Here is a 236,331-nt window from a genome sequence, read left to right on the forward strand (position 1 = left end):
ATGCAACACAGATGCTAACAATAATGTAATAAATATTTTCTACTCTTTGGATAAAATCAAGAAACTCTGAATCAGTACTGCTGGCATTAGAATGGCCACCATCTCATTCAGACTGACACAGAGGTTAACAGAAGTTAAACCAGAGCCTGGGGTTAGTCTAGCTATCTGCCACAGCGAGATTTAAAATCATGTATTTGTTGTGAGAGGGTTCACAGAAGCACTGAGTCAGGCGGGACCTGTGGATATGGGATGCAGAGGTCAGTCTGTCAATAAGGCCACATTAGAGTCTCGGTGTTCTGTAGAGGTGAGAGAAGAGGACATAATCCTGTTCAGCAAACTGCTCTTTAGACCGCACATGCATTCAGTGCCACTGAAACTGTTACAGGAAAATCACAAATCAACTTTTCTGTTTAGATTTTAGTCTTTTACCCTTGTCCCAGACCCAGACTTTTAATCCATGAAAATATTATATTATACAAATTATATATTATTATAGAAACCATGTTTGAAATAAAGAGTAAGATAAACCATATTGTGTAAAACTTGTTTTACATTTTCTTTAAACATACACTTTTTTCACAAATTTGGATTGTCCCTGTTCTATCAAAACCAGCAGTTTTGGCACCAATTTTTGTTATTTTTTATTTTTATTTTATTTATTTATTTATATTTTTTTCATAAACTTGGTGATGGTGAGATGAAATATGAAATCATGACAGTGAGTCAAACGCATAATGTCATCAAACTAATTACATTTTGAGATGTGGTGGATTTGTTTCAGAATTATTTTTTTTTTAAGTTAAAATATGATTGAAAATCTTTAAACAACAATAATAAATTACAATGAAAAAATATATTAGTAACTAATAAAAAAAATTAAATTAATTAACAAAAAAACACTACAGAAAATTTAAATAAGTTTTGGATTTTTAAATGTTCACGAGGCCACAAGCCCCCATATGCCGCTTAACATGCAGCTTTACAGAATGAGGTTGTAAACTATGTTCTTAATATTTCCCCAGAAAACAACTGAGAAGCTGCTGCAGTGCAGGTTTGTTCAAGTTTATTGCTGAAGTGTTCACGTACCTCTAGATGGGAGTGAGTAAAGGAAATAATGGGTTTAGTGTGAATCTGTGTAAATATGTGAGCTCATTTTGTGCATCCCTGATCAAATGATCAGCTTTTAAATTCTCACACGGTCACCTAAACACAAACCTACACAACCACACACATACGCACAAGATACATGATCCAAAGCAGACAGGCCCCCATTGCCCTGTGTTTCACTATTTTACAGTATCAACATTATAGCTCAAGCACACACATTTATACACACAAGTACTTAAATAGCTTATTATATATGCACTCTTCTGTAGACAAGGACAATTTTCTCCATGGCATTCTCATCTCTCCAGCCCACTCCAAGAAAGAACTCCTCCATAATGCATTGCTTCTCCTCACAAAACCTCTCAGTTTCTACATTCAGAGAATCATCACGCTCTCTAGTCTCCAAACCCAGACTCCATGCATGGCCTAACATGAATTAAGAGCTCAAGCACAACACATTCAGATGAACCTGGGCAGACAACTAACTATTAGAGAGCAGAGAATTAAGACTAATTTGAATAAAGCTTAGATTTAAATAAAAAGAATGATGGCCTTATTTCATTTGCTTTTAGTTCTATCAATAACTTTAACCTAGGGATAACGCTCATGGGGAATGTGTTTGCTCAAGAACCAGTGAAGGAACAGATTAAACCCCAAAGCATGAGAGCACCAGCTGTATTGCTGTTTCTCATGGGTGGGAGGTGAAAAAAAATAATGGTGGTCTCTCCTCTACAAGGTTATGGTGACTGATTGTAGTAGTTTTTTTTTTTTTCTTTGAGTGAAAAGAAACTATGATTGATTTATTGTTTAATAACCTAAAAATATATTTATGCCCAAATTACATTTAAAAATATGCTAAACAGTTGAGGCTGTCAAAATCAGAGAGAAAAAGTCACATTATGGTACTTGTAATTAAGACAAAAGTGACAGAATGTACCATGGTATTCTCTGAAGAAGCTTTGTAAATATCATGGTATACGGTAAGAAAATAATACAGTAATCATTCACTACTATGTATACATCAAATTGGTAAACCATGGTATTGTGTCTGATGAATCTCTCAAGAGATGGATGACAGTGCCTTCATACGTGCCCCTCCTCCAAAAAAACAAAGACAAAGAGAGAGACTTGATGGCAAAACCTCTTGTCTTGGGGTCACAATGGTGACCATGTTTTGGGTCAGGGTTATGACCTCTTGCACAGAGAATGGATAAGAAGAAGAGAAAGGGTGGGGGATTCTTTCAGGGCAAGACATTCTCTCACATAGAGCAGAGAGGCTCATGCCTGCACAGCAACGGTTGCCAGGCAGATTGGATGCCTTGATAGTTCCTCTCTCGATGGCAGAATCTAATCCCCTATAGCAAAGCATGTTCACATGTCAACTCAGTCTTGCTCTCCCTCAATCTCCGCTTTATATGAACTGCACAACCAGACTGAAATTTCCCCCTATTACAAACAGAATTATACTTCCTACTTTCTTCAAGATTGAGGTTCATATTCATGAAAGTACCAAACGAATTAGTAGCCTACAACTGGTGCAATGCAGAGCCACAAATCACATGCACACAATTATTGCTATTGTTCATCCACTCAGGAAAATGCAGTGACAAAAAACTTGAAGCCTGATGAACACAAGCAGAAATGTTTTGCATTTGTAGATTTAGTAGAATAAAAAGTAATTGAATGAATTGGCAAAGAACAGTGTTAATAGTCTTGTTTTTCAAAAGCAAAATGTTTAATATATTGAACAACCTAATACACTTTTAATCAAGGTTTTTTTTGTTGTTGTTGTAGCAATTACATTTTGTTTTAATGTGCTTTAATGGATGCAAAAAGCTTAAATTTTGGAGAGACACTCCCATATACTCACCCATTTAATAATTAAAGCCAAACTATGCAATATTTAATTGTCCAACATCCATCAACTAAAATCTCCTCCTCTCTCAAAGGAGGTTGTGTCTTCGCCACATCACGTCAAAGAGGCAATTCACTTGGTCCACATGTAGTTTAAATATTAAGCAGCTCTGCCTGGTAACCAAATATATGCAAACATAAATGTAACAAATGAATGAGTCATTTAATATAAATATAAATAATATTTTATAAATAATATTTGAATGCAACCATTTAATATAGATGTACAATATATATATTAAAAAAATACATTTTATACTTGCTACTTTTTAAATATGTTTTACAAGCCGTTTATTCAATTTAATGAAACTGCTGTCTCCGATTATACTAAAGGAGAGTCCTCATTATTCAGGTCAAAGTGAATATTTCATAGAATGTTCTGGGAACTCAGAGGTTGTGAGCAGGTCAGCTCCTAGTGAGAATTAAATTAATATTTTTTCCCCTTTGACAATGGTGTTATTTTCTTTCTCTTAGTTTTCAAATGAAAAGCACCTTATGCAAATGGTTAAAATTAGACATAATTTGTCAGATAAGCAATGCAGATAAGCATGAATATGTAAATTATATATATATATATACATATACAGTCATGGCCAAAAATATCGGCACCCGTGGTAAATATGATCAAAGAAGGCTGTGAAAATGAATCTGCATTGTTAATCATTTTGATCTTTTATTTAAAAAATTCACAAAAATCTAACCTTTCATTGGATAATAAGAATTTAAAATGGGGCGAAATATCATTATGAAATAAATGTTTTTTTTTCTCAAATACACGTTGGACACAATTATTGGCACCCCTAGAAATTCTAGAGCTAGAGCTAGAGCAGTGAGAATTGCAAAAAATAGTTGAGTCTCGGAGTCAGAAAACCTTAAAAAAAAAATTGTCAAACAGCACCTACATCACCACATGTTGTTTGGGAGGGTTTCAAGAAAAATTCTCCTAGCTCATCCAAAAACAAACTCCAGCATATTCAGTTATCAGACACGACTGGAACTTCAAATGGGACTGGCTTCTATGGTCAGATGAAACTAAAAAATGAGCTTTTTAGCAGCAAACACTCAAGATGGGTTTGGTGAACACTCGGATAAAAAGTACCCCATGTGTACAATGAAATATACCGCTGTATTTTTGATGTTGTGGGCCTATATTTCTGCTGGAGGTCCTGGACATCTTGTTTAGACACATGGCATCATGGATTCTATCAAATACCAACAGATAAAAAAATCAATAAGTGACTGACTCTGTTAGAAATCTTATAATGGGCCATGTTTGGATCTTCCAACCGTACAATAATCCAAACACAAACCTCAAAAACAACAAAAAAATGGGTCACTAGGCACAAAACCACGCTTCTGCTGGCCATTCCAGTCCTCTGACCTGAACCCTATAGAAAATGAGTGGTGAACTGAAGAGAAGAAGCACCAACATGGAGCTGGGAATATAAAGGGTCTGGAGTGATTCTGGATGAAGGAATGGTCTCTGATCTCTTGTCAGGTGTTCTCTAACCTCATCAGGCATTATAGGAGAAAATTTAGAGCTGTTAAACTGGCAAATGGAGGTTTCAAAAAGTATTGAATAAAAGGGTGCCGTTAACTGTGGCCAATGTATGTTAGAGAAAAAAACATTTATTTCATAATGATATTTCCCCCCATTTTAAATTCTTATTATCGAATGAAAGGTTAGATTTTTGTGAATGCAGATTCATTTTCACAGCCTTCTTTGATCATATTTTCCAAGGGTGGCAATATTTTTGTCCATGACTGTATATATATATATAGATAGATAGATAGATAGATAGATAGATAGATAGATAGATAGATAGATAGATAGATAGATAGATAGATAGATAGATAGATAGATAGATATAAACCTTACCAGATATGTAATACCTGCAGTATTTGCATTCGTTACCTGTTCTTTTCTCGCTCTAAATCTGAGACAGTTTATCCCTCAGGATTTCAGCACCATGGATAGTGGTAATAGAATCATTTTGCAAAGAGCTCTGAACTACTGTCAGTCTGAAAGAGAGCAAGGGAAAAAATCAGAAGTGAAGAAGTCAACCATTCCTACAAATTTTGTCTCTTATCATAGGTTTCAAATCAGATTGTGGGCCACTTTCAATCAATGATCCCCCATCACACGGGAAAACACAAAAATGATGTGCAAACATGAGGTTAATCTGTATAATCCAATGCACTGAGAGATTATATTTAGAGGCTTTTTTCAGCTTTTATGGGGGCCTTTGTTCATCTCAGCATCAAAAATAAGTCTCCACCATTCAACACAATATTTAAGAGAAATAATATCAGGATGTGTTGATGGATAAAAAAATAATGCTACTATTGACACTGTTCAAAATAAAATAAAAATTTATTGAAAGAAAAATAGAAAAGGAATAAGAAACAACGAAACCACTGAATAAAAATAAATTTATAAAGCACACATACTACAACTAACACATTAATAGGGTTATAAGGATTACTAGAACATGCACAAAATGCTTCCCCCCCCAATTAATTAAATAAAAATCTGTCCATGAATTAGGAAAAGGATAACCCAGGATCAAGTTTTCTGGAAAACATCAAGAATATTTCACATGGCAGGCAGAAGAGAGTCCGTTGCCAGTTGATAAACTATGATCTATTCCCTATTCGAAAATGACAAAATTGGGGGGAAATGTTTTACAATACACCAAGAGGCACTCAGAAATTATGACAGTGCACGTTTGTGGTTCACTTGGTGCTCACTTTAGGCCACAAGGACAATGTACCTTTGCTACAAAAATAGCAAAACTTGAAACTTGTTTATTGATTTACTTACTGCCCTTGTTTAGCCAGCAACCATTACATTTCAAAGCATATTACAAAATCAATTCAACCCTTAAGTTTTGTTTTGTCATTTCAAGATATATTGAACAAAGAAATGCCCATGACAGTTTCATAAGACATTGAACCGATGCCATTCATCCGCCATTACTGTGCTGCTTTTATATTTTGGGTCTTGCTTGGGTGTATCTTTCAAACAACTCAAAATGTGAATGCAGCTCTATAATTTGATGGTAACGAGGAAACGTTTAGGCAGTTAAAGGCTTAATGATTTTTTCCTCCTGTATACTTTACACAATATAGAATTAAATTATCACAGAGATTGAGATCCAGACAATCCTTTATCTGGAATCCCTCACATTACTGCTTCCTCTCACTGTGCCTAGTGTTTGTTAATACAATAGAAGGCTAAAATTGGGAACACAATGTCTTTCAGCAGATATGAGACGCCTTGTCGCAAAGCCATTGCAGTTTAGAGATTCCAATTATTTATTTATTTTCTCCAGCAGAGCACTGTTAACTAGGCCACCAAAGAAGAGCGAAAGGTTGGTAAAACTATGTAAAATTATAGCTCATAAATTTCAGATAATTCACAAAGGAAAGCTACTCCTAACCATAAGATCAAGCAGCTAAACATAAGATCAAACAGGGATTTTGGGAATTACTATGTAACAGATGGTATTCTCTAGAATCTGCTTTCATTACACAAAATGTTTTTTTAAGCAACATTTACTTATGATTTTCATATATAAACAAGGTAGTAAACAACACTATGTACAATATACAAAACAGTGGTGAATTTGGCTCCTATGTCGTTTTAAATGCCATCAAGATGTCTTGTTTCTAAAAATATACAGACATATGGGCATCGCTTTGCTATTGTTTACACACGCTCCCTAGTTTAAGATGATTCTATCTCAACTACATGCATACTGTGGATTACACCTGCTAGTTTGAGGCAGAAAGAATCAGGGAACAATAGTCCTCTTTAAACTCTCTAGACTGCCATTCAGTATGCGTGAATTCAGCACGCATTCACTCCACACAGCTGATTGGCATTTCAGACAGAAGGAGCTTAAAGTTGGACCACATGGGGCTTACAAACACTACACCAAACTACCAGCCGATGTTAAAACCCCCCACTGCAAAGAGCTTAAGATACTTATAATGGTCGCCTGTACAACAGTGCCGTGATTGGCTTCTTCTCAACTTTTAAGTTTATAATCCATTTTGCCTCCTGTGAAATCTTGATTAAGTGCCATCTGCAATCTCTGTCTCAATATGCCTCGAATGCTTCTTGTTTTGCTCTTAGATATTCAATGAATCTTCACTGATTTATACATTACATGTTTATCAAACACACTGCCATTGTGGTTTTTAAAATATCATGCAAGCCCAATCTTCATTCAGGGCTGTTTTACGACCCGGCTTTATACAAATGTGACATTTGCTGTCCGCTGTGAGACTCCTCTGGGATTCTTATCGGTGTAATACATGAAAGAGGACAAAAGCGTAGACATATCAGATGAGTAAATTAAATTTGCAGACAGGCACAAGCTCCCCCTGAGAGGTGTAAAACGATATAAGCATAAATCTTATGCGCTTTGTTAGGTCTATTTGTGGCTAGATAACAGACTCCAATTTGTGACTCTCACTCTAGTAATTCTGATTGTGCCGCATAAATATCAATCTGTTTATTTGTGCTGGTTCAAACAAAAAATAACAGTCTTATTCCTAAACAAATCTCCTCTTACAATCTTTTCAGTATTGTGACTGCACCTCACTATAAATACCATTATGCTGTGAATATGGATCTTTAAATACACACAAAAAGTCAGTAAATAGACCAAATGTAAGCCTCAAATGTAAGGCTCAGTTGAGGAAGTCAACTGTGAACTGAACAACTCTCAATGATTCACTCTCTGAGTCTGATTCATACCACCAATTCAAAAGTGACTTTTTGAAAGATGGTAACAATGTTCCCAAGTAGGAAAGTTACATAATTGTAAACATTGTATATTTTACAATTAGTAGTTTTGTCTGAAGAACAATGTTAAGGAAAGATATAACCAGTGTTGAGCAGTAACTAGTTACTAGTAACTTAATTACTGTAATATTATTACTTTTTGCAGTAACTAGTAGTGTAACTAATTACTAATAAGATTTCAGTAATAATATTACAGTTACTCTCCATAAAACAGCTTAGTTACTTTTGATGCCTCAAGCCCGCTGATTTAAAATCCAACAATCAAATAATTCCTAGATTTATTTTCATAATTTTCAGGACTCACACATGCATGTGATGTCCCCAGTGCAGCAGGCAATCTTGGAATATGGAAAAGCTTACATTCAGCAGATAGAAATGTTGCATTATATTGATTTTGTCAGGAAAAAAGATGATCTGAACACTGATGTGTAAATTGCGACTTTACTTTACTCTGGCATTACATCCCTCTGATCAGCATGTGCTACATTATATTACTATAATTAAAAATCTTTTGGGAAAATTAAACGGTTTCTTACAAACTTATGTGATTTGATAAAATACATAATGAAATATAATCATATATGGGTAACGGAGAAATTCCAATTCAAGCTACACATGACAATTAATGAGATTAATACCACACTTCTTCTTGAATGTCACTATCAGTCACTACTGAGTGTTTGTAATCACTTCTGACAGCGATCCAATGTGGATTTTGGTCAAATGATGAGGCAGAAATATGTTGTCAGTAACATTCTAGAAGAATTTTATGTGGAAGATACACAGTTACAACTTCTGTGGGGCGTGAAGAAAAAGTAATGTAACTAGTAGTGTAACTAATTACTGTTGCCAGAAAGTAATAAGTAAAGTAACAATATTACTTTTGAAAGGAGTAACTAGTAATGAGTAATATATTACATTATTTGAGTAACTAGCCCAACACTGGATATAATATTCTTAAGAAATGTTTATGGGAATACAAAATATACTTAACATCATTCTAAAGTTATAAATAAACAACAGTCATTTGTTACACTGTGATTTGTTTGTTTGTTTATTTTTTGGTCACACTTTAATCATTTCAGTCATGATCCCTTTTACATTGAGCTTTACATAGTGACTTAAATGATTATGATATGTATTTCACAGCACCTCTGAAACAAAGCAGACTCAGCTGTTCTTCATGGATGTTTAAATGCACACACATTTATCCAGCAAAGGCTGGGAAAGTTGACTCTTTGCTTTTGCTTACCGCACGAGTGTCATTTTTTGGGAGCATGTCGCCCGCCTCTTATTCACACGCCTGTGTTTGTTTACACGCTGCAGTGCGAGCAGATGGAGCAACGTCATCCATATTCATCAACCTAAGCGCTGTCACCTTGACCCTGACGCCAGGCTCTTGCCCTGCTCTCTGTGAGGGTTCAATAGAGCCAATCACGGCTGCTGCACAACCCCAGAGTAGGCCCATTATAGTAGAGGCTGGGAAAGACTGAGAAGAAGCCTCTTCCTGCTTCCCCCATGCCTCAAATCTGCATTCTGAAACTCACGGTCTTAAGGAACGCTGTTGAGAATGGAACATCTGCCCAATAATGGGGGTTTGCTAAGTTGATGGATGAAGGAAGGCAAAAGCAGACAATAGTCTGACACAAGGGAGAGCTCAATGGAGAGCTTGTTGGTTCATCTCAAGGTCTTGATCAGCATAATCAATGGGAAGACCTGGGATGAAGGGTTTGTGAGAGCAGAGAGGCAACAGCAGTCCCACAGCTTGCGATTTGGACCGAAGAACATTTATTTGAATGTCACCGGTTCACACTGAAGCTATGCCAAAATATGCACCAATATCCCTAAAGCACCTCTGAGAGCAACAGATCCCTTTATATGCAGATGAATACTGGAGTTTGATGGCGAAAAAATGGTCTTGTTGTACTGGATTACAACAGTTCAAGTCAAATAAGCCCCTTTGTTTTGCACTTTTGTAAGGATGACAGAGGAATTTACTCCCAGAATCAGCAGTAAAATATCCTTTACAATGAGACCTCTCTGATTACAGAAGTAAGGGGAAGATGACCCATGATGTTCCTGCCAAAATGAATGAATGCAAAGCTATAAACTAAGCCAAGTCCATGCTAATTTGCATCAAGTGTACATAATGAAAGCCATAAATCACTGAGCACATAAAACACACCCACAAGAACTGAGATGACACCGGTGAGGAAGGTTCCATGAACCAAAAATTATTCACAGGCACTGGATATAACAGCAGGAAAAGTACAGTTTCCTCCTGTAATGTCCTGTCCAGTTGCTTCTAACCAGGCCATACTGGTCTAATTAAGTCCAGGACTAAACCCTGGAGATCACACACTACGTAGCAACAAGGGAGAGGGCTAAAACATTTATTAGTAAACTAGGAGGTTTCAAAGTATGTACCCCAGGTTTGTATATCCTATGCGTGCTACAGGAAACACATTAGTCACCATGACTATGAGGTCCCCTTGTGGGAGGCGTCATCTTAATGAACTGTCATGTGAAAGGATGTCTCTCCCTCTTGTGCCATAAATACATCTTTTGCAGTTTCTGCACCATGGAGTGTCCGCCTGTGGGTGCTCGTGAGGGCACTGGGAGCACGGTGTCATTGTTACATGCAACATAAAATGAAGTGGATGAACCTGCCTGGAAAGCGCAGAGGAAATAACCTTGAAAACTGGCATGCTAAGTGGAGAAATGAGAGCTTAAACAGAAGCCAAAAAAAGTTTCAGTAGTTTCCCCATAGAGGAAATGACTGGATAAAGCAATGAGTTGCAGTTTCTTCGAAGGAGTTATAGCAATGAACACTAATGAAAGAGAAAATGCAACTTCACCAAAAATAAATGCATATTAGAGCTATCAAAAGATTACAATGACTAGAAAAAATGTCAATTAAAGAAAACAAGATAATAAGTTTAAGTTTTGTTGATTTTTGTGAACAACACAAGTAACAGACCTTATAAAGACATGAAATGCTCTTTTCATGTCTCACACGCACATTTCCTCAACAACACAGTGGTCTCTCCTATTTTTATCCCATCAAATGTTTCAGCTAATCAAACTAAATCGTGTTAATATTAAATAGCAGCCTCTTCTTCAGTTTGAAAATAAGTCTATAAATTTAGTGAGTCTATTTTCACCCACACAATTGTTTTAGTTTAAACTGTAATAGCTATAATAATGAGCATTTTAACTAAATTAATGATAACTGTAAAAGCTATGCAGTGCAATGTGCGTTTGAAAGAAAACATTTTATTAGTCAGTGAAGACATACAGTACCATTAAAAAGTTTAGGGTCAGAAAGATTTTTTAAAGTTTGAGAAATAAGTCTCTTATGCTCACTGAGGCTGAATTTATTTGGATTTACAGTACAAACAATAACACTGCAACATGTTATTACACGATCCTTAAAAATCATTCTAATATGCTGATTTGTTGCTCGAAAAAAATGTTTAGTATTATCAATGTTGAAAACAGCCGTCTTGCTTAATTTTTTTGTGGAAACTGGGACACTTTTTGTTTCAGAATTCGTTGCTGAATAGGAAGTTCAGAAGAACAGCTTTTTATTATATAATTATAATATAATTTAAAAAATTATAAATGTCTTTACTGTTACTTTTGATTATTGTATTCTTGCTAAATGAAAACATTAATATCTTTAAAAATAATAAATAAAAAAAACTTCCTAACCCAAACACTGAACTATATGATTTCAGTTTAAACAGCCATTACTTTAGCTTTTCAATAACACGTTGGCCTCCTACATTTGCGGTAACTCCTCCAAACTTGCTCTTGACAGAGACTGATCAACTTGAAATGTACAAACTTCGAAAATCACAACGCTAAAGAATGAAAATGTTTCTTCACAGCTGACTTCTTTCTGAAACACTTCAAGGAGCGTACAGCATCATACTGATGAAACTGTGGTGACATCTGTGTCAAAGGCTTATTCTGACAGGGTATTGTTTGCTGAAGCAAGTAGTTTAACAACTCTGCAATGTAAAATAAGGACAACTCGTGTGTCTGCATGTGTCTATCATCGTCAGCACGGTTAAATAAGAACATGAAATGGAAATGTTACAGATGCTTTATAAATAAATGAACAGTATGAAAAAACATCCCTGTTTCTGTTCTCTATCCAAAAAGACCAAAAGTCTATTCTGAGTTCTACTGCCGTGTGCTTAGATCTTCTTTTTGATCAGTGCTGAATAGCAACTGAAAATTAAATGCAAGTCTGAATTTATTATTAATAATACACAATATCATCATGTTTTGATGTACTATACTGACTATATATTTAATATGCTATTTAATATACAGTATCATTAAGCAGGATCGGGAAAGGTCCTCAAGTCATGATTCGAACTCGGGAAGCCTGTAGCACAACAGCACTATACAGTATGTCAGCACATTGCCCACAAGGCTATTGGCGCAGACACAAATGAATTCTTCTCAGCATGTATCATCCACAGGGAGCATCTCAATCTTAAGTTAACAATCTTAACCTTTTTCCACATAGTAAATATTCTGCTGTTACCAGATCATGTTTCATCAGCTTCAGCAGAAATCCAGTTCATCATTACTGGAAAATCATTGGGCCTAAACTTATTCAAAGAAGGAGCAATTCAGAAATGTGAAAATGCGTTTTAGTATTTTACTCCAAAAAATGACATAGGCCTAGCTGAATTATTATCTCTGATGCAACTGAGTAAAACTTTTGAAAGGACAGATTCAATTAGATGTGTTAACATTTATTTGTTGAAGTGAAAGCTAAAATCACTTTGTGATTCTGGTTATTTGGGAATCCTGGATGTTGCAACGTTCCACAACAGGTAAATGCTGAGGCTGTGAAGTACAAAAAAAATTGCCAGGATTGATGGGATTCTTATTTTGTACCCAGGGAGTTTATCATGTTAATACATGAATGTTGTTGCACCACAGGAGGTAAATTTTATTATTGCTGTGAAACGGAGCATGGCAATCAAAGCAAGGTCTTCTACATAGACCTACTCTATATATTACAGTCCTCCTGAGTGTCCTCAACTGATTTAAGGTCGCCTCTTTGCCAAAAAATAATGCAATTTAAAAAAAAATCTTAAACACACACACACACACTTAACTATAACTAGCTGGATCAGGTCTGTTTGCTCCACAATGACATGAAATGGCAATTACAAGTTATCTTGGATGGGAAATGAGTTGTTTTGGCTTGTCATGTCAAATAAGACTCTCATTCAGGAGACAACATATCATTCAGAATGAATTATCCGGCTCTGAAGTCAGTTCTTCCATGACACTTTATTGTGAGTTATAACAGACGACTGACAGAGCGTTAGTGATGTGTTGTGACACAGGGTTAAAACTGAGTCTCTCACTGCAATTTGTCTGTCCGTCCTGTCACCAAGAATTTGAAAGAAGATGAGAAGAAATATGATCAGAAGCAGCATGTAAATATCCATTTGAAAAACTACTCATGGAGGGCACACACAAGCATGTTCCAATATAATATGGAGTCTAAATTTAAGGAGCTACTCATATTAGATAAATACTGTTTTATAACGTGAAAGACATTTTGAGACAGCATTCCGAGCCTTTACTTCACCCTAAAGGTCTTTTTTTCATGTCAAAATATACTTTCTCTTATCCAGAGACAAAACAGCAGCAAAATACAAATGGGATTTGAGCTAAAATAGTCAGCATTGAAAGACTCAGCTTTGGTGCGATACTAAAAGCTCCACCACTAAAGATGAGAGTCTGTTCTTTCCCATCAAAGCCACTTTTCATCAAAACGTTTTTAAATTGTGACAGTGACAGGCTTTCTAGAGGTCACCTCCAAGTAAACTGCAGCTTTCTGCAATAACAGAGAATGTCCCAGACGCATTCAGCATGGGTTTTATTCTTCTATGCACATACCCGTCATCATTCACATTCATATTAGTACTGGCACATTGCCACTTTTGATACACACCTTCAGGAGAATGAAATAGCGTTTGCCAGGCCCATTTTAATATTTAAACGCATCCACCCCAGAAGTGCTTACTGCAGCTTACAAGAGAGCTGCTACTTTTGTTGACATTTTTCTTGTTGACATGCTCTTATTGTTGCTGTTGATTATGATGGTGCTTTTGTTGATGTTAACTTTCACTGTAATACAATATGAATGTCTGTAAACCTCAGCTCAGATTACCTTTAAGGGCTAATTTACGTTTTCATCATAAAAAATAACAAAAAACTAAAAGAAATATCAAAGAGTGTTGATGTAGTAGGGTTGATGAGCTTAAGCAGACCTTAAATTAGGCCAGCCTTCTGCTGCACTAGGCCAAGAGCGTGTCCCATGAGACACAAGCATCCCGCAGTGAATCCTGGGAAGCATCCTGCTACTTCGCCTGATCAAGGGCTTTCACCTTAGAAGTGCATGGGGAAAATGCTGATCTAACAAGACTCACACCAGCATATTCTCACTAGTTCCACTTTTAGTATAAAAGTGAAGTCAGAGGCCAAATGCATAAACTGCTTAGACTGGTCATCTAATCACATTTTAGACTGGTCATAAAGTTTTAAGTCAGTTACATAAAAACATAAACTGGTTTATTTTACACCCGAAAAGTAAGACTGATTACCACTGGGTTAAATGCTAGTTGGTCAGACTAGTTCTTAAGGCTGTTTTAACAGTGGTTGACCATGTTTATAACTGGCCCAAGTACAGTAAGTTCAAAGATGCACTCTATCTAATTTGTCTACCATAAGAGGAATAAAAAATATGAACTGTCAGGGGGGTCATATTAAAAACTGAGCCAAGCGAATTTGAACTTTCTCTACAGTACATACTGTCATACACTCAAGTATCTATTGTACACTACAGATTAGGGATGCAAAATTCTGACTGATAAGATGTTTTTTATTTTTATATTTTATTACTTAATTCATTTTCATGTTATGGCCAACAAATGTATTCAATTTAGTCTAAATAATTTACAAGTGATCACAGCATTATAATGGATAATAATTTTGAGATATGCTATACATAATATTTAACAGTGTTATAAAATTATTTATGTTTTAAAGATTAACAGTAAATGAGTATTGGATGAAGGCCCTAATGTAAAAATGGGGAGAACAAGCTTGCACAATAAATATTTAATATCAGCCAATACTGATAAATTACAGAAAACAATATATTTCTAATATATGGTACAGATATTCTGTGCATCTCTACTACAGACATAATTTCAAATAAATAAATAAATAAATTCAGCTGACCAAACAAGGTGCTGCTCCTGTTTAATCCATTAGCAGTAGTACACTTTTAAAACACACACATACACAGGAAAAGGAAGTCTAGTCTTTATGGATGCAATTTTCTTTGGATGCAATTTTTCCAGATGAAGAGGTTTCCACCTGCAGCTCCTGCCATTCAACAAGACTGATGTTTTTCACATGACCAATCCACACCTTTCCATCTTCCTGTTTACTGAAGCTATTTTTAATACCTCTATTACCCCCATATACACAATGTATCTGTGTGCCGTGTCTTTGGGTCTCGATGGATTGTTGTCCTAGCCGCAAACTCTACAGACCAATCTACAGCGACTTAGCGTTGACATGGTTACAATCTCCTCACATGTTCTCAGTATTGGAGGGAGGAGGGTTGGGGGGATGGGAAGGATGGTAGTAGGGAATAATTGCAAAAAATGGGTAAGTGTGCACTCGGCTTGTAGAGGTCAGGTTTAGACTGTTTGGTAGGGCTGCTCTGCATACACAGTGTAAACACATGGTGTGTTGGGAATAAAATCATGTGAATCTAATGAATGTGCACTGGCATGACCAAAAATATCTTTACACAGTAGATTTAGCCAAACATTTCGGCTAAGTGTAAGTTTTTGTAAGAAGATTGTAAGATTGTTTCTTCTACTGTACATGACAATAACATTAAAGAGCCTTGTGTGTCTCCAGTGTCAGTAGATATCTCTCAACAGTGTGTTTGCCTACCTACAAGCAAAAGCCTGCAATTTCATTATGAACTTAAACATTTCTCATCAAACTCTTCTGAAAAAAGAAATACATTTTTTTTTTTTTTTTTTTAATTCAAAGCCTTGTAAAGTTTGTAATTAAATCCCATGAGATATGATAGAACAGCCTTTGAGGAATAAAAATAAAATCCTGCAGCCATGCTAATATTTGATGCAATTATGCGTGTGATATTTAACTTGTACAACATTTCTATGAACAATATGTTCATATTGAGTAAATTGAGCTTCAGGTAAAACCAGCCAGTTGAATATTTTTTTTCTGCCATGAAAATACTTCCAAAAGAAGCCAAAGCATCAAGCCTGTCGCCAAGCAACAGACAGCCCGAAAGCCTGGAAATATTTAATAAACACTAATATTTAAAAGTGTTTTTCTTCAGTTGATGTAGGCTTGGACACCCGTGCTTGTGAGATGACTAATGTAAGTATGTCTGACTGAACAGAAAGGTCATTTAAATTAGCAGTAAATGAGATCTAGTATCAGGCCATTAAGTATGTGACAGGAACACACGGTTTAATTCCCATCTGACTGCATAAGATAAAAAATAGATTTTCATGAGAAATTTTAAACACTGAATAACTGTTTTCTCATTACATGTCTAACCTAATTGAGGAGAGAGAAACAGACACAGAAAGATACAGAGACAGACTGCAGTATACTGCAAAACCAGCTTTCGTAAAGGAATTGTACAGGTTCAATATAAGTTAGGATCTATTGACAGCTCCTGTGACATGCTGTCCATTACAGCATTAATCTATCACACTATAAATGGAAGGTCGAGTTTTGTGCATTGCATTGTGGGATGTATTACTCCAAAGTAGTTCTAGCTATGTGCAAGTTGGCATATTATTCTTACTATTGCTACAGTATTGCATGTATACTATGCACAGTATTCAAATGTTTGTTTGTTTGTTTTCTGCAAAATTGGATTAATGTTGTTCACTGAATTATGCAAAAATTAATTACCCAAAATATGCATTATGATGGAACAATGATAATATATTCAGTAGCATAATACAGGAAATTTGCATTGAGTGCATATTTACTGCAGAAATATTGTGGTAGCATGGTTGTATGACATATGTTCACCATTAAAAGATGGTTTACACAACTTTACAGCTCATTAACACAAGTTGGATGGGAAGACACAAGGAATGATTAAACACTAACTAGGTGCACATTTCAGTTCGGCCCTTTAGACATCAAGCTAATTACTATAAACTCATTTGAAATTGCAAATTTTAAATTGCAGTGGTAACTGAAAGCACACCACAGATACTGTCAATAAAGATTAACCTGCATCACTTTAAAGAGTTAAAGGGAATATTGAGCGGTCCAGAGAGGGAGAGAAGGTGGGAGGTGTTTTGGTAAGAAACTATCGGAGGGATTGTGGTGATGATAATGATAAAGCAGGAGGAGGAGAGAACTCCAGACAAGAGCTGACAGGACTCTGCTTGTGATGAAGAACTCACCTGCAGTCAAACTGTTCCTCCTCCACCTCCGTTCAGTGCCATGATCCCTCATCATTCACCTACTTAATGTCACAGCCACAGGATGTTCTGTGTGTGCATGTGCTCTTTTTGCTTGATAAATGTGTAGCTTCCATATGTTTGCTATGCGAGTAGCCTGTGTGTGTGCTTATTTTCATATGTGTGTCTGAGCAATGGAGCAAAAATCATCCATTGCACTGTCATTGAAGTCTAGATTGATTCCACTGTCTGCGGCACTGAGTGAAATGGAGGTCTTGATCATGCATCACTGCTATATGATTCTGAGGTCCAGGCTCACATACGTCTGAATCAGGCATCTAATGATCACCATTTATATCAGCTGACAGAATGGAGGGTTATGGGTGTTAGGGAAAATCAGATTTTTATCAGCCCTGTGCATAACATGCTGGGAAACAAGATGGGGTTCTCCAGTAGTCTTGCATCTAAGATCAGTGTTGTTATTGATAACTGAACTAAAACTATTAAAATTGCTAACATAAAGCTAAAATAAAATTAAATATAAATATTAGTGCTGTCAAACGATTAATCACGATTGGTCGCATCTAAAATAAAAGTTTTTGTTTACATAATATATGTATGTGTGCTGTGTATATTTATTATGTATATATAAATACACACACATGCATGTACAGTCATGGCCAAAAATATTGTTAATCCTTTTGATCTTTTATTTAAAAAATTCACAAAAATCTAACCTTTCATTGGATAATAAGAATTTAAAATGGGTTGAAATATCATTATGAAATAAATGTTTTTCTCAAATACACGTTGGACACAATTATTGGTACCCCTAGAAATTCTTATGAGTAAAATATCTCTGAAGTATATTCCCAGTCATATTCACAATTTTGAGCACTCCAGGGTGATTATGAACATGAAATTATCCAGCCATGGCTTCCTGTTTCACGGAAATATAAACAGGAGGGAAAACAAAGCCCAAATTCCCTTAATCACCCATCACAATGAGAAAAACCAAAGAATACATTTCTGATGTGCAGCAAAAGATAATTGAGCTTCACAAATTAGTGAAGTGGCTTTAAGAAAAGAGCTAGAGCAGAGAAAATTCCCATTTCCACCATCAGGGCAATAATTAAGAATTTCCAATCAACATAAAATGTTATGAAACTGCCTGGAAGAGGACGTGTGTCTATATCGTCCTAATGCACGGTGAGAAGGAGAGTTTGAGTGGCTAAAGACTCTCCAAGGACCACAGCTGGAGAATTGCAGAAAATAGTTGAGTCTCGGGGTCAGAAAACCTTTAAAAAAAAATGGTCAAACAGCACCTACATCACCACATGTTGTTTGGGAGGGTTTCAAGAAAAATTCTCCTAGCTCATCCAAAAACAAACTCCAGCATATTCAGTTATCAGACACGACTGAAACTTCAAATGGAACTGGCTTCTATGGTCAGATGAAACTAAAAAATTAGCTTTTTAGCAGCAAACACTCAAGATGGGTTTGGTGAACACAGGGATAAAAAGTACCCCATGTGTACAATGAAATATACTGCTGTATTTTTGATGTTGTGGGCCTATATTTCTGCTGGAGGTCCTGGACATCTTGTTTAGACACATAGCATCATGGATTCTATTAAATACCAACAGATAAAAAAATCAAAAAGTGACTGACTCTTATAATGGGCCATGTTTGGATCTTCCAACCGTACAATAATCCAAACACAATCCTCAAAAACAACACAAAAATGGGTCACTGAGCACAAAACCTGTTAAAGAGCTGTTAAACTGGCAAATGGAGGTTTCAAAAAGTATTGAATAAAATTGTGTTAATTGAATTAAATCCGTTAATTGTGGCCAATGTGTATTACAGAAAAACATTTCTTTCATAATGATATTTCCCCCCATTTTAAATTCTTATTATCCAATGAAAGGTTAGATTTTTGTGAATTATTTAAATAAAAGATCAAAAGGATTAACAATGCAGATCAATTTTCACAGCCTGCTTTGATCATATTTACCAAGGGTGCCAATATTTTTGGCCATGACTGTATATATTTCAGAAATATAGGTTATGTTTATATATTAAATATATTTATTTATAATATAAATTATATGAATATAAATATAGACATGTGAATACATGTAAATATTTTCAAAATATATACACACATATTATGCATACAAATATTTTTTATTTTGTATGCAATTAATCGTTTGATAGCACTAATAAATATATGAAAAACCTTTTAAAAAAACAATTAGAAATGTTGCCCTGGTCACTAACTGAAACAAAAAAGAATTTATATAGCACATTTCATACACAATAATAATTCAAAGTGCTTTACATAAAAGGAATTAAAATAATCATAAAAATATTCACAACAACAAGAATATATAAAATACGGTGCAATCAGTTCAGATGTAGCACAGTGCTCATTTAGTAAATGAAAATAAACTAAAATAAATGAAAGCTAATTAGAAATAAAAATGTCAAATGCACACAACAAAATTAATAAAACAAATTAAAATTTAATATAAAATAAAAATACTAGCAATGCCTTAGAACATGTTAGCAACCACACAGAAACACTAAAAACACTCATAACACCGTATAGCAACCACATACCACACATTTTACAGAAAACAAAATGAAAAATGTGTGGCTGTTTCGCTGCTTTACTACCAAAGACAACAACACTTTATTATGATAAGGATAATTACAACCATCAGCAAGTGTTTACATTATCCACCAGTATTAATAATAGACTGCCACAATTAATGTCCATAATCAATAATTCATGTATATCACGCACATGCAAGGACCTAAAAGTGAGAAAGACAATCATAAAGTCATTTGTATAGCACTGCTGACTGAATGAGGTCTGGCATCTGTCTATAAAATCTTTACTGGTATTATGGAGACGACTGCGAGGCTACTAAATCTTGCCGCGGTGATCCACATTAGTAACGGCTAATTATCTTTTAACGAGGTTGGCAACCGAGCGATGCATTCCGAAGGGTCATAGATCACCATGTTCAATCGCCATTTCTCTCATTTCATCGTATCTTTGGATTCCCTGTGGCCCAAATGATTAAAATGGATTCTGTGGCATGAATAAAACATAATGTGTATATGTAAAGCGTGCATAGGTAATGAGCGCATAAGACACAAAATAGGCCTTGCTATGAAAAATATGCCTGGGGCGAGTGCCAAAATTGGTAAAGATGACCTAAAAACAGCAGAAGTGGTTTTACCCGAGTCGCCAATGTTCTATGATTAGCACGACCTTCTGCAGGTAAGGTAAGGCAGGGGATCCAGACAGGTAAGGCACATCTAAAGCATGCCAGTCTGTGATGACAGCTTCAGAAGGTTTTTGTCAGAGAGGAGGACTCAAACACCCTTGACAATATCAGGTTGTGGTGTCAGTGCTTTGAAATTAAAATGCAGTTTCCCGTTTCATATGCCACCAAAGATGTTTCCATGCTTCAAACAGGAAAACAACATCAATCTGATTGATATTACAGGGAGGAAAGAGAAGGGAGAAACGTGAAATGTTGCCATTCATCAGAAGTATGGTAATGATAAACATGTTTTTTGTGCATTAATGACTATAGACATAGCTCAATGATATGACCTCCCACTGTGAGAGAATACGATTAGATCTTTACAACGCTTAACAACCGTAACTGCTAGAAGATGTGCGGTGAGGAACACAAACTTATAAACAAGACATGAAGAATAAAACAGAAAGCTTTTTCAGACAAGACAGAACCTATTTTTCTATGCATGATCATAGTTTAAGATAAACTAAACTAAGAAACTAAAGAAGGCAAAGACATTCTCCTGATATTTCACAAACTCTGTGCATAACAATACACCTTAAAAATGATTTTTGAAAACAAAGAAAACTAATGTTTTGCAAGAAAATAGATCTTCAGAATTTCTTCTTCAAAATTTCACTTTTAGGTCAATATTTCACTTGCAGTTTCTGGATTTCTGAGTGAAATGTATTTCTACACCATTTGTTGTTCCTGTGTAGTGAGATTCAGACATTTACAAGAATTACAGAACTAATGATTAAAGGAATAGTTCACCCAAAAATGAAATATACTCACCCTCATGTCGTTCCAAACCTGTATAGGTTTATTTCTTATGTTGAACAAAAAAGATGATATTTTGAAAAAATGTTTAAAAACCAAACGGTTCTTGGTCCCCATTGACTTAAAATACTATGTCAATGTGGACCATCAACTGTTTGATTACCAGCATTCTTCAAAATATCCTCATTTTATGTTCAAAATAAGAAAGAAACTCATACAGGTTTGAAATGTAAATGATGACAAAAAAAACTATCCCTTTACTAATATCATCTTATATCGATATATTTTATTTATTTTTTTAAATCTTATATTTACATTAATAAGAGGAATTTGGAATGTAATGTTAGGCAAGAAATATGCTGCATAAAAATATATTTCTCTTTGTCTCTGAAAACGTCTGAAGTTCTCTGAAATTCTGCAATGTGACTAAGACACTGCTTTGTTTGTGCAAGACCTAGATTTATCATTCATAGGGTTTATCATGAGTTTGCCTTTAAAAATAAGAAAATAGAATGTCAAAATAGAAAGTTTTGCAGCTGATGTGCTGTGGGGCAACGTCTAGAAGCACAATCAAGACAGTCATTTTAAATGTTTATATTCATTTATAATCTAATGATGTTAATTGTTTAATGATGAGAAGCCTGAATAAAATAAGACATAGATTAGGCATCATTGCCTGATTACAGTATCTGCGTGGCAGTGACCTTCTGAATGCTGTGTGAAAGTCAATTTATAATCCCTGTTTGACAGAGCTGAGATGAAGAGGATTTTGGGATGAAAGAAATGCACTCAGACACAGGGCCATCAGAGGCTGGTTGAGCACATGTAGGGTGCTAGATCCAGTTTTATCACACAGACAGCAGAAACATACACCACCGATGTGCACATACTCGTACATTTATATTAACTTACATATATATACTGTAATATACATACAAAGGACAAATGCTTCTGCAAAGTAAAACTGACTTCAATTTGCCAAAGAGGACCACAACATATCGGAAAGATAAATATTAACTATATCTATACTAAATAAATATGATCAATATTTGAATTTTCCATCTTTTGTTTTTGTTAGAAATAGCTAATAAAATATCAGATATAAAAATGCATTCTTGAGTTATTTTCTATTATTAAAAACTACATGAATTTCTTAATTTTATTTCATTTCAGAAGGTACAGTACACTACAGAAGTTTTCTCATTACATTTTTCATTACAAATAAATAAAATACCAGTACATAACAAAATCATCGTTTTCAAAATCGTTGTAGAAAAAAGCCTCCTTTAAAAATGGTTTACCTTTTCAGAATATACAGAATAAAAAATATTTTTTTACCTCAGTTAAACAAATCAAATATTATTTTATATGTTATTGCAAAAAAAAAAAAAAAAGTTTCTCCACAGAGGAAAGTCAATTAAAGGGGCTTGGAATAACAAAAAAAAGCTACTTTTATTCTAGTCTGAATTGTTCCTGCACAAATACATAAAGAACAAACATAATTACATAAATACATAAACAGAATTGCATCCAATCTTACACTTATATAAATGCACATTTGGACACGAGCAGAGGCAAGAAAGCACAAACGCACAACCACACACGGCTTCTGACAGCAGACAATATCCATGCTTATCTGTGTGTGGTTTTCAGGTTGAGGAAGAATTAGGATTCGGCTATACATTGTAAGGAGCACAGTTCCTGTATTCATGCATAAGAAGCTTAGGAGGTTAAGACTTCACAACGTGTTGCTATGGAGCGCAAAAGGAGGCTCCTTGGAAACACCCAGCATTTAGATTCATAGATACAGAATTTCTTGTCTGAAGAAGGATATTCAAAAATTTATTTATTTACTTATTTACTTACTTACTTATCTAACTTAACTTTAATCTTTCTTTCCAATAAATAAACACCATATGTTTGTGTCTGGTGTCCCTGCAGTGACGGACAGAGGCTCAGACGGGATATGACACGCGAACAGGCAACCATGGAGCCTGAGCTGAATTGTGGGCAGATGAAACACAGGTGGTGGCACTGTGTGTGTGTATAAGCGTGCGTGCACATGGAGGTTAAGCAGAGCTGCAGGCTAAAGTGCTAAAGACCTGACAACAGACACGCTGAACTGCGTCTGTGCTCACTGAATCGTTACGGTGTTGCTCTGTTTTCAGCTGGTAAGAAGAAAAAAAGCTGTCATTATGCCATTCTGATGGCCAGCCGCTGTTATCAGAATTGCAGGCTGCCAAATTCAGCAGATGAAAATCTGCCTGTAAATAGCTGAACATACAAGGGCTATTAGGCCCGCAGACTATTAGACAGCCTATATGCCAACTCTGTATATGATATAGGCATATGGGTCAGTGGCATAACACTACTTTCATCCAGTGGCTATATGACAGAAACATCCTAACTCAGAATTCTGTCTTATCTATTTATTAACCATGGTAACTTTTTAAAAAAATCCTAAGTCAAGAAATAAGAAAAGAAGTTTCCCTCAGAACTACAAGTTATTCAGAATTAATTAAAAATGTAATTAATGCAGGCAATAATTTGGAAAAAATCTCTTTAATGATTAACTTGTTTTCAATTTGTAAATAAGAATTGATTTTGATATTTTTGTTGAGCTTAAAATAACACAATATGCTACAGCTGGTGTAACTGTGCTGTAGAAACATATCTAATTGAAAACACTTAGTAGTATTAGTTTGCCACAATCTTAATAATTTAAAATTTAAAAAAAGATAATTTAAAAATATTTTATTCTAATTTAAATAAATAAATAATATTTGAAAAAAACTGACAGCAATATGTTTTGTTATTGTTGGTGTTAAGATCAAAAGTAATGACATTCATAATTCGACATTTGTAACAATTATTTTCTAAAAGAAGATTTCAAACAATGATTAAGCACACTCATATTCAAGGTCTAAGGAAAATAATTTACAAATTTTTAATTAATAGTTACTCCAACATTTTTCATTTTTGGAGCCATAAATATTTTTGATTTTTTTTTTTAAATGTATGAAACAAATATGAATACAAACTTTACATTTCTAAGAAGCTGTGTTTTGAACTAGGTTTTTAAATGTTATCTGTCACACCCATGGATTGTCTGTGTGTTTTGCTCCCCATGTGCTCATCGTGACCTAGTTTCCCTCGTGTTGATTGTGTTCATTGTATCCAGGTGTGTCTCATCCATTTCCCTCGTTGTTCCCTGTATATAAAGTGTAGTCTGCCCCACGTTTCCTTGTCAGGTCTTTAATGTCTGCGTGTCTACTGCCTGCCCTGTTACCCATTGGATGTTCATTAAAGACTGTTGATCGAGAATTCTCCTGCGTCTCCGTGTTCCTTGCTCCTTCGTTTCCTACGCAGTAGCAGTCGTGACAGAAGACCCGACCGACAAAGAGGTCTATTTGCGTTTTTCCCTCCATTTTGTTTCTGCGTTTTGTTTTCTGTTTTCCCCGTGTCCCCCATGGGTCCCCCATGGATCCCCTCGCTGCCAAGTTCACCGCCCTAGCCCGTAAAGACCTTTCCCTTTTGAAGTATGCGGTTGAGTTCAGCCAGCTTGCCGATTTAACAGCGTTTGATGACGCTGTGCTGAACTCCCTGTTCTGGATCGGGGCAAATTACCACTGCCTCGTCTACCTCCCAGACACCATCGGACTGAGCTGGAGGGAGGCTATCATCCGGCTTCTGGAGTGTGTCTACCTCCGATCCAGAACACAGCCAGGCCACGGAGCCAGAGCCTCACGGATCGTCAGACCAGGTACGAGAGCTGGCAACAACGCCCGCCATGAGGGAGAAAGCCTTGGACAGTGAGTGCGCGGAGAGGCGCTCCGCCCCCTGCACCATGGCTGAGGGTGAGCTAATTATGGATCTGGGACTGAGTAACTCAGAAGAAGAGAGGGAGTTTAGCCCAGAGAGGCCTCCCGTTTCCACATCCAGCCCAGAGAGGGCTCCCGTTCCTAAGTTTAGCCCAGAGAGGGCTCCTGTCCCCCCGTCCTGCTCAGAGAAAGACTGTGTCCCCTGTCGATGCCTTGTCAGTCACGCTTCCCATGCTAGGAGTCGCAATTTGGTGTGTGTGGGCAGCGCACGCCAGCCCTGAAAGCCCGGAGGCTCACAAATGTCCACTCGCCCTCAGCCCACCATCTATACAGTGCGAGCCATCATCCATCGTCACCATGGCTGGAGAATCCCTTGTCTTCGCCTCCAGCCTCTAAGCTCCGGACTCCGGAGCTCCGGACTCTGCCTCGGCCCGTCGACCCGTCGGCTCCACCATGGCTCCTAGCTCCCTCAACCTCACTTGTACAAATTCATTTTACAAGTTGCCAATTAGTATGAATTTGTACGAATGACCTTCACCTAACCTCGCCCCCTAAACCTACCCGTCACTGGGGTGTAGACAAATCATACGAGTGAGGGCATACGAATTTGTACGAATTAACCACCTCATAAAATACGTACAAATTGGTGTAGATAGCGTTGAATGGACCCACATAGCCCACAAAAAAGTAATCAGTACAATAAATCATGTGTTTCATGTATGAAATATGTGATCATAGCATGATTAAAATTAGGAAATTAGTTTTCTAAAGAGAAATGTATATTCGGCTCTTGAATAGTGCTTTAAAAGCATTACTTAGACTTTCTAAGTCCCTAAAATCTAGCATCAGAGATCCAAGTCACTTCTTTGCCCTGTCAGCAGCAGCAGATATTAGTCACTGAATAATTCAGGGTGGTATATGTCCCAAGTAATTTGTCTGAACCAAATCTCCAAGAAATATCATCCAGGTCCAGTTAGGTAAAGAGTTCCAGACACCCTTCAAGAAATCAGTTCCTTTACATCAAGTGTATGCTACCAGAAAAAGACATGTAAAATCCCTTGGGATTGGGAACCATTATAGCTATGGACACATTATGCTAAAAGCACTATAATATTCATGGCTCTGACACTACTTTGACTCATTGAATCTTGAGTGCTACCCACAGGCATCACAGAATGGCAAATAAAATTGATAAATTAATTAAATAACATGACGCCAACAAGACTAAATACTGAAAACTAAAGGTTGACTAAGGTCAGAAAACTTTTAAAAGTGTCCTATTTATAATTTTTTTTAGACACAGCCGAACAGCAACTTCCTATCATAGAAAAAAACAAATTCATATAAAATATATACACTGTAGTATGTGAAAGATTTTTGGTAATAATGCAGACGTCCTCTACACTGCCAGTGAATTCCTGCAGAGAATTCAACACTCATCCAGCTGAGCAGCCTTCTACTGAACACTAGTATACATGCATGCCAGTCGGCCCCATCCTGTCCTACTCCCGTCTTCAAATACTGCCACGCTACTGAGCCTTCATCCTGGGATTTTAGACAACCTTTAGTGCAACCTCCCTACTATGAATAATTCAACACTGAGAGAAACAATTACATAAAGTGGGTGATCAATTATTTAGCCCGGTTTATATGTACTATTGAGCGTTCAGGAAATTTGTAACTTAGTTGTTATGACTGCAACCCAACAGGACACTGCATGGGTAATGGTTTGGGGACATGGTTAACATGATTGTGTGGGGTGACCACTGAGGGGTATTATGTATTTGCTCAAAGGGTGGCTGCCAAAACACATTGGATTGTGCAATGAAGTGAAGGATGCCAGATTTGTTATAGATCCAAATATGGTATCACATGCAGCCAGAATCCTTTTGCATTTCCTGTGGTGATTTTGCATTTCGAAATCTGTGGTATGAATGTAATAGTAATTAAAACAAATAAAATCAGACAATGAATGTAAAAAAGAAAAAGATCACAAAAGGACATGGAATATGTAAAGTATAGGCCTAACCTTGTGAATGACAGATGTTCATCCAAAATCCAAAATGAAAGGAAAAATATTTCAAATAGCCTATGTGTAAAATGTGTAAAATGAATGAGATTATATACAGGTGCATCTCAATAAATTAGAATGTCGTGAAAAAGTTATTCCAAAAAGTGCAAGTTATTTCAAAAAGTGAAACTTTCATATATTTTAGATTCATTGCATGTAAAGTAAAACGTTTCAAAAGTTTTTTTTTGTTTTAATTTTGATGATTAGAGCTTACAGGTCATGAAAGTCAAAAATCAGTATCTCAAAATATTAGAATATTTACATTTGAGTTTCAATAAATGACAATCCCTACGGTATAAATTCCGGGTATCTCTTGTTCTTTGAAACCACAATAATGGAGAAGACTGATGACTTGGCAATGATCCAGAAGACGAACATTGATGCCCTCCACAAAGAGGGTAATTCACAGAAGGTCATTACTGAAAGGGGTGGCTGTTCACAGAGTGCTGTATCAAAGCATATTAAATGCAAAGTTGACTGGAAGGAATAATTTGGGTAGGAAAAGGTGCACAAGCAACAGGGATGACTGCAAGCTTGAGAATACTGTCAAGCAAAGCTGATTCAAACACTTGTGAGAGCTTCACAAGGAGTGAACTGAAGCTGGAGTCAGTGCATCAAGAGTCACCACGCTCAGACGTCTTCAGGAAAAGCCCAACAAGCCACTTCTGAAGCAGAGACAACGTCAGAAACATCTTACCTGGGCTGTGGAGAAAAAGAACTGGACTGTTGCTCAGTGGTCCAAAGTCCTCTTTTCAGATGAAAGTAAATTTTGCATTTCATTTGGAAATCAAGGTCCCAGAGTCTGGAGGAAGAGTGGAGAGGCACAAAATCCATGTTGCTTGAAGTCCAATGTGAAGTTTCCACAGTCTGTGATGATTTGGGCTGCCATGTCATCTGCTGGTGTTGGTGCACTGTGTTTTCTGAAGTCCACAGTCAACGCAGCCATCTACCAGGAACTTTTAGAGCACTTCATGCTTCCTTCTGATAACAAGCTTTATGGAGATGCTGATTTCATTTTCCAGCAGGACTTGGCACCTGGTTTAATGACCATGGTGTTGGTGTGCTTGACTGGCCAGCAAACTCACCAGACCTGAACCCCATAGAGAATCTATGGGGTATTGTTAAGAGGAAGATGAGAGACACCAGACCCAACAAGGCCACTGTCAAAGAAACCTGGGCTTCCATACCACCTCAGCAGTGCCACAAACTGATCACCTCCATTCCACGCCAAATTGAGGCAGTAATTAAAGCAAAAGGAGCCCCTACCAAGTATTGAGTACATATACAGTAAATTAACATACTTTCCAGAAGGCCAACAATTCACTAAAAATGTTTTTTTCATTGGTCTTATGAAGTATTCTAATTTGTTGAGATAGTGAATTGGTGGGTTTTTGTTAAATGTGAGCCTAAATCATCACAATTAAAAGAACCAAAGACTTAAACTACTTCAGTCTGTGTGCATTGAATTTATTTAATACACGAGTTTCACAATTTGAGTTAAATTACTGAAATAAATGAACATTTCCACGGCATTCTAATTTATTGAGATGCACCTGTATATACACACACGTTAGATATTAAAAGATATCTGCCAAAAAAATCTGAATTCAAACTATAAGGTCTAAAACACATTAAAACAGGTCCAAAAAAGAGAAACGTGAAAACTCTTGAACTTTAAATGTGCTAGACATTGGCTGCAACAGAGGTACGTGCCACCTGAGAGACTGTCAGCCGTGTCTACAGTGATATGAAGAGGATGTTTGCAAGAAGCCTTGAGAATTTTCAATGAAAAAAATATGTTTTCTGCTCCACCTTAGTAAAAGAGACAGCAAATCAACAGGGATATCCGTCTTAGATCTTAGATACACTGATAAGTATCCCATGTGCCGGCAAAAGTTTGACAAAACTGAAAATGGTTCTTTTCAAGCAAGCAAAGCTCAGCCATGAATGTAAATTTGGAGGTTAAGAAATAACACTTTCACAGTGAAACACAGACCAATACATAGGCCTACATAGATGAGATCATCAACCGGTAAACTGTACTTTTTAATTAATTTTCTCATGGGAATTTACAATCAGAAGTGTCACCGAGATCACTGAGCTACTGTGGGAGCGGTTTTCCTCCCTGGTGTCAGCATCTGATTATTATAGTCATGATGGAGTATGTGAGCTTCGTACATGACACTGGGCTGGAGAGATATATAACAGATGAACATTATCACAGCAACCATATATCACACTGACAGTGGAGACTAACTTAACATCCAACAATGCCAAAGCCAGACAAGAAAAATTAACATGTTTAGGCATTTAGGCACACATATAGATACATGTTAGCTTTTCTATCCCAGTCGAGGCTTTTCATTGCTTTCTTATTGAGCTAATGAAACATTCTATAACCTCGCACTTACATTTTCATTAAGACACTATTTAGCATATTTATTAACAAGTAAACTCAGGGAGGCTAGTTTTCAAAACACAGATGATTTCAGGTTTTACTATTCATGCAAAAAGTATAATCGCATTAACTCTCATTCAAGCATGCCATTATTTAGCATGCCAGAAATCCCACAGGGTCCAAGTTATCAACAGAAAAATCAATGCCTAATTATATAACCTAAGTAACTTACATAAACAATGAATAAACATAAACAATAGCATTAATACCAGTTAACAATATAGATATTACATTCAAGGACAGAAAAACAACCTAAAGATGTATTTCAGTAAGAAATTCTTTAAATAAGAAAACGTGCTACACGTGTTCTGGGAGAAGTGTTTCCCTCACAAGCTGTTGTAATAAACAAGACCGCTGAGGCGAGATCTCAAAAGGGACAACAGTCAGAAAAAACATGCCCAACTCCCAACACGTTAAGAGCCAACTAGTACTCCTGAGGCAACTCAAGCTTGTTTTAACCCAGCTCATAAAGTTGGTGGCACACTGTGAGCTCTCCAGATCGTTTCATTTCCAATATTGGGCTTGTTGCCAGATGATGGTCCCCACTAAGAAATATGGTCTGTCACAGTTGATTCTGCTACCATATTCATCTTTAGGTGTGGGGGGCAGAGGGAGTTTCTGAAAATAATAAATGATAAAAGGCAATCAAAAACAAGAGCTTCGAAAGACCAGCGTTCAGATTGTATGCGGTGCACAAGCTCCACAGGGCATCTTATTGATCATATGACCTTTAGCATTACAATGTCAAAACTGTGGAGGCTGCAGTCAGCAGAATCCATCAGTATTTCAGTGAAAGGACACTGAGGCTACGCCAGGACATCTCTAAGCCTTGCACACAGATTTACACGATTTTAATATGACGCAAAATGTTCAAAGAGAATCTTTTTTCTCAAATGGACTTGTGTTGCTCTAGTTGTAATCTGTGTTTCATAATGCTTCATAAGTACTTATTACTAGGCTGTATGTTTGTTCAGATTATTATTTTATTACTAATTTCTGTGTGTTATCATTGAAGATAAAGCAGTTTAGGTGAAAGTTTGGTTAACAGTAACACTGACACACACACACACACATTTGACAAAACTATATGATTAGAAAAATTATGAAAATTTCCAAAACCTATATATTTTACAGTCTTGATTATTCAGAATGTCGTAGGCTATTTTTAGGGTATTTCATCAAATTAAATTCCAAAATTTTCTGAAAAAGGAATGCCAGTCTTTCCAACTCTGACTCAAAAATTCTATTTTTGTTGGAGCAAACTGCCTAATCTGCTTATCCGCCAACTCCTGAAAGTCAAACACATTTTATACAGCACCTCCAGATATATCCTTCTTCCCTTCACAGCCATCTTGGATCTGTGCTCATAAAGCTCAGCAGTGCACCTGAGGCTCTGCTACAGGCCTCGTTCGGTCAACAACAAAATTCACAAACATGGGCAAAGAAATTCAATTATCTCAGCCATATATCTCCATGAATGCCACCGCTGAGGAAATTGAATGTTGATCTTCCGATTCGATTGGCTCTCCAATGAAATGTAATAGCATTACATAATTGAATGAGTGGGAAAACGACAGGGCAAACAGAGGCAGGATGTTAAATATGAACTGTGCTCACACAGGATGTTGAGAAGATCAGACAGTCAGAGGCAGGAGTCAAAATGGACATAAAAAGTGTTGATAATCTATTGAAAAAAAGATTTTAGGATTAGAAATGATTCAATAATAATAATAAAAATAATAGAAATCTTTACAAAATCTTTATAGAAAGTGTTTCAATACTAGAATATAACCAATTTTCTTAATAAAATATAACATTTATATCAGTTTTCACTTAGACTGCAAAGGAACTCGACTTTTTGCATTTTGCTAAGATGCACACACGATGTTATCTTGAGCCTTACGTTCCAAGACAGAAAAGATGCCAGTACTGAGTATGTATATATTATACGGTACATTCACAAACATAACATACTTGCTCAATTACTGATGATTATCTCTTTTAACAAAAGAAAAAAATAAGCCTCAAACTGTTTACCCCAGAAAACAGGTGGCATGTAGCTGTACAGTTATTCAGAATAACATGTAAACGGTAGACCGAATCCACTGTCTGTTACAATAAAGACCGTCTTAGCTACAGTAATTTCACATCCGACCATCTGTCAACTTGCTTCTTTAAGCAAAACCCCATTTGAACAATCTACCCGATAAACTACATACACCCTAACAGATGTTACAGATTTTAGCACACTAGATTATGTAATAACAGTTAGACAGCATTAAGTGATATTCATGTGAAACTTATGTCACTAATCAAATTTTATGACAATGACATCATCGAAATGTCTCACAGTCCCAGAGTTCTAGGTATCATTGCGATTTTTAATTCATCCATACAGCAACGTACAAGCAGGCAAACACACAGAGCAAAAAAATTATTCAAGGAGAATGCAAATTGGTTCATTAATATTAATAACTTTTACAGTAAGATGCCAGTCAGGAGAAAACGGTGGGAATTTGCAAGTCTAATCCGGACTTTAGGAATCTAGGAAGGGTTTGTTCCACATCACAGCAAAAAGATGTCTTACTGTGACTGGAGGGAACAGAATACCTCTGTTACATCAGATTTTATCTGTGTTTCAAGACATTAAGATAAAAAAAAAAGAAATAAATAAAACACAATAAGTGAGTCATAAGGGTCACATCCACCAGTTCAGGTCTACGTTGCCCTCAGGTTCATATAAATAACTGCTCACCTACACACTGTGCTCTGATATACAACACCTCCTCTAATGTTGACGTGCTAATACCAGACTTCCTTCATGTAATTGCACATACTGCATCAGCTCATCCCTCTGCTTCCCTGCTTTAGTTCTGTCCTCATTAAGACCCTAGTTCTGTCTACTGATACGTATATACTCCTTTGAGCTCTACTGCCCACTTATCCTTTGCCAGTACTGTACTAATGAAGCCTCATTTGTTGACTCTGAGTGATTAGACTTAATCAGGGCTTAATGACCTTGAGGCCATAAATGCAAAAAGGCAAAGGCTTGTTACCTTGGGAGAGTTGTTGTATATTTCTGTATGCAGAAAGGAATCCACTAGATTTAAAGGGTTGGTATAATACGTGTTTTTATTTAAAGCTGCAGTCCGTAACTTTTTTTGGTAAAAAATTATCTGAAATCAATATTTCAGCAAGTACATAACCAGCCAGAGTTCAAAACTATCGCCTTACTTTAGCCCGATTCACAATGGTTAGCTTATAATAATGATTTCTAATTTGAGTGGTACGGGTAAGTTTTCGCGGGAAATTCAAGCATGGCACTGCATCATTGTGTCACATAAAGAAGTTGTCCCGGCTAGTAGGCTATGGCACGTGAGGATCCTGCAGGAGGTGGATCCTTTACTGCAGGGGCTGGTGCTCTCCCTGGCAGCCGCCAGAAACGACCTGTCAGCTGCCACGGCACCTGGCGATGCCACCGGAAGTGGCGCTAAGACCTGCCACTGCCAGAATTTGCGCCTGCTCTCTCTCATCGTTTATAGCCTTTTCTTACAGCAGCTAGAATAATTAAATGTATCATTTTGATGGCGGATTGTAATCCAGAAAGTATGATGATGTGTTTATGAAACGCATGTGAATGAAATTAAATTATATTCCAGTTTTAAATGTGCTTCCGATTACAGATAGCCTGAGTTTACACAAGATTTGTATTTTAAAGAAAACCAGTTCGAAGAGAGCATAGATTGCTTTTTGGGTTAAAAGAATTTCTTAATATGAAATTCGAATGGTATGACAATTAGATTAAACACAGAAATTGAAATCTATAGGCTAATACACACTATACTCATAGTGACGCAATGCTGATGTTGTTAATTTGAGAATAAAGTATTTAACAATAATAATAATTTGCATGGTTTGATGTGATATTAGCTAACCAATCGTTAGATTGAATCACCATTGCGTAGCGTGATTTATTGTAATGCTTTTTTCCTCAGTTGGTCAGAACAAACGTGACTGACTTGTTGCTTACTTGTTCAGATGACAATATCCGGTGAAGAACAGTAAATATCCACACCGGAGCGGTGACTGACAGCTACATACTCCTCAAAACATTAGATTCATCCATGCTGGAGCTGTGCCAGAGTACAACCCCACACAAGCAAGATAATTCCGCAAGTAACTGCAATTCCAGGTTTTCAAACATAGATGGCGACAAAGAGGCAAAACTTACGGACTGCAGCTGTAACTTCTCCCTTGAGATTCACTTATAACCTTGCTGAAGCTTTATGAGCCAAAAAGAGTCATAGTTTCTCATTACCACTTTCCACCCTCACTTTGATCCTTACATTAAAAGAGTCCTCCTTCACATGTCATGATTTCTCCGGTTCTACTGGCACTGGTTGGGATTTTTCTGTTGGTTCAAATATAGTTTTAACTGTCCAATCCTTCTGCAACAGTCTTTTTGTAAATCTTGTATTAGGCCTACATTTTGACAGGATCACAAAACAATTCACACTGAAATGTGCCACCAGACTATTCGGACTGATTAGACTGTATTGATTCAGTATGTTTCATTATGCTGATGATCAAGAAAAATTATATTCCTTATGACATGACCCATTTTTTAAAAATTCAATGCACAGCTTATGTAACTCACACAAATGTTCACGAACATCAAACATGCAGAGAAAAGTCTTTTTTACAGTCTTTTTTCTAAATGCATAATTATCTGGAAGATAAAATCCTTTCACAGATGTCAGAATGCCGCTTACATAATTCAAAACACATCAGCACTGTCATATTTCATAGTATCTATTTCCTCTGCTTTGTATGCCTCACAGTAACTGCAATATGTATTTAATATGCCCGGATGTTCCAGAGAGACGAGATTAATTATGAGACCCATAGCATCATGCTAAAGCGGTCTACGAGTGAATGACAGCGCATGCCGAAAAGGAGACAAGTTGAAAAAACAGCAACGCTCCACCATCCGGAGAAAACACATAAAGCATGACATTCAAAAAAGGTCAGCCTCTCGCTGTCTTTCATCCAAAGACCAGCGAACACACTCCCACACAAACACAACCCTTACCACAACTTGCATTTCCAATGCCGAAGTCGAATCATTTCTTTCATTCTTGAATTATAACATGCCCTTTATTCCCTAGTGTATACTAATGCAAGTCAGGTTTACACCTAAATAGTTCTAACAGTTCATGCACTACTGATACTGATATGTAATAATGCAGATTTAATGCTAAGTAAGCAGTTATGAATTTGATGGCCCACATCAAGAAGGTCTTTAAAGGGTTAGTTCACCCAATAGAAAATTCTGTCATTAATTACTCACCCTCATGCTGTTCCAAACCCATAAGACCTTCATTCATCTTTGGAACACAAATTAAGATATTTTTGATGAAATCCAAGCGTTTCCAAGAGGAACAAATCATCAGTGGTGTACCCTAGGGTCCTCTGATGTGTGTGTGTGTGTGTGTGTATAAAACGCATTTCAGAATGCAATGAAACACAAAATCAAGCTTGCGTAGCTAGAAGCACCTGAGTGTACATTCTAGCACAGAGTATTGTTACATTGATGCAGATATAGACACACATATAATACATATACATAAAAATGCACACGTGTAAACACAGACAGCACAGTCTCTCCCAGGTTTCCTCATCAGTATTCCATGGCCACAGTATGCTGCAGTGACACTGCTGTTATCTGGCCTCTCTTCCGCTTTGCTATGTGGCTTTGGGAGAGGCTACATAGAGCTTCATGCTTATCTGTGGCAAACCTCCCCATCTGAGACTGTTTGCTTTCTTCTACTTACTCACTCACTCACTGTCTCTCTCGCTCCGTCTGTCTGCCTGCCTCTCTCTTCCTCCCTGTTGTGGTCATTCAGAATCTTTTATCTTGATTATCTGATTTATCTGATGAAAACAACAGTGCACGAGAGCTTTAGAAAAAATTGTGGCTTTGCAGCTGTACTAAGAGCTTCATACAGGGAAGGGGAAAAAAGACTATGTCACTTGTCCATGCTTTCACTTTAATTCCCATCAGCTTCAAAAGGTAGGCAGAGAAGACATCTGGTAGAATTAAACTCCTAAAAATATCAGTGAGGATACTCAGAGCAGTAGACATCTCGCCATAAAAGCCGGAAGACATCAAAGGTTTGCACGGAGCATCTTCAGGGGGCACAGTCTTATGGATTTTAATGAAGGCACTTTTTCTGCTGCGCTACCTTCGCAAGAGTCTTCCCAGCTGAGATTTATTAGCAAAAGATTAGTGGATACTGCTAGCTTCCCGTTTGGCAGAATAGCATGTCTAATCCACTGGTTTCATATTGTCAGTTTGCCGCTAAAGTGCTGTGTCGCACAAAAATTATTTAATGTAGGTGAAACATTTGAAGTAGCTCTTCCCTTGTTATTTTTACCCTTCTGTTGGACTGACACAAGCTTGAGTGGCTTTTTTCCTTCCTGGGTAATGCCATTTTGATGCTACACAGGTGCAGACTGCACCTGCTGTCTCTCAGTGCTGCTCTTTCATTGGCCCAGATGTATCGAGAAGCAGAATCTTGGCCAATCGGGCATTACCAAGTGTTGCCAAAAGCAACTTGTTGTGATCTGTGTGGGAGCGCATGCTGAAATCAACTTAGAACAACTAGTCTGCCGTTAGACACGCGATACAAACAACATTAATGTGAGAGGAAATTGTGCTTTGCATAAAATATCACAGCTTAAGAGAAATTGACTATTTCCCTACTGTTATTCAATGTTAAAAATCAAGTCAAATTCTAAGAAATATCAACTTAACAAAAATAACTTTTGTACTATGGCAACATGTTTAAAAAAAATATATATATATATTACAGAGATAATTATATAATTGTCTTCATTGGAGGAGATCAGTCCTCTAATTGAATAAGATGAACTGAATGCAAACAGAGGAATCAGTGTCTTAAGCTCAAGACTCATTGCCAAGTTGAAGCCCATTTCCTTTTCCACAGAAGTGGAACAGTAGTTTGTTCTCTTGCCCCCTGAATCAGTGCCCTGTAAATTGGCACTCACAAAAAGGATGTTTCTCCCCATTTGGTTGACAGTCTGAGCGGCACTGCAGGCAGTGAGCAGTAAAGAAATTTAAACAAACTGTCCTTCAAGGAGCAATAATCTGTGGCCCTATTGGGGCAACTTTTAATCTAATCAAATAATATGAGTATTAAAAAAAAGTCAAAATTAACCTGAAACTTTATCCTCAAACTGTACAGTGAGTTTATTTACATATTTCATTAATCCACAATTTTAATAGGGATGCAATGACATTAAAAAAATGGTAAGTGGGTAATCAGTGTTGTTATTGTTAACTAAAATGATTCAAAATTGTTTTCGGTAATTGAAATATAAAATAAAAATTAATTAATTAATTTAATCAATTAAATTTAATCAATCAAATTAATTTAATTAAATGGATTTTTTTTTTTTTTTTTAATCTCAGACGGGCTCCGTCATTAGGTTATTTTAAACAAAAATTGAAAGTGCATTTACTTGAATTAGCATTTGGTTCTGCAGACTGATTAGAGTCTGCAGAACAACATTTTTTACAACATTTATTGTTGTCGGTCATTGTTTGTCTGAAAGTTCATATTGTGCTATTTTATTTAGAGATTGTACAGGACTTGTTTTAATTGTGCTTTATAAATACAAATAAATAAATGTTGCCTTATGTCTACATTTAAATACAAACATAAAACAAAAAAATGTAACAAAAAAATTATACATTTGATCACAGTAGATAAATAACACGAAAATAACACAGTGTGGTCAATATTAAAATGCAATAAAATTTAATATAAATAAATTACAAATCACTAAAAACTAAAAATAGTCATTTGAAATGCTACAAGTGAATCACAACATTAGAATTTACAGTATAACAATGGATTCATTTTGAGATTTGCTAGATTTTTGTTTTAAAGATTAACTTTGAGCATTAGATGACAGCAAAGGTAATAAATATCCAGAAAAAAATGCACCATTAAATATCCAATATCAAACAATGCCGAAAAATATCTAACATCAGCTGATATCTGATTTTACATTATTATATTTCACGTTTTTAATAATCTTAAGCAAAATTTAACTTATAAAACTTTACTATTTTAAGCTCTAGAATATCATAATGTCACATAATAAAAATATATCTTTAATATCTTCATACAGGAACTAATGTACCAAACATATACCACACGCTTAGGCAATATTCTTAATGTATGCAGCAAATTTTCCTGACTAACTCTGTCTCCCATTCGAGATAATGGCATGCTGTTCTGTATCTTGCTGGGAGGGTAATTAACACCATTCCTGCCTCCTTATTATCTCAGATGCTGAAGATTATAAAGACAAATGTGAGCGCCGTTTTCAGAAATGCAGAGTCATGCCTGCAGTGTCTTTTTTTTTTACCTCATCAATGTCCTTGGAAAGCATCTGCATTGGACAGAATTTTGGCATGAAGGTGCTAAACATAACAAGCCATCAGGGATCAGTTACTAACTTCTAGCGTCTTCCCTCTGTCCTTGCGATCTCACTGCTGTCTGTTTCCTTATCAACACCTCAGGTGAAGCACATGAATGATCTGTAGGACAAGATTGTAACTTCAGGAATACCAAAAATAAATAAATAAATAAAAATCCCTCTCCACTTTACCAGTTCAGAAAACATGACTATGCCTAAATGCCCTTTATTGATCAATGGACTGGACCAGATGCTGTGGTGTAAGGTCAATATCTTGAACACTCTGCACTTTCTTCAGTCTGCTGAAGGTGGAAAGTCTTCTCTGGGGCATTAAGTCACATTTAAATGGCCACTCACCTCCATTCCTGCACTTTCTTGCAAATTGTTCTATCCTCACAATAAGCATGGTCAAGTCCTTTTCATGGCTCTTTATTGCCATCTAGAGCTCAATGCTTGTTCGTTTTCTGTGAAAACATCGGAAGTTAATATTGTAGAACACGCTACACACACGTTTGTGTGGGGACCTTTGTGGGGACTTGTCATAGACTTCCATTGTTCTTATACTGACCTAATGATATTTTCTATCCACTAAACCTAAACCTACCCCTCACAGAAACCTTTTCTGCATTTTTACATTTTCAAATAAACATAATTTAGTATGTTTAATAAATTTTTACCGCTGGCCTGTCCCCACAACATCAAAAATGTCAGTTTTACTATACTTGTGGGACATTTGGTCCCCCACAATAGAGTATAAACCTGTACACACACACACACACACGTGTGTGCAGACTAGAGCAATATGACAGAGAACCACAAGATGTCATACATAACTTGTTACCTGCCACACTGTACATAATAATTTGGTCGTCAATAGCAACATGTTTTTCACAAAATAATCATAAATTACTCACCGCCATCATATCTTTCTTCCATATGGTGTACAAAAGGGGGATTTGTCAGGATATATAACGTTAATTTCTTATATAATGAGAGTGAATGAGTACTGTGACCACCTCCAAAACATGAATAGTAGTCTAATAGACTCGTGCGCTATTTTCAAAATCTTCTAAAGTTATATGGCACGCTTACGCGACATACATTACATAAACTGTTTATTTAAAAGTCGTCAATGACGGCTGGTCACGCGAACCAATGACGTTGACGCGCTTTTTTTGTAGTCCATACGAGTATTTTGTAGTGTATTTCAAAGATGATTTTTATTTCGAGAGTTGATTACCACTAGATGTCAGACTTGATATTTTCAAGAAACTCAAATTATGGGGTGCGTTTGACAGAAACATCGTGGCTAGTTAGCTATTAATGCCCATAGTTTAGATTGTTTTATCAACATGTCCCATCTCCCTGCTAGAAAACAAAAAAAACAATAGAAGCCCAATAGAAACCATCACAGAAATTCCAATGGTTTCCATTAAAATACCATTATAAACCATTAGCTTTTTCCAGTAAAACCATTACAAAATTCCTTTTTGTAGTGTGTTTTGGGCATTTTTCCAATAGGATTTAACATCCCACCAATAGAATCCATCACATACCAGTAGACACCATTATAGTTTCCATTAAAACCAATACAACTCCCATTATAAGCATTAAAACCATTACATTTTCAATTGTGTTTTGGGCAGGGTTCTATTGTTTTCTTCAGCAGGGCTGTTAAAGACAACAACAACAATAACTAGCCTAATAATAGCCTAATAGTAATAATAATAATAAATAAATAACTAGTAGGCTATTTAGGCTATCTTTTTCAAATGAGCAAGCAGGCTATTGTTAGAGGATCAAAAACCTCTAGTTAAGATATTAGAGTTAAAAATGATGTTCTAAAATGTATGACTTTAATAAGCAGATATATTCGGATATGCTGATTTATACAATACTCTACACATTGATAGAATACAATATGCACACACTCAAAAAACGTTAATGACACGAAAATTGAATCACTTCAGCAGACATCTGTTGATATCCTCCTCATGCTTATAGAGGTTGTGAAGTGCTGTAGTTATGCAATACACTTTCAAACACGTGTGATGCTATATCATGACCTCCAGAGATTGGGCAGTGTGCTTCGGGCTGGGATGAAGATGGGGGAACAATGTCATTATGTCATCACAGTATTTAATCAAAAGCACACTGTGTTTATACACTTTCAATTCAGGTCACACTCTTGGAAATTATTTTGAAAATAAACTTTAAATAGGAAGCATTCAACATTAAGACTTATTAAGAGATAATATCTTGCTCTGTATTCAGCACACATACGATTGCACATCCCTTACCTGGTGCAATTTTCTGTTAAGGTTTAATGGCAAATGAAAATTCAGAGTGATTATCAGTCAAAAAATTGGTCTTAGAAATCTTTCTACCAAAAACAAATAATTTGTTGTTGTTTAGCACATGCAGTCTTAATATGCACAGTCAACAGCGGCTGATTTCCATCAAGTTCCTATGCTTGTAACGCAGTATTTCCCTGCTTGAATGCAATCAGCATCCCATGGTTGTGCGGTTGATTGGTTTTCTTCTCTGAAACAGCTTTGATATCAGCTTTGTTCTCCTCCTATAATTCTAAGTTGCCAACCAGTATTGGTCACACTATTTCTATTAAGAAAAACGTTTCCCACATTATGGTTTGACACTCAGTAATTTTTTCTTTAAAACAGCTTGAATAACACCCCAGGTAATAGAGAGCAATAAACCCACATGTACTTTTTCAAGTGCAATGCATGCTGCTACAAGTACTCTAAATTATTCTCGTGGCTTTGTAAAATTACGGTTGAACCCCTGATGTCACGTGGACTATTTTACTGATGTCCTTGCTATGTTTCTGGACCTGGGAACATTGCAGTTGTGTTGCTGTCTATGGCGGGACTGAGAGCTCTCAGATTTAATCCAAAATATCTTAATTTGTGTTTCAAAGATGACAGAAGGTCTTTCGGGTTTGGAATGACATGAGGGTGAGTAATAAATGACAGAATTTTCATTTTTAGGTGAACTACACCTTTAACATTAACATTTCAGGTTAAAATCTATATTAATGTATAAGACAAACTTGGCCTCTCTATTTCTATATAAATGCATATATGGAAATATTAACTAGCAAGATCAACAGATACAAATACAAAAACAGTTTTGAGTAGGCCGCTCTGTGTTTGTTTGTAGTTAGGTAACTACCAACCTAGAATAGGTGAACTTGAGGGAAGTTCCTAGAACCCCAGACTAGTGGCAATCACCCTCAAGCCTTTTTAGAAAACAACAAGTGAGACTGTCAGGTGAGATCTTGCCATGACAGCTGATTACACTGATTACACACAAAAATACCCTCATCATGCTAAATGTGCACTACGGGAAGAGCCTGTCATTACCATCTCACAATACCTTCTATGTACAAAACCCTCCCATCAGGTCAGTCTCTGATGTTCTTTTTCTTGTTGTTATGGAAACCCTGCAGACAAAATTATTAGCCATTCCTGTCCAGGTCTTCCTAGACTATCGGTGACATGTTTAATCCCTGTTCACATGGCTTTCAAGTGTCATTTAAATTGCATTGAATTTTGATTGCTTCTAATGTCCTCATTTGTTGCAAGTTGCTTTGGATAAAAGCGTCTGCTAAATGACTAAATGTAAATGTAAATGAATCAGCACGGTCATGTCGATGCATCCAAAGTGTTTCTTCAATGTTAAGTCAACCAACATTATCGAGTTCGACCTTTGAATCTTGGACGCTGAATGGGTTTGTATTTTTCTCAACTAATGTCTCTAAGAAACTGTAGATTGATTTACTTACAAGTTACCAATTCACTAATTACTTGAAATTAAAACATTTTAATAAAAAAATGCAGTAAATGATATCACATTGCAAGTACAGCAATAACAAACATGGCAGGCAATCCATTTGGCATATTTTGGATTAAATCACACCATAAAATGCAACTACAGAGAAATCTGCAATTACAATCAAGTATGCACATCCTCCTAGTTTCACAAAATTTTTATAGTCAGATCAAATTAACTCTAATTTGACTCCAGCCACAAGGCATGCTGGGTAACAAACAGTGCCAAAACTTTTTATTCTCCCATTTTGACAAACATATTCAGAAGATGTTTTGTTTGGTGGTTTGAAGTTATATTATGTTCTGTTTCAATTTAGTGTACAAAAATGTCATCAAATGAATTTAAAATGATTGAATTGAAAATACATGGACTGTATTAGTAAATTAAAAAATAAATAAATTAATTAAGTGAGTAAAATGGTTGAACAGTCTATTTGTGCTGCATAAATGATGTAAAACTACAGGACCGATCTGAGAACAAGAATGCAATATAAAATGTTGTGACTTTTGAAAAGTGTTGAAAGAAAGTAAAAGAGTTTTGACATGTCGACAGACAAAATGTAGTACAAACTGGGAATGCTGAGATACTTTTTTGGAAAATTGCAAGAAACTTGTTACTAATCTCTGTGCACTTACCACTGCCATCCAGAGAGAATCTTCAACCAAGTCAGCTACTGCAATCACCTATTATTATATTGTGCTTGCAGCAGACTATTATCCACCTGCTGAATCTCAGACACCTCATCTGGTAGAGTTGTCCTTGACTGTGATCTGGACATTAATAAACTTCTGTACAACAAAAAAAGTACAGGTACAAAAAGTACAAAATCCTCAGGAAGTGTTGCCCTGGACTACCATTGCAGCTAATGAAGTAAAAACATGGCATCCTGTATTGTTCAGGTTTTCACTGGAGAAACCCATTAAGAATGTGTGAAAATGTTGACTGCTCTTGACCTTTTCCTTGAGTTGTTTATATGAGCCATCGCTCCTTTCATCTATCAGATCTTAAAACCCTGCCACAAAAAAATGAAAATGAAAAGAAACTAACCCTTACTTTGCATTTAGCTCTCAGATCCAACGAGGAACATACAGTTTGATTATAAAAAAAAAAAGGCTCACGTGGAAGGTGATACTGGGCACCTACAAAGCATGAGATGACTCAAACCTTTCAGAGGTTCTGTCTAATGGGAGAAACATGGCTAGCATGGTCAGTGCATTCAGTTGTCTATTTAGTCCTGTGGAAGACATGCGCAACCACCAGTCTTTGATGATTTGGATTTGAATATATGCATGGGCAGTTGGATGGATGGAAGATAACATGCTTACGAATTTAGACTGCACTGTTCTTCATCCCCACTGTGTTCTAAGAGGTGCTTTTGTGTCCCACTTTCAACCAGATGCACAAGCAGTGCACAGTGTGGCATTAAATAGAAAAGGTTACTCTTGTTACATTTCTTTTATGTCCATTGGGTTGAGTGGGGAATATGGAATGAAGACATCAGCATCTATGTTGAGTGCTCGTGCTTTACACACGTGTTCAATAGGGGACAGATGATGAGCTCATCGTCTCCCGAGAGCGTCAGGAATTAAGATCAAAATGCCTTGATCGGCTTCTTCTCACGCACATGTTACATACACAATATAAGGCACAAGAGGGGAAAACGTGGAGCTAAAGTAAGACTGTATGATCTAGCAGTGGACACAGACAGCTTCTTTTGTGGCAACTAAGATAAATAAAAAAAATTAAAATTAATCATAGTAATGAAGTTAGCAATTTAGTGGATTTCTATTTTATCTGTCATGTTATGCTATAGCCAGTATGGATAAGCAAATATTGTTTGTCATGGTATGTGGATTTAAAAAGATATTGTGGAGGTTTAGCTAGATTAATTTATGGATTATGATCTTCTCTGTCACCTGTTTGTGTATTTTAGCTCACTTTCATTAGAAACTTCTAGCAATCGCTAGACTTGATAAAAAAATAATCCTGAGCAGGGGCACATTAACGCACATTTTCCTACACTGGAAAGGGGGCCCACTGGCTGCAGGGAAATTATATTTTTTTAATAATTATTTATATGGGAGTTTGTAATAGTATGTTTACTTTATGTAACGGCTATAATTCTGATGTTCCATAAGCGCCTATTAACAAGAAAAAAGGGGGGGGTTCTACCGTAAGCCCAGTGGCCTCTGATCCTGAGAATCATATTTTCTGATCATATTTCAGCAATTAAGTATGAGTGTTTTCAATCAGCTGTTTAGAATCAGATTAAGTGATGCCAAATTCTCAAATGTATCACTTGATTGATTCAGAAAGGCAGAAAGCAAAAAAGAGCGCTGGATGAGGTTAATATTTACCTAAAAGTTGCATCGTAAGAAACAAAACTTGCAAATGTCTTCTATTGTATCTTCCTGAGGGACGCAGTCCCGTCACAGCTTGTTGTGGTCTGCCTGAGCCTGACTGAGGTCAGCGTCACACTGTGTTCTTCAGTCCCTAAAGCATACCTTCTTCATATCAGTGTCAAATGGTGCAGGATGAATTGTGCACCAAAATTTAACTCTTAAGTCTGTGAATTTATATTTTAAAAAAAAACCAAATGGTTTGGTTATGTTTAGGGTTTTGTAGATAAAACAGTTCTGTTTGTTTACTGTCAAACTTGTATCTTCTAGAATGATTTTTCACCATCATAGGGTAAACATAAAACAAGTCATCAAAAAAAAATAAAAAAATAGCAGAGGTCTACTGACAGCCATATTGAATGCTACTCCTTGTGTCCACCTGCATAGGCCCATCCAATTTTCAGTCAGTTCATGCGTCCTTATGCTGTCTGCCCAACGTTCAAAGCTTGTATGGAAATTTGAAAGCCCTTATTGAGACAGATTCATTGATCCAATTCTTTTCTTTGAAAGCCTCTGTTAATGCCGGAGCTAATGGTGTCAGCAGGCATCAAAGTCTTATTATGAACAGATCAGATCTTTTTATCCCCAAAACTCATTTCCAGCTCACTTCCTCTCTAGCAGCACACTTTTAAATTATTTTTTAATTCCACTGTGCCTCAGCAAAATTTGGCTCATAAATGCTTGTCTTGTTTTGATAATAATGGTCACAAATCTTGATATTTACTGGGATTTTAATAAAGAACACACACACACACACACCAACGTGATCTCATGACAATTCATATGTATTTTATGTAAAATGTGGTTCTATAAAACGTACATTTACTTACGTTTTTACAGGCACTAAAATGTACAATACTTACGTATTTTCAGCATTTAAACGTACAAAACTGACGTATTGAGACATCTAAAAAAATAAATCCTTATGAATATTGAAATCGCGGCATTAATTTTATTATTAGTTGTTTTTAGTTGTCATATCAATTACCTTGTTTTCAATTGCATCATTAAATAATTTACTCGTTTACTTAATACGAAATGATAACATTTCGTTTTGTTGTGTGATTTCTGCTGCCAGCTCGTTTCCAATAATAGGCCTACACAGGGGTTAAATTGGGATTTGTTATGTGGGGGGGGGGGGGCTCTATGGTATCGCTTATTATATATACATATTATATATACATATATATATATATATATATTGTCGTGCATGCAGTTAGTTTCGTTTATGCGTTGGCCTATGTGGATGCGTGGGAGGAATGAGCCACGACAAGATGATACTCTCCTTAGAGTTTACTTAACTTCTTGAACAACGTAGTTACACAGTTCACTCACCAATAGTACAATCTGCATAAATACACAGTCTGTATGTCACTGTTCTCACTAATCGGTGCTCTTGCTCCGGCACAGAACGGCAGCTTTCCCGACCGTGCGATGAGCATGCGAGCGACCTCTCTCTAAACTTCCTGTACCGCCGTAACTCAGCACACATTCTCTGACTGACGTAACTAAACAGCCAATAGGAATAGGAACAGAATAAACATAGTGAATAGGCTTAAAGGGACCGTGCTCTCCCTTTACTACACTATCCCCCCCCTTTAACAGTACTGAGTCCCTTCAGTACAAAGAAAGCAATAACAATCAACAAAGAACTAAGAAACTGTACATAATGAACAGCGTAAGCAATAGTGAAACACTAACTGTTGTATCTTGCCGGCTTCTGAATTTCTCTTCCTTTATGTGTTTTCTTGATTGTCTCTTGTTCTCCTATATCTGACATCAGTCCAACTCAAGTTTTTTCTGCGTCGACGAGCTGCTGGCTGCCGCTTTCTCTCCTTGTCCTGGTTCTCCTGGGGTTCCGGGTCAGAAGAAATGGATTCAGTTTCACTGCTACCCTGAGAGGAAGGTGGTTCAGGCTCATGTAGAGGTTCTTGCATTATAGGGTTGTCAGGGGTATCCTTGCTCTTTTGCAGGATCTCACTCCTTTGACGTCTGACCTTTGTTGGAATCACTTCACAGTCATAGGGCTTGAGACGATCGTGATGCATGATTCTCTTTTGTCGTAACCCCTGGACCTCATAAAGTACTGGGCCACAGCAGGCAGATATCACTAAGGGGCCTTTCCAAGGTGCCTGGAGTTTTGGACTCTGTCCTTTTTTCTTAGTACTGTCCCGCATATACACCAGATCTCCAACAACATACTTCCTCTCCTGAGCCCTGAGATCATAGACCTTCTTTTGCCGTTGTTGTGCTGTTTGGAGGTGCTCCCGGCAACATCATGTGCGTCTCTCAATCCTTTTTCCAAGTTATACAGGAAATCTGGCACTTCCAAACTGTCTGACCTTTGCTCTGCCATGCCGGACCATAGATCCTGAGGTTGGTAAACTTCCCTTCCAAGCATGAGCCTATTTGGTGTAAATCCAGTAACTGCATGCTGGGAACTACGGTACGCTGATGTAAGGAGAGGAAGATGCTCATCCCAGTTTTTCTGGTTCTGGTTCACGTAGCATCGAATCATCTGTAGGAGCGTCGATTGAACCTCTCAACTTGCCCATTGGAGGCAGGATGGTAAGGGGTTGTCCTCATTTTTGTGATCTGCAAAAGACTACAAACATTTCTAAATAATGAACTCTCAAAATTTCGACCCTGGTCTGTGTGCAGTTCAAGTGGTGCACCAAACCTGGAGATGAACTCATAGACAAGTGTCTTAGCTGTAGTTTCTGCCCCTTGGTCTGGCACAGGAAAGGCTTCTACCCATCGAGTGAACTGGTCAACGATGATTAGAACGCATTTGTTTCCTGAACTGGATACAGGAAATGGGCCCAGTATATCAATGTGGATCCGATCCATTGGCGCCCCTGCTTGGTAATTTTGAAGCTTGGCTCTCTTGATTGGCCCAGCAACTTTGCAGGCATTGCAGTGTCTGCACCTCTGAATGTACAAATGTACATCTCCACCCATGCCATACCAGTGGAAACTTTGACGAAGTCGCTCCAAGGTCTTTCCTTCACCCAAATGGCCAGATTGCGGTGGATTATGGCAGGCTTGTAGCACTTCTGTTTGCATTGAGGCAGGTACTAGCAGCAATAAGGAGGGACTGAGTCTTCCAGGCCTTTCCCAACGATAAAAGAGAACACCTTGATGAAGTTCAACTTGTGGCCAAGACAGCCAGTATTTTCTTACTGCTGGACTTTTCAGCGCAATATCCTCTTTTGTTGGAAGGGCTCCCACCTCTTTCCACTTGTGCAGGATGGAGAGATCAGGATCAGCTCTCTGGTCTTGCGCTAGCTTTTCTTTTGAGAATGCTTCTAGCCAGTTCACACGTGGGGTTTCAAACAACTCTGCAGCTGCCCTATTCTCATCACCCGCACCAGGGTTGTCGATAACGTGTTCCTCTGTTGCACACTCAATGCTCCTTACTGCAAGTGGAACCACATCGTCCACATCTTCTTGAAACCTCTCCCAGTGGTCATGCAGCTTTTGGCAATGTTTACATCCTCCACATGGCAGATTTGAAACACTCTTCCCTGCCTGATAGCAGTTGCACATATTGGAGAGCTCGCCACCACATCTTGACATCGCATCAGCGTTTGAATGATGTTTTCCAGCTCTGTGCTCAATGTCAAAATCATACTGACACAGCTCTTCCAGCCAGCGAGCAAGCTGTCCCTCAGGGTGTTTGAACCGGAACAACCAGGTGAGGCTGTTGTGATCTGTGCGTAGAAGAAACTTCTTTCCAAGCAGGTAATGTCGAAACTGGCGGGTGTAGCAAACAACAGCTAGCAACTCTCGTCTTGTTACACAGTATCTCCTCTGAGCTGGAGTGAGGTGGGTACTTGCGTAAGTGATAACTCTCTCCTCTCCCCACTGAAGTTGTGACAAGACTGCCCCGATACTGTGATTCGATGCATCGGTGTCCAGGATGTATTTTCCCTCCACTAAAGGATATCCGAGCACAGGTGCAGAAGTTAACTTTTCTTTGAGCTGTGTAAAAGCATTCTGGTGCTCCTCAGTCCACAAGAATGCTGCTTCTTTCCTTAGGATTTCATTAAGAGGGCTGGCCAGCTCAGAAAATGCTGGAACAAACTTCCTGTAGTAGTTACACAGTCCAAGAAAGGCCTTCAGCTCATGTACACTCATGGGGGGGTTCCAAGCTTCCACATCATTAATCAAAGATGGGTTGGGCTGTATACCTTTGCCACTGACCACATGGCCCAAGAAAAGAACTTCTTCTTTAAGCAGGTGACACTTGGATGGCTTTAGCTTTAATCCATAGCTGAAAAGGCGCTGGAATACAGCTTCAAGTCGATCAAGGCTCTCATCGACCCCTTTACCTAGTATGATGATGTCATCCAAGTAAATCAGAAGAATTTCCCACTGGAGTCCTCGAAGAACAAGCTCCATTGCCCTTTGGAAAGTGCTTGGAGCATTGCACAATCCGAAGGGCATACGAGTGTATTCATAAAGGCCATAGCGAGTGATGAAGGCCGTCTTTGCTCTGTCCATTTCATCTACTGCAATTTGCCAGTAGCCAGACTGGAGGTCTAGGGTAGAGAAGACACAAGCTCCACCAAGGACATCAAGGCATTCCTCAATTTTGGGGAGAGGATAGGCATCCTTTGCTGTCAAGCTGTTGAGGCGCCGATAGTCTACACACCAGCGAACACCTCCATCCTTTTTACGGACTAGCACCACGGGTGACGCCCACTCTGAGGCGGAAGGTGTAACGACTCCTGCTTCCAGCATAGCGTTGAGATGTCTCTCTTCTTCCTCTTGAAATCCAAGGGGAGTCCGTCTGACTGGCTGGCGTACTGGCCCTGCAGCTCCTGTGTTTATCCTGTGTGTGACAGCTGTTAAGAGACCAAGGTCCAAATCCGAAACTGCGAAGAGAAGTCTGTATGAAATCAGAAGCTCAATAAGCCGCTGTTGCTGAGCCTCACTTAATGCTTCACTTGAAGCGGCATAAAGGGCTTGGAGATGCTCAGGTATGTCTGTGGCAGTTGTCAGTCTTCTCAGATCGGAATGATATGTGTCATCACTTTGTTCTTGAGTACTATCACAGTTTCTTTCCCACTGTCCGTAGTCTAATAAGCCCTCATCTGGATATGTTTCACCAAGAGACCAAGACAGGCCCCTTTTGGTAAGGTAGTTTTATTGCTAGAAAGATTGCAAAGCCTTACAATCACTCGACGCTCCATGGTCGTGACAACACTCCTGAAGCCACAGTTTCGGTGATCAGGTAGGGTTCCAGGACAGCGCAGACACCAGGCTTTGGATTGTCAACTTCACCCCAGACTAGACATTCGCTTTCTGGTGGTAACATTGTGTCTGTCTCCAGGACCACTCGAGCAACGTGATAATCAGTTCCATCACCCCCAACGATCTTAGCAGGAACTAGTTCTTCCGCAATGAACACTCTGCCACTAGTATGGATGGTTACGTTCGCAGCCTGCAAAAAATCTAGTCCCAAAAGGACAGGGTCACGTATCGGAGCCACAAAGACTTCCCATTCTGTGCACCAGGTGCCAATTTGGAATTTAACTTTCAGTCCACCTTTGGCATTCATGTCCTTCCCGGATTCTGCATTATGGAGACATGTCTGTGTTGTAGCTGTCTGCTTACTGAGGGGAAACTGCTGATACAAAGTCTCTGAAATAACTGTTGCTTCAGCTCCTGTGTCTACAACGGCTTGTGTTGGAATGCAGTTCACAGTCACATCAATAAGCAAGCTTGGGCCTCTGCGTTTTGCACGCCCCACCTGTGGTGTGGGGGACTGGCTCCTCCAGCGTTCTGGCCCTTTTGAAGTGGTATCTTTACTAGTTTGACTAGGGTTGAGTGGTGAAGTTGACAGCCTGACACACTCTCTGCGAAAATGCCCTTCTTCACCACAGTGATAGCACAAACCTGCTCCGGCGCGGGTGGGGCTTGGCGAGTAGGTTTTTGTTAGTGCTGTGCTATCTTGTGTTGGGGACCGCCCTCGCCTCCGTTCCTGATCTACTTCCTCCAGCTTTCTCGGCTCTCCAGCTTTGATTGCAGCTGTTCCATCTTTTGCATCAGGAGGTTAAACTGGTCAGCAGACACATAGCTCTTACTAATTTTCTCTACTTGCTCTGTTAGGAATGCAGTCTTCTGTGCGAGCAGCTACTTGGTCTATAGTAGCGTAGCTTGGACTTTGGACTCTGCGTGAAACTGCTGGAGAATCAATAGACAGCTCCTCGTCATCCGCCCAGGAAATACGTCTGGCTCTGCTCTTTACATCAATATCACGACCCACGGTGGCTCGATAATTGTGCTCGTGAGCCTCTACCAGTCTTTGTGCCTCCACTAATGAATGGGGATCTTTGTTCATTACTTCATAAGCAACCTTTTTGTTACAAAGTCCCTTGAGGAAGAAGTCTGTAGCGAGTTGATCCTGCAGATCAAGCTCCACACCAGGGTAGGCCAAGGTGACTAAGCGTTGCACCTCCTCTGCAAACTCAGCGGCTGACTCTTTGAGCTGGCGGAGTTCGCCCAGTTTCCTTCTGATTGTGGTTGGGGGGTCACGCTGACCAAAACGTTGAGTTAACTGCTCCTTAAGAAGGGTGTAATCCTCACGGATATGTTCAGGAAGTGAACAGACATATTTAATAGCTGGCCCCCTCAAACAGTCATACAAACAGTCCACTCTATAGTCTCCACTCCAACCATACTTCCTGGCCTGCCGTTCAAATGGTACCAGAAATGACTCCCAATCTCCACTACCATCAAAAACAGCAAGCTTTGCCTTGGGACCCTCTGCAGCAATTGGCTGGCCTTGATAACGAGGCATACTAGATCTTTGTTCTGCAATATAAGTATGTGGAAATGGCTGGGAGCCACGCTCAGTGTTTCGTTGCCTTGTGCCAGTCTCGATGGAGGGGGTGGCTCTGGAGGGACCTGAAGTACGTGCTCTTTGTTGTATTACTTCTAGCTCGGCAGCGAATGGCCCACCCGTGATGTTACGTGACCTTTCTGGATCATCTTGAAGGAAGGGTGAATCTGAGTAAGGCATCCTCCGTTCCCTGACAGTAGGTTGGGAGCTCTCACGTGTATCACCCCTGGGTGCAGTGAACATTGATGTTTGTGGGGCTTGAGAACAACTTGTAATATGAGTCAACAGTGGAGCCATCATTATTTGCAGTTGCTCGTTATTTTTATTTTGGTTTTCGAGCATTGTCTTAAGCCATTCTGGGGGTTGGTTGGAATCTGGGGCTGCTGCCATAGCTCCATGATACAATTCTTCCTGGGACATTTCTGAAGTTATTTATTTCCTTCTTATTATTATGACATTTATTTATTTTCAATAAACTTTTCAGCAATAAAGTTTACAAATGTTCTTGTGGAGCATTCCAGTCTCTTATCTCCGGCAATTCACTTTATAGTTGAGTCTATGCGGTTCTCATCGGGCGCGATGACGTCAACCTACTTGCCTCTTGTCCTGAAAGAGCGCTAACAAATTAGCTTACTGCTTATCCTCTTCTTTCACACGTGTAGTTGCAATTTCCAGATAAAATCCCCGTTTCTGACACCATTTGTCGTGCATGCAGTTAGTTTCGTTTATGCGTTGGCCTATGTGGATGCGTGGGAGGAATGAGCCACGACAAGATGATACTCTCCGTAGAGTTTACTTAACTTCTTGAACAACGTAGTTACACAGTTCACTCACCAATAGTACAATCTGCATAAATACACAGTCTGTATGTCACTGTTCTCACTAATCGGTGCTCTTGCTCCGGCACAGAACGGCAGCTTTCCCGACCGTGCGATGAGCATGCGAGCGACCTCTCTCTAAACTTCCTGTACCGCCGTAACTCAGCACACATTCTCTGACTGACGTAACTAAACAGCCAATAGGAATAGGAACAGAATAAACATAGTGAATAGGCTTAAAGGGACCGTGCTCTCCCTTTACTACAATATATACACATTTAGTAATTTAGCAGACACTGTTATCCAAAGCGACTTACAAATGAGGACAATGGAAATATATATGTATTATGTGTGTGTGTGTGTGTGTGTGTGTGTGTTTTGTTTTTTTGCAAAGATGATTTATTCTAATGCAAAATTCTCATCGGTTTTCTATCAGCTGTAACATAGGCTAAAAATCTGCATGTTTTTTACATTTTATCCAAGGTATTTTTTTTTTTTTACCTTTATAGAGGGCATTTTCCCACTAATCTCATTAACTTTCATTTCAAATTCTTACATTTGATCTATAAATTCAATTATAATAATGTGATTGTTATTATCTATATGTTATCAAATTAAATCATTTACACTGAAAAATACAACTACATTAAATTATGAGATTCTTTAAAAAAAATTGAATATACAAAGAAGAAAGGGTGGAAATTATACTTTTAAACTAAATTAAAACGCCAGTAGTGAGCGTTTAATGAGCGAGTCATAGTCATTGAGTCGTTCATTCAAACGATTCGTTCAAAAGGCAGATTCATCAGATGTTTATTCATGGGCTAATGCAGGGGCGCGGGAAGTGGGGGTGCTGAGGGTGCACCCCCTGTTTTTTTCTGTGGGCAACTGTTTAATTGTTGGGAATATAAAAAAAAAAAAATTCGGAGTGTCTATTTAAGTGCAAATAGCCATGTTGTTGGTAGAGGCTAACACTAACTCCACCCACAAACGTATGATTGGAATAGTCAAATTTGCAAAAGACGGTCGTCAATTGTCTGATTCAGTGGCGCAGATGGTAAAGCGCGTTCTACTGTACTTTTGACACAATCGACTGGGGTTCGAATCTGCCCTTTGGCGAACTTTTTTTCTCTCTTTTTAAATTTCAAATCACATCACATCAGAAGAGCATTTATTTTTTAATAAAAATGAAGGAAATAATAAAAAATTTGAACAAAGCATCGGGAAGGGTTACACCCGAGGTGTAGGGAGAGCTTTTGTCCCAATAAGGTGGCATCCATTTAATAATTTGAAATAAAATTAAGAAATTACACTCAATAAGTTGCATACTATTTTATAATGTATTACAATGCAGAGGTGCAGATAATTGCCACTATTTGCAATAAGTAATGTTTTTCTGTAATAATACCGTAATTAGCAGGATCCTGCTATTTTAACAGAATAAACAGAATCTAAAGCTATTTGCACTGTGTAAATAGCATATCACTAAAGAATACCGCTATTTTCACTTAGTGTAAATAGCCTCTATCCCGACACGCAACAACCGTAAACTTTCAGTTGGCCAATATTTCTAAAAATCCTTTCTTTGTATTGGTCTTAAGTAATATTCAAATTTTCTGAGATACTGAATTTGGGATTTTCTTTAGTTGTCAGTTATAATCATCAAAATTAAAAGAAATAGACATTTGAAATATATCAGTCTGTGTGTAATGAATGAATATAATATACAAAGTTTCACTTTTTGAATGGAATTAGTGAAATAAATCAACTTTTTGATGATATTCTAATTATATGACCAGCACCTGTATATACATATATTCAGAGCTGGGTAGTAACTGATTACATGTAATCTGGATTACGTAATCAGATTCCAAAAATTAAGTACTTGTAATTAGAGTAAGTTTTTAAAATACTCGTAATCAGACTACAGTTACTTTTTTATGGATTACATGATTACATATTATCCACACAATAGCAATAAATTATTCATAATTCATTGATTCTCCCTAATTTCTCTTTTTCATCTTTTAAATTTTACTTTCTAAAATAGCCTACTGATTATATACATATTATATATATATATATATATATAAGTCCAGTTTTGTGGACATTCACATAAAGATCAGTCATTAGTCAGGTGGCGACTGCATTTGAACACTGGATTTACAGAAATCTTTTCAGGTTTAAGAAGGGTTTCAACATTGCATCAACTACTGATGAACACATTCATTTTTATTTGAATTATTACTCTATAGGTTTTTTAACCTTGTATTATTAATTATAACTAATTAAAATGCATATATTCACGTTATTTCTTAGTTACATGTAATGCAGGCATTCCAAAACTTTTTGTCATCTAAACCTCATTCACCTTGATGTAATATAATGCACTTCATGTTATAAATTACAATGAATGGAACAAGTTTTCTTACTCTTTGCATTTTTTACATCATTGTGGTACAAGATAATGTTATTTAAATCAATGTGATAAACGAGTTAAATCAAAAGTAATCTAAAAGTAATGTGTACCTAAAATGTGTAATGTAAGGGATTACATTACTGACTACAATTTTTGTTATGTAATCTCCGCTGTGCGTCGGGTGGTTCTTCGCGTCCACGTCGTGCATTCAAATCGTTTAATGCACAGCTAGCCGTTGATTATCCCTTACATTGCCTCCCTGTGTATTGTTTCCTTGATGATCCACAAATGTATTTCTGTGTTGTGATAGCTGTTCATGAGTCCCTTGTTGGTCCTGAGCAGTTCTCCATATTTGAACCCTTTCCAACAGTGACTGTATGATTTTGAGATCCATCTTTTCATACTGAGCGCAATTGAGGGACTCATACACAGCTATTACAAAAGGTGGAAACATTTACTGATGCTCAAGAAGGCAACACAATCTGAACAACACAATATAAACATCTGTTATGTGAAATAGCTTATTCAGGACATTATTAAATAAACAATAGCATGCATTATATATATATATATATATATATATATATATATATGACAAACAATAATCATTGTTTGATGAGAATTTTGTATAGTTTCATGCAATATCATATATGCTTTGAGTTACAACTACAAATTCAGCCAGCCAGTATGTTTACCCATACATTTAGAATTACAAACATTGAAATGTCTACAAAGACTTGGTTAAATAAGTCAATTTTAAAGCAATTGACTTCTTTGTTCACAGATACTATAAATGTCAATTATTGGGAATACACAAGCACATCATTCCTCAAATTCAATCCAAGTTTGTGTAGTTTCCACTTTACTAATAAACAATGTTGTTTACTTTTCTCAGCTCTTTTGCACATCTGAACTGTACAAAGATGCTTGTCTAAGGTACTTTGGTCAAAAATTGGAAGAGGTCAGAAACCTGCATCATGTTGCCATGATATTTTGAGAAAGAAAAGAAAAACGTGAGGCACACATTACTGCATTGTTGAGTTGATTACCTTGGATCTGCTCTGTTTCGCAGCTCAATTTGTCACATGTTATTTTTCCTGTCTCCCTCAACCTTGTGCACCATCACTATTATTATTAGCAGTATAGCTGTTATTTTATTACTAAATATACACTGAACAAAATTATAAACACAACACTTTTGTTTTTGCCCCCATTTTTCATGAGCTGAACTCAAAGATCTAAGACTTTTTCTATGTACACAAAAGGCCTATTTCTCTCAAATATTGTTCACAAATCTGTCTAAATCTGTGTTAGTGAGCACTTCTCCTTTGCCGAGATGCTCCATCCACCTCACAGGTGTGGCATATCAAGATGTTGATTAGACAGCATGATTATTGCACAGGTGTGCCTTAGGCTGGCCACAATAAAAGGCCACTCTAAAATGTTCAGTTTTATCACACAGCACAATGCCACAGATGTCACAGGTTTTGAGGGAGCGTACAATTGGCATGCTGACTGCAGGAATGTCCACCAGAGCTGTTGCCCGTGAATTGAATGTTCATTTCTCTACCATAAGCCGTCTCCAAAGGTGTTTCAGAGAATTTGGAAGTACATCTGGACCTCCACATCCGGCATCTTCACCTCCGAGATTGTCTGAGACCAACCACCTGGACAGCCACCTGACAACAACAATCGGTTTGCATAACCAAAGTATTTCTGCACAAACTGTCAGAAACCGTCTCAGGTAAGCTCATCTGAATGCTCATCATCCTCATCGAGGTCTCGACCTGACTGCAGTTCGTCATCGTAACCGACTTGAGTGGGCAAATGCTCACATTCGATGGCGTCTGGCACTTTGGAGAGGTGTTCTCTTCACGGATGAATCCCGGTTTTCACTGTACAGGGCAGATGGCAGACAGCGTGTATGGCATCGTGTGGGTGAGCGGTTTGCTGATGTCAACGTTGTGGATCGAGTGGCCCATGGTGGCGGTGGGGTTATGGTATGGGCAGGCGTATGTTATGGACAATGAACACAAGTGCATTTTATTGATGGCATTTTGAATGCACAGTGATACAGTGACGAGATCCTGAGGCCCATTGTTGTGCCATTCATCCACGACCATCACCTCATGTTGCAGCATGATAATGCACGGCCCCATGTGGCAAGGATCTGTACACAATTCCTGGAAGCTGAAAACATCCCAGTTCTTGCATGTCCAGCATACTCACCGGACATGTCACCCATTGAGCATGTTTGAGATGCTCTGGATCGGCGTATACGACAGCGTGTTCCAGTTCCTGCCAATATCCAGCAACTTCGCACAGCCATTGAAGAGGAGTGGACCAACATTCCACAGGCCACGATCAACTCTATGTGAAGGAGATGTGTTGCACTGCGTGAGGCAAATGGTGGTCACACCAGATACACACCCCAATATTTTAGAGTGGCCTTTTATTGTGGCCAGCCTAAAGCACACCTGTGGATGCATTGTCTAGCAGTGGCACCTTTATACAGAACACGTGTGGCTCATTAGTGTCATGGGCTTTTTCTGAGAATCACAATGCTTATACATCATATAAACAGCCTTGGATGCAGTTGAGCATATATTTCAGAGGACACGTTTACCAAATCTTCGCACAAATGATGTCACACGTGCACACGGATGCTCTCGAATTGATCCCACACTGTTTGAACTGCAGTTGCAAAGTGTTTGACTGTTCACGTAAGAAACATCAGAGAAGCCATGCTGTTTTTGCTCCTACTGTCTGTCGGAATAGAGAGTGATTTTTTTTATCATTTTCCTCTGAACAAAAGCCATTTTGAGGTCCATCTGCACTACCACACTTTAACTCATAGTGAACAGGAGCTTGAAAAAAAAGTCATTGGTTTTAGTATTTTTAATAAAACTGCATTTATGAATCAGTGTTTACATTATAAGTCAACTTATTAATTAAACATTATGGTATGAGTACCAACATGCACATATAAAATTAACAATTTTATTAGTTACCAGCATCTGTTTTGTGGCTCCAGCATGCAATGGGATGATTCTTTTCTTTTTTGGTGAACTATCTCTTTACAACAGGCATCTGGATAAAATATGGCATCTCGATCTAAATTCACTCAAAATTCAATTCTTTGTTTTTATTTTTGTTTTTAAGATCTAAAAATGTACTATTTACAATTAAATCAACCTGATCACATTAGTTGCATCAGTGAAAGTCACTGAGACTCTGTGCATGTTGATTGGTTGATTGGTATCAGATGGTTTGCTCTTATACTGAACGGACATGTTTTTTTTTAAATTCCGTATAGGCAGGCCCTTAATTTTTCTAAAAACCACAAGGGAATATGATTTGAAAATGCCTGTCTAAACCTGGCCTTGTAACGTGGCATGGTATTTATTTTATCAGAGGAGTGTAATTATTTCAGCAGAGTTAAAAGCATCAGCAGTTGCATTCTGACCAAAACATTGTCAACAACATTTCAAAGCAACTTTCAAGGATCAACTTATGTTGGACAGTATACCTTTTAAACACTTTCCTAAATGTTGTGCTGTTATTTGAAGAGTTTAGATGCAAAAGCCTCTAAGTGCCGTCTGAAATTTTCTTCTAAAATGAGCATTTTTATCAGGCTCCTATATTTATGTTCAGTTGTTTTACTTTAATTGCATAGAAAAGGACCTATGCATTGCCACTAGAGTAAAATTACTGAACCTGTACATAGAAACCTGATAAAAATGCTCATTTTAGATGAAAATTTCAGACGGCACTTAGAGGCTTTTGCATCTGAACTCTTCATTTGTTAATTGTTATAAAACACTGGAAAATACACATTTCAAACTAATTTTTAACTGCATTCAAGTTTAATACCAAAGTTTACCACTCTTCTCCGATTAGTGAAAAGAGCAAAAAAGAAGGCTAAAAGTGTTAATATTCTGTCTTCTTAAATTTGATGTAGAAGTGTTATGTTGATGTGGCATTGATAAAAGAAGATTTGAAAGTCTGTCTGAACAAATGTGTCTGTTTACATTGATAATCTCTATTAAGCCTTCCACACTTAATCGGTCTTAATTGTTTTGTTTTCCAGTAAAAATAAGAAAACAAGACAAACTCATATGAGGAACAACTGTGCATGATAATTCAACATATTTTCAAAGAAGTTCATTTTTACAACTATAGATTTAACACAATTACAAAAAAAGTATCTCAATTTTGATTTAACACAATTACAAAAAAGTATCTCAATTTTGATTTACAGATTCATTTATTTGTAACTCATGGTCTTGTTGCATATTATGCAACATTAAAATATTGCCTACTACTAGTAACCAACAATATGGGAGGAAATATTTAGGAAAAACATTGTGTGATTTATTGAACAAAGCTCTGAAAACAGTGTCTTGCATTTTCATCGCAGCAGGTCTGTAAGCCCAGCAGAGACAGAGATATAGTGAAAACACTAAACGGGAGCAGTTGTGTAACACAAACACATCCAGCCTCATGCGGTTTTCACACAAATAATGAATCGATTCCCGGTTTTGTAGCCTGTAAGAGCTTGTCTCTTGGGAATGTTCAACACAAGCTGTTTTTGGAGTCTGGAGTCCAAAAATCTAACAAAGCCAGCCACCAAATATAAAATACTCATTTATGACATGAAAAATAATACCTATAAAGACAACATGTTTCCAAAATTAAATCATTTTATTTGTTAGTTAGTTAGTTGCTGTACTGAAGCCATATAAGCCAATTATGAAAAAAAATATATATATAAATAAAGTAAATATTGTTCCAAAGCAATAACCTTACTAAAATAAGTAAAACTGAAATAAAAATGAATACAACTAGACATATTTTAAACAGCTAAAAACAACAAAATTATTAAAACTTCAACTAAAATGAAAAAGAAAAAATATCTAACAGCATCTCAGTGAAACTAAAATAACTCTGCTGGTTTGGATCTATTTATTTACTTATTTTTAAACCCCTGTCCTAAACAAGATAAAGTGTTTGCTATCACACACTGACTAAAGATCAAAAACCATGTCATTTCATGTTGCACACTGATCATTTGGATAAGAAAGGCGTATATCAAAGTGCAATTTTTGATAGTCTCCCTTTAAGCTCTCATATCACAATGTTTCAGCAGTGATACATGTGACCATATCTTCCCTCTGTGCTTGCAATTTCATGCCACATGCTTCCTTCCATTCAACACTCAAAGATCACAGACCTGTTTCCATGCATGTTCCAACTGTAGCATAATTTTGTGGCAGCACACATTTAGACTGGTGGAAAGAAAACATCCAAAAGTTGTTTAATGAACACTTTATTCCTAAAAACATAGTGAAAATGTATTTATTTTCTCGCTATTGACAGGATTTTCTGATTTATGGACTGATAAAATAGGAGTCCCCTCTGTAAAAACCTTTATCTCAAGAAATTCAACAAAATAAATCAAATTTTCAGATTTCTGGGCAGGAAATGTATGCAAATTAGTACATATTTAATTGGATAATGCCTTATTTGCATATTAACCTGTTATATAAAAAATCTTAAAATAATACTGCACCCAAAAATGAAAATTGAAATCAAAACAAAACAATGTACTCACTGTCAAGCCATCCGAGATGAGTTTGTTTATTAATCGGAACAGATTTGGAGAAATTTAACATTACATCACTTGCTCGCCAACGGATGCTCTGCAGTGAATGGGTGCCGTCAGAATGAGAGTTTAAACAGCTGACAAAAACATCACAATAATCCACACCACTTCAGTCCATCAATTCACATTTTGTGAAGTGAAAAGCTCCTTCAATAATACATTCCAAATAGTGCTGTCAAACGATAAATTGCGATTAATCGCATCCAAAAAAAAACGCATTTTGTTTACATAATATATGTGTGTGTACTGTGTATATTTAATATGTATATATAAATACATACATGCATCGCGATTAACCGTTTGACAGCACTAGTTCCAAACCATTTTCTTCTGGCTAAAATATGAGTCTGAATCGGGAGAGAAATATTCGAATCATCGTTAAAAAACGCGAACAGTCCAAAACAGTTCCAAATAAATGAGAGGACAACAAGGGATGAACATTTTCAGTGGAGGAAGCACCATTATGGATTATTTTGGCCAGAAGCTTTGGTTTAAAGTTAAAATACCTTAAAGGGATAGTTCACCCAAAAATGAAAACTCACTCACACAATTTTATTTTTTGGGTGAACTAAACCTTTAATAATGGATGATCACTTGTTTCTTATAAACAGCAGGTTAACTGGAGTCATGCGGATTATTATGAAGTATTATGAAGCTGTTTGGGCTCTCATTCAGAGGGCACCCATTCATTCCATTGGTGAGCCAGTTATGTAAGGAATAATTGACGACGGGCCGTTGGATTATTAGAAAATAATGCACACCCGAGGTGGTGATGCAGTCACGACGCGAAGCGGAGTGGCCCTTACACCTCGGGTGTGCATTATTTTTCTAATAATTCAACGGACCGAAGTCAATTATTCCGTTTATACTACGGTTGCCACACCTCAAGACATCGATCAGACGATATATTTCAAGTCATTCCTCCAGTATTTCTCTTTAAATTGCTATTGTGAGTAGGATTATTTCTTCCTCATTTCACCCAGCGCCTCAATTGCTAATTCCAAAACGTCATTTTAAACCTAGTTACGGAGGCTTGAGCCATTGATAACAGACTAATGCAGTTAATACAGTTAATAAGTACTCTCAATAGTGTTCGGCAGCAAGGTGTCTAGTTATAGTGAAACTTAGTTCCTTTTGTTCACGAACAGCACCGTTGTTGTTACCTGGCTTGTGAGAAGTCATGTAGTTTTTAAGTTGTTTACTGATAAAATCGTCAGAGTAGCGCTAACAACATTAGCGCGATGTATGTTAGTGTGTGCAAACTGTTATGTGTGTGTGTTCGGCTGTGAGGGAGAGAGAGCGGGAGATAGAGTGCTTTCGAACATAATAAAGCGTAATTTTGTGGCAAAAACATGGACATGAACGTAGTTCCTATGGAGCGAATTTTGTGCCAATAATCATCAAACAAATCCAGTGTTTTGCAAATAAACACAATCTGCTTTGCAAAGAAAAATTCGACTTTCAAACAAACGCAAACTGATTTTCAAATACAAAACTATCTGAGAGAAAATGCAGATGTATGGACAAATATGTATTGTGTGTTACAACTGTGAGACTCATTTGCCTTTTTATGACGAAATGTGACTTGATTTTCTCACAAATGCGGCGGATGCAGGCGGATTTTCTCACATGTGTGCAGACTGATTTTCTCACATGTGTGCAGACTGATTTTCTCACATGTGTGCAGACTGATTTTCTCACAAATGCAATCCAAAAACAGCAGATGGCGCTGTTGGTCAATTTACGCTAGTCTCTCGAGACCCGAAACACCCGTTTACCTTTTCAGGGAATACAGCAGACCTAGTTCCCCATGAGTGGGGAACAGGTGAGTTTCTGTCTTACTATATCTATAATTAACCATTTAGCCTAGGTGTTTTCACAAAGAGTCCCCACTACAATGTTAGTGAGTGAAATACACAATAAGTGTTGTAAAGTTGTTAACATGATTGATTAGTTCAAAAATCAGTAGTGACATGGCTAAACATTTAACTAGGCAGTCTTTCTCTATAAAAATGATCTGATCCATTCTCTGTACCTCTTATCCTCTGTTGGATCGCAGGATATAGAATATATAGGCTACATATGTTGATACAATTGTTCAACATTCAAAACAATGCAGGGGTATAGCAATATATTGTCACTATATATAGTCATTTTAAAATGCAAATGTATTATGGATAGCGACAATATTGTGTACCAAAAATGAAAGCTTAGACAATTTAATTTAGTATCAGATATAGTAATATCACCCAAGAGGTCATTCATTATTTACAAAAAAAAAAGTAAAAAAAATCACATTTAGTGCAATATCTAAAACTTTTTAAATGTTATAACACTGTGCAATCATTTGTGTCAAATAATTATGTAATTTTGTAGCTAAGCAAAATGATGAATATTTCTCTTCTGGTGTCACTCTTGTCCTGTGAATTGGGGAGAAGGATCAAGTTCATGCTGATATAATACTAAATTCAGTGTTTTAATAAACAGTGGTTTACCAGTATTTCAGAATGATTTTAACAATGGAATGATTAGAAAATAATCTTTGGGGTCGAAGACCACGAAAATAACTAAAAATACAGATACGAGTATTGCATAGTTTTAAACTGCAAAGTTTCTACTTTTATTGGTGTATAGTCTTAATAACAGAACAATGTGCTTTGGTTGAAATATGAAATATCTCTTTACAGGCCACTTTTAGTTTTAAATGTTGTACAAGGCGTGCATATAAACTATTGTATGCTATATATAAACATAAATATGATAAATAAACTTTGATATCCCTTATGAAAATTAAAGTTGGTTTTACTATAGTAAAAGTGTGGTAACCATGTTTTTGTTTTTTGTTTTTTTGCAGGTTACCATTTCTGTAATGGCAGCTTTTCTGCAAACACCATGGTATTTATTTAGTAAAACCATGGTTAATTTTCGAAAGGGATATCGATGTTTAGATAATATTTCGGTACATTTATATAGCTGAATCACAATAAAGCTCATCTGAACTTAAACTAGTTTGACTATAGTAGCCTATTTGTATAATTAGTTTAGCCTACTCCTTTCAGTACATTGTCTATGTGTAGTTTTATACTTGTTTAAACTTTTACTGCAGAGGTAGCCTACAACATTTCTCTCCACTGTAGGCTATGTCTCAACATATATAGCAGAATGACAATAAATCTTACTTGACCTAACGTAAAAATAAAATTCATTTTTGGTACACAGTTGTCGCTATCCAAAATACATCTGCATTTTAGTATTACAATATATTGTGACAATTTATTGTTATACCCCATGCGTTTTTTTGAATGTTGAACAATTGTATCAACATATGTAGCCTATATATTCTATATCCTGCGATCCAAAAGAGGATAAGAGGTACAGAGAATGGATCAGATCATTTTTATAGAGAAAGACTGCCTAGTTAAATGTTTAGCCATGTCACTACTGATTTTTGAACTAATCAATCATGTTAACAACTTTACAACACTTATTGTGAATTTCACTCACTAACATTGTAGTGGGGAGGCTAAAAGGTTAATTATAGATATAGTAAGACAGAAACTCACCTGTTCCCCACTCATGTTGGTCTGCTGTATTCCCTGAAAAGGTAAACGGGTGTTTCGGGTCTCGAGAGACTAGCATAAATTGACCAACAGCGTCATCTGCTGTTTTTGGATTGCATTTGTGAGAAAATCTGTTTGCACACATGTGAGAAAATCCGCCTGCATCCGCCGCATTTGTGAGAAAATCAAGTCACATTTCGTCATAAAAAGGCAAATGAGTCTCACAGTTGTAACACACAATACATATTTGTCCATACATCTGCATTTTCTCTCAGATAGTTTTGTATTTGCAAATCAGTTTGCGTTTGTTTGAAAGTCGAGTTTTTCTTTGCAAAGCAGATTGTGTTTATTTGCAAAACACTGGATTTGTTTGATGATTATTGGCACAAAATTCGCTCCATATTATAGTTCCAGGCAGCTCTTGACCGCATTACATGACCATATCACTTTGCCAAATGATTTCTGTTATTTCTAAAGGTCTTACAACAGCAAAATAACCAAAATCCACAAGGACACTGGCCAAATAAATAAATATAATAAACAATATGATAAAAACGACAGATCATGTCCTTGTTTTTGCCACAAAATTACGCTTTATTGTGTAAGGAAAGCCCATCTCCCACTCTCTCTCCCTCACAGACCGCATCACCACCTCGGGTGTGCATTCTTTTTCTAATAATCCAATGGCCCGTCGTCAATTATTCCTTACATATATAATACTAAATTACTTTGAATCTGTTTCGATGAAGAAACATACTCATCTACATGTTGGATGGCCTGAGGGTGAAAATCTTTTCAGCCAATGGGTGAACTGCTCATTTAATGCAATCAATAAACTGGGAGAGTATGCCATTATTATTAGTTCATTTTCACCCTATTCACCTGGGGTGTTTTGCCTTTGCTTCAATGTTTTTTTTTAAGTATTCAAAATATATAACAACAATGTTTTCAAGGGTCATGTCAGGTAGAAAAATCTGAACATTGTATACACTGTGACTTCCCAGTGTATAATAAAAAATAAGCTGGCTGCTGAGGAGAAAGGTGTATACAGTATATGCATATTCTGAGTGAATAGATGAATCACTGTGCCACCATATCTATTAAGGTGTCCGTCTAAACCATCAAAGAGTTACATTGGCAAGAATGATTACAGCCCAACTGATGTACACCTCTGCTCGTCAAACATCATTTCATTTCTAATCTCCTAATCACTTGACCTATAGTGGCAAGTTGTGTTAAAAGCATGTTATATTAACATGTAGGTCAGAAGCATATCTGTCAGGCTGCCTACTAGAATGCTTTTTTATGCTCGGCTCGTTTGATGTAGATATTACTGAAAATGTAGCATTTTCTGATGCCCTGATGTACGTGCACCAATGTCAAGAACTTAAATACCAGATGCCAGAAAAATCACATACTTCTTACCAGTGTACCACTTTAATAGCTCAGCCACTTTCTATTTCTTAATGCATGCGCTTTTTGTCATATGCTTCTGACATTCAGCACTCAATGTTCTCAAAAGCTCTCTCAGAAGTCCACAGTATATAATCAAAGTCAAAGCTGATTCAAACCAGTCCAATATTAAGTTTAAAGTAAACGAAAATGAAAGTGGCTCTGCAAAGGAGAGGGAAATTAGCACACAGTCAGGCATGTCACCACACTGTGCTCTAAGCCACTCAACTGTGTCCCGACTGCAGAGAACATATCAACAGACTGGCATGATAGATGACCGTCCAAGATCCTGCTTCTGGGAATCACATCAAAATTGGACAGACACAGCCGAATGGCATAGAGATGTGAGCTTCTGCTTGTCGATATCTGGCAATATCCCACAGCTAGAGATTAAGAGCCTCATTGATTCAGGTGTTAAGCAGTCACACAAAATTCACTACAAAAATGTCCACATTTATGTTTTTTTTTTTCATTACTTTCCTGTTACTTATTAGGCACTAGGTGTCCATACCTGCTCCAGCATTAATACTTTTATTCAGCAAGGGCACATTAAATTAATCAAAAAACTGACTGCAAAATATTTTATACTGTTACAAAATAAAAAATCTATTTCAAATAAATTCAGTTCTTTTGAACTTTCTATTCATTAAACAATCCTGGGGGAATTCACTGTTTTCAATATTGATAATAATAATAAATGTTTATTGAGCTGCAAATCATTATATGTGACCCTGGACCACAAAACCAGTCTTTAGTGGCTGGGGTATATTTGTAGCAATAGCAAAAAATACATTGTACAGTATGAGTCAAAATGATCGATTTTTCTTTTATGCCAAAAATCATTAGGATATTAAAGTAAAGATCATGTTCCGTAAAGATATCAATGTATCAAAACTTCATTTTTGATTAGTAATATGCATTGCTAAGAACTTCATTTGGACAACTTTAAAGGTGATTTTCTCAATATCAATATTTTTACACCCTCAGATTCCAGATTTTCAAATAGTTGTACCTCGGCCAAATGTCCGATCCTAACAACCCATACATCAATGGAAAGCTTATTTATTTAAAGCTTATTTTATTATTTTGAAAAATTGACACTTAAGACTGGTTTTGTGGTCCAGGGTCACATATTAGAATGATTTCTGAATGATCATGTGACACTGAATAAATAATAATAATAATAATAATATACTGAAAATTCAACCTTGCATCAGGTATTGCTCTCTTTTTTTTTTTTTTTTACTGTATTTCTGATTGAACAAATGCTGAGCCTTCTTGAAAAACAAAACTTTTGACTGATTCCTGACTTTCTGACCAGTTTGTACATCATGTATTGGTGGTTGCTACACATTTCCCTCCCCTGCATTGTGAGAATCGGAACTGTATGTACTGTTTTTGACACGTCTTCACACATTTTTTTTTTTTTAACCTCCGGGGGTGGGTTATAGCTTTAATTAAAGGGGTCAGTCATGCTCTTTTATCCTGTTAGCTGTGCCTTTGCTTCTGCCTTTTCACCTGAAGCCCACAAGTCTCAAAGCCACAAATTACATTAAAAACATACCTTTCAAACATGAACTGATTCCAATGCCAAACGTTAAAGCACTTTATTGACACAAAAAACGGTGAACATGTACAGACATTTTCATAACAATATCCACCACACAAGTAGTCAGATCAACAGATTTCTCAATATTTAAAAACACTGTATTTTGTACACCACTGCGACTGTGATTAGGACACCACACACTGTGAGCAATTTGTTTTCCTGGTTTCTATGTACAGCTAAATAATAGAAATAATAAAAATCACCAAGTGACTATGACCAGTTTTGAAAATTTAGGGGCAAATGAAAGGAATGGAGAATCGTCGGGAGATAAAATTGGAGTTTAACATTAATTCAGTGTAAAAAAGTATCATACACCTCCAAAGCTGTTTGATACACTTCACAATGAGATGCCAGTGATTTTCTTTACATAGAAGTACTGTAATAGCACCGGTACAGTGATGTATCAGATGGTAATGGTACTGTGATATATACAGTAGTACTGAACCATATGCATGTACTATTTACATATACTCCTTCGTACTTCAAAGAATACTAACATGGTACATGTTCATGGCATGTTTGTTAGTGTTGTTTCATTTTCACCGTATGTCAGAGTGGCTTTTGAAGCTCAGATAAAGAGAGCTGACCATTGTAGCTTCCTCAGGCAGCGACTCCTTCAAGTCTGTATGCTTCATGCACAGGAGAGTTCCCAACAGTTTGGGGAACTTCACAGTAAAAAGCAGGTAGATACATGGATTGGCAACACTGTTCAGGCTCGACAGCAACATGAGGATGGTGAAGGTTGCAGCTGAAATATTAATATATATATGGTTAGATAGTAGACATTATATCTGAACACATTCTTAATAAATATCCGAAACATTTCATATTGATTGAGCATAGCTCCAGGTAACATGTAGGGGAGAGTGGGGAGTGTTGGAACATAATTTGGAACATCTTCCATTAGCTTAACCAATCAGAAATGAGTTACAGAGGTGACATCATATACAAATGTGTGTGTGTAGTTTGTATTAAGCGTTTTATAATATGGTGTAATTTCCATTCACATTTGGTTTAATTGTATTTTTAATGAATTGTTTGCTTTTTTTACAGTTTAATAAAAACTCCAAGGTCACATCACAATTCCCCTGATTGAAATTATGTAGCTCTATAAATATTTAAATAATAATAATAAAACGATATCTGATGACATTATTCAGGATGTGAAATTTCCCAAAGTCTCCACTTTTTAATCATTTTCTTTAACTACTATTTTATATTTTGTTATGTTTGTCAGTAGCCTATAGGAGACGATATTAAACAGAAATATTAGTTAACTTGTGTCACCTTGTATCAGTCCTATTGTTTCTGCAAAGGCATATCTCAACAGCACATATTTTTACATTTAGATTAAGATGGCACAATGCAATTTATTAACACCCAAAAGTGTTTGTTATTAGACTTTCTCTTACTCTCGGTCGGAGCGTCCGCGTCCCACACAGACCACAGCTGAACGGTGAAGAACGGAGCCCAGCACACGGTGTAGGCGAGCACGATCACCACGGTCATCTTCACGGTCTTAATCCGAGACTTGGACACCGACGCCACGTTGCAGGTTCTGGAGGAAAGAGGGTGCGGGGGTCCTTCATCACGACCCTGCTGCTGCTGCTGCTGCTGGGTCTTCAGGTACAGATTGATCTGGAGCGCGCGGCAGATGCGCACCTGGCACACCGTCACGGTTACGATGGGCACCAGAAATATCACCAGCGTCGTCCACGTCACGTACGCTTTAGGTCCCCACGGCTGAATGAACTGTGCCCAGCAGTCGTAGACACCCGGGGCGATCTGAACTCTGGAGAAAATAAACAGCTGCGGGACGCTGAAGACGAACGACGCGAGCCACGCGACGCACACTGGCAGGTTCCAGCGCGCGCGTCGCCTCTGGAAAGTTACCATGGGGTTGCAGATCGCCTGATAACGGTCAACAGTCATCACAACTATCATGTAAGTGGAGGCGAACATGCCGACGATCTGCAGATACTTGACTAGACGACATACGAGGTCAGGGCCAATGAAGCGGTCGGTTATGTCCCACATCAGCTGTGGACACACCTGGAAAAAGGCGACCACCAGGTCCGCCAGGCAGAGATGGGTCACAAACACGCGCATCCTGGACATCTGCTGTTTCTTCTTCTTCCACAAAACCAGAAGCAGACCAAAGTTCAGAGTTGATGCGCAAAGAAAGATGACGCTCAGCAGAGCTATCTCGATTTGAGCTAAACGCTCGTTCCGGGGTTCATCTCCGGTGGCTTCCATCTCCAAAGTTGCATTGCTTAAGTTCAATGCAAGGACAGGCATTTTCTTCATATCTCGAGAGTTTTAAACTAGTTCAGATTTAGTAGGTGCAGTTTTATTGACCCTGCGCGCACGAGACTGTCAGTATTCACGCATGTGCGCATCTTTGGCGTGAGAGAGTGCACGGAGACTACAGGTTTTATACGTTGCTCTGGTGGATGTGGGAGGGTCTTTCATTCAGAAATACTCATGAACACAATATGGCATTGAGAAATCCACAAACTGAAAAGATGGATTGTGTGTTTTTATACAAAGACATTCACCCTTTGCCAATTTTGCTTATATTTACTCTGGACCTTCCAGATACAAATGTATTTATAATGTAGCCAACATAGGATATCTCCATTTAATTACTTATGTGACTAAAACCAATCAGGTACACCCACCAATGATGATTTGGGAGTCAATGAATAGTTCACCCGAAAATGAAAATTTATTTATAATTTACTCACCCTCAGGCCATTGATTCTATAGACAGAGAAAAATAAAAAAAATAAAAAAAAATAAAAAAAATTCACACACACATGGAAACATTTTTATAAATATCTTTTTCGTTCCACAAAAGAAATAAGTCATACAGGTTTAAAATGACATGAGGGTGAGTAAATAATGAATTTATTTTCATTTTTGGGTGAACTATCCCTTTAAATTTGACACCTTTACATTGAATTAATCTTAAAAAGCCATGGGATTGTATAAAACAATAATCAATGCAAAAATGATGACACAACTTACCCCTAACATATCAATGTGAAGCGCTTATCATATTAAGTAATTCAAACATATTAAAAATAATCCTTATGTAATCTCTGAACATCCATGGACTTTAAAGCAAGACAGCATGACACTGAACGACGTAATGTGGGTTACTTTATTTCCAAGTAAACACCTGGAGAGTTGGTTGCATAACCTTCTGATAACTATGAACTGTTGACAAAAGCAACATCATTTTTCTCATAATGAAACCATGGCTACAGCTTCATATAAGATGTCTTCTCTGCAAGAGAGCTAAATTACTCCCTTCACTATAATAATTACACCACTCATCTGAAAGGGCAAAAATCACACATCAAATAAACAAAAAAACTAAATGAACTTTGCATCATTCAATTTAGATGCATCCTTGTTCAAACCAATTATATTAATGAATGAATATGATATTATGCCAAGCTAAATCCTCATTTATATATATATAAAAAAAAGATAGGGAAATTCATGAATAATTAATAAAAGAAAACTTTTTAGAGAGTGATTATGATGCCCATGGTTCAACGACAGAGTAAATATTCCATATGTTAAGCATTCTAAATCTGAAAGTGTGCACTCTGATGCTCCAAGACATTTTCTGCACCCTGAAAACTATCCAAATAAACCATAGCCAATACAAAATCCCAAGATAGCAACCACAGATATACCTAAACCTTTGGTTGCATTGTATCTGCAAAGGCATAGGACAAAATGATTTATACGACTGCCCTGATGGTTCCTTCTCACACTACTCACTGACATGCACTTATGGACGTGCACCTTCTGTACACAGACTCATAATGCATTATTGTAAATGCATGCAGAGACATAAGCACTTTTGACACTAGTATGTTTTCTTATCTGGCATCAGGATGTGCTGAGGGTGGCCAGGAGTTCCTCTTTGCTCATCTGATAGTGGCTCTTCTTCCACATGTCCCTTAGCTCCTGAAGGATGGTGCCAATCTCTTTACCCGAGGTAAAACCCAGTTTGCGTAGGTCATGTCCACTCACTGGGAAGCGCGGGATGGACCAACTGCTCAGCTCATCTAAGAGTTTCTTTTCTCCCTGATACTTCAGCAACTCCAGGACTTTACTCTGGGAGTCCGGCTCTCTAGACTTCAACGGGAAAAAAAACAACAAAAAACAGAAAATTATATATATATAAAAAATTAAGTGTTGTTATTGGTAATTAAAACTATTTCAGAATGTTCTCGGTAATTCAAATAAATCTGAAACAAATTAAAAATACAATATACAGAAAATATAGTATTAAAAATACAGAAAAATTTATAATAGAAATTATGCATTTGCAGCTAACTAAAATAAAGTCAAAAATGTAAAGTCTAAATAAGTTAAAGCTAAATAAAAATATTTGTAAAAAATGTAATGACAAAAATACATGATTAATATTTACATAAAAAGAAACTGTTAACAGAAAATACAAAAATAAAAGCCGACTCAAAATATTAATAAATAGTACATATATAAAACTAAAATAACACCAGAATGAGAGTTTTAATGATTATGAGGATAAAGTGAGTCTTCCTGACGTTTGTTTGACAAATGGATTTTTTTTTTTTTGTATGTCAGAATATATTATATTAAATTCAATCAATTTAAATTAAAATGTTGTACACTGATTTAACTTTAAATACAACTGATGTAATGATACTTTTTTTTTTTTTTTACTATTTTAGAGCAGAAGGAAATGCACATACATCAATGATGAAATCTGTGTATGGTTTCATGCAGCCATGTTTGTCCTGTCCCTTAACGAGATCTCGTCTATATTTGACCAGGAAGATGCCCAAGTTCTTCTCCTCTCTGGATAGTTTCAGTCGCAGATCCAGTTTCTCCACATCATCCTGGCTTCGGAACAGAGCAGCTAGGATAGTCATGGGTTTAGGAGAGCAGCCATGAGCCTTCTGCCAGATCTGCTTCATCTCCTCAACATTGCCATCTGCTGGAAGACCTGCAAGAAAATACCCAGCAAGTCTGAACATTTTACATTACCATTTTTATGCCCCAAAAAATATCAAAGTTAACTTTAATTCAGAAATTGAAAGCATGTTAATCATAGAAAACTGCCCATATGACTAATAAATTTGGATGGGAAAAAAACTTTGTGCCATTGTATGTTTAGATTTTCAGCAACAGTTCCTTACAAATATTTGTATCACTACGTTTTGTTTCTCACCTGTGTACTGGACAAGGCCCAACTCATAGACAAGATCCAGCAGGTGATCAGCATGGTTTCCAACCAGCATCTTCTTCAGCTCCACCCAGATCCTCTCACCTGAGATTCCTGCCAGTCCTCTGGCATTCTCTCTTATTGCCTCCAGAGTCTTGTGTTCATGTTGCCCAGGCTCAATTGCCACCCGCCCATAAAATCTACAGAGCAATCAGACAGAAAAAAATTAAGATAAACCATATTTAAGATGGCCATTTATAGGCTATACAGTGGACTCCACCTTATATTCACCCTTATATCATTTCAAAGGCATATATTCAGTAATAATTACCTGAAATATCTCAGAATTCGAAGGTAGTCCTCTTGGATCCGTAGCGAGGCGCTGCCAACAAACCTTACTTTCCTGTTCTTGAGGTCCTCATATCCTTGGAAATAATCATAGAGAGTTCCATCTAGCCCTGTGAAAAACAATATAGGACAAATCAAATACACAAAAATGTTAATGATTCAAAATCCAAGTCAACAACAAATAAATGAGAAATGCAAAGCTAACGCAGGTGAAGTATTTTACCAAGAAACATGGAGTTGATGGTGAGATCTCTGCGCTCTGCATCCTTCTGCCAGTCAGTGGTAAACTCCACCTCTGCATGCCGCCCATCGGTCTGTACATCCACTCGCAAAGTGGTCACTTCAAAGCTCTCATCATGAAGCTATATAATGTATAAATCCGCATGTTTCAGTTTGCCTTCATAATGTTGACATTATGTGGAAAACGGTCACAAATCAAAACAGATCACCTAAACCCACTGCAGGACTTTAAAAATATGGGTTAGAGGTTTGGGGTAAAATTTTCAAGATTATAATATAAAAAACGGTATGCTTCACCTTACCCTGGCAGTGATGGTCCCATGTTTCTCTCCTTTGTTGTTTATCATCCTGACTCCTGCTGCCTGGAACATGCTCTTCATTTCCTCTGGAGTGGCTGTGGTGGCAAAATCCACATCTTCAGGCCGTTTTCCTGACAGAAGGTCGCGCACTGCCCCTCCTGCAATCCTCAGCTCAAACTGGTTCTTTTCAAACATTTCTGTTTGTCATAACAAATATCATATTTTGGACATGTTCCTTGGTAGTACAAAGTAAATTGCATGGTACACCAAAAGTTTAGACATGCCTAACTTAATGTACAAATTAAAATGCAAAATGGTTTCATTTCCATTTATGTTATTTTATAGTTTCTAGTGACTTTACTATTATTCTAAAATATGAAAATGCTGATAACAAAGAATGAGTAAGTATGTCCAAACTTCTCAATGGTACTGTATATCAAAGTGGTGATACTATCATTGTACCACCACAGTATTTCTGAAAAGGTGATGAAGACGTCAGATAAAGTGATCTTACCAGCCAGACCAACCAGCCCGTCGGTAAACAAGGACTCAAACTCTTTAGTCTTCAGCTGCATTGTGACTAATGATCTGTGAGTCCACGTGAGATGATACACTCGGTTGATAAACGAGGGGCGCAGAAATAATTTAGCCCACATCGGTGAACTTGAAGACAATAAAGTCAGTGACTGTAAATTTCACATGTCATATAAATAAAGCTTAATCTTAAATATATAAACGTTAGGTCAGTAAATAGCTAATGACTTGAGGTGACTCTTCGAGACTAACGTTAGTTCTTAAGGGGATGAACACATAACGTGATATTACCAAAGATAACACTGTGAGGTCATAATTGGAGTTACTAAAACGAACAACAAATGTAACATAAAATAAGTAATATTTATTCACCTAAAGAAAAAAAAATGAAGCTATTTCAGCACATCGGTAGTTCCACTCACGCTGCGCGCAGCCATGACAGACGTTCACCGAAGGGGCGTGGCCAGGCTACGCAAGCTTCCGGGATAGCTACGTAATGACTTTAACAACCAATGAAAATTGTTTATTTACCTTTTCAGGCTCCCATCCAGCATGCTGGATTTAGAAATACTAACATTTATTTGCATTTCTTGGCTTTATGTTTTATGTGTAAAATGTCAGCTATTAAAGTAATTCGCTTTTGTCCTCATCAGTCAAATCCTAAGGGTCATTAGGTTATCGGTTCAATGACTTTAGATTAGCTGGGGTTTTGTGAAACGGTACAAGACCCGAATCAAAAGAATGATTAGTTCATGAATTAAGTTAACGTTACCGGTTAATTCAATCAGGCAGTAAACCAGCCGTAAAGGAATATGTGAGTAGTATGATAATATAAAAAGCATTATCTCACTGATTGCATCAAGTCCTAAATATTCAAACGTGATGGTTTGTCTCCATTTAAAGTTTCCGCCCATTTAAAGCCAAAGCGCATCGCGAGAGTGAGGAAGTGATAGACCGTTACATATGCAGTGAGCAGCTGCTGGGATCCGGTTAGTTTGATTTAATGGCTAAAGTGGAGATCGCCCCTTTGAGAAGCTGGGATGATTTTTACCCAGGCTCAGAGCGCTTCGCCAAACCAGACACGCGAGATCTGGCGAAATGGAACAACAGAGTGGTCAGCAACCTGCTGTACTATCAAACAAACTATTTGGTGCTGGCAATCATTGTGTTCCTGATTGTAGGGTAAGTCCAGTAGTCTGTCTTCTTGGTGAACGTGAACATGCATGCGCAATATGGGATTTAACTGTAAACAGAATAGATAGTATTTCTAATTTGTTGTGGGCACGTCAACACCAACATCGCATTACAGAAAGTATCGCGAGAAGTAATATCTGTTCAAATTAAATGCAGTCAAGTCAGCTTTAAATGCACTGTAAATAAAGTTCTAATTCACGTAAATGTTTTTAAGCACTTTACAATGATACTGTCTATTTTGGATACGTACCAGCAATTTTCAGTACCTTATATTATCATTTGACATCATCATTGTAACTTGGTATCAGCAGCACTGTACTTTTTGTAAGAGAATTTCATGTTGCACTAAAGAAAATAAGCTGCTCTTATGCGAAGTTTTTGCCCTGTGCTATTTAGAACATGAGGTAATTCTTAGTTAAATATAGTTAGGGTAGTTAGTTGATCTGAGCACACATAGTTGTGCTGATATGTGGGCAGCTGTGTTTGTAAAATGAAGGCCAGTCTAATGTCTGGGAGATTATGGTTTGGCTCTAATATTATAGCCAGTTGCTAAGACTGAACAATATTTAAGGGTGTGATCACATGACACTGAGAATGAGCAAAGGGCACGAGAGCAGTATTTAGTCGTGTAATCATTTCACAATCATAAACTGCATGTCTATTTTCACGCAAAGATTATTATTATTTAACTGTCAAATTGATAAATTTTTATAACAACCAACATGGAAAATGCCTCCTTTTGTCAACAATATTTTGGCGTTTACACTTTTTATAACCATTAGGTGTCACTATTGACATATCCTTGCAGTGTTCTTATAAGCCTAGAAGGCTGTGAACTAAAACAAATTCATGTGAGTTTAAGGGCGTATTTAATGAGTTCACTGCTTATTTGTAAGTAGACATTGGTTGAAGTATAAATTGAAAAGATGTTTCAGACTCAAATGTAGTATAATCACTATGATTTTGTCTTCAGTCGCATCCTATCACCGTCTAATTCTCTGTGTACAGGTTCTTGAACCCTGTGAGCATGTTCACAGGTGCAGCAGTGGTTGCTTCTGTCTTCATTGGCTCTGTATGGGCAGGGGAGAACAAGGCAATCATCAAAAAATTCAAGGAGGAGAACCCTGCTCTGTTTGTGTTCCTGGTGATGGTTGTGAGCTACTTCCTCATGTCGCTCTTTGGTGGAGTTATGGTGCTCCTGCTTGGAATCAAGCTGCCTCTTCTCTGTAAGTTTCTTAAGAAAATTGTCATTATCATTATCATAAATCTAAAAATGAAAGGAGGAAAAAAAACCCAGCCTGTTTTCATGAGATGGAAATCTTTTAAATGGAATACAGTACGACTCTTTGTGGCTTGCAGGAAAACAAATGCAAAGCAGCAGTTGATTAAATCCAGATATTTATGTCATTTTAAAATGCAACGTGAAGCATCTGGAAGTTTAAAGTGTTTTGTCATTTTGCATTTCAGTGATCTTTGCACATGCATCGCTTCGCCTACGGAACATGAAAAACAAACTGGAGAATAAGATGGAGTGCGCCGGACTCAAGAAATCACCCATGGGAATCTTACTTGAAGCACTGGGTCAACAAGAAGAGAACATCAATAAAATTCAAGACTTTCTGGAGAGCAAACTCAAGGAGTGAACTCTTTCTGAGCTTCTCATTCGAATGAAGGAACCGCTTTCGTCTGGCACAGTTTCAGAAAACTATTTCAACATCTTTAATTGGCAAAGCAAAAAGTATTTTTCATAGTGTGTTTTTTTTTTTCTATTATGGAATGAAATAATTGTATTGAAAATAAGAGTGTTTTATAATGTTTGTTTACATCTCAGGTCAAATGTAAGAGAATGCAATTCAAAACGTCTTCCAAAGATTTCTCGATGACCTTTAGGGAAACGTGTCATATGTGCATATTTAAAGTTATAGTGTTTTTCTCTCCCAAAATATATTTATTCATATATTAAGACAATTCAATAATATAACATGACAATATGTCATCAGGTTTAGAGATCTTCAAATGTTCTGCAGTGTGATAACTGAAATTCTATGGCAACTGGAAACTCCTGCGGTACTGATAATGAACTGTGTTACTTTGTAGAAGATTGTTTACTTCTGTTTGTTGCTGTTAATGTGAATTGTTCATTGATGTCTTTTATCACATTGCTGATGCAGCTGGGGTTTTAGACACTCTGTTTTTGCTTTTGCTTTAATGCACAGCCTTTCTTGGCTTATTGCTTTCTTGTCACCTATTAGGTAAAATAACTCAAGGTTTAATTTCCTGACGCTATCAACCTTATTTTGCATTACGGAAGTAAGTTTTATTCTTTGAATGTGCTTTTTGTGTTACAAACCAGTGTGTTTATGATTATGATGAAGTAGAATAATATAATAACAAACACCAGTTTTCAGTATCATGTGGCATAATGGACTGACAAGTAAAATAACTGGATGCGAATGACACCAGAAGCTTCAAACATTCAACTTTTAAATGACAGCACCTGCTATTATGTTCAAAATGAGGGGGATGATCTTAAATCTATGCAAATTGTGTTAATAAAGTCACATTTGGTACCATTATGTGTTTTATTTTAATCAAATATTAATTTAGAAATCAAATTAATTGCACTCAGCAATTGTTTCGTGTTCTGCTGGTCAATATGCTGTCTTGCAACTTGAATGCAGCATCGTCATTTTAAAAATGCCATATTCACAATCGGACATGATTAAGTTATTCCACAATCAAAGTGTTTGAAAGTATTGGGTTTACAGAGATAAAGCAACTAGTAGTCAGTCAACTGATCTCAACATGCTGGCCCAACATGATCCATGTAAAATAAAACAATCTTAGGCTGATACGAGTCTTCATCTCCTGTGAGTGCACATGCCTTGAAACTTGTTTTCCAAAAGTATTCACTTCTTTGAGTAAAACCTTTTTAAAGAGGAACAAATGAACTGAGTGGACCAAGCAAGCAATGCACGTGACTGAGCAATTCTTTAGAACAGTTTCCAACAGCTGACTCTCATTACAAACTCACTGAATGCCTGAACTTGTGGACTTGCATCAAAAAACGAGTTCTTAAAATGTATGAGGAAATATGACTTTAAAGGTAGTTTATTCCCAAATCCGATCCATATTCTGTCCCTCTCCCTTATTCTATGCAGTTAGAAACAGGGTGTTTCAGAGCAGCTCACAACATCTGTGCAAACTTACCTGCAGTAAATCATGCTTAGTTCCTCCAGATCTGAACCTGCTGATTCAGCAACTTCACTTTTCATGTGTTTACACTTAAAAACAGATGCAAATCTAAGCTCTTTGAATTCTACAATGCTGAGAAAATAGCTAATAAGGAATATCAGAAATGTAAGTGAATAACTATCAATTGTTGACACACACAATGTGTTTGTGTTTTTATTTTTTATACCATGATAGAGTTCAACAGGCAACAACCACAAACCTCCTAAAACACCTACAATGGATTTATGATGGAACTCAGAATCTACTCTCCCCATCTCTAAAGGTTAAACATGACCTCATGTCTAATGACCTTCAGGTGCATAAGGTGACCATTTTTGTATACTTTTACATTGCCATTAAATTACTCTCTTTAAGTCACGTACTGGAATAATAGAGTGCTTTTTGACAACTCAGAAGATGCAGCAAGTCTGAAGAGTGAAACTCTGAAAAGTAAAAGGTTGTTAAGTACAAAATATCTTGAATCAAGTGATTTTAGGTGAGCAATTGAATTGTGGGATTGTGTAGGCCCATTTATGCACTGACATTTTGTTTGGAAAAATTTGGTAAATAAATCACCAAAGTTACAGATGATTATATTACAATAATATTATGTCTATATACTGTGAAGCTTAAGTAGGGTGTATAACCACAAACCCACTTGACAACTGGAAGGATGGTGTGTGTGTGTGTGTGTGTGTGTGTGTGAGTGTTCATGAAGGACTAAATAGATGGCCATTGTTTGCATGGGTTTGGAGTCAGCTGCGGATGACCTGGCTGATGTCTTTGTACAGCTGGTGGCTACAAGAGCAAGGGGAGGTTAGACAGAAGGGCACAGCTGCAGCACAAACATCCCAGCATACTTCAGAGGCAGTGTAGAACGGATGGCCCCGGGCCACAGTTCATCAGAACAAAGCCTCTGTATCTCTCTCATTCTCAGAGCCAAGAGCAGAGGGCAATGTGAGGGGAGAGCAATCACTTCAAGAGCTGTAGGGTGAATGTCATGAAGAAATACCACACTAAAATCAAAAGGAGAAAAAAAAAATAAAAAAAATAGCTTGACCCATTCAGATGTTTTGCATTTTGAAATCATTCTCATGATTAAAACTCACTCCCCATTTCAATTTGGGGGACAAAATGTCACATTACTTCAATACAATAATGAAAATCACTAAATTAGGCACAGAGTACAAATAATTCTACTATGATATAGCTATAACTCATATTAAAACGTTTAATATTTTATTAAATATATTTATTATATACTGTATGCATGATTAATTAATGATTGTTTTATTAATGTAAATGTTCTTTTCCGCTATGACTTTTCCCCCAGTTTATTTTGGATTGAAATATAATCTTACAGTGTATTTATTTTGTATTACATATTTTTGAAAATATATTTTATGAAAATGACACTGACTTAGAGTTTGTAGGTCAGAGGTCACAATACTTTTTTTTTTTTTTCACATTTTTTAAATGTTACTTACTTTCTATTAATCAGTTCAAGTGCGACATAAATACATGAATTATGGTTATTTATCAAAGGTGTAGCATAAAAAGCCAGCCAGCCACATGATGTGTTGTGAGCTCATTCTGTACACAGATGACTGATTGCTTATCTTCAGGGGAGTGGCTCATGTGTTCATAGCTGGAGTCTCAAAACTCGCTTTTCTGGTTTTATACTCCACATATGATGACGAGCTGTTTGTTCTCATGAGAATTCAGAGACTGAAGTGACGAAAAAAAACGAGTGTATAGCTTTAACACAAGGGGTTATGTTTTTGTATGTGAGAACTTTAATATTTCAGCTACTAATAGAAAAATATACAATTAATCCCTTGTGTGAATACCTGTAAGCTGCTTTTTCTTAAGTGTGTTTGAAGTATAAATGTAACCATTGCATTAAATTGACTTCTTAATGTTAGATAATACAAAAGTCATCTTTATAGTCCTAATTGTGGTTTACTGTCATGCTTTGTCAAGCTTGCCACCACCTTATTGCATCCCAGCAGGTGGTATTTCCTTATGAAGCCATTAGAAAATTATATTTCCGACTATAAAAGCCTAAACCATTCATGCTCAATTCTGACAAAATACAAAGACAATACATGTTGGTTTTCTTTTAATTCCAATGATTTTTTTTTTTTTTTTTTAGACAAATTACTAAGAACCAGCTTGAGAAATCCAAACTATATATTATATGCTTTAAAAACAAATCTTTCAAAATGATAAAAACAAAACTCTCTAAATGATGAAAAATGTATCAAATGTTTTTACAGTATTTACAAACATATACAGTTCCCTTCTAAAGAGAAAGAGAGATGCTGTGCACTCAGTCACGGTTTCCAATCTTTCAAAGTGAGCAAAGTCCATTAGAGTATAAAAGTGCAGTGAATGGCCATAATTATTGTACCTGGATAATTGTTAGTAACCGTATAAAAACAATTACACTCCCATACAGTCATGTTTCAATAATTAGAGTTGTTGCAGTCCGTTTTAACAGGATTAGAAAAGAAAATGAATACTTGGCCAAGTAACACGTTGATAGACATGATTTACTAGTACAGAAACACTGCTTGGGACTGGTACAAATGTTAGTTGTACACTAATAAAAAAACAGCACTGCTGGTTGTGAACTAAATTAAAATGGTCCCAGTACAAAGCCAGAAAGGATGGACATTTGTTATTGTGAATGCATTAAAAATTGAACCTGATGACTGAGAAAATACTGAATGAAAAGGCTGTTGTTGCACCATCACATTCCAAGTACTCGGTTTACGAACACACAAAAACACTGTAAAAAGTCTGTCGAGATCAGCACGAACGACTACCAATACAAGTGTGAAAAAGCCTTGTGGAATATTTTGATGAGGGTTTTGCACATGAGAAAAATCTGGTTTCAATCCTTCATATCATTGTTTGCTTGTGCCTGATGAAATATTAATGTTACAATATCCTTCAATCTCACAGTGTGTATTGGGGTGATGTATCCAGCTCATTTTGCCCACAGCGTCAAAAGCTTCACCCAAAGTTTCCACAGCAGCTGTCTTGAAGACGAAGTGCTATCCCATAGGTTTGTTCACAAAAAGAATGCATTGTCCATTCTCGAGTCGCTTAGCAGGATCTACTTCACACGCATGTTTTAAGGCTCTCGTCTGGCAACATTCCTACTTTTGGAACTTAATAAGCAAAATGGGATGAGAACAAGGCACATTGAGAGTGAACAGTTTCTCTCACTCTCTACACTATCGTTCCAGGTTTAGAGTTCTCATGCCAATAGAGCGTCTGCTGGTCTTCAGAGTCAAAGCTGCTGTCCATTGGGCTGCTTGTGTGTGAATCATGGTGGTTCACATCTATATAGGATCTGCAAATAGAAAAGAGTAAAATGTTTTAATAATAAAAAAGAAATATGGACAAATACGCTGATTTATTGAACATTTTTAAACCCCAGTAGCACATAACATACCAGATATACTAAAAACCAGAGTCAATAGTTTTGCAAGAAACACAATGTTACAAAAATAACTCCATGTACAGCTGGTTTTGCAGCATTGTGCGCTAAGGAATTTAGTATATCTGGTCAAGAAACAAGCCTGGTTTCCATATTGATGACTGATTTTTGATTAATATGTTTAAACATGTTCATCACAAATTTAAAGTAGGTTGAGTGAGACAACGTCACTGTACAGTGTTAAAACATTCACACACCTGAAGCAGACCATACAAAAACACACACGTATGCTAGTCATAACTTGCACACAGCAATCAAAAACAGTGAAGGGTCACATGCTTCCCCTCAAAACGAGACCTCACCCTTTTTTGGAAGCAGACACACAACCATCCCACCACCAGTGAGTAAGCGGTAGAAAGTGCTGTGGAAAAGACTGCGGTTTTGTTAACCCCTGAGTGATTCGCCATTATAGTTAGAGAGGCAAATGCAAGTCCTTTATATCTCACCAATGTTTTATGTGTTGTCTGTGTCACTAGCAATGAGAGTAAAAGTATTCCGGGTCATAACCACTGGCAACAGCACCAGGCACCTCTAAAGGCGCTGGCAACGGGCTTCTCCTGCCCGGAGCCATCCACCCGTACTCGGGTGGGTATCTGTCCATAACAGGGTCAGGAGGCGGAGCCAGCAGACGGGGGTCAGGGCTGGTTTGGGAGGAAGGGTAAGCAGCAGTCAGATCAAATTGGTAAGTGTTCATGTGTGCGCACTACACACAGCCAAACAGAGACAGACCACTGGATGTATGCGGATGCTTAAAGGGATAGTTCACCCCAAAAAAAAAAAAAAAAAAAAAAAAAAATGGCCATTTACTCACCCTTTATGTTGTTGCATATATCATTTTTTTCAGGCATTTTACAATGTTATGTGTATTTATTTGCCTTACAAACATTTGGTTTTTAATATGTGAACTTTATGGAATCTTGATTACATTTTTGGCTCATTTTTCAGCAAAAGTGTCCTGTATAGTTTCCTGTGTAATTATTATATCAGCTATTTTCCGTTTCTATATAAAGAAAATGTAACATTTGATATATTGCTATTGATCATGTATAATAAATGTAAAATGATACATATAAAATTCTGTCTACATGTTCACCGAGGCTGCATTTATTTGATCAAAGATAGAGTAAAAAATTTTACGCTGTGGAACATTTTTACTATTTTCTTTTTTTTTTTATTATTTAAATTTTAATGTTCCTGTTATCTTAATTTTCAGCAGCCATCTTCAGTGTCATATGATCCTTCAGAAATCATTCTAACGTGCTGATTTGATGCTCAAGAAACATTTCTTATCACGTTAAAACCAGTTGTATTGCTTAATATTTTTGTGGAAATTGTGATTTCTTTTTTTTCAGGATTATTTAAATGAATGGAAAGTTCAAAAGCACATTAGAAATATAAATATTTATTAACATTATAAATGTATTTATTGTCTCTTTTAATCAAAGTAAAGCACCCTTGCTGGAAAAGATGTTTTACCTTCTTAAAAAAAAAAAAAAAAAAACAATTGATCAAACTAACTGAAAAATCTAATTAATGACTCTTAAAAACCTTTAAAAATGTTGAAGTTTGTGAGATATACAATGGCTTCAAAAGACATGGAATAAAAATGAAAAAGTAATTTGCATTTTTTATAGAAGACACTCATATGTTTGGAACAATATAAGGGTGAGTACACAAGTGTGAACTACTCCTTTAAAGGTTGCTTGAAGAAACACGAGCACATTTAAAAGGAAGCCATGCAATTGTACTTTTACAACACACAACAAGCCAGACATCCTGAGACGCTGACTAAACAACAAATCACGCTGAGCACAGACAGAGCAACCCCACATGGCTGCCGCTTTACTTACTATCATGGGCTACACTTAGCAAATGAAGCTTTATTAACTCTTGCATGTCTTGCACCACCAGTTTGAGGCGGGGACAAACCCATCTGCTTCATCTGATAGCAAGAGGAGGAAGAAGGAAGAAGAGGAGGAGGAGGAGGGAGGGAGGAAGAGCAAGCTTGGGAGAAATGAGGAGGATAGTACTGAGGGCTGGCAGGGTAGTGCCAAGCACGTTTAGAGTGCAAGCTGGAGCCTCTGTGAGGGAAAGAACGGTCATAGGGAGAACAAAGCGTGAGAGCAGGTACTGCACCAGCGCTCCTGCAGAATTAACCAGATGCATAGTGTCAGGCAAGCTGTTAGCTAGAACATGCCCATAAACAACTGTAGCATATCAGCTAGACACACTCAGAAAAAGTACAAAAGCTGTTACTGGGATGGTACCCTTTCAAAGGGCACACCTTTGTACCTAATTTACCCCTGAAAGGTGCATATTAGCACTTTAAAGTTATGTATTAGTACCTAAAATGTACGAATTAGAACCAAAATGGTACATATTAATACCTTTTGAAAGGGTACCACCCCAGTGACAGATTTTGTACACTTTGGCAAACATCATAAAATAAAATTATACATTATCCAAACTAGAATTTTCTTTGAAAAAGTAAAAATCCAGAATAAAAGGTGTTTTATAGGGTATTCTTGGTGGATGCTTACTGGCTAAGTCAAAAAGCCCACCCAAGCTTCTATTACAGGGGTAGGCAACGTCCGTCCTGGAGTGCCGCTGTCCTGTAGAGTTTAGCTCCAACCCTAATCAAACACACCTGAACAAGCTAATCAAGGTCTTCAGAATTACTAGGGCTGGAGGCAGGTGAGGTTTTTTTCAGGGTTGGAGCTAAACTCTGCAGGACATCGGCACTCCAGGACCGACATTGCCTACCCCTGTTCTATTATATGGATTGGGACCCTCATTGAATGTAGGTCTATGAGATTTTTCACCTTTAATACAGTGAGACCCTACAGACCCAACGCTGTAATGAGTTTCTTGGCATGGCACTGTGATGGTAGTGCTTAACTCTGGTTAAAACGGTTCAGATAAAGGCTAATGAGGTAATCAGTAAAGGACGATGGAGCACAGAAGAGTCGTACCTGCTGTGTGACGGTTGGCTGTAATGGACAGTGTTGTAGCCGTAGGACTGATGGTGTGCGGGAGGCATATCGTACTCTGACATTGCCATGACTGGTCGACCGTGCCAGTTTCCCGAACCCACTACGATGAAATTAAGATGAAAGGAAATTAATGAAGGAGAACCTCATGCAGATAACATTACTGTTCACGAGAGAAGAAAAATTACTCAAGACAGCATCAATAACACTCAAGGTTTTAGATTGGCCGGGGTAATTAAATGGACAATATTTGACTGTTATGGCAGATTAACAAAAGTTTTAGATGCCCATTAAGTCATTTTCAAATTTAATAATATATAAATGCAAATGCGTCCCGAGTTCAAATCCTGACTTGAGGACCTTTCTCGATCCCACCCCCTTCTCTCTCCCACTTCACTTCCTGTCAGATCTGATCTGTCCTAACATAAAGGCAAAATTTCTTGTAGGCCACCACATACAAATATTCTATGTTTTCTTGTATGTGGCCGCCTTTATGTCCAAGACAAATTTCCCTAGGGATAAATAAAATAATCTTGAATCTTGAAAAAGCCCAAAAAAAAATTAAAATCTGTCTAAACAGGATGAGAATATTTTCTGCATTACATTACTGATATACTGTCCTGATAATAATGTCGCAATGCAAACCACCTTAATGGTCTTAAACCAGGCTTTTTTTTTACTTATTCATAATATCTGTATTATTTTCTTTTGACTGAGTTCAAATGTGTCATTGCGAGATTCACCGATTGACATTAGAAGTCCAGAAAAATTTCTAGCATGAGGAAATGCAAGGTAGTATTTTTATGCAAAAGTTCTCACCTGTCGAGCAGGAAGTTGTACTGTCACTGCGTACGTAACTTGATGACATGGTCCTGTAGCCCAGGTTCTGCTGCGGTCCCCTGTACGTATCATACCCTGGTTGTCTGTGCTGTCGGTTGTACCAACCACGCAAGTGTTGCACTACTTCAGCCCTTTGCATGTTTTTGACAATATTCTCATTCCTGGATGGAGGACGGTTCCTTGACGGCCTTAATGTGGCATAAAGGTTATGAGTCAAACCATCTATCTCGTCCTGGCCGTAGTTCCCATGAGGGTCATGTCTGTAGTAGGACGGGTTAACATTATAGTGTCCCTCCATCTCAGTCTCGTACATGTACGGTCCATTTGGGTACACATCAGGTTCGATGTACCGTGGATATCCAGTAACGTAATAGGCTGTGGTGGTTGGTTGTTGACGAGGTTGGGGTGTATAACCCCGTGTCTCGTTTTGTGCTAGGTTGGGCATGCTGCCCGTGTTGGCGTATATGTTGCCCTGCCTCCGCCGATGGCGGTTTTTAGCACGGGAATGGCAGCCGGGTACAGAGTACTCCACACTGGATTGGCTGGTGTAAGAGGAACCATCGTCAAGTATCTCAGTGCTATTGCTACGACGAGGAGGAGATATGGTGAAGACGGGCTCAGATGGCTCGCTTTCCGTAAGGAACTGTGACTGAGATTCCAGACTGCCGCTGCGTTGCCGAAAATGAGTGCTGCATGCAGGAAGAAGCAAAATAATTTGTGAAAACATTTTCAAAATCATGGTTTATAAAAGAAAAGTAATTTTAAAAGAATTCAAAAATCTAAAAAAGAAAACTTTTTTTTTTTTTTTTATTAAATAATAGATGGAAAGTTTTACTTCATTTCCATTTTACTTCACACAAACACTTACAAAAAGCCACATCTAGACAAATATTTTAGGACAGAGCAAAACTAGAAAATTTCCATGAGTTTTTCTATGACTTTTCCAAGCCTGGAAATCCCTGATATTTACAGGTTTTCCATGATCGTGGGAACACTGATTTTATTCCTTCCTAAATGTCATTCAAGGGTCACACTAGTGGGTGGGTGATGAAGAGGGGTCGATTGTGTTCTGTACCTGAGCTGGATGCTGCTGTAGGCGTTGCGGGGAAGTTGAGGGGTGGGGGGCATGCTCCGCGAGTCAGTGGGTTGGCGTGAGGGTTGACGGTAGGGGCTGCTGTGTGTCGATAAGGCGTCTCCGTGTATATAGGCCACAGGTTCTTGGACTTCACCATAATTTAATCTAGAACACAGATAAGAACAATGCTTTATCAAACCAAACTTCCTTCGTGGGTGGAGTTCTTACCGCACACAAAACCTCCAAGGAAGTACACAAAAGCTTTTAATGGCATGCCACCCTTGTACCTAGTTAAATCTAATACAAAAGCTCAATGGTTTTTGTGGAACAAATGATTAAATAGCAAACGACTGAATCCCATATCACTTCACGGACAGATTTCAGTCGTCTGGCCCCAATGAACTTCCACCTCACGAGCACATTCTATTAATGCCCGTTGTTACTGTGAGATTTTCCAGAGCAGCTTTCCTGCTTATGCCCCTTCCGCCCCCACTTTGTGATTATTGCTGGAGTTTTTGCAGTCAAGCAGCGACATGCTTATTCCTGGGGCACTATTTTTAACACTGTGAGTGTTTGGGCTGATAAGAGGAGATTGTGAAGAAAGAAGTCGAGGCAAGGGAAGGCTGGAATTCACGGCTGATTCCTTGTTCGCAGGTCTCTACTAGCTCAACAGCACAAAAGCAAACAGCAGCCATAGGCAGGGAAAGGTAAGAAGTGCTCAAGCTTAATCCCAAAGAGCTGTGGTTGGCAGGATTCTCACCTGCTGCAATCCTGGTAGTCTTCATTGGCGTGATCTATGTGATCTGAATGGTATGATGCAGCGAAGGAGTTTGACGAGTTGGGACGTGGAGAATACTGCACTGAACGTGAACGTTGTCTCTGCGATGGCTCGTCTAAGACAAAACAAGTTAACAAGATTAAGAGGGTCTAGTCTAGCCTGCAGAGACAAGTAGCAAAGACTACTGTTCAAATGTTTGATGAATACTTTTGAAATTTTATTTAGCAAGGATGCATTAAATTGACCAAAAGTGACAGTATAAGATTCTACACTGTTAAAATATTCCCTTATATCTAGCAATACTCACCATCTTCCAAATTCAAGCAATCAGAAAGGCTGTCAAGGTTCACATCATCTGCAACAACAAGAGATATTATTGTTCTGCGTGTATTATTTCCTTGCCGCCACAATCCATTACCTCTACATAACATAAAACATTTGCTCATAACAAGTGAAGCATGAAACCTTGACTGTCAACACAGTGCAGGTTTGCTTGCACTATATAAGCATGCATGTTTTAAGGGTTCACACACATTTTGGCCAACACACACACACATACATATATATATATATATATATATATATATATATATATATATATCATGACTAATAATTAAACCAGATATGCACCAGGAATGATGACGGAAGCTCTTTGCGTGGGTTCTTTGCCAATCTTCACTCTGTAATCATTAATCTGATTTTCGATCTCCTGGAGTTTTTTGGTAGCATCCAAAAGGTTTCTCCTGCGTTTCTTCTTCACAGTTTTACAAAGCTCATTTTCATAGGCAAGTTTTTTAGCTGCCTCCACAATCTTCTTCTGGAGCGCAAAGCAGCTCTCCAGGTTTCTTAAATGAGGATCCTGCAAGGGAAAAAAGTTGAATTAGCAAAGAAGTACACAAAATGCAAGCAGTTCTTGCATTATTTCTGAGAAAAGCAATTGAGGCAGCCTACCGCATCATAAGGGAAAAGGTCATCCAATTTGAAAGCAGTTCCCACACGCCTTCGAACAGTAGGGGGATTCTCTCCTGGTGCCAAAGGATACTCCTCAGGTAACACACCGGTCAACTCCTGATCAAATAAAAAGAAAAAGCAAAGAAAATCTTAAGATATGACTGAATAAACTGACATAGTTGAAAGAGCATATGGAAATATGACAAGCCACTAACAGCTTCCCGGAGGCAAATTTTCTTCAGCTCTTCTTCCTTGAGTGCCAGAATTTCTTTTAGGCTCTCCTGTTTGTTCTTCAGATCTGCAATCTTCTCTTTCTTCTGTTCCTCATTCACTTCATTGTCTCCAGAATCTAAATAAAAGCAAAAGCAAGCTCAATCACGACATCGGTACGAACGACAGAGTTCATTAAGCTGTTCTTGGAATGGGAGAAACAGACTGTCTTACTGGAAGAGACCAAACTTCCATTGCTGGCCATGATGAGCTTGTCTTTACTCTCCATGCTGACCAGCTTACTGTTCCTTGGAGCGCCAGTCTCTGTGAGATCCATGGCAATATCACCCAAACTTCTTGCTGTAGTTATTTTAGCCTTTAGGTATGTAAAAAAAGAGGTTATTACAGCATCTCAATCACTTTTGCATGCCCTCAGCCTAGAAACAAAGCAATGATTTGTGCAATTCTGAATTTATAAGTAATAATAATTAAAGATGCACAAATATATACTCACTTTACTCTGCTTGCGGTCCAGGTAGAACTGGTGTTGGCTAATGGCCATCACCCAGATGGTTTTGATCAGAGAATGGCTGGCATACCACGAGTAGATGACCTGACCAGATTGACCAAATGTGCGTCTAGAAGCTGTTCTTCTGTGGATTAACACATGTGCACACTGAAGCCAAACAACGCATTTGATCCTATGTTGTATCAATGAAATTAAAATACTGGTTACTGTAACAGTAATCATTTAAATGGTAAGATAGAACAGTAAAAACATTTTAATTTTATAAATCCAAAATAAATTAGATGTCACCACATGAAGCAGTTTTGAAGGTTACCTGATATATAATACCGACTGACTATAAAGGAGGTCAGTGACACTGTGGCACAATGTCCTGTGATATATCATCTTTGTTTACAGAGCAACCCCAACCTGTATTACAACTGCAACGTGAAGTGACCGATTGCTTCACTGCTGCAGTTCAGCGTTGGAAACACATTAGCTACGTCAAAAGGCTTTGCATCGCTAACATTTACTTAGTCTATTCAAAGGCCACATCCTATAGTCTATAAGTAAAGAAATAATGCATAGCAAATCACAAACCGTGCTCACTGAGTGCTTCAGCCAGTTTCATTCAGGTTTATAACATGACCTACTGTCGATTAATTAGTAACACTTTAGTATAAGGACCAATTCTCACTATTAACTAGTTGCTTATTAGCATGCCATAACATATTGGCTGATTATTAGTACTTATAAAGCACATTCTGCAAGACCATATTCTGCATCACTAATCCTACCCAATATCTAAACTGAACAACTACCTTTAAAACTATTAATAAGCAGCAAATGATGAGCTTATTGCAGCAAAATTCGTAGTTAATGGTTTGTTAATAGTGAGAATTGGACCTTAAAATAAAGTGTGACTGATTTATCTTGTTCTCTCACCTCTGAGGGTCGTTGACCTCTACGGCGAACTTCTTCTCTCGGAAATACAAGTTTTCAAGCTGTTTCCACAGAAAGAGCTACAAAGAAAAAGGAAATGAGTTAGACAGGAACTATATTAGTAACAGTGTTACGCGAAAAGTAAAAAAAAGTCCTACAAATAGGATTTGCAACAGATTTCTATGATCTAGATATTTACATACTTTGAGAGATTCACCCATTGAGAACATTTACATCCCTGTATTTTAGCATTTAATTTTCTGTTGTTTTCTCTGTCAAACCAAGAAATATATATTTTAAATTCCCTCCTGGAAACACTATACTCTGAAATCACTCACAAAAACATCACTACATCAGTATGGATATTGATATATTCAGCTGGAAGCACAAGACAGTTGCTTTGGGTATTAAGCCAATACAATCAAAGCACTAAAGAAGCAAAGCGTCCACTGAGCTCACAACTTATCATCAAATTCGCTCTAGAGGGAGAGCACTGAAAAACAGGTTCATGGTAAAAGCATGGCCAAAACATCTGTCATTCATGAGAACTGTCCTTTCAAATCTTTATTCCAGAGCTCTGTCATAGCTCTTCCCAGCTTAGGGCAGGGAAAGTACAATATCCAAATACTATCAGCGTGCGGGGGTGAGGATTAACCAGGAATGTTAATAAACGCTTCCCACCAGGTACCGCTCGAATGCAGCTCTGAGTAATACACACAGGAACAATATGATCCAAGCGTGGATCACACAGAAGATTTGACTGCCGAGAGCATATTAAAACTTAACATATTTCTGACAGTTATGTTTAATAAAAACAAAATGAATAATGACGATTTATTCTAATTTCATAGGTCTTCAAAAAATTGACCTTACCAGTTCAGTTAGTAAGCCTTTAAAGTCCCTGGATAGCTGGACAGGTTCAGTAAAGTCCTGATCTAAAGTTTCCCACAGGGTTGTGGCTTCCTCGAACAATACTCTCTTGTCTGCTTTCGAAGAGACCAAAAGGTGTTGCAAGAGTTTCAAGCAATTGAGCCCCGCCCCTTCCCTCCCCCTTCCTGTGACATCACTAGCACCTCACTTTGCCCTTATCCACCTTGAGCTAGACTTCTCTTCCAAGTACTAGTGTCTCTCCCCGTTTCAGTCTTCCGACTTTGCAATCGCCTCTGTGAAACTCTAACTCACACATGTAATTAAAACTTCACAACTTCATTCTTTCCCTACGGTCACCTCCCTCTTACTCTGATACCCGATTCCTGTCTTTGTCAAACCAGACAAACCAGTTACGCTCTCTGAAATACACACACATAGAATGTTATTCCTCGTTTCATTTTGGGAGGGGATTTGGAACATTGATCATAATAAACAGCCTTCTATAGCTATTCATTAATCCGTGTTTCTTCTCCTGGCGAGTCTCATTTTTACAGTCTGAATCGTAATCCTTCACCCGTTGGTTTGGATGCTCGTTCCCTTACGTTTCCCAAGGCAAATATGCCAGGAATCTACTACTATCTTGTAATCATTAATGGCTGGCCATGGCACTCTTCACCTCCTGGTGAAAACAGCATGCCTCTCTCACAGTGACTAAATAGCTGATGCGACAACAATAGGGAATGTCTCACTATCTGACAACAAGTTCCCTGACCTTTTTTTGACATTTAACAAAAATCACTAAAAATATATAGAGCTTCATATATTGAAGTCGAAAGGTGGTACTGATTAGCCTACTCAAAATTAGCTGTATAAACACAATTGACCCAAAAGCATTACTTTTTTTGTCAAGCCATTATCTTATTGCCAGAACATGTGATAACACATTATAATGTATTTCTTATGACTCTGAAATATGCAAAATCAGCTCATTTAAAACCAGGACTGGGAACGATAAAAGCATTCTCAACAATCTACTAACGACAGCAGTTTAAAAAGCAGAGCGAGACAAGCTTTTCAGCATAATTCTTTTAGACAATTAAATGACTGATAACTAGATAAGTCTGAGGGCAAATGAGAGAGCATGCAAATGGAAAGACAATCTTCAACACCTCAGACTGATAAAGCAAGACAGGCAGGCAAATCTGCAGATGTTAAGAACTAAAACAAAATTAGATTAACAAAATAAAAATAGATAATTATGCTAAACTAACTAAAATACTAATTAATAAAATAATGACAATTCAATTAAAATAATTAAAAAAAAGAAATTTAGGGTGGCAAACATGCTGACCCAAACCATTCAGGGTATTCCTTCAGGATATTTTTAAAGTATCACTGATCCTGATGTAATTGTCACATGTGATACCGATTTGTTTAGCACTAGTATCACTCAACCAGTGGATTCAATTTAATCTAAAAACCAGCCCATGCTTAATCTGGATGTGTGAAAGTAGTATTTTATAATCGTACACACCTTAAATCTCTTTCATGTCACTGGGCTAATGATGATCCAGTGCAGAAATATGTTATGAATATGAACACACCCTCAAGATGTGTCACTAGATCTTCAAGAGCGACTGTGTTCACACAATAGCGGGATATGGTTATCAGTCCTTTTTTGGAGTGGTAGATAAAGTTAAATAAACACACAGATATATGATGAGAGTGATAACTGCATTCTATAACCAAAATGACTATCACAATTTTCAGGACTTAAAAACACGCAGTTTTGTAAACCCATGCTTTTTAAATGGAACTGCAACTTGTATGAGCTGGACTGTCACACTGACTGTGTGAACTTTGCCACAAAACATTAAACTTAACCAAAATCACAGATTTAAGTGAAAAAGAATAACTTCAGAAGGCACGGCATAAAAAAAATATTGTAAATAATATAACAGAAGCCGCACCAGACACTACCAATACACGTGATCAAAGTATGAGCAATCCAGACTCAATTGTCAGCTCAGAATGATGACTCAATCATATTCTGCATCACCCTCTCTCAGACACAAGACACTCATACAGACAAAATCCCTTTGGAGGTAACCACAAATAAATAGTAAAAACAGTTCAGAAAGACGTGTGTGGTGTTTGCATACGCAAATATCACCACCTTGCTGGGGTGTTGCTATACGGTTGTTAGGATCTTCAGAGTGGTTTTTAAATACATGGCCAGTATAATATAAAGTCAGTATTTTCCATATTATACTTTATTCATTTGCTTTGGCTTTAGTGCACCTTTTTAAAAAATGTATTTACTTAATTTTGCAAACAACAGGTTATCGTTATAATATCACACATTTTTTTCCACATAATTTAAATGGGTTTTTATATTTTAAACTATATTACCATCTTTATTTTATTGGCAAGGTGGTCCCTTGCAAGGAGATCATATTTCCTTTGGCATCAAAATGTTGGAAAACCCTTGCTTTACAGGATGACCCAGTGAAATAGGCTAACACACAAGAGTACATAATTTAGTAAATGTAAACACAGTGTAAACAAATGTATTAACTGTCTTCTGCCTATGACTGATCTTTTAGCAACTTCCCTATACTAAAGTAACTGATCATTCAATCAAAAATATATGGAATAAAATTGGGGACAGACTAATGACAGGAGTTTTGATTTTTCAAATTTATCTTTATCAGGAGTAATACAAAATACACTTCATTTACTTCTTTCAAAAGACATCAGTTTAGAGCCCGGGAAAGTTCAGACAAAAAGTTTCAGAGCTTTTAATACCGCAGACCCCCAACAGCTCTCGCATGTGGAGGAGTTATAGCCGCGAGACCCCTCGCTCTCCTCTATGGCCCCCTGCTAAGCTAATTGTGTTTTATTGCTTGATCAATTGTCTGGGCTGAGTGAAATGCACAATAACGGTCAGATTTGCATAATGAGCTTGGCGTTCTGGAAGAAGATTGGGGGGCGGGCGGACACAAAGACTGCCCTCTTTGGCAGGAAGCACAATCAATACTGGCCAGATGATGGGTTGCACTCTGACAGGGCCTAGTGTACTTTCAAAAAGAGAGTGCTAAAACACTCAGTGGAGTGGGAAAAGACAAAAAAGGAGAGGGAGTGAATGGGAGAGAAGATAACCAAATTTATTACCTTTTTTGTTTGGACAAGGTACCTTCAAAAATTGTGAATATATGTATATCAATGTACTCTGGCGATACTATGTGATAGCAACACTAGCAATTACATTTTTGTTAAGACAAAAGGAGAAATAAAAAGGAAGATGTTTACTCCCGTAACACCCCATAAATGCCTTTGCCAGGAGAAGAGCTGATTGGGGCTCCATCAACAGAGCCAATCCCCATTCAGACATCACACTGCAGGCATCACTCCAGTTTCCGCCCCTCCCGCCCAGCGCTGCTCCCCATGAAGCTCCATAATTACACCCTCCACAGGGAGGGGCTGGTGTTCATTGCTGCCATGCAGCAGGGTTTCAGAGTGGGACATGCCCATTAACACTCTGGAACAGAGCTGAATATACATACACACCCAGCTGCATCCTACAAAGCACTGGTGTAATGGATGCCAATTAACAGACACTTTAATGAGTGAGGCTGGGGTGAAATATAGAAGCTCTCCTCATAAAAATGCAATGGTTACTAATCTCGCATAGGACAGACATGTGATAAAAACGTGATAAATGAGCATGTTCATGTCAATGAACAGAAAATTATAGATAAGAAATAGCTACAGAAGAGGCACACCAATACTGTTGTGTTCACAGGGTACCGGGTTAACGCAATGCCTGTTTCTAAGAACTAAGAACTGGATTTTCCAGCTTACAGTCATCAAATGTGAAAGATATTTGAAAGATTTTTAGGCACTTGGTAGACAGCACACAATATCCACAAGAAGAAATGTATACTACCATTTAAAAGGTTGGGAATTGTGAGACTTGTTTAAATGTTCTTTGAAAAAAGGTCTCTTATTCTCACCCAAGGCTGCATATATTTTAGCAAATAAACAGCAAAAGCAGTCATTGTGATATATATATATAGTATAGCAATTTAAAAACTTTCTAAGGCTGGCCACACCCTAGACGATTTTCAAATCATGTCCCACGTTTTTAAAATCGGTTAAGAAGACAGTTTCAGGCGATTTTTAGCCTTATAATCCTCTGAAAACACACACTAGATGATTCGACCAGACCGCGAGACCACACACCGGATGATTACAGGAACGACTTCACAATGACACGAGATCTCACGGAGACTCGCGAGATCAAACGTGACTACAGAAGAAAAACAAATCAAGAACAATCGACGTTGTTAGCTGGCTCTCCCATGTTCTGAATGTTCTGTTTCACAGTGAAAAACAAAGTATAAAAAAAGAATATGGGTGATGTATTCTGCTTTCGTGGCATTTTTGTGGCTGCCAAGTTTCAGCTATAGAAGCACGCAAAATCCGCAGTGATCCGCAGGTATCACATCAGAGGCAGCCCGATCAAGAGTCGTAAATATAACACGTTTGATATTTACGATTTAAGTTCCGGGACAAATCTGAATTCAGCAGCATTTGTTCCAGTCCCCAGTGACACATGAGTCTTCAGAAATCGTTAGCACATATTATGCTGCTGTGGTGCTCAAGAAACATTCCTTGTTATTATCTATTTTGAAAACAGTTGTGCTGCTTAATATTATTGTGGAAACCGATATATTTCTTCAAGGTTCTTTGATGAATAGAAAGTTGAAGAGAACAGCAATTATTTAAAACTTTATAAATGCCTTTACTAGGGCTGGTGATAATTATCGCAATATAATTTTCCTCGATAAAACGATATGAAATGGTTGATATAATGTTTATGCGCCAAAAGCAGAATGAAACAGCGTGACTCATTTGAATGAGACAGTTTATCTGCTCGGATCAAAGTCAAACTGCTGTTTACTTGCTGATGAGATGGTCACGCGAGCACTAAACAGTGCTGTGAGATCCAGTGTGAAGCACTTGCATTCAGCGATGAACACAAATGACTCTGTGATTTAAACTAGTTTAAAGCCAAACACGAGAAACACTGTGTGCAACAAGACAGTCAGAAGGCTTTTCATTCTACACGTTGCCATCATTTACCATGGATTTACTGTAGTAACACTCACTGCACCATGGTATTGTAGCAGAAATGTGGGATATTCGCATTGAATTTTATTACAGGAGTAATGACATATAATTATAGTGTATGTACTTGTGATTAAGCTACAGCATGTGTGCATTTATACTGAATGTTTTTAGACTACTGTTTTTCATACAAATAGGCTACCTAAAACCCATATAGTTATATTTTTACCATGGTATTGAGGTGTTATGTGTAGTTTTAACTGTGTGTATCATGATTTTAAATGCATGCTACTATGGGAGACCAATGCTTAAAAAAAAAAAAAAAAAAAAACTTGGTCAGAATAAATTTAACCATATAAAACTGAGGTTGCTACAATTTTTACAGATGTTACCGATTTTAAATATAAACAAAAATTTACCTCTGCATCCTAACTCAAGTTACTATCAAATGTGCATTTCTAAGAGACAAAAAAAGTGATATTATTATTATTAATAATATTATCAGGCAACCCAAAACTGTTTCTTGATTTGAAATAATATCATGCAGATCATGCATAAACTAAGAAATTAAATTTTCTAGTTAGATATTTATTTTGTTAAGGAAAATGAATGGTCTGGTTTCTACAACTTTCACTTTGGAGCATAATTCTGGCTTTAAACTTGAAAGAAAAAGATTTGACATTTATCGTGATAATTATTGATATCGACTGATATGAAAAAAAAAATATTGTGATATTTTTTTTGGCCATATCGCCCAGCCCTAGCCTTTACTATCACTTAGGGTGAATCCCATTTCTCTGTCTTACCCCTTCCCCTTAGTTTTGCGCGTTCACGTGAGAGTAAGGGCTATCCCAATTCTCGTTTTGATCGAGGGGTAGGGCTAAGGGAAGGGTAGATACCCTTAAAACCAAGCATTTTCGCGAGCTTACTTGAAACCAAGGGGTACACAGAACGCACTGCGCAACCGGCAACAATGGCGGCCAGATCATCAAGTATTAGAAGTATTTTCGGCTTAAATAATTTATTTAAAAATTACGACAGTCTTGTTTTGTGCTCTAGACAGTCCTGTACATATATATTTGCAACATGATCTCACAGAATTCCGTGTAATGTTCACGGACTTAATTAACCCCGAATCTGTGGTGGCATCACGGAATCGCCGAAAATTCCGTGATGGGCTCACAGAAGTGATACCAATGTAAGTCAGTGACAGGCATCAGCCGTGCTCCACGCACGGAAACCCTTAGCATCAATATGCCGACGCGATACTGGGAAATTTATCGTCATCATTATTGTTCAGAACTGGGTAGGTTTAGGGTAGGGGTGGGGTCAGGTACTCCAGTGAAAGTATAACTGCATCGGAGTCACTCTTTTTACGTGGTCCGATGCAGCGCTGGTGTTGAACCAGTGAATCCGTGCATGGACCACGGCTGATGCCTTCTGTGAGCCCATCACGGAATTTTCGGCGATTCCGTGATGCCACCACAGATTCGGGGTTAATTAAGTCCGTGAACATTACACGGAATTCTGTGAGATCAGGTTGATATTTGCAACCATGTTCTTAACTGAAACGTTTTAAAAAAAAATCGCTAGTTTGCGATGCTAACGTTACATTGCTGATTTGCACAACAGTCCCGCAGACTAGCCTTGAATGGACTCCATGCATGTCTACAGTTTTAACAAGTTTGTAAAATGATCCATAGTTTGTGATCAACACTTGTCGGCTCTGGTGACGTAGCAGCCAGCTAGCGACGGTGTAGGATGACATAACCGTAACCAAGTGGTGTCTCATTTCATAGGGGTATGTTTTCACCCCTAGCGCTTACCACTCGGTTTCGAGGGACAAGGGCTAGGGGTAAGACGAAGAGGTAGGGGAAGGGAAGGGTAAGACAGAGAAATGGGATTCACCCTTAAATGCATTCTTGCTGATATAAAGTATTCAACTTCTTTCTGAAAAGAAAACATTTATATTCCAATTTGTTTTACCAGTGAAATAATCCGTACTGTCTTCACACATTTCTGCAAATTTATTCAGCAGTTTCTGTTCAGGCATTCACACTGCAATGCAATTATTTGAAAGACTTTTTTCATGGTGGTCTAAAATAGTGATATTAAGAATTCCAGATGAACCCCCCCATAAATTATGACTGTGAACCTATAAAAAACTGTAGAATTTATTCCATCACCACTGTGACTTTTAGCACTTGCTAAATAAAATAAAACAAAACAAAACAAAGCAAAAAAGCACACCTTTCGCGGCTTGAGTTTGTCTTGCAGGTCGTACTGGCCAATGCCTTTGTAGCTAATCCCCAGCCACCACGGTATGCCCTGTTTGTCCTGTGAAAGCAATGAGATTTTGTTTTTAGATGAAAGGTAATTTCTGCTTTGTCTGGCAATGGTAGTGAAATCAAAAGAGCAAATGGGTCCAACCTACATAGCCATTCACATACAGTAGCAGCTATTTTAAAGGGGTCCTATTATGCTCTTTTGCAAAGTCTTGTTTTTGTTTTGGGGGTGTACTAGAACATGCTCTCAGGCTTGGTGGTTGGAAAATCGCATTATTTTTCACATAATTTACAATATTACAATACCTTTCTCCCCAGCCTGGCACAAACGGCTCGATTAGTTCCAGGTTTGATGAAGGCCCACCTTCCGAAAAACAAAATGTGTTTTGATTGGTTAGCTGTCCCAGTGCGTTGTGATTGGCGAACAGCTTAGACGGCGTTTCAGTACTGCCCTGCCCCTTGCCAAAACAGCAAGTTCGTCGATATTTCCATATCAATTCAAACCCCGAGAATATTGAACTAGAGGATCGCGCAGAACCTTTTCACGCACGGATATTGCAAGACATATTAATGTGGTAACATTATTATTGTTTTTTTGGTCAAATCACGCTTTAGATAGGATGTCAACAACAACTTAAAAATAACTGCATTTACTATGTACAGATAAGTGCAAAGGTAATATGTTTATTGTTCTTTAATCCTAACATTATAACATGAATTGCAGTGAAACTGTTATACAGTTGAATTTATTTATACCATAGTCCAAAAGAGTTGCACTATTTATGGCCGCATATATATGCAAATTCATTCTCCTCCAGCGGGAGGCGCTGTTGGAATGGAAGAGAGCGAGGTTTCCCCGCTAACCGCTGTACACAAAGCAGCTCTGCTCACAAACGCTGCTTTATCAGACATTACATGCAAGATGAAATGAAAATGACATCCAAAATTTTCTGAAGACAGTCGGTTTCCTTCAGAAATAAAGTGATATAAAAACACCCACACCGGGTTTTGATTTTGAAACGTGCAGTGCTCAACCAAGCTTCTCTCCACCCGCCAACCATTCGAATTTCCGTAGGTGGGATTTATTTTAATGATATTCTAATGGGCCGCTTTGTGATGTCACAAATACAAGAAAACAACTTTGTAGTCCAAACGAGCCATTCGTTGTAGTTCTTGAAAAGGGATTAAAAAAAAAACGAAATATCTCCCTTTGGTGTGGGCTTTGTAGATCTTTTTATGCCCAAACATACACACTGCACACTGACTAAAATTCAAAAAGTGAAAAAGCATAATAGGACCCCTTTAACAGCACTGTTTGATCTCCAAAGACATTTCTAATGATCTAAGCACAATTATAATTAGACCACACACATTTTACTAGCCGTTAATTTAACCAACCATAAATCAAAGTTCTTATTCATTATGGCAGCTTCAGTATTTATGTCTAGTTCTGTATTTCCTAAAATAGCACATGATAAATCAAATCACACACCTTCACTTTGTAGTAATGAACTCCATATGCGGGCAAGGATTCAACTAGCGTCAGATACCTGTTGAATAACAGTATAGCAAAGAAAGTTAAAAAGAGTTTCAGACGAAAAACCATCAAGGATGAACAACATTTAACCCTAGTAAATCATCTATAATGTGTCACTGACAGCATTCCTACAATTGATTTCTCTCAGTGCTTTCACAGTGAGGGACAATGTCAATATATCAAAGCAGCAGCACAAATCAAGCTGACAGAAATGACCTTGTCTCTTCCCAATGAGCTAAAAATAAAGTGACACAGTGTGGCTAGACCCGTTGAAAGCAGTCACTATCAGTAATGTGGTCTAATTAATTACGCAGTTTCGCCTTTCCACAAACAACCGTGGAGCAATTATCAGAGGTAGATCAACAGGCTCAGACTTGTAGTCCCTCTACCTACGTTCCTTGAGGTCTATGTCAGACACATAAATGATTAGTGTGCTTACCGTATGATAGCCTGTCCACGACTGAGGCCTTTCAGCTTCTTATAATGCTCGATTACTTTATCTTCACTAGAGGGCAAGAGAGAGAAGCATTACCATCCGCACAAGTGCAACAAAACAGCAATTGAGCATGAGACCAACATGTGAATATGCCATTTAAATGACGTGGCTAGTCAGACTATTAACTAGTCAGATATTACACCAGGTGCACCCATGTGTGAAATGCCATCTGGCTGGCTGTCCTGTGAATCACACACACACAAACTGTTTGAGGCAATTATTCTAATAACTGGTTCCTCAAACACACAGACACATTGTAAGTATTCATTTATTACTAGGAAACAACAAAAAGGAAATTAATATGGCAGACGAACATTACAGGAAACTAGCACACCAGTAAAATTACAATATAGGCAATTTTTATGTATATAAACTCAGCTGCTTTTGCATGCACTCGCACAGCTGCCTCTTAAACACTTGCACTAACACACAGCTGTTTCCTCACATACTCATTCTCACTCACACACTTCAATAATTGCTGTCTGTTAACTGGTTTACTGTCTTTGCTCCCCACACTCAATAGGCATTGATTAAAGCTACCACATCAATCCTTTTAAGGTGGTAGACTTCAACATCTATGGTTACAGAAGCCAGAGGGCAGGCATTAACAAGCAAATTAATTAACAAGGTTTGTTTGAAATGAACAGGCTGCAGCTTACACATTACACCTGGCTACACTAAAATGTGCAGCTTTTTAAGAGTCCAAATGCACCCATATTCAAACTTATGGAATATCGGTGTCATTTCTGAGTTTTAGACATTGAATAAATGTTCTTAAAGACATGAACACATTTACTTCCTTAATAAATGTGCATAATCTCATGCTGATGTAAACGAGGCTGCACAGACCAATAAAACATTAAAGGTGCCATAGAATGCATTGATACAATATTTAAAGTTGTTCTCTGAGATCTACATAGAAGGTATGTGGCTTAGGTAAGGGCAAAAATTTCTCCAGAAACGGTTTTACATGTGCATTTACAATCCAAGGATTTCTCCCTAGAATGACATGGTCTGTTATTGGCTTATTTGGAAGGGTCATGAATAAGAACATTGAGCTCTGCTCTGATAGGCTGTTTCATAGTGCGGCTCATTTCAGTAGCTCACACAGCAGGAAGGAAACAGGGAGGAAAATATATATTTCAATACTTTCTCTCGCAGTTATATCGTCGGGTAATTATAATGTATATAAAATGCGGGCATCAGGGAGCTGTTATTAATATGTGGGGCACTGAAACTGTTTCGCCATCATCCTCAGTCATCTCTCCTTACTCTGTTTATGTGGTAAGTGAAATGTACTGTACTGTAATGTAACAGGCTACCGCTAGCAGCTAACCATGTCCCTTTAGTGGCTCACGTTATTTGCTTTCCGTGCCTTTCTGAATACAGACACCAACCCATCCCTGCAGTTCACATCCCCTGCACAGCCTGGAACATAACATTTATTTCCATGATCTGCCATTTTCGCTGTTGTCCTCGCTTGCCTGTTGTTTCTTGTTTCTTCACAGTACCTGCAGAACTTCTGATGATTCGACTGTAGTGTTCCTGTGGCTATTAGTGATCCCAAATGCTGTCACAGTCGGTGTTATGTTCTGATTCGCCTAATTTTCAGTGGTCTTTTTTATTCACGAGATTTACATGAGGAGGAGGAAACAATGGTGTTTGAGGCTCACGGTATTTCATTTCCATGTACAGAACTCTTATTATTCAACTATGCCAAGGTAAATACAGTTTTCCATTCTATGGCACCTTTAACTAATAATATCACAGCCCATTTTGCAAGATCAATTCAAACCTGATGGATACAATCAAGTCTCTGCCTACATCATGTCCTACTGAATACTGTGTTTGACAAAAAAAAAGTGATATTACAGAAGCTACCTTTATTTACTACAAAAACAAAAATGCAGTCTTACCAGAATGCTAATGATGGGTGCTCCTTCAATACCGCAGTGGGGAAAGCTGGAAGCTTTTTTAAGTCTGATCTTGTGCTTTCATCACTGAAAGTTAAAACAAAAACAGCATGTTAAAATTAAGTACTTCAGAAATAAATACTGGGTGGCCTAGCTAAATATATGCTAGTGTATAAAAAGTAAACACAGCAGTAGTGTAGATAAGATTATAGTATAGGCTATAGCATTACTATAACTTCCTGCAATATATGGGTGATTCTCATGAAATCTTTGTTGAGGCAAGTCTTTTTAAACATTTCATGTTTAAAATCTTTGAAACAATGTCCTTTTTAGGTATTAAAAGTGAGGACTGAGATGTTTACTGACAATTTAACACCTTCTGAAACATATTTTCCAAAACACAACCTTTAAATACCACATCAGTATGATATTGACAATAGCATTAGAAACTAATACAGTCAGATAAAAAAAAAAAAAAAAAGATTAACAGTCAAACACAGTTACTTAAAACACTAAAATAATAGATTTTTAATTAACCTTGTTTCATTTTGATTTAATGTTTTTTTTTTTTTAATCTCTGAGTGAAACTTGACATTTTCAAAATGATGTAGCAAACCTAAAAGAATATAATGTATAAATTCTGTAGAAGCCATTCTTGTTTGGCCAAAACAAGGTGATTTAAGAGACAACGATGTTTGTTTGAGGAGAGCAGATATCATTCTTTTGAAATAAAACTCTCAGGTGACAAGTGATGACACTGATAGACCAATGTTTGAATATTTTCTTCTAAGAGCTTCTTGATGTTTGAAGAGCACACTGGTTTTATCTTTTATCACCCTGCTGGAATTCCTTTTTAGATAAATGGGCTCCCACCTCAACGCTTACACTTTAAACCAATCAGTGTTTAAATTACATATCATTACGAGATGTGCATTTTTTTCTATTCTGCAACTACAAAAATCTTGGCTTGTCTTTTTATGGTCACTCAGAGCCTATATATAAAGATTAGATGTAAACGTAAAACTGAACTTTCCCATGTAAGGTTACAAATTCAAGCTGAAGTTAGTGATGTAGTGCTTGAGCTAATAGCATCTTATCTCAGTGGAGAGATTATGATATACTTCAATGTCAAAGTCTGTAACCTGAATATACAGGTAGAGCAAAGTGCCAAAATTACAGAACGTGTTGAAAGTAATAGTTCTTAATATTTTTAATACTAAGTAATGCTTTTTCAAAGCTGTATGATTTCTTTCTTCTGTGGAATAATTGCATTGAAAAATTCCATCTAGTGCATTATCAAAACTTTTCTTCTTAGGTGCTGCATGGAAAAAAGGAAGACATACAGGTTTGAAATGGCATGAGGGTGAGTAAACAATGACAGAATAAAATGTTTTGCATCAACTATCCCTTCAGGAGTTAGGAGGCCACACATCAAACTGCAACAAAACTACACACAAAAAAACTGGCATGATGGAACATAAGACACAACATCTGAATTCATAAAACCCTCATGTCATGGGCTTCCAGACATCTGATCTGCTCTAGCAAGCTTTGATCTGATCTTTTCCAAAACTGTCTTGAGGGTGCAGTGGGCAATATTGTTTTACAGGAAGCAATTACTCAGAAAACAAAGCGCAAGAACTGGTCTAATTTTGCAAAACAATGTAAAACCATAACATTGGATTCAGAATACTTAGAAAATTAATTAAAACAAAAGGAAACCGGTTACAGAACTGATAACACATAAAACCTTTCTAACCCTGCTTATCGGCCCATTAATACCTTGCTTGACAAAGCACCACTATATTCCCTGGCGCACTTCCCTTTCCAAGCCAGTTGGTTCTGTAGTTCAGCAATTTAAGATAAGTTTGAAGGTATAAATCTAGCAGGCCGGGTTGATGATGTGGTAAAACACAGTAAGCCGGTGCCCTGAGACCGCAATGCCTTGTCAGCAATCTGGAATTCATTATGCTGTCTGTACTATCAAACAGTTGGCAAGGAAGGGCGGGCAAATGCTTAACCCAGCACAAGCAACGCATGGAGGAGTTAGAACCATGTGTCAGCTTTTTCAAGAATACACCTACCCTCATTGCAAGGATATCAGTGGGAAATGGGTCATTTTAAGTCGACGTCCTTAAACCGAAGGCAACTTTTGCTTAGAATTCAGGTTCAACAAGATCAAGTATTATCATAAACGTATTTAATAACGTCCTCACTGTTTATTTTTAAAAGTGGCATCACTTCCTGAACTTTCGATATTCCGTCTATAGAACTAGGACATATGGAGGGTGGCCTTCTAGGAGAAACCCTGCTTGGTTGCTCCTGACATAAACTGCAGACAGATGACATCAGCATCCTGCATGACGCCCTATCGTCTGCCAACGGGAGATGTCTCCACTCCCTCTCCTCTAATATGCAGTCTTAACAGTGGAGAGCAGGAGGAGGTTTATATGGAGAGCAGGAGGAGGTTTATATGGAGAGAGGTGGGGGTCTTCTAACTTCCTACATAAACTTAAAGCCCTGGGCCTCCAAATGCAACCGCTCAGGCTTTATGAGATGTGGGAGCCTTCATCCACATGGAAATAACAGAAACCAGAGGAAGAGGAGGTCTGAAGGCTTGCTGTATCCTAAGCCCACTTAAACCATAAAAGGACACCATCAGTATTGATTTGCTGCTACCAGGATTGCTCGACCGCACTGCCTAATTAATTGCCAGCAAAGAGTAAAGGGAATAGCCTATCAGCCATAAAAATGTACTCACATGACCCACCGATCTTCAACCAAAAACTAAAAAAACTAGGCATTCACTACAGTTTCAAAAGTATGGGTTCGGTAAGTCTAAGCAAGGCAATTTATTTGATCAAAAATACAGTAAAAATAATATTGTGTGAAATATTATTACATTTTAATGTAATATTTTAAAATATGTGACCCTGGACCACAAAACCAGTCTTAAGTGTAAATTTTTCGAAATTGAGATTTATACATCATCTGAAAGCTGAATAAATAAGCTTTCCATTGGCGTACGGTTTGTTAGGATCGGACAATATTTGGCCAAGATTCAACTATTTGAAAATCTGGAATCAAAATATTGAGAAAATCGCCTTTAAAGTAGTCCAAATGAAGTTCTTAGCAACGCATATTACTAATCAAAAACAAAGTTTTGATATATTTACGGTAAGAAATTTACAAAATATCTCCATGGAACATGATCTTTACTTATCCTAATTAGTGTTGTCTAAAGACCCGGTACTTCGGTACCAAGTCGGTACTAAAAAAATGAAAACGTCACGGTACCAGGTTTTTTTAAGTACCAGTGGTACCGAGCAGAGTCCTGCACGCGGGCGGGTACCCGACGGGTGAACCGCAAAAATTGACGTAACGGGTGGAATAATATTGACGTGTTGGGTGCGGGTCGGACTGGTGACAGGCACGGGCGGGTTGCGCGTACAATTATAACCAAGACTATTTCGACTTAATCCAGTACACGCTGATAGGCAGCTCCTTTCAAATTGTCCCGTGCTTGTGTTCGTTCGCACGCTCTGTCTGAAGACTGGGCTTCTACAGCGGGATTTGCAAACACTGAGCACTGTAGCCAATCGACTGCTGTATTGACATTGATTGACAGCTGTAAGTCTAGTGATTACATTAAAGGAAGCGCTCTTTGCTCGCTTTTCTGTAGTTAATCAATTCACAGTTTGAATAAAAGCTTTAGTCCGCCAATAGTTTTATATTGATTACACATTGAATGGTGCTTTCTCTCTCTCTGTTAACTTGTTGGGCTGCGTGTGTTAAATGTTATTATTAAATTTATTATTATTTATTATTAAAATATTAACGCATTAAATCAGAATGACTTGTTAATTGCTTGTTACATTAAAAATAAAATAAAGGCGTTTTGTCTGCCTTATGTAGATTTAATGCGGGTGCGGTTCGGGTCGCGGTTTTTATGTCAAACGGGTCGGGTCGGGGGTTCGGAATTAAATTAGTGTTGCTGTCGGATAACGGGTCGGGTATTCAAACAGGACCCGTACAGGACTCTACTGCGGGTGCGGGGTGCGGGGCGGGTGCGGGTTTATCAAACAGGACCCGTACAGGACTCTGGTACCGAGTACCCGGTCAACCCGGTTCTTGACGGCCCTATCATTTCCGTGATGCAGAAAACGCGGACAAAATCTCGGAATCCAATTATAAAAACAGAATTTACAGTTTAGCACGAAATGTCACGGATATTATCAAAGTTTGGATGAATTAATCAAAAGTAGGTCATTACACTTAAATCAAATCACGACACGGACTAGTATCTGTAAATACTAAAAAAAAAGTAATATTTATTTTTAAAGAAATCACACAATATTTCTTCCATATTTTAATTTTAATAGTAAATCCCCTTTATTTACCAAAAAAATGTAATGTGTTTAAATTTAATTAATTAAAAGACAAATCAAATTTGGGTGAAACTTGTTTACTGTTTTTCATACTTTTATTACTTGCGGAAAAACTTGAAACACAATTTAAATAAGTCTAAAGAATGGCTTTATTATTAAAAATAGTGTGTTTTTTAAATTAGCATGTGGTACCGAGAAACGTGGATTTTCACTGGTATTGGTACCGAATACTGAAATTTTGGTACCGTGACAACACTAATCCTAATGATTTTTGGCATAAAAGAAAAATTGATAATTTTGACCCATACAATTTATTTTTGGCTATTGCTACAAATATACCGCAGCGACTTAAGACTGGTTTTGTGGTCCAGGGTCACATATAATTTATTACTGTGATGGCAAAGCTGAATTTTTATCAGCCATTACTCTTTTTACACATGATCCCATGGTCCTTCAGAAAAATCTAATCTGAATCTAATCTAAAATTCAAAAACATTCAGTTTTAATGTTCCAGTTTTAATGCCCCCCCCCACCCCCAATTTAATTAGCATAAAAAAATAAAAACAGAACCAAAACCTCTGACACAAACAGTGGAACTGCGCTGTACAATATTCTGTATATTCTCTCTCTTTATATGCATTTATTATATCGTTATTGAAATATAATTTATTTAAAACACACACACACACAATTAAATGTACATTTGTAACTCATTTTCTTATAATCAACCATGCACATCATGTGAGATCAACACAATTCCACGGAAAAGAGCACCGCCAATGTGCCACTTCCTGTTGCAGACGTACCGAACATACAGTAAATGTAAAAGGCCAGAGTGAAAGTAGCTCCAATATGCCACCTGTGTACTCTTTCAATATGTTCTTAACAAAACCTTTTCAATACGTCCCTTTTTTTGACAAAAACAAATTAACACAGAAAGAAAACATTTTACAAGGTCTTTGACGAGTTCCCCAATGCTAAACAAAAGCAGTCGTTGTTGCAAGGTAAACATTTTCAGAGTAAAAGGGACTGTTTACACACACCTCTGTTCCCAATAGTAGACAAGCTTTGTTTTCCAATAATGAACTGCAAGGCTATTGAGAAAGAGTGACCAATGCTGAACCTTTCTGAGCAATTCTCCCTTACATATTTTCTGTGTTAACAGATTGCTTTAACCCTATGCATCCCATTCACTGCCTCAAGATCAGTCCATGTTAACAGAGAAGGCAAAGAATTCCATTACTTACAATAACTAATCATTTGGAGTAAACCTCCTGAAAATTTATGAACGGAGAACTAGGTAATATGCCTAAGATGACTGTGGTAATGTGCTTAGAAAGTGGGCAACATTTATAAACAACGAAAATCTCTAAACTGAATTATGTTCTGTCTTACACAAAATGCACATGCCAAGAGTCCTTTTTAAGGTTTAAGTCCAGAAATATCCAAGACAAGGGACATACACATCAGATATATTTACTGTCAGTTCTACTCACTTATTAAATATTTCCTTTGGAAATGATCAACTAGGGCTGGATTCACAACAAAACACTGAGGCGCACAGCCTAAACATTAACTTAAAATGCTTGCTTTTAGATGGCTCTAACTTACAAACACACAATTCCACCACCAAGCTGGATGGACACTAATTTTAGCAATAAAAATAAAAACACAGAACATAACATTTAACGAAGTATTCTGAAACTATTTTGTAATGTATGGTGCAATTTGTAATCAATTACACATCAAAGGCAAACCTGAATGCACCAATTTTTTCTTTGTCCTGCTCCAGACATACGATCCAAAGCTCACATCATCTTAGAGCACGTTTCATTACAAGATGAAGAAAAAAAATTCAACATACCCAAAGGAAAAAAAGCTAAATAAAGTGCATACAGTGATCCTATCAATTAGTTCCCTCAAGCTTGCACAAGTGTGATGGCAGGTGTATGTTACATTATGCTTGACAACCAAAACATGTTTTATTTTTACTAGTGGATAAATAAACGTTTCCTAGCATTTTTTGTCCTAATAATTATACAGATCAAAACAAACTTTTAAAAATGGACTAAATAGTAAATGCAAATATACATTTATAATAATCTATATTTCAGGGGTCGATTACCCCGATCTAATGCAATCTTCAAACCAAGATGTGTTAAGATTTCTCTTACCTTGTGTAATCTCCGCATGCCTCCTAAAGAAAAGAGACAAAATGCTTGTGTTGATGAATCATTCAGACTGAACCTTTATACATGCTTGAGTCTTGAGTCAATGCGGTAAGAAGCTTAACTCCAGAGTGGGTTTACTACAGACCACACATCTCTAAACTTTGTATTAGACATTTGCCAGTTAATGAAAAGTTGATCATTACAGTTACGTCGGATCCTAAGCATTCAATGCACAAACACTAACATGCAAAGAGGGGACGCTGCTACAGTTCAGCGAAAAGATAAATGCAAATTCTTGCGTAAAAACAGGACGTACAGTAGCACGCATGTAGTTGTAACCGGTTAAGGTTGTAAAGCAGCTTAAAAACAGTTCGGATACAAATTGCGTATGAAAATGACTCGCAGTGAGTCTGTCAAAACTAATCCAGAGTATTAAAAATTATCACTCACCTGAACAGTGTATGCGGCTAACTTAAAAACAATCTCACTCTCCACTTCAATGTTTTCCTGTAAATTTAAAAAAGGAAGCAGTTAAAAACATCGCTTTACTCGTTTGGCTTTCGGTCGACACACCGAATCTAACTATTTATCCCACCACCAACCGTTTCCACACAGCACAGGTTCCACTGTGGACGACACCATCTTTATAAACAGCCACAGGGTGTCTTCATAAAAATATCCACTTAATCTACGTCACACGCAATATCATTGCACGACTAACAGATTATTACAATAACACATTATTAAACACACTTTAAATAATAAAGGTCACTAATATATTCGGAATGACTGAAAGAAATAACTTGGACCACCCCAGGATGACATGGTACAGTCTAGGAGCAGGTTCAGCGCTCGTGTTTCAACGTGCATCAAAAGAACTTGGCTCTAGTGTCTCGCGGAAGCAAATAATGATAAAAACAAACTTTATCACTTTGAATAAATTGTTTTCACCACACGGTTGCGCCGGGGTAATTTCAAATAAATAACAACAGAAGTTTGTGGCTGTAGTACTACAGTTACAAAAGTAGGTATTTAATCAGTCAACATGGGGTCGCTGTACAGCAACGAGTAAAATCCCTCAACCACTCTATCACGCCATATGCAGCGCCCCGCGAGGACTCAGATCACACCATAATACCGTACAAAGAAATACAAATGGCTGATTACTAATAGCAATCTTGCAAATATTTACTTATATTTAAATAAAATATACACACACATATATTTTATATATATATACATATACAGTGAGGAAAATAAGTATTTGAACACCCTGCTATTTTGCAAGTTCTCCCACTTAGAAATCATGGAGGGGTCTGAAATTGTCATCGTAGGTGCATGTCCACTGTGAGAGACATGATCTAAAAAAAAAAATCCAGAAATCACAACGTATGATTTTTTTAACTATTTATTTGTATGATACAGCTGCAAATAAGTATTTGAACACCCGAGAAAATCAATGTTAATATTTGGTACAGTAGCCTTTGTTTGCAATTACAGAGGTCAAACGCTTTCCTGTAGTTTTTCACCAGGTTTGCACACACTGCAGGAGGGATTTTGGCCCACCTCCACACAGATCTTCTCTAGATCAGTCAGGTTTCTGGCCTGTCGCTGAGAAACACGGAGTTTGAGCTCCTCCAAAGATTCTCTATTGGGTTTAGGTCTGAGACTGGCTAGGCCACGCCAGAACCTTGATATGCTTCTTACAGAGCCACTCCTTGGTTATCCTGGCTGTGTGCTTCGGGTCATTGTCATGTTGGAAGACCCAGCCTCGACCCATCTTCAATGCTCTAACTGAGGGAAGGAGGTTGTTCCCCAAAATCTCGCAATACATGGCCCCGGTCATCCTCTCCTTAATACAGTGCAGTCGCCCTGTCCCATGTGCAGAAAAACACCCCCAAAGATGATGCTACCACCCCATGCTTCACAGTAGGGATGGTGTTCTTGGGATGGTACTCATCATTCTTCTTCCTCCAAACACGTTTAGTGGAATTATGACCAAAAGTTCTATTTTGGTCTCATCTGACCACATGACTTTCTCCCATGACTCCTCTGGATCATCCAAATGGTCATTGGCAAACTTAAGTCGGGCCTGGACATGTGCTGGTTTAAGCAGGGGAACCTTCCGTGCCATGCATGATTTCAAACCATGACGCCTTAGTGTATTACCAACAGTAACCTTGGAAACGGTGGTCCCAGCTCTTTTCAGGTCATTGACCAGCTCCTCCCGTGTAGTTCTGGGCTGATTTCTCACCTTTCTTGGGATCATTGAGACCCCACGAGGTGAGATCTTGCATGGAGCCCCAGTCCGAGGGAGATTGACAGTCATGTTTAGCTTCTTCCATTTTCTAATGATTGCTCCAACAGTGGACCTTTTTCACCAAGCTGCTTGGCAATTTCCCGTAGCCCTTTCCAGCCTTGTGGAGGTGTACAATTTTGTCTCTAGTGTCTTTGGACAGCTCTTTGGTCTTGGCCATGTTAGTAGTTGGATTCTTACTGATTGTATGGGGTGGACAGGTGTCTTTATGCAGCTAACGACCTCAAACAGGTGCATCTAATTTAGGATAATAAATGGAGTGGAGGTGGACATTTTAAAGGCAGACTAACAGGTCTTTGAGGGTCAGAATTCTAGCTGATAGACAGGTGTTCAAATACTTATTTGCAGCTGTATCATACAAATAAATAGTTAAAAATCATACATTGTGATTTCTGGATTTTTTTTAGATTATGTCTCTCACAGTGGACATGCACCTCGATGACAATTTCAGACCCTCCATGATTTCTAAGTGGGAGAACTTGCAAAATAGCAGGGTGTTCAAATACTTATTTTCCTCACTGTATATATATATATATATATATATATATATATACATACATACATACATACATACATTTATTATTGGGTGTAACAGTTACATTTTTAAACATTTGAAGCATTAAGCTTTATATTACAAATAAAGCAAAATGCAAAATACTAAATAAAATGCAAAATAAAATTACATACAAAAACTTTGAAATGGCTCGAGTAACAAATTATTAGTATTTCCCACCTTTTTTGTTACAGTGGAAAGCATCAAAAAGCAGTAGCTACAAGATAGTCAAATACTGCATATGATTATTTCGAAATTGTGTGATTTACAATAGTATTTAGACAAAATAAGAAAATCTGTCAGAGTGAGTTCAATTCATACTTCTTTTCTTTCTTTATTAAATGTGTTAGGCTGAATTAGATTTGGTGGTTCAATAATAGCCTTTATAGCTGGAAGAGGCTAGAGAGGAGCCAGCCAACCCAGCAGCATCCTGCTGTGTCAGGGCTGTCATCTGTAAATGCCCGTAATCAAAAAGAACTTAATGGAAGCCACCTGCCAAGCTCTTTTAAAGCCTCACCAAAAAAAACAAACAAACAAAAAACCTTCAATTGACAATTGTTGTAGAAAACAACACTGATGATCTGTGACATACTGTTAATACTTGGATCACTTACATTATAGACAGATATCTTAGCATTCCGGAAAAACAGTTCAACGGTGGTAGCATCTTTTAGATATGCAACACTCTCAATGTAAAACCTACAAAAAACACAGCAACAATCAGTGCAGAACATAAATTTACTCCTGTAATTAACTGAAACTAACAAACATTGCATTTGAAGTGAAAAGAGATATGAAGGAGTATATACATATTGTCAATCTCAATGCCAAATCTTTTCTTGTCTTGCTCTAAGAGCATATCTTGCATTTGCATGTTGAATTTGCATCAGCATGTCTGTGCAGCTGGCGCCCTCTATTGGATAGCCATTGAACATGCAAATGAGTAAATCTGAACTAACCTGACTTGAAATTTGAGCTCAAGAGGTCCACTCTTTTTGGAAAAGTCATGGTCCAGCACCCTGCGATCCAGTTGAAGCCAGTTCTTCTGACCCCTGATGAACAGCAATAAGTTTAATGAAATACTTTCACATAAGAAACACACATCTGCTATAATGATGACTTTTAAAGATTTGATGATTTTAAACTACATTTAACCTCACATGTTGTGCATGATCCTATATGTGCTTCGTCTGAATGAATGAATGAATGAATGAATGATCAAAGGATCTTAGCACTGGCAAGAATCCAAAGTAAGCAGGTAAGTATTTAAAAATTATCTTGTGAAACTAGAATTACCTCTAAAGCCCCAACTAAGCCTTTTGTTCAAAAGCATGCAATTTTACAAAGACGTATAGTAGTTCAGTAGAAGTTTAGTTCTTATTTGAGGTTGTCTAAATAAAGTCAACCTCAAATAAGAGGTTATTTGGCTAATGATTTTATACTATAATAAAATCTAGCTAATGATTTTATAATATAAATTAATATAATTAAAGATCTACCCAGGAGCGTCTTTGTATTAAGTGGCAACATGTGCTTAATAAGCAATAAACAAGATTTCAAAAAATCATAGCTACATCTTTCTATACAATGACAACAAATCACTTCACCAACTTACTTCTCATCTGTGAAGGAGATTCCAAAGTATTCTTTCTCTTTTAGGTTAAAATGTGATGAAACAAGATCCAGGAGATCCCGGGACAACAGTTTTGGCTGTATTAGAGAAAACAGGTGTTATTTATTTTTATTCCATACATTATCTGTCTGTCTGTCTGTGAGTTAGCTTTACCTGGACCAGCAGTTCCAGCTGCCTGTCATCTAGCAGAAGCACCTGACACAGCCGGCCCTCCGTCATCTGTCAAAGTCAAACACACATCCAGTTAGTCTTAATATATTCAATATTTGTAAACTAATTCATAAAAATAACAACCATATTGTTTAAAAGTTTGGGATTTTAAATGAATACTTTTATCACCACGGATGCATTAATTTGTATATCAAAAGCGAGATTTTGTAATGTTACAAAATATTTTCATTTTAAATAAACAGCACGACTGTTTTCATCATTATTAAGAAATTTTTCTTTAGCACCACATCAGAATATTAGAATGATTTCTGAAAGATCATGTGACGCACAACTGGAATAATGGCTCCTGAAAATTCAGCTTTGCCATCATAGGAATAACTCACATTTTTATAATTAATATATTATCTATTTTATATTATATATATTTGATAAAATATATTTATTTTATATATTTTTAAAAAACAATAATTCAGCATAATTGGTGAGCAAAAGAGACTTCTTTCAAAAACATAAAAAAATCATACCAACCCCAAACTTTTAAACAGCAGTGTATTTAACATTTTTATTGACCCTGTATGTGTGTGTAATATTTTGAACATGCACCTCCATGACTTCTAATACAGATTTAGACATCATCATCATAACCTACAGCTTTACTTATAAACACTAATCTAATGATGTGAGGAGAGTGTGTCCTCTGATACTGGGTTTATAAATTGGATTGTTTTTCCCATTGGGAAGATTGATCTCTGTGTACAGTCAGCTGGATTTAGATGTGATCTTGGCAGTCTCTTGGCAGAGTGACTTTAGGAGCATTCAGCAAAGTCAGAGGAAAAACTAAATTATGAACATAATTCTTATTTTATTATTATTTACATAACATGCCTTTTATAGATCCTACATATTAATTAAACGAAATACTAATTATGTATGAATTTATTTAGGGGTGATTCAGAATGAGAGAGAGTGTGAGTGAGTGAGAGAGAGAGAGAGACTCTAAAAAAAAATTGAACTGATGTAAACCTGAACTTGTAAGGACACATTGTTCTCTTCACCATGTCTAGTACAACGCTTATATTTATTTTTCGCGGTTTACATCATGTTTTCTTACACAATGGCTGCGCAGCTGCATCTGAAAGCCCTTTATGCACAAGACTGAGCCTTAATAGAATTCAATATAATCTGAGTGAATCATAGTCATGTGAAATTCCAAACTGCTAATCTTTTTACTGTTCAAAGCTGCCCCCTGATTGTATCATGATAATATAACCATAATTATTTATAATCAAATCCACCCTCATATGATTTTTAATACTGCATTAAATCAACTGCAAAATTATTAACATACACAATTAACTTTTCTCCTTCATGCATTAAAATGGTGATAAGCTTGAGGATTCAACATGGAGCATGCGTGAATTCTACTTAATTAATGAGAACCAAACTATCTCTCTTCACCAGATCCACCAGTGTACATGTACTGATAACAGTTGATTAATTAACCAAAATTAGCCACTCTCATGTGACTTCACCAACTTTCTTGAGTCTCATATTTTTTAATAATATAATTTGTAAATAATTTGAGATTTTATTAATACGTGGTACGATATTTCTTCAAGAGTAAACATTTCTTAAATCTAATTGTGATCAAACAAGAGCTATAATAAGCAGCTTACTACCGAATAAGAGAGAAAAATCTGAGAGCCAGTCACTATAAAAAACAAGGACCTGCATTTAAGCCGTCTTAATGGAGAGAATTATTGGTGTTGTTAATTACACAGGCTCCATTGTCTAAGCTTGGATTAGTCACTATAGAAACCCTTTACAGGACTATAGCCCAGCCCGATGAATGTTTAAAGCCATGCTTTAATAAAACTTGTTACGAAAGATGAGACAGAACATGCACACTAATAACAATACATCTTCTTGGTGTTTTTTTTTTTTTTTTTAATTCATTCCAAATGGAGAACATTACTTGAAATTCATTCTTAGGCAGTGTTTTGCTTAGTTTAATATTTAAATTTTGATTAGATCAATACCATAGCAGTCAATAACGATTACCATACATTCAGAAAATCTGCTCCACCAGCAATGCAGCGATCCTCACTGGCTTTGAGTTGAACTTTATCTTGCCAAAAACAATGCTCTTGAAAGTGCTTTACACTAGACTCAGCATCAGCATTATTTAAGCTTAATGCGGCATCAAATCCCTGCCCCCCCAAGACTTTCTTTCCCCCCACTAAAAAGCCCTCCACTTATCCCTGAAAAAAACACCCACTTACTGTATGTATTTTCTGCTTGTCCAGTATAGATTTACTCGTGCGGGGATCTCACTTGTTTTGTGTGTTGTCAGACTATACGCTCATCACTAGTCACTGAGTGGCTATTATATCAGTCTGCCAACTCAGATCAATGTAGACAAAGAAGTTAGTGTAGAGTTTGGGATCTGTAATGAATATTTAAACTTATAACTTTATACTTTAATATCTGAAGACAATAAAAGCCAAATGGATTTGTGTTTGTGTGAATTAAGCCTATATATGTGCAAGTGGGGGAAGGGAATGAGTGACCATGCAAAACGAGAAGGTCATGTGATGTATAATGCTCTTGACATATGGGTCATTCACCCTGAATTATAATAGTTCAAACAAAGCCCCATACTCCCTCTCCAAAAACATACACAAACATGCTTGTGTGGACACAGGAAACACTATAGCTCTAATTAAAAAAATAGTAATTCAACCATTATTAGTACCACTAGCTCCAAACTTGTCTTACTTTCAGACATGCATCATCAGTGACCTGAAGACCCTTAACCTCTGCCATGTGCGAGAGTGATTTTCTTACACAAACAATACTGTCTCAGGGTGAGTCACAAGAAAAACAAAAGGATGAAATGACTCAGACCTACCAGTCCTAAAACTGCGTCAAAAACTTAAAAGAAAAAGAAAAAAACATCTGGAGAGAAGATCTGTCTGGATGTATAAATATCACTCAACTGTGGAGTGACTCTCAATAAAGTTGATTAAAGAAACCCATAAATAAAATTGGCAATTAAATTTCTAGTTAAATTTTGATCAGTTTCTCTCACATCATATGGGCTCAGACCGTGATCATTAACAAACTTGGAATAGTATGGACCTCTTTTTATGGTTTTATATTGTGCTTTTTGGGCATTTGTTAAGTTTCACAGCCCATACTATGGTGTTAGCCGTTAGCCGTTTTTTCTAAAAAGAGCAGTGTTAGCATCCTGTAAACAAATGATTTTTGTTTGAGAGAAGAAAATAATAATATATAAAATAAAACTTAGAAAATGCAAGTCAGTTGAACAACTGAAAGCAATGACCAATCTGAATTAAATGATTAAATGAGTCCATAAGCTAAACAGTAAATACAAAGCAGTCCTAACAAATGAGGTTTTGCTAGATTTGTTTTACTACTATTAGTGTTCTATTATTCTGTTACTATTAGTGACATACTGTACAGTATATTGAGTTATAGAAACATCACCTGACAGTCTGTGCACTTGACAGTCAGTTTGCTCTTGCTAAACTGCTACGTGACACTGAAATACCAATCAGCTTGCTTTGCATGCCTAGCCTACATAAAGAATATGGCATGCGGTTTCCCCCACAAAAGTAGTATTTTAATGTACATTTTATTAATTTATTAATCATCACAATTACAAAATAAATGAACGGTTCTAATTCTCGTTATAACTGGGCAGCCTTAATTTATTTTCTAAGTATAGAATCCCTGAGAATGACTACAGCATTTTCTGATGAAGCCCCTCCTTTTACTGACTATTTGTTGACAAAGAAAAACAAATATCCATATTTACTCTCTATTCATGGAAAGTACTACAAGTTGACACGTTTTTCCCAGTGTCCACATGGTCAATAAACATCCGTCTTCGCAGAGTTTGAAAAAAGATGTGGTTCCACAAAGACTTTATACACGTTCTCCAAATGCTTTACATACAACTTTAAAATATAAAAGCTCATGATTTCTGAGGACAAGCCACATCAGTGTTTAATATTATATATTAGATGTCATGAATTACTGAATCCAGGTTATTAGAACAGCATTCCTTAGACACAATGACATCAGACAGACCACAGCACAACAATAGGAGGAGAAACAGTGACGCTTACACTCATGAAAACTAAATGAATTGAGCAGACAGTGCTATGACAACGTCCAAAAGAACAATTTACATTCATATTTTGACTTAATAGAACTAATCTCAATAAAACTCAACTAAACTATTTGTCAGACATCTACTGGAGTAGTTCTGTCATCAGTTACACACCCTCATGTTGTTCCAAACCCATATCCTTTTCTATCTTCCATGACGCAAAAAAGGAGTTTTATGTTCAAAGTAAATGGTGACAGCAGCTGTCAAGTAAGAGTTTAACTGAATAATAAATCCAACTTAGTTTGTTCCTCACATAAGCGGTCACATGGCTTCATAAGACTTGGAATAATTCATATGGGCTACTTGTATGATACTTTTCTCTTTTTTTTTTTTTCTCGTTGTTTAGCTAGACTCTAGAAAATCTCTGATCTCCATCCACTTTCATTATATGAAGTAGCTACTACATTTAGCTGAATTCATCACAGAAGAAAGAAAGTCATACAGGTTTGGACCAACATGAGCATGAGTAAATGATGACAGAATTTTTATTCTTGGCTATTAAATTATTTTTAATTTAGATTTACACTATTGCTCAAACGTATGGGGTCAGTATGAGTTTTTGTTGTTGTTTATGAAAGTTATGTTCACCAAGGCTGCATTTATTTGGTCAAAAATACAGTAATATTAATATTTAAAATGTACAATGTATTTCAAAATCAAATTTCTGTAATTTTCAAAGCTGAATTTTCAGCAGCTATTACTCCAGTCTTTAGTGTCACATTATTATTCAGAAATCATTCTAAAATGCTGTTTTGGGGCTCAAGAAACATCCCTTATTATTATCAATGTTAAAAACAGTTGTGCTGTGCTTAATATTTTAGTGAAAAAAATGAGGATTCTGATGTAAAGTTTTTTTTTAAACAGAAATCACATGCAACTAAATTACCTTTACTGTCAATTCTGATCCATTTAACGCATCCTTGATGACTAACTGTATTGAATAATATATATATATATATATATATATATATATATATATATATATATATATATATATATATATATGACCCCAAAATTTTGAATAGTAGTGTATGACATACATATAGACATCTCATACCTGGTAGACATCTCCCAGATGACACCATGTCTGCAGGAACCTCCTACAGGGCAGGAGCCCATCACTGTAGCATCTCCTCAGCACCTGTTCAGCCACAGTCCACACTAACTGACTTCCAGAGGCCAGCAGATCCTCTACGCAACAAAATAAGCCCAGCGCCATCCCTGTTTGTCTGGCACACTAAGAAGCTGTGTGCTCCCTCTGAGGCTGATGTAACCTAACTGGAGCCTGGAAGAACCAGGGTCGGAATGCCACTGGCTGGGTTTGAGGCTCTGTATGTAGGCTTCTGTCCAAGACTTTCCCCCTTGGAAGAGCGCACAGAGAGAGGGCAGGCCACAAACAATCCACACTCAAAGACAAGCCTATACCGACATACTCCATAGACATACTCAGTGATGCACACACTCGTATACAAAAGAATGTGAGCAGTGCAGACTCACATACACACACATATTTACGCAAATTGTACACAATGACCGTCCCAGCCGTGCCAGTCCCTTCTCATAAACAAAAGTTGTGGTTTCTCTGTGCTTTTCACAAGCGTATGTCTTTTGTGATCAACGTTTTACAGACACTTATATAAGACCAATCAAATGAGAATGTTTTGTTAGTCGTAGCGATTAAAATAAAACTCCCAACTTTAAATCTTTGGCTCTTATTGAGAAGGTAAGGGTTACTAGCTGCTTCTTTATGAAATTGTGTGTGTTAAGGGTGTAGTTTCCTCCAGATGCCACATTTCTCCACCCGGCATATTCCATAAAGGAAAAATGTATAAAAATACCTACTTTTATTTGAGCCATATGCAATATAGGAGGCTGATGTGTTATGACTAACTCCCAAACTCTACAGCAAATTATACAGGAAAGGTAAGGGCCTTCATTGGACAAAATGGAATAAAATAGGACATTTTCCATCCTCTCAGTGAGCCCCTCAACTAAATCCATCATCCATTTGACCTCTAGGTTTCCACAGCATCATTTCCTGTTCCATATTTGTTTAGATTACATTCAATATGTCAGATGTTCAGGTTCCAAAAAGGATGTTTTCCTTTCTCCTCCTGCTGTCTGTGTGTTGGGGTAGAGTTCAGTCTTAAAGGTCATTCTGAGAGGGAATCGTACAAATCGAAGAGGAACATACACACACAGCTGTCATATTTGGCAGACGTTTCTAGAGACGTTTATATGTCTCTGTATGTTTGTAAAATTTAAATCTTCTAAAACAAAGAATGCACTAGAAATAAAGGGAAGTGGTGCAAACAGACTAATAAGAAAAAAACAGCTAGAAATGAATCAAACACTTGAATAGGATTTCACTTGCTAAAATTGCTTATTCCAGGAGGTAAACAGAATCTCAAATGATGCAAACAAAGTCCATAGAGAGAATGGAGAAACACAAGATGTAAACAAGTCAGTTAAGTGGTAGCTCCATAGTTAAAAATACTAAGAAAAATGGGCCAATCCATACAGACCGTATGCATCTATAAAAAAGGACTAGAAGACTGCACTTTTGAGACAACACAATAAGTGATGTGATAAATTACTGTAGTTATGCACACAGACATATGTGCATAGAGTATATTTAATCAAGACAATACACAGAACACATATATTTGCTTCAATGTAACTGGTAATAGAGAAACACAACTGTTCAAAAGTCTGGCTCTAATGCTATATAATATTGTGAAATATTAAAAATGAAAAATGTTTTCTATTTTAATATATTTTAAAATATAATTACATTTATTCCTGTGATGGCACAGCAGCCATTACTTCAGTCTTCAGTGTCACATGATCCTTCAGACGTCATTCTAATATGCTGATTTGGTGCTAAAGTAACATTACTTATCAATGTTAAAAGCAGTTGTGCTACTCAATACTTTTGTGCAAACCATGATACTTTTTTTAGAGTTAGAAAGTTCAAAAGAACGACTTTTATTGTAAAGAGAAGTATTTTTTTAACATTATAAATGTCTTTACTGTCACCTTTGATTAATTTGTCCTTTTTACGACACACTTTGTAGCTCATGAAAAACAGCCTTTATAATATACAGCATTATAGACACTATGAAAGCTAGCGAAAGTAAACACAAACCTCTTGCAGTCCCACAGTTCTGAGCATGAATATTTATATGGGCAAAAAGCTGTTGCATTAAACAAGAATTAGTTTAAAAAGCCTCTAACCATGACTGACAAAGTTGTGATCCGTGTTCAACGGTTCCCTCATGGAGCAGCCATTGATGTTAAACACTGATTGGATGCTGCGAGGCAAAGAGTCAAGGGTTTAAGTGCATTCTGGGAATTCAAAGAGCCTGTGGCCTTGGTAAGAGTAAACACAAGGGTTGGAAACAAACTGCAGTCTAGCATTGATCTGTAAGAGCTTTACCTCTCAACCTTAGTGTAAAACTATAAGCTGAAAACAATTCAAATTCAACCAAAAAAATAATTAAATAAAATTAATTTAAAAAATAGGAAGCATTTAATTATTTTTTTTTTTCATAAGTGTCTCACATAATGTAATAGGCTTCTGAATGAGGCATTGTACATTCAAATATTTTTGTATAGTGACCACTAAGCCATACAAAGAGAACCGATTTCTTGTTTTTCTCATATGACTCCATTGGCTCTTTATTCCTCACATAGTAAATTTAAATAAAAAATAAATAAACAAATATAAAAAAAATATATAAAATGTTCATAAAATATTTTTGCAATGCAGTACTGATCACCCTTTAAGGTTTATTCTAAGCTGACTTATCCTTAAATATATATTGTTTTAGATTTATATTTCAGACTTATAAATTCAACTTAAGATAAAGTATTATTCATATTCAAAATCAATTAGCTAATAGACCTACTTCAAACTTCAAATATATTTACAGTGAAAAACAAATATATTTTTTATTGTTTTGCTGTTATATAATTTGTTGATTATAAATTTAGCTCAGGACAAAATACACTGAGGAATACAAAGTTGCAAGTCATTCCCAGTGGAAGGTCTTGGGTAATTCGCAGGGGACATCTGACAAAAAGTATCTGGTTAAACCTCTCAGGTGGGTGGGTGGGTGGGTGTGGGTGTGTGTGTGTGTGTGTGTGTGTGTGTGAGAGAGAGAGAGAGCACAAGTCCAAAACACAAAGATACATCAAATGCACATACATGAAATGCTCAAAATACAGGCTGTAAATATGGAATGAAAGTACAAACACATACAAACACACACACAGCATGAGGTTCACACTCAAGAGCTCCTCTATGAAAGGAAAATAACTGCCTGTATTCACAAACACACAGAGAAACCAAGGTCCACATAATGCCTGCACCTTTAAAAGTAAACACAGCTGTAGCTTTTGAAGCCATATTTTAGGCCGAAACTCAAAAGAAAGCATATTGTTAACTAAAACAAAGACTTTCACATTAATGTGTGGGAAAAACATCAAATGGCAAATTTAATTTCCACATGTTGTGTTCAAAAGGCAAAAACATCTGGGAGAAGTATGCCAAGGAGCTAGTGATGGGTTGTGCTTTGGTTTTCATGTTATGCGTTATTACAAACATTACACGTTATTGCCACAGAAACTGTGGAGATACAATTACAGCTTCGGCCGGCATTGAATGATGACCTCACACACTGGCACTTGTTCGGTGTCATGTGCATAAACTCAAGCTCTCAGTGACATGGGATCCTATTCAATTTAATGGCATTGATGCTTGATGGCACCCTGCCGGTAATTAAATGGCTATTGTATTTCCAACACAAACAAGACAATCGCATGTTGTGTTATGTAACATCAGCAAATTTGCATAGATTGGGCCAGATTGGGGGGTGGGGTGGGCATGAACCCAGTTGAATAAAAAAAAAGCATTCTTAAAATCATAATGAAAAAGAATATATTATTATTTCACTGATACTGTGATCAAAAGCTTTCAATCTCGTGTGTCCAAATCTTCTGCAAATGAACAGTCTCTGTCAAGATTCATTAAGACATTTTTAACTTCAAACAGATGCTTCCAGCAAAAAACACATCCTCTATCCATAACATTCCTTTCTCCAGTCAAAATGTCACCTCGTCTGAATCGGGAGAGAAATATGCATGGATCAAGCACTGTTTACAAGCAAAAACTATTTTTTGATGTGATGTGAGAGGACAACAGGGGATGGACTTTTTCACTGGAGGAAGCGTTATTATGGATTACAGACTCGTATTTTGGCCAGAAGTGATGGTTTAAAGTTAAAACACCTTAATGATGGATTTGTTTCTAACAAACATGCAGCTTTTTACTTCAAGATGTTAACTGATGGACTGGATTCGTGTGAATTACTTGCAAATTATTGTGATGTTTTTATCAGCTGTTTAACGGCACCCATTCACTGCAAAGGAGCCATTGGTGAGAAAGCGATGCAATGCTAAATCTTTCAAAATCTGTTCCTATAAAGAAACAAACTCATCTACATCTTGGAAGGCCTGAGGGAGAGTAATTTTTCAGCAAGATTCAGAGACATTTTATTGGCTAAAATGGTTTAAAAAAAATCTGTCTTTTTCTCTTTGTTTCAGTCTTTATCTTTCTCTTGCCAAGAGAAACTCCCATGGTTACATTCATACGCTGATTTGTATTAATGAGCTAATTTCCACTGAGAACCCAGAGGAGGGCGGCACAGAACTGCCATCCTCATCATCCTGTGCGGTCCCCCAGCATAGCAATAATGTGACATCAATTACTAAATGCAATATGAGCATATTTAATTGGCTGAAAGGGGAAGGCATTTCATGCTTCCAGAGGGCATGCACACTTAGACATGAGGGGTATGCAGCTGGTTCAAAGTACACGCGTGCATATCAACAGCTGATGGCCCCAAAAGTGTGCATCACTATGCTTTGAGAAGTGCAGTGTCTGCATTACCCTTTCATTACTGGGATGCCTTTCAAACCATTCAGCTACTGTACAGAGCCAACACCGCACGGCTGTTTGACCAGCCTCCTGACTGACTGAAGTCTCTGTTGGGTTACAGATGGTTTGACAGGTGGATTGCTGGAAGGAAAATCAATAATATTCTGAAGTGAATGAAAAGAGTTATATCATCAAACCTCCCTTTCGCAATCTGTAAAAATAATAATGCTTTTCATAACCGAGAGAGATCAAAATCAGTCAGACATAATAAATTCAGCTCTGTTACATTTTAATTTAAAATGCCTTTGGGGGGGGGAAAGCATGGGTATCTGATAGTTGCTTTTATATAAACCATAAGCTTCAGTATTAAAGTTTGTACAGTTATGTTTGTAACAGTTTTTGTTTGTGATACACTATTGCTCAAAAGTGTAGGGTCACAAACATTGACCAAGATCAAAGTACAGACATTTATAATGCTACAAAAGATTTGTTTCAAAAAATGCTGCTCTTTTTAACTTTTTATTCATCAAAGAATCTTGAAAAAAAAGAAAAAAATTATCATTGTTTCCACAAAAATATCAAGCAGCACAATTGTTTTCAACATTAATGTAAGAAATGTTTTTTGAGATATAAGAATATTAGAATGACTTCTAAAGGATCATGTGACTCTGAAGACTGAAGTAATGATTCTAAAAATAAAAAAAAAATACAGATTTGCCATCGCAGGAATAAATTATTTTTAAAACATAGTTATTTTAAATTGTAATAATACTTCAGAATACTGTGTTTACTGTGTTTTTGAATGGTAGTGTAATCTAATGAATATTAATATCAGAGACTTTGGTATGGGCACTTTTGACTAGTGAGCAACTACCTAGCCACCACCTCGACAACCCTAGAAACTATATAGCAAAACATTAAAATCCATTCAGAAATCCAAAAAAATGGACATCTTTATGAAGATTAAGAAATATAAGCTTTTACAACTTCATGAATATTTAAGCTTAGGCGTTTAGATTACAGTAAGTCTTTGCTTTATGTGTCCTGGTGGGGTTTTAGTATCTGGGCTGTCACAGTGAGCCTATTGAAGTGTTTGACTGGGATTTGCGGCCGATGTAGGCCATAGCACACAGAGCTGGGTTATGTTGGAACCTCTGAACCATGACAAAAAGGATGGGTGTGAGTGTGTGTGTGCGCATAACACAGATGCCACGGAGCAGACGGGGGAGGTGGTCACTGCTGCTTCTGCCCAGCGCTCTGCGCGTACTGTCTGTCTGCCCCCTCTAATAAGGTCCCCACGGGATTGTGGGTGCAGGGACTTTGCAGAACGGTAGATTGAGAACGTGGGGCCACTGGGTTTAAATATCATTTGCAAGAGATGAAAACCATGAATGGATTCTCTTAGTTTCACTGTAGGGGGAGGGGGGCAGACAATGGCAAAGAAAAAAAGTGTGAGTGAGAGGGCAAGAAAGAGCGGAGGGAGATAAATACAAAGACTGAATAAGCCATTTTTAAGCTGTCATAGTAATACGCAACTAATTTGTGACTTTCATCATTCAAATAGTGAATATTTTGGTCAAGCACTGAATGAAATGCAAAAATTAACTGAACAGGCCCAACAATTTGACATACACTGAAAATAAAAGTGGACTATTTTGGATTCTAAATCTAAATCTTTTAAATTTACACCATAAAACATTTGTTGTTGTTGTTGTTAGTTTTGTTCATGCTCTCATCAAAAACCATGACAAGCAACATTTTAAAACAGCCATGTACCTTTTTTGGCTGCTTCTAACATACGTTTTTGGCTGCTTCCAAATGACAGATGAATTTGCACCAAAATACTGTATATGTTGAATGTACAAACTTTGATGTCAACTTAAAATGATCTCCTTTAAGCTCCTTTTTAAAAACAATTTAGGACTAGAAATGTTTTCTTTTTTAAAAACCTGCAATTAAGATGTATCTTTAATGCGTTTAAATAATGTAATTATTGATCGATTGAAAGTCTTCATTTTTCTTTTTCTGAGGCTATGATTATGTTTTTGTCCCACTTCATGTAGTGCATTACGCTCAAACTATTAATCACACAAACCTGCAGGATTTATTTATTTTTTATATTTATAAATTTATTTAATGAATTCACAACCCTGAAAATTTATAATGGTATTTTTTTATTTGGACTGTCTGTAACTTATTTGGGTCATGACCTACCAGTTGAGAAGCACTGACTTCTTGCATTATCCGTATGTGTCACATAATTCTTAGAAAATGATGTGTACACTATATACATAAAACATTCCAAAGTCCATAACTGAATGTATCCTCACCCTGATATGTTTATATATGCGCATTTTTGTGAATTTGTAATCTTAGGGCTACTGAAGCATAAGAAGTGTTTAGCTTATCCCATCTCTCTTGGCTCTTGTCCTTATTAATATTTAATGTTCCCTCCCACACACAACACATCTTCGACTATACATTATGCAAACTACCGCTGTGTTAACATCTCAAAACATTTGTGCTGAACCTTATGTCCTTGTCTCTTGTCATATCGTTCAAAATCAGTGTGACATTTCACCTTAATTTCAACCATGCTAAAGGGACAGTTTTCCTCTTTTCTGGCCTAAAGATGTGTAATAATATTTGGAGAATGTGTGTTTTAATAAATACAGATGAGTTATGTATAGTATTTTTTATTGCAACACAACAGGCTGAGTTCAAGCTAAGGTCACATGCTGTAAAAGGCCGTGTGTTAGTTTTTTCAGACAAAGACACAAACTCAACATCTTGTAAAATTGTTTATATCTCATTTAACACTATATGGCATTGGAATTGACCAAACATGTGCAAAATGATCCTGTAATAATTTACAGTCCTTGAACATGTGGTGGATAAGAACATGTGTGCTCATTTCAGCTATTCAGAATGGGAAGTATGCAAACATTGTTTGTGAAATAGTATATAAAACACAACATCCACAAGCAACAGTATATGCAAATTTGCATACTATGTACAGTATATATTATAGAAATAGTACAATAAGTATAAGATGTTTTTCTGAACATTGCCTTAATTCTACTGAGTCCATGAACAGGAAACAGAAGGACAGAACAATTAAATGACTTTAACTGAGATCTTTATCCTCTCTCATGCTGGTAAATGGCCCACAGACACATGCCATGTGTCAGCATAAATAAACAAGACAGAGCACAGCAGGGAAAGCCAATGCACGAGCAAGTCATTCGCAGACATGACAAGATGGATCACAACATGCCACCTGCACTCTTTTCTCTAAATCTTATCTGAGTGAACCAGTCAAACAAGATGTTTTGCCTTGTTTAGAATCTAAAAAAAAAAGATTTCAGCAAAAGAGCCACCATTCTCACGATGAAAGGATAAGGACTTCACTGTGAATTTCTGATGATGTATGAAATTATCCTTAAGGCCACTGCACACTGAGTCCGAAATTTTCACAATGCGTTTTTCCGTTTTTTCGTATTCGTCATCCTCTCCTATGAAAATGCATGCTACGGATGCAAAAACGCAGAAAATCGATCCTGATCCGAATTTTTTTTATGACGGATTAGAGTTTCGGAGGCAGTGTGTAAACGTGATTGGCACGTGAGGTCGTATTTATTTTTTAAATGTGCAAAAATTTTGGTTTATGGACTGCAATGGCCTTTAGTCACCAAATCCTGTAAAGCTTTATTAACTGCTTTGGGCAACAATTCAATCACCTCTTGCTGGTCATTCATGGCATGAGAAGGTCACTGCCCTTTGACAAGACTTTATGAAGGCCTGTGCCCCTCCCCAAGGCTAGTCATACCTGACGGTCAGCTTACAGTGACAAGCTCTCTCTTTCTTTGAGTCATCCATATTTCAGAGTTTGAAGGCCAAAGCTGGGAAACTTACTAAATATCAGGTTACTAACAACGCAGAGGTCATCTTCAGTAGCAGAGAAGTTAAAGAGTGCTCAAAGGACAGTTCTGAAAAGAAATCATTTTTTAAATTTTTGACAAGAAATTGTGAGTGGTGTGAAAGTCGGCTATGTGAAACTAGAGTGTTTGCTAAGGTGTTCTGAATAGTGCCAGATTTACACGGCAAAGGTGGCACAGAAGCACTTCTGAGGTGGCATTTAGGCGTCTTCATAGTCTTCACCAGACTGTTTAATGCTGCACAGAGGTGGCATGAATGCATTTACAAATGTATATTTACACAGTAATTGCATGTACATAAATTAATTTTATTTTATTGCGAGTTTAGTGAGCAGTTTTTGAGATTTCAGCATTCCACCATTCATTCAGATAGGACTTGGTCTTGTATGAGCTGCCCGGAGGTGTTGCAAACATGGCCGCTGAACAGACTTTCCTTGAAAGGGACTTTGATATTGTTCTGTTTATTTTACAGGTGGGTTCTTATTGGCTGTCAATCAGTTTTTATCATTCTTAATCTGAAAGTGATATTGGTGATATTTCAATGATATTGGTCCTCTGTCTCTTTATTGTTATAGCTGTATGTGGACCCAATTCTGCATCATGGTACTCTTATGAATGGTGGCGGAGAGTGACGGGAAGAGAAGAAATCGTTGAATAAAGTCATTATTAACGTATTCTTGTAGCTTCATAAAATTCCGGTTGAACCACTGATGTGACATGGACTATTTAAACAATTGTCCTTATTACGTTTCTTGGCTTTGAATGTGGTAGTTCCCTTGCTGTCTATGGAGAGTCAGAAAGCTTTCGGATTTCATCAAAAATATCTTAATTTATGTTTCGAAGGTGAACAAAAGTCTTACGGGTTTGGAATGACATGAGGGTGAGTAATTAATGACAGAATTTTCATTTATGGGTTAACTATCCCTTTAAGTCTAGGGTATTTATTTTCACTTGTTTTATTGTTCACCAGGTGAAAATCCAACACACTCATGGCAATCTGTAACTATTTTATGTTTTCGCAAATTGGTGGCTAATTCATACAGTCTCATTCATACATTTTCATAAGATGTGGTTACACCACACTGATGGTTAGGTTTAGGGATGAACCTTCATATTTACGTTCTTTCTAAAAAAAAATAAAAATAAAAATAAAAAAAGTACATTTCCATACAGATCACATTCATAAAAAAATTGCCACGTCATAAAACAGCTTCCAATACTTATGGAAAATCATAAGTCAGATAACCTAGAAAAATAGCACCTCTCCCCAACAACACCGCACAGTTTGAAGTATAAACAATTTCTGTAGCACAAACAGTGCGGGGTGAATGACAACTGAAGTCCACTAAGGCTTAGGGGTTTGTTCAAATGAACGAGTACCCCTAATATTGCAGCATCTGTTACTGAAAAATTATGTTTCTTTAAGGCTGAATAATCATTAAAAAAAGCAAATGGCATGTGGTGGATTTGATTGTCACTCATTGTAATATGAAAAGCAATTCCTTATCCATCTGCTAGATGAAAAGGGCTCCTGACCTGTGTCCATATCCTGCCTGGAGTTCATTGTCACTGTGGCCTTAGGGCTGTATGTGTGCTACTAACCTAACCCACTATTTATGAAACATCTTTCTGGTAATATTTACCATTTTACAAGACATCGTATTCACTCCATCCATCTCTCTTGAAAAGAAGGCATGGAGATAAAACAGAAATATTGAAGAATCAGCCATGACCCCTCCAGCGCTACCACATATGTGGAGCAGCACCATACAGCTCTATTGATTTCCACTGTATCCTGACTGTAGGCCATGTCTATTTTTCAGTGAGGATGTTTCCATACCAAGGCCTCTCTTGAGAGAGGAAAAACACACACACACACACACACACACACACACACACCAGCAGTGGTAGGCGAGACAGCAGCGGATGGCCCATTATCATGAGCGCTTCCTCTCTGTGTCTAGGTGGACTGATATTAATAGTCGCTCTCATTCGGGCATTGATGGAATGTAATTGAACATATGCCTGCCAGTGGAAAAGAGAAAATGAGTTATAACTATGGGGATCATTCTCAGTTTTCCCTGGAGAACAGTAGCAGGGCATCATGGAAGCTAAAGTTCAATTATTGGAACAGAACAGCATCAGATAATAAAAACATTCAGTATTTTAGCTGGTCTATGAGCTTTTAACTTAAGATAATTATATAAAGATTTATAAAGTGATGGATAAATAAAAGCATTATATTATGCAATCTATATTATACAGACTGACACCCTGAACTAGGTCTGAGGACAGGTTTATGGACTCCCAAACCTAGTTTGGATCATTTGTTTTTCAGAGCTGCCTCTGGACATTTGAAAAACTCAAGGAAATACAAAACAATGGAAAACAAGTCCAAAACAGCTATAAAACACATGAATGCATGACCCACTATAATTTTGGACACAATTTGGATAATTTGCGTCAGATATTTGGATTTCCATATGAATCTTACTCAGAAAACTGGCAGCGAGTACTAGAAGCATCTGAAAACATTATCTGGTTTCATCTGGTCTTGGCAAATACAACACAAAAACACACTTTCACCCACTATATCTACAGTGTACTTTTCACATTTCAACATCTCAACCATCTGATGCCTTTCTAAGGACACAGTCAAATTGGACTGACACCAGTGTCCTTAATGCAATAAGGGATCAATTATACGACACTGGGTCACACTTGCTCTGTAACTGAGTTGGTTTAATTGAATTGAACTGAATCCACATACCCCTCTGAGGCATTGCCAGCACCACTAAATGCAGAAGCTTTGAATTGATTTGTACTTCCAAGCTTAAAGATTACTGCCGACCCATAGAGAGGAATTGACAATCAGCTCCCTAAATCTTAAACCAAGCTTAGATCCAGCTGGAATCAAGTGTAGAAATTTAAAAAGACTCTTCTAAAAGAGCCAAAACTGGCTCACTTCCCTAAAGTTCACTTCTGGAAGTGTTAGCCCTCAACATTATACTCAGGCATGGAATATTATCTTTTGTGGTCAGTCTTCCTTTGTTGTGCAACAGGAAGGTGAGCTGGTTGTCAGGTTACACATGGTGAACTTACTGGATTTACAACTATATCATATAACAGCATCACATAGTGTTAAATGGAAAGCAACTGAAATATGACATGGGCAGAAAGACAAAATGGCCCTAAACAACATATAGACAGAAATGCAATTGTGAGAAGGGGGATGGTGAGTGTTTAAAATGTGCTTCAATTAAGCACTTTACCCTAAAAACCACTAGAGAGAGAGAGAGAAAAAAAAATGGTTTAAAATGGTAGTTGCACATTAAAAGCCTAGTTTCTATAGGCAAACCCATTAATGCACCCTGACTGGCAAATGACTCTGATTACCAAATATGGAATTTTCTATATTAGTTAATAGCTTATTGGGAAAACTGACCTCATTTAATGCATGCATGCAACTGAACAGCCAGATCATAATTAACACAATGCCTACCTGATTGTCAGTATGCATCGGTGTTTGAAGGTGTGCATGTGATTTAATCAGAAAAAGAGCTAAATTATAACCACTAGCGGCATGATATAAATTTTGAACCACATGCACATAATAAAAAATTCCTTGCCTTTAAAAAAAACAACCAGCTTGTGCCTTAAATTTCATTTTGATTTAGCGGATTAACATTACCTGTTCCCCAAAACAACCCTTTCAAATAAAGAAAGCATTTCTTATCCTTCTTAAATTTGGACCAAACTGCGTCACCCTCACAGACTATCAGGATGTCACATGCTCCTGTCTCCTATTGTTTGTCTTTCTCAGGAAGCAGGAAGTTCAGAATCAGTGTCTGCAGAAGCGGTGGAGAAATGGGCTTTTTGATGGAGTTCTATCTTCCTTGATCCTTTAAAATAAGCCTGGGTTTCTAATCAACAGCTTTCACATGTGTCAACAGGAAACAAGCACACACATGTTCTCACACCAGGTAGTCCCTTGAGTGTCATTGTTCAAGGTTTTAACAAGGCATAAAATACTTGAAGTTTTTATATTTGTGAAAAAGCTCAAACTTTACAAAGAGTAACTGTGAAAATCAGTTATTGCCATCAAGGAAAACATGGTTTTTACATTGCAATCATCCATTAAAGGCTCATTAAGGAGAAGTCAGGTGCTCCTGGCAAAATTACACCCAGTATTTCACTACCAAAAACGCTTTCCGCAAAGTTTAAATCATATCTGTCTGTCTGCATGATCCTGGAGAATGAACAATAACCTGTTTATGTGTATTCCACATAGTACGCAGTGATCATGGTTGGCACATGAGGTGAAGTTTCTGACATCAGTCAAGCTTTACTCACCGTGCGGTCGTCATATATCAAACATACTGTATATCAAAGAAACTCAACTTCTTATCCTCAAGTTGTTATAATATTGTATATCCATTATCCCTAAAGCACAAAAAGGGGAAAACGTGCAGAACACGCAGCCCTTTCAATAACAAGCGGAACTCACCTCTTTATTGTCGGTATTGTTGTGTTCAAGCCCCCAGGTTTGCGAAAATCTTTTGTCTTTTTTGTTACCGGAGGCTAAAATAACTCTGTTGTCTCAGTGATTTCGCGTCCAAAGTCATGAACACAAAAGGAAAACCGATGCGCAAAATACAAGCAGCCGGTGATACAGTTCATGTCAGCTTTTGTGAGGACACAGGCTCTGTCGGTAGAGTCCCGTCCGTCGGTTCACTCATTTACCCCTCCTCCGCCCCTATCTGCTCCCTACAGTCAGTCCAGCCTGAGCAGACGAATTTCCCTTCCCTCTGCCGTTACCATGGTGATACGAACGCCATTGAAGCGAACGCGGGCTGAACCTACAGTGCCTTAAAATAAAATAAAATAAAATAAAATAAAATAAAATAAAATAAAATAAAATAAAATAAAATAAAATAAAATAAAATAAAATAAAATAAAATAAAATAAAATAAAATAAAATAAAATAAAATAAAATAAATAAAATAAAATAAAATAAAAGTTAAGTTAAGTTAAATTAAATTAAATTAAAATAAAAATTAAATTAAATTAAATTAAATTAAATTAAATTAAATTAAATTAAATTAAATTAAAATAAAAATTAACGCATAGTGTCAGTAAATGGTGTTGAAAGTTTGGGCAACAATGGGGATCTTTTTTTATTGCAAGAAAATACACATGCGAAAAGACAATATAAGATCATAAGAAGATCTAAAGAACAGAGCACAAATCAAAATAAAATAAGAAAAAGTACAAGAAGAGAGAGAATAAAGAAAGAAAACAAAAGTAGAATTACACAATAGGGACCGGTCTTCTAATAGTTTAAATTTCTTCAATAAACTAGAACAGTCTTCTTCCAGTTTTACATTTTAACAATCTTTCAGATTTACAGTAGGCCTACATCCAAAATTCCTTTTGAAAAACAGAAAACGATGGCTTTGTTTTAAGGCTCTTACATTTATGAATTTAAAAATTGCCCAAAATGAAAATCAGTACAAATTGAGTATGTACATCTTCCATTATTAAACCAAAAATTACATCAACAATGGGGATCTACCAAATCAAATAATCATAGTTATGTACAGAAACTACTAGTTATGCACTTGATAGAAAAATAGTACCTACCAAGGCACTATGATTTTGGACATTTAGCCTGGTAATGTTGTTGTTGTTTTTCTTTTTCTGAAGAATCTTAGTGTGTCATCAGAAAAAGTAAACCACAACTTATATTAATTTGACAAAAGAACACTGTAAATAGGCCTATACAATTTCAACTTGGCAGTATATCCTTTGTTTTAAAGGAATCTCCCATATTAATGCATTTACATTTACACACTGATAATGTATTATCAGTGTCATAATGGCATGTTCAATGCAAAGCCCTATACCTCTTACAGGTGTGTGTTGTTAATAGGTTCTGTAACCATTTCTCTAAGAAGACAATATGTGGCACATCAGCTAAATACATATCAAATACATAACAAAGTCGATTAATCTTTTGGTGAAAGGATCACAGTTTTTTTCTTAGATCCTTTCTGTATCTTGGATAAAGAAAAGGAGGAGTGTGAGAGATTGCCACCTCATCTTGTCCAGCTCTGATTTCACACATGGCTAGACGGCACTGCAAGGCCTGCTCACTCTCCCACATCCATTTTGATTCAGTTGATTATCCAGTGAGTTCTCTGGACTCGGTCATTGGAGAAAAGTTCCACTTCTCACCTCAGCGACCACAGCAAACGAGTGGACATTTTCACTACACACATTTGTTAAGACCTAGTACAGTCCTGATGAAGGACATGTCACCTTGAACTTCATATTGATTGAAGTCAAAAGTATAACTGCATGTAGGCTTTTCTTATCAAATCAAAAATACAAAGTTTTTTTTCTTGGTTTCAATAAGTGTAGACAGTCTTACTGATGACACCAATGACAAATTGTACCAACAACATACACAAAACTGATCACATAGCCTAGTCATCATACTACTTTAAATTTGCTTTGTCTACAAAAATATGAGGTGTAGTGTGTATATAGAGGTAAGTTTTCCACTATAAAATGCCTTTTTATGCTCTGAACGACAAAAACTACAGAAAAAGCACAGGGAGAGAAAGAGAGAGCTTGTGAAAGAGGGAGCGAGAGCGATGGGGAAGGAAGGGAGTGTCAATGCTCAAAACAATAGAAAAGCTCTCAAAAACAGAAACAATAGGCATATTACTGCAGGAAAAATGAAAAAAGGGGGAAAGTGTGGCTTTTGGCCAATATATTACAATATGATGGACTTTGCAGTTTTTAGTATCACACCAAATTTACATACAAACAACAACAACAACAACAACAACAAAATTAGCACCCCTCTGTTACTGTCATATTGTCAGTCAGATAAACAAAATATTGTTACAGGGTTCAGTATTAAAATACCTATTTTTGATGCCTTCAGAAAAACATAATTTACTGAATAAAGGACATATTCATGAATTCTCAGTATTGATCTGTTAAACAACCAGAACGACCACAGAGAAGGATGAAATAGCCAACACTGTGTTTGGTACATTAATGTCGAAATTGATAAATTATATTCGGTTCCCGTTTTAAGAGATTAAAACGACCTGTGCAAAGACAATAGATTTCTGCTCCCATTTCCTCATGACAAGCTATTGTTTACTGCCATCTAGTGGATAAAACATATGTGACTGGTCCGACTGGTCAGGTTGAGATGTTTAGCACCATCTGTTGGAGAAACTTTTAATCAAAGGCTGAAAAGACAGATTTGGAAACATTCATCAGTTCAGTCACAAGAAGTGCATTCAGGGCAAGTTTGTTATTAAGTTAATTGAAATTGATTAAAACACAATTGTTTTAATAATTAGCTAAATTACAGGGTTGGAATACAATAATTTTCTGCTGTTCGTTAAAACATCTCCTGATATATTTGAATGACCTTTCCCTAAAATTTGTCCACCTGTGCTCCATTATACAGTATTTACTGTCAACAGAAAACTGTCAACCGTTCCTTGCGAGGAAAGACCCATCTTACAAAAAGTTACGTTTCTTCTAAAATTCTCAATTTTCTGTTCATTTCTGTCCATCCATGCTCATATTGGATGTTTTTTGTGGTCCAGCTGTAAGAGACCAGCTGTGTTTGGGAGTCATAACGTTCAAGTATTTATTTCCTGTGTAAAAATGATCATGCCCTGCTGTAACAATTATGAATATTCATAAATCACAACCAAAATACTGAAAAAACTCATTTTATTTATTTATTTATTTTATTTTATTTGTTTGGGACACACCATCTCAGATAGATAGATAGATAGATAGATAGATAGATAGATAGATAGATAGATAGATAGATAGATAGATAGATAGATAGATAGATAGATAGATAGATAGATAGATAGATAGATAGATAGATAGATAGATAGATAGGAAAATGATAGACAGGAAAATCATTATAGCAATACTAAATTGTAAATGTAATCCAGTTAAGTGCAACAAAAATTCTCTTACATGCACAAAAAGATTTGCAAGCTCTTCCCTTCCTTTCCTAAAAGTATTCAAATTGCAGTAGAGTATTTTAAATGTTGTACCCCAGAACTGCCAAAAGCTGAAGTAAATGGAAAAATCCAGATTTTAACAGTCTCACGTGTTCCAAACTATGCTGCACAATTACAGATGAATTATGATCCAATTTTTGTATTATATTATTGCCATTTATTCAAACTGCCCCAGGCCTTAAATCCACCCTTCTCAAATAACTGTATTCAGGTTTTTTAGGTTTATAGTCGTCATACTTGGTGTGAATGCAAATGTTTTTATTTTTATTTATTTTCAAATAAAAAGTTTTAAGCAGTATTAGAGCAACACCCTAGCTTTAAGCGTAACACTGATACTATCTGAGATTTTACTGCAATATCACTGGCGATGTAAGTCCACCGTTTTGATTGACATGATCTGTCTTTGAGCTAGACTGCAAGTAGCTTGCAGCTTGGGAGCGCTGTTCTCCTCAGCCTGAAAAGGCACAGTTTCATTTGAGAGGTATTTTTCTGGAGGCTGTTTGTAACATATCTGAACCCAGTGGCCCCAGTAGCTCGCGTGTTTTCAGGTGTTTCTATGTGATCTGTCTCTCTGCACTCTCAGAAATAGCTGTCACTGGGGTGGTACCTTTTCAAAAGGTACACTTTTGTGCCTAAATATGTACACTTTAAGTACTAATATGTACCTTTAAAGTACCAAAATGGACCCTTTAAGTGCAAACATGTACCTTTTTAAAAGGTACCGCCCCAGTGACAGCTTCTGTACCTTTATTTCTGAGAGTGTGGATGAGTAATAGTTTTGTAACAGTGTTATGAATTTTGGCGTTAGGTTTGGTTGCTGATAAGACATGTTCCACAGCCCAGAAGAGAGATGCCTGATTCATCGCTCATGTAAGAAAAGTAGATAAGCATTTACAACATACACAGATCATCACTTGTCACTTTGATTTTACATGTCAGTAGCTTTGTGAAAATTCCACAATGAAAGAGTCAGTAAAAACTGACAGCAACTGACTGCTGGAAATTCAGTGTTAAAAAAGTTACTGGCATTATGGGTTGGAATTTGGTGCCTGCATGTTTTGCTGCTCATAGCTGAAATAACTTTCAAAAATATATAATTATTAAGAAGAAGAAGACAAAAGTATTTAAATAAAACAAAATAAAATACAAACAAAGGTGATGCATCACTCTATTTCTTTTACTGTTTTTCAACATAAATTATCAGAAATTTTTATTTATGTGTCACCACAAAGCATTAATAAATTAAATAAAACAATATTTGTTGAAATAGATATTCAGTATTATATTATGCTATATACTTTACAAAACAGTATCATTCTGTAAAATGTTTTTTTGTGATGAATGAAATATAATTTTTCACTGCAAATAGTATTAACCTTTTTATTGTAGCATTTCTTTTTCTGTTAAAATCACATTTTTTTTCAAGTGGATTTTTAGTGTATATAATTGTGAAAACTGTACAAAAGAATGTAAATTGACTGGTTTTATTATATAACATCACATAAATAAACATTAGATTGGGTTGCACCAACAAAAGTAATTTCTAAGGGTCAAATTGTCTAGAAATAAAAAAGATTAAAAAAACAGCACATTTACAGTATAAATCAAATAATACAAAAACCATGGTTAATTTTTTGAATCCATGTTTTAAATATGTTTGTGCGTCTAACAAAAACTTTGTTTAGTTTTTCAAGATGCAAGATTCTTTGATCTGCATCTAAACTTAACTTTTCAATTCTTTTTACACTGCAGCATTTCTCTAACGCAGCTTTCTCTGGTGCCATGCTAATGTCTGGCTTTGTTAAAAAACATGCAACAACCTGTCACAGAAATGGGCACATTTTCAGCTTCATTTAATGTCTGGATACACAAGTCATGCCTCCATCCTTCCTTTTTTCACACTCGTCACAAGCACAGAGAGTTCTGACAGAGAGCACTCAGAATAACCACTGTTGGAATTTTCCACTCCTGAGCAACTTTTTTTTTTTTTTTTTTACAGCTAGATGTGTGGAAAATAGTTTGTTTTTACAGGTTGTTTAGACAGGTTCCATTGGTTTAAGCATCCAAATGCTTTTGCTGCACATGTCCTCATTTTACCAAGACCAGTTAAGTGTTATGCATGTAAATAAGTTTGTGCATGTTACAAACAAATTCAGTGTTCAGGCAAGAGCCATTTAGCCGTCCTCTTTTATATTTATGTATGTTGCCGCTTCATTAATGTTACATCATTTCTCCAACTTTATAAAACTTTTCAAAACATTCAAACATAAATTGTCAGATTTTTATTTTATGCTGTCCTGAGTTGTTCAAGACGGTTAGAATCTTCCTTGTAAGGATGTTGACTCATCAGGTGGAGGCCAGCCTAGAATTTAGTCACTAGCTCACACATTTTACCAAGCGGCAAGAGTGTCATGGTACAGTATGTTTATTTTCCTTAACCAAATAGCCTAATCAATTTATATTTCGGGTTAAACTTTGATGGTTGCATGTTTGTAAAATTAATTTAATTATGGCTTTAAACTGTCTTGGTTCATTTGTATAATCTTAGATTTTTCTGGACTCTGAATGAATTGAATATTGACAGCAGTGACAACTGGCATTTAACCTGAAATTTTGTGGTCACAAGCACATCATGCATTAATGAACAGCTTTGCATCTGATTATGTGCAGCTTATGTTACATCAGGTATGTTTTATGTTTTATGTCTACACTAGGACACACTCTTTGTAACTTGTCTGCATCTATTACTTCCCCTTGCTACTTCCTTGTGGATGCTGTTGCGACACTTTTTTTTCTGTCATATTTCTTTTTGTCATTCACATAATCACTATCTTATGATTCTCAAAGTTCAGAGTAAGTAAATCTGCCATTTGTTTCTATGCCAACTGCATTTTTTGGTATTCACGTGTTCAATTTCTTGGGTCTCTGTACGATCATATGTGTGTATGTATATCGACAGTGCCCTCATCAACCATATCAATCCATCTGTGGATGATGCCAGGAACAGATTCTTGAGAAGAAACAAGAACCAGACCATCAGGTGGCCTGAGGAACTTCAAATTAGAGCGCCCTCTACCAGATAAATCCCAACCTTGGACATTTGGCTTACCATTAAAGCACAGAAGGTAAGGCCTTCTGTAGATGAGGACTATTTTGATCATTATACATGTGTGACTTGTAAATGGCTGTCCGATTAAGTTGTTTGTTTTTTGACATGGACATGATAGAACTCACATAAAGTTGCTTACTTGATCTCTGAGATACAGTGGTGCTATACTCCACTGGATTTTCTGTTATGATCCCAGTTGTCGGATCTCGGCCTCCTGAGAAAATTCCAAGGACTGTGTCTTAGGCTAAAGAATACTGGTGTTAAAGACTAAACTGTGTTAAGTCCATATGGGGGATTATCTGTACTCAGTGAATTCCTCTCCTAATTTGTGCTGTGCTTCCAGACTTTTGGCGTTCGAAAAGTTTAATCCTATTTGCTCCACTACACTGACGTATTTTCATGGCTTTGATTTCTGGTTGGTCTGATTGGACTACACAAGGGGATAGTGCGAATCTCATGCACAGACACACAAAGTAGTTGCATTGGCGGCAAAAATGACCCTTCTGACAGAAAGGAACTAGCTGAAAGGATCTGGTAAGGATTTTTAATTTGTGTAAATTTGTGGAGAATATACTACAGTAATTGTGTAGTATTTTGACAATAACACACTTTGCGGTACTAGATTTGTTGTAATATTAAGGTAACTTATGCTTAAGTAATTTGATTAAGTAAAACAGGTGCCATACATTTAGAGTTTGTGAAAATGGTGAATTCAAGTAATGTAGAGTTGCATTTACTGATTTTAAAATTATAATTTTTTAAAATATATTTTTAATTTGAAAATCATTTTCAGATTTTTTGACATCCGTTTACATTAAGACACTTCTGTGGTGTTTTCATAGATGCCAACATGGTCATCTGTTGAAGCGTTATCTTGGGCCTTGTAATGAGGAGGCTATATATATATATATATATATATATATATATATATATATATATATAATTATTATTATTTAAAAAATTATGATAATTATATATTTATATATTATAAATATTTATAATATAACCCCAAGAAAACCTTTTTGCAATTTTTTGAAAAATTGCAAAAGGTTTTCTTAGGTTATATTATATATTATAACCTTTATATATATATATATATATATATATATATATATATATATATATATATTGTCCCTAAAATGTTTTAGGAGATTTTGCCAGGTTTAGCTAATTTCTGGGTACAAATTTGTCTCCAAAATATGGTTAAGTAAGTGCACACACAGTACCCTTACATATAGATTAGTCCGTACTCCACAAGGCTGACTTTTTGTGAGGTACCAGGCAGAGACTGCTGAAGCAGAAAAGTGAAATCATTAAACCCAGATGGGTTTGACTAAAGATTGAGTGAACTCTTAATTAGCTGAAGTACCTCTGACCTGACCAGAAATAAGCAAAAAATCAGCTCAGATACAAAGACAAAGGCAAACAGTTCTGCCACACACACACACTCAGTGCTAATTCAAGCAAGAATGCTCATAATTAGGGCCGCTGTTCTCATTCTTCAAATTATTTAAGAAGAAAAAAAATCTGACCTCTTTGAAATGGTGACAGGGCAGGATCCTATCTACGGGGTTTAATGTCATGATCAGCAACGTGGAAATAAAAGCTCACAATTCAGTTTGAAACTTTTTTTGCTTAGTTAATTTCATTATAAAGGCTTGCACTACTATGGAAACTAGAGCCTCTGTTTTTTATCCGAATGCTCAAAAAGTGCTAGATAACTTCATTAGCTTATTTACAAGAGAGGCAAGACATTATTTTGCTTTGTGACACAGCAATCTGTTCTTGTAGCTTCACGTGACTGAATAAAACGCAATAAAGCTTGTTGCATGCTATCATTGTAATTATTGCTCCAGTAAGATAGCCCTGCAAATGTTTTCCAAAAACAGATGACTTTAAATGCCATCAGATTTCATCTCCACGTGCGAATGGCTTGCCGTTGTGTGCTTGGCTCATTGGTGGTTGGGATGACCTTTCAGACTGCGATGCTTCAGGACTCTGTCCGTGTGCACACACAACTCTTGCTTTGTACACCAGCTTCAGGAGATGATGAGACTTAAGGCACTGTACTCTGTCAAAACCTAGACAGCAAAAAAAGAGCTTTTGTTCTGTGGAAAGAAAAAAAGAGGCCGGACTGTTTCTGAGAAATAGTTTGTATTGGTTTGCTGGCAGGTTTTATGGAGTTGTGTCAATTGTTTGTTCAGAGGTTTTGGGTTTGTAATGATGCGAGATGAAACAGTTGACATGCAAAGGGGCGGTTCAATAATATAAGCCTTTAGAACATACTATATACTTACTTACTTAAAAAAAACTTTTCTAACTTTGAGTATTGCAGTAATAGTCAAAAAAGTCACCCTGAGACATACACTGCACTTAATGTCTTCTTGGGCTGTAATGTAAATATGTTGTCTTATGGAAAACATAAGAAGCCAATACATAGGATTAGTTCTTTTATGATTGCCCATTTTAGTTAGGAAATGTGTACCATTCAGAGACTGTTGTTTTACTTTTCTTGTTTTCAACTGCATTGTGGAGCATATTGTGTTAATATACAGTAATGCCTTTGTAAAATTCACTGAAGATTTAATGAATATGGCAAGATATACTGAAATAACATTTTAATGGCATGCTGAACTTTAGAGAATTTATTATAAGCTAACTTTACTTAATCCTCTATGCTACAGTATACTGTATACGGAAACATTTAAATTGCTAGCCATTTATAAAAACAAAATCTACAACAAATTGCTATAAAGAAGCCAATAATATTATGCTGTTTTAAGAATATTTTAGCATGTTTTTTAACCCATTTAATCCCACCGGTCACAATATTGACCGTAAAAAAGTTGTTCATTTATAAAGCTCTACAAACCATACCGACTGATGTTTTAGTGCACTTCCTGCAAATATGGAAAAAATAAAGGGTCTAAATTAAATATGTGCAGTTTCACATGATTAGTGCAGTTTATTTCTTGTTTGGACCTTGAGCAGATGATGGATGCATCAAAGCTCCAAAACGAAAGGCTAGTAAAGTATGTTAACAAAGATATGACACAGATTTTTGGTACACATTATCTTTAGGGTGTCTAGTATTAATATATGCGTTTGCATATATTCAGTTTTGTTGAGTGTGGTCATAGAGTGAGTAAACATGTTGATGGTCACAATAGTGACCGGTGGGATAACGGTGAACTTTATTTTACAATATAATCCAATGGCAGTTGCTAGTGAAAATGACAATAAAATGTTGCAATGACAAAATATTGCACTAAATTAAAAATTCAAATGTTAGAAAAAATTTACAATAATGATGTTGTAATACTCGTAGCATTGATTTAAAAATTTGATGTTATATTTTAGAAAAAATCTACAATTTTGAAATGCGGTGATGGTTGAATTTTTTTTGTTTTTTATCTCAGTGATGCTATCAATATTGCATTAGGTTTTTTTATGCATAATAGTAACCCTAGAATGTGATCAAACAGTTTAAAATAGCTGAGCTAAGATATATAATAATTTTTATGACTGCAGAAATATGTGATTTCAGTACTCACCACATCCCACCTGTCACTATTGTGACCGAATATAAAACACAATTTTTCAAACACTTTTCCAAAAAATTTTTAAAAAACAATTTCAAAGGGTTACTAATGACACATCATTTGGATATTTTCATGTCTGGGGAAAAATTTGGGATTAAATGGGTTAATAACACTATACAACTTTGATAAATTGTTAGATAATGTTGACTTTTGAACAACATCATCTACTTATTTACATAAAATCAAGAAATATTTGATATTATGCCAAATGGCAGTTCTGTGCTATAGTGCAGTTTCAGTAATGCATTTTCTAAATTGGTAGGCTATTTTTTAGACTGTGGCATCGGATAAGCTATTTCAGTTATTTGTTTATTTGGAAGTTTGCAATAATTTAATTGTATTTATGCATGTTTTACACGTGTTTCAAGGAACTGCACACAGCTAAATTCCATGGAAAGTTGTAGAAAACAGTTTTTTGACAACTTGTCGCAGAGTTGCCATATAGCATTTTTTTCTCTCTGCAATTTATACTTTTTAAATTAGATCTAATATATATAGCTCACTTTTGCTTCTCCTAACTTACATTGTCCCCATTATTTGCTATAAGGCTTTCTGTAGATCTGCTGGATAATCTTAGACTTGTGAGCAGTGCATTATTCACTTTCATAAGAGTGACTAATTGCCTTTTATTTCTATATGAGTCTGACTATAAAGTCATCATTCATTCTGTTTTTGGCCTGTGTGGCCTCTCCGACCTCTGACACCGTGACAAATATTTGTGCTCTCAACGCCCACATTATGGTACACTGTGTATTCAGTTTTGCCCTGGCCCACCAACTGTCATAACGCGTGCATCTTGGAGTTTTATTGAATTTATATCAGACTTGACTTGGGACAGTATCCCAGATGTACACATAAGCTGTATTGTCTGTCATTTAAGCAAGTGCATTTTTGTAATCCCTCCTCAATGGTCTAGTGTTGCCCATTCTGGTCCGACTCTGGTACATTCTTGTTAATGCCTCTTGCCACAGGCCCAAAAGCACATTGCACGAATGTGGCTGGAGAAAAGCTGCTCTTTTGTCTCAGACCCCTCCTCTTGAGCTTCATCATGGCACGTTATGCGTAATGTGAATGTCTCTTCACTAAGAGCAAATGCTAATTTACACCCCTCAGGCTTGCATTTAAACCTAACGCACACACACACACACACACACACACACACACATGCATACACGCATACACACACACACACATGTTGGTTTATGTGGTTTACGGGGACTCTCCATAGGCGTAATGGTTTTTATACTGTACAAACTGTATGTGCTATTGTCCTACACCAACCCTACACCTAAACCTACCCCTTACAGGAGACTGTCTGCATTTTTAGATAAAAAAAAAAAAACACCATTTAGTATGTTTTTTTAAGCCTTTTGATTTACGGGGACATAGGCAGTGTCCTCATAAACCACCTTCAAATTGTAATACCTCTGTCATACCCATGTTATTATACAAATTTGTGTCCCCGTAAACCACATAAACATGCACACACACACACACACACACACACACACAAAGCAATAAATACTTTATTTATAACATACTACACTTGCAAATTAATTGTTTCATGCTTTCAGTGGCTCCATTAAGCCATGCTTAATAATGTTTGAATGTCATTGCATTAGATAACAAAACATCAAACCGAGCATCTGCAACCATTAAAATTTTGAATATTTTTGGCATCCCTTTTAACCAAATTAACCAAAAGTCAGGTGTAGTTCATCAATCAATCAATCAATAATTTATTCCGGTCCTCACAGACAGCTTACACTGTAAAAAAAAAAAGTTGAGCCAACTTAAAATTTTAAGGCAACAAACTTCAGCAGATTCTTGAGTTTTCTCAACTTGTTGTTTTAAGTTTATACAACAAAAATTTGAGAATCTCCCACAAAAACAAGTTGAGCAAACTCAAAAATCTGCTGAAGCTGGTAAAAAATGTTTTTTTAAGTTCGCTCAACTTTTTTTTTTTTTTACAGTGTATCACAAAGTAAATAAAAATACATAGTTACCGAAAAAGGTGTAGGCAGAAGCCTTGCTTATTATGCCTACCCTTTATACATAGTTAACTTTATACATAGTTCACTTCTTATCTATGAACATTTTGTCCAACCAGAAAGTGTCTAAATACAGTACCTTTTGTCTTTTATTTTAATAGTATATCTGTTGTTTTATAATGTATATATCTTGTGAATTTGCTTGTGAAGTGTTCTTATGCTTTCTATTTTAGTTTGACGCATTCACGTTTATGCACATGCATCGTGCAGTCTTGCACACATTCGTAAATGCACACATTTTCTTTTCCTCAAATGCTCTCTCATACATACAAAGTGTCTGTTGTCTTAAATGTGCTGGATGTTGGTCATGCACATTTTGAGTGTGGTTCAGATCATTTTACTCTCCCCACTTTCACCACTACATAAGTTGTCAGAACTTTGACCCCTTAACTGATCTTTTTCACTGTAAAAAAAAAAAAGTTGAGCAAACTTAAAAAAAACATTTTTTACCAGCTTCAGCAGATTTTTGAGTTTGCTCAACTTGTTTTTGTGGGAGATTCTCAAATCTCAAAAAAAAAGTTGAGAAAACTCAAAAATCTGCTGAAGTTTGTTGCCTTAAAATTTTAAGTTGGCTCAACTTTTTTTTTTTACAGTGTGGCCTTTAGGTTGATATAAAAGTTCAAATTAACAGATAAGTTATTGTCAGCAAAGTTTATTGTGGAGTGGATGGTGTTTTTTTTTCTTTTCTTAAGAAGAAAATATATTCTTCCACAGGCCATCCGAGATGTAGATGAGTTTCTTCATTAGAACAGATTTGGAGAAATTTAGTTTTACATCACTTGCTTACAAATGGATCCTAATCCACACCACTCCAGTCCATTGATTACCATTTTGTAAAGTGAAAAGCTGCATGTTTGTAAGAAACAAATCCATCAAGAATATTGCTTTCTCCAATTAAAAAGAACTATTCCTTTAATGTAGGTGGTATATGTAATTGATATAGTTTCAGTAATTATAATTTACTTACATTTTTACTGCTATGGGCAGCAACGTTGCGTCAGTGTTTTGATATTTCATTATTTAATTCATTCATTCATAAAAGATGATGAATCAAAAAACTGTTCTGTCTGTTCCATTCTAGAAAATCACACGACTCAGACTGACAGGATCTCCTTTAATTCTTGTATAACAGCTGAACAGTTGCTAGAGGTGCATGCTCGAGAGATGGATATCATATACTAGTACAGATCTTAAAAGAATAGTTCACCCCAAAATGAAAATTTTGTCATCATTTACTCACCGTCGCGTCGTTCCAAAACTGTATACGTTTCTATCTAAGGTTGAACACAAAAGAAGATATTTTGAAGAGTTTTGAAGAACCAAACAGTACTTGGTCCCCAATGACTTCCATAGTAGGGAGAGAACTATATGGAAGTCGATGGGGATCATCAACTGTTTGATTACCAGCATTCTTCAAAACATTTTCTTTTTTATCTTCAACATAAGAAAGAAACTCATACAGGTTTGGAACGACGTGAGGGTGAGTAAATGATGACAAAATTTTCATTTTGGAGTGAACTATTCCTTTAAGCTCAGCTTCACTGGTTTTGTTGTTGTTGTTTGTTTGTTTGTTTGTTTTTGTCTAAATATCAAGACACCACTGATGCTACCCAAAACTATGTACGTCTTCTATGTTTGATAACCTTTTGCTAGTTTGCTGTTCTAGATGTATGTCATACCCTTTTGCAGTAAAATGCTCTAAGGAGTTGATTCATCTAATTTTAGATGTTTCAATAGATCTTCAAAAAGATTGAAATCAAGACTTACAACAAAGCCCTTTAGAGTTGCATTGCATTTCTTGCATGCAACTGTATACAGTTTATACAAGTGAGCTCAGTGATGTTTGTGAAATATAAACCATAATATAATTCTCAAATAACCAATAATATAACAACTTTTGCACATTCAAGACAAGGCAACTTAGCAAAGCCACAGGTATTTTTAGTCATGATCAAGCTTGAATTTATCAGACCCTCTTCTGATTCTAGGGGGTAAGCAGATCAGAAGAAGCCTGTTTTAGTATGGCTTTTAAGGGGCATGGCAATATGAGTGAGCAATGGGGAAAGAAACAGTATTGGCAGTATGATGCAACAAAATAAAAAAATTAAAAAATCCTATTGGAAGCATTTTGTCAGTGCTTGAAGTGAATTATCTGATTTTATTATTTGATTTTATTTTGAAGCTCCAGTACAATGTAAGATTAAATTTAGTAATGACATATCTTAGGTTAGATTAAAAAATAAATAATAAAATTTGTGTTTATAATAATTTTAAAGGATTTCATTATTGCTTTATGTACAGTGTTACTGCATGTCTTTTATTGAACAGCACCCAAAATACCCGGCACTTTAGCAGCCTTGAGTCACCAGCAAAATGTCACCAACTCCCCAAAGACACAGTTGACTATTGACTATTACCTTCCTCAGTTTTATCATCTTCCCATAGGAGAATAGCTGTTTTTACATTTTTGAATCTCTCCATAGCTGTAGGCATTTAGACAATACTGCTTCTCTTCAGCAGGAACGGTTTATTGAACCCTAACATTTTAGGGTGAAGAAGGATAGTACAAGTGAGAGTAAATAAAAGCACAAAGACTTCCCCTTATGTTGTAAGAAAAAGAGCAGCATTCTTATATGCCCTGACTAAAGTTTTTATGGTCTAGATGACACTGCTGTCTACAGAATCCACACGTGACTCATTTTATGTCTGGCTACCTTGGAACGCATACATATAAACACACACATTATGCAAAGGATCAGTAGAACCTAATATTGTTTCCCTGCATTCATTTGGTGCAAAAAAAAAAAAAAAAAGTCACGTCATTTTGAAAGCAATGACTATTGACACTTGTGAATATTTTGCATTTGCCCACAGTCTGTTTTAATCTATCCATAAAAATCCAAGAATTATTTCTTTTGCTGCAGGGACTCCTTACATTGTGGTGACAAATATATAGTTTACTAGAAGGGAATTTACAATTTTCAGTGTGTATGTGTCTCGTGGTGCCATTATATACAGTACATAATAGCAATACATTACAATGTAATGCATTAATGATAAATCATGCAGCTTGTTAATTTCCTATGCTTTTCTGTTTTTGAAAGCATGCCCTAAGTTAAATAATGTGAAATGTGGTATTGATTCATAATTAGAATGGACACAAAAATTTACAAGTTTGTTTCTCCACTAGAAGTATAATCTGTGTAATCTGACCATCACCAAACACATGGTTTAGTGCATTAATAATATATAGTCCTAGTCCAGAGATCTCAAGTGCTTGAGCTACACGTGACTGATGATGCCACTAATGCGAGGTCTTCATCGCAGGGATGTCTGAATCACCCCTCTGTTTGACTTCTAAAAAACAATTTAGCTTTTTAAGACATCCAAAGGACTATGAAAACATTTAGAAGTGGGGAGGAGGGTTGTGAAAGCAACCCAAAGGTCCAGGGCTCGACAAATGAAAATAAAGCTTTTTTTTTTTTTTTTTTTAGTTTAAATAGTATTTAAAAGCAGAACATTGCACTTCTCCTGTTCATCTGTGAATACTAAGTCATGTAAATTAGAAAGATGCTGTTTGTTTTTGCATGTTCATTTTCTTTTCTTTTTTTTTTTTAACATATCAGGAGATAAAATAAGATTAGATTAGATTAGCTCTGTGGTTTAACGGATTCAAATTATGAAATGAAAAGTACCTGAGGCACTTCCAAGAAATAGATATTAATCTTTGATTGAACAGATCCCATGCTTGTTATGAGCAGGTCATAACAATTTTAATTTGTGTTTGGATCAGTTGGATATCCACTGTATGCATGCATGTGCTTTGTGCAAATGTGCAAAAGACACGAAAAAATGGTTATGCAAATGATAAACAATTTTTGGAACAACATTTCAAAGATTTATTCACATGTCATTTTTATGGTTGTTAGCATTTCTATTTTTCTAAGCTTTTTCGTATTTTTTTGCAGATGTTTGAATCCAAAATGAGCTACTTAAACATTTTGAGAAGTGGTTGCTTGAGGATTATTGTTTTCATAACATATTGTATACCCAAAAGCTCTTTATATACAGAAAACAGAAGACGCTGCCTCTAATGCCTTTGTAGGTCCTAAACCAGTGGTTCAACCGTATATGAATTGTACGTCTGTGAGATTGTTTGTACGCACTTACATACGTGTGCACAATATTTCAACCTTTAAAACCAAAGGCCCATCAGGCAACAAAGTTCTCTTTCCTTTCTTTCCCCCTTCAACATTTCAGAGATAACTCCATCTTAAACTGTCTTGTTTTTAGACTAACAGTGGCAGTGATTGTATGCTGGATGCTGAGAACAAACAATGTTTTATGCAGGATGAGTGGAACTAAAGATGAAACGTTAGTTAGCCGTAAGCCAGTTTCAGTTTAGACACTAGTAACCCATAGTTTCAAAGGGCCTTTTGTGGAAATGGACTGGTGACGTCAAATGAACTCTATAAAGGCATAAATTCATCGTTTTGGTAAAAAAAACAATATGAGAACAGCAATCCCCTCCCAGCCCCTTAAATACATTTTCAGTCTTTTCTTTGACATAGATATCTTCAACTGGCCAAGACGACTGGTCAATTTTTGCACATCATAAACTGAATCCACAAAGGGAATATTTTTTAAGCTAACAAATAATCTTGTTTAACATGTTGGAGATGCTTGAGTACAGTCATTACCAGGTGAGATGAAACTTGATCTAGAACAGACATAGTTCATATTAAATTTAAACATATTGGTGGGATCAATTGAATTTGTTATTGACTGTTTCTTCTATCGTGTTTCCTTTCTCAGATTCATAGCCAAGCCTGTGCGTTTTGTCCTTTTAAGCATGCTTGCAATATTTGTACACAGAGCAGTTCTAAAAGTATTTAATGTATGCAGTGCATTTAGTCCAAATGTGAGCTTCTTTTCTACAAAAAATAGGAAGCATAATAGAAATGAATCGCTACAGAACACATACAGTAGCACGTGTCTGAATGTCTTGCTGAACACATTGGCATCACCTCTCTGTTTGTGACTCAGGTGCAGACCCACCTGGAGAGCCCCTCCAAGTACCACATCCAGCAGACCCAGAGGCAGCAGGTGAAGCATTACCTGTCGAGTGCACTGGGAGCCAAGCTAAGCCCACAGGCCAGCACAGGGCCCGGCCCCAGCCAGTCCACGGAGCACGGCATGCCCCCTGGACCAGGAGCCAGTGCTCCTAATAGCCCTATGGCCCTTCTCACCCTCAACTGTGAGAAAGAGGTAGATGCAAATGCTGGCTTCGTCAGTTATGTCAATCAGATTGAGATTATACCAAATTATAGTGTTAAAATATGGTGAGTGCAGTGACAAGATTCAAACGCAGCTATAATGCCCATGGACAAATAAGGAAAAGGGTAAGGGAAAACAAGAATCCCTCTCCGTATGATTTGTACTTTACCAAAGCGTGAAGCTTTGGATAATTTTCTTATTAAAATATTTTGATATGCACTACATGTATGTATGTTTGTGTGTGTGTATATATATATATATATATATATATATATATATATATTAAAATTTATTTATTCCTGTGATAGAAAAGCTGAATTTTCAGCATCATTACTCCAGTCTTCATCAAATTATCCTTTAGAAATCATTCTAATATGCTGATTAGGTGATTAGTTTTTCAGGATACTTTAATGAATAAAGTAAAAAAAAAAAACATCATTTAGAAGTAGAATGGAAATATAAATCTTTCATTATAAATGTCCTTACTGTCATTTGATGAATAAAGTTTTATTTTCTTAAAAATATGACCCTGGTAATGTACATCACTCTATCAAGGCTGAAAATGAGTATTAAGTAACTGCATGTTGAGGCCTGTTAGACATCAAAAAAGCAAGTTATGTAAGTTGCACAACTAAAAAGCTTCTTACTATTTCTTCGGAAAGTTCCTGCCTTTGTCTGTGAGCAATCGATAACGGCGTAGTATAGCCTTTGATCTAAAGTACATCAGTGCTGCAAGGGTTTCTAGGAAAGTAAAACTTGTCAGCTGGGAAAAAAAGCACAGACATTCGTAGAAATTATTCATGTATGTGGCATATAATCATCTTTCATTGTTTTAATAGTCAATCATCTTATTGGTTAAGCAATTTGTATTTTTTATTTTAGCCAGGTCATGACTTCATTACTAAGGACGGTGATGTAAACACATTATGCTCTTGTTTTATATAATATTTGAATTGTTACAGATGGACGATGTAATTGAAGACATCATAAGTTTGGAGTCAAGCTACAACGATGATATTCTAGGATTCATGGATGCAGGACTTCAAATGACTAATACGGTAAAAGGCCTAATATATGATCAGGATTGTAGTGTATCGTGCACGTTTATGTTCAAGATTCATATAAGCAGTCAGCACATGCACTGAAATCTTTGTGCACTGTAAAAAGTGAAAGTTGACTTAACTTAAAAACATTGAGGAAACCTGTTGCCTTAAAATTATTAAGTACATAATAATTAAAAAAATAAAAAAAGTTAAGTGAACTTGACAATTCAATTAACTTATTTTTTTAAATGATCATTTACTTAAAAATTTTAAGGCAACGGGTTTCCTCAGTTTTTTTAAGTTAAGTCAACTTATCACTTTTTAAAGTTTGGTTATGGTTTATCATTTTTCAGATTCCAGTTTCTTCAAACCTGTTGGACATGTACAACAGTCATGCTCTTCCTCCAACTGGGGTTACCATTAACAACTCCTGCCCGTCTAACCTACCGGCTGTCAAAAGGGAATTATCCGGTAAAATTAGATTATCTTACCTATCACTGTAAAAAGTGATAAGTTGACTTAACTTAAAAAAATTGAGGAAACCCGTTGCTTTAAAATTATTAAGTAAATAATATATATTTTTAAGAAGTTTAGCTAACTTGACAATTCACTTAACTTATTTTTTTTAATTAACATTTACTTAAAATTTTTAAGGCAACAGGTTTCCTCAATTTTTTTAAGTTAAGTCAACTTATCACTTTTTACAGTGTATAATTAAAGTTTATAACAACTTTTTGTAGCCATGCCAAAATCCACCATTCTTAGGAATAGTAAAAGTATCCATATTGTGTGCAGTTCCGAATGCACAATATCAATGAAAGATATATTGTATTAAATAGTTACCCCAGCACCTGGCATGATGCACATAATGGACAAGCCTGGATCATGTGGCAACTTTGACACTTATCAAAGGCCTGAATGCTTTCCAGTAGGTATGTTTCCCTTTCCTCAGCCTCTGAAGGCTCTAAGCATGAATAAAGAGATTTGTGAGAATGTACATTTATATCCAGAACATAGTATTTGATTACCTAGTCAAGTCAAGTCACCTTTATTTATATAGCACTTTCAACAATACAGATTGTGTAACAATACAGATTACCTAATGTGTGTAAACAAGTTTTACATTTGAAATTACATTTACATACATATTAAGTAAAGAAAAAATATTTTCAAGCAAAATGCACAGTGAAAAAAATTGCCTGTGTATTTGATAAAGACAGTAATTGCACACAATATGGACACTTGATTGTTAAACATGCTCCACACAAACACACACATGCACATTTGAACTTCATTTTTTAATTTTCTAAACATTTTCTAATACACAGTAATACATTAGAATACACTGGCACACTAGGGATGAAAATCTGAACTCTGTATTTTTGTAAAGTTTTATAGCTTTGATTTTAAAACTGTGAAGTTAAGTAAATATGAAGAAAGTTTTTTTCAGTTAATATAATTATGCACTTCAGAAGCAGAGGTCAGAGCCTTGGCCAAAGAGAGACAAAAGAAAGACAACCACAACCTCAGTGAGTCTTATAATTACTTTGTATGCATGAACATGTTGTTAATGTTAAGTATAATATAAGAGAATATAATATTAATAATAATAATAATAATGTCTAAACTTTATTGGCTTTACCATCCATGCAGTTGAAAGAAGGCGGCGTTTTAATATAAATGACAGAATTAAGGAGCTGGGGACATTAATACCCAAGTCAAATGATCCGTAAGTCTCAAAAATATAAACGTTGGTTTACAATTACATACAATACTGTATTTATATATTAAGCCAATTTTATACCACTATAAATTTAGTGGCTACACAGATCTGTATCTCGTTTTTACAGAGACATGAGATGGAATAAGGGCACCATCCTGAAAGCTTCAGTGGATTATATTAGGAAACTGCAGAAAGAGCAGCTAAAAGCAAAAGAGCTGGAAAACAGACAAAAGAGACTAGAACATGCCAACAGACATCTCCTGCTTCGTATTCAGGTGAACCAAATAATAAACAATAGCTCACAATACACACTGTGATTGGATATAAGCTCTTGGCAACTTGTCACATGATCAGCTTTTCATGGAGAAATATGTTTTGACATGCTTTTTGACAAAACGCTTTTTTAATTAGATGGCTGAACACTAAGCGTAACATTGCTTTGAAAGCATATAAAGTATGCTCAGTGCTTCATCAGCTTGAAAGTCAAGAGTTACACTTGAGTAATTGATTATGGGGAATTTCCCTCATTTTGACACATGGCATTTGGTTCACAATACCCCTACTGTTTACACACACACACACACACACACACACACACAACTTTCCCGCACACATACATTTCTTAGTAATGTACTACACCATGTTATGCTAAAGTGTGTGTATTTGTCATTTCTGGCTGTGTCCAGGAGCTTGAGATGCAAGCCCGTGCTCATGGACTCGCCGTTGTAGCCTCTCCCAGCCTTTATTCAACTGACCTGGTGGCTCGAGCCATCAAACAAGAGCCTGGTATGGGGGACTGCACGTCTGATTTATACCCACACCTCCCCAGTCCTGACCTGTCCCGTCCCACCACTCTGGACCTCAACAACGGCACCATCAGCTACAATGACAGCCCCACGGAAGAAGAGGAACCGGGGGTCTACGACAGCCCCAACAAGGCCTCCACCAAGCTGGAGGACATGCTCATGGACAACACCCTGTCTCCAGTGGGCAGCAGTGACCCCCTGCTGTCCTCCGGGTCCCCCATCCCATCCAGCAGCAGCGGCAGCAGCAGTATGGATGAACATGAAAATGGCTGTTAGCATTGTGAACAAACTTTGACGAACCAAAGTTAGATGATTAGATGTTTCTTTGTATAAAGATATGTTACCTGAGAGTACCAGTGTTACATTCAGATGGTTTCCTTTAAATCCAGAACATGTGTAACATGAAGATCAAAATTACGTACAGTACTTATCTTGTATTTTAGAATATTATATATATTTTTTTCATTTATCATGTTGGAGTTTACTACTTAAGATTGACTGATTTGAACAGTTTGTTGATTCATGAAGGATTTCTCTAGAACAATATGAAGAATAGCTAGAATAAAATCCCCTAAAGTGTGATTTCTGGAGTTGGCTTGATATTGTCCACAAATGCAGCTTAATTTCTTGGGGTGTAGGTTTTCCAGGAGTGGAGTAACCAGTAACGCATGTCTAGGCGTGCACAATTCAATTATCTTCTAAGATGTCACCAAGAGCAACATCAAAAACACAATACAGACATATGTACAGGAGAAACATTCACAGAGGTCTGGTAATTGTAGAAGCAATCTAATTTAGGACCCCCACCTTAAGCTATAACTCACTGAAATATTTTACTTTGTTCCTCATTCCACCATGAGAAAGCTGGACTTCTGAACACTTTAAGGTGATGATACACAGGGCAACTTTTTGAGCAATGTTGCCGAGCGATGTTGCTTGGGTACTTTCAAATCTTCCCTTTTTTCTCAACTTTTTTTTTAAACCTGGCTTGATTTATCAGTACAGTATATACTTTTGCACAGCATGGTGGCTATTCTTTAGGCGCTGATTTTAATCAATAATCAGTGATTGCTGAATGTTCAATCACTTAGTGTTGGACAGTTTGGACAAGATACTAACATTATCAGTAGAAGTATCAAAAATCGTGTCAAAATCGTGATTGATAAAAACATACAAATTTTTTATCACAACGACATGTGGTATCTATATAATGATGAATGACTTGCTACTGAACAGCTAAACACAAGTCTGTTCTATATTCTTGTCTCTTCTACCTCATACTTGTTATCAGATGTCTACTGCAATTTTGTCAATAAGGTCTCAAAAATGATTAAAAAAAAGTTTTATTTATGCAGCAAATCATTGAAGAAGACAGGAGTGATCTGATTCAAATCTAGTAGTATTATTGTATTAATATCCATTATTCTTGTGTTTTTTAAGACTTATGAAGACATAAAAAAGAGAAGAGAAAATTCATAGAATACCAGACCAATGGTGTCATTTTCCACACATATATGTGGTGTTTGTGATGGTTTTCATAATGCTGTGAAAACATAATTCATCTTTCTCATCATAACAGAGACTTTGTTAATAAGTAAATTGTTTATTATAAACTTGCATGCACTACATCCAACACATCAGGCAGACTTTTTTTTACATTTTAATAAATGATTTCATTATTAACCGAAATGTCCCTTTATCAAATATGAAATGATGGGAAAGAAACCCTTAAACACAACTAAATAAAAATCTTCACATATCAAGTCAGCCTTCTTCCATTCACGGCCATTTACAAAAATGGCAATCATAGTAATGAGAAGCAATTGTTTTAAATGTAAAACACTTAAATGCCCATAATGTATACAAAATAAAAAGGAAACAAAAGCTGTCATAGAATAATACATGCGTATAAATTGTTAAAGCTAAGAGGCTCCCCTATACGGAAACATTGGCTGAGGTCTCATTGAAGTGAACCAGTGCTCAGTTCATCGCACCACTTCTCGTACGCCCGGAACAGAGTGCCTTCATCAGTGTCGTTGAAGATTTCTATGTGAGGAATGTGGAAAGAATATGATTTTTTTTCTAAATCACGTGACTAACACTTTACACAATATGTTAAATATAATTTTGGGTGCTTTAAAATCTTTTCTTTTTAAGAACTTCAAGAAGCTATGAATTTCGTACTTGTAAGATTTGCTTATACTTGCATTATAATGTGTGTGTGTGTGTGTGTGATTTACAAAATAATTATTGATAATTATAACTAATAATACATAAAAAACTCAACATTTGTTTGTGCAGATAATATTTTAAAAATATGTTTTTTATTTTTAAAGAATCCTTGCTTCAGCCTCTACAGCAGTCTGGGTCATATTTTCTCAGTCCTCAAGGTTTTCGAGGATGAAGGGATATCTAAAAACCTGACCATGCTGGCCTCTAACAATGTGACTTAGGAAGTTATGCCAAGAATTGTGCCAAATTTGAGTTTAAATGGCGCTACATTGTTTGACGTCAACAACAAAAAGCATGGTCTGCCTCCCATTTCCTCCCTTTTAAAAGTTGATAAGCCAGTTTACCCTAACCGTGCACAGTTATATAATTGATGTTTTACATTTACCACTCTTTATCAGACCTAGACTAGCCTTTGAAGCATGTTAACCTTAAGGTTCAAATATATTACCTGCTCTTCCGAGGCCTGTTGGTAAAGGCATTCTCACGAGCCCTCCGGAGTGCTGTAGTCTGTCACACAGAGATTTCTGAATCAAAGCAAAGGTGCAGTCTTGATGCCACACCGGCAGCTCCAGTCCCAGCATGCAACAGACGATCCTGAACTTCTCCTGCTCTGTGAGCAACCCCATCTCACACGCCACATACACCATGTAGGCCATATCGATATTTACTGCCTCACCGTGGAGTAAAGCTGGTAGGACTTTCTAAGAATGAAAAAAAAAAAAGATAATTAAGTATTTCACATGTGGTTATTGCTGCATTTTGCATGCACTGTATACTGTACAAAGGCATTTTAACTTGGAGAGTCGTATCCAAATCTGAGAGCAGTTTTCAGACAGTCAACATTCCTAAAATGATGTATCTCACACACAAAAAAAAAAAATTAAAAGCCTTGAGGCGCAACAGATCAATCATCAGTGAAAGACTGTAATTTTTAACCCCACCCAACCCTTTGGAAATAGTAGAATATGCAGCTGATGAAGTGAAGATACCATCTCTAGTTCTGGGCTGATCAGGTGACCGAAGTCGACCAGTCTGTCAAGATCATCCTCCCACAGGTTTGGGGCCAACTCTTCTAACATGGTTTCTATGGCGACACGTGTAGAAACAGAAGCAGGGTCAATGCGGTCGTCTTCTAGAACCAAACCGGACTGGAACTTGGAGTCTAAAAGAAACTGTCCCTGCGTTTCCAGAAGTTCAAACAGCCCTCTGTGCTTCATGAGAGCCATCTAGAACAATAAATCACAAGTATAAACATAAACATAAAAAAAAGACAAATAATAATAAAAACACAGCCCTGCATCTTGAAAAGAAATTCTGCTGATTTGCAAAAAAAAGGCTTAATATTACACAATTTGATGATGCGGAGTTCAAAAATATCATCAATATACTCCATTTAATGTCAGAACATAAACACAAGTTTTTAAATAAATAAGCTTTTTTTTTTTACAAAATCTGTAATTTTCTGTCATTGGTTGGATTTAGTAAAACACCCACAGGTGTAGCAGAAAAAAAAAATTTGTTAACTTTTTCCTCCATCACTGGCCATAATTCGACCTTGAAATCAGGATTAGACATAAAAATGTCTTTAGAATTATTCATACATGTGAAAATTGTGTGAGATTTTAACAAACAGTTCTAACCTGGTTCAGAGATAAGATAAGAATTATTAGTGTCTTAGTGGCAGTTTTTCTAGTGATTAAGGGATAATACGAGACTTCTTCACCTTTCAAATGGTTGTTGAAAGCAAAAATGCTATGTAATGCACATCCTATTTTGTGAGAAAGTGTGATGTGCTAGAGAAAAACAGGCCGTATTTTTGGAATCAGCACCTCAAAATTAGCAAGAAACAAGTATTGGATTTCATTCGGCAAATATGATGCAGAGTGGTGTAATGATAAAACTTATAAAATAATAAATATTGCAAAAAGAAAAAAAAAAAGTACCTTCAACATTTCTGCAAGACCATTAGATATGTGTCTGCGAGGAATTGTCTGTATAAACGACCTGTCTAAGAAGGCAGCAACAGGTGCGATGTAGGTGCCTAGCTTATTCTTGCAATTTGCGAAATTCACGCCCGTCTTTGCTCCAACGCTAGCATCGATGTATGACAAAAGGGTGGTGGGAACACGAATGTACGGAGTGCGCCTTCTGTAGAGGGATGCTGCGAGACCCACGATATCCAGGCAGACCCCACCTCCGATGGCGATGATGGGCTCGGTGCGCCGATCAATGCCAAACTGGTGGACTTCCTCCAGGATCTTCAGGGCCATTTCCATGGACTTGTTCTCCTCCGTCGTGGGCAGGGGCAGGATCCGGTACAGGACGTGTCTGGCCTCAAGGTAGTCGGTGACCTGAGAACCATAGAGATTGTATACTACCTCATCCATGACTATGAAGCGTTTTAAGGGCTTGGTGCTGGACCGTACGGCCTCAAGCTGCTGAGTGTCTCTGATGTGGCCCAAAAGCAGAGTGTCATTGCTGGGGTCAAGAAGGTTTTTGGTCTGAGTAACTGTATATGTGAAGGTGATGGGGGTGACCACTGTCCAGGTGGTGCCACTAGAGGAGGTGCTTTCGTAACTGCAACATATAAAGCTCATGACTCATTTTGTAGCTTGTTCTTGATAAAAAAAAAAAAAAAAGTCAGATTATACATTACAAAAAATATAAGTGGTGCTACCTGACTGCAATATTTCTGTTTTCAAACTAATAAAAATCTAAAGTATTTACTACTGTAAGCTAATTTAATTTAAGCAGTCTGGCTAAAAATCTTTTATATTTTCTAATAATTTCTTATGTCTTTTTCTAATATTTAGGTGTAAAAGGCCCCATGGATGCATAGCAACACAAAACTACTACAGCACTTTGCTGTACTGACACAACCAGCTTTGCATAAGGAGATGATTGTATTAGATATGTAAAGTGAGCTCATATTTGACTCCTCCTGTTTTACTGGAGACTTAGTTTGAAGAAAAAAGAAATAGCCTATGTATGAATGAACAAAAACCATAGCTCTATTCATATGTCAATGTACTAATAGCAAAATGATACAGAAGTTGTCATACATTTCTGCACATAACATTTTTGCTCAAATATTGTTAATCCATCCAAATGAAATATATTCGTTTGAATTATATACATATTTTAATAGGCTACATTACATTTTAATACATTATACATCAGATAAAACCTCCAAATCCATGTATTTGATGTTTCTAAGTGGGTCAAAAAACTGATTACAGATGGGTGCAGTTTCTCAGGACAGTATGAGTTATTTGAAATCAATGTGACCTTTAAAAATTCTGACCCTAATGCTCGCTGATTCAGCCTGACTTTGATAAGACCAGTTTATTTAATTGTTTCCATAAACACACTTCATTGTTTCCTTATTAAACACACCTGACAACATATTTTGAGAACTAAAGTAAAGTTTTCTATAAATGTTCGCAATAATTATCGATTTATACGCACATTTTGGCAGCTGACACTCGTCCTTTTATTCCTTGCTTCACATTTTGCCCAGCTTTGCGTTTCCACGTCCCCTTCACCTGCACCAGGCTGAATACGGTTTCCTTCTGTCGGTTGAGGTTTTCCATCGTCGAGTTCTCCAGAGATGGTTGGCTAGGAACAGCTGGCTGGCGAATTTCAGCTGTATTAACCGTTAAAGGTTCACCAGGGCTCTCCATATGTGAAGCGTCAATAAATAATGTCATGGGGTGCATCAGCAGAAATCTGGGAGGAGCTTGCGCGGAAAACTTATGAAAGGTTCTCTCTCTCTCTCCAAAACCGTGATGTCTCACTGAACTTGAACTTACACAACTCACGTTCGCTATAGGAACAGTTATATGTAATGATCACGCGTGCGCAAAACGCCCCGAGGCGGGCGGGTTATGAAATATTACTGGACAGACACGTTATATGAGAGCTAAAAGTTAGTCAGGCGCTGGTGTGTAAATGGACCTGTCCACGATTATGAAGTCAAATGTATTTATTTATTTTTCTTAAACGGAGCACCAAAGTGCACTGTATTCATGAATATGCAGAATATCAGAATGTGCTCCATTCCGAGAGCACTATGCAAATATCAATGTTTAAAGAAGGCGATGACTTTTATTTGATGATAGACTCAAAGATAATGCTTAGAGTGTGCAATGATTCTGCTATTGTGTATTTTCATTGCTAACAGTCATAAGGTTTACCCATCCTCTTTTTATCTCAGTTATTGGAGTTTTCTTTCACACCAAAAATGGTGTTTATTAATGGACACACCAAAATTATTCTAATACAAATAAAACAACAACAAAATCAGGTCAAGACCACTGAAGTCATTGGTGTATTAAGAGAAGCTGGTTCAACAGGTTTGACTGTTTGATAAGTAATCACGTGTACACAAGAAAAGTTAGTGCAGACCTCAGTTCAAAGTAAGTTCAAAGACCTCAGTATTTTTCATTTTCAAAAAATGTAAAATTATGAAATTATTAAATTTTTAGAATTACTGTATATTAGTAGCATTTTTTTTAAGTGAATATAATTTGTAATAATGCTATCAGGAAATACTAGGAATTATGATTTGGAGGAGAAGATATTTTGTGTGATGGAATGAGATCTTCTGGAGTTTTAGTTACAAGAAGTCAGTTGCGTTAACAAATATTGCAAAATAATTTTACACTTTATCTTTGCATGCCCCATGTCAAGCTATCCAACATACTTTGGAACTTTGGAATCACTTGCATGTTCTCTTTTTTTTGGGGCTTGTTGGGGGCAAAGTGTGAGATTCCTTTAGTAATATATAATCTGATTTAAGACTTGAATATAAGTTAATTTGTATTATTAAAACATTTAGTTAATTTGTATTATTAAAAACATTTAGGTTACCTAAAAAAAGAAAAAGAAAGAAAGAAAAAAAGAAAGAAGGAAGGAAAGAAGGAAGGAAGGAAGGAAAGAAAGAACACACAGTCAGTCATATTGCAAAATAATTTGACTTTTTAATCTGTACATGCCCCATGTCAAACTATCCAATATCCAATATTTTGGAACTTTGGAATCACTATCATGTTTGTTTGCTTGTTTGTGTGTGGTTGTGAGGTTTCTTAAGTAATATGAATTAATTAATATTTCATACTTGAATAAACTTAATATTACAAACATTTCAAAAATGTAATGTACATTCTCTCAACAAACATAAAATAAGTTGTTTTCAGAAGCGTTAATGATCAGTCTAAAATAATAAAATTACTTTCATTCCATTATAAGCAAAGGGGTTTCAACAGTGACTCCATGTGATTGTTTTGAAAAAATAAAGATAAAAAGATATAATGCATATAAATTAGTTTTTAAATGTCGTACATGAATGATATATTGATTTTTTTTTTAAGTGTTACAGCTTAAAAATAATTCAGCTTTCAATAGCCTACTGTTTTTATTCTCGAAGACCCTTGTCAAGACAGGTACTCAATCAAGGCAAACCCACAACCAAGTGTGACAGTTAGCCTATAAGACAACACTTTTGCAGTCACGTACATATTTGACACATTGAAACTTAATAAAAACATAAGGTGCAAGTGTAATGCGTTACTTGCGCAATGGTTAGAGCTCAAACCGGTGGGTTTGTGGGGCGTGGACTGCAATCCACAAGAGTCGAACAGCCTGCAGCCCTCGAAACTCAACTCTCGGAAGCGCAGTTACGTAGTCTGTGCACGCACACGTGAGAAAGCTGCACACTGAAACGGAGCGGTGCGCTGAGGGCGAATTCGTTACCTTGTGTAAGTTTGTGACGTGATCATTTGCATAACGTTTATGCTTGTAAGGTGGGCTAACTGGGCTTTTGCAACGGGGAACACAACCCTCCCAATTGAAGCTCCGAAGATTCGCTATGCAGGCAGCAAAAGGTAGGAATGTTTACGTGCGTCAGTTTGTATTCCCAAACTTTTTTACAGCTCGCTAAATGACAAGTCAAACTGCACATTTTCTGAAATAACGTCAGTTCTGTTTGTTGTAGCAGATCTAAAGCATGTTCAATACAATGTCTTACAGCTCTTACACACAGACACACAGCCAAAAATAACTTTAAACGCCACGAGTGCAATTCCAGTCAGGGTTAGTGTGTTACTAAACTCGGTCAGTGGTATCAAGTTGACAGCGCAATGTCAACATTGGTCGTGCAGCAAAACAATAAGATGCACAGACAACAGAAGTACTCCATGTTTAGCCTACTTTGAAAATCGCTCGTGTCGTTGTGTGTTTATTTATGGAAAATCAGAGGTTTGTGTAGAAACACTAGAGTTACTTAGAGTCGTTGATTTGGAGGGAAGGTGTTGGAGCGATTTTGGGGGATTTTCTGTAGTTCTGAAAAATATACCTTTTAATACAGAAATATTCATTTTAATGTTAGGCCTACTTTTGTCAAATCTGTTCATTTTTGGACAGGTTTTGCAGGCTAAACTTTATGATCTTGCTCAGAGGAATCTGAGCTTTATTGCAGAAACATTTAAAGGGATAGTTCACCCAAAAATGAAAATTCTGTCATTGTTTACTCATCCTCAAGTAGTTCCAAACCTGTATGAATATCTTTGTTCTGCTGAACACAAAGGAAGATATTCTGAAGAATGTGGGAAACAGAGCAGTTCTGGAGCACCATTGACTTCCATAGTATATTTTTTTCCTACTATGGAAGTCAATGGTGCCCCAAAACAGCCTGGTTACAAACTTTCTTCAAAATATCTTCCTTTGTGTTCGGCAGAACAAAGACATTCATACAGGTTTGGAACTACTTGAGGGTGAGTAAACGATGACGACAGAATTTTCATTTTTGGGTAAACTATCCCTTTAATGTTTTAGGAAATATACCTTTAGGTATCACTTTATTTTAAGATGTCCTTGTCACAGGTTACATGCACTTACTATTATAATAATTAATTATGCATAATTGCATGCAAGTATCCCTAAGCCAAACCCTAATCCTAACCCCCTAACCATATTGTAAGTACATGCCGTTAATTAATATTACTCAGTACTCAAATGAATAATTACACTGTAACAACGATACCTTAAAATACAGTGTAACCTAACTTTTTTTTTTTTTTTAAATTAGTATAATAAGTTTCTGTAATAGCCAACTGTTGCACATCTAAATTTTATAAAAGCTTTATTGCTTTTTTAAAACAACAACAAATACACCTGTAACGGGGCTGACGAGACGTGAGACGTACGGATCCATAAGCAAGCTTTATTGACAAGAGACGTGATAATAACAGGCAGGGTCGATCAATGGCAGACAAGTATATAATAGGCAATGCACAGAGTTATCAAAAACAGGCATGGGTCAAACGACAGCGAACAGTATCAAAAGGGGCTAGACAAGAGAGGTAATCCAAAACGTGAGCAAGAGTCCAGGCAGGGGAAAACACAATCCAAAACAGGCAAGACTAGGGAAACTAACAGGGCTCTGTAGGGCAGCGATAATGCATACAATACTCGGCCCTGACGGAAGGAAAGTCCAGGGTTTAAATAAGGCATGTGATCAGTGTGTGCGTGGGATCAGGTGTGCATGTGATTTGTGCAATGAGTGACTGGTGACAGCTGTGATCAGTAATGGATGATGGGAATTGGAGTCCATTGTGATGTGTGGTGTGAAAGTCAATATGATAGCAGGGCGACCTCTTGTGGCAGTCAGACAGAAGAGCAGGCCCAGGACTCGTAACAACACTAATGTTCAATAACAATTAGATTTATAGTTATTAATGAAAAAATAAGATTATATGATTACGGAACGCTGCAAATTAGTTGATGTTTTCTCACCTCGTGTTTTGTGGACCCCTAGCGGTTCATAACCGAAGTGCAAGGGGCTCGTGAGGTGGAAGAAGAAATGTCAAATTAAATTAAATGTTTTTATGGTAAATGTTCTAGCTGTATTAACCTCTATGAAAACCAATCACATACATGCTACTAATTTACTAATCCTTCATTTGAATATTAGTTTCAGACACTCCTGTGGAGTTTGTCGTTGAGTACCTGCTGAAGGCTAAAGAGATTGCAGAGAATAATGCAAATGTTCCCGCTGAGCTGCGTGATAATCTTCAGAAGGCCTTGGACATTGCTTGTGGATTGGATGATTACCTTGAACAAATGAGCAGCCAGGAGAGTGAACCGTTGGCTGAGTTGTATAGGTAACTATTCACCCGAAACTCCGTTGTGGGTTGTAGATTATTAGTTTTGTGAATGATATACCTTTGTTTAGGGTGTGTTTGCGGTTACATTGTGTTTATCCTGGAAGTGTTTGTGTAGTGCAAGATTATTTTGGCTGCCAGTCACATGCAATTATATGTTATTGTAATGTTTTATGACGTGTATGTATAGGCAGTATACACATAATAAATCTGTTTATTTATTTTCTGAAGGAAATCAATTTCTCATGACTGGAATAAGGTACACGATAATGGAAAAACTTTATTCAGGCTTCCTGTTACATGCATCACTGGACAGGTAGAAGGTATACATCTTTAAAATACAAATGTTTAGTTTTGAAAAAAAAAAAAATTTTGATTAATTGCAACATTTTTAATTTACATATTGTGTACTTTATGTTTGATGTGTTCATAGATGCACACAATTACTCGGTTCATAAAACAAAACTATAAACTACTGTTGAAAAGTTTGGGGTCTGTTAAGTTTTTTGTTTTGAAAGAAATTAATGCTTTTATTCAGCAAGGATGCATTAAATTGATCTAAAGACATTTATAATGTTACAAAAATTATATTTTAAATATATTCTATGCCATAAGAATCCTGAAAGAATATATCACTGTTTCCACAAATATATTAGGCAGAAAACCATTTTCAGTATTGATAATACCGTAATAAGAAATATTACTTAAGAACTAAATAAGCTTATTGGAATGATTTCTGAAAGATAATATGACATTACATTCACAGGAATAATTTCTATTGTAAAATATATTAAAATGTAAAATATGTATTTTAAATTGTAATAATATTTCACAATATTACAGTTTTTACTATATTTTCTTATTCTATTCTATTCCCATTCTATCTATAGCACAACTGTACATACAATTTATTTGATTTTTCAATGTATTTTTCTATTTTTTGTTTATTTATATTTACATATGTGACCCTGGACCACAAAACCAATCATAAAGGTCAATTTTTCACAATTGAGATTTATACATAATCTGAATAAATAAGCTTTTCATTGATGTATGGTTTGTTAGGATCGGACAAAATTTGGCCGAGATACAACTATTTGAAAATCTGGAATCTGAGGGTGCAAAAAATCAAAATATTGAGAAAATCGCCTTTAAAGTTGTCCAAATTAAGTTCTTAGCAATGCATATTACTAATCAAAAATGAAGTTTTGATACATTTATGGTAAGAAATTTACAAAATGTCTTCATGGAACATGATCTTTACTTAATATCCTAATGATTTTTGGCATAAAAGAAAAATCGATAATTTTGACCCATACAATGTATTTTTGGCTATTGCTACAAATATACCCCTGCGACTTAAGACTGGTTTTGTGGTCCAGGGTCACGTGTATTTTTATTCTCATCTTATTTTTTATTGTTTGTGTTTTTATGTCTCTGTGTACTTGAAGCTTGTGACACTAAAACAAATTCTTTGTATGCGCAAGCATACTTGGCAATAAAGCTCTCTCTCACTTCTGAATTTTGATTAAATAAATGCAACTGTAAGAGACTTTTTTATAAAACACTGAAAAATCTTACAGACCCTAAACTTTTAAACAGTAGCATATATGTGCATTCTTTAAGACTGATTGTTGTCATTCTGTAGGTCAGGTATTGAAGATGCTGGTCCATATGAGCAAAGCGAGGAGGGTCTTAGAGATAGGAATGTTCACAGGATATGGAGCCTTGTCAATGGCGGAGGCCTTACCAGAGAATGGCCAACTTATTGCCTGTGAGCTCGAGCCTTACCTGAAAGACTTCGCACAACCTATATTTGACAAGTCTCCCCATGGTAAAAAGATAACTGTGAGGACAGGACCTGCTATGGATACCCTGAAGGTGGGCGAAAACAAGTCCCACCTACATCTCTACAGGCATTTGAGCTGTTAAATGTCTAGAAATTAAGAAATTAAAAAAAGCTTTAAAAGTGTACTATATTGCAGGAATTGGCTGCCATGGGAGAGCAGTTTGACATGGTTTTCATTGACGCAGACAAACATAACTACATCAACTATTACAAGTTCCTCCTGGATCATAACCTGCTGCGGATAGATGGTGTTATATGTGTTGACAACACACTGTTTAAAGGGAGAGTTTACCTCAAGGACTCAGCAGATGATTTCGGAAAAGCCTTGCAAGATTTTAATCAGTTTGTCACAAATGATCCTCGAGTAGAGCAGGTGTGCATGTTTTTCTCTCAAACATGAGCTTTTATTCACTTTATAAAACTTATGTTCTACGATCAACAGTTAGGCAACCCAGACAGTTCTAGGACTGAATTTGAGTTGTCTGATCCCTGTTTATAGGTCATTGTTCCTCTGAGAGATGGTCTCACTATAATACGAAGAGTGCCCTACACACCTCAGGCAAACACACAACTGAAGGTATAGTATTTAAAATATTAGTATCAAATATTGATCAAGAATAATTGCTTATGTGTGTGCTCAAATGCACATTTATGCTGATTAACATGTCTAATATAAAGCTTCAGTACAGCTGTTGATCTATGCTTCATAGAGTACAGTGACATATGATGAGGTGTTCCGAGGAGTTCAAGGAAAGCAAGTGCTGGACAGGTTACGTTTGGACGGAAAAGTGGCCTACGTGACCGGGGCTGGTCAGGGCATCGGCAGGGCCTTCGCACATGCTCTCGGAGAGGCTGGAGCCAAAGTCGCCATCATAGACATGGACAAAGGAAAGGCAGAGAATGTGGCTCATGAACTGACTTTGAAAGGTAAGTGGTACTTTCATGTTCCTGTACTTCAGGCACTTTTGTCACTGTTGAAACTAAAATTATTAAAAATTCTTTTCGGAATTTTAAATAAAGTAAAAAATAAATAAATATTACATTAAAAACTTAAAGTTAAATAACTTTGTTAAAAATGCTAAAATTACTAAAACTAAAATAAAAAAATCTAAAAACATAATTACTGTATTATTACTGAAAACCAAGATTAAACTTTTATTGGCTATTATATTTATATTTACAATTATATTTATAATACTTACACTACTTGATTTAACCAGCAGATGGTGCACTAGGATCATACAACCAAACTGAATGACACCGTTTCAAAGCTGTTCAGACTTGTTTTTGGCATCTTTTGTTTTAGCATAATTTTGTGTGTGCACACTGCAAAAAAATATTTTCTTACTTAGTACTTTCTTATTTTCTTGTACAAATATCAAAATTCTTCAAGATAAATTTATCTGGGAAGCAAAATGATTTAAAATATTAAGTCTAGTTTCTGGGGAAAAAAAAAGATCAAAATTGTTTTTGCTTAAAGCAAGAACAAATATCTGCCAATGGGATAAGAAAAATAATCTTGTTTTCCTTTGAATTAAGATTATTTTTCCTACCCCATTGGCAGATATCTTTGTCTTGTTATAAGCAAAAACTGACTTTTTTTTTTTTTTTCAGGCAACAAGACTTCAAGACAATTCTTTTTGTGTGTTTGTGTGTATATACTATATTAATTTTTTATAGTTTATATGATTGAGGGAGTGTTTAAAACTGGGACAAACACGACATTTATATCTTAATATAATGAAGTGGTCTTTGTCTGTTCATATGCATGTCGGACTTTGTCTTATCATTTATTTATTTTTTCTTATGTATCCATGTCGTTCCAGGCATTTCCAGCTTGGCTGTGTTCGCGGACATTAGCAAACCAGAGGACGTTCAGAAGATGATTGATGACATTGTTTCAAAATGGGGCACAATTCACATTGCTTGTAACAACGCTGGCATCAACAAGAACTCAGCTAGTGAGGACACTAGTCTAGAAGAATGGGACCAAACCTTTAACATTAACCTCAGAGGGACTTTCATGTGTTGCCAGGTACCACTTCATTTATATATTTAGTTTGTCATTAATTCCAGCTAAGATAAACCATTTAGTCTAGGCATTCCTGAAAAGATTCTTGTTAATAATGCGGTATGCATTTACAAATAATTTCATAGTCCCACAGTTAGTCAGCATCATGTTGTCACCAGATAAGAGCCTGAACCCAGGTTCACATCCCCACCTAAAATACAACAAACCAAGCAAAATTGCCACTGAAACTGACAGCCATTAATCACCATGCATTTTTGTTGTATGTAAAAGAGCAGCATTAACATTTTGTCACGTGGGTTGCTATTACTTGTATTTGCCCAAATTTTTGCAGATTCTAATTGCTTTTGTATATTAGCAACAACTTTTCCATTAGTTTCTGACATTTCCCAGGAGATGGAATAAAAGCTCTGATAGGGGAAAAAAGAGGTGTGAAGGAAAGTGATTTCATACCTACAGCATTAGAAGACATTAAATCCTGCCAGGCACCAAATAAATCAGAGTAAGCTGTTTTACACAAAACCGAGAGGTGATGGAGATGCCTCACGCGCATTAAAATGAATGCCAGGAGTTTTTGACACTTTTTGTCTCTCTGCTCATCCAGGGATTGTTATTTCTCTCCCTGTAGACGTGGAAGTCTGATTAGTGAAGGTGTCAATACTGTGACGTTCCTCTGAAAGCACATTTGTCTCTTCTCTCCCTCAAATTACCGCCTCAGGCGGCCGGTCGTGTCATGCTGAAGCAAGGATACGGCAAGATAATCAACACAGCTTCCATGGCCAGTTTAATAGGTGAGTGATGATTTTTATGCCGCCATAAGCTGAGAAATTACACTGTCTCTTCCCTCTGAATTTAATACTCTCATCAAACGTAAGGGTGGGGTTTTGGAAAGAGAATATCAAACAAGTAAAATAGAGAAAGAAAAGGACAACTTGACTGTTTTTTTTTTTGTTATAGGGTATAGATACGTACACACGTGTCAATGATAAATACAAGGAAAAATTGTTTTGAAATCTAGGTTAAAACATGTGCCAAACTCTTAGAAATGTCATATTGGTTTCATATGCTTTTGAAAAATATCAAAGTAAAGTTTCGTTTTTCCTAATCATTTAAAATTTTTTACATTTCAATGTGTGCATATAATCATTAAATATATAAATAAATAAATAATAATAATAAATTGAAAATGTATTTATATAGAGAGAAAGAAAATACATAATTATAATAAAATAATAATATATCTATTTCCCCCTAAGACATAACTACTTGTTAAGGTTTTCTTTTCAATAATTTTGTTCTTTTAAATGAAGCATTTTCGTCATTATGATTTCACTGTTGTATCACCCTGACTTTATACTACATCAAAATTTATTTTAATACACAAATTAAAACATGCTTTTCATAGAATCATCTTTAGTTTTGTACGCAGGCTGCACCGCATAGCTTTTAACTCAGTAAAACTACCGAAAGCTGTAATACATCTTTACAGATCTAATATAGTGTGTGTGTGTGTGTACAACCAACTAAAATTCACTGACCCTTTTATTGTTTGTTCAACTAGAGCCCTCAACCGTATTGCCCCTCACAAGCCTGTTTTTGCATCATTATAAACATGAAAACTGTGTAATGCTAGTGAAAGGCTGTAAATTGCAACTTGTGGTTCAGTCTCGTGTAAAGGGACTTCCTGGTATGCCGCCGGTCCTGGGTGCTCCGTGTTGAACTACGGTAAAAAAAAAACAGCGTTTTTATGCAGCACGCTATAAAGGAACGTTATTTGCTACGCAGTGTAGCACAATTCCTCCAACAGGTCCCTTGCTGTGCAACAGCAGCACTCCATCAACAGTGTAGTCAAGTAGCCAATAAACTTGTGTACCATATGGATGCTAGTCCCAACTGTGGGTGCAATCTGTAACACAGAAGCATGCTGCTACAGGAAGTGGAGAGAGAGAGAGAGAAAGAGAAAAGGAAGGGGGAGTAGAGGGCAAGGGAAAAAAAGTGATCAATTACTCACATTACATACAGTCCTTCAGGAATTTTCTTTATTGGCCTGGACATCTGTTATAATATTGTCATAATGTGTAATCAGATGGGGGCTGTTGTAGCCAAGTTGGGGAATACATCTTGAAAGTCCAATTAAAATGCACAATGACACTGCCTCTGTCCATCTGGTGAATATGTGTTTTCGCCTCTCTTCTTTCTCTTCTGCATTCCATCCAATGTGGATGGGCATTTTTAAAATGCAGTTTGGTAAAATTCGTATTATTTGTGTGGGTTTGTAGTTTCCTGCTTTACAGCCCGTGGATATAACCTAAAATGGAAGATAGGTGGCATTGTGCATTTACACATGAAGTGATACCTGAACAGACTGGCTGTTAAAGGGCTAGTTGACCCAAAAATAAAAATTCTGTCATCAATTATACATTCATGTGTCTAGGGGGTGGGCTATATCACCAAAATATTCTATCATTATACGAGTAATTTTATTTCACAGTAACGATATATAACACACTATATTTATTTTTGCTTTAAATAAGGTTATGATATCAAAATCTTTGATACCATATACATTTCATAATTCTTGTTGCCAGTGTCAATATCACAAAAAACTAATACTAGCCTAAATAAAAAAAAAATAAATAAATAAAAAACAAGCTCACTGCAGAGAAGTAAGCAGTGATTAATAAGAATAAAAAATGAATTACAAGCAATAGGACAAAAAGACTATAGCATAAATTAGATGTTACATTGTAAACAAAGTAATCAAATGTATAAAAAAACTGGGTCCCACTTTATATTAGGTGGCCTTAACTACTATGTACTTGCATTTAAATTAATAATTTGATACAATGCACTTATTGTGTACATACATGTTTTTACATTGTACTTTTATATTTAAAAATACCTATATGTACTTACATCTGTAATTAATTTCTGTAATTACATTTATAATTACACTGTTAACCCACCCTTAAACCTACCCATACCACCAAACCTGTCCCTAACCGTACCCATGTCCCACTTCAATAGCGGCAAAAGTGTTTTGCAATACAATATTAACACAATAAGTACATTGCACTTATTTTTTGATGTAAGTACATAGTAGTTAAGGCCACCTAATATAAAGTGTAACCAAAAACTGCATATTCTTCACTGTGCAAATTAAATATTTCTTCTTATTAAAGTTACAATAGTGAATTAGAAAAGAGCAGTGAGAGATTTTCTCTCTTTTGTTGTTTGATTAACACGAATGACACACAGCGTGAATATGAGACTACTGTCACTTTCAGAGCTACCCGGTTCCCATATACTGTTACATGTGTTTTCTTTCTCAGCTGTTTGCTATCATTTAAGACCTAAATTACTGTGTTTACAAGGATACTTGCAAAGATGGGCATTACGACACATACAAGTGTGTGTATTTAACCGTTCAAGGCCTATAAAGTGGGAAAAATTTCTTCCACACTCTATGAGCACCTCCCTAACAGCGCTCCAAGACAGCGTGTGCATATAGAGAAATGAGTTATCTTTCGCTGCTGACTGCATTTTTACATCTTAAAATCACTAGTTTTTAAACCGCAATGCTTAAAAATGCACGCAAACAATACGTTTTTGTGATCACGTAGCACAGCAACGTCATGTGAGCATGTAACAATGATAGAGATGATAGTCCATAATCTCTCCTGGTTGACAAATTTCTCCCAGTTAATCATATCTACCAGTATATCACCCTCCCCTACATGTGTCATTTCAAACTCATTTGAGTTTCTTTTCTCTGTGGCGCACAAATAGAAAAGATTAGAAGAATGTTAATGCTGCATATTCATTGAAAATGTCAAAAATCCAGTGACAGCATTCCACAAAGCATCTCTTTTTGTATACCACATACGGTATAATAAAGTCATTCGGGTTTGGCCCAACATGATGGTGACTAAATGATGACAGAATTACCTTTTTTGGTATCCATTTAACCCTCATGAGACTTGGATGAAAAAAATCAGGCTCTGATTACATCACTTTGGCCTGCAACAGATCAGAGCGGAGCCTTGTTTCTTTGCTCTTAAAATGTGAAATGAAAATCTGGATGGATGTTAAATGTGATTTAAGATATGTTTCTCTTTCCTTTTTATCCTCTCCAGCCGACTGCTCTTTAAAACTACAATACTCTTTAAAACATGAATGCCGCTCTGAGGCATACAGTAAAAAGGCCTGTTCTCTTGCCACATTTTCTGCTAGGATTAATACATGCTGGCCTTTTTGTGTTCCGATAAGATGGACCTTGAGGCGTAAAGCTTATTTGTAGGCAAAGAATGGCCTCTTTTTTGAATAACAGCAGCTTCCCTCGAAAATCAGGCCCAGCACAAGCTGACAATTGTCCGGTTAGCATTTCTCCTTTAAAACAAACGAGGGGCCGGAGAGCGCGAACCCATCTCCACAGGACCGGCCGCTGCCTTTGCACAGCTGTGCCGTATTTATCATCTCGCTCCCAACCACGGCAATTTGGCAGTGAGATCACTGGGTGACGAGGTTAACTACTAAAGTTGCATGTAACTTGGAGCCTCCCTCATGATGATTAATCAAGCCAGCCCCTTTTTCCCCGCATCGCATGCAGCGTCGAGCATCTGTGATGGTCAAGGCAAACAAATGGCGTTTTGCCTTTGTTCCTGAAGATGATGCACATCGAACATCCCAAGTAATTAATTTTACATCGCTTCATCTGCGGGGTCCCAAAAGCTAATGAAAGTGTTTTCATGTCACATTGGAGTTCAGGACCCTCTCGTTGAGTTATGAAGGGAATGAAGTAATCGGGCCTTGTATTAATCACATGTTTAGGTCATTATTGAGTATGAAATGGATTTTAATGTGTGTTTAAAAGTTGAGAAGTTGGTTTAATTCATTTCAATTTTACTGATGTAACACTTACAGCAATTGCTTCAAAGCAATGTTGTACTCGTAGCAGATGCATAGCAGGTTCTTCAGGGAAATTGCACAAAAATATTGATGGCTCATCTTGCACACAGAGGTGTATATAAATGTTTCGTCCAGTATAATGAATCTAAAATGAAAATGTCATCTACCTGTAAAGCCACCCGAAGGTGACTTATTAGGAAGAAGCAAATCAGGATTTTCTTCTATGACATAAACTAAAGACTTAAAATAAAGCCTCCAAAAGGTGGCTTTTGCAGTGATGACATTTGGGTTCCCCAAAGAGCTTTTTAGTGAATAGTTCTTAAAATAACTAGTTTTTTCTTAGTGTAAAGAACATTTTAATAATCTAATGTCTTATATAAAGAACCTTTTTTAAAGTGGAAAGGTTTCATGGATGTTAAAGGTTCTTCATGTAACCGTAGATACTAATAAAGAACCTTTATTTTTAAGAGTGTCATCAATAAAGGATAGTTCGTTCGATATATCCCACCACATCCTCCTGCTTCAGTAGAGTGTAACAGTAAGGTTTTGATGTAAAAATCCTATTCATTTTCTCCTGAGACAAATTGATTTTTGATGACAACACAAACCAGAACTCTTTATTAAAAATGTTTTTTTTTTTAAATCCCTGTGGAGAAAATTAATGGGAAAAATACCTCTGGACTCAAAGCCACTGAAAAAGTGTACCATCACAATTGTCCAGTATAGGAAATTTGACTATTTTATCAAATAATGTAATGGGATTTCACTTTTAAAATGACTTGAAATTACTGATAAAATGTTCCTAATAAGTTTTAAATGTCCTGTTTTCTTCTCAATAAGTGCCGCATCCGCAGAAGCAACTGTCCTATAACACATCCAAAGCTGGGGTGGTAAAGCTCACGCAAACCTTGGGCACAGAGTGGATCGACCGAGGCGTTCGAGTCAACTGCATCTCCCCGTAAGTGTGACAGACCAGAGACTGTGTGGGATAAGTCAAAATTTCACTGGAATACATTTTCATTGCTGCTAACATGATTATTTCCCACTTGGTGCAATCTTAAGCAGAGTCACGTGCTCTGGTTCTTCCCAGTATTATGTTTTCGAATGTAACACATGAATTAATGCCAACTTTTTGTGCAAACAAAAAAAAAAGCCTTTCTCTCTTCATATGTGCATTGCACCAATTAAGCAGAGAGGACTGTTTCGATATTTAAGTGGAAACTTAATTTGTTTTGACAGGGTCAAAATGCATTATTTTCCACAATGGGCCACACAATTGAGACTCAGTTACTAAATTACAGTGTGAAACAATGCAATCCGGCTTAATTGGATGACGTCTAGAGGGATGAGTAGAGCAAACAGTTTCTTTAATTGTTATATTCAATTAGGGATTCAAATTAGCCTCTTCAGCAGAAGTGTCAGCAAAACAATGGCAGCCTTGTTTGTATCTATTTGTCAGCGCAGTTCTTCTGAGGAAAGGAAGAAAAGAGCAAGAGGAAGCGTGCGCGTGTCGCTTGAAGCCGAGCATCCCCAAAGCCCCTGTGCTTCCCACAGCAAATCCGCAACACGCACACATGTGCTCTTTATTCATTTCTATGTAGCGCCAGCTTGTTTTCTAATTTTAATTTGCGAGGAAGCAATTCTTTTCTCTCTGTCGAACCCCCCACCCCTCCCTCAAACACAAGGTCTCTCAATGGGCCCCTGATTTCTGTGAAGTGACGGTTGGTAAATATGCATGTGGGAAGGGGGGAACACAATTAGCGTGTGTGAGGTTGACTGCCGCCTGATTTCATTGGCAACTTTAGCCGCGACAGTGATAAGCCGCATTATCTGCAAAATTGGCTGAGGGAAAACAGTAAGCCTTTGATTGCCAGGACGGGTTCCCAGATAAAGCAACGCTGAAGAGAAATATAATTGAGATTTAAATATGTTAACCAAAGGTGTCACATGCTACTTCAGCGCCTCTAATTTAGCTGCGGTGTCGGATTTGGTATCAAGTCGAATGGAATCTGTTCGTAAATGGTGCGGAAGGCTGTTGGGGATTTGGACTGTCAGTGAGTGTGAGAACAGACAGGCTGTATTTCCCATGCGGCCGCCCCGGCGTGAAGTACGTTTGCTCCAATTTGGAGTGCATTTCCTTTAGTTAGGGACTAAAACGCCACTCAAGTTTGAATGTAATTTCAAAATCACAGTTGATGTGGAGAGTTGGTAAACCAGTTTACCACACGTAGCTCTTTTAGTGCTGCCTATAACATAAGAAATATACTCATTATATATTACAGTCATAATGAAATAGCAATCGCAACAGCAACCCAATTCATTTGAAAAAGAAAAAAGGCCAAGAATTGATTTTATCCATTGGAAATTGATTGGATTGTGTGCATTTTGTACCAAATGGAGCCAGACCTGAATATGATTGTTGCCTTATTACTGGGACATTTATATAAGTCTCTACCATGATGGTGACCATGAAGTGAATGGTGAAGGAAGCTCACCCTCAAAAAGTTATACTTTTTTTTTTTCATACTTACTGTATATGTTGAGTCAATTCATGTCTGTCTATAATTTTAAATAAATTTATTAGAACATGCTGCATTTATTTGACCAAAAATACTGTAATATAGTGAAATATTATTACAATTTAAAAACTGTATTCCTGTCATGGCAAAGCTGAATTTCTTAGCAGCTATTACTTCAGTCTTCAGTGTCACATTCAGAAATCATTCTAATATACTGATTTGGTGCTCATTTCTTATTCTTATCACAGTTGAAACCAGTTGTGTTGCTAAATATTTATGTGGAGCTCTGCGATGAATATAAAGTTCAAAAGAACAGTATTTATTCAATGTATACAAAATCACCATTAGTCACATATATTTTGATATTTGCTGAACATCAGTTAAAGACCATTGGTGAAATGGCTGCTGTTTTATAGGAGTTATAGCTGTATGGCTTAGGTGACACTCAAATAGGTAAGTCATTTTAGAGGTGGTACAAATAGATTTGATTTTTTGAGATCATGAAAACAAAAATGCACAATAAGTCCAGGAACCAGGTTTTAAGAAAGTAAATAGGGTCAGTGTTGATTTCATGTGGACTTTAAGACTTCTGAAGTTCAGTTTGGAGTGTGTCAATCACACTATCCATCCATCAAAAGACACTGAACCAGTGTAAACACCATCAGAGCTGTTTTGCTCAGTACTGAGGTCCTTAAAGGATAGCCAACTTCATTTTATGTCACTTTGACTGCTATAACTGAAACAAGTGGCCCTGAAACAACACTGTCTCTCTGCCTCTCATGTCTGATCTGTCTCTGTCGGTCTCTCTCTCTTTCTCTACAGTGGTATTGTTGACACCCCTCTCATCCATTCAGAGAGTCTGGAGCCTCTAGTTCAGCGCTGGCTGTCAGATATCCCAGCCGGACGACTGGCTCAAGTGACAGACCTCCAAGCTGCAGTGGTATACTTGGCATCTGACGCCTCTGACTACATGACAGGGCATAACTTAGTCATAGAGGGTGGTCAGAGTCTGTGGTAGAGAAAGTTTGCCTCTCAGATTTGGTAAAACACTTTCACCCAGTGTTCCTAAAGGATACTGAGTCACTAACTTGATTTTAATGATGCAGTACATTGGTGAAGGTATGTACTGTACATTTTAAGTAATCAAAGGGTCCAAGAACTTGTTTAGTGTGTAGTGTCTCAATTGTAAGCAACTCTACTTGTGCGTTATTTAACTAATGCATTTTGTGGGAGGTTTTCACATTTGAACACTCTTACAAATAAACACTGCCTTCAACAATTTTTTTGTTCTCCAAATCTTTCAGCGTATATTTTAATGTTTCACGTATTTATTTTGTGGTAAAAAATAACCTCAACCACTGCATGTTTCCAATTCAATTCCAATACAAATATCTAAACTTTCTTAAATCAAGATATATTTACTTGAGAAGCAGAATGACATGCACTACTGTAAGACTTTGTATTCTGAAAAAAAGTTTTTGCATAAAACAAGAACAAAATATCTGCCAATACCCCATTGGCATTTTTTTTTACTCCATTGGCATTTTTTTCTTGTTTTAACCATAAACTCACTTAATTTTGATACATTTTTCAGATATGATTTATTATCTGATGTCCTTTTGCTTCTCAAGTAAATGTATCTTGATTTAAGAACATTTAGATATCTGGAAAATAAGACAAATACTAAGTAAGAATTTATTGCAGCCAGTATTAAACTTCAGCACATAACTCATCGCATATCATTTGTGTTATAGGCATGGTTGATACTCAAATCATGTTGTGGAGAGGTGTGTTGTTACTTTTTGAAGTGTTCAGATTTATAATTGTGGCTTGGAAATGACATGAGCTATTTTTGGTTAAATAAGAGCAGCACAACTGTTCTCCAAATGTAATCACTGCTAAATTTGCACCTTGATTCAGATGCATCATAAATAACTTTTACAGTGCATTTGCAACGCTACGTACCCCAATGCTACCTGCTATCACACTCGTTCAGGTCTATCCACCCATGTTCAACCTTGTGTATAACACTACCGGTCTCTTTCACCATCAGCAGTCATGAATGATCCTGTAAGGACCTCTTCCACAGCTATCTTAATTGCTCTCTATTCTGTGTATATGCTGAAAAACAATACTTGAATGAAAAGGCCAGTGGAGAACTTGACCTCAGTCACTGCAATTATTCTAAAGGAGTGGCCAATTAGTTCCATTAGTAAAGCAATAGGATAGCAGGTATGCACATAAATGTCTATAATTTCATGCCATCAGCTCAGATACTTGGCCAGATATTTACATAATTAGTACTGTAAATGAGGAGATTGGTGTTGGAGAGCTTCACTGTTATGCTAGATCGACGATTCTGCCACTGATCTAAAGCCCAGTATCATATTAACTGTCAAGATATTCACTTTTAGATCCAAGAATACAAAATATGCATGTTTGGATGAGTTTAAAGTCAGAAATACTACTAATCAGGGCACAATTAGTATTTAATGGCAAAGTTATATTAAACAGATACTCTGAGTAGCTTTAAAAATCAGCGAGACTTAAGAGTGATTAGATTAAAAGTGTGATTCAGTATCTGTCCACAAAGTGGAAGCATGGAGTCAGAAAGCTTCAGTTCACCATGTTCTTCTTTTATATATATATATACACCAGCACACTTCTCTGAAGAACTATCAAAATGTCACTACCCATTGTCTACATTCCGTATATAGGGAATCTGCAGTTTATCTCCTTTTGGAAAGAAGATGATGTTTAATATAAAAAAAAGCTGCTCATACTATTTAAAATAAAATTTAGGATGCTAGGTTAAATGTTTGCTTTAGTATTCAGTCTATTGACATTTACATTTTTTTTTTATGCCGTTCACAGGTGACCTGTAGATTTAGTAGTAAAATGCACTGCACACTTAAGTGTGTAAAAGGATATTGTTTTGGCTAATTTGTTTGATAATTAATAAGTATTATAACAGTATTATAACAATACAACAAATTATATATTAATCATATGTACATGTGTGTACAAGTTAACAGATATTATAATATATAAAAACTTAAATTATATACATTATTATTATTATTATTACTACTACTACTATTATATAAACATTATACAAATATTATCTATCTATCTGAAAGTATGGGGCTGCACTGCAAAAAAAATTCTTAATATTTTTGTCTTGTTTTCCAGTATAAATATCTAAACAGTGTTGAATCAAGATGCATTTACTTGAGAATCAAAATGACTAAAGATAGTCATAAAGATCCCCCGCCCGCAGAAAACTTCTTAAACACTGCTATACGTTATATTATGTTTACTGCTGTAAACTATTTCTAAGCTCTCTTTGAAGACCTCATTTTCCTTGAACCTCTTGCGCCGTAGGGTTTTTTTTAGGCTAGGGTAGAAGCAGCTCTCTTCAAACCTATGACTGCTCCATGATGTGTAAGTGATCTTGAATACATTATTGATGACCTCCTTGAGCTGCAATTACTGTCAGGAGCATGGGCACGGCTGTTGTGCTAAACACGTCTTCAGCGGAAAAAGAAACTTGTGCTTTGCTTCTTCTCGTTCTCAAGTAGCCTATACATTCATCACATGAACTTTGATTAATGTAGATATACTGTGTATATATATATATATATGTGTGTGTGTGTGTGTGTGTGTGCTCATAAGTTTACATACCCCTTTAAGAATATGGAAATATGTTAATAATTTTAACAAAATAAAGAGAGCTCATGAAAATGGCATGTTATTTTTTTATTTAGTACTGTCATGAATAAGCTATTTCACATAACAGATATTTATATACTCAAGAAAAAAATAATATAATTATAAAAATTACCCTGTTCAAAAGTTTACATAACCTTGACTCTTAATACTGTGTGTCGTTTCCTGGATGATCCGCGATTGTTTTTCTGTTTTGTGATAGTTGTTCATGAGTCCTGCGCCTGCTGGTCTTCAGAAAAATCCCCCAGCTCCTGCACATTCTTTGGTTTTCCAGCATCTTCTGCATATTTTAACCTTTTCCAAAAGTGACTGTATGATTTTGAGATCCACACTTTTCACACTGAGGACAACCGAGGGACTTGTATGCAACTATTACAGAAGGTTCAAATGCTCACTGATGCTCCAGAAGGAAAACTTTTGAACAGAATGGAGATGTGTACATTTTTCTTATTTTGCCTAAATATCATATTTTTGGATGTAGTACTGCCCTTCAGAGGGTACAGAAGATAGGTACAAGTTAAATTTACTCTGATCTTCAAATTCAAAAAGCTTATTCAGAACTAAATAAAAAAACAACATGCAGTTTTCATGAGCTTTCTTATTTTGTTAAAATTATTAACATATTTGCATATTCTGCAAGGTGTATATATATATATATATATGTATGTGTTACGTTGTGTTGCTAATAAACGCACAATGAAGGAGAGTAAATCAAAACAGTCTTTTTAATAAATTCCAAACAGAAACAATCCAGGAGCGAGGGGTAGCAAAACACTTAGAACAAATATAATAGCAGACAAAGAAACAGGGTAGAACACAGGCTTTAAATACTCAAAAGTAATCAAGGGAAACAGAAACAGGTGTGGAGCTAATTAACTAATGAGGAAAACTAAGGAAACTGGGTCAAGCATGTGACATATCGCCCCCTCCCGGAACGGCGCGTCCCCGCGCCGACAAAGACAGTCCAACAGAGGAGGGAGGGTGGGGGTTCTGGAGGTGGGCGTGGAGCAGGAGAAGGGCAGGCAATGGGGAAGAGACAAAGTTCATAGGGCCAGGGTGGAGTCGATGGAGGAAGGAGCCAGGGAGGAGCCCGAGCAGGAGGAGCCAGGTGGTAATCCAGAGGCCTGCCAGGATGGCGGCCCACGGCGGAGTCGACGGCGGGAGGAGCCATGGTGGAGAAGGGGCTGACGACACCAGGGGGCCGACTGACGGAGACTGAGCTGCTGGAGGTGGAGACCCAGGTGGAACGGGGCAGACGGAGAGCCGGGGCGAAACTGAGGATCCGGAGGACCAAGGCGGAGCTGAAGGCTCAGGCGACTGAGGCGGAGGCGGGGATCCAGAAGACCGCTGTGGAGCCGGAGGGAAGGAGGAGCCTGACAGAGCCGGAGGGATGGAGTGACGAGGCAAAGCCAGAGGAGTGGAGTCCCGAGGCGGCGGATGGTCGACAACTGACCAAGGCGGAGCCGGAGGGATGAGGGAGCCCGGTGGAGCCAGTGGGATGACGGGCAACGGTGGAGACGAGGGAGCTAGGAGCCGAGGCGGAGCCGATGGGTCGGAGGACCGAAGTGTAGTCCAAGGCTCGGAGGCTGGAAGTGGAGACAGGGGATCTGCATGACTGGGCGGAGCTGGAGACTGGAAGTCCCGAGGCGGCGGAACAGAGCGCATGGCAGGCGCCGACTGAGGGTGAGCTGAGGGAGTGACAGGCATCAGCGGAGATGGAGGCGAGGAACTAGCTGGTTTGAGAGGAGGCGGGAAAGGGAGGCTGGGAAGGAACACAGGAGGACTTGTGCTGGACGGAACCAGCAGAGACGCAGGAGATTCGGGAGCACAGGTTTGTACTTCTCCAAACCAGTCGATTAGGTCCATCTGGAAGATGTCCCTAAGTTCCTCTTCATAACTCCCAGAAACCAGATGTAGCTCACCCTCAGTCGTAGGAGTGTGGGCGGGGCTTCCCTCCAAGCCCTCGTACACCACCAAAACTCCCTCGAAGATGGACGATGTTGCCGGCTCACACACTTGGTCAGAGGCTGTTTGAGGCTCAGTCGCAGCAGGCTCAGGCTCTCCATCTGCAGTGGGCTCAGGCAGTATCTCCGTATATCGGGGTGACGGCTGGCTGGCAAGGCCATTCTGGGAGAGGAAAGCAAAAAAAAAACAAAAAGAAAGAAAAACGCTGCTTTAAAAATAATACTATTTCGGTCTGCTATTCTGTTACATTGTGTTGCTAATAAACGCACGATGAAGGAGAGTAAATCAAAACAGAGTCTTTTTAATAAATTCCAAACAGAGACAATCCAGGAGCAAGGGGTAGCAAAACACTTAGAACAAATATAATAGCAGACAAAGAAACAGGGTAGAACACAGGCTTTAAATACTCAAAGTAATCAAGGGAAACAGAAACAGGTGTGGAGCTAATTAACTAATGAGGAGAACTAAGGAAACTGGGTCAAGCATGTGACAATATGTGTATGTGTGTGTATATATATATACACACATACATACATACACACACACATACACACACACACACACACACACACACACACACACACACACACACACACACACACATACACATACACATACATACATACATACACATATATATACACATAGTCATGGCCAAAAATATCGGCACCCTTGGTAAATACAATCAGAGAAGGCTGTAAAAATTAATCTGCATTGTTAATCCTTTTGATCTTTTATTTAAAAAATGCACAAAAATCTAACCTTTCATTGGATAATAAGAATTTAAAATGGGGGAAATATCATTATGAAATAAACTTTTTTGATATTTTTGGCCATGACTGTATACACAGTGCATACACAGATAGATAAAATCTGTAATAAATTAAATATATTAAAATATAATTTTATTATATATATATATATATATATATATATATATATATATATATATATTTATATATAGTTGTTTATTTTAAATAGTTTTAAGCCTTATTTATTTTAATGATTTTATTTTTAATTATTTTTAGATTATTCTTAAACATCTACAGTTTTAGATTTGTTGTAAATTATTAACATATATAGATACATTAGGCAGCACTCTTAGTCCATATTAATAAGCTGTCTAGAGTGATTTTTATTCTGTTTTATATTATAACTTGAGTATACAAATGTCAGGCGCACACACACACACATTCATATTCGCACAGATGCCACCGCACTGTAACCTTTCTACGCTGCTAAACAGTTGACATTTGAGAGTCCTTGCTTCAAACTTGGGAATAACTGAGTTGTAATTACATGCATTTTGAAATGAGCAATTATCGATAAACCCAAATTACTCAACCCAAAGGGGCTTGCTATCACGGTAGTGCTAGCTGTTTTTTCTGTTTATGAAATTTTATTCCATCCAGTTTCTTTTCAGTGACAAAATAGCTGACCATAAACAGGCTTCCTCCTCAGGTGAAGACTTTTAGTTGCATTTCCAAATGTTTGTGAGTGTACAAGTGTTTAATTCTGATGTGTAAGCTCTGTTTATGATCTCATGTCTTATTGATGATAGCAAGCTTGTGCTGTTTGCTCGGATCAAACTCACCAGCTGACATACAGGACTTCAAAACACATTACAGTGCGTAGAAAGGCGCACTTCCACTAAATAATAAAACGGGCAACATTTTGTCAATGTGTGCCGTGCCTCTCCATTCTATTCAAATAGAGGCGGGAAACCGGCCACACAGATGTGCATTATTCATGTAGAAATGTACAACACATTATTCTCACAGATTAAGGGCCTGTTTGACTGTAGCTGCCTAAACATTAAACCTCATGAATTACTGATTCACAATTTTTATTTGAGAGTTTGCATTTCCGAGTCACAACAAAACCAATGAGCTGTTTTAAAAAAACAACTGCGAACATCATAAATTATAAAAGTTGGCTTTCATTGATGTGCTGTCACAGAAGTCGTCAAAAAACATTTGATTAACATCATACCTTAAAAAGAAGCTATGTCAGTTCACTTGCATGTAGTTTTAGCCACTTTGCTTGTGATTCTCAAATCAAAAAACTTCAATATATTCTAAATAGCAAACTAATAACTTTAATGGCACTGTTACATTTATTTTTTGGTTGAATTTGCTGCCTTTTATACAGATGACATTGTCTTTTGTATTCTATAACCTACCTCGTGCTATACAGAACACTATATTGGCACTTTTAAACTTTTTAATAAAGAAAATTCCACATGAAACACTCGTGGCCTTTACAGATGAATGTAATATACTTCATCCAAACACCAGTTTTCTGCAAAATCCATTTGTTTCTACTGCTCCTTCATCCTCAGACACCTTTTTTTCCCCCCATTATGTACTATATATTTGTCTTCGACTGCAGCTTGTCTGCTTGTTAAAAATTGGGGGGAAAAAAAAATCACAGTACAACCAAGTTTGTACATGACATGAGTCTAAACACAAAGTTATGAGTTTGTTGAGCTGAGGTTGTTTTGCCATTACATAAGCTATAACTTCTGGTGATTAATGAGGTGGCCTATTACCTAACACACTGTTGGTATACTTGTTTTCTCACACTGACAAGCATGTTCCTTAGGGTAGAATTCTATGGGGAGCTGGATGCATATGTGTTCTGCCATTTTGATGAATGAAAAAGTTGACTCGTATGTTGGAAAATTGTTGTCTCTCTTCAAAAAGAGTTTGAGCTTGCTGCCGGTGGCCCCTAAGGGACGTTTGGCGAACAAAGGAGAACAACACGACGAAAATATCTTAGAAAACCACTCAAGAGGAGTTCGATAATGTATTAGTCAACGTACGGTATATGTTAGCACAGCACTGTAAATGTGACCCATAAGTTGCTGCGGTGTCTTTCGCTTTCAACTGTGCTATAAAGAAAGCACTAAAATGCACTTTCAGCACATCCAGTTCTTGTTTGTAATGTAAAAAGTGATGCATTTTCCTGTAGAAGGTTTCCATTATGATAAACCGGACAGAGACTTGGTTCCACCGGCTCTTAAAACACCAAGGGAGGAATCCTGTTCTCGGAGTGGAGTCGTTAATAAAGCCTCATTTCAAATTCTATTAATCTATTAATAGATGCTCCTCACAGCCTTGTGTTATTGCTGGAACCTCATTGCTTAATTTATGCACGTCCAGAGAAAGCTCATTTGCATTCTATAGACATTCCATATTCTACTCGTGCGTCCAGAGAGATCATTTCAAAGGCAGATTCAGCTGCTGATGGAACATATTCATTTGAGCTACAAAACAAGGAACACAATTCAGATTAGAACTGCATTATCACAGATTAGAAATGCCATTACTACTGGGTTTAGATTATGATCTGCTGCGAAGAAGAAAAAAAGATGTTGGTTATGCAAGTTTGTTGAAGAAAACCAAAAATAAGCATTTTAAGCATGTTTCATTTGAACACAATGGCTTGCGTTGTGTTATTTAGAGATGATTTTATTTATATCGTCTCCTTTGGGGTTTATATGTCATGCAGACATACATATCTCTATTGATACTGCTGCTTGTGAATCACGCATGACAGGTACTCAATAATAATGGTGCGGATCGCTTTTGATATCTGGCTGTTGGTGACGGAAGCTTTGTTCTGTGGTCTGATTTCACGTGCACCACATCAAAGGCTGAGGTTTCGCTCTCTAGGAAAGGGCTGAAGGATGATTTTTCCTCAAATTGTCTATTAGAAGTGGCCTTGAGAATCACATGCACTTTTAGTTCACTGAACAGTTGAAAAGGTTTTGCGTCATTTCTTTTCTCTCCTTATGAAAACCTTCCACCTAAATACAATAGTTATTAAAATCATACTAAATTAATAAGAATTGTATATAATTTAATTATATAAAATGTTATATTTTACATAATTATTATTAAATTACATACTAAGATTGGTTTAAAAAATGTTTTTGAAATAAGTCCCTTATGCTCATCGTGACGTTTTTAAAATAAAATAAATTAATTAAAAAAACATCCTTCAGAAATCATTCTAATATGCCGATTTGCTGCTAAAGAAACAGTTGTGCTTTTGTGAAATATTTTGTTTTTCAGATTTTAATAATTTCATTATTTGATGAATAGAAAATGTGTGTATATAGTTCAAAATATGTGTATGTGTATATATATATATATATATATGTGTGTGTGTGGGTGTGTGTATACAGTATGTATACACACACACACACACAGACACACACACACACATATTGTAATTTTGTCTTCACTGTAAAGGTCATTGCACACTCAGTCCGAAATTTTCGCATGTTAAAAAATAAATACGACCTCACGTTGTGTCAATCCTGTTTACACACTGCCTCTGAAACTTTCGTCCGTCATAAAAAATTCTATTTTTCGATTTTCTGCGTTTTCGCATCCGTAGTAAGCATTTTGATAGCAAAGGAAGACGAATACGAAAAAAATGCATACAAAAATTTCAGACTCAGTGTGTATGTTAATTAAAAACAACAACAACAACAACAACAAAAACTTACTGACCCCAAACTTTAATACTTATTTTATTTGTAAAATATTGGCATTAATAATATTTTGTACAGCTCTGATTTTAAAGCATATATGTTTTTCTCATTGTTTTACTATACATTACATAGAGAGATCAAACATCTAATCACGTCTTTCTTTTTCAAGTTTTAATATTTCCAGAAAAAAAATATCACCTCCAGAGATGAACGACAAACTTTGACCTAAAATAAAACAGATGGACACGAGGTAGGAAACAACAGGAGACGGCTATAACTGAGGAAGTGGAGATTTAGTGGGGTTGAGAGGTGCCTCTAAAGACTTACCGCAGGCTCATGAGGGAAGGCCACACTGAGGGGGATCGATATTCTGCTAATGCAACTCTCATTATTTCTCGGAATAAATTCTCCTGACTCGGGGACCGACACTAAAAGCACCTGGTGGTATTTCAGTGGCTCCGCGGGGCCCTTGGGGTCCCAGGATGGCTGCATCAGACTCAGGCGGGCTACTAAAGCTCCAGACAAGCTTTTGGGACCTTTAGCACCAAGCTCTAAGGGGACACATTAACAGAGAGTCTCACAATAGGCATTTTGATGTGTCTAACAAGAACACAATAAATTGTCCCTCATTACTCAGTAATTAACTCCACAGTCCCATCCCCCCCGTCCTGACACTTAAATCACCCTTTCCTTCCACAAACACCCCCTAACGCTCTCCTTCCCTCCGCCTGGTCTTTAATTTCCTCTTCTCCGCAGGGTGTAAAGGCAGAGAGGTTTCACTCCATACTCCATCATTCCCTGCCATATGCGCTCTCCCACCCCTGCCCATCTTCAACCTCGTCCCGTCCTCGGAGACCTCTCATAGGGCAACACCTGGAAAAGGGCGTGGCCTTATGACCGGGGATGATGGGAGCCAACCTAGGGGGATCTGCTTTGCTTCAGCGAAACCTAAAACTGCTACCAATCCCTCAGGCCTTCGCTTTCCGCAGGGCTTTCCACAATCCTCCACTGTTAATTGTTAAAATGAGGTTATTAATTGGACGCAGAGGAAAATCACCTGTCATGTCAGATGGGGATCTCTTACTGATTGAAAGGTATCTCTGATATGAGCCCATGGGCTTGATGGGCCTGTGAAACACACACTGGGATTGAACGTCTGCATAGCCCAAAGGCATAAAACCCACCCTAGTTCATAAGAGGGGGAGCTCACTTTTTGATTGTGTATATGGCTGACATACATCCACACTCGGATGGCCCAGATTCAAAAGCCATGAGTTGTTTGATAGCCTATTGGGGACTAAATAATCTTGGGAAATAAGGGATAATGGACTTCACACCTACATAGTTCAGCATTCATGATTCAGAGATCATTTCACATGATAAGAACTCAAGAACTGCTATTTTTTGGCTACCATATCAATTTATTTACACAAGATTTTGCTTTTTTTAACACATTCAGTAACATTGACTTGGACTTGCTCATGCAGTGCAAGGCATTGTGGTTAGTTGCTAGAGCACTGCTGTAGGGTTGTTTTGGTGTATGGAGTGGTTTTTAGCATACTGGTTTTTATGATATATGGGTAGCTCCTGGGCTGTAGTGGGATTCATGCCCTGATTGGTACCACAGCCATAAAGTCATTATCAACAATGAAAAGAAGTCACAGATGCAAAGAAATAAAATTAATTTTTGGGAAGTTCTTTAATAGATGGTAAGACCATATGCAGAACCATTAGTGAAGCCCAACAGCCCCTGTGGCTCCCACAGCTATCAGGTAATTTGACAGAGATCCAAAAGTTGTAGACATGCAGATGTTTACCGTTTAAGCAGGCATCTGTTTGCTCAGGCACAGTTTATGTCAGAGAAAATGTGACCGGCTCCTAAAGTCTTTTTAGAGAGCATTTTAAGTGAACTATTGTAAGTGCAGTGCATAAGAAAAGTGAAAGCAAACTAATCACAAATGAATTCTTGAATATTCCATATATATGTATATATGGGTGGCCAAAATTGTTAGAACACCTGACAGATCTGAAAATATTTACCTTTTTTGCCTCCAAAACATGATTTAATTTCATAATGTCCATGAAACATGCAGATGGTTGCTCCGAGCACAACAAATATCAGAAGTGACTCGTACTATTTTTTTATCCACTTTTAACATTAATATTTGGTATGTCCACCTTTTGCAGCAATTACAGCAGCACATCTCTCTGGCATAGTGTCAATATATTTCCTGAGAACTTCAACGCTAATGTTATCCCATGCCTTCTGCAACTCAAGCCAAAGGCTTTCCTTTGAATGTACAATAGATCTGTCCAGTTTATTTTCCAACTCACTCCAAATTTGCTCAATGGGGCTGAGGTCCTGACTTTGAGGGGGCCAGTCCATCATTTTTAATGTTCCAGCAGATTCATTCCATCGCAGGTAGTTCCGGCAATGGTTCGTTTTTATGGGTATTATAATGGCCAATTCAATAAAAACAACTGAAACCTTTTAAATATGGCAAGTGTTCTAACAATTTTGGCCACCACTGTGTGTGTACATATATATATATATATATATATATATACATACATACACAGATGTATGAACAGGAAAAAATACAGATATATACACAAAAATATATTTTGCAGATAACAAAACGGGCTATACAGTTTTTCTTGTAGATATCAATTTTACATGCTAGCAAGTCCTTTAATCAAAACAAAAACAAAATTCTAAGATATGATATGATATATGCTACTAATTTGGTAAATCCAGTGAAAGAGCTTAATGTGACAATCCAGCAATTTGATTAGACTGATTTTTGTTTTACACAAAAATGGAGGAAAAACCAGCACTACCCACTTCTTGGCTAACTGCGCTGAGGTTTTCCTGTTGTTTGAACAACCCGGTTACTCCTTTGGTATCTCTATCTGATAACTGAAAACAAATGTTTAGCAAGCCAAGATAACACAATAACACTCCAGCCCACTGCCTGGCGTGATCGTTCTCTTACCTTGACCTCTCCCTGAAAGAGATGCCTGAATTACATACACACAAACACATGCACAAAAGTGTCGCTTTCCCCATTACGTGACGAGAGCCTGGCACTGACAAAAACGATCTATTACACCGTCGCCGTGCACTCGAGAGAGCAGTCTTCCTGAACGAAGAACAAAGGTTGATGGGCCCTAGAAGGACAAGTGTCCTACAAAACACCGTCTCAAACCGGCTGTTAACAACTGCACTCTAGTTTAAACAAGCCATCTACACAGGGACACACTGAAGGCCTTTTCTCTCCACTTCGCTCTTCATTGTGATAAAAATCGACATACGTTGGCACAAGGGCCTGTTATTGTGTAGAACTGTTTACCTAGTGAAGCTGATAGTATCATTTTATCAGCCTTTCCATGCCAAACCTGAAAGTACTTGTGAGTTTATTTCTGTTCTCAGTATTTGATCCGTTCCATAGTGGGAGTCAAAACACACTTTTTGTCAAGGAGCCTGTTTTACAGGAGGTCTTGTCTTATTTAAGTGAAAGACACTCACCTTAACCAATCGGAAAACTTGGAGGCGCTTCTCTACCATTTTAACCAATGACGTGAGTTTAGAGGCTGGGCTATGTTAGATATAAGAGTCGAAATTGTTGCTAGTTGTGCAGAAATCACTAATAGTAGCTTGTCATTTTTACATTTATTTTCCAACCTAGAATGACTTTTTTCAATTATGCTAGGTCCAAATGAGCATACATTAGCTTGGCTTGACATAGACTGTAGTGTTCTGGATGATTTTTATCCCAAAGTGATGTGGAATTGTAAAGTTTTCTCCCAACAATGCAATATCTTCAGTTTTGCAGGCACCTCAGTGATAGCAAACCTCCGAAATTTCCATCGCTAGTTCAAGACATTCCCCTGTTTCGTGGCAGGCGTCCATAAGGCCACAGTCAAAATCACAACTGCAGTTCCAGTTGTTATTGTGCGCAGGTTCCGAGGGCGGAGAGAAAAGCATGTAGGCAGGGCAGATGGAGTTAGCAGCTCGCTCACATGTTTCAGGTAGCATGAGGAACAAGTCGTAGAATCGGCAGAAGAGACAATTCAGCACAAGCCCGGCACAGAACTCTGAACAACAAGAATAAGAAATCATGGGATTGTGGGCAGTCAACAGGGAATGCTAAAGCATCTATACTTTATTCACAGCTGCAGGAAGTGTATTTAAAAGAAGCATGTAAAACCTTCCAAATGGAGAGTACACTTGTAGTTCGTATCTGTTTAGTTAGTAGAAACATGATGCTACAGATGCTGGCAATATGTCATGAAAATAAAAGGCCTGAACAAATAAAATAAATGAATACAAGTACTGATGCAGTTAAAAAATGGCCATGTGTGGTGCTTCTTGCCAAACCAATCGACTAAAATAAAAGTTTGATGAGTTTCAAGCTTCATAATTAGTTGGGTTTTTTTTCAACTAAAAGCACGTTTATGTTCCAAGGGTTTCAGGTTTTTTAAAAATATTTGTATATATATATATATATATATATATATATATATATATATATATAAGCATATTTCTACAATAAACTTAAAATATGTTGTTTTTATATGCACAATCAACATCTTTAAATCAATAGTTGTATATTTATCTGTCATTGCTAACTTGCTTATGTCGTTCATAATGCTTCATGGTATTGTAGTTCTTTCCTTCTTTTTGTCTGATTTTCAAATACTTTTCTTGCTTCAAATCAAAGTTTGTAATGTTATTCACATCATAGATGGTTGGTTTGATTCAAGGCTTTGCCTCTTTAACAAAGAGGCTTGAAAAATTCCTATAGGGTAAAATACTAGTACTTTAATGTTCTGAGGGTTTCAGGCAGAAAAAAATATAAATATTAGATAATTTTGGGTGCTTATTTACAAAATGCGAACTATAAAATTATAAACAGACAGCTTAAAAGGTTTCAAATTTAATTTCCACTGCTGTTTATTTCCATCACTGCATGTTATCAAACAAAATGCATAATGTGATGGAAATGTCTGAAATATGACAGAAATTACAGAATTCTCCTGTGATGCTTGTATATAAATCATTGGACATTGTTAGTGGGAAAATTAAATAAACTAGTGAGAGAAATGTGTTTTGAAAGAGTTGTTACAAGACCAAAGTATCCATAGTTAAAAGAAACACCCGTAAACATCTGTAATATACAAAGAAACAGCATTGGAAAAAATACTGCTGAAAATTTTTAAACATTAACAGGCAGGCTTTATCACTACAACAATACATCACAATATGCATCCATTTAGAATTGAAATGATCAAATATGTCTAACACACATTCTTTTACTGTCGTATGTCAAAAAGCACAACAATGTCAGAAATGCTCAGAATGACATGGCACGATGGCATATGTTATAGAACCTAAATGCCTCTTTGAAAACTCTTACCTTGGGATCTCGGCTGATGGGGATAGACACTCAAAGGCCCTTAATGACCTGGAGTCTGTCCGCACCTCTTGTATACAACAGTTTAAAAGCCTCCCAGCTCTCGCTGGGCACTTCTGTACACATGCATAATTTACTGAATCACCTTTTCCTTCCAAAGAGAGAAGGAATAGAGCTGTGTGGAGATGTAATCAATTATCATCTGTCTGTATAGGTGTTTTTCCTTTCCAGGCGCTTCCAGGTGATTACATAAACAGGGGGACGACACAGAATCAAAAAATTAGGGGGATTTTAGTGTAGTCGACTTAATGTGATGGTCTGTTTTTAAAAAAAATTTCCACACAGCCCAGGGTTTTGTGTAAAAAAAAATAAGATAAACCAAGCTTCAAATGGGGCTTTCAAGACTTTAAGTAGATTTGAGCATAATGTGGGACAAAATACCCTTGCCTCTGAGCATAAGAGTAGGAATTAGATTAACCTCTGAATATTGTACCAGGAAAGGCATTGTAACGCATGTGTAAACCATGACACTACGACATAATGACTGCACCTTAACTCATCTGAACCTACCGGCTGAATGAGGGGAAATATATTGTTCTAATTAATTTCATATTGAAAAAGCTGTTGAATCACAATAGTCATGCACAAGAGTTCTCAGAGCATGGCTTTAATAATTCATCTCTATATGTAAGTTTAATCGAATGTGCTGCTTAATTCAGTTATTCAACTGATGTAGACAGCTTTAAAATCACATGCGTTTCCGTAGTTTTCATTTTAAATTATAGATAGATTTTAATAATTTACAATTTAAAAATGCATAATTATATGCTTGTGGCAACACATAAATTCATAACATTTTTTTTTTAAAAATCAAAGGATTTTTTTAAACAAGATAATGTATAAAATTAGTGCTCATTTGAGAGAAAATTAGGAGTTGGAACTTTAATACAAGACAATTCACGGTGGCAGTTGACGTTGTAATTATTATTCATTAGAGCATTTTAGGGCAGTACGGTGGTCTGGGAAAGAGGAAGTTGGCCAGGTGTGATGATGCGTGACTCACCTCCTCTCTCCTGGGAGTCAGATAGGGAGCTGCTGGAGGAGGAGCCAGTGCTGTACCTGTCCACCGAGCATAAGGAGTATGTGAATTCTGTAGAGCTTGTTTCTGCTTCTCTCTCCCAGGGATCCAGCTCAGGAATGGGTGAGAGCCTTCCGGGTGCAGTGCTGGATACCTCTGTTATTGCAAAAGAGAAAGATTTTTGGAATAATCTGCATGTTTACACTTATTGAGCAAGATATTGATTTACGCTTATACAAAAGGTTTTCATAAAATCCTCTAAAGTATTAAAGGAAAAGTTCATCCAAAAAGGAAAATTCTGTCATAATTTTCAAACTTGTATGGCTTGCTTTCTTCTGAAGAACAGAAAATTAGATATTTATAGCAGAATATCCATATAATGAAAGTGAACAGGGACCAGGTTTTCAAAGCAGGATTTTCAGTAAATAATGACATAAATTCAGTCTTTTCCTCACACAACGCTATGAGGTGACTTCAGAAAAGTTTGCATATAGTGTCAGAGTTGTATGGGGAAATTTTATTATGTTTTTTTTGTCCTTTTTAGATCTTCACTGCCCTGGTCCCTATTCACTTTTACTGTAAGAGTGCAAAAAATAATGGTTCCACACAGGTTCCGCATTCGCAACGCTTATTAAAGCCATTAAGCCACTGTTTTTTTTAGCTTCAAATCAAAGTTTGTAATGTTGTGATTCACTGCATAGCTGGTTGCTTTGGTTCATGGCTTATTACTCTTTAACAAGGACTTTTGAAAAATCCCTAAGAGAAAAAAAATTAAATGGAAAATTACTTCTGGAACCAAATCTGCAGAAATGTGGGTGGGCACTGTTGCACTCTATATTCACGCCCCAAACTCATGCCATTGTCTGAGCCAGAATCCAACATTTCATGAATCGACTCACACAAACAGCAATGTTCTGAAAGTGCCACAGAGCCACATTTGTTTTGGAAAGCTTACTTATATATTTGTCTCTGCACATTTAACTGGTCAAAGGAGAAAGTGTAATTTTTGCGGTGCTCAAATACATCACGTTAAATACTCTAACCATCCCTGTCAGTAACAAATCTACCAATATATATGCAGAAGAATCAATGTTCTCTAATCCACTGTGTCAGTTCTCATTTCAAAAGTTCTTTCATCCTGAAGCAATGTTTATCAAGGCCTGTCTAGAAAACATGCTGAGATGTGTTCCTGTGCTCTCACTGGTCTCAAAGTGAGCCCAGAAATCATTCAATAATGAATCTGCCAGATCTGAATGCAAACTATTAATGAATCATTGCTTTGGCTGCACTACCTTGTTTATTTTTTCTTCCACCTATCCCAAATGAATTATTCAATGTGCTTTTCTCTCTTTTATTTAACATTTAATGTCTTATGATTAATTAACACACGGGACATATTTTCCGTAGAGGAATCTGCATTGTTAGTCCAAAATAAAAAAGAGAAGGGGAAAGACAAATGAAAATGGCTTTGGGCTGTATTGGCCTTTTTCTTCTTCTCTCTCCTTCAGATTGAATAATTTAGAAAAGAGGATAAAGAATTGTTTCTCCAGAAAGTTCTGTGGTTTGTCTTCACACTGTGTTCTCGCTTTGTGAAGTGAACGTGTTATGATATGGCAGACGTAGAAGATTAATCTTTCGTGTTTTATTACAGGAGAGCGCATGCTCTTTGAGAACACAGTCTCAGGATTTAAACAGCAGCTTCGAAATGAGCAGATTCTCAGGTGTGCCATTATCAGCTGTTCACAATCACAGCACAGCTGTCATGCATAACCATTTTATGCATGGTATAATCTCTAATACAAGTCTTTCTGTTAAATAAATGTGGGGATCTATGGAGTAATAGACAGTGTGACAACTAGCCCCGGTCCCCCCTTAACTGAGCATACTACACCATCATAAAAACTACATTTTGGGGGCGATTTACTGGATAGGGAAAGGGCTAGACATAGTGAAAAAAGGATAAAAACAGATCCATTAAGACAGGGGACAGGATTCACCTATTTCTAACTGCTGTGAAAGCTAATGCACTGTTGCACCCTTCAATCAATAACCATCTCAAAATGAGTGAGAAAACATTGTTCTCAATATGTCATGCACCAAACCAAAATCGTTTCAGTGTGTTAGACTAATATGCGAACATGTTTGTTATTATTTAACTTACCAGCTTTTACCAAAGAGCTTCTCTCTCCAGTTTTGATCAAATCAAGCTCGATTTCCGAGTTTTGTCCAGCCATCTGTCTAACAGTGTGATATCAAAACAATTGTCATTTATGGTCCGAATCATGAAAAAAGTACAAAGACACTGCTAAAGCTGTGTATGAAAACTTACCATTGATATACAGTTTATCTTAGTGACGGGAATATAAAGAACATCACGTGAGAGATTTAAAGATGCGCGACACGCCTTCAGCAACACAATAAAGCTGTACGTCGCTATTTTAGCAATGATTAGTCATAAAGAAAGTTAGTGAGACTGAAAATTACAGAAGTACTGTCATCAAAGCAAATGAGAGGATTTCGTTTCTCTCACACTCCCGCTAGTCGTCACTGCTGGTTTAAAGAGAGAGAAGCAACTTTGATTGACATGTGTGACACACCCAAGCCTAGCGACGACGTCGTGACGTCACGTGTGTTATGTTTGACAACAAAACTCAAGATAACGTCGCGTTTGAGCATTTTTGTCATTCAGAGATGATTAATTTAGTGGTACATGTCGTTATTCGTGTTCAAACACGTCTTCATATGCATATTTGATGCTTATGTTTCTAGAAGATGTCGCACTTTTTCCACAATTAGCCAACTAACTTGTAGGCATTTTGGCTCTGTAGAACTCTTAAAACACTGTTTTAACACTCCCACTATTTACTAAATTTGTCTAATTGCAACACTCCCACTATTTACTAAATTTGTCTAATAACAGTGTCCAACAGCAATTTTCGCTTTTTTTTTCGTTTCTTCTGACTTTTTTTCTTTTCTTCTGACGCTTTTCTGTACTTGGTAAACAAGTACACTAATTTCAAAAACAAAAAACACTTGCGTAATTGTTTGTGGTGGAAATAACAACCCTAAAAAGAAAAGAAAAATTATATAAATAATATTCCTACTATAAATATTGAAATATATTAGTATAATACAGTATTTTTGCTCTTTTTACTGTTTTTTTAAGTTTAATAATTCATTCATAATGGATTTTTATATTGCAATATTGAAAGTCTTAGTCTGTGACCATATAAAATCTATACGTAGAAGGTATTTGAAAAAGAAATAATCAAAGAATGGTAGAAACTTTGCAAGACAGTTTGAATGTGGACTGGATATAACAAAAAGAAAAGAAAAAAAGTTGTAAGTGTTAATAAAAATCAGCCCTTGGGACATAAATGTGTCATAAGTTGAAGAAACACCCAATTATGAATCTACTTTCTTCCAGCATTATTCACAGAGTTTCACGAGGGAAAAAAAATACTTTTTTATTCAGAGCCTTATGCTGTAGCCTGTAGCACTACTCCAGTGAAGTTCAGTAGTTTTTTTTTTCATTGCATGCAAACATGTCTACACATACCTATTCACACAAAACAATCATAGTTCAGCTTCTACAACACATGCTTCTCATATAAAAGCCAGTCAGCAGAGATGAACTGATAATGAGCTCTATTCAGATTTCTCTAGGTTTACAAGCCTGCCAATTTACTCTAACTAGCCTGCAGATTAGAGTTGCATTTTAAAGGATGCCCTGCTGTGTTTGCATATGTTTAGAGAACAAGGGGCCTGCTAATTGAAAAATTAAGATGTGGGAATGTTTGTGGGAGTGGACCGTGCCAGATGCCTTCTTCAACGGCAAGTGCTGGTTAAGTGTGAAGAGCACCCTGTGGAAGAATATTGCATGCTGGATAAAACAGGCAGGATACAGATTATGCTCTGATCACAAGGATTCCATTCATTGGAATGTTCCTTTGTGCCATAATGATTATCATGAAATGGCAGTTTGTCATGTAGCAAATAACCTCATCTAAAGCAGTAGATAAGAGAAAAACAACAACTATAATACATTAAATTTGCTTGAGGAAGAATACTCAGAATGCACGGTCACTTTTGGTTACAAACACGGCTACAAACTTTATCTTTAAATAAATCAATCAAATGTTGTAGGTTCAGTGCGGTTCATGTTTCATCCAAAAAAAAAAAAAACAAATATCACTTTAAAGGATTGCAATCTTAATAAGTTCAGATTTGATAAATATATCAAACCTTGCACGGTTTTTAGGCTATATATCATCTAAGACCAACATGCAATGATACGCAGTTTTAATCAGTTTTGTTTGCATATGTTTACAGAACAGAGGGCCTGTTAATGGAAAAAATATGAATACGTGATAGACTGGACCAGATGCCTTTTCAAAAGCAAGTGTTGAGTAAGTGCTGTGTTTTTAAGCTATATATCATAAATACAACATACAATGCATATATATTTGTTTGCTTTTTTGCATGCAGACTTTTGTAAAATGTCAGACATGTTTCAATATGCTGTCTCATAAAACAGTATTTCTGTCTCATAGAACATTTCCTTCTTACCTTGAGACAAAGACAGATAAAATGATCATCCATGGAGTCATATTCTAAATCCAGTTGATAATTAATTATACTGCAACCAGATTCCCTTCCTCTAAATTATTTATGAGTTAACCCCTCTTTTATCCTCCAGTAATGAAATACATTATGCGTAATGACAAAAATAGATTAATTCATTTGTATAAAAGGAGAAAAACCTTGCTGCTTTAAATTGAATGATAAATATAGCTTCCCATCCCCCATACACAGACACTCAGTTCCTAGATTTACATGATGATGGATGAGTTGAAACAGAATGACTTTGATAGACTCATAGTTAAGATTCTAATGGATTGATTGGAGTAAAATGAAGCTACTTGAAGGATTCTAAAGCTCAAGTGTGTAATTTCTGCACCTTTTGCATCAAGAGATTGCAAAAATATTCATTTTGAAAAGTTTCCTGGGCACAATAGGCCAGCAAGCAGTTGTTTCTGCACACTGAGCTTGTTAAGATAAATATTTGAAAAAGTGTATATATATATGTATATGTGTGTATGTAAGGTTAAAATTAACACGCTTCACCTTTAAGTTTCCAATTGTTCCCGACACTTGTATCTCATCCAGATAATTCCTCAATTTCCGAACAAGGTTATGATGTCATCAGGCTCCTAATAATGTCAATAAATCTCCCGGTTTTGTCAGCTTCTATCAAATGTTTTAGGACAGCTATGTGACCAGGCCATCATACCAGGTTTTTCCAGTGAAAATGACAAAGAAATATCCCTCCCAAGGACAGTCAAAATAGATATCAGAATTTCCAATTAAGACTACAGATAAATGGCCTCACAATACTGCAAAATATCACAGGAATATGAGAAAAGGAGGAAATTGGATTTGGCGAAGTTAAACAGTATATGACTTAAATCTGTTGGGGATTCTCTCTCAAACAAAGAAAGTGAAGGTTTCCTAAGGCGATGGCTTCACTTGGGAATTCCCAGGGTGATCCAAGGGGGGCTCTGAAAACCCTTGAAGTTATTCAACCCAGTAAATGACTAAATAGATTTTTTTTCTATTAGCTGATAGCCCCACATTGGTTGAAGGCAGACTATTTGACTCTCTGTTTTTTATTTAATTAGATGTCAAAGTCAAAATGATCATCTTTGATGAATATTTTTGAATTATTGATATTCCTGGCAATATTGTCTTGACACTAAATGGATATTCTAGTAGAATATAGATATTCCAGTCTGAGGAGCAGATTATATTAACCTGCTTAGATATTTTGTAGTCACATTTGTCTTTTTGAACTTTTATATTATTGGACTTCCATAATCCAAATTCCATATGTATAGATATATAATATAAATACTCTATATAATCTTATTCTATTTCTTTGGCTTCATTATGGCATTTTTTTTTTTTTTTTTTTGATGAAAGAAATCCAAGGCCAGTCATTTAGCAGAAAACAATTAACCATACAAGTAAAAATGCACTTTTGAATTTTTTGCAAAGAGAGCTTTTACCATTAGTGTAATTATGATATGACATCAGACATTCTCAATAAAGTATTGTCTTGTTGTTATTGCGTAAGACGGATTATGATTGGGTTTAAGCGCAGGCACATTATGAGGTGAGCCCTAAGTAGTGCTGAGGAGGGAACAACTCTCTTATGGTGTCAACCAGATAATAAGCTCCTTGATTCATATATACTTTAAGAGTCAAGGGTAACACAATGCTAGCCTTGTATTTCTCTCTCTCTCCCTCTATGTGTGTGTGTCCTTGCTGGTAAGGATCTCTTTTGTCCTACATTTTCATGAGTGTGGTCTCCCTCCGTCTACTAGTGCTGCAGGCTTATCTTCATACAGCACTGTTTTTATACACTGTCAATTCATCTCTCTCATTACCATCATTAATAAGGCCTTTGATACATCTTATTACAAGGTTAATTGGGACAAATCTGAAGCAGATCCCCCTGTATCTTTTAATGTGATATATCTCAAATGCTCGTCGCTCAAGGTAGAGCGCATACCACAACTACAAAACAGAGTAAAAGACCCTCTAGTGCAATGTAAACGTTCACAACAGCTGGTATTCATTGATTGGCATGTTCCAACAGTGAGCGGTTTATTGTGTTCCTGGGTCTGTTTGATGTCTTACCTTGGACTGTTGTGCTCGAATGTGCTTTTAATGGTGGTGTGTATGCGCCAAATTATTCATTAAATGATTTTAACAGTGCAGTGCGACCAACTGCTCGCTTGTTGTCAAATGTTCAAACTGATTTGAGAATAAGAGGAGGTGTCTCTTGGAAGATAAGGATGCCATTCAGCCTATTTCTGGACATTAAAAAATAAATACAACCTCGCATTGTGTCGATCACATTTATGCACACTGCCTCTGAAACTTTCATCTGTTATAAAAAAATTTGGACCAGGTTCGATTTTCTGCGTTTTCACATCCGTAGCAAGCATTTTGATAGGAAAGGATGATGAATACGAAAAAATGCATATGAAAATTTCGGACTCGGTGTGCAAGAACCTTTAGAATTGTACAATGCTAGTGGTAGTTGAAAGTGTATGAAATTTACCTTTTTTTCCATAAAGCAACAAAATACAAGTACAAGAATAAAAGAATCAAAATTACATTCAATGTGGGCCTGAAAATGTGCCTTAAGTTGTTGTTTTTGCTAATTACTAATCACATTTAGCAATATGGCAAAACAGAGAAAATCATTTTCATCTTAGATTTGCAGTTTTTTTTTTTTTTTTGGAGATGGGGCATAATTTGACAGATGTTAGATAGAATTATGACTACAGCTGCCTTTGTTCAGTGATTTAATATTGCTAATGGTACATTTAAAGTACCAGGACTCTGCGTTTAAGTCTTTGCTATACCATATTTGACTTTAAATTTATGATTATTAAGCAATTTGGACTTCAAATACCTGTGACGAACAATTATTCTACAGTTGTTCGAAGGACCTTTGGGCACTCAAGGTCTTAAAGCTGATTATTGCAGAACATAGTTGCTGTGAAGATTTCAAAAAGATAGAAAATGAGTTTGACAAACCTGCAAGTTCTTACCTATTGCTCTGTTCCAAATAATACATTTGCTGACAAGGCCACTAAAGAGTCTGAGGTCCGCACAGTGCTGACTGTATGTTCAGGTGGATAAAGTATGAGAGCCTTTATTATCTGGGCTAATAAGATCTTTCAATTATGAAGAATCAGATGAACAAATTAATTAATAGTTCTGGTACGATTTTTGCAACCTTCAGCAAATGTACTCTTGAGAAATACATGAGAGCACATGCTGATTTTGTCTCTTCCTTTTGTGCGAATAGTTTTTTTTTGCCTTATTTCTCACTTTAGTACACAGCAATTGCCTGTACTGTGCTTTTCAGAACTGATATTGTGTTAGTTTTCAATAAATGTAGCACAGGTGCGAGAAAAGTGCTGTAATTAATATTACCGATGCTACTTTTTGCTCTTGTGACACATTTTTTTCTTCTTTTATCCTATAGGTTAACTTGTCCTTTGCTGAAAAATGTCACATTACCCAAGTATACAGGAGTGAAGCTTTTGCCGTCGTATAATTTTCCCATAAAATGGGAACATTTAAGTGTAGAGCGGTGGAATTGTGTGTCAATGAATGGCCCCGTTAATAGTGATATCACTCCCTGGAACAAAAGGATGGAAGGCTGAACGAGAATAGAGGAGTGGAGGTGAGTCCATGGAGCGTGTACCATCGGCCATTTCCGTCCCCTCCATTCGGGTCATGCACTAGCCCATTGAGAGAGCACGTACATGACTGACAATACCAGCAAGACAAACGGTCCACTCCAGCACAAACCACGCTCAGACAGAAATGTGCAAAAAAATAATAGTTATTAAATTAATTGCGGTCGTAATCTCGTAAAATATGTGTCAGAAAATTATACGCTGTTCGATTAACACATAACACGGATGTCAAATATGTAATAAAATCCTGATCAATAAAACAATAACCATGTTGTTAAAAGCAGCCGTTGAAAGGTGTTGCCAGCTCTGTGTTTCAGGGGTGAGCACCCCTTTTAATATAAACGGATTTCATCTTTCCACCGTGTCACCTAAATCACCACAATGTTTGTGTATACAATTATAATAAGTTAATAAATTGTAGCAATGGATGGATTAGGAACACTCTCATCGACCCCATATATCAGGCATTGTCATAGGCACAGAAAATGCATGTCTAACAATCTGTTGATTACGCTGTGCTCCGAGGCAGAGAGAATAGCTTTTACTAGATACATTATTTGAACCTCTCGCATTGTTAAAATCAATAAGTTTCAAGCAGTAATGACCACAATTAATGAGACTTTTTACATCTTCAGTTATCTATATATATTTTAGTTTTAACGGCAGGTTTGGTATTCTTACATTCTGTGTATTTCTGAAAAATGACACTTTTGTCTTTGCAAAGAACAGAGCTCATTGATTTTGCAGTGAATGACATGCTGTACTTTGGCCCTAAAGCAGCGCATTGAGAGTGTACGGCATAAATGATCACCTATTGTTCCAGATACATCGTCTTAGTGCTAAAAATTCACTATACGCTAAAAGAAAATGGTATAAGTTTGGGTCTCATAATGATTCTTTTCCTGCTGAAAAGGTATTTGTGCATAGCATACAAATGTATCATCGACCTAAATGTGTTTCTTTATGAAAAAGTGTTTTAAGGGAAGGCTTTCATTAACTGAAACCATATTCCTCTTTCTCTGCTCAAGCACACTGAAATAATTTTCATGCCACATTGACTTCCAGAGGAACATTAGTGTATTTATCTGTATTTATGTGGAATGATTTGAAAAAGCTGTTAATTTGAAAATGATTTTTTTTTTTTTTTTTTTTGCCAGGGAAATATTCATTTGAGTGAATTAATTGTGTAGCAATTAAAAGGGGCATATTTGGGAACAGTTATGAAAATGGCTGTAGCTGGAGGTGTGAATTTTGTAAGTAGGGTTAATTAACACTGGCCCTGCATTGCCAATGAAACCATCAATGCATTTGAGTTGCAATAGAGCTTAGACTTAATTCAGAGTGACTCTTTGTGAATGAGTTTTATCATGCATGCTATTTGTGAATATTATTGGTTATTTCACCACAAGGAATTTATCGCCTTATATGCATACTTTATTTACTGCATATGTCCACAGTGAACCAGTATGTCTTAAATAAAGGTGAAATAAAGATATATAGTCCTTACAGTAGATTAAACAGTCTCATGATCTTAGCAAGCAAAGCAAGATATCAGTGCACTAGCAGAGCCAGTGGTCAATAACTGAATGAGAGAGGCCCATTGTCCAATTACACGGATTATCAGTGGAGGCTCCCCCTCTCGTTAACGACTAAGGCAAGGATGAGTAATTAAAAAGATTCATGTTGTGGCCACTTAATGATCCTATCTCTTTTTTGTGCCTCATCTGTGGTTACCAGAGCATTTAAAGGAGGGCATTGTACCAAAACTCCCACAGCTTTTCAAATGCCTTTGGCAACATGTGTACTGTCGGAAAGCACCCAGCTTTTTGCCACTTTTTTTTTTTAGGCTGTTTGCATAGGAACCGGGCGTGTTTGGGTTACTCAGCTGTTAAAACTGCAGAATTAACTTTTTGCATGGATTTGGCGGTCTGTCCGAATACCTGAAAGCTCAGGTCAGGAAGAAAAAAAAGCTATTGCGAATGTAACTGCTCTTTACAGTGAAGAAAGGTGCAATCTGGAATTTAAACAGATTGCGGGTGCGTTGAAATGTTCACTAACAATAGGTGATTCAAGAGTCGTTTCCTGTTGTAGATGACAATGTTAAATTGTTGATTTTGCATGTTCCTGGACGTATTTGTGGCATCTCTTCAGTTCTATGCTCGTTTTTATCCAGTAATGGGACAAAGTCAGTAAACAGTTGGGACACTTTTAAGTTCAAAATAGTGCATGCTTTCAGTAAATACCTGCAATCCAGTTTAATATGCCCAGCAATAGCACTGTTTTGTAAATCTGAATTGTTGTTCTTTGTAAATTCATGTAAATTTGTGTTAATGTAATTAGGCATAAGTTTTTTTATTTATTTATTTTTTTTAATGGCGTTACTGTCTGAGCTGGTGGGAAGCAGAAATGTATTAAAAAGAGGTTGTTGTGCCTTTTTTCATGGCAGTAATTGACCCAGTGGTGGAGAAGAGCATTATAATTGTTATATATCTAATCAAGTTCAATTTTAAAGGTACCTACATTGCTGTCCCTGCAAAATGAAATTTGCACACAGCAAAAAAAAAATTTTTTAATTTCCGTTTGAGCCATTACCTTATTTGCAATATTATTAATTTTAGATGGATTTTAAAAATGCAAATAGAGCATGCAAATAACCAAATCAATTTATCGTTATTAAATTCCCCAAGTTGCTGAAAGCACCTGAATACACTGATTTGATGGACTGACTTTGTGATGTCTTACTGTTCTTGTGGTCAGCCTGATACAAACCACATTTAGTAGCCAAATTGAAGTGATTAACTCCAGCTTTCATTGTTGACTTCTACCGGCTCAAACTCAACTTTTCCGAAAACCTCGACTTCCGACTCAAAGTTGGATATCTGGGGCCAAGGATTTTCCTTAACCTATTTTCCTGAGCCCTAGACCTCAGGGCTGAATTCATAAAAGCTCAGGCTGTCGAACAATTTGTCTTTTGACAGGAGGGACCAGTGAAGCCACCAGAGGCTGGTCAACAGTGAGTGGCAGGGCCCGAGCCTGGGGCGATACCTGTGGGGCGGGTGGCTGAACGGGTATCGCAGAAGCAGCTCCAGTAAGAGAGAGAAAGGGAAAGAGAGAGAGCGAGAAGGGGTATGAAGGAGGGAGCAGGCCGCCATCTGGCCCCGGAGAGGGAATTGGGTGGTACGATCAAGCCGAGGGTGGTGTCAGATCAGAGCGGTCAGGGCTGGTGGTGAACAGATGTTCTGGGGTGAACGCGCACACTAGCAATCGCGCTCTGGAGGGACCACGTGTGTCCATCAGTGGCTGGAAAACGCTGCTGTTCTGACCTTGAGCAAGGAAACATGTCAAAGTCTCTCTGCTCTAAAATACAAACACACACAAACACACGGAGCTCGTAGGGAATTAACCTGTTCTGTATTTACATTTATGTCAGGGAAAAGAGGCCATGACCAATCCCACATTGCAATTTGTAGATCGTTGCATCCCAAGTCTAAAATGCAGTTAAGAACTTATTTCGATTAATTGAACAGTGTACTATTAAAAAAATGAAAACGTTGTGTTCGTTTTCTGACTGTCATGTCCTTCTTTGTGTGAGAAGCAGACCTTGGTGTGTTGATGAGAGATGCAGCAATGTCCGATTTGTGAATGAATCATCAAATCTTTTCAATGAATCAGTTGATTCAGTTTACAGAAATGGTTTAAATGATTCATTCGCAAATCAAACTGAACTCATCATGACTTAATGATCTGGTTAACAGCTCACTACAGGAAGGATTACCAGTGAATAATGACTTAAATTTTGAATTGATTCTCACAAAAAGCTGTTGAATGACTTTTATAGTGCTTTTGAAAGATTCAGTCCTCATTCATTGTAATTTCATCAAAAAAAAAAAAGTTATTAGTACAGTTTTCAGAATTTCTCCTTTTATGTTCCACAGAAGAAAGTAAATGGAACAGCTTGATGTTTTCTTTTTATTTAAATGTGGCTCTGAAATACCACATTGATATTTAGAAATCCTTGGTACATTTACTGCAACAACAAACAAATGATATCAGAAAGGTCCAGTTCTTTACACAGAATCTGTTGTCCATGTCTTCCGTACTCCTGGGATGGAGAATGGAGTAAAATGGGCACTTTTTCATGCGTTAAAGTAGCCATTTCCTGCATCCTCATCACCTAGGAACTTGCTAATCAATAAGCATTTAATTAGTCAATTATATGCCATTAATTTAACACCCCTGAAGGTACAGTCATCTCCGTGAAAATACGTGCTTTAGGAAATTTATCTATTGGAAAATGTAAAGGCAGACAATTAAGTTCTCAAGCAGGGATGTAAAAATCGACAAGCCGTCGTGTGAGGATGTAAAAAAGAGTTTGTGGAACCCAAGCTCTGGCTTCTCATCTTTTCACTAGTGTTTTTTCCTCATGGTGACAGAGAAAGTGGAGATGAAAAGAGAGGACTACTGATAGTGAAATTCATTTTAATATCATCTGTCCTTTGGAATTTAACATAAAAATAATAATACAATATTATGTTACTATGTTCTAATTAATTTTATTGTTATGTTAATATGTTCTAATTAAAAGCAACCAATTGTGGTGTTTATTGATGATGGGTTTTTTCTGCAGGTTTTTATTTTTTATTTTTTGTAGTGTCAGTATTTTGATTAAAAACTAACACATTTAAATATTTTTTTTAATTTTCTTTATATGTAATGTAAATGCATGACAATGCAGGCTTTTTTGTTGAGGCCTTGTTTTTTTTAAAGATTTATTTATGGAATTTTTTACACCTTTATTTGGACAGGATAGTGTAGAGTAGACATGAAAGCATTGGGTGAAGAGAGAGGGGAGCAGGATTGGCAAAGGACCACAAGCCGGGATTCGAACTCGGGTCGCCATGAGTGCAGTTGCGCTGTATGTCGGTGCACTAACCACGAGGCTATTGGTGCCGACAAGGCCTTGTTTTTTTTAATGAAAAGTAACACATTACTTGTTACATCCAGAAGTAATATGATTACATAACACACTTTATTTATAATATGTTACCCACAACTCTGAAACTCATCATTTGAAGAGATGTTAAATAAAGCCTGTACACACTCAGAAATAAAGGTACAAAAGCTGTCACTGGGGCAGTACCTTTTCAAAATGTACACTTTTGTACCTATTAGGTTCAAATATGTACACTTTAAGTACTAATATGTACCTTTAAGGTACCAAAATGGACCCTTTAGGTACAAATATGTACCTTTTGAAAAGGTACCGCCCCAGTGACAGCTTTTGTACCTTTATTTCTGAGAGTGTAACTGTATGTACCAAGATTATTATTATTATTATTTACAGAAGCGTGCCCAAAGAAAGGCAGTACAAGACTTATTTATACATCCACAACAATAATCCTTGAACGCCTCTAGGACGTAACTGTACATGATTGGCCTACATTATGATATTCTGCTGTATGACCTTCCAATAGACAACACAATTGTTTTACAGTAAGCATATTTTAATCTTTTCTCCGACGGCATCTGTATGTTATTTATTCAAGCAAGTTGTCTGCTTTTATTGCTGACAGCAGTCATATTTGTAAAAATGAGTCTTGTGCTGCAAAATAATGTTTATCGCTTTATAAACTGCAGGCTTATGTTTTATTTATGCCATATGATGAGAGAAAATAGAGCCTGAATTGATGTTTGCTAATAGGCTGCAAAATAAGAAGCCTTCACATAATAGCGGAGTCACTGGCGGCCAAGAGGCTTGTAATTCCTGGTGTCAATATTTGAATTGCTGGGGGAACTATTGCAGACACTGCGAATATATCCGAGCACCGTTTTGCTCCTAGTCTATAAAAACTAACATCTGTTGAAGCATACATTACGTTTTAAAAATAACCGAACAGAGATCACCCGGTAAAGTACAGTTAACCAGATGTCGTTTTAAAAGTGGCAGATGGAACAATGAAAGGCGGATTGGAAATTAAAAAGCACAGCTAAAGGTCAGATCAATTAAGGTGCCCGTCGCCGGCTCCCATGTGACAATTAAGATGAGTTTAAAGCGCTTTGAGCGATGGGACAGCCTGTACTGTAGCTGTTGCTGGGGTGAACTTCTTAAGGGCATAAAAATGTATGGCATGGGACCAGAGGCCCCTGGATGTGAAGTGGATTTGCAGTGGGTCAAGGTTAATAACCCGCACAGATAAACCTGTTTCAGTGTCTCCGAGCTGAAATGGAGACCTTTGTCCATCAATATTAAGCTACAAATAAATTAACAGTGACTTTAAGTGACATTGCAAGAGGGAAGGTTGGACTTAATTCATAAGTTGAATGTCATTTCACAGTTTCTTACTTGCCATTAAGCCAGTGGTTCCCAGTTGGTTTTGCTTCAGGACACAGATTTTACTTTGGACTACACTCTTAAAATAAAGGTTCCAAAATGGTGTTTTTGCAGTGATGCCATAGAACCATTTTTTTGGTTCCCAAAAGAACCTTTCAGTGAAAAGTTCCTAAAAGAACCATTTTGAAGAACATTGTAAAAATCTAAAGAAACTTTTTCGACTATAAAGAGCATTTTCTGCATTTGAAAGGTTCCATGGATGTTCAAGGTTCTTCATAGAACCATTGATGCCAATAAAGAACCTTTAATTTTTAAGAACAAATATGTTCTTAAAATCAATCATTGATTTATTTTATTATGCATTTTATTATTATATTTATTAATATGCTGTCATGCTCCTATGTCTGTCAAAAACTCGGTAGTTTCTTTCTTTCTTTCTTTCTTTCTTTCTTTCTTTCTTTCACAAGCACATGCCAGGGGTTTTATTTTATTCTCTGACCACATAATACCACTATTTTGCTATTTAAATATAAGATTATTTTATGGTTCTGTTCATACAGTGCATGTCAACCAAACTCACTTTTATGATTTTGTTCTCATAAGTCGAGCTTAGTTAAAGTGAGCAAGTAATCTTATTTATTTATCAATTTATTTTATCAATGCACATTATATTTTTGCATTTACCAGTAATTTTGTGTTCAGAGCAGAACTGTGAAACTTTTTTAATTGCAATCCACCAGTTGAGAATCACTGATTTAACACTACTTACTATGCAATACACTGATTTCAGACACAATTATCTGCTAGGCTTCCATGTTAAGAAATTGCTATTTGAGGTACTTCAATGCAAAAATAAATAATAAAATACCGATTTCCCATAAAATTAGATTTTAACACATTAACACCTAAAGTACTGTACATTTTTAAGTGTTTCAGTATGATCGTGACCACATCATAACTGTTAGTAAAGTTGGCAATTAAAAAAAAAAAAACATTTACATATTATGCTGTTCTCAGAAACAAAAAAGTTAATAGAGGATGACAGAGGCCTCTTGCACATTGCATTTGGCAGCAGGGGAGCCACAAGAGGGCAATATTTGCATTGTTTGTCCGTCTCCTCCCCAGGCGCTCTCATTTACATCAGACTTGTGTATTTGCATGCCGGGATCAAAAACAGTTTAGTTTGTTCATTTACATCATAACATGCAAACAATATATTCACATTAAGTCTGATAAGACCTTTCCGCCAGTGTCCACAGCCTACACTTGACACACACAGACATGCATTTAAAGGCAACTATCTCTGTTTGGCAATCACCACCTGCAAACACTAGTCTGTTTTTCCCTTCCACAGATGTGTTTTAATGCTTATCAGGACGTGGTGAATTTGCAAAAAAGGTTGCAGTGTTTTTTTGTTTTCATTCACAATTTGTTTGCATTTCAGTTTGTTTATTATCTTTTTATTATTATATATCTATACACTATAATAAAATGAAGGATTGCTTTGCTTAAAATACTTTTTTTTTCTTTAAAAACATAAATAGGTATAATTTTTAATTAGAGTTAAGCAGTGCCTAATTTTATCCACATTTAAACCTGGTTGATTGTTAAACTATGTTGTTGAAGCCACCTTTTTCTTTTCTTTGCATTTTGCAGTGCATGCTGGGATGATTTTAGTCAGCAGGTTTGCTTATTTATATTACATATTTGAACAAGTGATGTTCAAAGATTTTTGATTTTTGATTTTTGGAGTTCTGTCATGTCACAATTATAAACTTATAAACTAGTTTTAATAGAGCTAACTTCTTGAAATCATTTCCAGACAAAACGTGCTGTAGATTGACTACTATATTGATTATTGTAAATGCCTGTATAGGCTTGCTGCTCCATGACAGTACAACTAGTATACATTTCACCAACAGATGAAAATAATAAAAACATGTTAGAGGAAAATTTCCATTTCTGTGTCATTTTTTCCCATAGCAGTATTTTCTCCCTGGTTTGGTGGCCAGTGCTGGCGCGCATCGGAGTGTTGGAATTAATTAGATAATTTGTATAATGGACCACGACTTGGAGAGGTTCAGAAGTCCTGCTGCTTGCATTGTCCTTGAGGAACTCTCATCCAGATGTTCAAGCGGATCTTAGCCTGACCTGTAACCTAGTCCTAATTATCATTTGAATGACAACATGCTCTAGATCAATAGTGTTCAGTCACAGTTTGAAGGCGGAAGATAAGAACTCACCTTGTGGAGCTGCATGGGGGAGTAAAAGATGCTAATGTATTTATCTGAAAATACATGCCAGCAAACCACTGGATTTTGTGAATAGTGGTGTAGTTCTTTTTTTATTAACAGATTTACTGAAGATATCAGTTTATGTTAGCTGTAAACACTGAGAGCATGCGATATATTTTGATGTTCAGAAATGCCACATGACAAGGGAAAATTGTCTTATGCCTGTTCTAAACATGTATACTGTTATTTTTCCAAAAGAACGACTTAAATTTCATACTGTTCCTCATTCGGAGCTATAATAAGGCTTTCGAAGACTTGAAATATCACACATAAGTAGTGTGGGATGATGCCTTTTTTTTTTCCTTTTCAGAGCTTTGCAGACATTGTCACTGTGAATTGTAGTTGTATTGAAAAGAGCCATGTAAAAAAAAAAAAAAAAAGTGTTCCATGGGAACAATAACAGCTTACTGGTTAAATAATTACAGAATTTTTATTTTTGGGTGAACTTTCGAGTGTCTACAGTGAGAAAAGATGCTCAAGCCTTTTGAACATGATGAGGTAAGACAATTTCGTCATTCGTCCTGGTTTAAACTTTCCTGGATTGTTTTTACTTTCAATTTGTTTTTCCTAAAGCATACCAACCCGTTAATTTAGAACAGGTCATATTAAATCATGATCTCCTCATGTCTATTTGTATGTGGTTAGTTTTGTGTGTGGTTTAGTTTCGCTATGTGTACAGAATGCTCTCTGGAACAGCAAGTTTATATGAAGCTTTATAACTCTTGTAGTTTTATTGTGACGTTAGGTAACTGTGTATATCTGAAGCACCATAAAAGTTGTGCAGTGCTCCAGACTTCTTTTTCGCTCTCACTCTCTCCTCACAGATAGCCCTGGTCCACAAAAACGGTAATAACAGGATTTGTTTCCACTGGCTTGAGAGCTAAACGATGACGTAACTGACTGATACATTGTAAAGTGAGCTTCTTGATATTGCAAGCCGCATGCTTTTGATAGCAAGATATTTGTAAATAATTATTTTATTTTAGATGGACATTTCTGTCTTTGTGTTTTCAGTTTAACTGATCAGCCCAATAGCTTAGCATTAGGCTAAACCTGCTAAGCTTTATGCAAATTAGCAAAAGGCTAACAAGAAAAGCCTTTTATTTGATTAGCTGCAACAAAATAACTTGATAAAGTTACACAGCTGCTCAGATGGTACGATTTGGGACCCTATTGATGGAAACCAACCAAACACTCAACTGTTTGGCTTGTCCACAATCTCTGAGTTAGAGCACTCAATATGCCCTTCATTGTGTCAAGGAAGATTGCAATTTAGCCCAAGTGTCGCTCTCCTTGAGACTCTAAATAATAAACCCAGCGTGTGCGTGAACCCTTAGCTCATTGTTGCTGATTCCACAAAGTAGGACAGAAGGATGAGCTAGAGAGAGACGCAATTAAAGGAATTGTTCTAATGAAACGCAAGCTCATTGCGATTTCTCCCTCTTGGTCATTATCTCTAAGATTAAATGATCTATATGACTGTGTGGTGCTTAAACGAGGTGAGAAGGGTGTTTATGTGTGGATGAGTGTTGGAGAGCGAGAGAGGGAGTAATTCAATCTATTCCATAAGTGAAGTACAGGCGGCCTCGGCCATCATTAAGCTTGTGGAATGGAGTCATTGCAATTTAGATATCCATGTGAGCATAAGCAATATTAGACAGTCAGTAATATCATCTGATACTTTACAATATCATGCTATTCTTTTCTCTCCATCAGCGTTATTTCATATTATACTGGAAATCTCACAGCAGTTGATGGGTGATTGCTTAGCTTCATTAGGATGTTAGAATCTCTGAAGCATCTTCAGAAATTGAGCAAATATCTTACAATGACTGCTGACCCATATATAACACTGATCAATATAAATAGGGCTATTCTGGGATTCCATTGTGATAATGTGTTGTTCTTATTTTAATTGCCTATTACATTTACTTACTGTAGCTATGCATATACATTTTTTTCATTTATGTGTTTATGTATATAGGTGTACATTAACATAAATATAGCCACTACATCATTAGAAAATAATATGGGTCTTCAAGACTAAATCTATAGTAATTAGTCATGTATCCACTGAATGGTCAGAGAGGTTTAAAAAAAACATATTTGTGGCATGTCGATTACCAGAGTTTCTGAAGCTTTGTTGTAGATTAGTTTGAGGAGCATAGAGAAATTAAAGCTGTCATTCACTAGGGGTGTAACAATACATGCATTCTTACCAAACATCTTTCATCAGCACAGTTGTTTTAATGACTGTACATGCAGAACCTCTGTGTCCGTGGAACGTATTCAGAAAAGTACTGCTTATTTAAAAAGCAAAAAAGAAGCAATTTTATGTTGTTTTTCTCTATGCTGTGCCAAAAACATACACTTTTTTTGTGTACAGTTACACCCCTATCATTAATCTACAGCCTCCATGTCCAGTTTCAGAAATGGCACACCAGCGTTATTGATGACAGGACGACATTAGTGCTCTATCGACAGCATTTAGAAAATTATTTCTACAGACAAACTATTTTAAAGTTTTGTTGCTATGCTTTCATATTTGAACATCTCAGTGTAATGCCGTTTAGATAGTTTTTTTTTCTTTCCTGTTGTGAATAAGACATTATATTGTTTTATTATATTAATATAATTAATTTAATAAATTAGGATTTTTTTAAACATCAAATTCAATTCACTACACTTTTACTATCTGAGATGTTCTTGGGTTTTAGCAGGCTACGGTGTCAGGGCCCATGTGGCATCATAAATTATGAAAGATTATTTTTCTGCTGGGAGTCTGCGGTGTGTCTTTGACTGTAGCTATTCTCTTGAATTTGTTACGCAGTTTAGCCAAACATAGAGCATGCTGTGGCTTGCTCAGATGGGAGAGCGAACAGGGAATCCAGAGACACAGTGAACTGAAGAAAGGACTAAAACTGAATTGTACTGCAGAAAGAAGGATTAAAACATGTTAAGGGAAACCGGTGAAGTTAAAGTGCATTGTGTTGAAAAGAAATGCATTCTCATTTGTACTATAGATGTATTTATTTTTAATTTTTTTAAGAAAGTTTAATGTTCTTTTCTCAGTCAAATTATAATAATAATAAAAAAAAAAACATCCAGCTCAGACATTTTTTTTCACCGTTATATGAGGACCAGCAGGTGCCTCCTCCAAAAACTGTTTACATTTTTGAGAATAACACTGTGTAATGCCAGATGTGGACACTTCCATATCTGAAAGCAATAAGAGAAAGAAAACCGCATGTCTTTCTGTTGTGAGCCTATGTGACTTTTAAGACAACATTTTCTTCTTACTCTCAGTCAAAAGCAGCCAGTCAAGTTATCAGCTCTCTGTGCAGTGCGAGCGCATCAGTCTATTGTCTCAGCGTATGATCCTGTGGAGAGAGCCCTACAGCCCTCTGTTACAGCTCTACTAGGCATTAATACCACAAATGAATGCATGACCGAATATGCAAGCGAATAACTGCATGAATAACAAAATACAATTTACATAATTGCACGTGGGCTATGTGTTTTCTGGTGTTTGGAACCCCTTCATATTTGCATATGCAAGCTCTATAGAAATTATACACTCAATAGGATAGGCATATAAATATGATTCCTTTGAATTACCGGAGAGAAGGAGGGAGAACGGTAAGGAAAAAAGAGAATTCAAACAATAATATCGTTAATGATGTTTTTTGCCCTGAGGGTAAAGATGCCCCCACTGCTTTGGGAGACGGACTTCAGTCACAGTTAAAATGATGCAGTGTTAAAATGATCCCAGCAGTGGGATGTGCTTGTAAATAACTCTCAGAACGTTCTGATCGAATGATATGTATCTCTCTTTCCCTCCTGCCATATCTCTCTCCTATAATTCCACACTTAGACACACTGTATTGACAAAGTCATCGATTATGAACTCTCACATGTGTGTTACAGTGTCTATAGACTGTCCATGTCGCCAGTGCACACAAATATATCAGTATAAATCTTCTAGAAGGCTGGTTTTATATTCACGATCAAAGCCACAATATGTCTTCTTCTTCTTATTATTATTATTAATTTATTTCTTTTTTAATGTGTCTTGACAATGATAAAGACATAGTTTTCTAACTTTCATAGGCATGCTATTCTAAACCTGCATTGTTGTTATTTGTTCTTTTGTTGTTGTTGTTGTGTTCAATGGAACACAAGGGTTAAATTTTTTTAAATTTATTTTATGATAACCAATTCTGTTAATTAAGAAGGCCTATTTACACCACATAAAAACATGGTAAATCATAATTGCCAAATTTATGAGATACTCAGTCATACAGATTATGAGATAGTCGAGATTGTGATTTTTATTTTATTTTTTTAGATTTTTTAATATATATATCTATCTATCTAGCTTACATTTTTTTATTATTATATTATTATTATATAATATGGCAGCATATTTCAGTTTTCTGAAGCAGTAATTTAAGGCATTATTTACTGAAAATCTTCCTTCAGCTACAGCTGCAAATATGATGTTATTAGACACTTTGATTTGTCGATGTCAAAAGACAATGCAATGTTTTTTGTCATGGTGGTCAGCCCTGCAGTGTCTTTCATTTTAGAACTTATGAATATCAACTTTTTGACCAGTTCACTATACATCATGCAGTCAAATGACTTCAGAAGATGTGTAATATAGTGCAGGAGTTAAAACCTATACTTTTATGGTGCTTTTTGTTCTTTTTTGGAGCTATATAAACTGTGTAAAAGAGCTTGTTCTTCATTGGCTCAAGTTGCTCAACACTCAAGGTCACATTAAAATTGATGGAGGAAATTGTAAGAGAATCAAGAGAATAACAATAAGCTGAAAGAGGGACTTAGACCTTTATCTAAGAGTGTTACTGCTACACTATGCATGTGTGTTTTTGGAGGGGGATGCTGTTTATGGTCAGAGAAAGAAAGAAACAATGCTTGGGCTCACTGAGCGGCACCCCGCCAGAGCCCCGCCTCCCCTGTCCATCAGCCCTGCAGCCAATGGCCCAGCAGGGAGAGCGGCCACAATTAAAGAAAGCAGGAAGAACAGCGATATGTCACTCCATGAGAGGAGAGCATAACCATGGCCACATTTCCATGATTAATGACCTCTTCTGAGGAGGAGAATACCTCTGCTTCTATTTCTGCTTCTCGGCCCATAAGCTTGTGCTTGATGTCATATAATTACAATCCATTGTTTGTCATTGTATTTTCTTGTACAAGTGTCTCCTTTGTTTAGTGGGTATTCATGTTGTCACTCTTGTCACTGCTGGTCAACTTGGAGTGAAAAATGTTATGAAAGGAGGGAAAGTAAAAAGCTAAATTAATCCTTGATTAAAAGCTTGTACACAATAAGACTTTTCTATAAAAGTGAATCTGTTTATTTATCTTTTCTGTAATATGGTTTTCTAATCACAATATAAATAGTTAGGCCCTGGTTTTCCAAATCATTGTACTTAAAAAAATAAAAAAAAATAAAAAACATATACAAGCTACCTATGCAGTATATTTTGGTGGATTTTCGAAGTGGTTGGCTAATATTACCCAGAATCCATTGCTCTGCAGATGAAGCGTTAACCCTATAAAGCCTTGGCTACTGTATTTGATATACAAAATTCAAATGATCCAAACATTGCTGTAAAACCTGTTGCACACATTGTCTACACGCCTTCTGTTGTCTGATTGGTGGTTCACACTTTTTTTTAGCAAGAAAAAGGCTTTTAGTATAATTTTTAAAATGTCCACGCTGTGAAATCTTTACTGATTTTAATAAAATAAACATAAGAACTGAAAATATGATACATCAAACTTTTGAGGAAGGTTTATTTGTACAATGTATATCTCTCAGTCATCATTGTATTTCAGAGATTTCATTAATCTAAGCATTTATATATCATTTTAGACATATAGGAAGATATAGAATGACAACTGATATTTATATGCATTTTATAGTCTGCTGTACTGTTATAAAAATGTCACTGATGTACATTTCAAGCTATCAGAATTGCATATTATTTTCAGGCATATAAATATCAGCAACTGCACCGAATTGCATATGATACAATACAACTAATACAATTCAGGCATTTGCCCTCCTCGAGCACAAGCTCCATATATGAGCCAAAGCCTGATGTATCAAATATGATACTCAAAAAGAAAAAGAAAAAAATCGTATATGCAAACTTTTTAATTTGATTTTAAGTCTAAATGTTCAATAAAATATTCTATTAAAATGCTATTATTTTATATGTCATACTTTGGTCAATAGTCAAGTCCGGACAAATTATTGCAATAAAAAAAAAAAATTGCAAAATTTGAATTTGATTTTTGAAGTGATTGATTAATATACATAATCACTTGCTCTATAAATGAGTTGATGATTGTTTTTTTTTACAAATTGATTAACTTTATTGTCCCCAAGAGAACATCTAACATTTTTAGATGTTCAGTGAAGTAATAAAGCATTTTCGTGTAATGGATTAAGCTAGCTACTAAAGGATATTTAATAGAAATATCAGGATAGTTGCTTTATTTGACTGTGAGGATTGACTGTAGGTGGCTTTTATCCCTCCTCTCCTCAAGGATATAGATGGGAGCTTTGTCAACATGAGTTTATCATCATTTTATATGACACCGGTGGTTAAAAACATACTGAAAGGCATCATGGGATGAGAGATGGATGCGAAGAGATCGAAAGAAAGCAAGGGAGATAAAGAGAGAGCAAGCGGCAAGTAAACAACGCTTAAGTACTCTAAATAAAACATTTGTTTGTGATTGAGGTTTCCCGATACGAGCAGCATGACCTCTTTTATGGAGAAGTCTCCGAACACAGATCCCATCTCTCTCTTGCTTTCTCTCTCTCCTGATCTCCGCCAGCACACAACCTATCCATATTGCATGAGAACAAATTTTTCTGACAACTTGAGTGATAGATTTGTACAAGGCCTGGATGTTTTCTCCAGAAGAGGCCTGTCAGAGTGACACAAATTGCCATTAATAAAAATTTTAACAATACATGCCAAATGAAGTTTTTCTGTTAACACGGCAGAGGGGGAGAGTAAATGGCGTCTGTGGTGGGCTTTTGGGGAATGGGGGCTCGGCTTTTCTTTTTCCTTTCCTGTTGTTTTGTCATGAGGAAAGCCGGTGCTAAGGCTAGAAATGTGTTTGAGTGATCATGCTAACACGCTGTCAAAGAAACTGACAGCAGTTTACGGAATGCTTCTTTGGCAGAGCCACCAATTATTTATTTACTCTGCAAGACCTCTCATCCGAAAGATGTCTAATGGTGCTTTCACACTGGAGGTTTTGGTGCTCACTCAAGTCCATTTGTCTGCAGAGTTTGGTTCGTTTGGTTAGCCTGAAGGTGGTTTTACAAACTTGTGTGCACAGAAGCAATCTATATACCAAGTCTGCTTAAAATATAGGTGTAGAGCTTTTTAAACTGTTTGATCCCAAATACTGCAAATATGATGATCCATGGGAGGGAGCAATTCCAAAAATATAAAGGCAGCTATATAATTTCATGTTTAATTTATACTGTGTGAAAAATGTATACATGAAAAAGTGTCAAAAATAATTAGCTTTTGTACTGGCTATATTGTTGTTCTACTTTGGCAAGAAATTATTATCTGCAGAATGTTATGTTCGTATTTGACAGTGTATTACTTCTTTTTTTATTTACCCGATATTAGATGTAAGCCAAACATTTTGTACAAAAATGCACATTTGCAAGTGTGATATTGCTTTTATACAATAATTAAATAAACAATGTATATTAAAACCAGTTCATGCCAGGAATGATAACTATAATGATAACTAGTGCTGTCAAACAATTAATCGCGATTAATCGCATCCAAAATAAAACTTTTTGTTTAGATAATATATGTATGTGTACTGTGTATTTATTATGTGTATATACAGATGTGGTCAGAATTGTTGGTATCCTTGGTAAATATGATCAAAGAAGGCTGTGGAAATAAATCTGCATTGTTAATCCTTTTGATCTTTTATTTGAAAAAAATCACAAAAATCTAAGCTTTCATTGGAGAATAAGAATTTAAAATGGAGGAAAATATCATTATGAAATAAATGGTTTTTTTTTTCTCAAATACATGTTGGACACAATTACTGGTACCCCTAGAAATTCTTATGAGTAAAATATATCTGAAATATATTCCCATTCATATTCACAATTTTGAGCACACCAGGGTAATTATGAACATGAAATTATCCAGCCATGGCTTCCTGTTTCACAGAAATATAAATAGGAGGGAAAACAAAACAAAGCCCAAATTCCCTTAATCATCCATCTCAATGAGAAAAAACAAAGAATATATTTCTGATGTGCAGCAAAAGATAATTGAGCTTCACAAATTAGTGAAGTGGCTTTAAGAAAAGAGCTAGAGCAGTGAAAATTCCCATTTCCACCATCAGGGCAATAATTAAGAATTTCCAATCAACAGAAAATGTTATGAATCTGCCTGGAAGAGGACGTGTGTCTATATCGTCCTAATGCACAGTGAGAAGGAGAGTTTGAGTGGCTAAAGACTCTCCAAGGACCACAGCTGGAGAATTGCAGAAAAAGGTTTTGAGTATCGGGGTCAGAAAACCTTAAAAAAAAAACAAAAAAAAAGATCAAACAGCACCTCAACATCACCACATGTTGTTTGGGAGGGTTTCAAGAAAAGAAAATGCTTTCACCAAAAAACAATCTCCAGCATATTCAGTTATCAGACACGACTGGAACTTCAAACGGGACTGGCTTCTATGGTCAGATGAAACTAAAAAATTAGCTTTTTAGCAGCAAACACTCAAGATGGGTTTGGTGAACACAGGGATAAAAAGTACCCCATGTGTACAATGAAATATACTGCTGCATTTTTTATTTTGTGGGCCTATATTTCTCCTGGAGGTCCTGGACATCTTGTTTAGACACATGGCATCATGGATTCTATCAAATACCAACAGATAAAAAATCAAAAAGTGACTGACTCTGTTAGGGCCATGTTTGGATCTTCCAACTTAGAAAACACAAAAATGGGTCACTGGGCACAAAACCAAGCTTCTGCTATGGCCATTCCAGTCCTCTGACCTGAACCCTATAAAAAATGAGTGAAGTAAACTGAAGAGGAGAAGCACCAACATGGAGCTGGGAATCTAAAGGGTCTGGAGTGATTCTGGATGAAGGAATGGTCTCTGATCTCTTGTTAGGTGTTCTCTAACCTCATCAGACATTATAGGAGAAAACTCCTATACTATTCTGGCAAATGGAGGTTTCAAAAAGTATCGAATAAAAGGGTACCGTTAATTGTGTCCAATGTGTATTAGAGAAAAACATTTATTTCATAATGATATTTCCCCCCATTTTAAATTCTTATTCTCCAATGAAAGGTTAGACTTTTGTGGATTTTTTAAATAATCGATCAAAAGGATTAACAATACAGATTTATTTCCACAGCCTTCTTTGATCATATTTACCAAGGGTACCAACGATTCTGACCACATCTGTATAAATACACACACATACAGTATATATTTTGAAAATATTTACATGTGTGTATATATATATACTGTATATTTATATATTTTTGTTCTTATATTTTATATTGTATATAAATATATTTAATATATGAACATAACATATTTTTCTTAAATATATACATGCATGTGTTTGTATTTATATATACATAATATGTGGATTCTTAAATGTCTTTGTACCATTTTTATCATTACAAACTTTATAGTTATCATTATATTTATTGTCCTTGTGCGAAAGGCCCTTTGTCTGTTTTTACTCCGCAAATGAAAATAGTTCCTGAATCAGCCTTTTGAATAATTAAATAATTTTTAAAAACTCTCTCATAAAGATGTTGCCACTTACTGGCATGACTTGCAGAAACAATGGCTGAAAAATACACAGATTGATAAATGCAGACAGGCGGAATCATATTTATCTTTCTGTTAAGAGTTATGGCAAGATTTACAGCAGTTCCCAAGTATTTAGCTCTATATCAAACATGTAATTTAGGGTCACTTGGGATAGTTCTGACAGCTGCATTGTATGCATTTTATGTTACTGGAAAAAAACATGTAGTTTTCAACTGTGGCTGTAAACTCAACCCTTTTTTTGTCTTTTTCTTGCTCTTCCTCTCTGCTGAGGTGATTAACTGCGCACATGTTTGAAGGTGGGATTATGCTTGTCTAATTGTGGTGTACGTTGTCATGGTGACTATCAGCCAATCGGGGGTAAACACCATTACTTGGCAGCGTTTGGGTGAAAAGCGGCGTGTTCTGATGTCAACATCAGAATCACAATGGCAAAACAAGATTATGTTTTGGCAGGAAAATCAATACTCTTGCCACGCTGGACCTGTTTTATTTTTATAAACAACCTATAAGGTAACCTGTCCTGGACCCTTTGTTCTTCCTTGCTCTTTTGGCCATCATGGGTTTTTATAAGATATGAGTCATGTGAGACTTTCGATGTTCGTTGGCACTATTCTGCTTTTGGAATATCCTGTTTTTCAGAAATTGGTGTTTTTATGTGGATAAAAGAGAAAATGATTTCCTCTTCACAGATCTACAGCCAACCCCTCATCTGAGTTCAACCATTTTTTTTATTTTGTTAATAAGAAAATATATGAACGTCATCAGTGCATTGCAGATGTTGTGTAGACTGTGATCAGATGAATGCAGATTCGCTTTAATTCTAAGCCTCCCAAGCACACCTGCTCTCCTGCACAGCAAACCTGCTCAATTAACCGAGGGCCAAGAAGAAAACATCACAGGAAGTCAATAAACCCATATCACCCCCGCAGGGGCCTGGAATCACAATAACCCACCACAAACACATTATTACATATTAAAATTTGCCTTTGAGATATTGTGTAACACCAAGTGTCCAGCGACATCATGCCTCTCTAAGACTTTATTAGTTTGCTTTCTCAAATGTACTAAAGGGTGCTACGTTGAAATTGAATTGCTGTTTAAACACACTCTCCAATGATGTCTTGGAGTTCAAAGCATACTAAGTGTTTGTCCTGGAGACACTGCAGGCCAAACAAGAGGGATTTAACCCTTATTTTCTAGACTGCATGAAATAGTTATCCAAGCATGATTATTAGACATCACTTCCTGCCACAATAATCTAATGTCTTTGAATTATGTTTGTATTAGATCTTTTCTTAGCATATATAATTCCTTTGTTATTTAGTAAATTATGTTATTTCATTCAAATTTGATAGTCAATACAATAACTATTAATCTTAATCAAATCCATTTAACAAAATACTTAATAATAATTGTATAATATAGAATTATTAAAATAATTGTACTTTCATTCATAATAATTTTATATTATTATTATTTTGTAATTAATTCCATTTAAATTACTTGATTGACAGCCATAATGATTATATAATAATTATATAGTGTATATAAGTATATAAATATATGCACTACAATCAGTCAGATTTCTAAAAGTTTATAAAAGAACTCTTATGTTCACCAAGGCTGCATCAATTTGATCTAAAATACATTGAAAACAGTAATATTATTAGAATTTAAAATAACTTATTTTATTCTGATATATTTTATAGTGTAATTTATTCCTGTGATGGCTAAACTGAATTTACATTTATTTTTATTTATTTTTTCAGCAAGAATGCATTAAATTGATCAAAAGTGACAGTAAAGATTTATAATTTTTTACAAAAGATTTCTATTTCAATTAAATGCTTGTCTTTTTATTCATCAAAGAACCCCCAAAAAAAAAAAAAAAAAAAATAACTAAACAGCAAACACCGTTTTTTTACATTTATAATAAACATTTTAAAATACATTTAAAATAGAAAACAGGTTTTATTTAATTGTGTGAAAGCATTTCAAAAAATACATTTAGTGTATTTTTTATCAAGTGATCAAAACATGAACAGTTTTTCAAAAATAATAAAATAACAATAACTTTGACTGGTAGTGTTCTTTTCTTGCTCACTCTTTCTTCATTCATTACTTCATTAAATGGTTGCTTAGAGTCACAGATGAGTCACACTTCTATATCCCACGAGGCTTTGCTGCATGAAGATGCTTTTAGAGTGCACTGCTCCTCAGCGTCCACCATCCACCTATAAATATTGCATTGCAATGAAACTGCATGGAGGTAGATGCTCCCCATGGCCTAATGTACAAACACGTGCTAAGCTACACAAAGGGAGATTAGGAAAGTGGATAAAAAGGAAGAAAGGGATACACAGAGCAGACTTGATCTCCGTAGGCAAGGTCTATGTACAGCCCACCACAGGTGCTTAATAAATCATGAGAATATAAGGCGAGTTGCGCGACTTCGGAGCGGCTCTGGCTGGGTTAAGGAGATAAGTGCATCACTCCAGGTCTGGAATCAAAAGGCCCTCTTATGGGTTTGTCAGCAGTCAACGCTTGAGCTTCTGACATTGAGAGCAAACGTGTAGAAGAAGATTCTTGTGTTAACAGTATTTCCACAAAACACCATGCTTGGATGAAGCACAGGCATTGATCAAAACACTCTCACGCACAAAAAGCACACACCGTGCAATCATTTCAAAGTCAAACACCTCTTCAACCAATTGCTCTGACCTGTAAGAGGACCATATACCTCTCCTCGAGCTTCGTACTTCCGTTTGATTCTCTCCTTCCAGCCTTAAATCTCCTGTTTTCTTTGCTTTCACCCAAGAGGAGAAGAACGGCGGAGTTCTGTTTCAAAGGGATGGAAAGATTACCTTTATTTCCATTATAAAGTACTTTTGATATGACAGGCATCTTTGAACACAGTGGGAACCTGAAATCTAGTACGCTGGCCTTCATTATATCGCTCTCAGTCTTGGATGAAGAGGAGCAATACCCCTGTAAAAGAGCAGTGAATGGTGGGCATCCTGGATTGACTTGTTTGCTGAATATCAGAGTAGATTTTTCTGATGTATTTATAATGGCCTTATTAAAAGTGCTTTTGATGTGAAGAATGCAACAACAGCACACAGAATTATTTCGTAGTTTGTGGTCACAGCGTGCAACAACTAGGCCTGCCCAAGACACATGAATGTAAATTTTTAAACCAAAGATGTGAAAGGATTTTATTGTTTTCCTTTTATTAGATTTTTTTTTATTTATTGATTGATTTTTTTTAATGGGTCAATAAGTCATTGTTTTAGGTGTTTAATAATTTTAGACTGCAGATAAATTGACATAATACACTTATTTTTTTCACATTATATTTTGTTAGATGACCTTTCACTCATATTATTCATAAATGGTTACCGACTAACAACTTTCATTTTGGAAATAAGAAGGGCTATTTTGCATTTTTAATCTAATTTGGTGTAAAAAAAAAAGAAGAAAAAAAAAAAAAAAGATTTACATGCCTTTATATGACAATATTTTTTTTTGTCTGGCTGACAATAAAGCTAGGCTCTTTTTACTTGGGCCATTAGGCAACCACCATTTAATCCCTGTGTTGATTTGATTTGATTTGATTTGATTTGATTAGTTTTATTTTATTTTATTTTATTTTTCCTGTCTTTCATTAATTGTAATGATATATTCATGTCTTTCCTTCAAACGTTTTTGATCTAATAGACAAGGTCACTTTTCTTCTATATATAGTGTACTTTACATCAAACGTCTGACACTGAATAATTAACAGGATGTTGAGGTCATATAGTATAATGATTGACATCACTGAAATTGTAGTAATGAAATTCCTTTTTAACCTGAGAACATCTGTATGTCAAGATCTTGCATTTCTTCACTCAAAATTATTGATTAAAGACATATAAAATATGAATGCATTTGGTATATTACACAAAATATGTTTAATGCATACGTTTTCTTTAGTAACATCAGAGCGTGACATTTACATTTTGGATGAATAAAAGGTAAGCTTTCTCACCTTTAACGTGTTCTAGCAAGTTAAAATCAATGATCTGTTGTTTAGCATTCACAGGGTCGGCTTGAACGCGTCGCATATCGGTTTCCTGCATTATTATTTGTCTGACAGAAATTTGAACACTTTCTTATTTGCATTTGTAATGCAAATCAAAATTCTCCCCATGTTTTAATAGCATATATTTTCCTGCATGTTTTGTTAAACAAATGATTGACCGCAATTGCTGCTTTTTATTTTTTAGGCTCCGTGCTTGCAGATTTTTCATAATAGGTTTACTACCACTAAAGATAACAAGACCTTTCATTTGCAAGGCCTTTCGGAGCTGTCAACAACCCATTCAAGAGCCTACAGCATTGGCTCGGTTTCAAACAATCTTTTTAAAGGTCAGTCCGAAGTTACTTGTCATTTGGTTGACGCTTTTTCCCCATTTGATTTGTTTATAAAGTGTATTTCATTAAATGTTGTGCATACTAGATAGCAGTACTCCGGAAACGCTTGCCTGTCAGAGTTGTTGGTCGTCTGCAGTAATGAGTCAGTGGTGAGCCTAACAAGGCTGAGCTTTCGGATTGCAAATACAGGCCGCTGTATCCATAATGAGACCTTTGCATTCGTAGATTAAGCAAACATGTCATGTGATTGGACTCATTACAATTTTAACAGCAGATGTTGCTTTGTGTTCTTTGATTTCTGTCAAATATTTAATATAGGACCTTATTTTCATTCAGGCTTGTGACTGGCATATACAGACGCGCATGGAGCAGGGCTATTTTTATTGGCACCGAGCGTCAAATTCTTCTCTACGTTCGACCTTACTATGCGTTGCTGGCGTTCGCGAACTGTTTAAATGCTTGGCACAGTGTTATAAAATGTCCACATTCATCAATTCCTACTTGAACTTTTTTACATCACTCTTTCGGTTGACAAAAAGTAGTGTTTATCAACAAAAAAACACACTGCATGTTGAGGGAAAGTCTGCGGCTAGCCCAAAAAATGACTTCAGCGAACCTCCACACAGGCCAGTTTGCTACTGCCATCAGCCTTTGCAGTTGTAAACCAGAAACAAATGTATTCTCTTCTTGGACCCCGTCACACGGACTTACCGTGCTAGACAATTTATAAACAGTGCTTTCCTCCCCACCCAGCACAAATACCTGGTTCAAATTAAGAGTCTTTAGGAGTTATGGATATCTTTCAGAACTTCACATGTGCTGAAAGCCATCTCTGGCTTTTTTTTTGCATAGCCCACATTCTCTAAAGCAAAAACACAATTACCTCATCTGTAAGGAGCTTACGAAAATGTTGCAAACGAGGGTTATTCAAACATAATAAGTCAAGAAAAATGTCAGGGCGGGATTTGATAAATCTGGAAGTGGCAACAAAGGGGATATTATTCGTTTCGTGGAGCACTATCTCAGGAATTAGATTCAAACACATATTAGAGACAAGACTGATGGCCAACATATACAAATTACCAATGAGAGCGGCAAGCTTAATGGAGAGTGTATGGGTAAAAGTCCTCTATCTCTATCTGCTTGTACAAACAATGCTTTGACTGCATTAAAGCTCGCTTTGTTTGAATAGGTCAGTATGGCTGAAAGATGAAAGCTGATGCTATCTGTCTTAGCGTGTGTGCATATTTCAGCTCAAATCATTTTCTATTAAATTATCATTATATATCAAACCGTTCTTGAAACGCATTCTATACGGTGTTGAAGGCTTTTTTACTACCGTAGATGTTTTTCATGCAGGTTTCTGACTAAGCCTTTTCATTCCGAATCCCTTCAAAGCACATAAAACCATCAGAACATTTTAAATATCAATAAATCAGGTGACTCCTGGAAACTGGTGAAGCGGGACGCCCGCTCCAGATGTGCGGGTGGCACACGGGGAACGAGAAGGGGAAAAGGCAGAAAGAATGAAGGAGAACAGAGTTTGCAGTTCAGTAGAGGAGAAAGAAACGAGAGCGCGTCTCTATACCTGCCTGGCATGGGCTGCACGCTGCATGCAAAAGCCAAGGGGACTTTTTTTAGCTGGAGATTGAAAGTTTTAGGAACAGCCTTAAATCGTGAAGGTTGGCACCAGTCTTTTTGCCTTTGTTTAATCGGGATCATACAGTATAAAATTGCTTTGGAATAAGAAACAAGAATTTGTGTGCCTCAAAATGTGCTATTATTTGTTTCCCTGTTACCTGGTATCATTTGTAAAAGATTTATGCTTCCCGAACAAAACTTTTGTTGACAACATTTGTTGAGATGGGGAACTATTTCTTTAATAAGCTGCCAACTTCTGTCTCTTTCAATTTGATCTGATCTTTAAAAAAAATTCTAAAGTAAAATTTCAGTTTCAAAGGTGTTGCATGCATTGTATAAAAAGTTTAAAAAATAAAATAAAACAAAGATTAAAATTTCATATTTAACTCAGTGTTACTTGTAATTTCTTTGTAATTATTTGGAAATGTAACAGCATTTTCTGAGCAGTTTTACTGTAATTTTTTCAGTGTGTAGAAACAATTTTCACTCCGAAATTGCTGGTAAATTTCACAAACAATCACAAAGAACACACTAAATTAAACGTGAAAATTTGAAGTCGAAAAACTGAAATAATAGTATCTTCTCGTAAAACGTATTCCAATAATCTAGGTTTTATTTACAACTTTGAAAAATGCTTTTTATAGCATACTAGCCGACGTCTTTATGATGTTCTATTTCCTACAAATCTGTCCCTTCTTCAATGAAAGCATATGGGATTTTTACACCTCTTTTATTGTCTGAAATACAAAAGTCTGAAAACGAATATAGCGCAAACGAATGCACGATTTGAGATGTCATTCACTGCAAAGTTTACTACTTAAGGTTAGGGGTTTGTTCATTAAGTATGAACAATAGTAATAGCGATGCTTGCCTTAGCAAGCACCCCTAATAAATAAATGTCACCATCTCTGCAGATTCTTCCACATTTCAAACTAAACAGTAGTTAATTATCGCCTTAGGCCACGAGCTTTGATGAAAACCTCTTTCCCTCCATCTATTCCTGGAAGTGATTTTCTTTAGGTCCTGAGGTAAACTAGCCCACTGGCTCTCAGCAGGCTTCCCGATGCTACCGCTGCTATGAATTAACATATACAGCATTAATGAAGGACTTAATCAGAAATCTGGACTCAACAACTTCGCGGGCGGCTAAACTTGTGAGATAAGTCTGGGGGGTTCATAATTTTTTGCTCTGTTTAAAATAGCCCTCACAGGATTGAGCTGTGCTTTGTTGTTGATTTATCGTGGATGAGGACGAGCGAGTCTGTTTGTATTACTTGTTTTATTCCTAGACTGCTTCCAAAATCAACAGGTTAGAAACAGTTCCCCTTTTTTTGAGGGTTTACACCTTCTTCTAAGAATTCTTTGAACTTCAAAAGTGTTGCATTTGTGTGCTCTGAGGAGTCATGCTTAAGGGCCGTGAGTTATTGGGTTCTAGACTGAAGCGTAGCCACCGTTAATTCCACTTGGCTCTCTGCCCTGTCTTTGTGTTGAATATGGATGCTATAAGCCCGTATGCACCTTTCATTAACATATCATCACTGCCGTTTCTTGTGATTGACAAGGCTGCTGAGTGTAAACAATGCGTGCAATCAGGGTTTGCGGCTGAATTGCAGTGAGATATGCTGACAGTGGCAACCTGCTCTGATTGGTTGCAGGATTGTCATGTCAGTCATGTCTGTCGACACCTTTATTGCAAATCTGATCGAACTGGAATCTGGAAGATATCCAGTTTCAAGGTGTAAACATGAAGTAGGAGCGAAATGCGAAATGAAAACAATAGGCAAACAGATCTTGGACACACAAACAAGGAGATTCAAGTTTATACAAACAGCAATGGGCTAAATAGATTGCAGTACAGCAGCCGCCCTCATGCACTCACTGTGACCCCTGCAACTGACAGAAAGAACAATGATGGGACAATGAGGAACTAACACATACACTCATACAATGGGAAAGAAGCAACCGATGTGTCCGATGAATGGTGACTTTGAAGTTTGAGGGTGATCCTGTAACAACATGTAACTCCCTGGAGAATTCACCAAAAAAATCACAAATAACAGCTCTACAATAGCTCAGCTAAAATGGGTCAAAGAGATATTGCAAATGGTGTAATGTTATCAATGATCATACTTAAGATTTAACTGATAATATTGCTGACAATATATTCTTTCTAATGGTTTGATAATGGAAGAGTGAGGAACTTATTTTTTATAGTCTGACTTTTTTTTTATCTTTTGATTTTAACTATGAATTATTTAAAATTACAATATTATTCAAATACTTTAACAACGTGAAAATAATTTGTAATTATTTAAAATGATTTACGATACGTGATTTGTTCAAGTAAATAAATAGAATGTAGTTTTAAATAATTAAATATTATTCGGTTACATTTTTTTGCTGTCTAAGAGTTTTTGAAAGAAATATCTTATGCACACCAAGACTGCATTTATTTATTTTTTACAGTAAAAACAAATAAATGACTGTTTTTTAACAATTTTATATGACTGAATTTTCAGCAGTCCAGTCATCAGTGTCATATGATCCTTCAGAAATCATTCTAGTATGCTGATTTATAAGCATTATTATTATTATTATTATCAGTGTTGAAAACAGAGGTGCTGCTTAATATTTTTGTGGAAACTGTGACACATTCTTTGGATACTTTGATGAACAGAAAGTTCCAAAGGATATCTATTATTTCATTATATAAATATCTTTACTGTGGGTTTTGATCAATTTAATGCAAATATACATATATACACATACATAATAACTACAGGACTACAGGACTAAATGACTACAGGCCTGTGGCTCTAACGTCTGTGGTCATGAAGTTGTTTGAAAAACTGGTGCTGGCCCACCTGAAGGACATTACTGGACCCTTGCTGGATCCTCTTCAGTTTGCCTACAGAGCAAACAGGTCTGTGGACGATGCAGTCAACATGGGACTGCCTTATGTTCTGCAACATCTAGACAGACCAGGGACTTATGTGAGGATCCTGTTTGTGAACTTCAGCTCAACTTTTAACACGATCATTCCAAACCTCCACCTGCCCAAACTAACTCAGCTCTCTGTGCCCACCTCCGTCTGTCAGTGGATCACCAGCTTCCTGACAGACAGACAGCTAGTGAGGCTGGGAAAATACACATCCAACACCCATACGATCAGCACTGGTGCCCCCCAGGGTTGCGTCCTCTCCCCACTGCTCTTCTCCCTGTTCACCAACGACTGCACCTCTAAAGACCCCACTGTCAAGTTCCTGAAGTTTGCAGATGACACCACACTTATCGGCCACTTATTCAGGACGGTGATGAGTCTGCTTACAGACAGAAGGTTAAGGAGCTGGCTGTCAGGTGCAGTCTTGACAACCTGGAGCTAGCCGCTCAACACGCTCAAAACTGTGGACATAATTGTGGACTTCAGGAGAAACCCCCCTGCACTCCCCCCACTCACCATCATGAACAGCACTGTGACTGCAGTGGAGACATTCGGGTTCCTGGGCACCACCATCTCCCAGGACTTGAAGTGGGACACTAACATTGACTCCATTGTTAAAAAGGCCCAGCAGAGGTTGTACTTCCTTCGCCAGCTGAGGAAGTTCAACCTGCCACAGGAGCTGCTGAAACAGTTCTACTCCGCCATCATTGAATCCATCCTCTGCACTACAGTAACTGTCTGGTTCAGCTCAGCTACCAAGTATGACCTCTGAGCGAATCATTGGTACAACCCTCCCCACTCTCCAAGAACTGTACTCATCCAGAGTGAGCAAAACGGCTGGCAAAATCACTCTGGACTCCTCACATCCAGCACACTCCCTCTTTGAACTGCTGCCGTCTGACGCTACAGAGCTCTGAGCACCAGAACGGCCAGGCACAGAAACAGTTTCTTCCTTCAGGCAATCCATCTCATGAACACCTGACAATAATTGTGGCACACACACTATTTATACACTTATTTATCTAACACACATACTTAGTCTACATTTCAATTTGCACATAATATACCTGTACAAACAACTGTCTATTGTTATATACCTGTACATACAATTGTCAATTTGTACATTTTTATTCCTTATTTACTTTTTCTATTTTTTAATTCTTCTTTTTTTAATCTGTGTTTTTTGTTCTGTCGCTGTCATTCTGTTGCACTGTGGAAGCTTCTGTCACGAAAACAAATTCCTCGTATGTGTAAACATACCTGGAAATAAAGCTCATTCTGATTCATATATACAGTATATTCTGGGAAAGAGTACGTTGTGTCTTTAAGAGTGTTATATACCTTTTTCAGTTTTTCTAAAAAAAATAAAAAAGATCAGGTAATCACAGCAACTAGTCTGACGGGTTCCTGTAAAGGAACATCACTTACGTTATAGTCACATTATATTACCCTGCAAATATACTAACAAATAACTCACATATGTTACAAACATACAGATGCATGAATGGCATAGCCGTGGCACCATATGTCCCCCACACACTGTAATGGTTTCTACTGATGCGTTTGGACGCCTTGCCCTCAACCCTGTGTTCTGGGTTCCCCGTCTGCTGTCCGCACTCATATGTTTCCTATCGCCAGCGCGGCTGTGGTTCCCTTCCCCGATTCTGCCGGACTGGAAAAACAGAGCTAATATGGTGTGATCCGCGGAGCGAGCTTTGATGCAGGACCTTTCACAAACACCCCCACCCCCCGCCGCCATATGGTTTGAATTGGTCTCTTAATTTATTTCCTATAAATGTCTCTTGAATATTCAGTCAGGCCACGTGTGGAGCCTGGGCTGGAAAACAGAAGGCCTCGGAGAGCAGTTTGTGGTGACGTGTGATGAGTATATTTTCCTTTTATTTGTTTTCATTCATTTCTTGTTGCCATCTATTTGTGCACATATGGTAGGACCAGACAAGACTTCAAGCTAAGCGTAGCTGGCCCACATCAGAATAACAAATAAACGAATCAGGGTGAAGGAAAAGATGTCGGCCATGATACCAAGGTAATATGAATCAGGAGTCATTAAAAGGCAATAAGCAGAAGAAGTGGAGGATGAGGTCATTGTGATTCATGTGTTGGAGGTCAGGTTTCATGGGCTTCGAGCTTGTTTTAGAGTGGCCAACTCTGGAGCGCATGGAAACAAAGCTTTCCAAAGTGACTGTAGTTTCCTACAGCAGACGGCGAGAAACGATAGCACTCGCTAACTCACACGGCGCCTTTTTTTTCTGTGCTGATTTTGGAGGATGAAATTAAGCATGATAAAATGAGTTTAACAGAACTTAATGGCAGCTGAAAGGATGAGCAATTTGGCCAAACTATTTAATAAACTAACCTACAGCCTACTTAATCTATGTCATAGTGTTGCTGATATGTGTGTATGAGTTAGCGGACAAATACACTCATAAAAAGTAGACACTGCATATTATGATGGATCCTTCAGTTAGTTTATTGATGGTTGAATGTTCTCATTTATTAAACTTTTATACAGATTACTTTTGTATAAAATTACTTGAAGAGATATTGAGTTGATTAGACTTACATAACTGATAATAAATTCATTTTATTTTTATCTGACTTGCTTTTACATGTTAAAATCGCATTTGGCTCTTTTAGATAGAGAAGATAGCTCTTTAAGTGCATGTCGCCACCAAGTATCGTTTTTAAATAATCATTTTATTTGAATAACTTTAATGGTTTACATTTAACATATTTATACACACTTTAATGTGTATATAAATGAACTTATATTAATTAAATGCATTTTTAAATGTCATTGTCTTATATAAATGCACTGTAAATAAGACCTTCTGAAGCTCCCCTGAGAGTGTCCTAGCGATGACAGAGTCATTAAGGTGTTCCATTGATCCAGACTCTATCTGAGCAGAAAACTTGCCTATTGACTCCCCCACCCTGTTCCCGCTTTCTCTTTTCCTTTTTTCCCTCCCTCTACATCAGAATGGCCTTGTCAGGGAGGATTAATTGGGGGAGGCCAGTGTCAAGCTGTCTGTACAACACACCCAGACTGTGCTCTCCAACAGTAAACAATAAGGGTGTGGATTAGTTTTGAAACAATGTGTTTATTTAAAAAGCTCACTTCCTGTATGCACTTGACAACCCTCCCATTAATTTCATTGGCAGCGACTCCGGTTCAGAAAAATGTTATCATTGTTTAGGCGGAAAATACAAAACCCAAACAAAACAAAATGCAGTGCTTTTTAAAATGGCACTCGGTTCCTGAGAGATACTAAAATGCTAGGCGAGCCCACGTTGAAATAGCGCCCAGAAATCTCTTAAACCTCTGAGCAGAAAACAAACTCCAAATCATTTTGTTTAAGTTGGCACCAGTTTATTTGGTGGATTTTTGTTTACAGTCAAAACAGAGACTGAAAATGCTTGGCTCTGCAGTTTTTATTTTTTTTTTTTTATTTTTCTAACTTCACCTCAGCTAACTGTGGTTATCTTTCTTTTTTGGTGCCCGTAGGGTCTGAAATTTAGTGCTAGTTGCAGAGCCTTGGAGCTAGTGCTCAAAGCCCCTGTGCCCAGAGCCACATCCTGGCCAAAAGGAACACACTTGCACTTTTCTAACATGCAGAAACAAAGTATTTGGCAAGAATTATTCCATGTTCAAAGACAGCTAATATTAATGATGTATCTCTTCACCTTTAAATACATGGATTTATTTCATTTTTTATATGGATATATAAATATATATTGACTGATATTTGATATTTATTTCTGATATTTAATTTTACTATACCGTATGCTTTTTGTATCTTTTTCCATATAGTACTTTTATATTGTTGTTATACGTTCACTTTCAGCGCATAAACTATTTTATTTAAATTATATTTTATTTTTTTATTTTATAGTCTATTTTACATAGTTATATAAATTTATAACATCAGCCATTTATTGGTTATAGGCCATTAAAAAAAAAAATCATTATTGGCTTATTGGTATCAACCAGAATTTAAATATCAGTTTATCGCTATAAACCAGGCTGTTTTAGGTGAAGATATTAAGCATTCAAATTCAAAAACTTTGTGAGGTTGAGACGTTCTGACACGCAACAGTCAGAAATCTGACTCTTGATGTTTACCTGATGTGCAGAAGTGACTGGACCCATGATCTTCTTAGGCAAAGTATGACTCGCAGAATCCCGCATATTAGTCCATTTCACATCAATAATACTTACGCCCTGAACTTTGAGGTTTGTTTTTGAAGTGATTACCAGCTTTAACCCCGCAAATGAGTTCATTCCCGAGACTGACAACTGTGAACAAACATAAAAAGGTTTTAAAAGGCAGCGTCGCACCCGTCCTTTGATGAAGTTATGCCGTATAACAGGTAAACTTGGAGGATGGTGTTTAAGCCCTCTTTAAGCTTGTTAATCCCACCCTGGTACAGACGAAACCCGCTCGGCTAGATCCGTGTCAATCTGCAGCCCCTTCCTCGGCCTGGATTTACATGCATTCCCACTAATGTTGTTGTATTACACCGGGTTGCGACTTCAGGGTAGAAACGAGGTTCAGTCGGAACTTTTTCTGCTTCGTACACTTACATTTTTCTTCCTCGCCGCTGCCGTTTTTTTGAAGGGTGAATACACGGTCTTATTTACAACCAAACATGACTGCGTTTGTAAATTGACTCCTCAATTCTGTTCAGGGGCCAGACACAGGGGAAGGAAGGTTAGCTGCCTGTTGTATGATAAGCTGGCAGAACCTATCAGGCTTCTCCGCTAGCAGATAGCGCTCTGTATTTCTGTCATGCTTTATCGCCAGCCGGGGTGAAACTAAACTGCAAGCAAGAGCAGTCTGAGGGGGCCATTTCTGTGGATTACTAAAGCCGACTTTAATTTCAAAGACCAGTGGCGTATCCAGAGAAGGTCTGCGGGCTTCGTCTGGTGCCGATTGGCAGCATTACCTGGCGTGGCAGCCCATCACGGTATAACAGGACCACGGCGCTGGTGTGGCTTCCGGTTGAGCTGGCGTAGGGTGTTGCGCCAACTACTGTATCTCTCTTGCTTTCTCTTCCCTTCTCTTTTCACCCCCGTGATGAAGTCGACAGGAAACGCACCGCAGGAAGCTGTGGGATTTGTAAGGAGTCATTAAGAAAGGAGGTGACAGTTCAAATGAGTGGTTCTGAGGCGGTGACAATGCCGTGCACAATGCCAAAGGGAGCGCCGGCTGCTTTATCACCACACCTCTGATTCGTTGTGCTACAGCAACCGGAATCAGCCACAATGCCATTATTTTAGCTTGATGGATGAAAGCGCAGCGCAAAATATCAGAATGAATTTGCTCTTCCATTTCCATTCCAAGTCGAGTTTATCCTCGGCCAATTTGGAAGCGTAATCTCCCCGGTATAATTCTCGCCTTTGTGGCAAAAGACGGTTAAATGTTCAGAAGAAACCTTGGGGAGTCTTTAATATTTGTTAGATGCGCTTTTGAATCACAATTCATATTGACATTAAGAAGTGCTCGCCCCCCTCAAGATGTTCGTATTTGTGGAATGTGCGACGGTTGTTTTTAATATCAGTTATTATTAGAAATAGCATTTCAAATGATATGTCACAAGGGAGCAAATATCATTTACAAAGCACTAATGACTTCAGAACACTGCTCTAGCCTCCGGTGGAGGATGCATGCAGCACGCAGTATGGGAGCAGGCACGGCGATTTTTCGGCATTCGGCCACCCTCATCTTAATTCTTAAAAGCCAATCACTCAAAAGCCCTTCATTACTATGCATCAAACACAAGAGGTGAGCGCTGGCCCTTTAATGGGTTTGTGCTGCTGTTTGTTCTAAATATGCAAATGAGGCGCTAAAATATGTACATGTCCCGTGTCGAGATGGATTGGGTTTTGGGGGGATTAATTATTCAGGAGGCATTATCATTATTAGGCTTTGCATCTTCTATTAGGATGGATCGAGGAGAGGGGAAAAAAGCCCTCACCTCATGCCGGACGGCCTGTAATGAGTCATCAATAAAACATTTTCATAATGTCAGGGAGACACAAGTGTGGATGCTTGATCTAATTTTGCATTGACTCTCCTGGTCATTAGTTCAATATGGCATGAACACCATTTTATTAAAGATACAGGCGAGAAGGACGCATGCCTGATGTGCCCTGACAGTCCGTGCATCAAGATGCTTTTTTAATGTATGTTTAATGGTTAATCGTTACAAATAATCGAGAAAATCTGTTTAAAGGCGGCTCTTCGGGAGGATTCTTGTTTCACATTAGGTCACGATGAATTATGATGAGATGGCCTTTGCCTTAGTCCGGATTAGCCGGGCTTCCTTTCTCCTTGAGAAGAAAACTCTGCGAGTCGAGACGTCCGAGACCACAAGACTGTATGTATGAAAGGGAATCATTTTTACTAGTAGGTATTGTAGTGTAGGCTGTGTGTAGTAGTAACCTATAGTTGCCCAAGTCTTATGAAATGATCAAAGTGAGCTGCTGCTTTAACTTTGATCAACACTGCTCTATTGCATAGGACTAGCTGAAAAGAATTAGCCCAATGCAAGATGATATTATCAAACTCTTCAATAAAGACGACACTCCTCCTGGGTGTAAACTTAAACTTTCATGATCTCAAATCTCAGCAAGTTGCAAACAATCAAAAGTTGGAGACGGGGGTTCAAATAATAACAGCGGTCTACTTCAAGCACAAGAGGGGGCGGCTTTATTGCCACTGAGACATAATAAGTAAATGCAAATTGTAACTAGTTAAGCACAGCAAAATAATATGATACCATTGTCTGAGGCAGATTGCTATTATAATGTTAGCATGTGCAAATAATTACATTCGCTTCCTGATACAATTACATTATTTGTTCTGCTTGTATTATACACCAATAAAAGCAAACATCATATTAGGATTCATGGCACTTTTCGCTTTGCATTATCAATATGTGGAAATAATTGTCTGCTGAGAGATTAAATTACATTATTGTGTATCTTTTTCATGCCTAATAAATAATGATGGATGGCTTTTATTTTCATCACCACCTGCAACCATTTTATCTTCCCCCTGAATGTTAAAAATGAAAGAAAAAAGAGAGGGAAGTAGATAAAGAAACAGGAGGCGAGTGTTGTCTGTGCCATCGAAATAAAGTGGAAGGGAGACGGAACGTGACGTGCCAGAATTCGCAAACCGCCGGCTTTGAGCGTTTGTTCCCGGCAGGAAAACACAAAAACGAGAGCTCGCGAGTCAGGAAGTGACAGATTAAATCAGTTTGCCATTTCCAGTTATGCCCACCCCTCAGATATAGGAATATTAATGCTTGAGATGTATTGTGAACATCAATTCTGTCGATACACTCCTATATCTCCAATTTTGCGTCTGAACAGCAGTTTGCAGTCTGAAATACCCGATACTTGACTAATATATCGAAAATATCGACTTGAAGTCTATGGAGTCACACTGCGTACAGTATGCATGCATTGATGCTACAGAGCAAAGCTCTATATGAAGCACGCTGGCAAACCGTCCAGATCATGCATTTGCATTTAGGGACATTCTCTCATTTACAATTCCTCAACGCTTGCCTTTATCCTCGCGTAGCTTCAATTTTCATCAGTGCATTTGCACTTTGTGGCGATAAGAGAATTGATTAGCTACCAGTCTGCTCGAAGCTTGATGTTTAATTGGCTTCTGTCTCTCTTCCTTCCCAATACTGGTCAATGCCGAGCCGTCGCACTCCTGTTGCATTTGATGCATTTTTTTGGCACGCGGTTAGGAGAGATAAAACAAGGTAAGGACATTTATAGTGCAAGTTAATTGGCGTTCGAAAGGCAGGAAAAAAAAAACGATTGGTGTTATAACTTCATAACTTCTTAAGTCATGCCTTGTGCACAGCTAGGCGTTGGACCAATGTAAAATTTACATTTTAATGAAATATTTGAATAAGTACTTGAAATTCACTCTAGCTGGGCTCCCAGACCTAAAACCAACATTTCATGTTTGTGTTTTTGAATGGCAGCGTCGGGGAAATTAACATGCCAGTCATACAGATTAGAGGGGCATCAGTGTAAAGTCAGACCTGCTTCAATCAAGGTTCACTGCAGGTAAACAGCTGCCATGACATATTTTAATGACAGTTATTTTCCATCCCCTCCCCTGAAGAAGAGCATTAAATCTGGGCTGAAATGAGAGATGCGGAGAGTTGCACAGGCTGAGAGTCCCATCAGAAGCTGCTTTAATACGTACAAGTAAAAGTGTGTACAGAAGTAAAGGGCTGTAAAGTAAAGGCTCTAATCTCAAAAAGTAATGTGCCAAATATTAATGAGACAGTTGGGAAATGTAGGCCTGCTGCTTTCAGGATTTCGAGTTCTCTGAGCATCCAGTGTTACACTGACTTTCCATAATTATTGATCTTAAACCTGGAAATAAGCAATCTGTAAAACACAGGAACATTATGACATAAAACCTGCAGTTCCACTTAGTTACTTTGATACATAAGTGCAAAGGTAATAGAGACACTAAGTCGCATTCTGTGTATATAATTCTACACAGTCATTCAGACCTGCTTTAGTAGTTAAATATGTATTGACCTTAGATTAATGCATGCGCAAATGTGCTTTTTGCACTATTGATATGTAAATCAAAAGTAAACTTAGTCATGTCCATTAATGCATGGTGGCAGAAAGCCGTGAGACTCGTAATTATTCATGTTGTTTTGCATCATCTAAATTATTCAGATATCCTGGTTGAATATGGAAAATATCTGAAAATTAATCCAAACAATGCTTCAATTTAGCATAAGAGAAAAATGTTTGATTATACGATTAGTAAGCTCATCATTATGCTGTTCAAATGATTATTCTTTGAGAATGGGTCCTAAGTGAATGAATATTTCATCATGTTTTTTTTTTTTTTTTTTAAATAAAAATAAAAGTATTGTCATTTATTCATTATACTTAACGCATATTATTTATCTTATTTTATAACTGATTTATTTCTACAGTTGCAGTATATTGATATGAGATCTTGCTTGAATATGGAAAATCTGTGGAAATTCATCCAACAATGCTTCCT

General features: G+C 36.8%; 8 protein-coding genes and 1 long non-coding RNA gene across 18 annotated transcripts; 3 read left to right on the forward strand and 6 right to left on the reverse strand.

The window, feature by feature from the left end:
• Window positions 1-37,771: 37,771 nt before the first annotated feature.
• LOC131542836 (uncharacterized) lies at window positions 37,772-39,452 on the reverse strand. Its single transcript, XR_009271790.1, has 3 exons — window positions 39,234-39,452; window positions 38,677-38,783; window positions 37,772-38,440 (listed from the first exon to the last, which is right to left on the reverse strand). It is a non-coding gene; the product is annotated as an uncharacterized LOC131542836 (long non-coding RNA).
• A 27,212-nt stretch (window positions 39,453-66,664) lies between these two features.
• avpr2b.1 (arginine vasopressin receptor 2b, tandem duplicate, 1) lies at window positions 66,665-69,721 on the reverse strand. The gene is made up of 2 exons (XM_058779368.1): window positions 68,356-69,721; window positions 66,665-67,691 (listed from the first exon to the last, which is right to left on the reverse strand). The coding sequence occupies exons 1-2, from the start codon at window positions 69,248-69,250 to the stop codon at window positions 67,483-67,485; spliced, it is 1,104 nt and encodes a 367-aa protein (XP_058635351.1). The 5' UTR covers window positions 69,251-69,721; the 3' UTR covers window positions 66,665-67,482.
• Window positions 69,722-70,082: 361 nt separating this feature from the next.
• trnt1 (tRNA nucleotidyl transferase, CCA-adding, 1) lies at window positions 70,083-74,352 on the reverse strand. Of its 2 annotated transcripts, none has more exons than XM_058779367.1 (8): window positions 74,020-74,092; window positions 73,578-73,726; window positions 73,067-73,260; window positions 72,748-72,886; window positions 72,508-72,634; window positions 72,183-72,376; window positions 71,704-71,957; window positions 70,083-71,101 (listed from the first exon to the last, which is right to left on the reverse strand). In XM_058779367.1, the coding sequence occupies exons 2-8, from the start codon at window positions 73,717-73,719 to the stop codon at window positions 70,853-70,855; spliced, it is 1,299 nt and encodes a 432-aa protein (XP_058635350.1). In that variant the 5' UTR covers window positions 73,720-73,726; window positions 74,020-74,092; the 3' UTR covers window positions 70,083-70,852. The 2 variants fall into 2 exon arrangements, with proteins under 2 accessions (XP_058635350.1, XP_058635349.1); XM_058779366.1 differs by having other exon boundaries at window positions 70,084-71,101; window positions 73,970-74,352.
• A 47-nt stretch (window positions 74,353-74,399) lies between these two features.
• arl6ip5a (ADP-ribosylation factor-like 6 interacting protein 5a) lies at window positions 74,400-77,361 on the forward strand. Its single transcript, XM_058779369.1, has 3 exons — window positions 74,400-74,779; window positions 75,800-76,017; window positions 76,259-77,361. The coding sequence occupies exons 1-3, from the start codon at window positions 74,601-74,603 to the stop codon at window positions 76,432-76,434; spliced, it is 573 nt and encodes a 190-aa protein (XP_058635352.1). The 5' UTR covers window positions 74,400-74,600; the 3' UTR covers window positions 76,435-77,361.
• Window positions 77,362-80,132: 2,771 nt separating this feature from the next.
• On the reverse strand, window positions 80,133-132,151 carry frmd4ba (FERM domain containing 4Ba). 6 transcript variants are annotated; one of them, XM_058779077.1, is made up of 24 exons: window positions 131,882-132,151; window positions 113,280-113,345; window positions 113,109-113,203; window positions 112,453-112,545; window positions 112,108-112,192; window positions 109,074-109,130; window positions 108,627-108,649; window positions 102,068-102,151; window positions 100,095-100,160; window positions 99,611-99,668; window positions 98,084-98,170; window positions 89,834-89,910; window positions 88,895-89,033; window positions 88,615-88,756; window positions 88,386-88,519; window positions 88,171-88,287; window positions 87,850-88,078; window positions 87,527-87,574; window positions 87,202-87,334; window positions 86,442-86,606; window positions 85,346-86,055; window positions 84,509-84,629; window positions 83,387-83,680; window positions 80,133-81,389 (listed from the first exon to the last, which is right to left on the reverse strand). In XM_058779077.1, the coding sequence occupies exons 2-23, from the start codon at window positions 113,343-113,345 to the stop codon at window positions 83,389-83,391; spliced, it is 3,021 nt and encodes a 1,006-aa protein (XP_058635060.1). In that variant the 5' UTR covers window positions 131,882-132,151; the 3' UTR covers window positions 80,133-81,389; window positions 83,387-83,388. The 6 variants fall into 6 exon arrangements, with proteins under 6 accessions (XP_058635060.1, XP_058635059.1, XP_058635058.1 ...); XM_058779076.1 differs by lacking the exon at window positions 131,882-132,151 and adding an exon at window positions 130,877-130,909; XM_058779075.1 differs by lacking the exons at window positions 83,387-83,680; window positions 131,882-132,151 and adding exons at window positions 81,983-82,177; window positions 118,553-118,729.
• Window positions 132,152-138,414: 6,263 nt separating this feature from the next.
• On the forward strand, window positions 138,415-153,621 carry mitfa (melanocyte inducing transcription factor a). The gene is made up of 9 exons (XM_058778880.1): window positions 138,415-138,571; window positions 149,255-149,476; window positions 150,448-150,543; window positions 150,882-150,999; window positions 151,368-151,460; window positions 152,001-152,057; window positions 152,182-152,257; window positions 152,379-152,526; window positions 152,938-153,621. The coding sequence occupies exons 2-9, from the start codon at window positions 149,405-149,407 to the stop codon at window positions 153,331-153,333; spliced, it is 1,056 nt and encodes a 351-aa protein (XP_058634863.1). The 5' UTR covers window positions 138,415-138,571; window positions 149,255-149,404; the 3' UTR covers window positions 153,334-153,621.
• A 1,058-nt stretch (window positions 153,622-154,679) lies between these two features.
• On the reverse strand, window positions 154,680-159,052 carry eevs (2-epi-5-epi-valiolone synthase). Its single transcript, XM_058779516.1, has 5 exons — window positions 158,758-159,052; window positions 157,233-157,866; window positions 156,279-156,515; window positions 155,738-155,990; window positions 154,680-155,103 (listed from the first exon to the last, which is right to left on the reverse strand). The coding sequence occupies exons 1-5, from the start codon at window positions 159,006-159,008 to the stop codon at window positions 155,018-155,020; spliced, it is 1,461 nt and encodes a 486-aa protein (XP_058635499.1). The 5' UTR covers window positions 159,009-159,052; the 3' UTR covers window positions 154,680-155,017.
• A 1,863-nt stretch (window positions 159,053-160,915) lies between these two features.
• zgc:113054 (uncharacterized protein LOC541322 homolog) lies at window positions 160,916-176,029 on the forward strand. 3 transcript variants are annotated; one of them, XM_058779513.1, is made up of 11 exons: window positions 160,916-161,048; window positions 163,262-163,451; window positions 163,683-163,774; window positions 165,100-165,332; window positions 165,437-165,673; window positions 165,800-165,877; window positions 166,011-166,227; window positions 167,127-167,335; window positions 168,048-168,120; window positions 173,078-173,195; window positions 175,579-176,029. In XM_058779513.1, the coding sequence occupies exons 2-11, from the start codon at window positions 163,411-163,413 to the stop codon at window positions 175,772-175,774; spliced, it is 1,494 nt and encodes a 497-aa protein (XP_058635496.1). In that variant the 5' UTR covers window positions 160,916-161,048; window positions 163,262-163,410; the 3' UTR covers window positions 175,775-176,029. The 3 variants fall into 3 exon arrangements, with proteins under 3 accessions (XP_058635496.1, XP_058635497.1, XP_058635495.1); XM_058779514.1 differs by having other exon boundaries at window positions 163,683-163,767; XM_058779512.1 differs by having other exon boundaries at window positions 160,931-161,174.
• Window positions 176,030-184,991: 8,962 nt separating this feature from the next.
• On the reverse strand, window positions 184,992-194,034 carry mdfic2 (MyoD family inhibitor domain containing 2). Of its 2 annotated transcripts, XM_058779517.1 has the most exons (5): window positions 193,779-194,034; window positions 193,611-193,687; window positions 191,435-191,605; window positions 185,282-185,505; window positions 184,992-185,179 (listed from the first exon to the last, which is right to left on the reverse strand). In XM_058779517.1, the coding sequence occupies exons 2-5, from the start codon at window positions 193,681-193,683 to the stop codon at window positions 185,126-185,128; spliced, it is 522 nt and encodes a 173-aa protein (XP_058635500.1). In that variant the 5' UTR covers window positions 193,684-193,687; window positions 193,779-194,034; the 3' UTR covers window positions 184,992-185,125. The 2 variants fall into 2 exon arrangements, with proteins under 2 accessions (XP_058635500.1, XP_058635501.1); XM_058779518.1 differs by lacking the exons at window positions 184,992-185,179; window positions 185,282-185,505 and adding an exon at window positions 185,537-189,052.
• Window positions 194,035-236,331: the final 42,297 nt, after the last annotated feature.

The sequence above is a fragment of the Onychostoma macrolepis genome, chromosome 06 (assembly GCF_012432095.1).
Source record: "Onychostoma macrolepis isolate SWU-2019 chromosome 06, ASM1243209v1, whole genome shotgun sequence".
NCBI lineage: Eukaryota > Metazoa > Chordata > Actinopteri > Cypriniformes > Cyprinidae > Onychostoma > Onychostoma macrolepis.

Excerpts from the sequence above, each read along its gene's own strand:
- eevs (XM_058779516.1), bottom strand. The coding sequence starts at position 159,008 with ATGCACCCCATGACATTATTTATTGACGCTTCACATATGGAGAGCCCT. Across the intron at positions 157,867-158,757 it reads CGAGTGTCAGCTGCCAAAAT|TTACGAAAGCACCTCCTCTA; the intron begins GTGCGTATAAAT and ends TATATGTTGCAG. Across the intron at positions 156,516-157,232 it reads GTCTTGCAGAAATGTTGAAG|ATGGCTCTCATGAAGCACAG; the intron begins GTACTTTTTTTT and ends TTATTGTTCTAG.
- zgc:113054 (XM_058779512.1), top strand. Across the intron at positions 165,333-165,436 it reads CTGCTATGGATACCCTGAAG|GAATTGGCTGCCATGGGAGA; the intron begins GTGGGCGAAAAC and ends ACTATATTGCAG. Across the intron at positions 167,336-168,047 it reads GGACTTTCATGTGTTGCCAG|GCGGCCGGTCGTGTCATGCT; the intron begins GTACCACTTCAT and ends TTACCGCCTCAG.
- avpr2b.1 (XM_058779368.1), bottom strand. The coding sequence starts at position 69,250 with ATGAAGAAAATGCCTGTCCTTGCATTGAACTTAAGCAATGCAACTTTG. Across the intron at positions 67,692-68,355 it reads CGCGGACGCTCCGACCGAGA|CTGCAACCTTCACCATCCTC; the intron begins GTAAGAGAAAGT and ends TTAATATTTCAG.
- frmd4ba (XM_058779073.1), bottom strand. The coding sequence starts at position 118,714 with ATGGCGCTGGGCTTATTTTGTTGCGTAGAGGATCTGCTGGCCTCTGGA. Across the intron at positions 113,346-118,552 it reads ATCTGGGAGATGTCTACCAG|ATGACGGAGGGCCGGCTGTG; the intron begins GTATGAGATGTC and ends TGACTTTGACAG. Across the intron at positions 88,520-88,614 it reads TGGAAGTTTGGTCTCTTCCA|ATTCTGGAGACAATGAAGTG; the intron begins GTAAGACAGTCT and ends GCTTTTATTTAG.
- trnt1 (XM_058779367.1), bottom strand. The coding sequence starts at position 73,719 with ATGTGGGCTAAATTATTTCTGCGCCCCTCGTTTATCAACCGAGTGTAT. Across the intron at positions 71,958-72,182 it reads GGGCCTTGTCCAGTACACAG|GTCTTCCAGCAGATGGCAAT; the intron begins GTGAGAAACAAA and ends ATTTTCTTGCAG. Across the intron at positions 71,102-71,703 it reads ACACAGATTTCATCATTGAT|TCTAGAGAGCCGGACTCCCA; the intron begins GTATGTGCATTT and ends TTCCCGTTGAAG.
- arl6ip5a (XM_058779369.1), top strand. The coding sequence starts at position 74,601 with ATGGCTAAAGTGGAGATCGCCCCTTTGAGAAGCTGGGATGATTTTTAC. Across the intron at positions 74,780-75,799 it reads ATTGTGTTCCTGATTGTAGG|GTTCTTGAACCCTGTGAGCA; the intron begins GTAAGTCCAGTA and ends CTCTGTGTACAG. Across the intron at positions 76,018-76,258 it reads AATCAAGCTGCCTCTTCTCT|TGATCTTTGCACATGCATCG; the intron begins GTAAGTTTCTTA and ends TTTGCATTTCAG.
- mitfa (XM_058778880.1), top strand. The coding sequence starts at position 149,405 with ATGCCCCCTGGACCAGGAGCCAGTGCTCCTAATAGCCCTATGGCCCTT. Across the intron at positions 149,477-150,447 it reads CCCTCAACTGTGAGAAAGAG|ATGGACGATGTAATTGAAGA; the intron begins GTAGATGCAAAT and ends GAATTGTTACAG. Across the intron at positions 152,058-152,181 it reads GAAAGACAACCACAACCTCA|TTGAAAGAAGGCGGCGTTTT; the intron begins GTGAGTCTTATA and ends CCATCCATGCAG.
- mdfic2 (XM_058779517.1), bottom strand. The coding sequence starts at position 193,683 with ATGGCTGGACAAAACTCGGAAATCGAGCTTGATTTGATCAAAACTGGA. Across the intron at positions 191,606-193,610 it reads AAGCTCTTTGGTAAAAGCTG|AGGTATCCAGCACTGCACCC; the intron begins GTAAGTTAAATA and ends TTGCAATAACAG. Across the intron at positions 185,506-191,434 it reads TGACTCCCAGGAGAGAGGAG|AGCTTGGTGCTAAAGGTCCC; the intron begins GTGAGTCACGCA and ends GTGTCCCCTTAG.